The sequence below is a fragment of the Watersipora subatra genome, chromosome 3 (assembly GCF_963576615.1).
Source record: "Watersipora subatra chromosome 3, tzWatSuba1.1, whole genome shotgun sequence".
NCBI classification, from domain to species: domain Eukaryota; kingdom Metazoa; phylum Bryozoa; class Gymnolaemata; order Cheilostomatida; family Watersiporidae; genus Watersipora; species Watersipora subatra.
This window is the reverse complement of record NC_088710.1, coordinates 72357010-72603936: the sequence shown is the minus strand read 5'-3', so window position 1 is coordinate 72603936 and position 246927 is coordinate 72357010. Positions and strand designations below refer to the sequence as shown.

The window sequence follows — 246927 nt, the reverse complement described above, 5'->3', positions numbered from 1 at the left end:
AAAACAGGTCACTGCCGAAACAGTCTCCTCTGCACCTCTCTGATGTGAGGTGTGGGAAACAAAGTGGGTCTGTAGGTGACTTTACTTTAGCCTGGGCAGCAGGTAACTTAGCGTCCTTCAGAACATTCTTCTTTAGGGTAGCTAAGTTTATCAAGGCATCCTTGAATTCGTGCTCATTCTCGATCTCTAGCTGGAGCTGGAGCTGGCGCTCGTCAACCTCTACAGCTGCAATAGCCCTCCTGTACTCTTTCTTGGTTTTTGACCTGCATTCAGCAAGGGCATGCTTACGCCGTAGGTTGATCTCGCATGACATGAAACCAGGCTGAACCTCATTAAGGAATCTGCTCACCTGATTCAGAAAAGGCCATGGCTTACCCTGAGCTTCCTGTACATAGCTCTTCCCGGCAACAGAGCTAGACCTAGGCCTAGTTTTTGCTGCTGGCTCCGAAGAGGGCTTTGCCTTCCTCTTACTTTGTGCAAGGTATTCCTTAACTCTTTTTGGGCATATGGTCATTGCATGTTCATCATGAGCAGATCAATCTCAAACTTTTGCTGTGCAATGCCTGACCCAGTGTCCTGGTTTGCCGCACTTGTTACAGACATTGCTTGGCCAAGTAGCTGCATTGTAACCCTTGAAAGCCTGACAAAGAAAGTAACGCTTAGTGCCTGGCTGACCAAATAACTTTCTAGTGGAGAATTCCCTGTTTTCCTTATCCACCTTGGATGACTTGTCAGCCTCTTTGAGGGGTCCATCTCTTCTCCTGTCCCTGGGCATCTGGCCTCCTCTTGTACCGGAACTCGAGCTAGACGTTGATCTGTTGATCATAGTCTCTGAGTCTAAGAGGTGGTCTACTAATTTTGCCAAATATTGTTACCTGAACATTACTTTAGCTTGCACCTTAAACACTTATGAGTTGCTTTGGTTGCTGGTTGCTCGCCTCTTACTGGTACTTCGTTTTCGGTGTGACATTATCATTCTGTTGCTCATGTCCTGGTTGTTCGCCATCTACTGGTTTTACACTTCCTACTGGCATTTCATTCTCAGCATGCATGTTGAGAATGAAATGTGGCAGAGGTTTCAGTCCTGGCATCTCTGGCACTTGATGGTTGGCTTTCGCCATCTTCGCCTTCATCGGATGTTTCACAGCTACCGGAAAAATTAAGGAATAACATGAAAAGGTGTTTCCTGTTTCTCTGGATTTTACTCTGTTCCACCTTAAACCAGTAAATACAGGAGAGGTATCATCTCTTAGTACAGTACCTTTAGTCTCTATGTCAGTAGGCGCCTTAACATACACAACTTGCCCAGGCAAAAGTTTGGAGAATCGCTTTGCCTTGTATTTCCTATCCCATTTAGATTTAATCTTATGCCTACATAATGTGTCGTATGTTTTGAACTGACAATGGTCTACATCATTTTCTTAAGGTATGCCTAAGGTCGACCTTATTGGCCTCTCAAACATGAGTCTGCTAAATGAATATCCTGATGGAAATAGAGTGGTCCTTTAGGCTGACATAGCAGTATCTTTATCATTAGTTTTTTTCCACAAAGACTTTATTGTTTTCACTAGAGTTACCCCAATTTGGTATCGGAATCGGTGCCAATATGGATGTTAAGTATCTGAATCGGTATCAGCCAATCTTTTCTTAAAAAATCTGAAACTTGAGATACTTTTTACAGATCAACTATTTAGCAGACAACAGTATTTTTGCCTGCGACACTAATAAAAGTCATCAGCTGCAATTTTCCAACTTTTACCTAAGGAATTTCGGGCCTGCCACACAATTTATTTCATGTCTATAGCCTGATCAACATCAACACAGAGGAACCTTTTTGCTTTAGTTAGGGCAGAATCACCAAGTGTAGTATTTCCCAACTACAGCGATAAGATTTATTGCAGCCAATCACGAACAAGATAACAAAGAAGAGAAACAAGAATGCAGTGAGATATTTCTATTTACTAGCATTACAAAAATAATTTGAACAAATGATGCATAAAGTTATCTATCTCTCTTTTGATCCTGACGATACAATGTATCATTTGTATCGTACGAAATAATCCCAGTGGCTTATCGAGATTTAGCCTGTCCTCCATCATTTGTGGCAAGTGAGTCCCTCTTCAGTACAACTGGCTACATTGATAGTGATAGAAAAAAGAGACTTCTCATTGAGAAAATTAAATCACCAACAGTATTTTTAAAAAACATTGATTTGCTCTAAACTTGCACAGGCGCAGCAGTTCGTTCAGCAATAGAAGAAAGACTTGATTATTACAGAAAGAGCTGTACCACTAACAATAATTACTATTATTAATTACAAATTACGCGAAACATGGACGTTTTCCTATTGCATGCACGGTAAGCCAATATGTGAATATATATATATATCTTTTTTCATAAATAAATACAAGCAAATAAATACATTATTATTTATACTTTCTATAATAAAATGAACCATTATCTATCAACACAAAAGATCTAAATTGGATTATTTTTCAATAAGAATTGGTATATCGGATCGGTATCTGCATCGGCTAATGAATTTAAAATCGGGACATCTTTAGTTTTTACTGCACTTTTGGCTAAGTCATTTGAGCATGGATACCTGGGGGCTGCCAATAGCCAATCTGAAACCCTGTTTCTTAGTGAAATCTTTAAACTCCATGACTGCCATAATAAGCAACCAATGTCAGACCTTTCACATTTTGGGATTCCGAACCGATGAAACACATCCTTCATGACATTAACCACTTCTATAGATGTTTGGGTTTCTAATGGCAGAGCCTCAATCCATTTAAAAAAGTAGTCAATAATAACAATACAACTCATTTTAAAAAGTGAATACATCTGTGCCTTTAACTTCTCACAGTTGTGTGGGTAACATATTCTCTTGCATCAGTTGATGCTTAATCTGGGGATGCATAATACAAATGTTGCATTTGTCCATCATATGCGCAATCTCGTCATTAACACCAGGCCACCAAAAATGTCCCTGCGCTCATCTTTGAGGTTTTGTCATACCTTGATGTCCCTCATGACACTTTTCTAGATACTCCTTTTTCATTAGCTTAGGTATATAGATTCTGGAATTGTAGAATAAAAGTCCATTATAGACACTAAGCCTGTCCTTAGCAGCAGACAGTTGGTGTAGCTCTTCACTAAATGTATCTACGTTATACGGCCATCCCTTACACATGTACGCTAAACATTTCCTAGCACAACTATCTTCCTGCATAGCCTTGAATATTACCTCCTCTCGGACGTCGGGGTATGTACTGGAGGAAACTATATCATGTATGTAGTTTCTACTGCGTGAAATTTAATGCTGGCTATCTCATTGCAAACATATTCATTAGGTCCGCTCAAAGAGTCTGCTGAAAACATATTTTTGCCTGGAGTATGAAAAATAGTGTAATCATACCTTATTAAACGTAACATAAAACGTTGTTCCCTGACCGGTAATCGAGATATATCTTTTTCACCCAAAATTGCTATTAAAGATTTATGGTCACTCTCGATTTTGAACTGGCAGCCTATGAGGTAATAATCAAATTTCTCGCAAGCCCATGTTATGGCAAGGGATTTTTTTCTACTGTAGCATATCTTGCCTCTGCTTTGGACATTCTCCTGGAAACGTATTCAACTGGTTGCCAATCGCCGCTTTTAGTCGACTGGAGCAATACTGCGCAAAAAGTGTTTTTACTTGCATCCGCTAACACCTAGCCTGTCTTAACAAACTGTTGTTTTTTGCGGAGTTGTCTTCCCGTCGAGCGAGCAACACAACAGCTTGTCACAAGACGTACTGCACCTGATGCATCAGCTGCACTTATAGGGAGTTGTTCTCTTCCGTCTATACGGCTTGGTTGCGATGTTGTCGGTCGCTCCATTGGTAACCATAGCGAATTTCGCGCAAAAATGTATTTAGAAAAAAAAGAAGATTTCAACGTTTAACCAGCGACCAGTCTCTGCAGTAAACTTTAGTAGAACTTGAAGAGAACTTAGGCAACAACAGCGACTAAGCATGTCATTATTTGTGCGCTCAATCAGTTTTATTTCTATTTTTGTATCAGTCAGTTTTATTTGCTCTTATGGATTTTATTTTTAATTAATTTTATTTTTAAGTTCTACTAAAGTTTACTACAGAGACTGGTCTTTGGTTAAACATAGTAATCTTATTTTTTTCTACATAAATTTTTGCGCGAAATCCGTTATGATTACCAATGGAGCGACCGCCATAACATCCCAGCTAAGCCGCATAGACGGAAGAGAACAATTCCCTATAAGTGCAGCTGATGCATCAGGTGCAGTTCGTTTTGTGACAAGCTGTTGTGCTGCTCGCCCGCTTGACGGGGGACAACTCCGCACAAAACAACAGTTTGTCAAGACAGGCTAGCTGACACCCTGTGCTTAGCATTTAGATCAAATGTGCATAACACGGGCTGCTTGGACATTTCCTATTTCACTTTAAAAAAAACCTCCTCTTGGGCTGGTCTCCAGAACCATTCAAAATTATGACCTGTAATTTCATGGATCAGCGCGCATAAACCTGCAAGTTTACTACTAAAATTCATCAAGTAGTTAACCATACCAAGAAACCTTTTCGCCTTTGTTTATTGGTGGGAGGTAGCATGTTAGCATCAGCCTCTATTTTGCTAGGGTCTGGTTTTATACCCGTACCACTAACTACGTGGCTTGAAAACTTGACCTCTGATCATCCAAATTCACATTTCTTCTTTTGGAGTGTCATGCCTGATTTCTCTGTTCATTGTAACACCCTAATGAGCCTCTCCCAGATCCAGAACAAATTACTCCTTTCAAACCTTCCAATATTTTGTTCTACAACATGCCGAACATATTCAGGAGCTGAAGAAATACCAAACGGCATGCGTTTGAAACAGAACCTACCCAAGGTGTGACAAAGGTTGTTAACAGTTTGCACTCGGGATCTAATTTAACCTGCCAAAAGCCAGAATTAGCATCTAGTTTTGAAAACATAGCTCCTTCCATAGAGTTATCTCCCCCTAGAGTGATAACTGTGCATTCAACAACACGAGCGTTTCCGGTGCCAACAAGGAGCGTTTAGGCCACGCCCCTTTTTTGTGCTAGTCAATCGTAGTGATCGACAGAACAATAACGTCAGCCATGAGAATGATCATGAATTTCCAGTTAAGACAGTAATTATTGCTCATATTAAAGAAATGATGATTATAGTTTATTACTCTAATATATGCTTATTATTTAAAGCAATTCAATACCTACATGCATTGCAAAGGCACTGAATAGATGGTGTTAAGTGAGTTAATGCAATCAGTTACTCCAATGATATACAGCCCCACACATGAGGGGCTGTATATCATTGGTTATTCATAGTCTCATAGATAAGATAGATAGTCATACTGGAGTTGTATTACATTGGTGTGATGGGAAGCTAATCGACTGCCATCAACTGAAAGTATTGACATTGTATGGTGATAGAGTGATTCATTGCCACCTCAGTTCACAAACAGCCCTTGCATGTAATATTAGATTTCAATACATATCAATCAAATACATAGACTAGCTTGAAGCAAAGATGTCCACTAGTTAGTGGACATCTTTGCTTGATGTAAGCAAGCAAAAAGTTTGAAAGTTAGAGTGGCAAATGTTGTTATATGTTAGATAAAAATTAATTATACTTAATTATACTAAATTAAAATTATTTAAAATAAAATAGACTTTTTATTACTTTATTTATTAAATAAAGTAATAAAAAAGTAGTTGTGAATTACTTTATTTATTAAATAAAGTAATAAAAATTAGCTATGATTACAATAATTTTTTATTTTACATGTAATCATAGCTAAACAGATTATATTTAGCATTACTTGCTAATTATTTTACATTTAAACACATTTGCAGTTTCATTTTTCTTCTTAATTCATTTTAACAAAAAACTTCTCTCATGATATGAAGTTTAAATGTGGTAGTTGTTTGAAAAAGCTTGAAAACATTTACCGTTGTTTCTATTTTCTCTCTTCTCTTCATTTATTTCAATTACACAAAGCACTTTTCATAATATGTAGTTTGAAAGTTAAAGTGGTAAATGTTGTTATATGTTAAATAAAAACAAATTATACTTAATTCTACTAACTATAATTATATAAAAATAAAATAGACTTTTTTATTACCTTATTTATTAAATAATTTTTCATTGTAATCATAGCTAAACAGGTTATATTTAGCCATTACTTGCTAATTATTTTACATTTAAACACATTTACAGTTTTTTTTTTTTCCTAATTTATTTCAACAAAACACTTCTTTCATGATATGAAATTTAAAAGTTGTAGTTTGAAAAAGCTTGCAAACCTTTAGAGTTGTTTTCTTTTTCCTCTTAATTCATTTAAACTGCTTAAAAATATTTTCTCATGATATGAAGTTTAAAAGTTAGAATAGTAAATGTTATATAAAAATAAATTTTCTGTCCAAATACTTTTTTATTACTCGGGCAACACCGGGTAGTACAGCTCATAGTTGATGGCAGTTGATTAGCTTCCCATCACACCAATGTAATACAACCCCAGTATGACTATATATGTTATCTATTGAGTAACTGCTTGCATTACCTTCACTTTCACTCACTATCTATTCAGTGCCTTGGCAAGTCATGTAGGTATCAGGGATTGCGTGTATGTCACAATTTCCATTTCCATAATTCATTTCCATATTAATTCCATTTCCATAATTCATTTCCATATTATTTCCATTTCCATATTATTTCCATTTCCATAATTCATTTCCATATTAATTCCATTTCCCTACTTCATTTCCATAATATTTCCATTTCCATATTATTTCCATTTCCATAAAAGTTCCATAATTCATTTCCATATTAATTCCATTTCCATAATTCATTTCCACATTATTTCCATTTCCATAGCATTTCCATAATTCATTTCCATATTATTTCCATTTTCATACCATTTCCATACTTGTAAAATAAAATGTCCATATCCATTTCCCTAAAATTATGGAAATATTTATGTTTATGGAAATGAAAAAGTAAACATTTCCATATGTTTAGCAATCCCTGGTAGGTATTGAATTGCTTTAAATAATAAGCATATATTAGAGTAATAAACTATAATCATCTTTTCTTTAATATGAGCATTAATTACTATCTCAACTGGAAATTCATGATCCTTGTTTAACCCTTCTCATGGCTGATGTTATTATCTAGTCAATCACTACGACTGACTAGCACAAAAAAGAGGCGTGGCCTAAACGCTCCTTGTTGGCACCGGAAACACTCGTGTAGTTATCACTCTAGGGGGAGATAACTCTATGGCTCCTTCTGACAATATACATAGCATATCAGAAGTCTTGGGTAAAGATTAGATTTCCCTTCTTCCGCACTTGTTAAGATTAGTTAGATCTACATACATCCTTAATTTGCCTCCTGGCCTGGGGACAATCATTAGGCCTGAACACCAGTCAGTAGGTTTTCCTACTGATTCTATAACATTATCAGCTAATATTCTGTCTAGCTCTGGCTTAGCCTTATCCTTCAAGCCTGTAGCTATTGGCGTTGGTGAGTATAGCCTAACAGGATCAACACCGTGTTTTAAACTAATGGTGAATTTTTCAGGCATTGTTCCAAGAATCTCAAAAGCCCTAGAGAATTCCTTAATGGGTTCAAACTCATTTACACACTTAGCATTGATGACAGCCAGTAAGTTTAATCTTTCGATCTCTGACATGACTAACAAATTACGGCTAGAGCCTCTCAGTACATACGCACAAGTATCTATACTTTGATACGTACTTTCTATACATACATTACTGACACCTGTGACATCTACATGTAGCTTAGAGCCGTCAGCATTCCTTGAATGTCTTTCAGGTTTCTTAAGTTCAAGTCTAAGTGTATCAGATACCTTTTCAGGAAGGGTAGATTCATCTGAACCTGTGTCGAAGGTGAAAATAACTTCCCTTTCATTAACCTTTAGAGTTCTAATTATTTTCTCATTTAGTCATTTATTGCCAGATTCTGAAAATCTAACCTTCCTGCTAGGACATCTATAATGATTCCTTTGCCGTTCCCTGCTACTTCTGTCAGTATCGCTACTGTAGCTACTCCTGATACTAGGTCTAGTACATCTGTTGTACTTGCAGAACTGTGTGGTATGCCCTTACTACATATATAATACCTAGCTTCAGGGCAATCACCTATCATAGGGCCTAATTGTTTGCACTGATAACAAGTAGGCTCGCTCCTAGGTGAGGATTGTCTATCAAGTTTCTTGCTAACATACTTCTGCTCATATTTATGGCTATGCCTATTTCTATGGTAATACAGATCAGCAGACCTATCTCTTCAGTGCCATTTAGTGATGATGCAGTGACAGAAGGTACCAATGAAAGGCAAGTGTTGGAGGGCAACGATGAGGCAGCTTTCTGCAGCTTAAATGAATTTCTAAGAACTCTTGATAAGTATGTAAAATTAATTGTGTTGGGGTGAACATTTCATTGGTAACTTTTAACAGGTGTACAAAAGAATAATAATTCACATACCAATGCATCATGTTTGATCAAGAAAATACCTCTTATACCTTATGCGATAAATGAGGTATTAATAGATTGGAATTGAGGAAACCTCGACTCTGGCAATTAGACCAAAGACTTATTAGCAAATAGCAATACATGCTTGTACTCTCTATTTAATCAGTCAATCACCGTTATTACCCATTTTGAAATTTGATGAAATTTATTTCATTTACTCTGCAACCCAATCACAAGGAGTTCAGCAGACCATGTTTCCCAATACTCAATGGATGGTAGATTGCAGAGCTCATCAAACTTCAATGTTTCTATCGGTTGTAGCGGGCCGAATAATAAAAAAGAAGAGTGATTTGTCAAATTTTACCACTTGAAAAATATTTCCAAACTATAATTTTAATACAATTTTTTCTCTAAAATGTAAAATGCATAGTCTATGCATTTTACATGTTTGTTTTGCAATATTCATAAAGTATAAATCTATTAGCACGTTTTTATTTAAAACAAGTGCTTAAAGGTTGACCTTTGACAAAATTAACATTACAGTTATTTGGTATCAAAAGGTTCACCTTGTCTTACTCTGCTGTGTTGTAGGTGCAAAATATGTAGGGATGTGATTACAAGCTCTTAAAAGCTCAAAAATGAACAGTTAATGGCAGCCATCACGAAAATGGCCGTAGGTTGGAATCCCTCTCAAAACAGCTCAAATATGACTGAAGTGCTATGAGACGTTTTATATTGAGCCTTTTATTGGCCTTTTATTTCACGTGATAACATGAACGTGTCTTAACAAGAACCATGTCGAGTTGAATACATCATCAAAATAAGGGATTCCAGCCTACCGCGTTTTTTTAACTGTTCGTTTTTGAGCTTTTAAGAGTTTGTAATCACATTTCCACATATTTTGAACCTGCAACACAGCAGAGTAAGACATGGTGAACCTTTTAATACCAAATAAATATAATGTGAATTTTGTTGCAAGTCAACCTTTTGGCTGTTTTGAGGAAACTACAAAATTAGTATGCGAAGTGTACGTGAAACTGGAATCATTTTTGAACTTGTTTTTTCACCAGGAATAATTTTCATGACCAAAGCTTTGGACTTTTCAGAATAAGGCTGGGCAATTATCAATTTTCAAAAAGACTGCAGTTTCACACATTTTTTATACTTTTTTACGATTTGTGATAACTGTGGACATAACGCATGACTAAAAGTTGCAATTAACGACTCTCCATGCTGATGTCCACAAAGTTTAAAAAATTTAGTTTTCATGTGCTTTATGTTATGCATATAGGCTCCTCGCCCAAATATGAAGCGCATAGTTCTTACCACAAAACTATCCATTATCTTAGCCGCTTATGAACTGGTTTTCACCAACATCTATATATATATATTTCTCAAAGTATGTCTGTATGTCGTATATCTGTCAGCATCCCGGCTATAGCTATTATTAGAATAGCCTAGCTGGGCAACAATGCTGACGCAAATAGAGCCACCAGTGCCTTCACCAAGAATAGTGGGTTGGCCAGTACCAGCAACTTGTACATCGGAAACTGTGCTGGAAGACCAGCAAGAAGAAGTACACAAAGAAGGTATAATTTGTGGTGTTTACATTGTTCTAAAAGATGAACACTTAATGATGAAATGTAATCAGTATACTTTTGTTTTATACATAATTTATATATATTCTTCCATAGGTCAGTTACAGGCTTTCTGCTTTGTGACCGATCCAGCAGAACTGGCAAGTAAATGCTAAAAGCCGATGAGGCTTTCCTGTATACACTAGACAGAAAAAGGGAGTCAACATCGGCAACAAAAATTTACTGGAAATGTGCGGACCGGCAAGTAAAGTGCGTTTCAAGAGTTATTGGTACTAATGGAACTTACGAAAGCCGAGGTGAGCATAATCATGAGCCGCCAAACCTGCGAAAAGAGTCATCCTTTCAACGGTATGTATCAATTTTGCAAAAACTGTCAAATGCACTTTATGAGTCACTCATTGGTTTCACTAGTATTGCCACAATATGGACGACCTTGCTGCATGAAGTTGCGCATAGACTATACAGTTCAGAGCAATGGTAGATAATTTAGACTTTTATCCTACAAGAAGTTATTGTTAAATTTATTTATGTGGTGAGTGTAATCTCCGGTATACCAGGGAGTGTCGGATCAGCTAATGCTCACACTCATAAAATATCGCCTGTTAGGAAATAGCTTGTGCTTGATGTTCAAACCTGTGATTGCATTATTTCACAGACCCGAGCAAACCCGTTCAAAAGTGGAGCAGCAGTAGTCGGTGATGAGATCTGTAAAAGCTTCCGAGAGGCTGGACTTAGAGTGGTTAAACGAGAATCAGGCAGGCGAACAGAGCGCGCCAAGAGACTAAACCTGCTCAATCACACATCTTGCAATTTGAAGTATGTCTTATCAAATAATTTCCAGTTACAGGTTTAATAGACACAAGAGAATTTTGTAAAAAATATGCAACTGCAATTTAGCGATTGTACTCGATTCAATAACTAGAAGAATATTAAAAAAGCAGACAAAAGCAAGTATGGAAAACAGCAAACATCTTACGTAATAAAAGTATTATTATTAGTGTAGCGAGGCTATTGTTGCTTTGTCATGTCACCATAGCATAACCCTTGGACCGCTTAGTTTACCATGAATCAGAAATCAGAACAAAATACGTGTCTTTTTATTATATTTACTATTCTATTTCATTATTGACACAATGTTTGAATTGCAGTTAGCATGTGAATAGTGTTTTTGCATTATTAATATTGCTAGCAGTAGTGGCACAAAGTTACCAAGACTCTTGTGATATAATATCGGTTTTTAGTTTTTTCTTCAATTTTATTAAGAATAAACAATGCAAAATGGATGTTAATAAATGAAAACAAAAACATTTTTCCGTGAATGCAAAATCATGACGATCTGTGACAAGAAATGCTGCAATAACTTGTACGGTCTTTGAGGATTCTATCTACATATTGTATTGTTGTTTTAACAACGTGATTTCTGAGATCTTTCTTAAATAGCTGTCCATATTATATTATGTGTTAGATAATGCAACTCCAAATTACATTCAAGGGTGTATTTCTATTTGCTAAAAATTTTAATCAATGTTATATTTGATCTTGGTGAGTAGCTCCAACTTACTCAAAAATTAGATTTTAGTAATTCATCTTACTTAATATATTGTCATGTAATTTCATCTATCTCTGTGCCTTTTATCCGTATAAACAATGAAACATTTTTATATTTTTAAACTCTTTCGTTGCAGTAGAAAGAAAGCTTCATTCTACCAAACCGTTTCAAGAAGGATTTTTAGATTGGGTAGAGAGATCCATCATCTTTGCCAAAGGCTGTGGAATTTCTTTCCTAAGCAAAGGTATGGCATGTCGATGGCACTTTTAAAGCAGGGAAGGGGCCATTTTATCAACTTTCTTCAATTCATGTTTTTGTTAGACAGGAAGGCCACAAAACAGGTGCCAGTAGTGTATGCTTTTATGTCAAAAGAACGAACAACGGACTATATCGCAGCTTTTACTGCAGTAAAAGAATTAACACCACACCCTGCTGTAACCACAATTTTTGCTGATTTTGAGTCAGCTGTTTGGAGAGCCAGTAGGGAGATTTTTGGAATAGAACTGATTGGCTACCTTTTTTCACCAAACCAGGCTGTTTATAGAAGGCTCAGGAGTTACGCCTTCAGAGTCTTTATCCCGTACCACCACAAGTCTGCAAGTACAAGCGGCGATTGTTGACCATTCCATACTTACCAGTCAACCAGATTTCGGCAGCTTTTAGACAGTTGTGGAGAAATGCACAAAATATCAATGTAGACGAGATAACGCAATTATATGGCTACTATCAAACCAATTGAATAGACTCTACTGTATAGCAGCCATCCAGCTGGTCTTGTTACGGCTGACTAATCTGAAGAAACATCATGGAAGGTTGGCACAACCGACTGAATGGGAAGCTAGGCAATAATTGCCACCCAAACTTTTATTTTGTGGACAATAAACTTCACGAGGAGTCAGAGCTTAGTGAAATTTTTACCGAATGTCTGGCTCAGCATATTCTTTCAAGAGCACAATCAGGAAAAATAAAATCTCCGGAGCACAGGTTGAATCAGTTGTGGACTGGGTATGAAACCAAAGAGCTCACTACAAAGGAACTGTTGATGGAAATTAGCAATACTTCCAGAATCAACTGGTAACGGAGTGTATTTTCATCTTCTGTCTCTGTAGGTGATTCTTCTGCTTACAAGTATTATTATAAACTTATACTTACACTTGTCACTCCCTTTCCTACACACAATTTTTATTTTTTTACATTTGCTACTCCTTCATCTACATACAACTTTTTTTACATTTGTCACTTTCTCATTTACATATTTTATTTTATACATTTGTAGCTCTCTCTCTGCCAACAACTTTTACTTTTTGCATTTGTGGCTCCCTCATCTACATACTACTTTTACTCTATATATTAGTGGCTCCCTTATCTACACACAGCTTCTAACCTTTGACCTACATTAGTTCGAAACTTTCAGTGTGAGTAATCCATCAGAGATGATGTGTCAATTGGCTTGTCAGAAAAACATCGATGGAAATTAGAACTCTACCAGACACGACCAAAATTTCTGAAGTTAAAAATAATTACCAACCAATGCACTACCATGACGTACTAAAGGCAAGTCCACTCAAATAACAACCATCTATAACACAAAGAACAGAACCTGAGCGTATAAACACTTTCTCACAGGCTAACAAAGACGTCTATAAAAGAGAATAACTTCAATGACTGCTAAGGCTCTCTCTATTTCAGCTGTTGAGCCTCTCTATTTATCGACTGTCATGACGCTCGTTCGACTGTCAGGATTCGCAGTCGTATCGGGAGAGAGCAAACAGCCTTAGATGACCGCTCGAGTGAAGGTGCAACATTCATTGACTATTTTTAATTTTTTGTCATTAATATTATTGTTTTAAAGTTTGGTTGGTTGTCTATTTTACTTGTTGGACGCGATGAATATTATTATCGCTTACAATAACTTGACACTTTTAGTAGTAACTGAACCAGTAATATTCAAATTAGTTCACAGATGCTAAGCAAACGTGCTCAAACTAACTGCCAATATAGAATATGATGGCAATGCAAATTTAACACTGAAGTTGTGTGTGAATTTGGATTAGCGATGCAGAACATAACTCTTCATAAGTACTCATAATAGTCAACTTAGTCCACACAAGCTAGGCAAAAGTGCACAGACTAAAGATAATCACAATAGAATAAGGTGACATGGCATATTCAACAAAAATGTATGTGTGGATTCAGAATAATTGTATACAACGTAAACTCTCCTAAATCCCACTTGACAAGACCAGGTAAATGTGCATACACTTCGTTACCTTTCACCTCAAGCATTGATATTATTTAATAACAGAAAGCTATGAAACAACTTTTCAAAATATTGTAATGTATAGTCAAGTCAGAAGCGATCCAAGTTGTGTTGCATCAAACCTTATACCCAGTCTATGTGCTTGAACTAATAAGTAAATCTAGGTGTCGCCTTTCAGTTTGGAATTGTCACCATAAAGTCCGGAATTGTCGCCTTTCCGTTCGCTGTGTCGCTCTTCCGTCTGAAATTGTTGCCTTTCCAACCGACAGTGTCGCCTAAGCGTCTGTCGCTTTAGCGACTGTCGCCTAACCGTCCATAAAGTAAGGCAAAGTTTAATGTCAATGACTTCTTCAATCTTGTACTTAAGCCAAAGTATATAGCTAAATCTCTACACAGTTTTTTCTATCCGTATATTTCTACTTTGTCCCCAAATATACTCAGTTTCCACGGCCAATTTTGGAAGGGCTCAATATTATGTGACTCAGAACTTTGTGGAGATGATGATCTCAGAATTAGGTAATAACTATCAAATATGTTTCAACTCTATTCTTCTTTACCGTCAAAATAACCAACAAAAGCTCGATACTCCAAGCAAACAAATGATTACTTGCGTGTCTCATTATCGCAGACTGGCACTATTATTATTATTTTCTCAGTGTGAGCTGCTTAATTTGTCAGTCTCGAGGGGTTTTTGTAATATTCTGCTTGGTTCTTTCTTTTTGCTGATTGGGTTACCTTACTGCCTTTCGTGCTCTCCCTCTTTCTTTCCTGTCCTCCTCACTCCTTATTTAGTCTTTTCCTTTATTCTTGTCCTTAGCAGAGTCTGTATGTTATTGGTTGCAAGTATTGGCATGCAACATATTCCGTAATAGGCTCAATGCCTTACAACATGTTAATTTTTTTTGGAGGAGTATTACTGTTCTAAATGCTGATATTCTCCATGAGTGATAGTTGACTGAGTCATTCTAGCATTCCTTATTTCAACCGTCTCTGTTAAGCTATGTATGCTACTCAAACTAATGAACGATGTTATAATGCCAGTTCATTGGCTATACAGTACAATAATTTTATAATAATAAATATTTTGCCATACATGCATGATACCATAAATAAAGAATACCGAAATCTGTGTTTTTCCATATGGGTAGGGTTTTCAGAGTCTACAGTCCTTCCATAGTTTTCTGATTATGCTGTCATTGAAAATGTTTGTATATATCACTCTATTTTTATATACATTTTTGTTGATCTGCGTATTGGGGTGTAATCCTGTTTAACTATAGCTGTGTCTTAACTCCCTGTTTTATTCCTCTAAAAGATCTGCCTGACACTCTCTAACTTAAACTTACTTCTTATATACTCGTCGTGAATAGTTGCTGTTCATTTTTTAATGATATTGTTTTATTTAAATGCATTGGTGACCATGTGTAGACAACTCCTTTGCTAATATTTTATTTGCATTAGAAGAAAATTGTCAAAAAGGTTAGACGACGCCATCATTTTTCATAGCCCAGCATTGTACTTACTAGATATTCACCTTATTTAGTGTCTTCGTCATCAGCTGTCATGGTCGAGCTTAGCTCAAGGTGTATGCGATGGTTCCCTTGAATCTATCTTTTTGTCATGCCAATTGTCAACTCGGACAGCAGTAACTATAGGGCAATTATAGAAAAAGCTTGCCTTAAAATTCTACTGACGAAGTATATGATTTATAGAGTTTAGGATTTGTTTTGAATATTTTAGCATGCGCCATAACATCTTCGAATTTTTTTTTCAACAAAACTAATTTTATGGTATTTAGTGGTAGAGTTGTCATATCTCTATGTTGCTAATCGATATTATAAACAAGGATACCTGGGAAAGGAGCAAATTAGTGTATTCAAGGGCAGGATACTGCATACTGTCTAGGGGTGAAAGTCATTATGTTTCTGGTAGACTGCATGTATCCTACATCACTTAACATCCATTTTATTCATTCTAGCAACTTGACCACATAGCACTATTGCAAGGGCAATAGCTAGCAGATATCTGACTATAGTAGAGATTGAAAAAACCCACAGGAGTTTTACTAAATTGCAGTGAATCGAGTGAGCAACACAATGTATTCCTATTGCTGATAGGTTGATATGCCTAGCCTCTTTTTCCTGTGATTTCTTTAGATTATCAAAAATCTAGCCTTTTGATTGTTATGATGAACAAAGAACGGCATGTAGTCAGGCATTTACTAATGCCTGACTAGTTAGAAAACAGTTACAAAACTGTTTTCTAACTAAAGAGCACTTGGGTGCAAAAATCATCATTCATTCACCTGTTCTAACACCTACCAGATGGCCCGTCGGCTGAGAATGTTCTAAAAACTTCTTTCACGCGGCTCGCAACAGTAATAATAATTTACGCCTCCAAATGTCTGACAAAAAAACTTGTGCCAAACTAATTGCATTTTGTCAACTGCTTAAATATATGCATAGATATATGCATGGATACATGTACATGCCTTAGTCATGGCTTTAGTGGTACTCTGTTTAGCTTGTGGGTCAGGGTATGATCTAACAGATATGAACAATAAGTGCTAAGGATGATGATAATAAATACAGCATCAGAAGCAGCAGAATTAAACAGCAACTCAAATAGAACATTTGAACAGTGATATTTGTTTGTTTGTTTATTTTCATCTATAATATAACCACAAAAAAATAATATGAAGAGTGTTTCTAACAGTATAAAAAGACAAGAGAAATAGAAAAAAAATGTCACTCCAGGGAAGGTGATGATGAGGTCCCTGTGCGCAATAGCAAGGCTAATCAAGGCGCGGAACCTGAAAGTAGAGTCAGCAGAAGTATGTCTAGTTGGTTTAGTCGTCTGGTTGTCTGAGGTAGCGCTTCAGTTCATTTTTGAAAGAAATAGCATTTACAATTTTACGCAGTGTAACTGGTAGTAGATTCCATAGTAATGACTCTTGATAATCCAAACAACATTGACCAGCTTTGATTTAAACAATGGTATTTTTAGGTTAATGTGTGTTTGACGAGTAGTTAAATATGTTATCATCCTTTTATTGTTTGTTTCGTAAAATGTGTTGTGTGCTTTTATCAGTACTTTGTATTTGTATAACTTTTTAATAGATAAAATTCTATTTAGGTTGAATAGCGGTATGCTATTCAACCTATATACAATGCTATTCAATTCAATATACATGTATGCTTTTCTTAGAGAAAAAGCGTAAGAATTCACTACAAAAAAATCCTTACAGCTTTACTTCAAAAAGTGCTAATTTTGGGAAGGTTGTGAGATAGTGTTAAGAACTAGCCTCATGAAGCCTTCAAACATGTTTTGAGATGGAGAGTGTTATACAAACTTAGACTCACTAAACATGTTTTGAGCTGGAGAGAGTGTTATACAAACTTAGACTCACTAAACATGTTTTGAGCTGGAGAGAGTGTTATACAAACTTAGACTCACTAAACATGTTTTGAGTTGGAGAGAGTGTTATACAAACTTAGACTCACTAAACATGTTTTGAGATGGAGAGAGTGTTATACAAACTTAGACTCACTAAACATGTTTTGAGATGGAGAGAGTGTTATAGAAACTTAGACTCACTAAACATGTTTTGAGATAGAGAGAGTGTTATACACACTTAGACTCACTAAACATGTTTTGAGTTGGAGAGAATGTTATACAAACTTAGAATCACTAAACATGTTTTGAGCTGGAGAGAGTGTTATACAAACTTAGACTCACTAAACATGTTTTGAGATGGAGAGAGTGTTATACAAACTTAGACTCACTAAACATGTTTTGAGATGGAGAGAGTGTTATACACATAGATATATATATACCTAGATTGGCCAATAGGGAAAAAGCCTGTCAGACCTAAATAGCACGACGCAACGCCACTGTATTGTACTTCACGCTTGACTGCACTGCTGTTTACACTTACTTAGACACTAAACATGTTTTGAGATGGAGAGAGTGTTATACACATAGATATATATACCTAGATTATATCTATATATATATATATCTATATATATCTATGGTTTATATATCTATGGTTATACATACTTAGACTCACTAAACATGTTTTGAGTTGGAGAGAGTGTTATACAAACTTAGACTCACTAAACATGTTTTGAGTTGGAGAGAGTGTTATACAAACTTAGACTCACTAAACATGTTTTGAGTTGGAGAGAGTGTTATACAAACTTAGACTCACTAAACATGTTTTGAGCTGGAGAGAGTGTTATACAAACTTAGACTCACTAAACATGTTTTGAGTCGGAGAGAGTGTTATACAAACGTAGACTCACTAAACATGTTTTGAGTTGGAGAGAGTGTTATACAAACTTAGACTCACTGAACATGTTTTAAGTTGGAGAGTGTTATACAAACTTAGACTAGCTAAACATGTTTTGAGTTGGAGAGAGTGTTATACAAACTTAGACTCACTGAACATGTTTTAAGTTGGAGAGTGTTATACAAACTTAGACTCACTGAACATGTTTTAAGTTGGAGAGAGTGTTATACAAACTTAGACTCACTAAACATGTTTTAAGTTGGAGAGAGTGTTATACAAACTTTAGACTCACTAAACATGTTTTGAGCTGGAGAGAGTGTTATACAAATTTAGAATCACTAAACATGTTTTGAGCTGGAGTTGAGTTACCAAATTTGCTCAAGTATATTCGACTTTATAGCACTTATCATGATAAAGGATATTATCATGATGTTACTTCAAAATTACTTAAATTGATATTACTTCAAAATTAATTAAATTGATATTACTTCAAAATTAATTAAATTGATATTACTTTGAAAGGATCTCTTTGCCTTAAATTTTTTACCGAATATTTTAGAAAAACAGTTTTCATACAATCTACAGCGTAATGCCTTAGATAATCTCATTCTGTGATGTCATAATCGATTCTACTTGACTTTCTGACTATTCAATTCACTTGTGTAGTTTCATGTTATCCTAAAGATGACATATTTTGGGTATCAAATAGACTCTTTAAGGTTGATTGCCAAAATAAGTGGCTCTCTTTTCATTGTTCTGACTAATGTTGAGCAAATTATTATCAATGTTTCAATTGGAAGATAGCCTCTGTTGTAACAGATTTGCGGAATATACATAATTTTTTACGGATATGACCATAGGCTTGCAACATTAATATTAATGACTTGAAAAAGTTTCAAAACCATAACATTAAATGACTTGAACATAATTTGCTTCAACATCAATGAAGAAGCTGAGTGAGTGGATTTGAGGTTGTGTGGTTTGATACATTTTCAAATCAGTTTGTGAGGGATGGCGTCTTATCTCTGGTTATCTCTGGTGATATCAACTGTAAGAATCCAGTGCTGAAGACAACACGTAGAATTCTATAGATTCAAATTGAACTGCATGAAGCCGAAACTTCTTATTTCTTTTTATCTCTATTGCTCAAATCTACAAATAGATGCAGCTATAAGTTTTAAGCTGCTTTATTCAACAGCCTTTCACAATCAACAGAAGTAGAGATATTTGTCTGCGATCCTGATTACCAAACCAAATAGATTGGGGATTGAACTGAGATTCAGCTATTAGGCCTACATGTATTATATATATATATATACATGGAATCAAAGTTGTCAAGAGGGAAGTAATCAAAGGTTTATCAAAGTTTGTTATTAGTGACAAGAGAGCACAACTTCAAAGGTACGCCTTCCTAAAACCAAGTCCTGGTTTTAGCTAACTAATTTTTCATGTTGGTGCAGTCATGCTGTCTCATCACAACGACACAATATTCCTGTGTTAATTAGATGAGTACTCATTCTACTTATGTACTCAGAGTCACGAAGTAAATGGCATCAGTAGTATAGTAGGAGCAGATCTACACACATTTGCACTTAAAGTTGGATTTTGGGTACATTTTAGCCCGAGAACCTCGGAGAATGGTGTTGTCTGATGGAAAGTTTGGGGGGGTAGGTGTGTGAGTGTTGGGAGCTAAGGTTATGAAGTTTGAGAGGAATCGTGGGAAGGATGCGGTGCTGGTCGAGAGGAATTGTGGGAAGGATGACGTGAAGAGGGCGATGGTTTCGGGTTTCGATGCGATGGGTTTGGGGTTTGGGTGTCGACGAGTTGAGCGGTCGATCGTCGAATGGTTGGGGTTGGGTTGGCGACCGGTGGGGTGAACGGTGTTATGTCGTTTCGGTTGAATGAACGCTGATGTTGGACGAGTTCGGGCGTGTCTATTCGTGGAATCGGTTAAGTCTCCCTTCGTTATAAAACTCTTTAAAGATGAGTAATAAGAAAGGGGAAAGTCGAATGATTTATTCATTATGAAAAATTTCTTTTGAGAAGACATGAAGAGTCTTTATAGAAAACTAGATGATATAATTCAAATTTCTCCAATACTATTTATTAGTTTTGGATTTTTTTCGGTTAACGGTGAATTTTTACGAAATATAATTCAATTAGAACATAACCCCTCGGATTGTACTTATGGTATAGCTAGTTATGAAATTATTCAAAGGTTGGGAATTACTGAACGACTTGTTCAATGGGCTAATCCATCTTCACGGTTAGCGAGATATTGTGTAGGCAACTCAGCTCGTTCAAGGTTTTGTGGATGGAGAGCATTGCCTATTAAGTTTGTTTGTCATCATCCACAATTCGAAGAAAATAATGGTAGATTTACAGCTCCAATTAATACTTCCACTACTCGATCCACCATCAGAACTACACACACATCCAGAATTCCTACCACCACCACAACTACACTCGCTAGTACAATTCCTACTACCACCACAACTACACTCGCTACCATCATTCTAGCAAGTGGAATCACAACTCTTCCATCATCTGAAAATCTTAAGGAAAATATAACTAATATCCCATTTGTACCAATAGCCTTAAGATTATATAATCCGAATAATGAAGAAAACGCTGATGTTGGACGAGTTCGGGCGTGTCTATTCGTGGAATCGATTAACTGTCCATTCACTATTTATAAGTTAAGAGTTTTATATATGAACATTATATATCATTGAGAAGTTCAACTAGAAGGAATATAAAAATATATAAAATTATGGAAACTATTCATAAGGATAATTCTAAAGTTTACAAATCTTGTGAAGAAGAAAAAGATAATACAGATGGATTAGTTGAAGAGGCTGTATTATTACATAAACATTTTGATAACATCACTAAATCTACATCAAAACCGCTTCGACAAAGTTTGCTTCAATTTTTTGGAGTGGTTTTAATATTACTTGCAATAACTGTAGCTTCATCTTTGATTGAATATTTTTTTATTCGGATTACAGGAGAAAAGATGAATGCTACTGTGAACTATGTAGAAGTATTTTTTCAAAATCTTATGAATAATGAAAGTGTGATTTTTGAAACATCTCCTCATCATTATAATTAGTTGAAATGAAAACTTCAATGTTAGTAATTATCAAAACAAGGAGAAAGACGGACTACAATCAATTGATGTGAGGTTACATTCTCCTTTCACATCTATGATAACAGGACCAACAGGATCAGGAAAAACTCAACTCGTTAAACGGTTGATTGAACAATCTCAATTAATATCTACCCCTTCTCCAATCGAAATTATATATTGCTATGGAATATGGCAGGAAGCTTTTGAGGATATGAAAGGAGTGGAATTTCATGAAGGATTGAAAGATCCGAGTACTTTTCCCAAAGATAGAGAAAATAGATGGATGATCATTGATGATCTAATGGAGGAATTATCATCAAATATCAAGATGGCTAACAATTTGTATACTCGAGAAAGTCACCATCTAAATATTAGTATTTTTACTATTACACAAAACTTATTCTTTGGTAAACTTAGAACAATTTCGTTGAATAGTCACTATTTTTTTATAGGAAAAAACCCCAGGGATTCTACATCAATCACATTTTTAGGAAAACAAGTTTTTCCTGGACAAGTTAAATATTTTCAGGAATCCTACCGAGATGCAACATCTTCACCATATTCCTTCATGAGACTGGACCTCCGACAAGAAACCGATGATACAATGAGAATTATGGGAAATTTCCCTCCTGTTGACTCTACGCCTATGATTATTTATAAGCCTAATTAAGCAAACGATTTTGATTGGTATTCCATAATTAAATAAAACAAGTATATATTCCAAGTTCTCTTTAAATAATCACCATACTACTTCTGTATCTTCCTCTGAGTGATTACTATAACATCACTAAAATTATCACATAGATATGGCTGAAACAAAAAGAATTCAACGAAATTTACTAACTTTATTATCTCTAGTTGGAGATTCTATTTCTTCTCAACAATCAATTATTAAAAATGCTAAAACGGATTTAATTTTAGCAATTATTGATTGTGTGAAATTACTCATTAAAAGAAAAGAACGACTAACTGATGCTCAGTATAAAGCTTTGAGTCGACAAAGTACGAACATCGCTTGACTGATTAGTCCTAGAACATCGAATTTGGAAAAGAAACAACTTTTGCAAAAAGGAGGGTTTTTATCGGCTTTACTAGGTCCGATCGCGGGTGCTATACTCCCAGGATTAGTTGAACCATTGCTCGGAGGATTGTTTAAACCACGAAAAAGAAGATAATTAAGTTATCATGGATAATTCTCCACTTTCTAAGAGAATGAAAAAAACAGAGTAATTCTGCAAATACTGAACAGTCTTACCGATGAACTTGCAAGTTCTGCTTTACCTCATATGAAAGAAGAAGTAATTAGAACATTACTTAAAATTGTTAAAAATATTATATATGGGAATGTACCTTTAACGAAAAATCAATACCATTCTCTGAGTCAACATAAAAAGGAGTTGATGAATATTATCGATGAAAACAAACCGCTTAAATATAAACGAAAGATTTTGCAAAATGGAAGAGGATTATTGAAACGGATTATAAAGCCATCCCTCAACTTGTATTAATCATTCAGCAGGAAGATGAGCTTTCCTAAGTACACAAAAAATTTTTTTTTGGTTTCTGAAGACGAGTACAAAAGGAACCAATTTAAAAGTCAACAGGATTCAAAAATTATCAATGATGGCGATAGTTCGTCACTTCGTTTTAATCCATTAGAAAATCCAAGAGTAAGTAAGGTTAAGGAGACCAGAGATAGGATGCGTCAAATTAATAACGATAACACTATTTCAGACTATAACAAAGTTAATTTGTATGCAGCTGAACTTCAAAAATTTTTAGATGAAATGAATTCAATTCGGAGTTATCCAATTCAACAGTCTCCGACTATTCGAAAACCGATTTCAATGATGTCACAAACACCTTCAGCTCCACAAAATTCAAAAGAAACTCTAAAGAAAGATACACCTGAATTACCCGAAGATAATTCGTCTCAAGACTCTACAGTTTTAAAAGATTCGCCAAAAAAAGAAGACACATTATTACCACCGAAGTTAAACGAAGAAGAACCATCGTCAAATTCTTCTAGATCTTATTCCATTTCTTCAATAGTTGAAGACTTCGGTTCGAAACAAGATCAAACTAAAGCGAAAAAACTTCTGGAAAAATTGGAAAAGTCTGGAAATTATGATTCTTTAACCGGGAAAATAACAGGATCTACAGGAGAGATTAAACCTGAGAACTTACGAAATCTTCTTGAAAGAAAGATTCGAGTTAAAGATAGTTCAATTGTATCTTCTCCCTTTTCTCCAAGTTCATTTGAGAAACAATATAACTTATTTGAAAAAATTATCAAGGAGTCGAACTCGAATTTATCAAATAAATCAAAATCCAATTCGAATAGATCGTCTTCACGAAAACCTTATGTAGGAACAAGAGGAGAATGGACGACTTACTAAATGAATCCTATTATACCCCGGATCTACCATCTTCATTAGGTGGAGCACGAAAACTGATTGAAGCACTTCGGAGAAAAGAAAGCGAACAAGAAGTTAGAGATTGGTTAAGTGGTGAAGATGCTTATACGTTACACAAACAAATAAAAACGAAATTTAAAAGAAGACCTACAATTGTTGCAGGAGTTGGTGAACAATTACAGGCTGATTTAATGGATGTTAGATCTCATCGAGCTGAAAATGATGGAATTACATTTTTACTTACAATGATTGATGTTTTTTCAAGAAAAGCATGGGTAGAGCCTCTTGTTAACAAATCAGGTATATTGGTTGCAAAAGCCTTAAAAAAGTATTGGATGGAACTAATTATAGAGTTTTTCAAACAGACAAAGGAAAAGAGTTTAATAATCGAGATGTCAAAAAAGTTTTGAAAGAAAATAAAGTAAAATGGTTTACATCTGAGAATGAGACAATTAAAGCTTCCATCATAGAACGATTCAACAAAACATTACGGATGAAGATGTATAGATTCATGACATATTCGGATGAACGTAGATATATTGATGTTTTACCACAAATGGTAAAAGCATATAACAATACTATTCACACAACATTAGGAATAAAACCGAATGATGTAAATTATGAAAATCAAGAAAGAATCTGAAATAGGATTTATGAAAATGGAGAATATAGTTCTGACAGTACTCCCAAATTCAATATTGATGATTACGTTCGTATTAGTAAAGCTAGAACAGCTTTCGAAAGAGGTTTCACAATAAATTGGACGGTTGAAGTTTTTCAAATTACAGAAGTACTTGATTTTGAAAGACCGATTATCTATAAATTACGTGATTTGGCAAACGAACCGGTTGATGGAACTTTTTATGAAGATGAACTACAGAAAGTAAAAAAACCCGCATTTTTTCGAATCGAGAAAATTCTCAAATCTCGGAAATGAGGAAGAACAAAGGAAATACTCGTTAAATGGATGGGATATCCTGATTCATTCAATAGCTGGGTCAATGAAAGAGATTCTGTTAAATAAAAGAGGATGATAAGGAATTGAACTTCATTGAAAGAATTGAAAATGTCGGAGTTCGTAACTCTTCCTTCTGATGCTAGTTTCAGTGACTTTCCTAAAAATACTAATTCAAACTTTACAGTTAGACTAGCCAGATATGTAGATTTTACAGAAGGACAATGGGAAGTTGCTCTAAAAGATATATCGTTTTCAAATAATTGGCCAAATGTAGTAGAAGAGATAATAAGCATCACAAAAGCGGAACTTAATGGGAGATTTCGTCGTTTCGACATAAAAATTGGAAATGGAAGATACGAAGATATAGATGAAGTAATTCAACGAGCTCATGATGTTCTAAAATCCTTCAATCTCCATCCAACTATAGAATTCGAATACGACAAAATATCCAACAAATCTATGTTGTATGTAAGAGATTCGAGTGTTCAGGTTTCGTTTTCACAAGATTTCGCAAATATCTTAGGATTAGATCCGAAGATAACTTATAATGTGGGAAAACACGGAAACATCACATCTCCGGATATCAACTATGGATTTACATCATTATACGTATATTCATCAATTGTAAGTAACAGACTCGTTGGAGATGCAAATGTACGATTGTTACGAGTTGTCCCAGTAAGTGGAAAGAAGTTCTCTCGAGTTTATGCAGAATTCAGTCAAGCGCATTACGTTGAAGTAGATAAAATTTCTACTGATGTGATAGAGACCCTTATAACAAGTGATGATGGAGAAAAAGTACCATTTGATGGAGGGAAGGTTATACTAACGGTTCATTTCAGAAAGAAACAATGAATTCCATATTAATTCCATATACTCCAGAAGACTCAAAAAACTTTTACATTCAATATTACACGTCTAATCAAACAGGAAATGGCGGATTGACACCATATAAAGGAAAAAGAGTGATGGGAAATGGACGACTATCAGGAATATTTAAAAAATTAGCAAAAGCTGTTGCGCCTCTAGCAAAAAAAATGGCTATCTCATTAGGGAAAAAAGGGTTAGATGCTGCATCCAATTATCTTAATAACATGGTAGAGAGACCAAAAGAAGAAGAAGAAGAAGAAACAGATGAAGTAGTAACTCCAAGAGTTAGAAAACCTGGGAAAAGAAAATTAAATAACCGTAGCAAACCTGCAAAGCGACGGAGGAAAGCCACTCCAAATATTTTTTAAAATTTGAAATGTTTTATATATTATTATCTCAATATTTTTTAGTTCATTTCATTGACATACATCAATAGTGAAAGATGAGTTCTGGAGAGATTGGTTCAACAGGTTTAAAAATATCGGGTTCTCCTTTTACGATAAACGAAAGTTTGGGTATATTTGTTGTTCCGGGCACACATAGTTCGGTGGAGCACGGATATTATAGTGAATTAGGTCCGTCACGACTCAGTGAATATGGACCAATTGAAATTGAAATACCTGGAGATGTAGATCACTATATCGATTTAAGTAATTCATATTTGCAAATCGAAGGAAAAGTAGTCAAGGACGATGGTTCCAATTTAGACAATGCTGTTGCTAACGTAAATGTTGTACCAGGGGATGCGTTTTTTCATTTGCTAATCAAAACAGTAACATTCAAAATTAATGGATCCGTTGTTGAACATTCAAGTGATTATCCTATGAGATCGTTCATAGAAACCCTTCTCAATAATAGCAGAGAAGCAAAGCAATACCAATTAAAAGCAGAAGGATGGTTTCAAGATGATAATCTTGCAAAAGATGGTGTGGATTTCGATAATACTGCGACTACAGCAAGAAAGAATCTTATTAGAGGATCAAACACATTTGAGTTTTTTGGACGACTCCATCTTAGCATTTTTCAACAGGAAAGATATCTCATTCCAGGATTGAATTGTAAATTAGAACTAGACCGAAGTAAACCAAGTTATTGTTTGATGGCAGCAGCAGCTGCTCCTGGAGGAGGGGGAAAAGTAAAGTTGACGAAATGTGTACTTCATCTTCGAAAATTAAAAATCAACCAAACAATTCAGCTTTTACATAACGAAAAACTACTTAATGGTGTTAATGCAAAGTATCCTCTTTCTCGGGTATACACCAGATCTTATAATGTGAATACTGGATTAACCCATACTCAAATTAAAATTGCTGATAACACACTTAGACCAAATTCAATACTTGTTTCACTTTCATCACACGATGGAGAAAATGGATCATACAATCGTAATCCTTTCAAATTTGGTCATTACGATGTGAGTCATGTAGAACTACAAATTGATGGACTACCTTTTGGAAAACGATATACTCCAAATTTTGAAAATAGAATGTATACTCGACCATATGTACAACTTCTAAATGCAATGGGAAAAGATCTTTCTTCTGAAGGAAGTGGAATTGGACTGACTGAATATGAAACTGGACTTGCAATATACGCTTTCGATTTGACAGGAGATCTCTCATCCGAAGGTTTTCATTTAATGAGACATGTTTCACTAACAATCGATATCGGTTTTCGGGCTGCAACACCAGAAAATGTCTATCTTAATACATATATACAAAAAGATGGAATGATGGAAATCGCTTCTGACTTTAGCGTTCGACTCAGTGGTGGAAGCATATTCTAAGGATGAATACAGCAAATATTTTCGATGTTCTTTCCCAAGATCACATGACTAATAATCATTTTTTTGCTGTCTGTGCAAAAAATGAATTTGAAGAACAATTTTTATCGAATGAAGGAATATATATTTTTAACACACACTATTCTTATCAACCAGGAGAACACTGGATAGGAGTTATTCGAACAAAATCCGAAATTAATTATTTCGATTCAACAGGACGAGATCCTTCAACATATCCAGATGTCGCTCAAATCTTAAAACTTTCTGGAATAAAGTTAATTAAATGGAATGATGTTCTACTCCAAGGATTTCTTTCAACAACATGTGGAGATTACTGTCTTCTCTTTGCAATATTTTGGAGCAGAGGATGTTCAATAGAAGATTTTCTAACAGTTATGCTAAAAATTTCTGAAACAGATACACGAGATCATGTAGTTCGAAAAACTATACTAGATAGATATGATTGGAATGGAAAAATTAGTAAAAGTCTTAATAACGAAGAAAATGAAGGTATTGACAATGTACATATTCAAGGAACTTCCCAAATTGTTAAATTACTAGAAGAACTGACATAAATTTTTTTCTATATTTTACAATTGAATATACATATATACTTTATATCGAAATAAACTTGGTAACAAATACAACCGAATATTATTTACTTTTTTGATGTAAGTTTTATATATTGATATACTCACGCTGAGTTGGAGCTATCCTCAAAATAATCCACATATTAATCCATGTATGCCCCTTTACTAGTTCATCATCTTCATCTATTTACTGGTCGAGAGACTGTTATGGAATGGTTAAGCCAAACCAAACAGGAGAATTCCATAGGTAAACCTAGGAAAACAATCAGGTCGAATGCCAAGGCGCTTGTCCACACAACAGCCTGAACACAGCGACACTCAACGAACTTAATCGCGAGTAGCCGGCTAACAGAATTCTAGCTGAAGCATACAAGCCTTATGGTATCAACGCTCAGTCGACCCAAATTCTCAAGTCTGTATATAAGTAGGCATCAAGAGATGGTTAAGGAGGCAGAATATTCCATCAGATCATGCAACGCTTATATAGTGAATTGAAGAATGATGGGTGTGTCCAAAGGAATTAATGAGGTAAAAATAGTAAACAGATTTTCGCGAAATTGAATTTCGCGAAAGTTGACTATATAATATATATAATGTGAAATTTCGCGAAATCCAATTTCGCGAAATTCAATTTCGCGAAAGTTGACTATATAATATATATGATGTGAAATTTCGCGAAATCCAATTTCGCGAAAGTTGACTATATAATATATATGATGTGAAATTTCGCGAAATCCAATTTCGCGAAATTCATTTTCGCGAAATTCAATTTCGCGAAAGTTGACTATATAACATATATGATGTAAAATTTTGCTAAATCCAATTTCGCGAAATTCACTTTCGCGAAATTCGATTTCGCGAAAGTTGACTATATAATATATATAATGTGAAATTTCGCGAAATCCAATTTCGCGAAATTCACTTTCGCGAAATTCAATTTCGCGAAAGTTGACTATATAATATATATGTGTAACTTCGCGAAATTCATTTTCGCGAAATTGTAAGCATAGAGGAATGTTTTGTAATCTATTTATAAATTTTCATTAAACTCACTCAAGCGTTTTACAGACGTTCAACTATATAAAGCAATCGAGAACGAATCATTATTATCATAACACTCTTCATAAGCTAACAGAATTCTGAGAAGGGTAAAATGTCAGAATGGAAATGTACAGATAGTTGTCTTCAAATTTGGGCTACACCATAGGAATATTGTACACACGAACTTCTTTCCTGTACATGTGGACATGTATATGATGGATTAGCACAATGTGTACATTGGTAAGTACATTTTGAAATTTTAAATTCTAAAGTTTTATATGAATATATAATTATTCATTTTATATACATCATCTTTTCTCAATTTTCAATGGTTTTTCAAAAAATTAAACAGGTATCAAGAAGATGGTAAGGAAACTGATGAAAAAAACAACTCGAAAGAAACAAACTCTCAAAATAGTGAAACGGAGTTGCAATTGGATTTACCATTGGATTATCCTATAGACGGATTACCTTCCTGTACATGTAGACAAGACGTATACGATGGCTTAGCTCAATGTATATTTTGGTAAGTAGATTTTGAGAATTTTAAAACCAAAGATATATAGTTATCCATTTATTTCATCCTTTCTCAATCCTCAATGTTTTATATATTTAAACAGTGATGATGCAAAACAAAAAGAAGTTGATGAGAAAAGCGAGTCAAGCAACACATACTTCTATCTCGATAAGAAAGAATTACAATATTCTGAAGTGACAAGCTCTTCAACTCCACAGAAAACTGGCAATTAGTATTTATAAGAAGATTTTTTTTTGAATGAATATATATGCAAATCAATAGAACCTTTAGAAATAAAATCTTCATCTCCAAAGATAGAGAATTTATATTTTATTGTATATTTTAAGATACTATTATTAAAATAAAATCAATACAATATTCACATATCATTTTCATTGTGGAATAAAAATTTAGGAAAGCATGAAAATTAGATTACAACTTTAGCTGCAGCATGTGATTATGATAAAAAATTTCGACATCCTGTAATTTGTCTACAGAAAAACTTTCATTTCCATACTCTCTTTCTTTATTACTTGGATTATATAATCTTAAGGCTCTTGGTATGAATAAGATATCAGTTATATTTTCCTTAAGATTTTCAGATGATGTCTGAGTTGTCATTCTGCTCACTGGAATAGTGGTAACGTCCGTAGTTGCAATGTTGGTAGGAATTGTGGAAATGTGTGTAGTTCTGATGGTGGATCTTTCTATAGAAAAACTTTCATTTCCATATTCTCTTTCTTCATTATTCGGATTATATAATCTTAAAGCTATTGGTATAAATGGGATATTAGTTATATTTTCCTTAAGATTTTCAGATGATGGAAGAGTTGTGATTCCACTTGCTAGAATGATGGTAGCGAGTGTAGTTGTGGTGGTAGTAGGAATTGTACTAGCGAGTGTAGTTGTGGTGGTGGTAGGAATTCTGGATGTGTGTGTAGTTCTGATGGTGGATCGAGTAGTGGAAGTATTAATTGGAGCTGTAAATCTACCATTATTTTCTTCGAATTGTGGATGATGACAAACAAACTTAATAGGCAATGCTCTCCATCCACAAAACCTTGAACGAGCTGAGTTGCCTACACAATATCTCGCTAACCGTGAAGATGGATTAGCCCATTGAACAAGTCGTTCAGTAATTCCCAACCTTTGAATAATTTCATAACTAGCTATACCATAAGTACAATCCGAGGGGTTATGTTCTAATTGAATTATATTTCGTAAAAATTCACCGTTAACCGAAAAAAATCCAAAACTAATAAATAGTATTGGAGAAATTTGAATTATATCATCTAGTTTTCTATAAAGACTCTTCATGTCTTCTCAAAAGAAATTTTTCATAATGAATAAATCATTCGACTTTCCCCTTTCTTATTACTCATCTTTAAAGAGTTTTATAACGAAGGGAGACTTAACCGATTCCACGAATAGACACGCCCGAACTCGTCCAACATCAGCGTTCATTCAACCGAAACGACATAACACCGTTCACCCCACCGGTCGCCAACCCAACCCCAACCATTCGACGATCGATCGCTCAACTCGTCGACACCCAAACCCCAAACCCATCGCATCGAAACCCGAAACCATCGCCCTCTTCACGTCATCCTTCCCACAATTCCTCTCGACCAGCACCGCATCCTTCCCACAATTCCTCTCAAACTTCATAACCTTAGCTCCCAACACTCACACACCTACCCCCCCAAACTTTCCATCAGACAACACCATTCTCCGAGGTTCTCGGGCTAAAATGTACCCAAAATCCAACTTTAAGTGCAAATGTGTGTAGATCTGCTCCTACTATACTACTGGCATCATAGGCTGTAGCAAAACGATTGTCTCTTCAGAGTGTCAATGGTCAATTCAAAACATCCATTCACATTGATATTATTTATTCTTGCTTGTTCAAGTTAAAATAGAGTCCCTAGACCATCCGTAGGTGGCCTCAGACTAGTAGAGACCATCAGACTCGTACAAGTATCAACTAAAATATCTGCATATCTCTGGTTGTTTTTAGTATAAGGCTGTTAAAACACGCATTTCGGCTAGATGAGTAGCTTTTGGCTGGCCCTGACATTTTGCGTGAGTGCCAGGACGCTCATCATTAAAACACTGCTCAATAAAATCATTTAGTTCTTGGAAAGAGAGGTTTTCAGACTGCATTATGTTATGAAAGGTTTTGACCCTCTGAATTTTCCTACGATTCTGTAATGTATGAAGTCCCAACAATTCCTTCTCTTGTGTAACAAAACGAGCAGCCTTGTTTTGTATGATCTCAAGCAATTGAATAAGAGATTTCAGGCTGGGGTCCCACACCTCTGATGAAAATTCTACTTTAGGCCAACAAAGAGTTTTATATGCCAGCAGCTTTATTTTAGGTGGTGCTGTCAAAAGATTATGTCTGAGCATGCCCATAACCTGTATCGCTTCTGAGTGTTTTTTATAGATGTGCTTGCTTCAGTTAAAATTACTAGTTATGAAAACTCCTAAATACTTGATACAATTAACACGATTTAAAACCACATTGTTTAGTTATATTGCTATACAATGCACCCTCAACATGCAATTGCCCTGATATACGATTTTTCACCTTACTGGAATGTGATGATTTTTTCACCTCACTATACGAATCTTCTTTCACGATACGATTTCAACAAAATTCAAATTTGGCATAAATAACCAAGACACCGGAATGTCGTTCACCAAAAATATTTTCACATCACCCGAAAGAGACACGCTGAACGATTTCTCTTAGGTCAGCAATTCTCATGTGTAAAACGGTAATATTTTCCCTTTTGTAAACAGTAGTTAAGTTGGAGTTGCGATCCCTTCAGAGTAGTTGGCCAGACAACTTTTCTTAACCTGCTAACAAAAATTCATTTCATTACGAAAACAGCATCGATCAGGCTTTTTTTCCGAATTGGGTTGAAAAAGGTTTTAAACAACAGCTAAAAGTTACGTTGAAAGTGAAGACAGAAACTGATACACGGTTAAATTTTAGCGATAAAAAGTTGAAGTTCAGTATCAATTTTCAATATGTACATTACTTATATAAAATATGTACATTACTTATATAAAATATGTACATTACTTATATAAAATTTGGACGATTTTTACAAGGGGATGTTTGCATTATATGATTACTATGGTTTTAATACCCCTACATACGATTTTTCACATACGATGCCAGCCCTGGAAAAAATCAAAATCGTTTCCTGAGGGTGCACTGCACTATCGTAATTCCTCAAGTGTTACTACTAACAGGGTTTTCAAGCCCTGAAGTACAAACCAACACATCTACACATGGCAGGCATGGCAAATGATATTGTTAGCACTAATGATTGGAATAGAATGTTCCACTAATAGTTTGCGCAGCCACAATTGTAAGCTATGCACTAACCTTTCCGTTTTAATCTATCATCAGGTATAAGTGAGTTTTGCCAGTGTTATCTGACACTTTCATTTGCGGCATTTTCATAGGCTGACGTTTGTCAAATACTGACAATTGTGTATGCAAATGAAAAATTTGTGGTCTCAATATAATGCTTTACCAAGAGAGTATATTATTTAAATGTAGCAACTTTGTTATGAAAAAGTCATTATTCAGTGTTGAATTAGTCAGGTCTGAAGTATGAAAATTAAAACTTCGTTTGTCTGCGCTGTCAAAGTTACCACCAACACTGCTGCAGCGATATAAGGCGTCTCAGGTTCATTAAGAATCAATCGGAATTGCTAACAAATTGATCACTAGTTGGTGAGTTGAAATTTTACAAAAACTTTATAGAATTATTAAAATTATACAAATCACAATCAAATCTCTACTTATGGTTGCCTTAATATACGTTCTTTAACATCTGATGTTAGATTTCAACAAATTTTCACTTTTCACCTCTGTCCTCTATGCTCAGTGATTTTAAGCATAGGCTTATGCCATAAGCAGTGTCTCAAAACATCGCAGTTTTGTATATGAAAGTTAAGGATGAAAAATTTTAAAATGCATAAAAATACAAAATTGTATAAACATTCACAAGTTTGATTCGTTAAATTGTTACTTAGTCAAAAAAGGGTGGTTGATAGACATGTCTTGATCACCACCATTTTCATCAGAGTTTCTCCAGGGTGAAGTAAAATAACAATGTCTTTCTATTCATTATTATCTTCTCAATTTAGTTTTGTTCTCATAGTTCAGGCTTTAAAATTTAGTTTTTAAATATTTTAGTATGATGCATTTGTTTTACCGCTGTCTGTAATTGTCTTTAGTATTTATTAAAGAATTACTTTTGGCATTTGGTCAATGAAGCGAATTAAATGAATTATAATTTGCTCTTATAGAAAGATTTTTTTTAAACTAATATAAGTTTTAACAATCTCTGTCAGAACATATTTGTTCCTTTTACACACTGCATACCAAATTATAGGTAACAACTTTTCATTTTACAGCTTATATTAATGAAAAGCGTTGAAGATTCATGTGACTGATGCTGATTGGTGTCTATGAATTCAGTTGAAAGTCAGCATCAAGAGAATTGTGTAAAACATTTTTTTACAAATGTTCTCTAGACTGATGCTGTTCTTGAAATCCTTACACAGGTTAGAATTGCTATATTAATTATCAATATTCAATACTATCTACAATTTTTACTAATTTATCACATCTTCCATCAGTGAATTAAAAATCCTGCTGATTGAAGAACCAATACAGGAAAGGAGAACTGCAATTATTCCTACAGCTACGATATTTCATCTGTGTCAAAATGTTAGAGTTTCATGGCTAAAATCAATATTCAGTAAATGTGACATGATGCATCTAGACTCTGTCACACCCAATCTGAATTTTTAAATACCAAGAAATTGCCATTAACTTATCTTTTATCACAGCTGTCCTCTTTAATATAGAACATGGAATAATAAAGTAGGTAAGCAAGTGACAAACCTTATTACAGATTAGAATCACTTGCAAATATTTTGTTTAGACTTATTGGTAATAGGTTTTTAAGCCTGTAACAAGTAAGATTTACCAGCAATTGTCACTTTGCAAATACATGTAAATATTTACAAATTCTCATGTTGTTATTTGTCTTCTCTGTATTCTTTTAGCTATCAAACCGATAAAAACTGTTTTTTAATACTTGAAGTGTTATCGCCAATTGTATTATACTCTCAGTATAATAAACACTACGTTTGCCTTATAATTCATAGTCAGATTTTGAAGGATGATCAGGCTTTGCAATTACCATTACTGATTAGCTAGGTGTCAACCATCATCCATTGTGAAACGGGATGCTATCCATTTTTAGAATGTAGGTTGGAATTAGCATCTGACATATCGTTTACCAAAATCACAATGTGACACTCAGTGTGTCGAGCATGGTGAACATCAACATAGAAAATATTCTTTGATAATGAAGACAACCTTTTTTCAAAAAAGCCGAAGTGGTAAAGGTTCCATAGCAAGACATGACGACAATGAATATTAGAAACCATGCGTTGGCTAGGTAACTACATATAGTCATTCATGAAGAAGTAACAAGGGGTTAGCTGAGTAATACATGTGTTGATTATCATATGATATTACTTACATACCGTATAGATTTCTCGAAAGAGCACAAGCACAACTACAGTACATCATAAAGTTCTTTAAACTGAGCCCATGATGAACTCGGTGTATTCTCATTAGAGAGACATATACGTACATGTATGCTGTCAGTCCCCAAAGTATTAATCGAAGGGTAAGTTGGTATAAAAAACCAAGCAACCTTTTTTAAATGTACAACAATGATAAATGTAGCTAGCATATAATAAAATGCGCTCATACTGTCGCTGGCTACCTCACAGGTCTCTTATTGTTTCTCTGTGCCAAATATATTGCAAAGCAGATCAATATACTAACTAAATTCGTCAGGCCACGCACTATGTCTGATAATCTAGCAGATCCTGGTTGAAGATATCGATAAAAGAAATGACTTTCGGAAGCACCATATGAATTTCTATCATACAGATATAAAGGATATACAATTGTACAAATATATAAAAAATAATTGCAATGAAAATAAAATACTGAGCTAAACTAAAATTCAAGAATTGTACAAAACCTGATGGATCACAGTATTGAGCTGTAAGCTCCTATAGTCATGTCAAAGGATATATTAATCTCCAGTTCAATTTATACAATAGGTCAATTTTCTCCAGTTTGTTAAGCACTTCTATAATAGTTTGTTTGGTAGCGGGCTGCAAGCATTTGTCCGATCTCATGGCATAAAGTTTATACCAATGATCTAGCACCACCTCTACCACCTGACATTTATATTTACAACTGAATTCATCGATCATCTCCAGGTCATCATTGTTTAACAACATCACAGCAGAAGCAAAAGACTTCCAGCCAATCAAGTCAACTGTATTTTCAACCAAATCTAACCTCCAACAGAATGTCTCTCGTTCTTGCGTGGTAAGACCAATTGGGCACTTTTCTGTAACACCTGTTTCAAAGTTCCGACGAATTATCTTTTTTAAACACTCAGCAAGTGTACTCTCAACATTGTCTTTGGAAAACTTGCTTGTTGGGATCGTAGGCTTCTCTGTTACAAGCCTTGACAACCTAGCTCGACGATAAACTGGCATTGCTTGCTGTGCTACAGTCATTTCTGTCGCATCTACCATAGTAGGCACAATCTTCACGTCTTCAACAAATTCGTGAAATCGTTTGGAAGGTTGCCGTTTGCACACAGATTCAATGTGCATAATTTTGTTCCTAAGATACGGTCTAATAGCATCATCATCCCTTCGGTATATGCTTCCTGGGCCTGGTGTATCCTCAGGATTAGCTGGGACAAAGCAGTCTATCCAGAAAGGTTTTTCACCAATAGCGGGCACTGCCCCACAATCCCTGGCAACCAGAATGGGGCCTTCCTCACCGATCTGGACTGTAGGAGTCGGTGGCAGAGGTGATTTAGCGTCTCGCAGCTCAGGTGTATCGTTCATCGCCCTAGAAATCATGTCAGCAGTTTTTAAGTCACTTATTGTAAATTTCTGGGTGCGACCATCTGAGGTGAGCAGTTCGATAACATGTGAGTAGGAAGAGGCTTCATTAGTGAGCGAAATCTCTCCATTACCTTTGCCGTATATCGAGCCTGAAAGAAAAGCCGCACGCATTCAACTGGATGAGATGATTGATGCTTGACTAGATCTAATTAAAGATCTAGTCAAAATTTTAGTAGATTTTATCAAAAAGTATCAGTATTTCTCTATCATTCGCAATTGTTTTTGATATTTGAGTTGATCTGACTGCCAGGATGTTTCAAGGTTTAAATCAGCAAAACCTGATTGTGGTTAAAATGCTCAGATCAAGCGAAAGTGCGATTATGACATCTATAGTTGCAAAGAGATTGACAGAATAGAGACATGTAACACTGCAACTTGATCGCAATTACTGATATCAACTATATCAACAATAGCAACTAGTGACGTCATTTGGAATATTTTTCTTCTGAGTGTTTTAACCACAATCAAGTTTTGTTGATTTTAATCTTGAAATATCCTGACAGTCAGATTACCTCAAACATTAAAAACAACCACAAATGGTAGAAAAATACCGATACTTTCTGATAAAATCTACTAATATTTTGTGTAAATTCATTTTTAACATCCTTTTGAATCATAGATGGAAAAACTTGGCTGGTTTCAAATTATTACAGCAGCAAATGATATATATGTAGATAGGCACCAGTCAATTGGAAACCAAGGTTGGTAAGTGCTGATAAATCTTCACCATAACAAGTAGCTCATTAGCTATTTGATAAGAATCTGAAGTGTAAGACAATTGAAGCAAGCATTGCATAGATTTAGTTATAACAAATCCCCAGAAAGAGTCGTCCTACCTATATAGTCTATTTTAGTTCAACAGAACAACAGAAGTAGCACTAATTCTATAGCTAAATCATGACTTACGACCAGCTCTACACACAAATTTTATGGCATACGACCCAAAATTTGGGGATGTATTTGTCTTGATATACAAAGTAATTTCCACATATGTTAATTTTTTCGAGAGTTTTGCGAGTTAGAAGTATGTCGTCTATTTTATCACTCACTGTACAGCTGAACCCACGCATTGCCAGGCTTATACTTCCGTTCACATGTCCGCAACGTAAAGTACCAGCACAAGCTCCCTTTTACTCATAATTATATTATTAATTTGGTTTTCTACACATAAATAGTTTTATATAATGTATTTGCTTTAATGCTATATTTCATTAGTTTCTGTATTTGTTAATGTTTCTTGGCTCAAAAGCGAATTCAATAAAATGCAATGTATTTGTATAAGAATCGTTGTTCCAATATGGGATCATCCATAATCGTACCTACAGCTGAAAAGATTTTTAAAATGTTTAATATCAAATGTATATGAACAGTGATAATTTACTTCATGTCTGCCTTGTTTACTCACACACAAAGGACTGTCACACATTCTACTCTATAAAACCATATAGAATTACGGTCTTTCTTTGAACTTGTTTTTTACATGTTAAACACAAATTACAACGTGTATTTTATGAAATTCTTCAGTTGCAGCAGTGTGAGCTTTTTGGAATAAGAGTAAAAGAATAGGAGACATGACTGAATGAAAACATGGGGTAATTTGTATTGTTGAACTTTCATGAAATTTTTGAACACCATTGCAAGACCAGCTTAGTAGTGGGGAGCCAAGGTATGTTTTTTGCTCATTGAAGAGAACTTTATGCCCCATATACCATTGAAAAGCAGAGAGTTCCCTGATTTTGATTCTGCGAGTAATTTTTCCGTACCAATGGGGTATAAAACGCTACAGGGGCGTAAACGGGGGTTTTGTATGCTTTTTCGTTGTAGCGTATATCAAAATGTTAGCATACATACTTTAATAACTGTTGATCCAAATCTTCTCTTTTTCACGTGTTATGCCGAACACATTGTTGGCTTTGTATACCCAAATTTTAAACCCTACCTCACTGTATGATCAGGGGTTTTTCGGAGATATTCAGGGGCATGTCATATTTTTGCAACATTTTTGGGTTCGCACATCAGCCATTTCCTTTCAATCATAATTGAGCTTCTAAAGATTATATATCATGATGACCAATGTGTTTATGTTCAGAATACTGAATTATAACTTTCTGGACTTATTACTTTTGAGAAAATTGACGTGTTTTGTATGTTATGTCTATTTCGGAGTTATCTCCCAAATATGTATTATCTATGTTTTTGTGTTATCTGATGCATTCAAGATCCACATCTAGGTCAGTTTATAAGACTTGTACAGAGAAATGGCATTTTAGCTAATTTATTGATAAAATACAAGAACTAACAATAAAATAACTGCCTATTATCCATATAATCAAAAACTAACAGTAGTAGTCATTTGCTGGGTCATGGACGATCTCGTTCCTCTGTTCCGTGTTTAAAATAGCGGTCGTTTTATCTGTATCTCTTTTCAGCGTTGTGGGAGATATTTTGGAGAATAGCATATCGACATTTTTTTATTTCATTGTAACCAGTACAGCAATTGCCAAATTTTAACTTCGAGAGAAATTTTGTTGATATCGTATTTCAGGAAAACAAATTTGCTCTATTCGAAAAATTCTGATAAAGCATCTTGTTTCATAGACTTAGGCAAAAATTATAGGGGCATCACAACCTGTGGGCGCAATGTATCAATTAACTTTTTATTTAGCAAGGCCAATCGAGAAAGGGCTATACGGTAAATGATAAGAGCGTTAAAATTGTAAGAATTCTGTAGCTTCGTGGTTAGAGGCAAGCATAGAAAATTGTGGTTGCAATTTTTGTTAGTTCAAATCCAGCAAAAAGCAAGTTTTTCAATCCAAGATTTTAATAGCTATAATTAGACAGATATCTGAACAGACAGACAATGACTATGAAAAACTTTGATATTTATATACATAGGCACAGTATAAGTATGCTTAACAGACAACTGCATAAAATGAGGCTCTCGTGCTCTGCCAACTTCTACTTGATGGGCTCCTTTTACATCGTAAACATTAGCAGGCTTCGCTCTTTTATGGGACAGCCGACTTGGTGGTAGGTCGAATTCTTTAAAGCCAGATGGCCATACTTGCCAAGTAGTTGAGTAAAAAAGCGGGAGATTGACGGTAAAAGTAGTAGTTGAATCTGAAGCCTAGATTTCTTTGTGAAGTTTTTTTCTTCTTTGGTACCTATATAGGAGGCCCTTCTATGATTTTATTCAATGTTCAGGTACTCTACTATCAATGTGAGGTCATGGTTGTTTGCCAATGATATGTCCATGTATAATCTTTGTTTATTGATGAAAAACTGTTAAGAAAATCGTTAGACATAAACGTTGCTAAATCTAAATAGCCCAGGTTTTATGGCAAGCATACGGTTTAATAGCAATCTGTTTCATTGTTGCTAACTTTGTATGATGATGCAAGCTCACAACTAGTAAACAAAGGGGAAACGACAAGTAAAAAAATTAAACCACTACTTTTATTGAAAAAGCTGGAGAAAAACGAGAGATTTTGTGAAAAAAGGAGACTGACTTAAAATACTGAGGGTCCCGGCCAAACCGAGAGACTTGGCAAGTATGCAGATGGTTCTTTCATCTTCTAGCTAGGATGCAGGTCGTCTAAAAAAGAGGGTAAGCCTTTTACTCTGTGACCCTGTTCAGCTGGTGGTAGTCAACACACAATAAGAACCTTTTAAGAACCTTCTTTAGTCCGAGTTAATAGAAAGGTTGACATATTGGCCAGAGCTCCTTCTTTGATACTATAGAATGCTCCACTTCAGAGGGTCAGCCCACGTCTCTTTTTCCCATACTAAACGTTGCTTGACAGCATATTAACAGTTTTGATAACTGCTCAGTTTGTCCCGGCTCTGTGAAGTTTTTTTGCTTAGAACAGGTCCTTTAGGTAGGTTGGCACTTCTGCCTCTAGTGCTTTCGCACCTCGAGCCATGAACACCAAGCTGCAGAGAGGTGGTTCCTTATTCACCTGGTGGTCCTACACCCCAAATACATACCAAACAAGGTTCCTGCTTGGAACATCAGAGGTTTGTCTGTGAGCTTCAGACACTGCGTTAACTATGCTTCTCTTTGGCCCAGGCCGGTTCAAGCCTGAAGTCAGTAAGAGATCCTAACCAAAATTTTATTTACTCCAATCAGCAGTAATTCTGTGTGGTGACCCAACACAAAACAGACATTTCAGTCGGAGCTGGCACCACCATGTCTCTTACCACCTGCATCTTGCTAAGTAACAGTATCCCTTGCCTATTCATGTTCGACGTAAAGGGAGCTCATCATGCAGAGATTAGCAGAGCAAGGTAAATGCTCATTTTATGCAGTTGTCTGTTGAGCATACATACACTGTACAGATTTATATATTTGTACAACATGTCAACACTTGCCCGCCGAAGGAAAGCCCAAGCTGCTGAAAGTCCATAGGACACTAGTGGGCTGTTAGGAATGGTATTAAAAATAGGATCTTTGCTAATGTGGCTCATTACAAAGACCTCCTGGGTCTTTATATCCTATAATAAAGACAAAGGAGGTCTTTATTATGGGATGCAAAGACCAAGGATATTCTAATACAAAACTTGAAAATAGCTGTATTGGCAATCGTATGATACTGTAGAATGGACCAATTTTTCCATCAGCTACAGGATCGTTGCTATCAGCCGCTTTGAGTAGGTCTATCGTGCCTTGAGGAAACCTAAAAACCTGCTTGCTTAGCATGTTTGTAGTGCATCCGGTGTCAATCAAGAACTGGATAAACGTCTCCTCTAGTTTCTCTAAAAAGAAGTATCTTGTGGAATGGGACCAGTCTGGAGTCTGTGCTCTGATCGGCTCATCACGACACTCGCCATGAGTGGTAAAGTTAACTGAACTAGAAACTCATGCGTCTGCCAAGGCAGACCTTTAGTGTGTAGGTTAGGTTCAGTGATGGAGTGTGGTATAGGTCGGCTCTGATGCTTTAAAAGCAGGCTCCTGGCCAATTGCAGGCCCAGTCTCTCCAGACCAGTGTCGGAGCGTACCTCTTTCAACCAAGCTCAGTGGGGCTTGTTTAGACTCTGGTTGTGCTTCCCCAGTTGAGCTGCTGCTCAAGCATTTGGACTCCAGCTTTTCCAGGTCTCGTAATAGATTTGGGTGGCTATAGCAAGAAATTTCCACATCACATTCTGGGTCGATATGGCAATAGACCTTTGCATCACCTTTCAATTTTAAGGCCATGGCAAAAGGTCGCCGTGTCACATCCTTGTTCTGGGTGGATATGGCAGAGAATCTCTGCATCGCTTTTCCATAATTCCTTGAAGCCTTCCTCACTAGAGTCCAGCCAGACTCAACATGTCCAGCGAGCTTCCCGGAGCACTTTTTTGCTAGGGTCTGAACAGTTGGGGGCCTTAGTACAACTAAAGGTCGGTACTAATGTTGCGACCTTTCGCAGTTTCCCGGTTTTGTTTTTTCACTGGGGAAGTTCTTCCAAACGTCCTTCTGGCTCCCACAGCCTCAACACAGAAATGGTTGGATTGACATAGCTTCTTTTAGGCCAGGGATGTCGAACTCAATTGTACAAGGGGCCAAAAATCAAAACACAATCTAGGTCACGGGCTGAACAGGATAAACACTTATTGAACACAATAAAACTATGTTTTTGGAACATAAATATGGATAAAAACAGACAGGAATATTATTCTGAAACAAACTTCAGGTTAAATTGACCCGAGAAGCATGCAGCAAGGCAGCTGAAGTGTTGCATTATGGGATCTGTAGTTCTGTGCAGTATTATGTCATCAGTACTTCATATTAATGGGTCATGAATAGTAATAATGTAAAACCGCGGGCCGGATGTGGCCCGCGGGCTGTGAGTTTGACACATGTGTTTTTGGCCATGTTGCTCTTCTTGTAGCTGCTGGACCTGCTTCGTCAGCTGGTGCACCAGAAGGGCAAGCTGGCTGATGGTCTGATCCTAGACCACTTCCGTCTACTTGGCTACATGGCTTGCAGGGGCCGAGCCTTCCTCTTAGCAATGATACTGCTGACCAGTCATGATGTGACCCTCCTTAGCCCTGGGTCCAGCTATCGTCTGCCAACACACTCGTACTTTCACCCAAAAAACAATTACCAAAAATTTTGTTGATCTACAATTTGTGAAACCTTTATATCTTAATCCGTCTGACACCGCTGGTCATCGCGAGAAAGAAATTATGACAAAAACCAAATATTTTTAAAAAGAAACTTCACTCAGCGTTGGCTGTAAACATATTTTCCATTGGCTCAAGGCAAACCGACAATTGTTTTCTTTAGTTCTAGTGCATACATTTATCGCTTGAGTGCTAATTAATCAACTACTAACTCACCAGAAACGTTTTGTAAGGAACCTATTAAAGTTGCACCCACCCCTTTTGGCCATATGCCACCGATGTGCCATGCGGCATTACAAAGCTTGTTGTACACAATAAGTTACATGTAAGAAAAAAGAAAAACTTTAGAGATAGACATATTCATATCCTACAAACTCAGTCTTCCACACTTTTGACAAAGTCGGTAACAGCAGAGTTCTAGTTGTTATAATGTTTGCATTACTATTTGTATTATCTATAATATAGTATAAAATAGGTACAAGAAACACGTCAAGTAACGGGTCCCGAGTTGCAACGCATAACCCGTGATAGCACACATGACCCGGTTTCATTTCACAACCTCTTTATTGAACAACGAAGAGGAACGGGAAAAGTGCAGTCGCGCATAAGTAGATCATCCTGCGACTACAAGACGTGCTTGTTTTATGATTATATGTATAATAGGCAGTTATTTTATTCTGTTAGCTCTTGTATTTTATCAATAAATTAGCTAAAATGCCATTTCTCAGTACAAGTTTTATAAACTGATCTAGATATAAATCTTGAATGCATCAGATAGCACAAAAACATAGACAATACATATTTGGGGGATAACTCCGAAATAGACATAACATACAAAACGCGTCAATTTTCTTAGAAGTATCAAGTCCAGAAAGATGTGATTTAACAATCTGAACATAAACACATTGATCATTGTGATAGATCATCTTCAGAAGCTCACTTACGATTGAAAGGAAATGGCTGATGTGCGAACCCAAAAATGTTTAAAAAATATGACATGCCCCTAAATATCGCCGAAAAACCCCTGATCATACAGTGATGCAGAGTTGAAAATTTGGGGATAACAAGCCAACAATATGTTCAGCATAAAATGTAAAAAAGAAAAGATTTGAATCAACAGTTACTAAGGTATGTATGCTAACATTTTGATATTCGCTACAGTGAAAAAGCATACAAACCCCCTTTTACGACCCTGTAGCGTTTTATACGCCACTGGTACAGAAAAGTTACTCACAGATTCAAAATCAGTGAACTCTCAGCTTTCCAATGGTATATAGGGCATAAAGTTCTCTTCAATGAGCAATAAACATACCTTGGCTCCCCCACTATAGGAATTGTTGATGTTCATCACAGATGCCATGCATATTCAGACAAAAATTGGAAAAATTTGTGATACTAAATATCACAGCCATGCCATCTAGTAATTCTACGTGCAAGCGTTCACTTTTGAGCTTTTTATACTATCTCAAAGAATGACCAGTTAGTAAAAGTGTTTAAAAAACAATGATGATGCTTTTAGGTAGAAAGAGTAAGAGATTAATTAGTATACATGTTCACTAACATAGCAGAGGTGTACAGCTTGTTAATGTAAAAAAGCACTCACACAGCATGTCAAAGGTTTATTATTTGTGTGTAATTTGTTTTACGATATGCGCACATGAACTAAACAGCTACAAACTACAAAATATGCTAACAGGTAGTATAGGAGTTATCATTCCAACCATGATTGAAACATGCAGTTGCAACTAGAGTTGCCCCGATTTTAGTATCGGAATCGGTGATGATATGGGTGTCAAGTATCTGAATCGGTATCGGCCGATCTTTTCTTAAAACATCTGAACCTTTCGATACTTTTTACAGATCAACTATTTAGCAGAAAACCGTACTTTAGCCTGCTACACTAATAAAAAATCATTAGCTGTAAGCTTCTTACTTTTACTTAATGAATTTCGGGCCTGCCACACAATTTATTTCATGTCTATAGCCTGATCAACACAACAAAGGAAACTTAGCCAGGACGTAATCAAAAAGTGTGGTCTTTCGCGATTACAGTGATAGGATTTATTGCAGCCAATCACGAACAAGATAATAAAGATGGGAGACAAGAACGCAGTGTAATATTTCTATTTGCTAGCATTACGAAAGTAAATTAAACAGTCGATGAATAAAGTTATCTATCACTCTCTTGATCCTGACAATACAATGTATCGTTTGTATTGTACGAAAACGGTAACCCGAGCAGCTTATCGGTATTTAGCCTGTCCTCCATCATCTGTGGCAAGTGAGTCCCCCTTCAGTATGCCTGGCTACATTGATAGTGATGGAAGAAAGAGATGTCTCGCTGAGAGAATTGAATTACTAACGGTAATTAAAAGAAACATTGATTTGCTTTAAACTTGTTCAGGCGCAGCAGTTCAACCAGCAATAGAAGAGAGACTTCGTTATCACAGAGAGAACTGTACCACTAACAGTAATTACCTTTATTTACAAATTACAAGAAACGTGGACTCTTTTGTTACTACATGCACGGTATGTCAGTATGTGAATATGTATATATATTTTTTCCATAAATACAAACAAATAAATACACTAATATTTATATTTTCTTTGCATTATGTTTGTATTTGCATAATAAAATGAACAACTATCTATGCAACACAAAAGATCTGAATCAGATTATTTTTCAATAAGAATCGGTATATCGAATCGGTATCTGAATCGGCTGGTGAATTTAGAATCAGGACATCTCTAGTAACAACCATGTACCCCATCTTGCCATATTGATGGCAGAAAAGGATATTCCTCTTACAGAAATCTATGCTAGGACTTGTGTCCAACCAATCACATATTTCACCTCACCGCGTGTAAACCAATCACATCACAAAACTTTTGAGCATATTGCCTTATCCCAAACTTGCCCATTGTTTCATTTGTGTCTGAGATACAAATCCTGCGTAATCAATGCCCAGAATATTTATCCATCTACATATATGACAAACATCGTTTTCTATTCCATGACACCAACATACTACATACACAATCGCATGTTTCAGTTGACGAACTTTCTGCTACTAAATCCTTCATATTACTAAAACCTTCAATTCACTTTTCCAACTCCAAATCCTCCGCAATATTATTAGACTAGCTGTGCTACTCGGCGTTGCTCGAGTAAAAAAAAAGTCTTTGAACAAAAGATAGATTTGTATTTAACATATAACAACATTTGCCATTCTAACTTTCAAACTACAGATAATGAGAGGAGTGTTTTGTGTAGTTAAAATACATTAGGAGAGAAAATAAAAACAACTGTAAAGGTTTTCCAATTTTGTCAAACAACTGTAACTTTCAAACTTCATACAACGAGGAAACGTTTTGTGCAGGAGAACTAAATTAAAAATAAATAAAACAACTGTAAAGGTTTTCAAACAACTGTAAATTTAAAATTCCATAACTTGAAAAAAGTGTTTTGTTAAAATAAATTAGAAGGAAAAATAAAAATGTAAAGGTGTTTAAATGTAAATGTGAAATCATTAGCAAGTAATGGCTAAATATGGTCTATTTCGCTACGATTACAATCAAAAATTACTTGGCATACAATTATTCGATTTCAGTTCGTTTCAGTGTTGGTATGCAACAATTGTTATAAAAAAGTCTTTGAACAGAAAATTGATTTGTATTTAACATATAACAACACTTGCCATTCTAACTTTCAAACTACATATCATGGGAGAAGTGTTTTGTGTAGTTGAAATAAATTCAGTGTTGGCATGCAAAAATTGGCATGTATGCTAATATCGTAGGCTATAGGCACTAATAATCATCATTAAAAATAGTGCCAAAATACTATGCTAACCTTAGTAACTATAGGTACCTACAATGACTTTAGTGGTTATGATCAGCGTGCCCAAGATAATTTAACATTACAATGTACAGCGTGGAGAGTTTTTACCTTCGAGACAAACGTATAACATAAACGCTGAATCTAACTTAAATGAATTTAGTTTACTAAACCCATACTTGAAAGAAGTTTTGGTATGTATTTTAGTAAACCTTTAACTTTTAACATTAGTTTTATCATCGCGAAACGTTTTTATTTTAACGGATACCGGATATACAGTACAACGGATAAAGATAACTCGCCATGACAAGTGCAGCGACGTACTGTATCTTTTAATAAGGTATACCGATAGAATCAGTTCAAAATTCGCCAAATTTTAAGCTCGAGGTTAATTATTGCCGACGTTGTGGGCCGAATAAATTAGCCCTAACGAAAAAAGACGAATAGGCATCGCGTTGCATATACAGACGAGTATAACTGGAGTGGCTCATAACCTGGTCACGTGACGGGGGAATGTTCTGTTTTTGTCTAATATTTAATATCTCATGCCAAATCTTACCAATTTTTTTCGAGATTTATATTTTTTTTATACATTTCTCTATTTTTCTATACATTTTCCAAATACCTCTCTGTGTACAATAATCTTATGCAAGATTCTGCAACTATCTATGCACATTTTTGCATAATATCTTATCTTATATTTCTTAACAGTATTGGGTTATTAGTATTGGGTTATTGCAATATTGCTGTGATAGAATATAGCATTGTGGCCAGTGTCTAATATTAATCATGATACATGATTAAATGCAACTGGGCATGTGCAAGACATGTGACAAAAACCGAAAATTCCCCCCATGTATACATGTATGTAGAAATATATACATGTACATGTATATAGATTATTACCAACATTTAAAACATTTCTGTTCAACCCACTCAATAATTCCTGTTTTCTTTTTTTGCTGTGTAACAAAAAACATCATTTTGTTGATGATTACAATGTCAATAAAAAAAGTTATACATCATCTCTATATGTTGTGATCAAGACCTTTTTCTTTTTAGTTCTTGCTTGAAAACAGGTTAATTCATTCTAATAGTGATGACGAGGTATGCCATCTAGAGATGTAGTCATCTTCACAACAGAGTGCTTCAGCATTGCCATAGCAGTTTAAGTCAAAAAGAAACTGGGTTACTAAGGTGATGTGAGGCGACAGAAAGACCCTAAACAATTGTATTTGGTGTGTTATGCACACGCCAAATGCACACATGCAAATGAAATATTTGCTGGAGCAACAAAATTATAAATGGTATGATAAACGGGTAATTTTATCATTTCCTGAAAGTCGTGCATATTCACATCTCTGCGTAGAGCAGGAGATAAAACTGAATAGTATGTATGGATAACAACTAGAGGCATCCCTACCTACAATAACAATATTAGCAAGTATACGTGATTATAAGCGCCTATATATATATATATATATATATATATATATATATATATATATATATATATATACACACACAGCGCCTATGCAACATGAGAATTATACCTCCTATTGACCTCACGAAACATAAAAGAAATTGGAAAAAATCAGGAAATAGTGGCTGCAAGTAAACAATAGTTATGGTCTGAATAGACTAGACTGCTTCAGACTGAATGCTCCTTCAGAGCAAAGCAGATAAATAAACAATTCCATACCTGATGTTCGACTATGGAAATTAGTGAGCTCAGAATGGGTCAGAGTGAGGGAATCGTCAGCGGAGATGATAGCCATGTACTTTCGAGTACACTGCAGGTAAAAGAAATCGCCTAGAGAGACAAAGGGACAAAACACAAAAAATTAAAGATCATATAATGAGTACCAAGAGACTATAACACACATTCAACTGCTGAACAAAAACCAACTGGTAAAATGAGATAATACAGTTATAACCAAAGTAAGACAATACAGTTATAACTAACATAAAATAATACAGTTATAACTAAAATAAGACAATACAATTATAACTAAAATAAGACAATACAGTTATCACTAAAATAAGACAATACAGTTATAACTAAAATAAGACAATACAATTATAACTAAAATAAGACAATACAGTTATCACTAAAATAAGACAATACAGTTATAACTAAAATAAGACAATACAGTTATAACTAAAATAAGACAATACAGTTATAACTAAAATAAGACAATACAGTTATAACTAAAATAAGACAATACAGTTATCACTAAAATAAGACAATACAGTTATCACTAAAATAAGACAATACAGTTATAACTAAAATAAGACAATACAGTTATAACTAAAATAAGACAATACAGTTATAACTAAAATAAGACAATACAGTTATAACTAAAATAAAACAATACAGTTATAACTAAAATAAGACAATACAGTTATAACTAAAATAAGACAATACAGTTATCACTAAAATAAGACAATACAGTTATAACTAAAATAAGACAATACAGTTATAACTAAAATAAGACAATACAGTTATCACTAAAATAAGACAATACAGTTATAACTAAAATAAGACAATACAGTTATAACTAAAATAAGACAATACAGTTATCACTAAAATAAGACAATACAGTTATAACTAAAATAAGACAATACAGTTATAACTAAAATAAGACAATACAGTTATAACTAAAATAAGACAATACAGTTATAACTAAAATAAGACAATACAGTTATAACTAAAATAAGACAATACAGTTATAACTAAAATAAGACAATACAGTTATCACTAAAATAAGACAATACAGTTATAACTAAAATAAGACAATACAGTTATCACTAAAATAAGACAATACAGTTATAACTAAAATAAGACAATACAGTTATAACTAAAATAAGACAATACAGTTATAACTAAAATAAGACAATACAGTTATAACTAAAATAAGACAATACAGTTATAACTAAAATAAGACAATACAGTTATCACTAAAATAAGACAATACAGTTATAAATAAAATAAGACAATACAGTTATAACTAAAATAAGACAATACAATTATAACTAAAATAAGACAATACAGTTATAACTAAAATAAGACAATACAATTATCACTAAAATAAGACAATACAGTTATAACTAAAATAAGACAATACAATTATAACTAAAATAAGACAATACAGTTATAACTAAAATAAGACAATACAGTTATAACTAAAATAAGACAATACAGTTATCACTAAAATAAGACAATACAGTTATAACTAAAATAAGACAATACAGTTATAAATAAAATAAGACAATACAGTTATAACTAAAATAAGACAATACAATTATAACTAAAATAAGACAATACAGTTATAACTAAAATAAGACAATACAGTTATCACTAAAATAAGACAATACAGTTATCACTAAAATAAGACAATACAGTTATAACTAAAATAAGACAATACAGTTATAACTAAAATAAGACAATACAGTTATCACTAAAATAAGACAATACAGTTATCACTAAAATAAGACAATACAGTTATAACTAAAATAAGACAATACAGTTATAACTAAAATAAGACAATACAGTTATCACTAAAATAAGACAATACAGTTATAACTAAAATAAGACAATACAGTTATCACCAAAATAAGACAATACAGTTATAACTAAAATAAGACAATACAGTTATCACTAAAATAAGACAATACAGTTATAACTAAAATAAGACAATACAGTTATCACTAAAATAAGACAATACAGTTATAACTAAAATAAGACAATACAATTATAACTAAAATAAGACAATACAGTTATCACTAAAATAAGACAATACAGTTATAACTAAAATAAGACAATACAGTTATAACTAAAATAAGACAATACAGTTATAAATAAAATAAGACAATACAGTTATAACTAAAATAAGACAATACAATTATAACTAAAATAAGACAATACAGTTATAACTAAAATAAGACAATACAGTTATAACTAAAATAAGACAATACAGTTATAACTAAAATAAGACAATACAGTTATAAATAAAATAAGACAATACAGTTATAACTAAAATAAGACAATACAATTATAACTAAAATAAGACAATACAGTTATAACTAAAATAAGACAATACAGTTATCACTAAAATAAGACAATACAGTTATCACTAAAATAAGACAATACAGTTATCACTAAAATAAGACAATACAGTTATCACTAAAATAAGACAATACAGTTATAACTAAAATAAGACAATACAGTTATCACTAAAATAAGACAATACAGTTATAACTAAAATAAGACAATACAGTTATAAATAAAATAAGACAATACAGTTATAACTAAAATAAGACAATACAATTATAACTAAAATAAGACAATACAGTTATAACTAAAATAAGACAATACAGTTATAACTAAAATAAGACAATACAGTTATAACTAAAATAAGACAATACAGTTATAACTAAAATAAGACAATACAGTTATAACTAAAATAAGACAATACAGTTATCACTAAAATAAGACAATACAGTTATAAATAAAATAAGACAATACAGTTATAACTAAAATAAGACAATACAATTATAACTAAAATAAGACAATACAGTTATAACTAAAATAAGACAATACAGTTATCACTAAAATAAGACAATACAGTTATCACTAAAATAAGACAATACAGTTATAAATAAAATAAGACAATACAGTTATAACTAAAATAAGACAATACAGTTATAACTAAAATAAGACAATACAGTTATCACTAAAATAAGACAATACAGTTATAAATAAAATAAGACAATACAGTTATAACTAAAATAAGACAATACAATTATAACTAAAATAAGACAATACAGTTATAACTAAAATAAGACAATACAGTTATCACTAAAATAAGACAATACAGTTATCACTAAAATAAGACAATACAGTTATCACTAAAATAAGACAATACAGTTATCACTAAAATAAGACAATACAGTTATCACTAAAATAAGACAATACAGTTATAAATAAAATAAGACAATACAGTTATAACTAAAATAAGACAATACAATTATAACTAAAATAAGACAATACAGTTATAACTAAAATAAGACAATACAGTTATAACTAAAATAAGACAATACAGTTATAACTAAAATAAGACAATACAGTTATCACTAAAATAAGACAATACAGTTATCACTAAAATAAGACAATACAGTTATAAATAAAATAAGACAATACAGTTATAACTAAAATAAGACAATACAATTATAACTAAAATAAGACAATACAGTTATAACTAAAATAAGACAATACAGTTATAACTAAAATAAGACAATACAGTTATAACTAAAATAAGACAATACAGTTATAAATAAAATAAGACAATACAGTTATAACTAAAATAAGACAATACAATTATAACTAAAATAAGACAATACAGTTATAACTAAAATAAGACAATACAGTTATCACTAAAATAAGACAATACAGTTATCACTAAAATAAGACAATACAGTTATAACTAAAATAAGACAATACAGTTATCACTAAAATAAGACAATACAGTTATAAATAAAATAAGACAATACAGTTATAACTAAAATAAGACAATACAATTATAACTAAAATAAGACAATACAGTTATCACTAAAATAAGACAATACAGTTATAACTAAAATAAGACAATACAGTTATAACTAAAATAAGACAATACAGTTATCACTAAAATAAGACAATACAGTTATAACTAAAATAAGACAATACAGTTATCACTAAAATAAGACAATACAGTTATAACTAAAATAAGACAATACAGTTATAACTAAAATAAGACAATACAGTTATAACTAAAATAAGACAATACAGTTATAACTAAAATAAGACAATACAGTTATCACTAAAATAAGACAATACAGTTATAACTAAAATAAGACAATACAATTATAACTAAAATAAGACAATACAGTTATCACTAAAATAAGACAATACAGTTATAACTAAAATAAGACAATACAGTTATCACTAAAATAAGACAATACAGTTATAACTAAAATAAGACAATACAGTTATAACTAAAATAAGACAATACAGTTATCACTAAAATAAGACAATACAGTTATAACTAAAATAAGACAATACAGTTATAACTAAAATAAGACAATACAGTTATCACTAAAATAAGACAATACAGTTATCACTAAAATAAGACAATACAGTTATAACTAAAATAAGACAATACAGTTATCACTAAAATAAGACAATACAGTTATAAATAAAATAAGACAATACAGTTATAACTAAAATAAGACAATACAATTATAACTAAAATAAGACAATACAGTTATCACTAAAATAAGACAACACAGTTATAACTAAAATAAGACAATACAGTTATCACTAAAATAAGACAATACAGTTATCACTAAAATAAGACAATACAGTTATAACTAAAATAAGACAATACAGTTATAACTAAAATAAGACAATACAGTTATCACTAAAATAAGACAATACAGTTATCACTAAAATAAGACAATACAGTTATAACTAAAATAAGACAATACAGTTATCACTAAAATAAGACAATACAGTTATAACTAAAATAAGACAATACAATTATAACTAAAATAAGACAATACAGTTATCACTAAAATAAGACAATACAGTTATAACTAAAATAAGACAATACAATTATAACTAAAATAAGACAATACAGTTATCACTAAAATAAGACAATACAGTTATAACTAAAATAAGACAATACAGTTATAACTAAAATAAGACAATACAGTTATAAATAAAATAAGACAATACAGTTATAACTAAAATAAGACAACACAGTTATCACTAAAATAAGACAATACAGTTATAACTAAAATAAGACAATACAGTTATAACTAAAATAAGACAATACAGTTATAACTAAAATAAGACAATACAGTTATAACTAAAATAAGACAATACAGTTATCACTAAAATAAGACAATACAGTTATAACTAAAATAAGACAATACAGTTATCACTAAAATAAGACAACACAGTTATCACTAAAATAAGACAATACAGTTATAACTAAAATAAGACAATACAGTTATCACTAAAATAAGACAACACAGTTATAACTAAAATAAGACAATACAGTTATCACTAAAATAAGACAATACAGTTATAACTAAAATAAGACAATACAGTTATCACTAAAATAAGACAATACAGTTATCACTAAAATAAGACAATACAGTTATAACTAAAATAAGACAATACAGTTATAACTAAAATAAGACAATACAGTTATAACTAAAATAAGACAATACAGTTATAACTAAAATAAGACAATACAGTTATCACTAAAATAAGACAATACAGTTATAACTAAAATAAGACAATACAGTTATCACTAAAATAAGACAATACAGTTATAAATAAAATAAGACAATACAGTTATAACTAAAATAAGACAATACAGTTATCACTAAAATAAGACAATACAGTTATCACTAAAATAAGACAATACAGTTATAACTAAAATAAGACAATACAATTATAACTAAAATAAGACAATACAGTTATCACTAAAATAAGACAATACAGTTATAACTAAAATAAGACAATACAGTTATAACTAAAATAAGACAATACAGTTATAAATAAAATAAGACAATACAGTTATAACTAAAATAAGACAACACAGTTATCACTAAAATAAGACAATACAGTTATAACTAAAATAAGACAATACAGTTATAACTAAAATAAGACAATACAGTTATAACTAAAATAAGACAATACAGTTATAACTAAAATAAGACAATACAGTTATCACTAAAATAAGACAATACAGTTATAACTAAAATAAGACAATACAGTTATCACTAAAATAAGACAACACAGTTATCACTAAAATAAGACAATACAGTTATAACTAAAATAAGACAATACAGTTATCACTAAAATAAGACAACACAGTTATAACTAAAATAAGACAATACAGTTATCACTAAAATAAGACAATACAGTTATAACTAAAATAAGACAATACAGTTATCACTAAAATAAGACAATACAGTTATCACTAAAATAAGACAATACAGTTATAACTAAAATAAGACAATACAGTTATAACTAAAATAAGACAATACAGTTATAACTAAAATAAGACAATACAGTTATAACTAAAATAAGACAATACAGTTATCACTAAAATAAGACAATACAGTTATAACTAAAATAAGACAACACAGTTATCACTAAAATAAGACAATACAGTTATAACTAAAATAAGACAATACAGTTATAACTAAAATAAGACAATACAGTTATAAATAAAATAAGACAATACAGTTATAACTAAAATAAGACAATACAATTATAACTAAAATAAGACAATACAGTTATCACTAAAATAAGACAACACAGTTATAACTAAAATAAGACAATACAGTTATCACTAAAATAAGACAATACAGTTATCACTAAAATAAGACAATACAGTTATAACTAAAATAAGACAATACAGTTATAACTAAAATAAGACAATACAGTTATCACTAAAATAAGACAATACAGTTATCACTAAAATAAGACAATACAGTTATAACTAAAATAAGACAATACAGTTATCACTAAAATAAGACAATACAGTTATAACTAAAATAAGACAATACAATTATAACTAAAATAAGACAATACAGTTATCACTAAAATAAGACAATACAGTTATAACTAAAATAAGACAATACAATTATAACTAAAATAAGACAATACAGTTATCACTAAAATAAGACAATACAGTTATAACTAAAATAAGACAATACAGTTATAACTAAAATAAGACAATACAGTTATAAATAAAATAAGACAATACAGTTATAACTAAAATAAGACAACACAGTTATCACTAAAATAAGACAATACAGTTATAACTAAAATAAGACAATACAGTTATAACTAAAATAAGACAATACAGTTATAACTAAAATAAGACAATACAGTTATAACTAAAATAAGACAATACAGTTATCACTAAAATAAGACAATACAGTTATAACTAAAATAAGACAATACAGTTATCACTAAAATAAGACAACACAGTTATCACTAAAATAAGACAATACAGTTATAACTAAAATAAGACAATACAGTTATCACTAAAATAAGACAACACAGTTATAACTAAAATAAGACAATACAGTTATCACTAAAATAAGACAATACAGTTATAACTAAAATAAGACAATACAGTTATCACTAAAATAAGACAATACAGTTATCACTAAAATAAGACAATACAGTTATAACTAAAATAAGACAATACAGTTATAACTAAAATAAGACAATACAGTTATAACTAAAATAAGACAATACAGTTATAACTAAAATAAGACAATACAGTTATCACTAAAATAAGACAATACAGTTATAACTAAAATAAGACAATACAGTTATCACTAAAATAAGACAATACAGTTATCACTAAAATAAGACAATACCGTTATAACTAAAATAAGACAATACAATTATAACTAAAATAAGACAATACAGTTATAACTAAAATAAGACAATACAGTTATCACTAAAATAAGACAATACAGTTATCACTAAAATAAGACAATACAGTTATAACTAAAATAAGACAATACAGTTATCACTAAAATAAGACAATACAGTTATAACTAAAATAAGACAATACAGTTATCACTAAAATAAGACAATACAGTTATAACTAAAATAAGATAATACAGTTATAACTAAAATAAGACAATACAGTTATAACTAAAATAAGACAATACAGTTATAACTAAAATAAGACAATACAGTTATAACTAAAATAAGACAATACAGTTATAACTAAAATAAGACAATACAGTTATAACTAAAATAAGACAATACAGTTATCACTAAAATAAGACAATACAGTTATAACTAAAATAAGACAATACAGTTATCACTAAAATAAGACAACACAGTTATCACTAAAATAAGACAATACAGTTATAACTAAAATAAGACAATACAGTTATCACTAAAATAAGACAATACAGTTATAACTAAAATAAGACAATACAGTTATAACTAAAATAAGACAATACAGTTATCACTAAAATAAGACAATACAGTTATAACTAAAATAAGACAATACAGTTATCACTAAAATAAGACAATACAGTTATAACTAAAATAAGACAATACAGTTATCACTAAAATAAGACAATACAGTTATAACTAAAATTAGACAATACAATTATAACTAAAATAAGACAATACAGTTATCACTAAAATAAGACAATACAGTTATAACTAAAATAAGACAATACAGTTATAACTAAAATAAGACAATACAGTTATCACTAAAATAAGACAATACAGTTATAAATAAAATAAGACAATACAGTTATAAATAAAATAAGACAATACAGTTATAACTAAAATAAGACAATACAGTTATAAATAAAATAAGACAATACAGTTATAACTAAAATAAGACAATACAATTATAACTAAAATAAGACAATACAGTTATCACTAAAATAAGACAATACAGTTATAACTAAAATAAGACAATACAGTTATCACTAAAATAAGACAATACAGTTATAACTAAAATAAGACAATACAGTTATCACTAAAATAAGACAATACAGTTATCACTAAAATAAGACAATACAGTTATAACTAAAATAAGACAATACAATTATAACTAAAATAAGACAATACAGATATCACTAAAATAAGACAATACAGTTATAACTAAAATAAGACAATACAGTTATAACTAAAATAAGACAATACAGTTATCACTAAAATAAGACAATACAGTTATAAATAAAATAAGACAATACAGTTATAAATAAAATAAGACAATACAGTTATAACTAAAATAAGACAATACAGTTATAACTAAAATAAGACAATACAGTTATAAATAAAATAAGACAATACAGTTATAAATAAAATAAGACAATACAGTTATAACTAAAATAAGACAATACAGTTATAAATAAAATAAGACAATACAGTTATCACTAAAATAAGACAATACAGTTATAAATAAAATAAGACAATACAGTTATAAATAAAATAAGACAATACAGTTATAACTAAAATAAGACAATACAGTTATAAATAAAATAAGACAATACAGTTATCACTAAAATAAGACAATACAGTTATAAATAAAATAAGACAATACAGTTATAAATAAAATAAGACAATACAGTTATAACTAAAATAAGACAATACAGTTATCACTAAAATAAAACAATACAGTTATAAATAAAATAAGACAATACAGTTATAAATAAAATAAGACAATACAGTTATAACTAAAATAAGACAATACAGTTATAAATAAAATAAGACAATACAGTTATAACTAAAATAAGACAATACAGTTATAAATAAAATAAGACAATACAGTTATAACTAAAATAAGACAATACAGTTATCACTAAAATAAGACAATACAGTTATAAATAAAATAAGACAATACAGTTATAACTAAAATAAGACAATACAGTTATAAATAAAATAAGACAATACAGTTATAAATAAAATAAGACAATACAGTTATAAATAAAATAAGACAATACAGTTATAAATAAAATAAGACAATACAGTTATAACTAAAATAAGACAATACAGTTATCACTAAAATAAGACAATACAGTTATAAATAAAATAAGACAATACAGTTATAAATAAAATAAGACAATACAGTTATAACTAAAATAAGACAATACAGTTATAAATAAAATAAGACAATACAGTTATAAATAAAATAAGACAATACAGTTATAACTAAAATAAGACAATACAGTTACAAATAAAATAAGACAATACAGTTATCACTAAAATAAGACAATACAGTTATAAATAAAATAAGACAATACAGTTATAAATAAAATAAGACAATACAGTTATAACTAAAATAAGACAATACAGTTATAAATAAAATAAGACAATACAGTTATCACTAAAATAAGACAATACAGTTATAAATAAAATAAGACAATACAGTTATAAATAAAATAAGACAATACAGTTATAACTAAAATAAGACAATACAGTTATAACTAAAATAAGACAATACAGTTATAACTAAAATAAGACAATACAGTTATAACTAAAATAAGACAATACAGTTATCACTAAAATAAGACAATACAGTTATAACTAAAATAAGACAATACAGTTATAACTAAAATAAGACAATACAGTTATAACTAAAATAAGACAATACAGTTATCACTAAAATAAGACAATACAGTTATAAATAAAATAAGACAATACAGTTATAAATAAAATAAGACAATACAGTTATAACTAAAATAAGACAATACAGTTATAAATAAAATAAGACAATACAGTTATAAATAAAATAAGACAATACAGTTATAACTAAAATAAGACAATACAATTATAACTAAAATAAGACAATACAGTTATCACTAAAATAAGACAATACAGTTATAACTAAAATAAGACAATACAGTTATAACTAAAATAAGACAATACAGTTATAACTAAAATAAGACAATACAGTTATAACTAAAATAAGACAATACAGTTATAAATAAAATAAGACAATACAGTTATAACTAAAATAAGACAATACAGTTATAACTAAAATAAGACAATACAGTTATAACTAAAATAAGACAATACAGTTATCACTAAAATAAGACAATACAGTTATCACTAAAATAAGACAATACAGTTATAACTAAAATAAGACAATACAGTTATAACTAAAATAAGACAATACAGTTATAACTAAAATAAGACAATACAGTTATCACTAAAATAAGACAATACAGTTATCACTAAAATAAGACAATACAGTTATCACTAAAATAAGACAATACAGTTATAACTAAAATAAGACAATACAGTTATAACTAAAATAAGACAATACAGTTATAACTAAAATAAGACAATACAGTTATAACTAAAATAAGACAATACAGTTATAACTAAAATAAGACAATACAGTTATAACTAAAATAAGACAATACAGTTATAAATAAAATAAGACAATACAGTTATAACTAAAATAAGACAATACAGTTATAACTAAAATAAGACAATACAGTTATAACTAAAATAAGACAATACAGTTATAACTAAAATAAGACAATACAGTTATCACTAAAATAAGACAATACAGTTATAAATAAAATAAGACAATACAGTTATAACTAAAATAAGACAATACAGTTATCACTAAAATAAGACAATACAGTTATCACTAAAATAAGACAATACAGTTATAACTAAAATAAGACAATACAGTTATAACTAAAATAAGACAATACAGTTATCACTAAAATAAGACAATACAGTTATCACTAAAATAAGACAATACAGTTATAACTAAAATAAGACAATACAGTTATAACTAAAATAAGACAATACAATTATAACTAAAATAAGACAATACAGTTATAACTAAAATAAGACAATACAGTTATAACTAAAATAAGACAATACAGTTATAACTAAAATAAGACAATACAGTTATAAATAAAATAAGACAATACAGTTATAACTAAAATAAGACAATACAGTTATAACTAAAATAAGACAATACAGTTATAAATAAAATAAGACAATACAGTTATAACTAAAATAAGACAATACAGTTATAACTAAAATAAGACAATACAGTTATAACTAAAATAAGACAATACAGTTATCACTAAAATAAGACAATACAGTTATAAATAAAATAAGACAATACAGTTATAACTAAAATAAGACAATACAGTTATAACTAAAATAAGACAATACAGTTATAACTAAAATAAGACAATACAGTTATAAATAAAATAAGACAATACAGTTATAACTAAAATAAGACAATACAGTTATAACTAAAATAAGACAATACAGTTATAACTAAAATAAGACAATACAGTTATCACTAAAATAAGACAATACAGTTATAAATAAAATAAGACAATACAGTTATAACTAAAATAAGACAATACAGTTATAAATAAAATAAGACAATACAGTTATAACTAAAATAAGACAATACAGTTATCACTAAAATAAGACAATACAGTTATAAATAAAATAAGACAATACAGTTATAACTAAAATAAGACAATACAATTATAACTAAAATAAGACAATACAGTTATAACTAAAATAAGACAATACAGTTATAACTAAAATAAGACAATACAGTTATAACTAAAATAAGACAATACAGTTATAACTAAAATAAGACAATACAATTATAACTAAAATAAGACAATACAGTTATAACTAAAATAAGACAATACAGTTATAACTAAAATAAGACAATACAGTTATAACTAAAATAAGACAATACAGTTATAACTAAAATAAGACAATACAGTTATAAATAAAATAAGACAATACAGTTATAACTAAAATAAGACAATACAGTTATAACTAAAATAAGACAATACAGTTATAACTAAAATAAGACAATACAGTTATAAATAAAATAAGACAATACAGTTATAACTAAAATAAGACAATACAGTTATAACTAAAATAAGACAATACAGTTATAACTAAAATAAGACAATACAGTTATCACTAAAATAAGACAATACAGTTATAAATAAAATAAGACAATACAGTTATAACTAAAATAAGACAATACAATTATAACTAAAATAAGACAATACAGTTATAACTAAAATAAGACAATACAGTTATAACTAAAATAAGACAATACAGTTATAACTAAAATAAGACAATACAGTTATAACTAAAATAAGACAATACAGTTATCACTAAAATAAGACAATACAGTTATCACTAAAATAAGACAATACAGTTATAACTAAAATAAGACAATACAATTATAACTAAAATAAGACAATACAGTTATCACTAAAATAAGACAATACAGTTATAACTAAAATAAGACAATACAGTTATCACTAAAATAAGACAATACAGTTATAACTAAAATAAGACAATACAATTATAACTAAAATAAGACAATACAGTTATAACTAAAATAAGACAATACAGTTATCACTAAAATAAGACAATACAGTTATCACTAAAATAAGACAATACAGTTATAACTAACATAAGACAATACAGTTATAACTAAAATAAGACAATACAGTTATCACTAAAATAAGACAATACAGTTATAACTAAAATAAGACAATACAATTATAACTAAAATAAGACAATACAGTTATAACTAAAATAAGACAATACAGTTATCACTAAAATAAGACAATACAGTTATCACTAAAATAAGACAATACAGTTATAACTAAAATAAGACAATACAGTTATCACTAAAATAAGACAATACAGTTATAACTAAAATAAGACAATACAATTATAACTAAAATAAGACAATACAGTTATAACTAAAATAAGACAATACAGTTATCACTAAAATAAGACAATACAGTTATCACTAAAATAAGACAATACAGTTATAACTAAAATAAGACAATACAGTTATCACTAAAATAAGACAATACAGTTATAACTAAAATAAGACAATACAATTATAACTAAAATAAGACAATACAGTTATAACTAAAATAAGACAATACAGTTATCACTAAAATAAGACAATACAGTTATAACTAAAATAAGACAATACAGTTATAACTAAAATAAGACAATACAGTTATAACTAAAATAAGACAATACAATTATAACTAAAATAAGACAATACAGTTATAACTAAAATAAGACAATACAGTTATAACTAAAATAAGACAATACAGTTATCACTAAAATAAGACAATACAGTTATAACTAAAATAAGACAATACAGTTATAACTAAAATAAGACAATACAGTTATAACTAAAATAAGACAATACAGTTATAACTAAAATAAGACAATACAGTTATAACTAAAATAAGACAATACAGTTATAAATAAAATAAGACAATACAGTTATCAATAAAATAAGACAATACAGTTATAACTAAAATAAGACAATACAGTTATAACTAAAATAAGACAATACAGTTATCACTAAAATAAGACAACACAGTTATAAATAAAATAAGAAAATACAGAGGTTTGAAAGGAAACCGCTGTCTGATAGTCCAAATATTTGGCCCCTTTGCTGCGATAGCAAAAAACATAACTGTTTGAAAAAGAAGGTTACAAAACACAACTGGAGGTAATTTTTAAATTTTTTAAGAGCTTCCATCATTAAAGAACACAAAATCAGTACATTAAAATAGAAAAAGGCTAAGAAATACCAAGTGTTATTATTAAATTATGCTATTCAGTAAAAGCATTTAAATTATGCTGTTCAATTAAATTATTCCGTAAAAGCATTTCGGTTTTTTATTATGCAAATTTATGAAGACTAAGTTTTATAACAGTGCACTTTTGTAGGTTTAGAATCCATGGAAATGTAAAACAAACAATTTTGACCAACTACCATGTTTTCGCAGATAAGCTGAGTTATATTCAATTTTTTTTATTAAACTAAGGGGACGGTTTACACACGCCCAACTTTGATCACACGCAAACAAAATGGTATTATGCTAACCCAATTCCGAAACTACAACTTGTACCTTGCTAAGCATGCAGCTGGTAGCCTATAAGTTACAGTGTGTTTTATACCATAGTGAGGGCTTGCGCTTGAAAAAAGCTGCGTGTGAGCAATTTTTAAGGCTTTTGTTTGTCCAGCTTTTGTGCTCATAATAAGAGTGTGCACGCTTACAGTTCAGCGCTTACCCTTCAGCGCTTGATTGATAATAGTAGGCTAGGAGAGCAATAAGTCTGTGATTGGTTGGTCATACATGCGATCGTTGGCGTGTTCACACTCGTGACACACAAACTTTACATGCAGTTTATTTGCATTAATAGCACCGCTAGCACAGGTAGAAAAATTTACACTTATTAATAAAAGTAAAACAGAACAATAATGGTTATCATTTTCATTAAATCTCTTCGGCAACTTTTTGTTGTAATGGGTGCATATTGCATGTTATGATTTGTAGGATCGGCTTATATGTGAATTTTTATAAATTCAGCATTTTTCTAGGGTTAACTTGCATGCGATATCGGCTTATATGCAAGGATATACAGTAGCATGTTCTGTCTCTTTTGGTTAAAAATTTTCGAGTGGTCTCTCAATGGTACATTTATGCGATGCTGTCTACCTTCTTGCACTGTTGCTTATGCAATAGCTAACTAAAGGCTGACATCAAAACGCTACAATAGCTACGTGATAGAGTTTGTAGCAATGATTGCAGGTACAATAATTGACCACTCTTTAGCAAGAGGCAACTAAAAAAATTTCACACCAACATCTTGAACAATATAGACCAACACTTCTTGCTGATAGATCAGGTTCTGCAAAGGGTCAAATTTACACGTAAAAAACACATAAACATACTGACAAGGTGTAACTACTATTTTACCAATGCAAAGCCATATTGAATCGTAGATATTTTAACCGCAGTCAATTCTGCAGATGAACAGGGATTGCAGTGATCATAATTTATTTAACGAGAACAAGTAAAAATATTGAGGAGACAGGAATCATTGCAAAGCCTAAATTACAGTTTGACTCGCTTTACCTTTCTTCAAATTTTACATTGTATGTTGGAGCATTTGTATGCTGAGGCGATCGCAAGTAGAGGGCTGCATGTATTTTAACCAAATGAAGGACCAGGGTAGGGTCATCAAACTAAATCCATTATTGGTACATCAAGAGACAAAAAATCATAACAGCAGAGAAAAAATTGTTTATTTAAACACAGTAGACATTTGCGTTGAAGGTGGAGCAAATGAGCAATGATTGAATCGTAAGTGGAGCAGAAACAGTCGATGCTTAGTGACAATACCTGATTGGTCTTCAACCTTGAAGCATGGTCCACATTTAGTAAAGATCATTTGCTTTAGCTGTTCGATGCCTTTATTCGAAGTGTCATTATTATCCCTATTGAGCAGCATCAAATATTCCCAAGACCTTTCCTTTGTACTCGAGTTGTCAGACGCATTCCATGCTACAGTCAGACTCTCTTGCAGTTTCCTGGTAAAACGGATAAATTAATGCGCCAGTTGCGGAGTTGTATAGAGATCTGCATATAGTACTACACACAATATCATAGACAATATTTGATATTGTCTAGTGACTATTTTATATTGAAAAGATAATGGTTAAGTGTGCAATATTGTTACAAAAATAAAAATAGCACTCATTGCTTCTTGTGCAAACTGCATGACGAAAATCAATGAGAAAGCCGGAATTAACCAGCAAGCACTTTCACACATGAATGAGCAAGGAACAGCGATCATACAAACATGTATTTACATAGATGTTGAACTGATAGAAGGTTATAGAAACTTGAAAAATATGGATGATAGCCGGCATACTGTACTCATACATACCGCTTGATTTTAAATTTGTGACGAATTACAGCACCGATATTGTTCATGTCAATATCCTTTTTAATTTCGTATTTATTTCCAGAAACCTTTACTATTTGTAGCCTGGGTTGATTGCCTCGAAGCAAGATGAGCACATTCACTGGTTTAGCACAACTCTTTTTGGTATCGTAGTACTCTACAGCAATACTTTCCTTCAAGGTGGCCATAGCATTCTTGACAAGTTAAGGAGATGTGGACTTTGGAGTGCTGTGTCTGTAGGCAGCAGCTCTAGAGCACGCTATCAGATAATACATAAACTGATTATAACGGACACATATGGCTATTTAATAAATAGGTTGGGCATAAAAACATAGATAAGTCATGAAGGTTAGTCAAAGGTTTCCTAGTAATCGTCTAACCACACACAATGTCTTACCAGCCATTGTGGTATATCCTTCATTTGAAATGCATTCCAGGAATAAAGCTTGAGAGCCAATCAGTCATCTACGTACATGACATGCGTTCTTACGTTCCAACATTGCACAGGAGGATGAATCCGGAAGTGTCTAAATACAGCAATCTATTACGGCACACTATAGACACTACTAAACAGTTTGAGAAACAGAGTCACTAGGTGATAAGCCTGAGTTATTGACAAGCATTCTAAGCAAGGTTCTGCTGAATAGCAATAGCTGGGCAACAAAGTAAGCGTTACCTTAATAATGAATCATGGTTTTGTGAGATTTATTGGACTACTGATGCGGATGGTCACCAATTCACACTTGATCAATGCACGAACACTGTAAACGCGTTGCCTAAAATACAAGTTTTTTTGTGTTAACATTATGTAGGCAGTAAAAAGCATTTCAACTGTTGAACAACAGCTGCTTGATTAGAAATAATTTTATCAAACAACTGCAAAAAAATGTAATGAGTACAAAAAAACATAGTTCAATAATACTGTATATTAAGGACAACTATCAATATCATTTTGTCAGGATCTAAGTCTTGATGGATGTTTGGAACAAGTTGGTCTGACAGAGAGTTCCACCAATCATGTAGCTAATCAGAATCCCGCGCTATGGCAATGATAAAAGCACAAGAACCTTGTTGTTGTTTAACAGTTTTATTATATTATAAAAAAATTTATGGTGCAGTGCTGCTGTGCAAAAAGAGCAAACAGACAATAATTTTAACCATCTTTACATTTTATTTTTAATCATATTTAAAGCCACTCGTGAAATGCTATAACAATTTATAAAAGGACACGAGAGTAAAAAAAACCTAAATCAGAGTATATGCTTGACAGTGAAGCAAGTTATGCAGTAAGAATAAAAAAGCAGACTCAATGTACACCCATGATGAATGATACGATACGTTAGTCAGCAACTACAGTCAAACCTCAACTTGTGATCACCTCAGCATACAAATTCTCCAAATTTCCAACATACAACATTTAAAGTTTTTCAAAACAATGAAGAGCGATGTGAAGAAGTCAATAAATATTAAAAGTAAAATGTAAAAATATTAAAGAATAGGTATATAAAATATGTTTATATAAACCTGACCTAGTCTAAATTAGAATAAGCTTCCATATTAATCACTCTATCCACAAATTTAAGCATTGCGAGCCTCACACTTCTGTTTGCGGGTCTATGATGTGAAGAAGTCAATAAATATTAAAAGTAAAATGTAAAAATATTAAAGAATAGGTATATAAAATATGTTTATATAAACCTGACCTAGTCTAAATTAGAATAAGCTTCCATATTAATCACTCTATCCACAAATCTAAGCATTGCGAGCCTCACACTTCTGTTTGCGGGTCTATAATAAAGTAACCATAAACATCATATTTTTATTTACGATTAGGTCGTTTGTCAATTTTGTCTTTACATTCACCTTTTTAGATGATTGTGTATAATATATATTCTTTTAATGCTATGTATACCTACCTGCAATATTTCTTAACGAGTTAATATATGTGTTTGACTGCGGAAGGAATAAAATGAATTACAATGTATAGTTATAGCAATAATTGCTACAACATGTCACAGTCCTAACATATAAAACAAATATTTGAACAGTGTCATCACATACACAGGTTTGATAATTGAAACAATTTTTAATTGGTTTAAGAAATAAAATAAAGCCTCTCATGTGTACCAATCACGCGGCTGCTATAATCCTGACTCTGACTTGTTATATACTATGCCACTCATCTCATTCACGCTCATATCACTAAATACATCTGAAAAGCTAATTAATACCATGTTGTTCAATTTATGACATAGGCTAATTGAAGGAAGAAGCTGTATGTTGGATGGTCATTTGTTGTATATTGAATTGATATATTGCAAGGAAGGCCAAATAGTCGAGCATTTGTCAAAAAACTAAATACACATGTTATTTATTAATAACTAAAAAAATTAGTTTGTAGTGTCACCAAATAAAAACTTGACCGTGACAGCTCTTACTTCCTTAATACACTTTTGTCTTTCTTGAAACTCACAAATCAATGCTACAATTTAAACTTATTTAAGGATCTGCAAACCGCAAACGCATTCATCAAATGTAACAGCACTACGAGCAACCATATCACTTTTGTCAAATGACCATTTAACCTTTCTTGAACCATTTAGTAAGAAGGGTGCCTTATGGTTGCTCAGTGTTTTAAACATGGATATACTGCTAGGTTTTAGTTGTTTCGCGGCTATTATTTGGCAGAATGTACAACTAATTCTTTTTACCAAACCACGGTCCGTATATATTGGCTTTGGTCAGTCTTGACGTTTCATCTAACCAGCGTATTACATTTTGACTATTTGTGTCTTGTATCAATATTGTAAATCTGTCCTTATACAACAACTCTAAAGATTTACAATTCGCCAAATGGCCCAAAAGCAAATGTATCTGTTAATAGCCTGAGGCTGTAACTATGCACTCTATCAGCGTGATCTACCAATTACGCGACTATTATGTGTACATAATAGTCGCGTAAGAAGAACGTACAGGTTCTTCTTTAAGCTCTAAGACAATGCCTATTTATTTTGTTGTAATTCTTTTATTTCGTTGCATAATATGTGTTATGAAACAGGTTTAGCTTGCTTGTTAACACTTTCTGTGGACAAGTAAGACTGGCCCTAAAAAGCTCACGGTCACAAAGAATCTGATATTAACTAATACTTACCAATGAGGAGCAATACTAGATTACTAGCTATAAGCGGCCTCTAGTAGAAAGGCCTTTGATCCAACAAAGTTTATCGGCATAGAGCTAGCACACGATAATCATTCGTATACTCGTCGGTAGCCGATTGTTATAAATGTAGTTGTTCTGCGAGTTTGTACATCTACGTAAAATTCGTAGTCTCATTAGACAGTACGTAAATAAAATATTTGACTATGAGCAAATTACTCCACAAGTACTTTATACTACCCACACCCGTATTTTATTTGCACCATACTATTTTAGTTTTAAACATTAATAAATTTCTAACAGTTTGCGATTGAGGTTTTTTCAACTTGACTGATTCAACCTGATTCACAAAATCAGTACGTTCAGACAAGTCAACTTTTGAGCAGATGAATTTTTATTCAGCGTTTTATTTTTAGAGAACGTGAAAAGTAAAATAAAATACATCTGTTATTAGTAAATTTTAGTTATCTAAAACTGCATGATACATATAATTACTTTAGTGCTCCTTTGATGAAACATGGATATTTTAAAAGACTTCCTGTCGGTAAACTCATTTTATATTAATCTTGGTACGTGTACGGGTTGTAATTGTGTGGCCTTTGCTTATCTCTGGTCCAAGTGCAACTCATAATACCCTATGTATATAGATTAAGCGAATGTTCTGATAATGGAGCGGACGCATCTAGCCACCCGTACGCTACGAATGCAGTTGTATCTTCAACTATGCTCTGTTCTTAAAAGCGTACAGGAGCAGAGTAATGTAGTATAATTTTACACAATTACCACCACATTTTTGTATTGCTCGTTGATGACTTTAAAATCGAACTTGAATGTTGTACGTGCATGCGTTAATATGTATAACTAATGAAAAAGAAAGTCCAATTATCCATAAAAAAACAACTACGAACAACAAGATCACTACATTTGTATCGTACCTATAGCATCTCATTAAATCTTCTGACTTCAGTGAAGATTATGGAAACGCCGTAGTTTTTCATGTACGACAGAGTCGTGTTGACTGTTTCAAATGGCAAGCGTAGTTGCGTTCGTGTACGACCTATCTTACCAATATATATATATATATATATTATGCCTCAATTGATTTCATTCCTAGAGGAAGCTCTTAGTCTCAATTAACCTACTGACTATCCATGAGCATTTATTGAATACATTTATCAGTTATGTAGGATCAAAATTAAGCTTTTCTTTTAAATAAGCTGGTGTTTGCTTTTGTTATTTGTTCACTCCAGTTCTTGCAGTTCTAACATTTTGTGTTCATTGTTTGCGTAAAACAGGGTTGTTTGAAAGATAATGTGATAATTTTTGTACCATTATAAATGCTAGCTATTTGGGCAATATAGCTGAAGAAATCTCATGGTTTTAGTGTAGGTAGTGAACATAGCTTAATATAATTTTTATAATGTATATTTGAATTGTTGTATTCGTTTAGCTAGTATTATTACCTGTAGCTCTTTGAGTATTGTATAGCTTGTTGTTGGTTGTGTTGCCTTCAAATATGTATCACTATTACTACTCATTGGGCATGGCTTGCCAGCCTTAGGAAAAATTAATCTATTAATAGTGTCAAAGTTCCACAAGTTACAAATAATGACGATCTTAAAATTGTTTCAGTCCTCGGAAGTGCATAGGGCAAGCATGTGATTGCACAACTTCTCTCTTATGCAGTAGTTAAGCGAAGCTGTGCGATGAAGTAATACTGATGCTAATATGGTAAACTAAAGCGACGTATGTACATATTTACAAAAGTTGTGTGACTGGTTCCTCCATGTCATAGTCATAGGGTGCTCCTCTTGGGTATCTGGGTATGTTTGATGCCTCGACTGGGGTTGTAGTTTTAGCTTTTTGACATGGCGTCGAGTCCGCTGGACTCTAGTTGACTGTTGACTGGTCGATCTTTGACAAACTTAGGCAAGGCGCTCATGTGATCTCTGTTTGAAAGGATCACACTTGTACCATTATCAACCAGATATGACCTTAGTGTTTATGCTTGTCAATTACTTGACCTTGCTTCCATGGAGCTTTTTTCCTGTGTCGAATCATCACAGGATCACCTGCCTTCAGGCTTCTCAGGTCTTGAGCCATTATATCAAGTTGTCTCTTCTGTTGTTGCTTATGAACAACACTTTAGTTCATACCTTGACCTCATGGTAATAAGCAGTAATTTATGTTGCGTAATCACATGCTTGACCTTTGAACTTCTGAGGATTGGAACAGCTTTAAGAGTGCCATTATTTTTAATTTGTAGACCTTAGTACATGCGTTGGACAATATTAATAGATTTCCTTTTCCTAAGGCAGGCCAGCCATGCTCAACGAGTATTAATAGTGATACATCTTTGAAGACGACACCACCAACTACTAGTCACACATAATAGTACCAATGAGCTACAGGTAATATTATTAGCAAAACAAATACAACATGGTGGCCGCCAGGTACGGACCTCCATTATTTGCCTAGCTAGTGGAAAGTTTCAGGCAGTGGACTATTATCGGATTGATTGTTAGTTGCACAGTTTGGGCATACATTAGATGAACATTGAGTTGGTGTAATACAGCTTTGGCGTTATTTGATGAAGTGAGATAAGGAGATTTAAAATCATGGATACGTTAAGACTAGCGCCGCCATCGGCTCTCAACTCTGAAGGTTATTTGTCAGAGAACTGGCGAAGGTGGTGTAGAAACTTAATAAATTATTTGCTAGCAATCCATTTACGCTGAGTTACTGCACCAGCAGTAGATGGTGTGTTGCCTCAAGCAAACACTCTGAATTGGCGTCAACAAGTGGCAACTCTGAGGCATTGCATTGGGGAGGAAACTGTTGAAATTTTGGATCCATTTGAACTTGGCGATGAAGTCGAAATGCCTGAGGATAGAGACAGATTACCAGATTTTCTGGCAAAATTTGAAGACTGCTTCAATCTCAGGAAGAATATGCTATTTGGATAGTAGGTGTTCTGGTCTCTCACTCAAGGAGAAAATGAACCAATTGATATGGTTGTAAAGAGGTTATAAACGCAAGCAACTAGATGCAGTTTTGGTGATCAAAAAGACATGATGATACTATGCAGACGCGTGCTTGGAATCAGTGATGCCAAACTCTAAGAGAAACTGCTATAAAATAAAGATGTTACGTTAACAAATGCTTTTGATCAAATAAGAGCATCTGAAGTGACAAAATCGCAATTAGCTAGCATATCTGGCAGCAAAACAGTTGATACTATAGCCGAATCAACTACTGCTGAGAAATCGACACCACCTACACCGGCTTCTCAGAAGTTCAAACGCAAATATCATGGTAGGGAGCATACTAAAATAAAGTGTCCTGCATATGAACAGACTTGCAGAAAATGTAACAAAACGAACCATTTCAAGAAGGTCTGTCAATCTAAGAAAGTTAACGCTTCATAAAAAAGTAAAACTCATCAACATAGCATGCAGGAGTTGTTTATTGGCTTGGTCACAAACAAAGCTAAGTCTGCTTCATGGATCGAGAGCTATCTAGTTAGCAATAGGTTTTACCAAACAGCTTCAAAATAGATACAGGTGCTGAAGCTAATATCTTACCATTAAGCATAGCTCAAAGGTTATAAGCTGACATCAAACCTAGCACACCAGGTCTAGTATCTTTCTCCAAACATAAACTGTCACAGTATGGCAAGACTGATCTATCTCTCCTTATTGGCCAGGCCATGAAACAGATTGAGTTTGAGCTAGTAGATGATGACTATCCCCCTACATTAAGACTGAGAGCCTGTGTACAACTCGGCAGCGTAAAGAAGATTGATCAGGTAGGATCTGAGCGTATCATTGCCAAGTTTTCAGATTGTTTCGAAGGGGTTGGGTGCCTACGAAAAAAAAATGTGATGAAAGTTGACCCATCGGTCAGACCGGTGATTAGCAGAGCTTGCAGAATTCTATTGACCATGACAGAGCGGGTATGAGCTGAGCTGGACAAGATGGAACAAGTGAATATGTTATCCAAAATTAATGAGCCCAATGAAAGGGGTGAACATTATGGTGGTCCCTGAGAAAAAAGACGGTATTGTCAGAATATACCATGACCCCAGAGAGCTTAATAGAGCTATGCTATGCGAGCATCACCACATTCCTACACTAGAAGACATATCTCACAAATTTGCGGGAATGAATATCTTTACAATCATGGACAAGAAACATGCATATTGGCATTTGCCTTTCGAGGCCAAGAGTCGATTGATAGGGTAATCATTTTCAACACTTCCTTTTGGAGGTAATGCTTTGATAGGCTTCTTTTTGGAATTGTGGTATCAAGAGTAGTAAAGTTCCATTCTTTAGCCAAAGTCTGAAAAAGGTATAGAGCAAACCTTGAGAGACCTAAATGTTGCCATATATTTTGATGACTTGATAGTGTTTAGTGAAGATCAGGAAGAACATGACAAGAGCCTTCTCAAACTCTTCAAAAGAGCTAGAAAATACAGTGTAAAGCTCAACAGTAATAAGATGCAACTAAACTGCGATGCTGTAAAATATTTGGGTCACATTGTGTCAACAGAAGGTCTGAAATTGACCCAAAGTACAAGCCATTGATGAAATACCAGACCCAGTAGACAAGCCAAGTTTTCAAAGACTACTAGGTACCATCAATTATCTCAGTGGGTTTATACCTAATGTATGAGATCACAGAGCCACTAAGAGTGCTACTGAAGGAAGATGCTGAGTGGCCGTGGGGACCAAGTCAACAAACAGCACTAATCCAAATGAAGAAACAGCTTACCAATGTACCATTGCTACAAGACCTTGACAACACCAAAGAGACAACCTTCCAAGTTGATTCATCACAAGCAAGTTTAAGGGCAGTTTTACTACAAGACAATCACCCAATAGCCTATGCCTTAAGAGCTCTAACTGAGACTGAGCAGAACTGGCTACAAATCGACCAGGAACTATTAGCCATAGTCTATGAGTTTGAAAGATTTCACAGCTATGTATATGGACGCCGTATAGATGTGCAGACAGACCACAATCTTTTAGTCATCATAATTCAAAAGTATCTACGCCGAGCTTCTCTGCGATTACAGAGATTATTACTCAGGCTGATGAAATATAAGATTAAAAAATAGCTTATGGGCTCCTAAAAAATTTATTTATTTAGTTGATATGCTTACTTGAGCGTATCTGCCCAATGAAATAGGCTCACATGAAGAGAAGATTGTTATGGTTTACTCAGTACAAATCGGAGACAAGAAAGAAGCTTTGATCATGGCTTATCAGAATGATCCCGTGTTACCTAAGTTGATGAAAACCCATACATGACAGATAGAACTGGTCTAGTAGAAGGCTAGCGCCTTTAGACCCTCACCCGTAAATCAGAAATCAATTATATCTAAGAAATGGCTTCATATACAGAGATTAAAGACTTGTAATTCTAGCGTCACCTAGGTTGGAAAATTTACGGGTTCTCCACCAAGAAATAGTTGGATGTATAGACAGGGCTCACCAATACATGTTCTTAATACAATCTATCGATGCAATCCATCAATACAATACATCAAAGAGATGGTATCTCACTGCTCACCATGCCAGAATAATACCAACCAACAGCAGAAGGAGACACTTCTACCTCATGACATACCTAAGCTGGTCTGGAACAAAGTTGGAATGGATATCATGGAATTTCAAGGAAAACCTCATATCATAGTCGTAGACTACTACTCTTACTATCCTGAGATTTGAACAATGTCTCAAAAAACTAGTGATAGTGTGATCGCAGCTTTGAAGTCCATCTTTGCCGTGCATAGTATTCCCTTAGAGGTAATAGCTGACAACATAACTTTTAATAGCTCGGCTGTAAACAGATTTGAGGAACAGTGGAATTTTATCATCACTACTTCTGGTCCTCACCGCCATACAGCAAATGGTTTGGCCGAACGCTACGTACAGATCATCAAACCGTTTATAAAGAAGGCCATGGACTCCGGAGAAGATATAGATAAAGCACTCTTGGCATACAAACAGACATGACGAGTCAAACTCGCAGTCCTGGCCAAATGTTATTCAACAGGAAAATAAGAGGGCTGCTTCCTTGTTGATCAGAAAGCCTGAAACCAGTGATTGTGGATGCTTATGAACAACTAAAGCATTGAAAAAGTATACACAACAACTAGTGGCTTCACTCAACACATGACGTTTTTGGGATACAAAATATTTGGGATAGAATTACGCTTTGATTTATACATATTTAAAAGTGTGGGATGCAGTTTATTCCATTCCAAGATGCAAGGGTTACGGTTACCAATAAGAATCATCTTAGCTGGTCCGGCCAAACAATATGGCCAGATGAGCTTGTAGCAGGGTAGAGTGAGGTACATGATGACAAAAAATAGGTTTTTTTTTTGCTTGAAAAGTATTTCTCGGATTAAATTGAAAGTAACAGAGTGAATAGTGTGTCATCTTGGATTTTCTCACCCTCAATTGGAGTTACCTTTAATAAATATTAGCGATATTCAAAACTTTAGTCTACACACACTGCTATTCCGTTGTACCCCAACGTGTGGGGCCCTTGGGGTAGGATGCGGGGTTCTTTGAGACATTTGTATTTTTGAGTAGCACCTACATATATTTACAATAGAAACTATATAATGTGAATATTGAAAAAAAAATGAATCTTTATATATATATAACTCTCAAAGTTTGTCTATGTGTTGTTCGGTTTGTCCAACTATAGCTATTGAAATTTAAGAATGAAATATCCATATCGCAGAAGATTTGATCTCGGAACATTCGTTCTCCAGACGATATGCTAAACCATTGAGCTGCGTGAGATTGATAGATTCATTGAGCGATGTATGTCGCTATGTGGGTGAAACCATGCTATAGCTCTCTGTTACGACGTAACATGATTTTATGCTTGCTCTCAAGACTCTTATTAGTAAGTTTACTAGTTTGCTCAAATTAGCCATTGGCGATGTGTCAGGCTAATGGCAAGTGGCAGGCTGCTGCATTGCCTGCCATTGTTTTATAAGCTGTTTATAATTCCGCTAGTAATTTGCTAATACCAAGCTGAAGCGTTGCACACAAAAGCATAGTACATGCTAATATCAGAATACATATATTATTGTTTTAGTTGAGGTAAGATAAACCACCAGTAAACTGCAATTTTAATGCTCACTCTTAGGCAAAACACTTTGTATATTATCCCGTGACACTTCACCCTCATCCTTCACGTTAGGCCATACAAATAAATCTCTGCAATGTTTTAAAATGTTTATTTTCAGCCCACCATTCGCAATATTTTCGACCTGTCCAACATAAGGCGCCACAGATCTAAAGCTACTATATTTGCAAGCAACAAATGCCCCTGCTTTCATCGTATCTCTCTCATTCTTACAATCCTCAAAAGAATCATCACTGTCTGACACCAGAGCATTAGCTAGCACTTCATCAGCGCCATTGTCATTTTCACTGCTTTCTTTTGGGGTCAGCACGTTCTTCCTTGAATTCCTGTACTTGTTTACGTTGCCTGCTGAAACATGAAACGTAATGGTATAGTCCAGTAATCTAGTGTTGCTGTGGCTGAAACTTGATTTCTCCCAATTCGGCAGCTAACATCTGGTTGCTTCTTTCATTAAAGTTAACGCTGTCTGTGACAGAAGAGTCCAAGAAAGTTGTCATCTGTTAAGGTCAAATGGCCGTATCTTAGCAACTTCGACGCTTGGTGTAAAGTTTTCGCAAGTAAAGGCTTTAGGGTAGCCTTGTCCAAGTATTCCACCAATATTGTGTGTAAAAATAGTTCAACTTGAGCGTTTCAACATCCAAGTTGTTGCATGCTGTATTAAACTGGGATTTGAGTGGACCATAGACGCTCCTATGTAAGGGTTGTAGCGTATAAAAAAAGTGTGGAGGGAATGTAAGTAAAGTAACTCCATTCTCGTTGGCATATGTAAGGCTTTCAACCGTGATGTGGTTCACATGGTTGTCCATTAGTAGCAGCACTGGGTTAGCTGGTTGCATGAAGTGTGCTTATTAAAATGCTTCAATCAGTCACTTAAAGCCTCACCAGTCAGTTGTGCGTCACCAGTTGTTCCTTTGTGTACTACATTAAGCATATCTGGCTTGAAGTAAACTCGGGGAAATAAAAAAAATGGAGGTATGGCATTCCCCAGAGCATTGACATATCCCATCAATGTAGCAAAATTTTCTCTTTCTATCTCTACAGAGGTTAGGTAGCCTACTTGTTAAGATTTTATGCCTGCCTACACTTTTGATGGCTTGTGAGCCTTTGGAGCTGTTATTTACCCCGTCTCATCGACATTGTAGGTGTGCTACATGTCATACCTTTTCTCCACCAATAACTTTTCAAGGTTGCTAAAGAATTCCTTGACATTTATTTTGTTAAAGCTGGTCATCCGACCAAGTTTAGTGGCTTCAGGTGTTCATGCGCTCAGATGGGCTGGGGAAACTGCCTTCTGAATTCATATAGCAATCCAAGGCTGCACACTTTGTTGTTGCCCAACTTGGTGTAAAACTTAGATTCACTCATACATCATATTCATAGACAAGTTGGTGAGCGGTCATTGTTGTAATTGCATAGCATAAATTTGTGATCATATGTAAACACTTCGGCTATTTAACTGTGTCTGAAAAGTGCTGATGGTCTTGAGCCCTTTGAGTTTGGCTGCAGTAGCACATCTATGGTCTGTGAAAGATTGATCATGATATGCCATGAGTATCTGCTGATTGGGAATGGACAGGTTTTCTCTTAGTACTGAAGCATTTGCTGCCTTCACCGCCTCATCAGCAGAGCGTGATCCTCTAGGGTTTTCGGTTTGCCGGGGTTTTCTAGGCGTGTTCATAAATCTAAAAATAATAAGCTCAATCGCAATAGTCTGAAGCAATATCATTTTAAAAACTGTTGTAGTGTTTACAAAAAGTCTATTGTCTGAAGTACAGCAGGACGCCATCCCAATGTTTCTGTCCCATTGTATTCCAGGCATACTACCACATAAATGCTAATTTTTGCAAAACGAAATACTTAAGATATAATTTTTTGTAGCTTTGAGAGGCTAAACGTATTGTCAAATCCCAGTGCTATTGAAATGTTTGCAAGTTTACTTTTAGCATAGCTTTTTATTTGAATATTGAAAAATTGACTTTTTAAATTTTCACTAATAAAATATAGATTTACTCACCATTCTATGCACTATGTGCAAAAAATCGTACATTGAGTTTTTTGGTAAATTTATATTACTTAACCTGACTGGCTTATCAAATAAAATCATAAGCATTGGTCTTTTAGTATTCTCAGTTATATCTTTTTCCTGCCCATTTGTGGGAAGTCTAGAGTTTCGTTGATAGCACAAAAGTCTAGGATTGCAATCTTCCTTTTTTACAAATACAGCAGGTGCAATTTAGGCATCATTTGCAAGCTCAATTCAGATTCATTGCACTAGTTTGTTAATTCATGCTTTTACCTCTTCTTATCAGCGTTTCATTGAAATGTGCAAAAACATTTCTAGGCTGTTTGGAAATTATCCTTTGAAATAACAGCCAAAAACTCATTTAAATAGAAAGTTGAGAATGGTAGAATAGTTGAGAATAGAAAGTTGAGAAAATTGTCAGTAGTAGTATTCTTAGCGTATCTCCGTGTGTTTTACAGCATCTATTTTGTTAATTATTTTTTGTTCTTTCTTAATTACTCTTTATCAATTTTTGGTATTGTAGTGCAGCAAAGCATAACAACTATAACAACCTACCATTGTCAAACATCTCTGTTTCAACCAACTCTGACCTGTTGTTATATTTTACAAAAAGTCTTTTCGGTCAGAATTTTGTAGATGGTACAAAACCAGTCGCTCTCGTCATTTTGACAGATTTTTCAATATAGATTTTTTGTAATTACGATGAACGGGTACAAGTTCTTTGGATAAATTAACCAATCAGCAAGCTAGTTGCTTAGCGAGTTTTATGTCAACTATAATTTGCTAAAAGTTAAGCGAGTTTGGGTGCACCAGACTCGCTCATGCGTACTTAGGCAATATCGCCAACAAAACGCTCAAAAACTTTTTGGTGTGTTTATACCGTTATGCTCCTTGTTTGGACAGCTCACAATTGGTGTTTCCAAACAATCATTTATAGCCTCTTGCCCCATCTACATTCCACCAAAGCATCGAAGTTATTGTATATCAATTTGATTAGTGTTTCCACTCTAGTATCATTTGACAGATAAATAGTAAAGCAAACATTATTTTCTAACTTAAACACTGTTCTCTTTTTGATCAGGAAGATGCATTATTCAAACATACTTTTTTACGCAATGCCGAAACATAAGTGAGTAACATGTAATGGGTATTTTTTCACAATCTAGTTCAAGTGTAAAATACATTTTGTAAGTGGCTCTCAAAGAACTTAACCATTCAGAGTAATTGTAGAAAGTTGACAAAAGTGAGATGGTGCTTCGGAATTCCTCCATAGGTAGTAGTACTTCTCAAATGTTGGAGTCTAACATTCACAATCGATATTTGTAGCTAGATACTCAAGTAATGTAGGAAAGCTTGAGCTTTGTCACTTATATTGATAGTTTTGTTATGTTCTAAGAATAGGCGATGAAAACTGTTGTACCTGGGTTAGGACCTCGTGACCAAGTATCGCTATTAATTGCTCTATGCTTTGATGTACATATCATACTTGATGTTATATTTATGGATTTCAAAAATAACTCATTTTCTGGTTCAAATAACTTTTCGGTTTTACATAAGTTGTTCAAATGTGATCATAGCATTTCCTCTCAAAAATTCTATTTTCACAGGTTTGAAACAGCTGTCAAACTGCAATTTAGTGTAATTGGCAGTCACCAGCCTTCGCATCAGGCAATACTATAACTCCTTTGATTTGGTATCTAAAAATTGGTGAGATAAAGGTTGACATCAGAGAAGGTGATAATGGGATACGGTTGAGTGAGATTGAAGAACTGAGGTTGTGAAATGCTAAGCTTGGTATCTATAGGAAATCTCATTTTCAGCATGGTGGTGAGTATAAAAATAATGACTATCTTGTTTAACTGCATAAACTGCTGATTAGTATGTATGAGTGTGTGCTTAAATACATGTATACACAGTATTATATATACAATGTATATACTAGCAAAATGCCCGGCATTGCACGGGTATTTAACAACGGCTTATAAACAGTGGCAGGTAATGTAGTTTCGTACCATTTGCTTAGCACATTGCCAATAAATAATTTGAGTAAGCTAGTATCCGTATTGCTAAATTTACTAATAAGAGCCGTGAGAGCAAGCTTTAATGACGTATCGCAGAGTGCTAAGCCTATTTTAACCCAGATAACGACTCATATCGCCTAATAAATCCATTGCATATTGCGTAGCTTAACTGGTTAGGTTATCGCCTGGTGAATGGGAGGCTCTGAAATCACATCTTCTGCGATATGGATTTGTCATTGCTAGATACTAATCACTATAGTTGCACAGACCGAACGACAGAAGAGTGACAGACGACAAACTTTGAGATATATATATACACGTATATAAATCTCAAAGTTATGTATATATACAGTATATATATAATACTATTATATATATATATCATACACAACACAGTTAGGGCTACAAAAAAGACCTCTATATTAGAAAAAAATATCCGTGAAGTTCAATCTACATATATATATATATGTATATATGTAGATTATATATATATATATATATCATAGTGTTTGTTTTTTGTTCCTCTGTCCAGTTATAGAGATTAAAAGCTAACGTTGAAAAATCCACTGTGCAGAAGATTTCAACTCGTGGCATTCAAATTACAAGACTACAAACAAGCGTGCATAACCACTAGACTAGGCCCTTTTTATCATTGCTAATGCCCTTACATATCGGTATATCGTTATTGCGATTGCACACGCTTATGCATTTTTTATTATTAATTAATATTAACTTTTACTATTGTTATTTTTTAGAAAGTCTTAAATCCTTTTTTTCGACATTACCCATTTTTTTAAAGTTCTTGTAATTTTCAAATGTGCTGTTTCAAATTTCAAATGTGCTGTTACACTCCTATTTCCATTTTCTATAAATCTGTAGAATCTAAGTACTTTTCACGTGGAGCAATATATTATCTGGAGTAGGAATTGTCTCTTCATTCTCTCTCCGTTTGGTCAGGCAAAGTATCAGACAAAAACAGTTCGATATCTCATTTTTACGTTTGTACCAGTATCAAGAGGGACCAGTATCATCCATCAAAACTTTAAATACAACAAGCTTCTGCCACTGGCTAGTTAGTCAACTTAGCTAATCTCAACTACATTACCTGCCACTGTTCATAAGCTGTTTTTATTACCTGAGCAATGCCGGACATTCAGTAGTAGTAATAATATGGATAAAATGAAAAAGTTCATTACCAACAGTCACAGCAAATCTGTCTTTGAACTATAACTGTTATTTTGAACTATAACTGTCAGTTGAAAAATGTTGCGACCAAATGATCAGTTTGCTATAAAATTTTATTGCTGTTTCAGAAATCATCAATTGACAAGAAAGAAAAACTGAGTCATATTTCACGCATTGTCAATAGCATGAAGGTAGATGTAGAGCAGCTTAGGGAGTTTTCTTATACCGACTATGGATATGTTAGTGAGGAGCTGAGACGACAGGCCTGGCCTAAGCTCCTTGGTTTGCAGCTCGATTGCAAAGCTCCGACCTACGGTAAGATTTGGTTTAATGCTTGTACATTTCATTCATTAAGGAGTTCATTCACTCATAAACAAATATGGAACTTAGCAGATTGGGCTAGCATTTCAATGAACATATTTAGTACAGCGTACCCCACCATATGACATCAATTCGTTGGCATCGTAAGGCAAAATTGTCATATAGAAGGGTATAGAAACCTATGGTCATTATCTAATGCAAACACCACTGGTAAAAACATCAAAATTTTATTTATGTTCTGAACATATGGAAAATTAGGAACAAAGTAGTATATTAACATTAGTAACCATAGTTAATTTATGGTTAACCTAGTAACTCTAGTTTTGTTGCCACGGTAATCATTCTCTTATTTCTTCCTTTAAAGAATAGAGAAAGCATAGTTTTATTATGTTTTATTATTTATCTTGAGGTGTTGACTGATGTTCTAAAAAAAGAATCAAGGAGATTGACCAACCAGAAGCTGAGATATAGCCAGCCAAACACAGGTCTACCAAAAAACATAAGTGTTTTGGTAATCATCAATATATGACGTATGAAATCGACTTGTGTGCCATTGGTCAATGAAGCCAACTAATGCGCTCTCCTATAACAATCACGGCGTTTTAATTGGTTTAATCCCTGGAAGTATAGAACAATCAAATTGGGCCTAACAATCATTGCTCTGAGAATTCCGAACCAGTCCCTCTGACGTGTAGATTAGTTTTAGCATAAAATAATTACACGCATCTATTATTTCGCAACATTTCGCTATCTTTAGTTAGTTAGGTCTATACTTCCAGGGATTAAACCAATTAAAACACCGTGATTGTTATAGGAGAGCGCATTAGTTGGCTTAATTGACCAATGGCACATAAGTTGATTTCATACGTCATATATTGACGCTAATATGAGGATTACCAAGACACTTATGTTTTTTGGTAGACCTGTGTTTGGCTGGCTATATCTCAGCTTCTAGTGGGTTAATCTCCTTGATTCTTTTTTTAGAACATCAGTCAACACCTCAAGATAACTAATAAAGCATAATAATATTATGCTTTCTCTATTCTTTAACGTCGTTGTCAATCTTAGGACCCATGGCTAACGAATTAAAGTCATATATATTATTAGTAATATAGTTTATAGGTGTAATGAATTAAATTTCATAGTAAATATTATATTAAACAGTAAAATGCACAATATATTTTCACTTTCGCTGACTGTACTTAGTTTCGTTTCACTCAAGCATTATCAAGCATTTATGGAACACGAAGAATGCTGAATTCAGAGAAAGAGAGCGAGCATCGTATTTTTTTCAGGCATTGTGGTGGGAATTTCAGCGAATAGCATATTGGCATCTTTGTTTTTCCGACGTATTCAGCACACCGTCTTTCAAATTCGCATTTTAAAGGACATTTTTGTTGATGTCGTATGGCGAAAAAAATCTGTAATGAGGGGACGAAAAACATTGCGTCTGACATCATAAGGCAAAAAAACTGTAAAACAAGAACACTGTAACCTCGGGGTGCATTGTATGTCTTAGATGGTTGTAGCTGATTGAGTTTATACTGTATGATTAACTAGCATATTGTATGATGCTTTAGACAAATACAGGCTGGAAAAGCATAGAGACTACACTCAGGTTGTGCTAGATGTTAACCGGAGCTTGAAACGCTTTCCTTCTGGTAAGTTTAGACTCCAATGTGTACAATATGTATAATTGTCTCACTTTGAGTGGTATCTTTGTATTGTCTTGTTTGTAGTTGGGAGCAGTGTGTTATTTTAAAAGACTGTATACATTGCTGTAACAGGTCTGTGTAAGTCCGAGTAAGTGTGACATCTGTCATTTGACTACGTGTGACATGTATCATTTGACTAAGTATGACATCTATCATTTCACTAAGTGTGATATCTTTCATGTCACTAAGTGTGTCCTATATCATTTGAATAAATGTGACATCTGATATTAGACTAAATGTGACATCTACCATAAGACTAAGTGTGACATCTGTCATTTTGCTAAGTGTGATATTTGTCATTTGATTATGTATGACATATATCATTTGACTAAATGTGACATCTGTCATTTGACTAATTGTGATATCTTTCATGTCACTAAGTTTGTCATATATCATTTAACTAAATGTGACATCTGCCATTAGACTAAGTGTGACATCTGTCATTTGACTAAGTTTGACATCTGTCAATTGATTAAGTGTGACATGTGTCATTTGACTAACTACAACGTGTGTCAATTAATCATTCTCTTCTGATTCATGTTCATGTTTTACTGAAGATCTGGTAATGCAGTGCGTCTTTGTTTGCATGGTCAATTTTGATCGTACATGTATTTAGTTATTATCTCGAGGCGAACTTGGTTCTTATTATTAGATGCAATTATCTCTATTGTATTTTCATGCAGCTATGAAAGAAGAACATCGAAGCAAACTACAGGAGCAACTGACCACCTTAATTATGAAAGTTCTAGTTAGCAACCCCCAGCTCCACTATTATCAGGTATGGCACTAGTAATCAACTATTCAGCCCTTGTTTAAAATGCAGGAGAATGGATGTTTGTGGCCAATTGTTAACTTTTGGATACAGAACTGCAGAAGATTCTAAAGAGGGGGGACTTGGGGTTGGCGGTTGGTATATTTTATGATGAATATTTAGTCGGTGCCGTCTTAATTCTCAGAGATTTCTGCTACTATAAAAGGATATTCTATGTGCTACATAACCTATCTCATCATAATACAAAAGAATTCATTATGTAATAGCAAAGTCATCAGCTCCATATTAATTTTAGGTTGCATGTGGTTGAAATAGCAGTGCTGCTCTAGATATGGTATTTCTGTGTGGGATACAATTGTTTTTAAAAAACTACAAACATTGTTTTAGAGACCGGTATACAGTAGACACTCCTATAAGGTGAACCTCATTTTACGTGAATTCTACTTAACATAAAGAATTCATAAAGTTTTTGCTTTGTGTTATGTAAGAAATTGCATATGACGTAAAGCTTCCATTCAGTGCAAGTTCTCACATTCGATTCGAATAGTGAGAGTCCCATGGTTAACTTTATTGTTTTATCTTTTGTCACACTTAGGAGGAGAGAAAATGATGTATAAGGGTATCTCTATTATATCTCGTATATACTAGTGCCCAGACTATCTATAGAGGTATCTCTATTATATCTTTTATATACTAGTGCCCAGGCAGTCCATAGAGGTATCTCTATTATACTAGTGTTGAATACTAGCTGACTCAATTTGAAAAGATCACAGTTGCACACAAATATTGCCTGTCTTGGTGTACCTGCAGCTTATTTAATAAAATCGTGCTTAATGCAGATAGTAAACATTTGACAGCTTTAATATTTGTTTTCCTTTTAGCAGTACTCTAGTCTTGCTGTCATGTCACTTATCGCTGCTTTATATTTATCGTACGCTTAAAAAAGGGTCATGTGATACCGGCATCGTGATGACAATCTAACACTGCCTGTAATTCAATTGCAGGCCACTGTTGTTTTATGCTGCTATTTATATTTTAGGGGTTTCATGATATCTGCGTCACATTCCTGCTCACCCTAGGCAAAGACCTCGGCTATGCTGCCGTAGATTCAATATCCAGAAGCCACTTGAGGTAGGCAGCACCTATACTCGCTTCCGCCTTTTCCTCCTTTTTTGTAACTTCTTTCCATCCAAAAACTGAGCAATAATGTCCTAAAGCTTATCACAAGGTGTATGCAAGGCTGGGCAGTAAATTAAATTTACTTTGTAGAGATTTTATGGATGTTGATATGAATAGGACAAGAAGCATGCTAAATTATTTATATCCAATATTAGAGCGAGCTGATCCAGAGGTCAAGGCCTACATGGAAAAGTAAGGTATCTGTTGTTCGCTACGTTGTGTCCTGCTTAATAGCGATGAGTCTTTCGGGATTGTCTAGTCTTGATAATGCAGAGTTTGCTTAAATCACTTTGGCTACAGCTAAACAATATCAGCTGACATATCAAGTATCTCTTATCTTGCAGGGCGGAAGTCGGTACAATATTCAGCTTGAGCTGGCTCATTACGTGGTACAGTCACGTGCTCGATGATGCCAAACATACTGTGCGTCTCTATGATTTCTTCCTTGCCTCCCATCCTCTCATGCCCATCTACCTAGCAGTTGCTGTACGTAACCCATACCTCTTTTCTCATTCTCCTTTTTTGTAGTATTTTGTTTAAAGTCAGCGTGTATCGCTGTCTCAATACAATTAAACCCTCTTGTATTTGTCAGTTTAATTGGTCGCTCAAGATCGTGTTACTCAATGTCCTGCAGGTGGTTGTCTACCGAAGAGAAGAGGTGCTGAAAACAGAGCCAGAGATGTGTTTTATTCATGTGCTACTTTCTAAAATGCCGACAGATCTGCCTTGTGAACAGCTAATAAACACTGCCCGTACACTCTTTGCTCTTTGGCCTCCATATCTTCTCGCTTCTGAAGCCAACTTCGAATACAACCACAGGTCTGTCCCTAGTTGTCTCTTTAGAAAACCATGCGCTTTGCCATTAGACATAATTTATGATATATACACGTTTTTTGTTATGTTTTCTCGCGAGACAGACTTAATCTTCATTTAATATTGTTGGTTAAAAAAGTTCTTGCGTTTGCAAGGTCAGAGTCTCAGGGTGTCATGTGACCCTTCCCAGTTTTTACTCTAGTTTCTGTTTAATTTAATTATAATTAATAATTTCTTTTCAAGGGAACAAATTTTTTATTAATTCTATCTGTTAAAATATCTTATTCTATTTTGCTCATTGAGCACAAATACCTTTTTTCCAATAGCATGGTCTTTGGTCTGATAATATTAAGGTTACATGTAGGCAATGCGGAAGTAAAGGAATCTAGTGATTCCTTGATTATAGTAATTGAATTTCAATAATTTAATGATAAATTTGTAACTGCATAAGTTATAAGCTTTACTGGTAAGTAAGATGTAATAGTAGTATAATTAACCGCAGGATGGGTCCATAAAATATTTGAGTTACCAAATGATTAGAAAAAAATTTTTTGTTTAGAAAACATAAAAAGCCTCTGCGTGTTGCTGGTTAATAGAGATACATGTATTGTGAATATTCATCAGACAACGCTAGATAAGTAGTACCACTCGTATGCCTTCTATATATGGTATATTTTAGGGACCATCTATAGATAGGCTATAGACCATATATAGATAGTCTATAGACCATCTATAGATGGTCTATAGATGCTCACTCAGTTCCCATTGTTCTTCTTTCAAAACTCGTAAAAGCTATCAATCTCTAAATCTGCTCTATACAGCTCAGTGTCTGAAGATTCTCAACACATTACTGTTTTATAAATCTGTATGCAGTTCTCCTTGACATGGTTTGATTCTATGAAGTTTGAATAATATTAAATAGCTCTTTATATGTTCTTTTGGAGCATTAATGTCGCAGATCTAGTGGAGAGTAGTGCGAGTGATAGCAGTGGTAGTGGTTGAAGAATAATAAAGGCGTTACTTTTATAACTAAAACAGGAAGTAACAGAAAAACAGCAGACAACTTCAGATCAATTTTTTGAAGAATCTTTGAAGTTGTCTGGCAGTTATTAAAACAAAGGTGAAAGTGATGCAAAGAAATAAAAGTCTAACGCGAATAAAAGTGACAAAGTTAATCATAAATATTGATGATAAAATTAACCATTTTTTCTTTCACCAAAGTTGCAATTTAATTCGTCTGTCTTTACTGTGACTAGCGGTGTGACTAGCGGTGTGACTAGCGGTGTGACTAGCGGTGTGACTAGCGGTGTGACTAGCGGTGTGACTAGCGGTGTGACTAGCGGTGTGACTAGCGGTGTGACTAGCGGTGTGACTAGCGGTGTGACTAGCGGTGTGACTAGCGGTGTGACTAGCGGTGTGACTAGCAGTGTGAGACCGTTTATTGATTATTGGTTTATTAGGTGTTGTACACATGATATATTTTTCTGCTACATTTAGTTTTTGTGACAATTTTATAAAATGCTGTATACTAGTTTTACATGGTTTTAAGGATATATATAATTACCTAAAGTGTTTACATGAATTTTTCGGCTCTGGAAGAGATTAAACGTAACACAATGTAAGTGTGTAATAAGGGTATTTGCCTTGAAATGAATGCTGTGCATTTTGAGGTTTGACTGTAGCATTTGAGTCAGGTCAACTAATGGTTTGTTATTTGGGAGGTAAAGTCTCAGTATTGGCCTGTTATCTACTGTTTTAGAGTTCAAAAGCTATAAAAATACACTAGGTAATTATGTAGAACATTAAAACAAGTACAATATATAAAACTATATGAAACATTGAATTTTAAAATTCAAATTTTATGTTAAAAGTACACTAAATGATAGAAATCTACAGCATAACTTAATCTGTTTGTTTTGTTTTTAGTTAATTGTACCAGATGTTTTACTTTCTCCTACATTACTGGTGATTAAAGGAGCTTTGGATGTCGTTTGTTGGAAAATCCTTCAAAAGGTTCAGACAAATATTGGTTAAAATTGTGAATCGTGTGTCAAAAGATTTGTATGGAGAAATGATCATTAGCATTTTTTTGTTTTTGAAAAAAATGTTATATAAGCTATTTCTAAGTATCGCCTGTAGAGTTACTGGCCATAAAAGCTGGAAGGTGTTGCCATAGTTTTACACCTCACTGGAGATCGCATGAAAAATGACCATTATTGCTAAAAGTAAAAGTAATGTATAGAATGTGTCACCAAGATGGCAGGACATTTTTTAGTCACGCTAAGATCTCATATTACTAGTGTTAGTAGTGCATCAGTGCTTATTATTCTCAATTTGGAGTTATGACCTCATGCTCCAGTCCTCAGCGTGGTTTGGGCGGGTATATCTATAATATACCACCTGCTCTATAGATACATCTGCGATTACATGCTAGATTCTTGATCCCTAGTTGGGAACTGATAATCCTTGAATGGTGTAAGCTGCATATCATGTAATAGGCGCAAACAATCTAAAGGCATTTTTGTTTCATACTCGTGTTTGCACTTTGAACTGAGAAGACACTAATATACTGTTGTTTTGTATGGCGTAAGCATGGGGATTAGCAGAAATATCATGAATTAATTGTTGTGGATTGTAGAGTCCGTGTTACGAGTGGCAACTAAGCTCATCTGTTTGAGTTAAAACAAATAATCTCTCGGCAACTAGTTTTTACTGATATGCCAAGGTAGCTGAAACCTTGCTTTATACTAAATCTGGTTTTACGCTAGTCAAGCAACTCCAGAAGGCAATGCTTTGAGGTAATGGCTCATTGTTTGTGGGTTGTCTTCTCTTAGTTAGGAGGGGAATATCGGATTGGGATATAGGATTATAGGATTGGGTAGACTAAAGGTCTCTGAATCTAGCATCTTCAGTTTTTATACTTCGTTTTTTAGCAAAACAATCAAGAATTTTTTGAAATTTGAGCGAGCCATTGGCATCAAGACAAAAGAGGAGTCTTTAACATCAGCAAAAGTAAATGATGCTGATAGAGATGACAGAATGAGTTACGCTTCAACCAATCTGTACAAAGTGACTATGTGGACAATAACTGCTGCCGTCGGTGTGGCAGTTGTAGCTCTCCAATACGTCGTCTCTTGACCCGCCCAGGAAATCTTTAGAGCAAGGAATCAAGGCTTCTCTTTGGACAAATAGGAGGAAAGTAACATTAATTTTAACTGAGAACTGAATGGTGCAATTGTATCATAACGGATCTATTAGTTTGACCTTTTCCTACCTCCACTTAGCAGTGTTTTATTTTTAGCTCTTGTGTTCCCATACATCTTGCTGCATAAACTTATATGTAGAAGATAAACAACTTATTGTGCATTTTACTGTGCAGAATATTTATGTTATATTTGTTGTTGATTATGTTGTCTGGTTTTGCTTACTGCTGTTGAAAAGCAAAGACAAGCGATGCTCGAGGTTCCTATGGTTTATCACTCTACTCGAGGTTCTTGTGGTTTATCACTCCACTCGAGGTTCCTATGGTTTATCACTCTACTCGAGGTTCCTATGGTTTATCACTCTACTCGAGGTTCCTATGGTTTATCACTCTACTCGAGGTTCCTATGGTTTATCACTCTACTCGAGGTTCCTATGGTTTATCACTTTACTCGAGGTTCCTATGGTTTATCACTCTACTCGAGGTTCCTATGGTTTATCACTCTAGCTATGATTTATTTTAAGATCTCATCTCGAATTTCGATCAGGTAAAAAGTAAATGTAACTAAGCGCAAGGAGTAAATGTAATTAATTAATATGTGACTGTGTGACATAGTTTCAAAATACAAGACTGATCGATATGAGCAGTGGCTAGCTTTTGTATAATTTTTGACGTGAACCATATCTCATCATGGTTTTTTCTGTAAACATGCCAACCTATCTCTCGCGGTGACCCTTTGTCAATATACACTATGATTGTCAGAATATACTAGGTAGTTGGTCATGGAAAAAGCTCATCCTCATTCGAAGTAGCTCTTGTTTTCATCGAATTTGTTTATGAATAGCAACAGGGCATATGCAGAATAAAGAGCTGAGGCGGAATATATCAGTTGTTTTTATTGGTAGTTATGGCTATTAATGCATTTGTTTGAGCTTGGTACAGGTGAAACTGCTGGTGCCCTTCTGGCAGCTTACCATACTTAGAGGTGAGGACTCCTCAACCCACAATGTGATTCATCTGGCACTTGCGTAGCGCTCACCAAAGCTTACTGTTCGCGTTTTTTTATCTGGAGCTATCGTGAAGCATATCTTGTTTGTACATCCATATTTGTAATAAATATTTAAAGACTCGGACAGTCTGCGCGATGGTGCTATTTATAACGCTTCATCTAAAGCGAGTTATTCGTAAGGTAGTTGGTGAACAGAGTCTAGACTGTCTCGTTGAAAATCACTATCAGGAATTCAAGTGTGACAACATTCAACATGGCTCATAAGACATGATAGTACTGATGTGGTAGTTCTCAGGGTGGCAGAGGGCTAGCTACATTAAAGGGCTGTGATTTGGATCAGGTCACGAACCAATGAGTTTTAAAGATCTATATCTATTTTCCACCGCCATCTGCCATAACCACTCATATAGAAGAGCTTATCTACATGTAAATATCTCTCGAGAAGCAGATAGTAGCGCTGACTGTAGCCATGCGCAGATTTCTCCTTTCATTTAATCCCCTCTCGGTAGTCTGTACATGTATATAAATATATATGCTATAATAGAAAATACAAAGAATACTTAGCTGTTGGTCTATATACCTGTCGTGACAGGTCTGTTTAGTGCAGAAACATGTAACAAACCTGTCCTAGCCAAAGCGAGAAACATCAACTTAGAAAAAGATAAGTAACTTTGACATATTCCATCACTAGTTAATTTATAACACTGCAGTTTTCAAAGTGTACAGTGCTGTTAGCAGTAGGCCTGACTACTTATCTATTATATAGGTGTCTATATATAGATATCTATGTAGATGTAGATATATATGTAGATATCTATATTGATATATATATAGATATATATCTATATTTATATATATAGATCTATATTTATATATATTGATATATATATACTATATACATATAATTACAGCTGGGATTCTACTATATTATAAAATAATACAGTAAAGTAATACTAAAATAAAAGATCTCTGCGAGAAGTTGGAGCAAATAGTAATAATTATGTAAAACAGTTGCACTTGACTTTCAGCTACTGGCAGTTTCATGACTTCTTCTGTCAATCTTCAGGCTGCTACGCAGCAGCTATGTAGCAGCCTGAAGATTGACAGAAGATATGAAGTCTACAGCCTGAGGATTGCACTAGCAAGAAACTGTCAGTAGCTGGAAAAAAATAAGTAAACTGTCCAATTTTACAATTTGTACTGCTCCATCCTATGATCCTATGTTGAGCACTCTGATTTTAGTTATATATATAGATATATATATACATACATAAGTAAAAGCATAAGATCCGAGCAGAGTGCTAAATGATAAAATCAGAGCAAGTTATAATCAATAAAACAGACTATAATTGTAGAGCAATCTTCAGATAAAATGTTAGCACCAGTTTTGGTTACTTATATGCAGCTAGAACTATTAAAATTACTAAAACTTCATAGCTGGAAGATTATGGATTCACAGAAGCATTAGGTTTTAAAATTGGACAGTAGAAGTAGGCATAACAAATTTATCTTCAGGCTATCAAGTTACCTTTTACTATTCTATTAGGCGTCTAAATGATATTTTATTTTCATTCTGTTTTTTACCATAGCAGAGGATAAACACAATTTAGACAATTCACTGTCAAGTTTCATCCTTGCTCCTCTAAATATTAAGTCAACTTAATACATTCAAGTTTATTACTCAGTTTTACCTGTTGCAACTTCTATTTTTAAAGGGTTATTGCATTGCTGTTAGATTCATACAATTTATTTAAATTAACAATTTGGTAGTTTGCAGATTTTTTTCAAACACTAATTTGGTGAGCCACTGCAATTTGGTTGCTTCCTATCTCAAACAAATTGATTTGCAGGCAGCTCACTCTTTTGTGTTTGTTTGAAAAAAAGTTCTTAGCTATAAAAATTGCATATTCTGTTTTTTATGATTTAATATTCAATTTTAACATACATTCACGCCCATTACACAGTTTACACTATTTGATATATTTGATGATAACCTTGCAATTCATTATTATGCTGGCAGTTGTCCTACGTTTTAAAAATCGCGACAAGACAATCCCCATAAAAAGATGCGGTTGCACGACGAAACGATGCAATCAAGCGGATAATTTGTTGTTCTCGCGATTAATACAATCATGTCAAAGGTCGTAAGGTCATAGGATCAGATGGCACCTGCGAGTGGTTGGCAATTGTTGCCGAGGGACGAACCTAGAACGATGTCTAGTCCCATATCCACCTCTTTACATAACCAGATTAGCGGAGATGTACTACACGACAATGGTACGGTAGATACAAGGAACAATTGTGATTCTGTAAACGACCCAAACCAATATGAAGAAAGATTTAGAGTCGATAGAAAAAAACTTGAGCAAATGCTTCATGGTGGTAAGTTGTGATTGTCGAATAACTCCAGTTTGTCTCATCCATATTGGTTTACTTATGCTAACAGCAATAGTCGTACAATATAGACTAATGGTAGTTAATTAAAGGAATATATCGTTTGGCTAAATTGTACCGAATTATTCTAGTATGTCAATTAGTAGGCCCCTAGTAGGCCTACTAACATCGTAACACCTGTCTAGTGTCTGCTTACGGTTGGTAAATGAATGAAAAGATAAATTGCTTGAGCATTGTAACCCATAGATGTATTTCTAAACTCACTTAGTAACTCTGCTAAAGAAGAAAAAATTTCTCTCAAAATAGTGAGCAGGCAGCCTCTACGGTGACGTCTAAGACAACCATAATTTTTGACGTAAGATGTGTTAAAACGATTTGCCATAAAAATGTAGCGCTGCATCTCTCTTTTTAGTTTACGTTCGTGCCTTCAGGTTTTTGACGACTTTATTTAATTTTTTCGTAGCGGTAGCCGTCTTAGGTAGTTGATCAGGTCGTAGACGGTCGTGTGTTCATTTTCAAACAGTACTATCAAGTGTGTTGACGTCAATAATCACTCATGCAGCATATTACACGCGCAGAATTGCAACACAAATCGTAATCATTTACTATAAGTAAAACAATATAGATCTAGTGTATAACTTTAATAAAAAAAAAACATGATAGTTCACACCCATACCTGCCAACTCTCACGCATTGGGCGTGAGACTCACGCAATCACCCCCAAGAAAAAATGGAAATGCGTGAGATTTTTGCCCCAATTTCCACAATTTCATATATACTATCATTGATACATCAATTGTCCCAAAACCAAATCTCACGCATTGCCCCACTCTTGGGTTGGCAGGTCTGTTCACACCTCCATGTGTTTTCAAACGCAAGATAAACTATTGCTTTGGCTTATTTCAAGGCATCGACAATATGATGCTGCCACATAAGTTGTGTTTATAATACGATTCGCTAACATCTACAGTTGCCTATAAGTGTTCCATTGTTCAAATATATTTTACACACCATTTAGCTGTTGTGTTTGTGTACACTTTGCTAATCTCACCGCAGCTCTGCATAATTTCTACACATAGCCCTTACCAGGAGCCATGAGCTGTGTGCTATGAACTCATGACATAGTTGAGTGAGTTATGCATGTTCAATTTGCTCGGTAGTATTTGTCGCATATATACTGGGGAAATCTCTTTTTCAGGGGGAAGTAATGGGCCCATCACAGAAGCAGAAGATTTCTTTTTGGAGGTAAGAAAATCGATGCTATTTCCCAGGTGTTCTCATATAGTTTTATGTCAATGGTGCCAGTAGGCTAATGAGGCGGAAGAGTGCCTGTACTAGTAAGAGGAGGGCAAGCCTATTTTTCTTGCAGCCTTTACCTCTAACCATAACCGCATATGTTAATGAGTGACAAGTTGGTAGCTAAGCGACAAACTCCTTCCATCTTTCATTAAAACCGCCCTTTCGGTTACAAATTTAACAAATAATGTCATGGAATTGCTTGAGGATTATTTAAATTCATCTGTAATGCTTTGAATTGGAGAATTCGTGTATGTGTGCGTGTATGTGTGTGCGGGGACGTGTGTGTTTGCATGTATGTGTGTGCATATACGCGTGTACGTGTATGCGTGTACATACGTGTATGTATGTGCATGCATGTGTGTATGCGTATGCGTGCGGATAGTGTATGTGCGTGTATATCTAAAAGATTGGACTACCGATGTCTAGTTTTTCTGGACAATAGTAGCGCATCTAAAGAAAGGCTTCCAAAAGATAAACTGCATGACTTTGGTTTCTGTGAGCGTTGTTTATCAGCAACGAACTATAATCACATTTGTAACAAGTAACAAATCTATTTTGAAATATTTAGGCAGCTTTATATACTGAAACCGTGCTTCTTTCCAAACTTAATCTGAATCTAACCTTCTCATGTCTTTGACTCTGTATTACAGATCCAATTGGGTTTTAACTATCTTAGTTTTCTTTCTAAACTTGTTCATTTCAAGGGAGTTAATAATTTTCATTGTTGCAAAAATTATTTTCTAGTAAAAGCCAACATTTTTATAAACAACGGTTTTATGTCAACAAAAGTATAAAAGAAATTTCAATACATTATTAGACAAAAATAAAAAAATATCATTGCATATTTCATACATATTTACTAAAATATAAACTTGATAAAAAAGACAATAGTATTTTGTAAGTAATTCTTGCATTGAGTCGAGGTTAAGCTTTGGCATCCTCCAGTAGCATTTAATTGTAAGTTAAAGTAAGAAGTTTTTATTTATTCTGTTGGCCTATTTTATTCTTGTAGTACTGACTGCTAATGAAAGTTTACTTTACATTGTCATCTGTTAGTAATATGACAGCTTTTTATGGAAACCGACTGAATTTATTTGACATTGATTACAAATGGTATGTAGGAATTTTTGTGTTGCAGCTTCAAGTTGACATACTTAGACATTTTAAGCTAATATTATCAATGCCGTGTGGTCGGTGAGCCAAACACACTTAAGGTAACATACAGCTGGCCATATCTAATTTTAATCCTATCCAGTGCACTATCTCACAATCGCATGATATCATGCCGTATTCGCAAATTGCTTACTCGGTATTCGAAAATTGTTTACTCGCAAAATTCTAGTTTGATTTGATGACGGGGTCCAATATGTGGAGGAGGCAGCGGGTCCAACATGTGGAGGAGGCAGCGGGCCTATTTAATTTATTATAGAGTTTACTCATGTGCATGTAGCACAGGCTGAGTGTGCTAATTTCTTTTCACAAAACTTTATAGACACTCAATACTGTTCAATAATTTGCCGATCTTGCTTAATATATAAGGTTTCATTTCAACCACTTCACAGAAAAAACCGTTGCTGCACTCATTATTGCTTGTGAGATTTGAAAAAGCAAAGATTGTTCTCATAACCTATTAAATTAGGCAATGATGCTAAAGGATTCTGTACAATCATCAGAGCATTTGTACCAAAACGAATTTACCAAACATCGGCTTGTATAATAACAAACTTAGAATAAACAACCACTCTGGTGCACATTTATTCTGAAACAGTCGAATGCTTTTAGTAGGTACGCAATGCCATCTAGTGGCAGGATGTCTGATACGCGTTTCTCCTCGCTTTATATGACTTTATGGCAACTGTATAAGGTGTAATTATTTCTAATTATGCATTGTTAATTTGCCAGGTCATGGATAGCACAAATACACATATCACATGGCCATCCAAACTCAAAATCGGTGCCAAATCAAAGAAAGGTTAGTGGAAGGTTACTAGATGAGTTCCTGAGATATTTACCATGTGTGTTCACTTACACATCAGTTTACAATCCCAACATCTCAGACGACTTGTACATCGTAGACTAGCAGACGACTCGTACATCGTAGACTAGCAGACACTTTCAGTCCACGCGTTATTTAAGTGTTAACCCTTTCACTTCCAGATGGTCGTACTTCCTGCTACAGTGTCACCTTACATTCGACTCGGTATGACAACTTCGGGAAGCGCCATTTGGTTTTGTTGAATAGTATATAGAGTATATAGAGTAGAGTACCACTTCAAACTACTTCAAGTTTATGTTGTTGCTCTCTGAAATATTTATAAATCCTGAGAATTCTAATTCGCCATTTTAGAAGTCAGTTAACGCATCAATGATCCGATTGAAACATCCGGTTTCACCTTCATATTTCATACTAACATCTGCAATACATACCGTAAACCTTTATTTGAACGACATAGCACTCTATTTTTCAACCTTTTACTTAGAGTGCCTCTTTGTTAGAGGTGACTTTCAAATAAATTGTTCCCTTCTCCCAGAGCGGCGCTCAAATAAAGGTTTTTTCGTTAAGTGTTTCTTACCTTTATTAATCATTTTAATTTCAATTAATATCACTACAAACAAATATCAACTGTTTAAATACAACTGCAATTTTATTTCAACTGTTATTTGATGCTATGAAAAAAACTGTGACAATATTTGGATGTCTCTCGGTAAATGATAACCTGCCTTCTCGCTTCATTGGCTGGTAGAAATGCAAGGAATATTATTTAGGAAAAGTCCTAGATGTTTGTTTACTTCAGATGAAAATATATCATTTTAGCTGTTTTTGACTTTATGAAAAAGATTTCAGCCAAAATTGAACAATTGATGTGTCTTCTTAATTCATTAAAGTCCTACACAACGATTATTGACTTTATGAAAGAGATTTCAGCCAAAATTGAACAATTGATGTGTCTTCTTAGTTCATTAAAGTCCTACACAACGATTATTTTGGTGAAGTATTAGAGAAAACATGTCTCTAACTTCATGAAACTCGCTTCATGAAGTTCTGGAATTTTTCAATAAGAATCTAATGGCATCGTCGGCTGCGTCTAGAGAAACCTCCACTGAAGATTTTTTAAAGTTGATAAGAGGTAAATGCATCATCAATTGTAAATGAAGGGGAATATCTGTGTTTCTAGAGTGTGATTCAACAAAGGTGAAACTTTGCTGTGCCATTTGACTCATTTTATTGATTTAAGTATCACGTCAATCATGGAACTCGCCAGTACAAATCTCACTATTGAGTAGGTGCGTGTGACATAGAGTTGAAGGTCTTGCGAAAGCAGTAGTTTACGCATTTCAAAATTGTGGTAAATTTTGGCAGTCAACTTTATTTTAATCAGGTCTAATTTCCTTGTAGAATATGGCATAGTTTATAGTTATTCCTCCTACTTGCACTGCTAGTCTACTAGTACTACTACTCCTACTAGCGTATCAATGACAAACATAAGTTACTGTAGTTTTAGCTAGAGTACATGTACATAGCTGACAGTTCATTTAGCTAGTTGGAAACGCACATACATTTTTTACTATTTTATTTTTCATATATGAAGCTTTTGAAGAGCTAATATTTGTCATAAAACAAAATCTTGGTCTCCACTTAATTTGGGGCATGTTGTTAAAAGTCTATTTTTTAAGTAGATATTGCGAAGGATTTTAAATCTATTTCGCAGCCACAACCAAAGCTGACTTTGATCGGACTATTCCGTTTTATCAATAGTCACACAATAATCACTCAACTTATAATTTTTTTTCAAAAAATGGAAGCACACAAAACAAAAATTACCAGATGGTATGCAACAGTCATGAGACAACATTTTCTTGATGAGCTTGATTTGATGAGTTTTAATGTTCATCAGTGCTGTTTGTTCTCTAACAGTGTCCTAAATTGAATTTATGTTACATATTGAGATATGTACACTTGACATTGACCCATTCCTTTAGTTTGAATCACATGATACAAAGGCTTATGAGTGAAATGCTTACAGCTGATATGGTGAACAAGAATACTGTGAATGAATGGTCAATACGAGTTAGACCTGCATTTGTTACCTCATCTACTGCTCCCATTGAAGCAGTTACAGAAGCGTATTTAAATGTCAACCTTCCACACTTGCTTTATTCTTGAGGACTGGGGCTGACTCATCAGGTTACTTTCCTATCCATCGTTTTTTTTCGTCATCAAGCTGTTTGCACATGCGCTCGTTCACGAAAAAGCCACCATATTTGTAGAAAACGATCGTTATTTTTTACTTCATAGTATTTTTTAGTGTTGTTTTGATATTGTAATAAAAAAATTGCAAACAAAAGCATCGTTTTCAAAAATTCATTGTGTTTTTAACGATAAAAGTTGTCTATAAACATGGCCGACAACAGTAAAATGACATCACGAAAAAAACGAAGGATATGGAAGTGGCTGGCAAAGGTCTTTAATCATGTATATTACATCATTTACATATTACATGTATTTAATCATGAACTACATCTACATGTAGTTCTTTTGAAAGCCTCCAGCTGTCTTCATTTGCTACACGTACCAACGATTATTCGCAACTCTCTACCATAAGAAGGTGAGCATATAGGGTATATGTGTGGTGTCCGGATTCCACTCGTGCACACCTCAAAATTGCAAGATTGTGATAGTTTTTAGGATAAACAGAGTACATGGTAACTGAATCGCAGAGAACTCATGGACAATAGTGAGATTATGCCTCTTGACCTCTCCATCAAAACCTGAACAGAGGTCTTTGTAAACAGTTAATACGGTGAACTAGAGACGCCCCGATTCTAAATTCACCAGCCGTTTCAAATACCGTTTCGATATACCGATTCTTATTGGAAAATAATCTGATTCAGATATTTTGTGTTGCATAGATAATTGTTCATTTTATTATAGAAAATATAAATATTAATGTGTTTATTTGTTTGTATTTATTTATGAAAAAACAAGATATATAATTATATAGATAAATTTTCACATACTGACATACCGTGCATGTAGTAACAAAACAGTCTCATGTCTCTTGTTCCTTGTTGCAAGGCGACTGAACTCATTGTAATTGCTTTCAGTTGTGCCTCAACTATACAGCTATGCTGTGGGCTACAGCTGTGTGTGATTTGTTGATAAATACTTGATTATGCATCCATGTTTGAGAACATCACTTTTTAAATTTTAGAATATTTCATGCGTTAAGTTTAATTACTCCTTAAGTTTAATTACTCCATTTATTAGGGGGATTGATTAGATGCATCCATTCATCCATGCAGACTTCAGGATACAACAACAACGTTAGCAGCTCCTGTAAAAGAACAGCATCTTTTCAATTTATAGTAAGACCTGCAATAGTTCACTCACAAGAACTAGCTCATCAAATGATCTGTAGGACCATAATTATTTAGACAAACCTCAAAAGTTGATGTGCAAATAAATATAATAAAAGAGAGAAACAAATTGCATTCACAACACAACCAATTGAGAACAACCTAACAAACGAGCTATGTACCGTCAGGATCAAGAGAGAGGTAGATAACTTTATGCATTGTCTGTCAAATTACTTTCGTAATGCTAGTAAATAGAAATATTACAATGCATTCTTGTTTTCCTTCTTTGTTATCTTGTTTGTGATTGGTCGCAATAAATCCTATCGCTGTAACTGCGAAAATACCACACTTTGTGATTACATCCTGACTAAAGCAAAACTGTTTCTCAGCTGTGTTGATGTTGATCAGGCTATAGACACGAAATAAACAGTGTAGCAGGCCCGGTTTTCATTAAGTGTAAGGAACTTGCAGCTGATGATCTTTATTAGTGTAGCAGGCTAAAATACTGTTTTCTGCTAAATAGTTGGTTTGTAAAAAGTATCTGAGGTTTCAGATTTTATAAGAAAAGATCAGCCAATACCAATTAAGATACTTAACACCCATATCGACATCGATATCAAAATCGGGACAACTCTACAGTGAATCCTCGCCATATGACATTAATTCGTTCCAGTGCTGGTATCGTAAGGTGACAATTTCATATAAAAAAGGTATAGAAACCCATAATAATTATCTAATGCAGACACTCCTCGTAGAAACATCCAAATTTTATATACATACTGTACATGTTAAAAATGAGTAACAAAATAGTATGTTTACTTTAGTAACTATAGTTACCTACAGTAACTTTAGTGTTTTTACTAGTTATGATCTGCAATAAAATGTAACATTTACTATGTACTATGTGCAGTACGTACCGTAGAGAGTTCTTTCCTTTGTATAACATAAACGTTGAATTTAACTTGAATGAGTTTAGCTTACTAAACTTACACTTGAAGCTAAGTTTTAATATGTATTTTACTAAACTAGACTGTAATTTTGTCATCATCTACAATTTTATCGCCTCTCTGTGTGCGGTTTCATTTTCTCTATAACTTATGACGATCAATGTTGAGAGAGCGAGCATCATATCTCTTTCAGGCATTGAAGGAGGGATTTCGGCGAATAGCATATCGGCATCTTTGTTATTCTGACGTATTCAGCTCACCGACTGCCAAGTTTGAATTTCGATAGAAATTTTTGTTGATGTCATATTGCGAAAAAAATGTCATATGGCCAGGGTGAAACATTGCGTTCCAGACAGTAAGGCGAAAAAACCGTAAAACATGGCTATGATAACATAGGCTATGATAACATAGGCTATCATAACATAGGCTATGATAACATAGGCTATGATAACATAGGCTATCATAACATAGGCTATTATAACATAGGCTATCATAACATAGGCTATGATAACATATGCTATGATAATATATGTTATGATAACATAGGCTGTGATAACTGACTACTTGCTGCATAACAACCATGTTCGGGGATGCTAATGATATTTTATTTGATTTGTTCACATCATCCTCAATTCAGTGAAGTGCTACTGGGCTGCCCTGTCTCTAGTTTTAAACTATCTGGCATTTTATTAATAATATGTTTGTATTTGTATTTTAATTTTGTATGCAATCTCAATGCAATCTTTTACTATAATAAGATCCATCTACTATCCGAAGGCATGCTAAAGGGGTGGTCACACGAGAGCCGAAACGAACTAAATGACGCAAAACGACGTCGCTGTAAAAAGTTCGGCCGAAGACATTTCTGGCCGAAACGAACCATTTCGGTCCTGCTCGAAATTTCGTGGCCGAACCCTTACTCTTATTGGCTGGTTAAAATTCTAGCGAGCACGCGTCACATTCCTACCTACGTGCGTGTGAGCAAAGTTAAAAAAGAGATGGGACGATTCTTTTATTTCGTTAAATAAACAACATGAAGCAATTTATGACAAGGCTCACCCGGACTTGTGATTGTGTTGCATAAATGTAAGAGAATGGTTGTGATTTTCTTTCGTGTAGAATATAAGTAATGTGTCATATTCACCCTGATGAAGTATCGTTGACTGATTTATTTATGTAAAACCACAGTACTATGATAAAGACTGTTTTTGTTTGTTATATACTCAGCATAGAAAAACATACATATGTTAATAAAAAATATAATTATGTTGATGGGAAGGGTTGGCAAAATCTTTGTTTCGAGTGATTTATTTTGAGCAGCTGAACGATCTTCTGATAAATCTGCTGCATAATTATAATTTATAATTGTTCATGAAAGTTTTTTGTTTACAATAGAAATATTCAACTCAAATACATAAAAACTACCAATGAAACAGTGTCCTGTCTCCATACGTATGGTATCTAGGAAGCGAAGTGATTTCGAATGCCGTGTGATGTGTGGCTTAGCCGAACCGAAGTAAAACAACTTCCAAACCTAAGTCGGTTCGGTGCTCGTGTCACCATGCCTTAAGAGCGTCAGGACAAACGATTATCACGCAATGCAACCTGAATATTAGGATTCTCAAAGCAGCGACACCAATTCTGAATGCTACTATCTGCATCACTCGACCACTGTGTAGCATCATGGAATAATTGTACACATAGTTATTACACATGATGGTCTCTCACACCCGACTACCAGCCTACTAGTAGTAATAATATAATAATAACGTAATAAGCTCACTCACACCAGTAAATACTGTGTCAATCGCATAGCGACATATAGAGAATAACTCATAAGTTTATTTATACCTGGAGACTTAACAATGTCCTATCGTGCATTCTTACAGAGCGATGGATAATTTTATGCACATTTTCAAGAAGTAAGCATACCGAGTCAGAAGATACCGTAAAAGTGCTTTTCCTTTTAATCATGGTTAGCGATGGACACAATGCTAGCTCAGAAATCTTAAGTCTTTTTCGGAAGGAAAATGCAATGATTTGGAAGAGAGATTGGAATGTTTTGTTCTCGTGCGCTGGTTAAATGGTGACAAGTTTGTCTAATGAAGCGCGACAGCCAGTACCAAATTGTCTCAATAGCCTATTATTTTGAATGTTTTTAGACAATCATTTCATCGCCGCGCTCAGCTGCCTTTTTCACTGCTGGTAGAATTAGCTGTTTTAGACCTATGTCTGCGTTTTTTGTTCTTATGATGAGTAGTGAGCTCCTGCAGATGAGGATACTATTTCAGTAAGGTTAGGCCTGCTTAAGTCACACAAATGCCGTTTGCAATATTCTTGGATCAAATTATTCGGATGTTTGTGTGGATAGAATCATGTTTTAATTTCGCAGTCAGCTAGTACTGAAACAGTTTACAGAGCCCGTCCATAGCGACTAATTCTTAAAGTCAATCTCAAATGCTCTCGCGTAGGTAATGCCCGCTCTTGTGTAGGTAATGCCCGTGTTTGTCCTGATCAGGTCAACTCATCTGTCAACCAATTTGTCCTGTTAACGAACGGGCAGGACCAGAGCTCTGACCTAATGCATAGTTTGCCTTTCAAGCTTATACTGCTTGTTATACAGGCCTGTATGTTGGGCTTATTAATCAGACCTGAATTCTCCCCTATAGTCGCTGACAACATAGTCATGTTCAGTTGAATTATTTATTCTTTTTGTGCCTTACCAATGAGTTGCGGGAACATCATATTCTATATTTGGTAAAATGCTGATATATGGACTTGAAAGGTTGGATTCTAGAGTTTGTGAGCCATTAACCTTCAATTATCGATTACCCTCTTGCACTACCCTCCCTCTTTCCTGTACTCTTACCATTCTAGTTGTTAGTCTTTTTCTGCCTTGACCTTTGATAACCTCTTGTTTTAATTTTGGATCTTTTTTGTTTTGGTTTACCTTAAAACATGATTGTTGAGTGTTACCTGTAGCTCAGCTTTATCTGGTTCGGATGACCTGCGGCTTCTATCCACTTCTCTACCGGCTGGTTGACTGCCACTATTTCTCACTCGCTCTTCCCAAGTGTAAATCGTCGATTATTAAAATGGAAACACAAGCAGTCAATCCACTGATTTATTATGTAGATTAACTAGTTCCGAGTTGCTTCATCTGGTGAGTTTTGCTTTTTGCCACATGTATAGCCATACTCCAGGATTTGTATAGCTATACATACTCTAGGACATGTATAGCCATACTCTAGGATATGTATAGCCATATATACGCCAGGACATGTATAGCCACACTCCAGGATTTGTATAGCTATACATACTCCAGGACATGTATAGCCATACTCTAGGGTATGTATAGCCATATATACTCCAGGACAGGTATAGCCATACTCCAGGATTTGTATAGCCATACATGCTCCAGGACATGTATAGCCATACTCTAGGGTATGTATAGCCATATATACTCCAGGACATGTATAGCCATACTCCAGGATTTGTATAGCCATACATACTTCAGGACATGTATAGCCATACATAATCCAGGACATGTATAGCCATACTCCAGGATTTGTCAGCACACATAACTTGCCATCGCTAGCCACCATAACATATAACTCCTACCCCTCATCTTCAAACACTCATTTCCCACGCAGCACTGCATGCTGTTCACAATTTGCACTCTCTTTCAATTGGCTATATGATACCCATCAACGTCATGTAGTAATTACAATATGCGCTCCAGCAGTGTGCATAAATTTATTTGGAGATTTCTGATTGTTTGCTATTGCCAAGCCTTGCTGTCAATTCGATTCACCAAAGGCCCTTTCTTTTGAGGTTAACGGCTTAGGCTGTTTGACAAGAAGCATTTGATGTGCTGTTGTGCATGCCTGGTAGACCGCAAGTTTGCCCTCTATGAGCAAACTTATTGTTTGAACAGATCTAGTCGGATATAGATGAGACTAGATGCATTAACAGCTATCGAAAAGTCTTTGCGTGTGCAACACTGTCATTCTTGTGGTTAATTAGGTACCAACATTTGTTTTTGTCTATTTCGCCAGCAGTGTACCTGACATTCTGGCTGGCCCAGAATACTTGAGGCATCATGGCTGTGTGGAGTGAACGTGAACAGTCTAAAACTAACACCTATATAGTATTCATATCAGCTTGTTGTGAACGGGAAGTCTATCTCTCTCCCAAAACTGACGGGATAGGGCTGCTGCCAAGGATGCTGCTTTTTATTGTTTTGCCAGAGCTCAAGTGTGACCCGCTGTTGTGCTGGCCAGAAAGGGCACCTAGAATCAATCATTGGTAATAACAATAACAACTGGAAATACTGGCCTAATCTCCAAAATAATTTGAATATGTCTGCATTTTAGATCCACATATAAAGGTGAGCGGAGACCCAGCTGATGTAAAAAGAGCCAAAGAGAAGATTTTGCTTGTGCTGGATACTAAGGTACTGCCTTCCTGTTTTAACATTTTTACCACAGCATTTTTCCCACTGCGTAAGAAATAGCACCTTTACGGATACCTGCCAGCGCCTGTCAGCTGGACCCTTGGCGCATTGGAAGACACTCAAACCGGTCCTCTTTCAGCCTATCACTCAATTCCAATAACTATTGTTTCTTTATTGATCTCATTATTGTTCTATTACATCCAATTCGCTTGAATCGATCGAAATTGTTAGCATTGTTAGGACTCTCATTGTTTATAAACTGAGTAAGGCATACTTCGGGTTCATCTTTGTAGAGCAACCGAGTCACTCTCAAAATGGACGTGTCTCACACTGAGCACTCTCATGTCATTGGGAAGGGGGGCAATAACATCAAACGTGTTATGGAGGACACTGGCTGTCATATACACTTCCCAGATTCCAACAGAAATAACCAATCAGATAAAAGCAACCAGGTGGGCTCCAAAAGGCTGGAATGTGCACTCTAGTTGTTCTTTAACTTAGTGCTAATTGATATGCTGACTCATGCCCTGAGACTTGTGGGTAGCTGTAACATAAGAGATGCAACTGCTTAAATAGTCAGTGGCAGGCCAATAGTTGTTATTGAGAGAGCGTGTACTGTGTAACCTGAAGTAACTGATTGCACTGAATAAAACGCGGCCCATGAAAGATTGTGTTACCATTCTGGTCTGTAATGCAGCTTACTATTTACAGATGATTCAAAAGGGAAATCATGCGTGTTTCACGGAAATTGACTTTCCTCTGACAAACATTGAAACTGCACATTTATAGAGCATTGGCGAGATTGTCCTGTTAGCTAAGCATACTTGAGTCCAGATCTCAGGATTGAAACCACCTTCAGATGGTGCTTTTGTCTTGCATGAAATCTTCATTTGATTTATGGCATTGCATCACTCTCACTGTATCACACGCCCTATTCACTCTCCACTTGCTTTCAGGTGTCAATAGCAGGACAGCCATATGGCGTGGAAAAAGCACGGCAAAAAATTAGAGTAAGTTCTTTGATTGCCTACATTCTATAGGGTCTTGTTCTGCTGCCCGAGAGAGAGAAACAGGGGAAGTTAGGGGGGAGAAAGCAAAAGAGAGGAGTAGGGGGAGCCTCTCATGTGCCACAGGCTAGGCTCCTGCTCATCTATACCCTGCCTCACACTAAACTCCCAATCTTTTATGTTATCACAGAGTAAACTCTTATTTTTCTACAACAGAATTAGCCTCCTTTTCTCTACACCACAGGCTAAGTTACCATTTCTTTACACCACAGGCTAAGTTACCATTTCTTTACACCATAGGCTAAGTTCCCATTTCTTTACACCACAGGCTAGTTGTCCATATCTATACCACAGGCTCCGATTATTTCTGTTTACACCAGGTTAAGTTCCTGTTTCTCCATACCAAAGGTTAGGTTTTCATTTTCCCTCACTGTAGGCTAAGTTTCCATTTCTCTGTCTCACATGCTTAATACGCATTTCTACAGCATATAATTGTCTTCTTCCATATTACAATATTATAAGCTTGCCATGCGCTTCTCTCAGCTCTAGGTTGGCTGTTGCAGGGCGACTGAACTCATTGTAATTGCTTTCAGCTGTGCCTCAACTATACAGCTATGTTTTGGGCTACAGCTGTGTGTGATTTGTTGATAAATACTTGATTATGCATCCATGTTTAAGAACATCACTTTTTAAATTTTAGAATATTTCATGCGTTAAGTTTAATTACTCCTTTTGTTAGGAGGATTGATTAGATGCATCCATTCATCCATGCAAACTTCAGGGATGCAGTCAACATTTACTTATCTCTACAGTCTATAAACATTTACTTATATCTACAGTCTATAAACATTTACTTATTTCTACAGTGTATAAACATTTACATATTTTCACGGTGTGTGAACATTCACCTTTCTTTTTAACACGCATGCTCTGTTACAGGACCTATTACCTGTCACTTTCATGTTTGATGTGCCACTCACTGGTCACCTACAGTCAGATCAGACATCCCCTGTCGTAAACAGGCTTCAACAGCAATACAATGTCACCATAGGCTTCAAGCAACGTCCTCGTTCACCCGCCACAGTCGCTGTTGTGCGGGGCACCATTACCAATATCAAAGCTTTGAAAGAGGCAACAATATTGCTCATGGAGCATCTGACAGGAAGTATTGGGGTATGTTAGTTGGTTTACTGTTACTCTTATAAGAATGGGTATGAGCCAAACCACATATAGGCACACTATTACAACATTTAACACAATTCATATGTTTAGCGTGAAATACAAGATATATTAATTATGTAAAAAATCAAACATACAGATAAGTTTTTAGAAGACTTCTATCTTACATGTTGTAGTGCACGCTATATTGGACATTCACGCTATAGATTGATTTGTTGGCATGTGTCATAGTAATAAAATGTTTGATTTGACTGCCTGCTATTTTTAGATATAAATATAGCGACTATTAAAAATTAACCAGGAAAAAAAGGAAAAGCTATAAATTTTTTAGGAAATAATTGTTGGCTATAAACAGGTAAACGCTGTTTTAGTTTGCTTGGATATTTCTGACAGCGAATTTAAAAACCATTTTATACCGAGTTTGACGGTTGGCTTATTCTAGTAAATGCTGGTTGTCATATGGCGAAGAGACCTTATTTGTTGTAGATAAGTTTTAAAATGTAGACATTAATAGCAAGAAATAGAAGGCACTTATGTTCTGGCTCCGCGCAGAAGTAGTCTACAGTTCTACTTATTGTAAAGCTATGAAGAACTCGGTGTACGCATCGCTAGCTGCCTCTTTATTTTCAGAAATGATCTTAAGAAATTGGATGCATCACTCCGGTATGCATATTTTGCGAATTTTTTGCTAGATGTATCTGGAACATCCTTAACCAGCAGACTTTTTATTCACCTTAAACACGCTTAGCTAATGGCAGTACACGGAGACACGCTATACCGAGTCTATTTGAGCTCAGCTACAGACACCTCTTACCTTCTCTCGTGTCTCAAGTCTTGGTAGACCTCTCTAAATGCTTTTACACAAATATGAGTAATATATTCATATTATACTTTTGTGTCCTACTAACAATTAGTTCTTACGTATTGGGGTACAAGTAGACGTTACGGGTTACTAAAATCGGGTTGGTAGATACGGTATAATCGCTTGGAATAATCCTTCTGCTGTCACAATGTAGTGCTGACTTTGGTGTGCCCTTCTCTCGCTGTTTTAGCATATACTATTGAGTGAAGCCTCGATTATCCATGTGAATGACATACATTTTCCTGTTAGCAAAAGCTATACAATAATGTTACTCTGTTATAATGTGCCTACTAACTGTAAATCAACTCAATTCACCTTGATAGAAGGTGTTTACTCTGTCGGTTTTATGCTTTGAACATATATTTGTATGTCAATCAACAGCTTGTTTGAAACCAATTGCAACTACAAACTCTTTAGAACTCCCTTTTCGTACTTGTACCAGTACCTGTACCTGTACCAGTAAATGTACCAGCTAGCTTGAACATGGCTGCCATTGACAGCCCTTTGGTATTTAAAATGATGTTCTAGGAGCGTTTGTTACAAAGAGAACTTAGCAATCAATGGTTTATTAAGATCACTTCACTCCCCGTATCTATGAAGGTGGCAATTCGATTGTTGCATTCATTTTTACAGATGAATGCAAAATTAGAAGTTAGGATGAATGCAAATGAAAAATCAGATGGTAACTTTGAATATAGCATGTTTTTACGCTATTCTTTAATAGTGTAAAATAGTTCATACTCCAAACTTCCTTTATTTTCATTGTCTAAAGATTGTTCAAATGTTCAAAAATTTTTCGCTAATTTGCCACACGATAATTCTTTATCCGAATTCCAACAGTATGTGCCATATATGACATGTATATGTTAAAAACTACAGTATGTACCATATATGACATGTATATGTTAACAACTACAGTATGTGCCATATATGACATGTATATGTTAACAACTACAGTATGTGCCATATATGACATGTATATGTTAACAACTACAGTATGTGCCATATATGACATGTATATGTTAACAACTACAGTATGTGCCATATATGACATGTATATGTTAACAACTACAGTATGTGCCATATATGACACGTATATGTTAACAACTACAGTATGTGCCATATATGACACGTATATGTTAACAACTACAGTATGTGCCATATATGACATGTATATGTTAACAACTACAGTATGTGCCATATATGACACGTATATGTTAACAACTACAGTATGTGCCATATATGACATGTATATGTTAACAACTACAGTATGTGCCATATATGACATGTATATGTTAACAACTACAGTATGTGCCATATATGACATGTATATGTTAACAACTACAGTATGTGCCATATATGACATGTATATGTTAACAACTACAGTATGTGCCATATATGACATGTATATGTTAACAACTACAGTATGTGCCATATATGACACGTATATGTTAACAACTACAGTATGTGCCATATATGACATGTATATGTTAACAACTACAGTATGTGCCATATATGACATGTATATGTTAACAACTACATAAATAGCATGGCAAGCAGATATTCTATTCTGTAAAGAGGGTGTGTGAAGAAACAGAAATATTATTATTGTTTAATGGCAGGTGTGTTGCAACATGAATACACTTTAGTTTAAAAATTTTCATCGGTTTTTAATTACTCTTTTGGACTGCTTGGCACCATGTCAGTAGCAGCCAAAATAAGGTTGCGCCAAAGAAAACCTTCAGCTATAAAAGGAGATAGATATAACAGACATTTGGAAGGAAGTCCTACGAAATGAAAGGCTAGAGCATCTTTAAAGGATCATCTCCTCCTGTACTGCTGTAGCAAAAATGTTTTTGTTCAACTTTTTGATGTTCCAAGTGTTTCCATGAAGTCCACCTAACAAAACTTGCCTAACTCAATGTTCTTATGTGTGAGTTTCAATGAGGCGATTTTCTTTGCTCCATAAAGGAGCTAGTGAGACCCAATAATATGTTTTTATTGCCCTTTTACTCATCGTAATCGGTACTGTTTTAGCTTGTATTAATTGCTATGCACGAATATATTGCGACTTTGCACTTCTATAATTTCCACAACAAAATCCTTTTATAAATTTTCGCCAAAAACCATGTTAATGACACTCTACTATTTGCTACCCATTGTAGGAGATTTCCTAAATCACAGACTTTGTATTTGAGTTTTAATTGCTTGTAGGTACTGTCAGTTGAATGCCTCTTATTTCATTGGTTGAAGGCTTTAGTTCTTACGTATACCCCAGTCTACCCAAGTCTCTTGTCATATTTGAGTTGTTTCTCGTCTGCGGTCTATAAAAGCTGTAGTATCTGAACAGGCCAATCAAATAATAGTTCATCAGGATTATGCGGGCATGCTTGTTAATCCTATCCTATGCGAGTATTAATCTCTCAAGGCCAACCAAACAGTGAATTCCAAACCCAATAATTATTGAGTTGGAACTAAAAGCATCTCGGGCTAATGTATCCCTTTTGGTATACGAGAAAGGAGTATCTATCCCTCGCTAATCTAATGGTATCTGTAGGTAAATCAGACTAGTTGTTGAACTAGTTCAGCTCAAAAGTTTTACAAAGTTAGGCCAGCAGTTACTATGATCGCCTGCATTTCTTACTTGACCTTCACCTTACTTGACCTTCACCCTATTCATTTAACTTTGCTATTTCCTCGTTATCCTAAGTCTGGCTGTTTTTTGGTGTTTCCACTCTCTGTAAGCAAACGGTTCAGCTCCAGCTCAGCTCCAGCTCAGCTCTAGCTCAGCTCGGCTGAGTGAAATCGAGACTACTATGAAACAGCTCAAGTATTGATATGAATATTAATTTCAAAAGTTCCCTAGCGCATTCATTACATTTGCTGTGGTACAGGTGTTCAATAGAACAATAGTCCTGTATTGATTAGGGTATTGATGAATGTTTTGGTGTTGTAATTTTTTAAATCTCTAGCATTAGATACATACCGCCGTGTAACATAAGATGGTTTCATCTCAACGGTGTTTACAATAGGTCTAACTGTATTTGATTTTTAATATGATATCAGAGCTAATGGTTTGTAACAATATAGAAAAATCTTTTTGTTTAGCGATAGTCTATATTATAATTGAGTGAACGGTCAGGGAAATTTCTAGTCTTGTATTTGTTAATAGTAAAAAATTATTTGTGATTTTTCTCCACACTTTCATCATCGAGTGTGGTGAGAGATGAGTAACGAATTACTAAGTGTTGTATAGTGTTGAGGTCATTGAGGCACAGTTGAGGGTGTTTGAGGATAGTGGAGGCATAGTTGACAGTGATAGAGAGTAATGGAAGCATGGGCGAGGGTGGTCAAGCATGGTGAGAGCATGGCTGAGAGAAGTGAAGGCATGGTTGAGCCGTGATTAAGGCTGGTTGATGACTTGTTGAAGGCTAGTTGAGAGTGGTTGAGGGTGGTTGATGACTTGTTGAAGGCTAGTTGAGAGTGGTTGAGGGTGGTTGATGACTTGTTGAAGGCTAGTTGAGAGTGGTTGAGGGTGGTTGAGGGAGGCATGGTTAAGGGTGATCGAGGTATGATGAAGGATAAGTGAGGCATAGTTAAGGGTGGGTGAGGCATGGTTAAGGGAGGTTTAGGCACGGTTGAGGGTAGGTCAGGCATGGTTAAGGGTGGGTGAGGCATGATTAAGGGTGGTTGAGGGTGAGTGAGGAATGGTTAAGGGTGGGTGACACATGATTAAGGGTAGGTGAGACATGGCTAAGGGTGGTTGAGGCATGGTTAAGGGTGGGTGGGGCATGGTTAAGGGTGGGTGAGGAATGGTTAAGGTTGGGCGAGGAATGGTTAAGGGTTGGTGAGGAATGATAAAGGGTCGGTGAGAAATGGTGAAGGGTGGTGAGGAATGGTTAAGGTTGGGCGAGGAATGGTTAAGGGTTGGTGAGGAATGGTAAAGGGTCGGTGAGAAATGGTGAAGGGTGGTGAGGAATGGTTAAGGGTTGGTGAGGAATGGTAAAGGGTCGGTGAGAAATGGTGAAGGGTGGTGAGGAATGGTCAAGTGATAGGTGGATAAAGATGGCTGAAAATCACCATCTTTACAGAAATGCTGAGTTGGCTAGGAAAAAACTGAATAGCAAGGTTAGCTGAGTGAGTGTCATCAGCAGTTCTATATTTACAGCTGATGCTGCCAGTTAACCTGCAGCTAGATGTTGCTGCCCAACATCATCTTTTCATGATTGGACGCAGTGGCACAAACCTTCAGCAAATCATGGCCCGAACTGGAGCATCTATTTGTTTTCCTGATCCCAATGCTGGGCTTGCAGGTCTGAAGGGAAGCATACTAATAACAGGCAGCATTGACAACATTCTCGCTGCTCGTGAGGCCATCATTGTATGTGCACTAAAACTTACTCAGCAGAGCTAATAAATGAATTTAAGTAATTGAGTTATGCTGTGGAAACCTTTGACTCTATTCACTTATTGCAGGGTTGTCTCCCTCTGGTTTTGATGTTTGATATGAAAGAGGATGTCGAATGCGATCAAGGTAAATGTTCCCATTTTTATGTTTGTATTTACATTGTACATATAGATTACTGTGCACAATTGCGCTTAATTATAATTGTCTTTCATGGTGGCCTTAACTATTAATTGAGCTATTCTACTGGTTAGCCCTAAATAAATGGGATACAATTCTCTTGATTCCATCCCATGCTACAGCATCAATTATTGTTGCAGCCTCTGTCAACACTCTGATGGAGAAGTTAGATTTGTTCATAAGTGTGAAGCCAAAGCCAAAACAGCCAAGCAAGGTAAAACCTGCTTATCGCATAAAAGGCTTTGGCACAAGTTTTAATGTTCACTATTATCATAACCATCTTATCTTCATCCAGTCTCAGGTAATCTACCTTATCTCTCATAGTTCATAATCATCACTTATTTACTATCTCAGGTAATCTTCCTTATTTCTCCTAGTTCATAATCATCACTTATTTACCATCTCAGGTAATCTACCTAATCTCTCATAGTTCATAATCATCACTTATTTACTATCTCAGGTAATCTACCTTATTTCTCCTAGTTCATAATCATCACTTATTTACTTTCTCAGGTAATCTACCTTATTTCTCATAGTTCATAATCATCACTTATTTACTTTCTCAGGTAATCTACCTTATTTCTCCTAGTTCATAATCATCACCTATTTACTATCTCAGGTAATCTACCTTATTTCTCCTAGTTCATAATCATCACTTATTTACTTTCTCAGGTAATCTACCTTATTTCTCCTAGTTCATAATCATCACTTATTTACTTTCTCAGGTAATCTACCTTATTTCTCCTAGTTCATAATCACTTATTTACTTTCTCAGGTAATCTACCTTATCTCTCATAGTCCATAATCATCATTTATTTATCATCTCAGGTAATCTACCATATCTCTCATAGTCCATAATCATCATTTATTTATCATCAAGTAATCTACCTTATCTCTCATGGTTCATAACCTTCATTATTTCTACCAACACTAATTCATTCTCCTCATCACTTTCCCTTTATTCTTTTTCTGTATTAGTCAGTAGTGTCTAAGAAGTACTGTTAGACTATTAGTCAGTTGGTAGTGTCTGAGAAATACTGTGAGACTATATTAGTCAGTTATTAGTGTCTGAGAAAGACTGTTAGAATATATTAGTCAGTCAGTAGTGTCTGAGAGGCACTGTTAGACTATATTAGTCAGTTAGTAGTGTCTGAGAAATACTGATAGACTATATTAGTCAGTTAGTAGTGTCTGAGAAATACTGTTAGACTATATTAGTCAGTCAGTAGTGTCTGAGAAATACTGATAGACTATATTAGTCAGTTAGTAGTGTCTGAGAAATACTGTGAGACTATATTAGTCAGTTAGTAGTGTCTGAGAAATACTGTTAGAATATATTAGTCAGTTAGTAGTGTCTGAGAAGCACCAGCGGTAGATAATCAAAGTTAAACTACGCTGGGCTGATTTCCAAAATGGCTGTTTTCATTCCTCTATTAATAAGCCATACATTAAGTGAGGTAACTCACCCGTGATTGGTTTGGGTGTGTTAACAAGGCTTGCTGTTATGCCTCTGTCTTCCCGTGTCACAGAAGCATGCTTCAACATTTTTAGTAGTTCTTTTCCTACCATCTTTGTCAAACCATTGATATTTCGATTCGCTTCATTGATGGCTCCGTTGTGACAAAGTGTCAGAGACATCTGCTATATTTATACTGTTGTAGTCTGTCATAGTGAAGACCATTGAAGACAATGTTACAAGTATGTATGAGGCACGGAGACTTCTTCTTGGTTTGGAAAAAGAGGCCATGCCTGCTGTCGTAAGCCAATTCAGTCGCATGCAGTCATCTCCGACCCAAGGTAAAAATCACATTTGTTTTCTTTTTTATATCAAAGATTACCCCTTCCTTCATAAGGTAAATTATTACCTGATAAGGAAGGGCTCTACTTTTCTCATAACATCTCACACAGGACTAATAACATCTCACAGGACTAATAATATCTCACACAGGACTAATAACATCTCACACAGGACTAATAACATCTCACACAGGATTAATGACATCTCACACTTGACCAATAACATCTCATACAGGACTAATAACATCTCACACAGGACTAATAACATCTCACACAGGACTAATAATATCTCATACAGGACTAAAAACATCTTACAGAGGACTAATAACATCTTACACAGGACTAATAACATCTCACAGGACTAATAACATCTCACACAGGACTAATAACATCTCACACAGGACTAATAACATCTCACACAGGACTAATGACATCTCACATTTGACCATTAACATCTCATACAGGACTAATAACATCTCACACAGGACTAATAACACCTCACACAGGACTAATAATATCTCATACAGGACTAAAAACATCTTACAGAGGACTAATAACATCTTACACAGGACTAATAACATCTCACACAGGACTAATAACATCTCATACAGGACTAGTAACATCTCACACCGGACTAATAACATCTCACACAGGATTAGTGACATCTCACACAGGATCAACGACATTGTATGAAATCTGACCACTTGATGAAACACTGTTTCTACATATCAATTTTTTTTCTTAACTGATTGGGCTGGCAGGTAGTCAGTCTAAAGGTCTACCATAATAATGCAGATCTGTTGGTTGTAATATCTGATACATTATGGTTTGGGTTGTAGTACCCGTTACAGTATGGTGTTGGTTGTAATAATTTTCACTGTATAATGCTAGCTATGCTACCTATTACAGTACGATGTCGGTTGTAGTACGGTGAATGGTTTGCTAGGTATATGCTATTCTGTTGGGTTGTAGTAGCTTTCCTATTAGGTAAAAATGTGATACACATATCGGTGAGGCTACATTGCTAGTGGGTTGCTATACCGAACTGCTAGGTAGTGATATTGTATGCTGCTAGGTATAACGTGCCGCAGAGCTTGATAATATGGCAGAGAGACCACCGAGTCAGGTCTATTGACTGATGTCTTGCAGGTCTTGCTCAACGTAATCTGCTAAACCTAACCACTGCTCAAACCAAACCTTACATAGTAATCAATCAAACACTTAGCCCGCTCGCTAGTCCAAGACAAGCACAGATAAACACTGTTGGAGGACAAACCAGCCCTGGCAACTGGCTTACCTCCCACGGTCAGTACCGCTACGCTTCCAGGTGTTTCTGGCTCCATGCCTGCTTTTGCCTTAACCGCTTTCTTACATGTCAACTTTATAACCCATTCTACTGCCATCACGAGTTCTTTATATATTGTTTGCCGCTTTCCAAGTTGATGGAATAGCCACAGAACATAAAATATTTTCAACATGCTTTCATCATTTCATGAGAAACTACATGTATATCGCTGTTGCTTTCACGAGCAAATATAATATTGTTGCTTTTATGAGCAAATACAATGCACCCACTTCCATATTTGGCAAGCTATCTAGATTACAGTTTAAAAGGTTAATGCTTCTGTTTTAAACTATCAAAGACAAAGTATTAGTCATTACTTTGGTAACGCTTGAAGTGCATTAACCCTTAGGTTGGGTAAAAGCCCCGCAAAAACACCCAAAAATCGTGCAATTTAATTTTGAAAGTTCAATAAAATCGGTATTCTATGAACATGCATAGCTCAAACTGAAATTTATTTCTATTAACAAAATTTTTTGTAAAAAAACATTCATTTACATATGTACTACTACAAAAAAGCTACGATTATGTACAATTGTCCCTGTATGAAATGCTTGGAAGCATTCCTTTCGGTAGAGTCCAACGCCATAACGGAGCGAACCCCAGTAGCATCGTCATCGCCCGAGCTGCTATAACGATCACTTTTCTCTGTATATTCAAAGTCTTACAAGTTTACATCACTTCCATTATCTGAATTATTTTTATACCGATCAGACAAAAGATCACTAATGATCGCAGGATCAATTATATTTTTATTTTACCGTTTTGAACGTCGAGCCGTATGTTAACTGGTTTTTCTAACTTCCATTTTTTCGAAGGAGCCGCGATTTCTTTAGCTTTAGTACAAGGCAACGCCTCTCAGATAATCGTTTTATATTGTAATTCATCGATCGATATCTTGTTGATGATATTTAAAATTTACTAGCGTGTTTATCCTTTGTTTATTGTTACTAGGTGACAGCTTTATAAACGTCTACCGAAAGTGACAGAAAAGTAGTTTCGCTACGCAGCCGATAAACGACAATTTGGTCGTTTCTTCAGCCAGAGGGTTAATATTAATAAGCCATTTTTAGAACACTTTAACAACTACAGCAATTGTTTACAGTCAACGGTTTTATCACGTTGTATTTCTATATACATGTACATACAAAGCGACAAAGCCTTCACTTCATAGTTATGTGGAGGTTTATCAAGGACTTCCAGGACTTCAAGTGAAAGTACTTCAAGCTCCTCTTACCTTATCCATATATTATATGGATAAACTATGAAGTCAATTAAAGTATTAGTCAATGCTTAGAATAACACATTTTTAATTGGCTTGTTGGGTGCTGACAAAAGCGTCAACTAACTATAGTTTTAAGCTTGCTTGTCATTCTTTTTAGCAGAAATCCACGAAATGGGAAGAAAATATCACAGTTTGGTCAGAGTGTCTTCACTATGTTCAAGTTTGATAAATACAGTCTGCATTTTTAGACTACTTCGGAAATTTTGCATCGTCTAACTTTAAGTCTTTCTTTGGTTTCAATAGATGAATTCTTTTTTGCACTCTCCTAATCATCACATCGTGTTTAATTCATATCTGTAGGCAGTTTTGCTATTAGACTTCCGGCTCCAGTTTTACAGGAAACACAAAATTTTCACAAGTTGTTGCAAGTTTTTTTAGTTCATCATCTCTTGTCATATCTGCAGTAGGAGGGAGTTGTGGATGACACTTGCCATACACGTAGGTGGTCATATCTGCAGTAGGAGGGAGTTGTGGATGACACTTGCCATAGGTGATCATCTCTGCAGTATGAGAAAGCTGTGAATGATAATTTTTTGAACAATAATGAACGTACTGTATGTGATCTAGCCGTTAATGCATTTTATGTATACAATTTACAAGGAGTATTCACCTTCGCGAGTTGTAATTTCTCTGTAACTTAAACACTGGCTTAAATACGTTGTTTCAGTTGACTTCATTTATTTGTCACAAGCAAGTTTTTATCCAACGTATTTGAAAGACGAAGAAGGCTCAGCTATTTGCTCAGACAGTGCATTACTGATAGTTACTCAATGATGCTCTTCTTCCTTCAGCCTCTGCCTACAGCGCTAATCCGAGCATAACTGCACATTCCCATTCTTCTCTGTTTGCTCTCTATCTTGTGTTACTTAAATCCTGTTTGATTTATTTCTAGTCAAAACGGCGTATGAATGCGCTTGAGAAGAGGTGATCGTGCAGTTCATGCTATCAGGTTAATCAATGAATAATATTGATAACACTCTTTGCGGCTTCATTTTTGAAAGGATAGATGAGTGATTACAAATTCCCACCCCTTCCACTTCTTCTTTCTCTTGCAGGCGTCCTTAACCCTGCTGTTATGATGATACCCACATCTGTTGCACCAAACATGAAGCAGACAAAAGTTGCTCCCTCATTGCAAACTCCGCAGCATAAAGATTTAAACGAAAATAACTCTCTTACATACAATGTTAATTTAGTGGGCCAAGTTGATCCGTGTTCTGGTCTTACCAAGCCATCTTCACCGCAACTAGAAAAAAATTGTAAGTGCTGACATGTTTATTCATTCAGAACTGTCTGTATTGATTACCTTCACCGCTTGAGGTTCAGCCATGTGCTGAAGATGTACTGTACATGTTGCTCCTCCTAGTAGGTTATGAAGAGGGTCCTTAGGGTTACCATTCTTCCTAACATCTGGTATGGAACTTCGGTTCGTGTCCATTGTTTGCCACTTGTTAAACCCCAGTTTTTTTCTCAACTTTAGTTTTGGCCAAGCCCGTAAGCAAAGACAGCGCGCAGCATTTATCTAATGGAAGTCACTATCAGCCAGGGGGTGGATCTAGTACCCTGAGTGGCCTTTCCACTTCTCCTAGCAGCAACATGTCCACTTTGGCCAGCCAACCTTCAGTACCGCACCAACCAGTTGACTTGGAAATGCTCACAAAGACCCTGAAGAAGGACCGTAAGTTCCCCACTCTTGGATTTCTTACATGTCTCGTAAGCATGGCGTTATAAGGCCAATCAAATCATGCAAGGAAGGATGGCATTAATCACTTTTGCGGAAAAGGTGTAATTTGACACCTTTCCAACTTGAAGTACAAGTTGAGTTACAGTTCTGACTCAATACCAACACTCCTGATTCTATCCTTCACGTATACCCCTCTCCGCACACACCACTCGCTGTAGTAACTATCACCTTAACTGTTTCCTTGTGTTCTTTTTTACTTGTTAATAACTGTCAGTCCTCCCAACTGCTTCCAAACTCTTTAACACGGATCACCACTCTACTTCACAGTTAATCTAAATTTGAGTGGAGCTCATTTGATGGACTCTCTTGGCCGCAAGCTGCACAATAGTGGCTCAGGGGCAGACCTTCGAGCTCTGCAGCAGCGTCCCATACAATCAGCAAGGTCGTTTAGCTTAAGGTGGGTTTCATCCTTGATTTGTGCAAACGTCAACCATTTTAGTTTTCCAAAGCATTCTAATGACCTATCAAGTTTTATGGTGGGATTTGTCGTATTTCAGGACTGTGAAGATATGCTTGTGACATTTTCAAAATGCCGCAACACTCAGTGACCTGAGACTGTGTATTTTGTTAAGATTTATTTGCTTCAAAAATATTTGTTAGCGATTCGTTTATAAAAACATATATGTTTAATATATATATGTTTATATATATCAAACATTTATACAAGCATATTTTTAATATGTTTACAAACATATTAAACATAAGCATAATATATATATATATATATGAGGATATACATACATGTATATATGTATTAAGCTTTGATACCATCAATTTTGGCAATTCTCTTCAGTATGCATAATGCGTAATTCCATCATGGAATTATTAAATTTGCTAGAAAAAGAGGAAATATGAAAGTTTATCATAATATCATGTCGCTCTTCTGACAGAGTTGATAATTATAACCAACAACAAATCAAAGTTGATGAATGAAGTGAGCATAACTAACAAGATAATTGGCCAATAAAGGTGATCATTCGAAAGGCAACAGCACTAGTTTAAGGAAGATAAGTACGATGTGCCTAAGAAAGACCACATCATCATCAGTAATATACTATCAGCCCAGAACTATCGCTCATGTATATGAGCTCTTAACATTTTACAGAAACACGAGAAAACTTTACATTAATTATAGCCTCAGTTTATTGTTTCAAACTGTAGCCTCGTTTCATAACCTTTACATTATAGCCTCAGATTATATGTAGCTTCACATTATAGCCTCGGATTATAGCTTCAGTCTATATCTTTATATAGCCTTAGTGTTTAGCTTCACGTCATAGCCTCAGTGTTTAGGTTAAGTATTGGCTTACCGCTTCACATTGTAGCCTCAGATTATGGACTCGGACTATATCTTCACATTTTAACTCTGACTAAGGAACAGGACTATTATCTTCACATAATAGCCTCATATTATAGACCAGGACTTTATCTTCACAATATTGCCTCTTGATTTTCGCAGCGCCCATCCGAACATTGTCAGAGAGAAATAGGCTGGATACAAAATGTGAAAACTGGAAATTGCATTCTGGCGCACAATATTGATCAATGCTAATCACTATTTCAGTTGTATATGTACGAGTCTGTTTGGTGGTAGAGCTTGCAGCGTTTTGCTACGAATATGTATAATAAACTAACATGAAATAAATCAACTGAAGTTGAGGGCAGGCTATTTATCAATGACTCATGAAAACTCCAATCAACTAGCCATAACTTATTAGCTTAGATTTACTGTACTATTCATCATTTGCTCCGACAACAAAACAAAGCCAGCTTAGCTCATCATAAGACATATAATCCGTTGATAAATGTATCTAGAGCGTCATTTTTATCTTTTGAAGGCCGTAATTTGCTTTGTTGCATAACAACAAGGATGCATTTGCTATCTTAGCTGCGGTTGTAAAGATCTGGTCTCATGATTGTTCTAGCATTCTATGTTGAATCTAGAGTAAGAACCGAAATACGAATGGTTACTTTTAGTATGAGTCTGAGTGCCTCTCGTGGCTCAATGAGTGAAGCCGCAACTGGAGCCGCTGACTCTCGCTATGATGCTAAAGCACCAGGTATCGAAAGACTAGCCAACAGAATGATGAAGAATGACCGGCTCATGTCATCGGGTAATGATCACTTGATGTCCTCCCAAAATGAGCTGTTGATGGCGTCAGCCAATCGTGGCGCTGGCGCGGTGAAGCCTCCCCCAGGAATCACACAGCCTCCGAATGGGGCTGTCAACCCCGCTAATGTTACAGCTGCTCTCGCGGACTATGAGCGGAAAAAAGTGATGGCTACAAAAGGTACTTTTTACTAGCTTATTGTGACCAAATACATTATTGCATACACCTAGTTTTTCTTATGCCGCTGGAGCATCTCATGTGTTTATTTTTAAATATCACTCAACTCTACCTTTCTAATTTAGTGCCTCCTTACGCAAATTTCTGTTTACACATATAGTCAGTTAGTTCTGTCTAGACCTGTCATGGCACAGCTTTATTTCTCAGCGATTGAAACGGAGCCATCTGGTGAAATGCGGAATCCTACAGATTTTTGGTCCGGTCTTGGATTTTCAAGATCTATGCCGGATTCGGCCTTTCGAGATCGACTAAAGCAAAATGGCGTACGGTGAGACAACCCTATTCCCTCAATCTCTAGGAATTTCAGTTACAGTTTAGTAAATAGTCGGATGCTTTTCAAGTTTATAATTGATACAGTTGATAGATTGAGATGGCGGCAGTATATTTTGGTAGGTATGGTGGTCCAAACATGGCTACCACTTATGAGCAACAGGAGAGTGAAGAGGATGGAGATCCATGGAAAGACTCAGCTCCTAATGGCAACAGAATATCTTCAGATCTCATTGAGAAAAGTATGTGTTAAATACCTAGAACTATAATTATTTTATAATCTGTTCAAGAGAGTCTTTAGATATTTAGTACAGTTGTTCTGTGATCTGTACAGGACAGTCTTTAGATGCCTGGTTCAGATGTTACGGGGTCTCCTGGACAACAGTTGTTCCCTGATGTGCACTTAATTGAGAAAGAAGTTGGTTTTAATTTTTAATGGTCAAACTGTTGAAACAATTCACAGTTGAGCAGTATGGTGAGATGCTAAGCACAAGCCTTGGTCGAAGTAACAAACCACCGCATCAAGTGGATAGCCCGCAGTCCCCTCAGTACAATTCAAATACCTCTGACAACTCGGACATGGCAGAGCTTCTTAGGAAACTCAGTCTTGACAAATACACAGACTTGTTCAACCAGCAAGAGGTTAGTTGGTGTAGCGTTGATTACTGCTCTATTAGTTGAATAATCGCCAGAGTTAAATTAATGACTCATAAGTAGTTATTGTTTGTTAGAAAAGGTTGTTAAATGAAATGTTATATTTGATACATTCTAGATTGATTTAGCCACATTCACCACACTCAATGACCAAGATCTAAAAGAAATCGGAATAAATACTCTCGGAGCTCGAAAAAAAATGTTGGCAGCAATTGCAGGTTAGCAACTATTTCTAACCTTGGCGTCCAATCATGTGTGTGATATATGTACATGAAATTATCATGCTTTCAAGTTGTTTTCGGTCAATTTGTGAACACCTCATGTTATTACTGTTGCCTTGCATTTAGAGCATTAAAACTGTGTGCCATTTTGTGTCATGAGACCTCCATGAATTAATTCTAATGTGTGATAGAAGTGTTTGATCTATCTGCAATTTGTTTGCTGTTCATAAACCTTGAAAAAACTAATTTTTGAACTAGTGGGTGGACCATGGTATAGCAAAGTCATTAGTTATTAGCTACACTCTGTAAATATTTTAGAATATTGCGGTTAATGATCTTCTCTCCTTTGCTGCAAGGTAACTGTGTTGTTGTGTTGTCATGAGCGTTTGTTGGTTTTTATTACAATTTGTGTTATTGGTTGTACCGTGCCTTTTATCTTGTATAAGTTTGCCTTACTGAAGTCACACAGGCTGGCTTGTTGACACATGTAATTCTTTTCTGGCTCGGAGTTGATTACCTGCACTACCTAATTTCACGAGTAGACAACTATGATATATTTATTCCCAAGACTTTATATATATGGTTGTGCACCTATGTAATTCCAACAACACACATTCCGCTTTAAGATTTCTAAAACAAAATTATTTTAGTTATGGACTTCCAAGAGTTGATGTTATTTTGTAATTTAGGACCTCATGGTATATTTTTGATTTTCAAAACCTGGTGCTATTTGTTGCGCTCCTATGTGTTAACATTCCATTTTGTATTTCACTAAACCCATTAGATTAGGATCATTAGATTTTCCTGATCCAATGCTGTTTTAGACCATTGAACATCTTATTTTGTATTTCTAGATTTACAGACATCACGCCAAAAGTATTTTTCTCCTACACCAGGTTCGAACAATCCGTTCCGTTCAACTTCTGCTGCTGGAGGGCCCTTTCCTCAAAGACATGACATAATAAGCCATAGTGGTAGATGGTAGCAATGTGACTTGTGCAATAGCTTTTCAACAACCTTCAAAATAGATCTGTGCCTTTGTGCTACTTAATCTTTTTACACGTCATAGCAATATTTTAGATGTTCTTAATTATTTTCTTCAGTGTGATCTGCATCTTCACTGCAAATACCGTGAATTGTTAGTATGTTGCGAATGCAGCACTCATTCCCAAAGCCATATCGCAGTGTCATACAGTCAGATAAAGGCAAGTTTCTATAATGCTGATATATCATGGATTCTATAAGTATATATATATATTTTCTACATTATATTGTTAAAAACTTACAGAAAGCTTGAAGGCTTTCCGTCCCGTTAAATCGGTTGTGCTATGCAATATCTTTATTTTTTTTCATTTATTTTTGATCATCCGGTCATAAAGCCGATGTGCAGAGTTAACAACAAAGATCTATGCTGTGGTGGCATGCCTACACTGTATCACAGTCACTTGGCTCCACAGTGCTCACTTATGATTGGCTTTTTACGAGTCAGGCCATAACAGAAGTAGCTGTCCTCAGATCCAATTACAGTATTCTCATTTTACTTGCTTTAAAATGCTAATGCTTTGGGTCTGTTGACTTTCTACTTTGTATGCGCTTGTATTTTAGCTTTTTGGTATTTAAAGGGTAGAGGTGTGATTTCTTTTTACAATATTATACACACTTTTGTATATCAGTTTCTTATGTAATACTGCTCCATTTTGATTGATTGGCTCTATTTGACTGGTTACCTTTTGCTATATAATGACAATGAGGTGTTGTACGCAAGGCTCATTGCTCCTATTTGTTAAATATATAATCTGCTGAGGTTGTCACCTTGAGTTGCTTGTAAAGGTGTGCACATACATGTATACATATACATAATTCGAATATAAACTATTCGCTAACAACTTGCTGAAAAATCATCATGTATCTACTGCAGTAACAATTTTCAACAAATAAGCAAAAGGTAAAAACATCTTTCATATACCAAACAGCCAATCTGTGATAAACAGCACCAAATGCAAGTATGATTGAACTATTGCTTGAGAAAAACTACATACATGTACTAGTTTGAAGAGATTGCAGATCATTATTAAATGGATTAGCCCGATACACCAAAAACCAGCCAATTGCAGCGAAAGTCATCCCAAGAACCTTTTGAGATGTAGTATGAAAATATAGCGAAGTGACGAAAAGCATAAACTCCCAGAGTAAACTCAAAACGACGAGCATGAGCACGCTACAGCGCAAAAGAAAACGATACTTGCTTCTCAAAACTACGGCCGAGTCATCAACTCTTTCAATTGTGTCCAATTTTCTAGAGATTTGATACAGAATTGGAGATTCTCCGTTGATGGCACCGAGAGAAAATGTCAGCAAAAAACAATGTCCTGATATGTCAAAGCCCAGCCATGCATGGCCCTCTCTTAGGCAAGCTCTTTTTGCAGACAGACCAGCATGAGTACAGCTGCCGGTGTAGTTCTCTAACCACACAAAAGAATGAGTGCAGATATACCAATAGAGAGTGAGGCCTGTGAGACGTAGTATGACACAACCAATATTTCTTATTTCTCCTTGATGCCAGATAAGCTTGGTGATCAGTTGCAGAGAAATGATCCCTGTCAGAGTCCAGCCCCATCCGAGCTTAACGAAATACTGATTCAGAACATTATTTTTGTCACTAAAATAATTTGGTGGAGGTCTTTGAATATCACCAAATATGCTGAGCGCGGTTACCAAAACAAAATTGGCAATGAAGCCATATTTCACATTGAAACAGAGCGTCTGTCTTAGAGCCGAGTCAATTGCATAGGTCATGTGCACTGCAGCTGATCGCTCGGCCACTATCTTTCTTCGGTCTTTTGGAGCAGGAACCGACTGCATCATTTGTGATGATCTACAATAGCATTACAAGTCTCCTAGACTCCACCTCCGAAGGATAAACTGATCAAGCAAAAGCACATCATTCAGGCTTAATTGAAAGCTACAAAGTATGGACTCAATAGAAAGAATAATTAAAAACTAGAAATAAAACAATAATTAGCAAAAAAAACAGACAAGCGTTTTGAGATAAAGATAGCAGATTAAAAAAACCGACTAACGTCACAAGTGTATGCTTTCAACTAATCTATCTTTTCATACTGCTAGCTGCAGCTTAGTGAAGGCTGTGGCAATATATATATACGTATGTATATATCAACATGGAAGCTATGACTCGATGGCGCACAAACAAGCTCTACGCTAGCTGCTATTATAGAGCTACTTTCTAGATCTGTTTTTTTAAAACTTTAGTACACATAGTAATGTATCTGTCGAGTCATATTAGACACAGAAATTGTTTTACATAAATTAACATGCTATTCAAACATTATAATGACTGTATGTTAACAGGCTAACACCCATAGCCAGCCATGTTATAACAGTTCTGACACGCTAACTAACATTTCTATAGGACAACAAAAGGGATGCTTTCATCAACTAATCTTCCACTACAAAACTAACATAGACAACACATTTGCTATGACTACACTACAGACATAATTAAATAAAGCTCAAAATGATATATACACTGACCAATAAAAATTGACCAGAGAGAGGTCAGGACCCTTCAAACCATACTAAGTTTATCCAAAACATTGTTGCTAAATCAAAATCACTCGTTTAAATCTGTCATGGAATGGTTAGTGACAGCAGCAGCGCATCATTTTGTTTATGCAGGGACAATGATATGTCTGCCAACACTCACAAGCAAATTTGAGCTAGATATGACAAATAAAATGTTATCAGAGTTATGTGCAGTAGAAATGAAGTTTTTTGGCCAATAATAAATGTCGGCTTGCCGCTGATGACAAAAAGCAATGTGGTGGTTTAGGCACAATGCACCATATGCTCACCAGTTACACTTTGTATATAAAAATGAAACATTTAATTTCAAAAAATTACTTACTCCGAGCAGTCAAAATTTGCATGCTGGAGTAAGTATTCGGATACCAATACATTGTATTTTATTTAATTTGCTACAGAGCTTGACAAACAGACATAAATGCGTTGAGTTTTATGTGTAACTTGAAAACAAACGCCTAAAAGGAATCTGTATAAGAAATTAAATTTAAAACCTAGAATTATACGTAAAAGCTATACTGACACGTGTTACGGCAGAGCGCCATGGCCAGAGCAGACGGGGCCAACCCTAAGGCCACTGGCATAGCCAGGCCGAGCCCCCGATCACGGCAGGAAGCTTGACTGTCGGTAAGCCGGCTCGGGAAACCGAGAAGACCAAAAACGATCCTGGAAAGAGAGGCGGAGTCTATTGAGAAATTTTTTTTATAAAGGACTGAATATTGCTAAGCAGTTGCATGCATACATTCTCTACATGCTTGTTCATGTTTTGACATCCATGTGCTGCTATAAATTCACTATAAAATACATATATTCTCTTGGATAAACATTCTATGCATTTAAGTTGCCTTATTTATCCAAGTTGCCAATATATCCACATTGTTGCCTTATCGGCATTGTGAAAAGTAAAGGGGTGGTAGAGTCCTTTACACTGATAGCAGCAGAGGGATCGAGGATCTCAGCTCCACAAGACTAAATCTAGGAACGATAGCCATCCCTGACGGGCCATGTTGATAAAGCCAGCATCATTGTCCCCTGACAGTTGGCGATTACTGTGAGGAGGAGCTTCCCTGATCTTGGCGGTCATGTGTTGCCAGAGCAACACCAACCCCCGAATTGGCGAGCTTTCCCGTAGGAAGAATGAATAGTCAACACTCGGGTAGCACAAACAGAGGGACAGATTGGCTGGCGGATGTCCATGAGAGACTGATGATGATGCCTCAAGCCCCCAGTTCAAGGCACCTCAGTACTTGAGGTCCGGTGATGTTGACTACTTCATAGGCCAGTTTCAAAAAGTGGCCGAGGCCAACACTTGGATAGAAGCCGCCAGGGTATTGCATCTCCGAGAGGCCTTGAAAAAGGACATGCGGACAAGCCAAAGTGTAGGAGCCATCTTTGACGCGCTCCGAGCCTGGTTCGGCCTCTCCCCTAGACAGGTTCGGCGCAAGCTGAGCCCCATTAAGCAAACCACAGCTACTTCCCTCCAGGAACATGCCTGTTAGGTGGAATGGCTAATCCGGGTGGCATATGGTGACCTGCCAGCCGCGTACAGAGCCAACATTGCCAGAGTTATTCTGTGGCTCAATGAAGAACCACCAGAGGCTTACAACAGCATTGAAACCATTTGGCCGCAATGGCGGCTGCACTGACAGAAGCCGTGCGCCAGGACTGAGTTCCTCCAAATCAAGCTGGAGGCAGAAGAACAGCCGGTGTTGGGGTCGATGAGGAGGCTCATGAGGAATGGAATGCTGTGGTCCAGAATCACACGGTCGGCCAATTGGCCCCGCTCGTTCAGCAGCAGACACAGCGAACTGCAATAGGAGAGAGGCCGACTTTGAGAGAAACAGAAAAAGGATACCTCTGCCACAAGAAAACACTGCACCAAGGAAACAGCAAAAGGTCGCAACAGTAGTGCCGACTACTCGTTGCGCTAAGGCTCCCAAATCGTAACCCTTGGCGGAACGAAATCAGATGGCGCTGTCTCGGAAGCTTGTCGTAATGACCAGCCCAACCAAACACCGGCTAATGAAGTCCTGCCAGAAGAGACTCTAGCCCAGAAGCGCTGGGAACAAGATGGAAAGCCAAGGAGGAGGCCTGTTCCGGCTACACAGACCGAGCCGGCGGTGGAGGAGACTCTGGCCGTGGCTCTCTAGAATTAATACCAGACTTTAGAAGGCCTGGAGCCCCGACCCCTGAGAAAGGAATCCGGCATGCTAGCATGATCTTCGGATCCAAGCTGAACCACACCAGACTACACTGCCAAGAGTGCGCAAAAGAATCAGCTGGAATGACCTTGGCGGGAAGCCCATTTTATGGCCAGGCCAGCTTGCTCCCTATCACCCGTTTGGCTGAATTGAATACTTCGGGAGCCTGCTTTCGAAGTGTGGGTTCCTGGGGCTAGCCCAAAGACTAAATAGGATAATGACCGGCCTGTACGCAATCGTAAGCCTGCCTTGAAGGCGATAGGACCAACCCGCTGTACACTCACCGGCTGGACTTCACAGGCAAACCAGAGCAATGCCTCAACAGCTTCAGGGGTGCCTGGCCAGAAGAGACCTGTGTAGCCTAGCAGTAGTAGTGCCAAGCCAGTCCAGGCGCTGCTGGAGGGGTGGCCCGTGTATCTTACATATAAATCTCAAAGTCCGTAATTCAGTTTGTCCAGCTAGAGATATTAAAATCTTGGAATGAAGAATCTGTATTGCAGAAAATTTGACCTCGGAACCTTTTGTTCGCCAGGCAAATGCTTTACCAATTTGGCTGTGCGAGGTTGATTAATCCTTTGGGCGATATATGTGGCTGTGGGTGAAAATACGCTACTGCTCTCCGTTATAGCACAACATCATTCTATGTATAAGTAAAAGCCGTAGATAACTAGCGTACTTAAAACAGCCTTTGACAATGTGCCAGCCTAATGGCAAGTGGAAGGCAACTACATTATAAGCTGGGTTTTAATACCCGTACGCCGGGCATTCCGCTAGTATATATATATAGGATACACGGATAGAATCCGCGCCTCCAATTTATATATACATGTATATACACATGTATATATATAAAGATGTATATACATAATTATATATATGTATATATACATATCTATATATCATATATATACATGTAGATATATATACACCTACATACATATCTATATGTGTGTATATATAGATCTATATATTCATATTTTCATCTATATATATAGTTTTAAATCAGTGTTTGACTTTGTGTTAAACCCTGTGTCCAGTTACAGCAATTAAATATAGCAATTAAAAATCTGCACGGCATCGGATTTGGTCTCAGGACCTCCAGATCTAGAAAACTTAATCATTAAGCTATGCGGAGTACAATAGATTCATTGGGCAAATAGTCATTACATTGGTTAAGATGCTCACACTCGAAGCGCTTGCTTGGGGTTAATAACTAGCACTGTTGACCATCACGCGTAACAATTGTTAAGCTAGCTCAAAATGCACGTAGGGTAGTGTTTTACTAAAGATTTTAGTAAAGATCTAGTTTTCCAGGTAAGTTACTCAAATTCATTAGGTAATTATTCCATCACCCGTGCCAGACATTCGGCTAGTATCTATACATATAAATATCAGTGTTTATATTTTTGACTTTTTGTTAAAAGCTGTGTCCATTTATAGCAGTTTAAATCTAGCAATGAAAAATCGTTTTCACACTGGATTTGAACTCACAACATTCAAATAGTAAGTCAACCAACATGCGCGCATAACCGCAAGGCTAAGCTGTTTTTATCACACCAGATGCTCTTACCATATACTGTATATCTTTTGCGCAATCACACGCGCTAAATTATTAATTAATATAGTGCGTCTTCGAGTTACAATGCCCCTGTTATAAGATTTTTACAACAAGGGCAAAAAACATCGTGTTCCATATTTTTTTACCTTACAATATGGCAGGTGAAAAAATATGGAAGGTGAAAAGACCGTGTTCCATATTTTTTCATCCTTGCCATAGGAAGACGAATATTTTTATGGCTTTTCTGCCAGACAATATTAACAACAATTTCTGTCAAAATTAAAATTTGGCAGGCAGTATACACTGATTACGACAAAATAACGAAACTGTCAATATGCTATTTGTCGAAATACCACCCACAAAGTCTGAAAGAGATATGATGCTCGCTTGCTCTTTATCTCACTTCCGCGTTATTAGCTTTAAGTTATTGTAAAAACATACTGAAAACAGATGAGTAATAAAATTTTAGCCTATGGCAAAGTTGAAGTTTAGTAAAATACATACTACAACTTAGCTTCAAGTATGGATTTAGTAAGCTAAATTCATTTAAGTTAAATTCAACGTTATGTTATACGTCTGTCTCAAAGGTGAGAACTCCCTATGGTACGTGTCTTACAATGTTAACACTGAAATGCTTAAAATCATATAATTGTATACCAAATAATTTTTTATTGTAATCATAGCAAAATAGACTTTATTCAGCCATTAATTGCTAATTATTTCAAAATTACATTTAAACACCTTTACAGTACGTTTTATTTTTTCTCTTAATTCATTTGAACTGTACAAAACACTTTTCTCATGATATGAAGTTTGAAAATTAAAACAGTAACTGTTGTTATATGTTAAATAAAAATAAATCCATCCAGGCAATGCCGGGCATTCAACTAGTACATATACATAGATAAAACACAAAGTTTCTAAAAGGAATCTTAGTATGAAATCTTCATGTTCATCTTGCGACCAGGTGGAAATAACTCTCACTTCTCTGATATACGGTTTATAAAATCTTATAAATGTACAACTTTTTTGGAGATGTAAGTTGCACTATTTTGATCAAGATCATCTGGTCATCCGGCCCATTTTTTACCCTTTTAGGTATACTGCAACCTATAAATAGAATTAGAGTTTTGAGAGTTATCTCCACTTCTCCATAAAACAAATATGAGGACTTCATATTAAGATTCCTTTTACTTGTAGCTAGTAAAGATGTTTTGGTACAAAGAGAAAAAAAAATTATTTCTACAGTCCATGACCTAACAAATTACACTACAGCAATTCACTGTCAAGTAAAGCTTAAAGTCTAATAACTCCAAGTTCTCTTCCTTGTATACTTTTATTTAGAGGTTGCAGTATATAAGGGTTCAAAAATGGACTGGTAGATCGCCAAAGAGGAACCTGATAAAGTCAAAATACAGTAACACAACTTGCCTCCCAAAAAAGGTTGTATAAGATCCATATCTTAGCTTTTACCTGCGTACCTGCAGTTTTATTTTTATAAGAACACAGACAGAAAGAAGAATAGATCAAGATTGTGATATTTACATATAGATAGAAGATAGATCTGTTGTAATACATGATTGCAACTACAAATATCTATCTCCTAGGCAATGCGGAGTACCAACGCTTGTTGGTTAATGAATATGGGACCAGAAATATGTCTTGGAATAACCTATGAAGATACCATTAAAACTAAATCAGCGAATAATCGATTCAAAGCACTACATACAGTAGAACATCTATTCACGAAATTAATTAGTTTGGGAAGCCGTTTCATAGGTACAAAAATTCGCAAATAGAAACCGATTTTGTCATATTAATGCCCTAAACCGTCCAAATCCAGCAAAACTCTAAAATAACATTGGCATAAATTATAAATATGATATATGTAATAGTTGAAGGTTAAAACCTGTAACAAACACATGTTACAATCATATTACTCCATAACAAATAAATAGAAAAAAGTATACATTGAAAGAACAAGAAATTAAGAAAAAACATAGAAAAACTATGCATGTTTGTTTATCTTAAACAGTGGCCGTCTAGATGAGGCTAAGCGAAAATCATGAGGTGTGAGAAGACGGTGATCAAAAGAGCTGGGTGCTGTATTGTTGTCTTGGTTTCTTTTTTGCTAAGAATAATTTTTATAAGAACGCAAGTAAAAAGATTTATTTACATTGGCATGAACTTTAACATTTGTTATCATACAGAAAACACAAAACTTTGTCATCAGAAAGAAAATTTGTCCTACTCTGTATGTGATATATGATAACTCCAAAATCATACAACGAATAAAAACAAAACACTTTTCGTTTACTGACTTTCGTGGGCAAATAAAATTGAGTGAGATGCGTTGTACAATCATACTCATGAGAAGGAAGCAGACCAAAATACGAATCAAACAAACTGGCCTAAATACAAAAAGCTTTTTGGCCTTTCGTATCTAAAAACATCTCTTGTAAGTTGAAGCAAAATTTCTACCAAAAGACGTTTTGTAACATGAGCACTTTGCATATAGTCATTCATAAGTAGAGGTTTTACTGTACTCGCATACATGTGTACATTAATATTTTAATCGGTGAGAATTACATTCAATTAAATCCACGGTGAATCATAGTTAAAACTTCGAGCAAAGATGTTAACCTAGATAGTCTATGTCAAGCCCTTTTTCAGCAATTTGGTCCTAATTGCTCAAGTTTGCAATCAACTTTAACTTGGCAACTATCAGAGGAAAGATTAATGCATTTTAATCAAAGACTGAATATGTATTAACTATACAAAGTGGTAGTAATAGACAAAATGAATTAAATGATTACCATACACTGCGAATAAATTCATTTTGAAATAGCTCTGAACAAATCTTATACACCTATAATGTTTTTCCATGAAAATTAAAATGTGAACACTTTAATTGTTAATAACTACTTGTATGGTGTAACTATACATTATGCCACCTTGACTACTTGTATGGTGTAACTATACATTATGCCACCTTGACTACTTGTATGGTGTAACTATACATTATGCCACCTTAACTACTTGTATGGTGTAACTATACATGATGCCACCTTGACTACTTGTATGGTGTAACTATACATTATGCCACCTTGACTACTTGTATGGTGTAACTATACATTATGCCACCTTGACTACTTGTATGGTGTAACTATACATGATGCCACCTTGACAGTTTTTACTACTGCAGCAATATTGGTATGTATAGCGGTAAATACAAGCGATTCTTTGAATGGCTTAAAGATATACACAAAAAATATTCTAATTTCTGTAAAATATTCAAGTTAATGTTTCTCAAGACAATTGAGCAAAAAGAAACCGACATTTGTAACAAAGGTCTAAATTAAGAAGTTGCTTTACCAACTTGGCATTGACTCTGCTAGCTAGTTAATGAATGCTTGCCATTACTAAATCTGTATCACAGTGAGAACTCTTCAAAGTGGAGAGTAATCTTAATAGGATACATTTTAATAAGTTTAGTTTTAATAACAAACTTGTTTTAGACAACTATAAACAATATTGTTCACTATATAAATATAGTTTATATTAAGGCATCCACAAATAGCACCAGCCCTGAGTCTCTCACAGTGCCTGGCATGTGAACTTTAAAGAATTTAAACAAATTAAAGAATAACAATGGCCTTCGCAATCAAGCGATTCTATGGTGCCCACCATTTATACTCATAAATCATGTTCAACCTTTCAGGTGATTGGCTATAAACCTTACTAGATATCGTCATAATCTGCACGTGAAAAGTATACAAAAAAACTCCACACAAGATTTTGTAATGTATCAAACAAAACTTGATTTGAACTATTAGGAAGCTCTGAGATGGTAGACAGAAAATTTTTCTCATATCATATCCCCTTTGTCCCCTGATTCCATATCGACAGCCATCAAGTATCTATCTTTTGTTAAAGTGTTATAAATACCATGCGCAACAATTATCTTAAGATTGTTTAACTTTTAGACTAACATCTCGTACATCAATAGTATTAAAGAGGTACAATGCATTACCGTCCCAAGTTGGCAAAGTCCTAGCTACTTTTCAGTGACTAAAGTAAGTAAGATTTAGCAGCTATCTCACAAGCATAGTCACACACCATTTCTTGGACTAAAAGCTCGTGCAAGCCTGTTTAATTACTTGCTCTGTCACTTCAAGTACACCAGCGTGAAGCACTGGGTAATGATTTGAGGCAAGTCTAATAGTGGTAAACTATTTTTTATAAATAGTATACCCCAGTTGCAAATGCTTTACCAACCACTCCAACAAACCATCTTTTCAGTCGCTTGTACTTTTTTGTAGTGGTACATAAATACCCTTATCTCTGTCACTCTATATTTTTGTTAGATACAAATGAAAACCAGATATTTGAATATACTGCTAAAAGCTCTTTTTTATTATGGATGTTGGTAGTTAAAAATGGGTTGCAAACGAGCCTTGCCCGTATTATGTTTACTTGATGCTTGCTAATGTCAGTTAGACCAATGATATACAGCCCCAATTATACAGCCCCATATTTGGGCTGTATATCATTGGTTAGACAGGCTGGTTCATATTGGTCGCCGCTCACACGACGTGTGATATGGATAGAAATATTCTGCCAAGCTGAACACCTCCGTCTGAATCAAACAGTGAACAATGTGAATTACATTTTGTTGCGTTCACTTTTCTACTAACCTTTTACGCCGTGAAGCGTTCTTTGGTCATCATGGAAAAAAGTCTGAATTAAAATTCTATCCATACAACCAGACCTGCCAACCCAAAAGTGGGGCAATGCGTGAGATTTGGTTTTGAGGCAATTGATGTATCAATGATAGTATATATAAAATTGTGGAAATTGGGGCAAAAATCTCACGCATTTTCATTTTTCTTTGGGGTGATTGCGTGAGTCTCACGCCCAATGCGTGAGAGTTGGCAGGTATGCATACAACCCTAATTGGCCTCTGCAAGTATATCAGTTTTAAAATAGTTGCAGTAAGTTTATGACTCAGTAAACGGAAGCATTTCACAATTACTTAACGTGGAAATGGGATTCAAGTTAGGTTTATCCTCTGTTTGAACAAAAAAGTAACTCGCTTGCCTGCCACACACACACACACACACACACACACAGTCAATAAATATTTTAAAGTTCGATGTTATCTGCCGACACGACTTTATTTGCTTGAAACATGAACGGGAGTAGTCTGTCACATACAACATACACGGGTCGGTAGATAAAGAATGAGGACGAGTGGGTTTTAAGTTTTAGGGTCTTCGTCACCCGTAGTACTGCCGTCGTACCGACGCGATGTCTATGTATCCAGTATCCCAAGCCTTTGTGAGCTCGCGTAGACGCGTAGTCTAATACACGAAGACAAATTCATACACGTGTATATCGCAAGATGATTTGTACCATACAAAAGCCAACATTGAGTAAACGATTAAAGCATTAAAACAAAATTACATTATGAAATGATATTGATAATAGAGTTCATACACCAAAACGAAAAACATTTGAAATTTCGGAGAATGGCAAGCTGTTAATTAGTATATGAGTTTTAAGACAGTACGTACGTGTGTATTTGTAACCGGATCGCCAAAATCCGAAACCTAACACTTGTTGACACGTGCCATTATTTGTTCAAGTAAACTTTGCAAACGACTGATTATAATTTCCTGATTATTATTTATTGAAGCCTTTTTGCAAGCAAATGTTTCAATAACAAAATTAATACATTTAAAATACAAATAAAGTATTTACATTCGTATAATAACGTACAATTTCCTGGATTTCATCAAGTTCAGCAATACAAATTCTAAACACGAAACTGCTCATACCTGCCAACTCTCACGCATTGGGCGTGAGACTAACGCAATCACCCCAAAGAAAAAATGAAAATGCGTGAGATTTTTGCCCCAATTTCCACAATTTTATATATACTATCATTGATACATCAATTGCCCCAAAACCAAATCTCACGCATTGCCCAACTCTTGGGTTGGCAGGTTTGGTTTGAGAGTAGAAGAAAACCCGATGTCGAGATAAGTGTTGACAACTCTTAAAAATTACATTACTATTGGCAAATTTACCCTAGATAAAGTGGGGATAAAGTATGTACATGTATGTCTATAATATAAAATTTCAGCAATTAGGGAGATGTTTGTGCAGAGGCCTGTTTAATTAAAAAGTGATTAAAATTGTAATATAAATACTGAGATTTGAGCATATCGATGTAATCCCTAAATACTTGTTTGTCTTGAATTAAATAGAACTTGATAACTTCTGTACTATCAGAGTAGAAAACCTTAATACATGTAAATGGAAAACTGTTAGAAAACAAATTAGTGGTATTATTTAAATGATGCCGACGTTAAAAGACTCTACAGCATGCGACTGCAGCAAAACTACACACATAATACACCAACAGCGAAAGTGAATGCATGTACATGTATTTAAATCAATCGATGTTCCGTTTAAAAGAGCAAGCACAAGAGTTGTTCAACTACACTCCTAACAGAATATGAGCATCTGAGATTTTGGGGCAGTTTAGAAGTTGTTCGACCAAAGAAAAGATCAATTAAAAACAAATGTAACAACAAACACAGTTGATTAATAAATATCATCACCATTATCCCAACATCGGACAACCGAGCTCAGAATTTATAAACATAAATATTTTTGCAAGTTATGCAAAAAAGTACAGCCAAATACACCCACAAGCAGACAATGACGGGTGAGACTGGCCTACGGAAAATTCTAGAAACAAGTTCAAATTGAGTGATAGAGCAGAGTGTGAAGAGTGCAAGAGAGGGAGAAGAGCAGTGCAAGAGAAACTAAGCTGATGAGAGCAACCATAAGGAGCCAAGACAATCTGAGAAGCCAGAGTACATTGATAGTGAAAGGTTAGCCCATTTTGGCACATACATTGAGCCGGTTGATTAACCCAAAAGAGATGGCAAGTTAGGAAGCCTTGAACTCTGACAAGTGAAAAAACCCATACAGATCCTTAGTCCATAGCGAGTTGTGTCACTACACTTAGCAAAAAGCCATTAACTCGGGAGGCCATACCGCATAGGGATAAGTATATCAAACATTTTTACTCAGGCTATTAAGGATAATTCAAAATTAAATTAATTTTTTAAGTTTTCATAATACGTAAAAATATAGAAATTTGGACAGTCACTGGTAATTGTTGTTATAAGATCATCATCTCCAAAGCTTTATAATCTGACACTGCCTATGTTGAATATTGTCACCTGCGCTTATCATTGAAATTAACTTCTACTATAATCACTATAGACAGATATATACAACATATACAACTTTCATCATCGATTGGCATAGAACAGGGGTGCTCAACCTTTTCATAGTGAGGGCCAATATGAAAAATTATCTGTAGGCAGGGGGCCGAGATTACATCTACATAAGTTAGGTCAAAGTTGCTATACTCCTTGTTTGCACACAGAGTTCCGTGAACTGATTAATTAAGATTTACAGTGCTATTTACAGTAAACTTTATTTAGGTTAGTAAAATAAATTGTACAACTAAAGTAAATGAGATATACATGTACAGGTACATAAATTGAACATTTCATGGACAGTTACAAACACTAAAACATGTAATTAGATATTTCAGTGTGATACTTGGCATTGCTTTTCTCTGACTATTCTATCAATGTCAGGCTGGGTAGCTGAGGAAGCCAGTCTTAGTTGCTGGGTCAAGTGTTCATCAGTGATAGTTGTCCTGTATTTATTTTTGGTATGCTTCATACGGCTGAAGAACTGCTCGCATAAATAAGTCGAGCCAAACAAACTGCCCATGAGTAAAGCATGTTTGTATAGGCCTGGAAATCTTTGTTTTGGAAGAAAATCACGGTAAAATTCTACAAGTTCATGGCTGTTGTGATGCTGGCTCAGCCTTTTATCAGCTTGAATATCAATCAGTTCCATTTGTAGAGGAGCAGGTGCTTCTTCTGCGTCGACTGAGAATGGGTCTTCAAAGATGTTGATATGCGTGCAAGTGCCATCAAATTGAGCAAACCTGCCAAATTCAGCAGCAAGGCCAGTCAGGAGCTTTGCATATGGCTCTGCACTGACATGATTTTCAACACTCTGTTGTCGCTCCAGCAGGCTCTTAAAATGTGTGCAGTTTCCATTTTGAAGTTGACCGACCCACAGATTTAATTTACACCGGAAAGCTGTTATATGGCTCCACAGAGATGATACATGCTGCTGCTTTCCCTGTAGTTTGCGGTTGAGATCCGCCATATGCTCAGTAATGTCTGCCAGGAAAGCAAGATCATTTATCCATGCCACATTTCTGAATTCTTCCTGGTTACGTCCTTTGCCTCTCATGAAAGTATTGATGGGATCTAAAAGACTGAGAAACCGACGAAGTGTTTTTGCACTACTGAGCCATCTCACTTTACAATAATATGTCACGTCTTGAAATTCTGCTTCAATCTCCTTCAGCATCTCTTTGAACTGGCGGTGCCTCAAAGCTCGAGCCCTTATGTAGTTTACTGTGGATACAACCAATTCCATGACATGTCCCATCTTAAGGTGCTGTGCTCCTAAATTTTCCTGGTGAATGATGCAGTGGTACACGATAGGAGGGACATTCCACACTCTGGACTTCAACAGCAAGCCAATTAAGCCTGTGTGTTCTCCAGTTATTGCCGGCGCACCATCAGTGCATATCCCTGATAACTTCTCAAGTGGTAGATTGAAATCTTTAAGTTCTTTGAGCAGGTTGTCGAATATGTCTTGACCAGTTGTGGTGCCGTGAAGGCTGCTCATCGTGAGAAAATCCTCTGTGATGCTGAACTGATCATCAATACCTCTGACCATGATGGCAAGTTGTGCTATGTCTGAATTATCTGTACTCTCATCAAGCGCAATGCTAAAGTAGATAAAATTGCTTGCAACCTCTTTGAGTTTGCGCTCAATGTCCTAACTCAATGTTTCAATCCTTTTAATTACTGTGTGTCTTGATAAAGAGATGCTCTCCAGTGCTTCTTTCTTGTCGGGGCAAAACTCTTCCACAAATGCTGTCAGTACCTACAATACAATAGTCAATAACAATACTTTCATGTGCTGTTGAATATGCTGATAAATTTAAATAAAACATAAAATGCATGCAAATATAATACACATATAAATGGTACCTAAACAAAAACCGGTAATATTCAGCATATTGATGAAATAGAGATAAACTTACCTCTTTTGCGAACTCTCCATGTTGAAATGGCAGCTGCCTCTGGCCAATTTTGTTAGCTATCACCAAACTACACTTTGTAGCCTTTTCACCGATTTCAGTGTAGCGGGTGAACAAGCGCTGCTGTGATGCGAGATTTTTTGACAGTGTTTCATACTTCTCTGCTCTCTCTCGGCTACTGCGCTGGTCATACTGTTGTGCATGGCGAGTAGTATAATGCCGTCGAATATTATATTCTTTAAGAACTGCTATAATTTGGTTGCAAATTACGCAGACAGCCTGATTTACAGAGTGGTGTTTCACAAAATAGCTTAATTTCCAATCGTTATTAAATTCTCTGCCCTCTTTGTCTATCTTCCTTTTACTTGCCATGCTTGTGTTTAAATGAATGAACCGATTTATAAACCAACAGTTAGCAGGTCAGTTAGGGAAATTCCCTAAAAACTGGGGATTTTACCCACATGTGCAGTAATATCAGACAGGAAGAAAAAAGTGATGCAAGGGAAGGGGATTTCCAAGAGTCATAGCATAGCTGTTAACATGGTCAGAAAGTGTGGTTACAATTGGCCTACATTTCTGCTAAGTTCGGGCCTGAACTTGGGCAGAAAATTCAGTATAAAAATTTTAAATTGGTAAAGTCTCTGGGGGGCCGCATAAAATCAGGCTGAGGGCTGCATCTGGCCCCAGGGCCGCCTGTTGAGCGCCCCTGGCATAGAAGATGAAAGCTGCATGGATTCCACCAGTGTTAGAGCTATACAAGCCCATATTGCCATCCAAATACAGAAATACTTCAAGTAGCCTGTCAGACCAAGCGAAGGGCCTAACATTAGTTTAAATCTATCTTAGATATAAACTCAGCTCCTCCTATTCACTATCTTCCAATCCTAATTCTGTCGGATTAAAGCCATAGTGGAGATCAGTATCGTGATTTTTGCACCAAAATGTCTCTTACTCCCTTAGGCCAATCAGCATTTTAAATTTTGACCTCTTCGTTTCAAATAGAAGTATCTTTGACTTGTCTCTACCCAAACAAGCACCGATTGAGAGCGAGTAACAATGACCACAAAAAAAAACAGCACAGCAAAAACATTTCTATCACTAGGAGCAAGAAGAAACCATTAAAACATACGACGCATCTTTATTAGCATTTGCTGATGACAATATTTAATCTTTTACATAATTGTTTGTTTTAATCATTGTTTGTTGGACTTCAATATTATAATTTGTTAAATTTCTACTGCAAAATATCAATCTAAAGAGTGGATTTTCGAGAACAAGTGACTGGATTCTGGACACGATCATTTCATGGCATGTTTGATCTGAAATCTAAACATTTTTTGGTACAGGATGCACCCAATAGACACCGCATGAGACAGTAGCTATTGTTGCGAGATCATTATAAACAGTGAAGATTATTTTGAGCAAACTACGTCTATTATTATAACTTGATGTTTTTTGCCAGCGTCTGACAGCGTCAAACTGGCATGATAAACATTGGATTTAGGTATTAGGGAACTGGCGTGTGTTTATGCGTTTAAATGTTAGAATATTCAAATGCAAACTGTAGTGGTATGATACAGCATTTTTTTCGTAAGTTGCGAAAGCTTAGTAGCTGGTAGCCCAAAACTGGTTCCTTCTCAAATCACATTACAATGTACACCGCTATGACATCAATACATAGGCTTTTATTGAAGTCAGTTTAGAAACATATGGAAGTATGAATTCTAGACATCTAGTCTCAAGAGTCCCATGTCTGTGAACCTTTGGTACCGGGGCTAACAACTGGCTGTGCCTACATCAACACAATAGCATCCGTTTGCCTGACCCGCTGTTAGCCCCGGTAGTTATCGTTGCTCAATGATATGCTTTTAAGACGAAAGATCTTGGATGAGATCGACCGGTCACAGACATGCTCTAGTAGTTTTTTTGTTGGTAACCAGATCGACCACCGAATCCCTGTCGATTCTTCCAGTTTTGGTTATCAACACGCCTGTAGGCTCCGCCTCTGTTACCTCTTTGTTGGCCTCCATCCTTATCGTAGCCACCTAAAAGGCAAACTTGAGTAATTATACCAAGGTTATAATGCCCATTACTTAAAAGCCTGGTTCCTATATGCGTCGCAAAGCACCGGCGACAGCACCGCAGGCTATTAACGGTGAAATGGGAACGTACGTGCCGGGTACCGCCGGTAGTTGCCGGTGACATCGCAATAGTTTAGCGCTGTTCAAATTTCGCAAACGGCCGCAGGCAAAACCTTCCCGAAATGCACTGTACGGGTAAAGGTCACCATTATAGGAGCGGCATGGCGAGCGAACATTTTATTTGATTACACAATTATGTTTACGATATTATTAACGATGTGGCTTTTATGAGAACAGATGCCGCTGAGCCAAGCGTCGCAAGCGTTTTGCTGCGCGTGTTACCGCCGGAGTCACGCAATCGATATGGGAACCAGGCTTTACAGCAGGTTTACATTAAGCTAAACCAAGAGCCCACTACGATTGCATAACCATTGACAACAAAAAGATTAAAAATCTGGTGCAGTACCTTGTAGCAGTTTATCAAGGTTTTTGATTACCCATTGCTACCTAAGTCCGGAGTGATTACCAGATGGTTATAATGATCCTTACAAAATAACACCCACATTCGTCTTGCTGTTCACCCACACCATAAATATTGAATGTGACAAAATGAGGCTTGGTTTTAAAATTATTGCAACAGTCAAAATCATAGCAGGACACAACTGCTTGTCGAAACATACAAAATTACCCTAACTACACCTTTATATTTTAGTAACACCAATGCTTCTTGCAACATTCGCAGAACAACGATTGCTACATGATTTTTTTAAATGTTTACTTTAAAATAATAATGGCATTGAAGCTTGTACATTTTAATCAGTAAGGTTGGTTTATGTCACATGAAAATTCAGTCACAGCCGAAGGAGGATATCACAGTCTATGAGAATTGTCTCGCATCATTCTTACAAGAGTACTTTAAAGCAAAGTTGTAAAATGACAACTCTGAACAACTTTGTGTTATCCGAGCAACACATTTGATAGTTTATAGATTAGTTGAGTGTGCAGCTACTGCTTTCTACTTTCACCGATTCAAACAACTTACTGTATTTGAATGCCACCGTTATTTGAACGCCACCTCTATTTGAGCGGTATTAAGGGAGAAGGGTTGAAAAATAGAGTGTCACCCTCTAACTAAACGACATTTCTATTTGAACGCCAATTCTATTTGAACGCCACTAGTTAACATTTTTAATCTTAACAAATCCATAATAGCAATAATGATTAGTAGAAAATGTCCACAAAAATATGTAAATAATGACTCAATTAAATCAATAACAATTATTTCGTTCGTTGCTTCTGTTCATATCGATGTCCGTTCTCCAACTCCAAGTCTACGTGTACCTAGGTTTTTTTCGTGAAAAACTCCAATTGCAACACCATAGAAATAATTAGTAACTGTAATAGTATTTCTTTGTTTAACATGGTTTTGATACTTCGACGTACGTGAAAAATGTTTTAAAAATTACAATATTTTGGACGACCTATGCTAAGTGCGCATCCGGCTTAAGGTAATTATTTTCGCGAAAAGTTTTTCAAACAGCAGCGCGTACAAGTATTGCTCTGCTAAAAAAATGTTTGAATTATATATCGACTAGTTCAGCACTGCAGAAGAAGAGTTCAAGTCAGCAGACACTGCGGAAGGTATTGAACAGCTAGAGGATGATGAAATGGCTCCATACGAAAGCACGATCAGAACGCAACCTGCCGAGCAAATGCTGCAAATATTTTGTTACAAAAATGTTAATTTTTATTTCTGAATGTATTATAATTATGGTTTATGTCAATTGTTCTTGAATATATTGTTGTAGCAGTTGATAGATTATTATATAGCTTATAAATTTGCAGATTTATAGCATATTATTTGATAGCATGATTGAGGTAATCTGAACTCAGCTTACAATGAATCGACACTCGGAACTCCTGTTCTATTGCACATAAAAAGCCAGTTTTGGCTGTATACTGTAGCAAACATATCGATGAGTGCAATGAGCTTTTATGCAACCTTGTTAAATATAGCTATAAAAATAAAGATATACCTTCAAATTTACAATTAAATAAAAAACTTTAAAGCTCACACAAATTGCAACGCAGGCTATAAGATCATCGTAGGTAAATTGCAAGCAATAAGCAATAAATATCAACTGGTAGAAACATGTATAAGCTTCCTCGTGCATATTTATTTAAAGATCTACAACAAATGGAAGTTGGCAAAACTCTTACACAAAAAAGGGTTTATGACGCACTACTCAAAGTAAAGTGCAAAATATGGGGGACATTTGATTCACCCATGAGAATGTTGATTTTATCTTCTCAACATTCTGAAAAAGTGTTTGAAAAATACACAGCCACCCTTTATTTGAACGTCACCTCTAATAAAGTGCCACTCTGAAAGAAAGGTTGCAACTAGAGAGTCGTGGCATTCAAATAAAGGTTTTACAGTATGTACCTTTATTGGAGAATCCATGGTTGCCTTGTTTAATTTCCAGAAGACGCTCGTTGTTCTCAACAAGGGAGGCAACTTTGTCACTCAACAACAGAGCGGTAGACTGCAGACGACTTGGCTCCGTCCTATGCATAACTACTGACTGTGTTGGCTCATCCAGGGATGCCTACAACCAACCACTTGTCAATGCACTGCTTAAGACAAGTCTAACACTAAAAATATCTGTAGCTTTGCTCAACTATGTAACCCACCACTTTGTATTATGACAAATTTCTCTACGCCGTATACATATGTACATCATGACTAAAGTAAACACCATTGTATCGGAAACGATCGACATCAACTTATCCAATGTATCTTTAACTCATTCGCAACGATCGCGAGTTTACTTGCGAATTTATATCGTAGCTAAGCAGCCAACGTGAGTTATCTCTCCTTGGAAAGTTATTCTATTTAATGTTATTTCCAAGTTATAGAAGAAAATTTTTGATTAGTTAGGAAGAAAGATTTCTGGCCAATCAGAAAAACTTACAAATATGCCTCAATGATATCTCTGGCAAAAGTTATAACCAAAATACTAAACCCATATCGACGTCTACTTGAACCGGAAATCATGGTGACTTAAAATTTTATCGTTCGCAATCAATTTTTTCAACTCCAGAAGTAAATATGCAGATTCAGGAGTGGTAAGACAGTGAAAGACTGCATAAATCAAATTAAAACATTAGTTTTAATGTTTCAAAGTTGTTAATAACTTAATTTTACCAATTTGAATCGTTATGCTCGAATAGAATGCACTTTTTAGGCAGTCAGCCGCGGTTAGACTAAAGTTATCATTCACTTTCGATAGAATCATATTGATTCTTAGAGCTGTCTATGAAGTCTGAAAAGTCAAGAACAGAGTTATTGAACATATTTTTATTGTTTGAAACATGTTGATGATAATAACTGTTTATTTGAGTTATATTGGCATGTAGATTTGCTATGTTTTGGGTTGAAGGATGATACTAGCAAGTAAAAGGTCGAAATTAAAGTTTCATGATTTTTTACGTTCATGACTTATTTATAAAAAAAATATTTATAATTGTGCATTGTATATTGCCAAACAATGATTTTAGCTAAACTACTTATATTTTAACATTCTTATTGTGAAATTCTAACTTTTTTTTAGCAAGTAAAGGTTATAGAAAATCAGAAATTTTCTAAAACTACATTTTTTGAGACACATGTCTACATGTAAGAAATATGAAGTATCTATCTGAATTTTATACCATTTGAAAAAGGAGACTTGGCTGGTTATTTTGAAAATTGAATGGGTAATCTATCTCAATTCAGTTTCTCGTAGTAGTAAGTTAAATTATAGCATTTTTCTGCGAAATGACTGGAAATTGGAGATAGATCGCATGAAAGTTAGTCGGTTGCGAATGAGTTAATTTTAAATTACACTGTAGGATGTGAAATAGGATGTAGGATGACCTTTTTAAAATCCTTTTAATGCTTTATAGATTTGTGTTATAACAACTAACTAGCGAGTTGAGTAAATACGATGAGGTCTGTACTACTACTGCCCGAATAATATTTGTGCTTAGCACGCATGTGCAGGCACTGCATGTTAGTAAAACTTCGCTTCCGTTCCGTGAAAAGTATTAAAAATGGCTACACACAAAATTTATTGGTTTGCTAAAAAAAGCTTATGTTCAGACGCTGATATCGACTGGTTCATCAGTGAAGAAGGGGATTCTAGGTCAGAGGATGCCGAAAAAGAACTTGAAAATCTGAGGAAGCCGAAATGAGTCGACGTGAAAGCCAGTCAGATTGCAATTGGTAGCTGAGGCCAAGAAGCTAACGATGCTAAATCATTTTTTTAAGGTTTTTATCTCGGTTTCAGCATGTATTATAAACATTGTTTGTTTATTACATTGTTTGTTTATTACATTGTTTGTTTATTACATTGTTTGTTTATTACATTGTTTGTTTATTACATTGTTTGTTTATTACATTGTTTGTTTATAAACAAACAATGTAATAAACAAACAAAATATATTTTTCAAAAACAAATGTCATAAATGACATTTGTTTTTGAAAAATATATTTGTAACATTTGATTGAGTATTATAACAGAACTTATAAATTTGCAGATTTGTAGCATATCATTTGATAACCCCAACAGCGTACTCTAAACTGAGCTTGTGCAGAATCGACGCTCATAACTCATCTTCTAATACACATACAAGCCAGTTGTTGAAAACTGTAGCAAACAAATGAATCAGTGCAATGTGCTTCTATGCAAAATTTATAAATAAATTTATAATTATAAAATGCATTCAAATTAGGAGAATTGTAAAAAGAATTTAGCTTCAACAAATTGTAACACATATAAAATCTTCATGTTAACTGCAAGCAAAATATATCAGCTTGTAGAAATATTTCTCAACTTTCCAATGCATAATTATTTATGGCTCTATAACAACTTAGAGGTAAATTATAGCTGCTTTCTGACAGCAAGATTCGAGATTCAAATTTTTCTACTGAGTAGGAAGAATTGGTACAATATTTACAGCATGTCGGAGTGATCTGCGCTTGGCAGCAAAAGGACTGAAGGCTCTAGCCTTTCTGCATCCGTTTTAATGTTTTTAACACAAGGCTTACATTTCACCGCTAATGGAAAATCCTTCACGGCTGCTAACAGCTGAATCAGCCGTCGAGACAATTGCTTGCAATGCACGGAATGATATCTAAATCTTGAACAGCAATACGATTTGAACATAACGACTGCTCACCAATAGCTCTTCATTGATGATCATCTTGCTGATGATGCTGTGAATGGTGGTGCGAGGCAGCTGAAACATCTCAGCAAGTGTGTCCATGCTGAGAGATGTGTATATGCTGCTATAGGTAAACAGGTAAGTTCGTAGTGTCTCCTCTTGAATCTTCAGTGTGATCATGTCACGCACTTGGTCAGCATTGGTGAACAGGTCCCAAACCTGGCACAGATGGTAGGAAGTGATAAAAGAGGAGAAATATTAAGGCCTGGCTACGCACACATCACACTACATAATGCATCGCCGACGTGTAGAGTGGATATTTGCTGCTGTTACACACTACTCGCACTGATGTTACTAAACAATGTGCAGCGTTGGAAAATAGATTGACCAGTGAGAATTGATTTTAGTAGAGTGAAGGCCATGACTACTTAGCTGGATTTTGAGTACAGTGCACCCTTGGGTTTAGCCTGTCTTGACAAGCTGTTGTTTTTGCGTAGTTGTCCCCCCCCCCCCCCCCGTCGAGCGGCGAGCAACAACAGCTTGTCACAAGACGTACTGCACCTGATGCATCAGCTGCACTTATAGGGAGTTGTTCTCTTCCGTCTACGCGGCTTGGCTGCGATGTTATTCAGGTCGCTCCATTGGTAATCATAACGGATTTCACGCAAAAATTTATGTAGAAAAATTAAAATAAGAACGTTTAACTGGCGACCCCTCTCTCCAGTAAACTTTATTAGAATTTGAAAATTTAGGCAACAACAGCGACTAAACATGTCGTTATTTGTGCGCTCAGTCAGTTTTATTTCTATTTTTGTATCAGTCAGTTTTATTTGTTCTTATGGATTTTATTTTGAGTTTATTTTATTCTTAAGTTCTACTAAAGTTTATCGCAGAAACTGGTCTTTGGTTAAACGTTGTAATCTTGTTTTTTTTTCTACAGAAATTTTTGCTTGAAATCCGTTATGATTACCAATGGAGCGACCGACATAACATCGCGGCCCAGCCGCGTAGACGGAAGAGAACAACTCCTTATAAGTGCAGCTGATGCATCAGGTGCAGCACGTCTTGTGACAAGCTGTTGTTGCTCGCCGCTCGACGGGGGGACAACTACGCAATAACAACAGCTTGTCAAGACAGGCTACCTTGGGTTATGATTACCCTGTCATACAATTTTTTCGCCCTGCTATGTAAAACACACTGATTTTCCGTCCTCTCCATGCGAAATATTTTTCGCCATACGAAATTGACAAAAATTTCTCGCGAAATTCAAATGTGGCAGTCGATGTGCTGATTACGCCGGAATAACAAATATGTCGATATGCAATTCACCAAAATACCTCTCACAACTAATAAAAGAGATACAACGCTCTATCCCGTTCAGTTAGGTGTTAGTCGTTTATTAGTTATTGTGAAAGCAAAACCAGAAACAGATAAGCGATAAAATACATGAAAGATATACGATGCTTGATCTCACTCAGTTTGGCGTTATTCATTATTGTAAAAACGTAACCGAACACAAACGAGTGATAAAATTTTAGCGATGAAAAAGTTCAAGTTCAGGAAAATAGTTAAAAATACTAAAACTTAACTTCAAGTATGTGTTTAGTGAGCTAAACTCATGAAAGTTAAATTTAATGTTTATGTTATACGTCTGCCTCGAAAGTAACAACTCCCTATAGTACATACTGCACACATTACATTGTAACGTTGCATTTTATTGCAGATAATATACATTAAATACACTAAAGTTACTGAAGGTAACTATAGTTATGAAGGTTAACATATTATTTTGTTACTAATTTTCAATATGTACAGTACATATATAAAATTTTGATGATTTTTACCAGTGGGTGTTTGCGCTGGATATTTACTATGTTGGTTTATGATTCCAACACTAAAACGAATTAAACTCGTATGGCAAGTACCGCCAGAACATTTGTAATGTAAAATGGATCATAAGTAATTTGCGATACCAATAGTGTTTGTGTAGCTATTTTCATTGACATTTGTTGCTCAGACAAAAAACACCACAGGTCAAGGATGAAAACAACCAAGTAAAAAAACAGAGTTCATGACATAAATTGAGCTATAGAAAACAAAAGGATTTTAACATATTCAATTACCGAATAAATTCTCTGCAATGTTTAATGAGCAGTTCTAATTTATACTAATGACTTCCATAAATATTCTATGAATGAAAATATCTCTACCCATATATAAATAGATAGTTGTGTGAAACGCTGCGGTCATCGTCGTTCGAAAGCCAATCTTAGACGCAACGAACATGGGTAGGAAGTGAATAAAATTGAATCAACTATTTCAACCAGTCATAGATGCGTCGGTTCCATCTCTACCAATGTAAACCAACATGCTTACTTCAAAACGATGCTTGCTGAAGCAATGACTACGCAAAGGACGCCTTATGTGGGAGTACGTAGCCAGGCCTTCAAGAAGAGCTGTCACATGAAAAGACGCAAACACTGTTACATGCTGAAGCAGTGTTAATGTATAACAGAGATTTTTTGGCAGCAGATATGCCACACCATCCTTTTTGAGCATATTTACAGAAGAATTAATAATAATAATGGTAATCTATCAGCCAACCTTAAGGTTCATCTTATCATTGATGAGGTAGTCACGACAAGACTTCCACTCTCCCCGCTTCATTGCTTTGCTGGCCTGCACAACATGCTCACGCATGCTTTCCGGTGGACCAGTGAGAGGCTGTCGTTCGCTAATTCTCAGCACATGGTGGAAATTTTTACTGATCAGTCGACGTCTAGAGTCCAGCTCATGAGCTAAAAGCAACATTAGAGGTCTTAGATGAGACTGAAAGGCAGTAGTCGGTGTAACATCTGGTCTGACATCATGGAACATGCCCTCTGTTTTACCAAAAGAAAGTGTTAGGTAGGAACTGACCAGCCAGGTAAGGGATCTCGAGCAGCATAGCTGAGACGAGGTAGACACACTCGAGTAGCTCTAGATTTATGTGCATGTGGTAAGGCATCTGCCTCATTTTCTCAATTTTCTCCTGCTCAGCAGTCCTTTCGTTCTGCCTCTGCAAAAGAAGACCCTGAGCGAGAAGCTCCTTCGCACGTCCTGAGCTCTGAATTTCGAGGAGGCAGTCGTGAGCATCTCTGATGAAACCCTTCCTGAATGCACAGAGTCCAAGTTGCACCATACATCTATTGTAGCATATCTGAAACCGTAAACAGTTGTTTCTAAAAGCCTTTCTACATTAAATAGCGTCACAATGGTCCTTATTCATTGGTCAGTGCATTCATGTAGCCTTAGTTTAGGGATGAAGTCGCGTAGCAGCCAATCAATAATATCCTGCTTTTAGCAGATTAAATATAAAAATACAGAGAATCCTCTCATGCCTCTCATTTTACTTTAGGCATTTTAATTATGGAGAGGCAACCTGCTGAGCAAACTCATGTACTGAAGCAAATTACGAAAAATCAAAGTATTGCTAGATACTGTTGTACTGGTGTACTGCACAGTACAACCAAGTATGTAAACATGCAAATACAAAAGACCCAAGTATTACTGCTCTTAGGGTGCTTGCAGAACCCCTAGACATAGCCCTCCAGGATCTGACTGATGAATATTAAAAAACTACTTTTATTTAATGGGTAAGGGTAATAACTAGAGTTGCCTCGATTTTGGTATCGGAATTGGTAGATCTTTTCTTCAAAAACCTGAAAAATCCGATGCTTTTTACAGATCAACTATTTAGCAGAAAACGGTATTTTAGCCTGCTATACTAATAACAAATCATCAGCTGCAAGCTCCTTACTTTTACCTAATGAATTTTGGGCCTGCCACACAATTTATTTCTTGTCTAAAGCCTGATCAGCACAGCTGAGGAACCTTTTTGCTTTAGTCAGGACGTAATCACAAAGTGTGGTATTTCCCAATTACATCGATAGGATTTATTGTAGCCAATCACGAAAAGATAACATAGACAAGAACGCAGTGAAATATTTCTAGTTACTAACATTACGAAAGTTATTTAAAAAATCGATGCATACAGTTATCTATCACTCTTTTGATCCTGACGATACAATGTATCGTTTGTATCGTACAAAAAACGGTAATCCCAGTGGCTTAACGGTAATTAGCCTGTCCTCCATCATCTGTGGCAAGTGAGTACCTTTTTAGTACGACTGGCTACACTGATAGTGGTAGATGAAAGAGACTTCTTACTGAGAGAATTGAATCACTAACGGTAATTAAAAGAAACATTGATTTGCTCTAAACTCGTACAGGCACAGCAGTTCATCCAACAATAGAAGAGGGACTTCGTTATCACAGTGAGAACTGTAGCGCTAACAGTAATTACCTTCATTTACAAGAAACATGGACTGTTTTGTTACTACATGCACGGTAGGTCAGTATGTGAACATATCTTTTTTTTTCTCCATAAATACAAACAAATAAATACATTAATATTTATATTTTCTTTGAATTATGTTTATATTTGTAAAATAAAATGAACTATCTATGCAACACAAAAGATCTGAATCGGATTATTTTTCAATAAGAATCGATACATCAGATCGGTATCTGAATCGGCTAGTGAATTTAGAATCGGAGCATCTCTAGTAATAACTATTTGTTGAATCCTATGCATATTTACATACTTGGAGTTATCCTCTCTATCTCGCTTTTACCAATACATAATACAGTAATCCATCGACTTACTGTACTACGAACTACTTACGAACTTACTGTAGCACAACAAAAGCATCGTAGAATAAAAAAACAATTTTTTAATCAGGACCTCCAAGTTTTATGAAGTTTTATGCAAAATATTATCACGCGTTTATTACTATTCAACAACTTTACAAAAATCTTTTGCACAATTTAAAATTTAACAAAATTACATCAAAGCTATGCCATATTTAAGGACGAGTAAAATGCTGTATATGAGGGGTGATCATAAAGTTCCCGGAATCGTTTTCCTAGTCAAATATAAGACCATGTGCAGTTGTTTTGATTGTTCCATGTTGTTAAGCAGCACGGGATTTCCCCATAACTAAAGTTTTACGCTTGTCAGAGCACCCGCAATGAAGTTATAGTAGGCAATGTCAAGGTCATTTTTTATCGTTTGTCGGATTTTTCCAAAATGAATAAAGTAGAAGAGCAACGCATTTGTGTAAAATTTTGTGTAAAACTTGGAAAATCCGGTGCTGAGACGCTCCAAATGTTACGGACAGCTTATGGAGACTCTGCCCTTAAAAAACAGCTTGTTATGAATGGCACAAAAGATTTAGAGAGGGAAGAACAAGTACTAAAGATGATGACCGCATGGGCAGACCGGCAACTTCAAGGACCACAACTGCCACAGACCTTGTGAGGCAGCAGGTGATGGGAGATAGGCGATTGATTATACGGGAAATATCAGCAGAAAGTGGGCTTTCTTATGGTGCATGTCATCTTATTCTCACTGAAGATTTAGGCATGAGAAAGATCTCTGCAAAGATGGTACCCAAACTGCTCACTGACGACCAAAAAGAAAAAAGAGTTAGCTGTTGTATCAAACTAAAAGATGCTTTAACACAAGATCCTGACTTTATGTCAAAAGTTGTGACTGGGGATGAAAGTTGGGTCTATGGATATGACCCAGAGACCAAATCACAAAGTTCTCAATGGAAATCCACTGGCTCTCCTAGGCCTAAAAAAGCTAGAATGTCTCGCTCAAATGTAAAAACGCTGCTGATAACATTTTTCAACATTAGAGGTGTGGTACACTCTGAATTTTTGCCACATGGTCAAACTGTGAATCAGCATGTGTACAAAGACATTCTGATAAGACTTAGAGACAGTATCAGAAGGAAACGTCGAGATTTGTGGCTCTCAGGTGACTGGTACCTACACCATGACAATGCTCCGGCTCACACCTCATTGATGGTACGTCAGTATTTGGCAAAAAATAAGGCGACTGTGCTTAACCATCTCCCTTATTCACCTGATTTAGCACCATGTGACTTCTACCTATTCCCCAAAATCAAATTGACAATGAAAGGTGAAAGATTTGACAACATACCAACTATTCAAGAAAATGTGACGAGAAAACTCCGAAGCCTCACGGAAAGTGATTTCCAGCATTGCATGGATCAGTGGAAACACAGATGGAACAAGTGCATAGCAAGCTCAGGCGATTACTTTGAAGGGGACAGTTTAAATTAGGTAATTACGATTAACGGTTTTTGTGTACTGAGACAATTCCAGAAACTTTACGATCGCCCCTCGTATATAGGCAGAACTGTTACAAGTTACCTGAGTGGGAACATCCGAGTGAGAGACTGATTCCTGGAGATGAGACATGAGCATCTGGTTTCGAGCCTTAAACCAGTTATTATGAAGGGCAAGATGGTAGATGTTATAGAGAATAGCCTGAGTTCTGATCCTGTCTGTGGTGTCATTGATGAAAATGTGACAACATAGAGTTTTCATCTTTTTGATGCTGGTGTTTTCATCTCCTTCGCTCGCAGGCTTGTCAAACTGTCAGAGGGAAAGGCAACATATAAACAGGCGCCAGTACGTGTTGTAGGACTCTAGCAAAGGAATGCACACTAACTAAAACATTGACTGACAGCACTATTATTTATTCCAGTGTACTTACAAAAGCAATGTTCATAGCCGAGTGAATTCACAAGCAGACTCAAATTACTTAACAGATTTTGTGAAACCCTGTATTTTACAGATTAACAGTCGGCACAAAATATTATGGCAGTAACAGTAGCAGTTTTATGTGCGCTTTTAGGCAGTTTCATGCCAATTTTGTCTGCCTCTTGGGAGAAAAAATAAACAATGATCATGTGTATATAAAAAGGTTAATGTTGCAGCAGAAGCTTGTTGTATTCAAAGTTTAGATAGACAATACTGATAGTTCTCGATACTGGTACAAACATAAACATGAGAAATTGGACTTTTTTGTCTGATACTTTGTTTGACAGAACGGAGAGTGTTGAGTGTTGAGGCAATTCCTACAATTGTCCACATAAATGTACCGAAACTGGAAATATGAGCATAACGGCGAATTTGAAATTGAAACGGCACATATGAAGATTACAAATTAAAAAAGATAGGTAATGGTAAAAAATTACTTGCTTTTAAAACAATTGCAAAAATAACAAACATAAAAAGTAATATTAATTAATAATAAGAAGTGCACATTTAGCGTAAGCAATCGCGAAAAAGATATACAATTTATGGTGAGAGCGATGGGAATGAAAGAGTGGTTTAGCCCTGTGGTTACGAGCGCTTGTTAGTAGACTTGCGATTTGATGTCGCGAGTTCAAATACACTATGAAGATGATTTTCTGCTAAAACTTTATCGCTATAACTAGACAGATGAACGACAGACAAAAAAATGTTGAGATTTATATATATATATATATATATATACTAGTGGAATGCTCATCGTCGCACCGGCATTAAAAATCAGCTTATAAAGAGTGGCACGTAACGTAGTTCTCTGGCACATTGCCAATGGCTAATTTGGGTACTTTGAGTACTTAATAATAAGAGCCGTGAGAGCACGCAGAAAATGACATTGCATCGTACGCAGAGCAGCATGCATATTTTCACACACAAAGCGACATATATCACCTATTGAAACCATCGATCTCGCTTAGCTCAATTGGTAACCTCCTGGCAAATGGGAGGTTCCGAAATCAAATCTTCTGCAATACGGATACACTCCAATATTTTGATGGCTATCGCTGGACAAACCGAATTCAACACACACACACAAACTTTGAAATATATATATATAGATGGATTGAACTAAATGTAATCAGACGATTTGATAATTGTGAAACCGAAGCACAGAGCAAATCAACGATATGATACATTCAATTTCTTCTACAGCGCAGGCAATTGAAAAGTAATCATAAGATAATACGATCTTAATGAAGAAAGTGAGTGAGACGACTGTTACTATAAAACCATGTAAAAAAAAAAGCCTTCAGTTAAAGTTGGATGCACTTTTAGGTGAAAATAATTTTCATCCCTCGTTTATTTTTTCAATTTTATTTGTATATTTCTAGTATTTGATAAACAGTATGTTATTTTTAGAGAAAATTAAAATAAAGGTCTGATAATCTCTGAGTCTGACTAGAAAATTGCTATTCTATTGCTGCAGATGACATTCATTGGTAAAAAGCAATAGGAAACAAGATAGAGACCTTGTAATAAGTGTGTCGAATATTCAAGAGGTGCACCCTGCACATCTCATCTGCTGTGCCGTGGCTCTTGCCATATGTAGTGAGTGCCTCAATTATGGCACATATTCTTTGCTCGTCTTTCAACCTGCCACAATAAGCCATATTTACTGAAGCTGCTATGTATAAGAAGGATATATTTGAAGGATGCGACTAAAGTAGACGCTCCTACAACGTAAATAATCCGTTCCTGAAACATTTACATTATAGGAATTTTACGTTATACTAACAGTAAAATAGATGTAATATGCCTAATCTGTTCCAAGATCTTTTCAAACTCACCCCTTTGGCGGTAAAAAAGAGAAAAAAAACTAGACTAAACTTTTCAATTTGTGGGCTGTACCATGACTGCAGCCTTATTGGTTTGCATCGACAACTTTTCTCTTTTTTCTGTATAACTTTACTGGTTTTATAGATCATGATTGCATTAATTTTACAATATGTTGATGGGCAGCGCACATCTTCAACATCAATTTACAGCGCTTTGCTTATTTTTTCTAAACAGCAAAGTCTATTCTGCAAAGTAAAACTAATAACAAATATTTTATATGTCTACACTAAAGCAAAACACAAATACATTTTACTATAAAAAGAGCGGTGTCTACTTGTTCATCGTTTATTTGTATCTAAGGGTCAAGGTTAGGATAAAATATAACTTCGACGATACTCCAACTTGTGACATTCAGACTGGTAGGGTGACACTGGAACATCTGCACCAATCAATAGCTTTTGAGTACGTATTTATGAACAATCGCGCAGCAACCCATTCTGTTTTGTTGACAAATCTAACGACCTTACACAACGAACTAGAATGCCACGGAAGTTGTAAAGATAATAGGTATAACACTGTAAACATGTCATTTTTTCTCTCCAAGTTCGACGAAATAGGCTACCATTAAAATAGAATTTTAGAATTCACCTGACTTGACACTACGTTATATGGACTTTTATACCTGCAAAACAAAAACTACACAAGTTCTTTACGTTATCTAGCATTTACATTATAGGAGGTATACGTTATAGGAGGTATACGTTATAGGAGGTATACGTTATAGGAGGTATATGTTATAGGAGGTGTGTTATAGGAGGTAAATGTTACAGGAGGTATATGTTATGGAGGTATATGTTATAGGAGGTATATGTTATAGGAGGTATATGTTATAGGAGCCTCTACAGTATAGTGATCGTCATTGTTAACAATTTAGCTCTCAATGATAAATAAATTGATCAGTAAACAAGTAATGCGGAGTAACATACCACACTCGACTAAACTACAAATATTGGTGATTGAGACCTTGCTGATATATTAAAAACTAAAGCAAAATTGAGTAAAGGCCAAAAAGAAGCAACAAATAAAGATTCTCTCCATATCCTTGACAACGCGCTATTATTCCCACCATGAATAGCAAACACTCTGATAAGTAGTAACAGCTTTCAAAGTTTAGTTATTATACAATATCACTAATTCTATAATCTATGTTTTCACTCTATCGATTGTTTACACTGACAATCATATACTTGAAGCCAGAAGTAGTAGCTCAAAGAATGTGAGAGCTGAGTGGATCAACTACTGTAATTGAAACATTTGTGAGAACTAGAGGATTACATGAGGTTGAAAAAAATCTTTTACCTCTCAACATAATCTGGAGAGTGGGCATCACATGCCTGCAGCATCTTTGTGAATTCATCATCCATCCGTTCCACAGTGGAGAAGATGCATCCCCGAAGTTTATAAGGTTCACTCGCCATTTCTTCCTCATCTTCTTTTATGTTCATTGACAATTTTATGGTTGGGTTCTGCTCGAGGAACTCTAACATCTCATCAACAGCATTAAGGCATCTGCAAAATAAAGCACAAATATATTTAGAGTTCACTACTACTAATACAACAGTTCACTAGCTGTCACTACTACTAATATAACAGTTCACCAGCTGTCACCACTACTAATACAACAGTTCACCAGCTGTCACTACTACTAATACAACAGTTCACTAGCTGTCACTACTACTAATATAACAGTTCACCAGCTGTCACTACTACTAATATAACAGTTCACTAGCTGTCACTACTACTAATACAACAGTTCACCAGCTGTCACCACTACTAATACAACAGTTCACCAGCTGTCACTACTACTAATATAACAGTTCACCAGCTGTCACTACTACTAATACAACAGTTCACCAGCTGTCACTACTACTAATACAACAGTTCACCAGCTGTCACTACTACTAATACAACAGTTCACTAGCTGTCACCACTACTAATACAACAGTTCACCAGCTGTCACTACTACTAATATAACAGTTCACCAGCTGTCACTACTACTAATACAACAGTTCACCAGCTGTCACTACTACTAATACAACAGTTCACCAGCTGTCACTACTACTAATACAACAGTTCACTAGCTGTCACTACTACTAATATAACAGGATAGATCAGAACAAATCTAGAAAGCACTTACTGACTCCAAGCATCAGGCTTCATACAAGATGAAATTGCAGGGTTGTAATCAAGAAGGGCCTCCATGATGCTGAAACGAATCTTGACTTGAAGACCTGCGCCAAGGTTAGACCCTTGCGCTATGTCCCTCAATTCTTCCAGTATCAGCACTTGTTCCGTTCGCTTCGTACCCTTTTTTCCCCTAACAGCTATAATCTCTGTGAGTTTTTTTATGACAGCTTCGTGTGTGATGTCCTCATCTTTTTGGAACATCTTTGGTCTTTCCTGCAACAAATGATGGGAGCCCACATCAAGTACAACCTTCGTTGAGTACAAATTCTGAAGTATGGGATCTCCATTACTAGACTGCAGTAAGGCTCCATGTTGTACACCAGACTCCGCTGCATTGCCAGAAACAATGTAAGAGGGCTAGAATCAATGACTGTACAGCGTGCGCTATATGGTTAAGCTACCACTAAACAATTGTAAAATCAATAGCAGAGCTACCTGGGGTCTGGCCCCAGCAGAAACTTCAGTCCAACCCTCATCGTCCTCTTCCACCTTAGCTTTGACCACAGGCTTTGGCTGAGGAGCAGCCTTGACTTTCTTCTGTTTGCTTTCTGTGGGCCTGAAGAGAATGTAGGTGACAACTATAAGATAATGCGTAGAGTGATGGAATAGATGTAGTTAGGCAAACCGGAAAACCAGAAAAAAGTCAGTGAACGTCGATGTGGCCAGCTAAAGATGGATTAGGAAGAGCCAAATTAATTAATCTGAAATAGCCAACAGAGCTGAGTTTTTTATTCCGAGCTAGATGGAGTGATTTATTATAGATGGGTAGGGCATATTGTAGACTACACAAATAGGTACTGAATTGGAGAAAGCAAGCTGGTGACAAATGAGAAATCAAGCAGGTGATCATTGAAAAAATAGCAGGCTGGTGATAGAATGAGGAATCATGCAGGTGATAGATTAATCCTTTCAGTGCTCTTCGTGAGTTTATGCAAAATCTATGATCGATTGCGGTAGACACATTTTGCGAAATTTACAGGGTTGCTTACAGTTATTTCAGTAACTACATTTATTGTAGTAACCGAATATTAATGATTCGTAGCAACATAACCAACAATCGTTAGTACTTCAATTTTATTAGCGTTCAAAGTGTTTTCCGAATATTTCTAAAAAAAATTAGCCTTTATTCACGAAGCAAATTATAATCTTTTTTCAAGAAATTCCAAGTCAACAACCAACATTTTTTCTGACGATCGAACTTATTAGTTGTAATATGGCTTCCGCAAGCAGCTCTCATAAATAGGTTTTGTTCATGATGTTATAGCAGATTCAGAATTAATTAAATACTCTGATAATGAAAATGACAGCACTAACTCCGATGGAAATGAAAGTTGGAGATTTGTAAGAGTAAGGAACATTGTAGAGGATCATTATAGCTTCATAGCGGTCGTAGCTTCACATAGATTAAGCAATGCACATAATATAGATACATTGACTTTTTTGGGTAGCTCTGTTTGTTAACATGTTGGCAACATAAAATATGTCGCCAACATGTTAACAAAAATGTTCTAGATTGGGTTTGAAATTGAAAAAAATGTATACATAATATGTAACAAAACCCGCAATTTTCAGTAAAATGGTTGGCAATAGACCGAAAGCTAAATTTGTACATAGATGGCGGTGAAAGGGTTAAAGAACCCGGAAAAAACATGATGGAAAAAAAAAGGATGGTTTAGAAAAAACAGACTTACGCTTTCTTTAAAAACTTGAGAGCAGGATTTTCCAAATCTTCGTCATCAGAAGAGGAGGTCTCGTCAGATGAGGTAGACCAGATGCTGTCATCCGAGTCATCCTATCAAGAGACAGTTTTAAAGGTCAGTTAAAACAATGGAATGTGGAAAAACTAGAAATAGTGCCAATTTACAAATTGCTTTACAAACGAATGTAGTTTTATACAGAGACAATTGATGAAAGGACTTATTACTCCGGGCAAGGTATAACCTTGTTCAAGTTAACTGCAGATAGTCTTTGGACAAAGAACACATTTTGTACCTGTTCCTTAACAACTTTGATGGCCTTCTCCTTTTTACCAACGGGAGCAGCAGCAGCAATAACTGTTGCATCGGGTACCGTTTCTTCTTCCTGGTCTTCTGCCAGATACTCATCTGGATTCTCTCTGTATAGCTATTAACAAAACAACAATGCCTTAGAACCGTTGCCAACCTCAGGAAGACAGATTTATGAAAGTTACATCATATATTACATGTACATGGTCATCTGACAGTGTGCTTCAATGTATAACCAGAATTATACAAGGGATCAGAAAAAGATGAAAATAGAACTGGTCCATAAGCTATACCAAGATCGAATTACAGTATATTTAGATTTACATGGGTACCGGATGGCTTCATACTACATAAGCAGCTCTTGCATAACTCCCTAGACTTAACAAACATCCAATCAAAATTGCCTTTTACCATAAACTACTCTGATAAATAACAATAAGAAAATTATTGATTATGATTCACTGGCATCCATATTTTAAAGACATCTTTTATAGTAGTAGCCTTCCTTTGCACAAAGAGTCACAAATAGGTTTTTATAGAAAAAGTTAGATAAAATTTCTTAAATTCTAATGGATTCCTGTTTACAAACAAATTAACTGTTGAGCGCATTTCACGTCGTTCATAGTCTATTTAGGTCATTTATTGCTAACGATTTACAATGCTAGTGACTCTCTTTTGAGATTTATTGGAGATAATCTATAATTGAGTCTAATAGCAGCCAGTTTTTAACATACGGTAAAACCTCTATTTGAACGCCACGGCACTCTACTTTTTCAACCCTTCCCCTATAATGATGCTTTATTAGAGGTGACATTCAAATAAATGGTTGCAATGGATTTTTCAAATAGCTCATCAGAATTTTGAGAAGATAAATTTAGCCCTTTCGCAAACTAAGTGAATGTCGCCTATATTTTTCACTCATTCGGTCGGAGTGACATAAACCCTTTTGTATGTAAGAAATCTGCTGTAACTTGCCTCCGACTTGTTTTAGATTTCCAAATAAATATGCATTGGGAAGCTGAGAAATATCTCTACCAGTTACCAGCTATCTATTGCTTGCATTTAATCTACTATGATCTTAAAGCCTGTGTTAAAATTTGTTGGAGTTTATGGTCAATTAGAGGTGACGGTCAAAGAAGTGGCGTTCAAATAAAGGAGGCATTAAAATAAAGGTGGCATTAAAACTAAGGTGGCGTTCAAATACACGTTTCACGACATGTTATAAATTAAATTCCATCAAGTTACTTCTAATCATAGCAAGCTGATAATTAAAATAAGCGGTCTTGAATACAAACCAGATATCGCTTACAACAGTCAAAATATTAAAAAAAATATGACTTTAAAAAATAAACATTACAGGAAAGCTTTTATCACGGGGTGAAATCTTCAGTTTTGAATGTTTTAACATATTGAAGGGAACCAGGAAGTGCCACCCAATGAAACAAAAAAACACATGGCTCACAATCGTTGGTGATCTGTTGAGAATATTTTAGGTTTGGATTAGTGTAATGACCAATTACAACCTAACTGATTTGGTTAAAAAATTGGCTATCTAGCTGCAGTTTTGCCACACAGCTTAAATTGATCTTTAAAGGAAACATCGGACTGAAGACGAAATAAGAGACAGTCACAAAATGACACAAACCACGCAAGACTTGCAGTGGCAACTCTATGAAGAGCAAAACTAAAACCATTCAAAAATCTTTCACGGCTCTTTAATTTTGTTTTCAAATTGTTTAATAAAGTCTGAGCTTTTAGTTCTTTAACTCTTCCGCTAGCAATTTACAGTGTATAGAAACCCACAGTAAATATCTAATGCAAAGACCTCTGGTAAAATCATCAAAACTTTATGTACATATTAAAAATTAGTAACAAAATAACATGTTAACCTTAGCAATTATAGTTACCTACATTAACTTTAGTGCATTTAGCGTAACTACACTAAATAGTGGTTTTTAGCTACTAAATTGCAGACCATAACCACTATATTTAGTGGTTGTGATCTGCAATAAAATGTAATATTACAATGTACTATGTGCAGTACATACCATAAGAAGTTCTTACCTTCGAGGCAGACGGATAACATATAGCATATACATACATATACATACATACATATACATACTTAGCACATACTTAAAGTTAAGTTTTAGTATGTCTTTCTAACTATTTTACTGCACTTGAACTTTGTCAAATTTCATCACGTATCTGTTTCCGGATTCATTTTCACAATAACTAATAATGCCCAACTGAGTGAGATCGAGCATCATATCTCTTTCATTCGTTGTCAGGGTTTCGGCAAATAGCATACCGAATTTGAATTTCAAAAAAAATTTTTGTTGATATTGTATGGCGAAAAATATTGCTTATAGAGAATGCGAAAAAATGATCATCTTCTACATTGCTGGGCGAAAAAAATCGTATAACAGGGTCATTGTAACCTGATGACGCACTGTAATTTTTTGCTGGGACAAAGAAATTCTTAGCTTTGTTTTCGGTAAAACCTAATAATTGACAAGGTCGTGTATAAATCATCATAACTTTTGAAACACACGGCCTACCAAAAATAATTTTGATACCAAATTAATCAGCATAAAATTTTACATTAACTGATGCTATGAAAAATACCACAAATGTGTTGCAGAATGGGAATGAACACTTTGCCAAACATTTTCAAAAAGACCATTGGCATGTTCAAGTCAGACGATTTATCAATCTTATTAGTTTACGGCATTACTATTAGGCTACTCATAAAAATAAAAAGGTACCCTCAGTAGTACTATTGTGCAACAGTCATCCAAAGTCCATTGATCAAAAATTAGTAAAAAAAAAGTCGGAGCTGTAATGCTTTTGACCTGATTGGTCATTGTTAATAAAAACTCGCGATAGAAAATAAAAAATGATGCAAAGCGAAACTATAATCAGGACGGGCTGTGAACATATTTTTTATTAGCTCAATGCATGCAAATAAATGTTTCCTTTCGTTTAAACACAGATATGATGGAGTAATTAATTAACAACTCACTAATCAGAAACCATTTGTATTAAAGCTGCATCATGTATCTCTTGGGCATATGGAAATGCTTTGCCGAGCCATACCAGACGGGTCGTCGCATCAAAAGAGTTAGACATTTTTCATTTCCATTTTAAGGAGTTTCAAAACTGATGATCGATCACAGCATGAAACAGTTTTTGTGTGAGACCAATGTCGGTGGTGATCGAAACCAACCACAATAAAATGGTTAACAAGGATATGAAAAACTTTGAACCAAATTTAAAATTACTGCCATTCACCACTACAATGACCTTAGCATACCATACTTTTAGGACTATAAACCGCACCCCTATGTAAGCCGCATCTGCTTTATTTTCCAAAAACCTGTAACAAAACAATACATAGGGCACACCTTTGTATAGGCCACAGAACTCAAGACGGCGCTGTTTAACATGGCAGCAACTTTGCTGTTTAAAACGGAACAGTGTCTAACGGCACTGTTTCATATTAATCGGCGCTTTTTAACCTAGTGTCTAACGGAACAGTATCGTCAGACATTGTTTCGTATTTTCTTTCATCGCTAAAGGCGCACTAACCGTAGATTATGGTTCATGCGCCCTAGCGGTCAAAGAAAAAGCCACAGAATAGCCACACCCTTATATAAGCCGCATGGCTCAAATCATCAGAAAAAAGTAGCAGCTAATAGTCCGAAAAGTACGGTAAACACAAAAATTCACCGATGAATAGGAGAACTGTTTCAGCAGCAAAGGGGTTTAGATTGGGAATGCAATTGAATAGTGGAAACAAAATGGATTATCAACTAATTGTTTGGTGTTATAGCTTTGTCAAATTAGATTCAGTAAGGCCCATAAAACCCAGTTTTCAATAACAAGGTTTTTCAATTGCATATAAATTCTATAAAATTTAATGAAATATATTGAGAACATTCGGCAACCATTAGCGAATTGAAATATAAAGAACTTTGGGATCGACGCCAGCACTAGTTTTGGCATTATAGTGCAGACATACCTTGATCTGATCCTCAAAATCTTTGTTGTACTTCTTAAGACGCTGGCGAAGTGTTGTTAGACCTTTGGCATTGTTCTTGCTCATAGCCTTTTTAGCCTCCTTATCTTCCCAATACTTTTGCAAAGCAAACAGGAATCACTTATCATTAACATTCAGAGTAAAAAAATTAATTTGAGAGTAAAATATTATTACTGTTTGACAAGATCTCCCGAAGAAACAGTGAATGCTTTAAACAATTCAGACAATTACCATAGACTACAGCATTGAGAATGATCAGATGCAAGTCATACCTCAGCAGTGAAATCTTCCAATTCAGCCAAGTGGCGAATAAAGAAATGAGGCAAGCCTTCCTTGTCAATCACCCGCTTAGCCTTCTCAAATGCTTTGGTTAAGTTTTCAAACGCTAAGGGTATAAGATACAAAACATTATCGCTCCTCATGCTTTATTGCCTGACACTTGTTACTTGCATCTAATAGCAACACGATTTTTTTAAAAATCTTACCCGAGAGGGTATTGGACATATCTTTAATTTTCCTGTAATTTCTACTTTGTTTGATAATATCAGCTAGCTCATCAAATCTTTTTTCTTTTTCAGACTTGACAACGCGTTTGGCATCTTCATCGTCACTGTCACTCCACGCCACAGCCCTTAAAAATATATTTCGCAATGAATGAGTGTTAGATTTAAAAATTACCAGTGCGAAGAACTGACAATGAAATTTATATAAGCAGTCACCTAGTCGGCGCGCTTCGTGTTGGCATAACATCTTCTTCAGATGAAGAAGATTCACTCTCAGAATCACTTCCAGCGAAGAAACGAGACATTGTCAGACTTTGCAGTCAATCTAAAAATCAAGGCTGCAAAGTTTAAAACCAGCAGCAGATGAATTAAAACAGTGAGCAGTTTGTACACAATGTCATGATTTTCTAATCATCTGTTAATGGTAATTTATCCATAGTTCAACAGTATAACTTTGGGCATAAACAAATGGTGTTTGGGTTGAAAGAAAGAGCCCTGCGCATTTCAACTCCAGGCTAGCAAAGGTTTTATAATCAAGTACTGCTTGCACGTTAAAAATTTATAAAAACAAGCTAGTTTGCAATATTTTAAAGATTTGTTTCGAAAAAGGATAAGACGTAATTCAGATATTACTCGTTGAACATTTTTACCCATCGTAACCAGATGTGAAATAAATAACGTTTCCAAAAAAGGCACGCATGAAATTGAAGATAACAGTAAACATCGATTTTTTTAATTGATGCCTTGTGAGTTTTTTTTGCATAACGAACTATAAAATGCGTTTTTATTGACGTGCATGATAGCAAATGTTTGTGGAGAGCAGGTTGACCAAAGCTAGTATTTTGAAAGCGCAAAACTTAACTAAAATACCATGTGAAATTTTCAATAATAGACACTAAGACTAGCAGCATTAATAATACTAATGTTAGCACAAATCAAAGAAGACTCGTTTATTATTTAATCCACAGTTGAAATTTGTATACTATAGCAAAATGTTTTTGTATATTATTTAACAGTTTGGGTCATTTTTGTTTTAAATTTTTTCACGATATCTCAAATTCAAATGCTACGCTTGATTATTAATGATAAAATGTTAATGCAGATGCTTTGGACTATATATTTTACCTGAATGACAAGCAAATGATATAATACCGACCTGGACAGAAGGGAAAAAGGCGCACGCGTAGAGCCGGATACACGGACGGCAGTTAGGATGGCTCGGTTCACTTATTGGCCTGCGCTGTATGGCGGTATAGTACACCAAGAACAGACAACTACTAGTAGGTAAACAGGAGCTAAAAACCGATCAAATACCGTAACACAAGGTTAATTTAATTAAGACGACACTGTACGAGACAATTGCTTTACTTTCTCCTTTTAACACACAAGTATTACGGCCACGCACTACTAAACGTTAAATAGACGGCTTAAAAGCACTAAAAAGCAATCAAGTTTTAAACAAGAGGATAATAAATTATGACATCAGTAAACCTCTTGGTCTTGAATACAACATGGAAACAGTAATAGAATGATTATAAAGCTTGTTAGTCTAAGGTTTTAATATATTTGTTTTGAGGAACAAAAGCTTGTGACACATTGATTTGTTGCAAAAATATCTATGTGTGTAACAGCTGCATGGCAACAACTCAACAAAACAATAAGTGCCATATTTTATGTCAGTTGAATAATAAATGAACTGTTAATTAGCAATAAAAAGTAGAAAAGAACATACTCAAGATCAAAACTGAAAGTTTTAGAAATTATCAAAAGTAAATAGTTGAGAAAAACTGTAACTACTATAATATGTGAACAACATATGACCTAATTTCACAGTATGACACAGGGTACAATTCTCATTTAAAAACACCCAATGAATAATGAGAGATCCCATTTAACCATCTAGACAAACATCTAGCATCTAGTCAGTATCGAGACCTCCAGTGCTCATGTACTGTGTTGGGTAGTACACACTCTGACCATGCGCTCCTTCTCCCAGTGTCGCTATTATAGTACTTCCATCAGCTATGTCAGAATACAAAGGTAATAAATACTGTATGTTGAGTTAGTATCATTATTAGTATCTCTATTAGTATCAACACAATATAAGAAGCAGGCGATGCACTGCTGCATCACGCTGGTTAAGTATATGACAGCCATTACAATGTATGTCTATGAACTGTATGGATGCACATGTTATAGTCAACTCTAGTTGTGAAGCTGCAAGAACAGGTTTGACAAGAGAATATACCAGTATTGTGAATGAACTCTGACCCTAGTTTAATTTTAACTAACAAAGAATTATACTTAATTTATACTTAACAATTTGTAATTATGTATAAAAAATATTAACTTTAATATTATCAAAATATTAAATTATTAAAACATTCAATTGAAAACGAATACACAAGTAATCACCTTTGTCACAATTCATATCGTATAAACAGTTGCTAATAGAATGAATACTGACAAGAATGACAAGGTGGATCCTACTTACAAAACATGGGATCTTCCGAAGCAGTGCCCACTCTGTCTTTGGCACTCTAGAACATACATGTACATTCTCCACATGAATAGAGACATCCAAACTAAATATGCTGACATAATGAGGTAATGAAGGTCAGTTTACGCAGAATTTCATAACTAGTGGGTAAGTGTATTAACAACGCGCTTACATCTCTATACTTGTGAAGATATGTTTTCAATGGTTCAACGTAACTATCAAAGCCCAAAGTTGACATGGCATACAGTATATCTTCACCATTTATGGTCTTTCGTTTTTCTTGAGCGCAACGATCACTCGCTCTGGTAAAACTGTATTCAGGAAAACCATGTGCAACAGATGTGATATTTACAGTCAGTTGTGAGCAGCATACTTTGTTGCTATGTCTATGCATACGACAATGTGAACATTGACAACTCTTTCTAAAATACACCAGATGAAACGATCATATTAAATATAGAATAACAAAATAAAAAGAATGGAACCAGAGAGTGTGGTCGCTTACGGAGTGTAAATTCATCCAGCGACTTGAACAGCAAGAAAACTGCTCTAAAGGGTAAATTACAAAAAGTGAGTAATTCTGTAATATTATCGGCTTATGAGTTTAATTGGACAATAGTCTACAAAGAACAAGAAAACTAGTGTACCGTAGTAAATTCGTAATCACAATTAGTAAAACATTGTTAACAAATTTATGAGCGAATAGTAAAGCAAAAGTAGCGAATACAAAGACGAGGCCCATATTTAAACGATAAGCTACCTGTTCAGGATTCATACAAGTTATGCGTCAAGTATATATCAAAGCAAGAAAAAGCAGTTTGTGCGATGACAAGATTACACAAGCGTAGAGGAGGTTTTATAAAACACTAGTAGAATTTAATGCAGACAATGTAAAGGATACTCGCTGGTTATAAAACTTATAAACTCTGAAACACACTCCTGACAGCACTCCTTCGCCTCCTTTGAGATCTTTCCACTGCTTGGAATGGCCTTCTTCATTATACGAGCTACATTGGCAATTGGCAAGAATCGATCCTGCACAAATCAGAGTAGAGGTATTTGATTTTATCGAAGAGAATTAGAGCAGTTGGTTGAAGTCACTAAACAAGGAACTAACCTGTTCGCGAAGCTCTGCGTCAGTTTGAGAAGTACCAAGAGAATCAGAAACTGCCCCTTCAGCAATTGTTGCGTATGTGGTGGCATTAAGGTATGCAGCACCATCTGCGAGAGTAGTATCGGTTCCTGTTGCCATCGTTTGATGTGGTTTATCCTAGGGAAGTTGGAAAGAAACAGCAAATACATATACACAAATACCGTAAAATTTCTAATTTTGAACGCCGCCTTTATTTGATTGCCACCTCTATTTGAACGCCACCTCTATTTGCACGCCGCTGCTATTTGAACGCCACCTCTATTTGAATGCCACCTCTATTTGCGCGCCACCTCTATTTGACCGCCGCCTCTATTTGACTGCCACTATGGACGAAGGGTTAAAAATAGAGTGCCACCCTTTAATTGAACGCCACCTCCATTTGATAGCATCATTGCGATAATCTGATCTTACAATAGATCGACGCTCGTAACTTCTCTTCTATTGCACATAGAAAGCTAGTTTTGGCTACAAACTGTAGCAAACATATTAATGAGTGCAATGAGCTTTTACGCAACATTGGTAAATACAGATATAAAATAAAATTTGTCTTCAAATTTAGAATCAATTAAAAATTGAAAGCGAAAACAAATTGCAAAGGACGCAGGCTATAGTATAATCACAAGTCAATTGCAAGCAATAGATATCAACTGGTAGAGATATTTCTCAGTTTCCCAATGCATAGTTATCAAGAGATTTTTGACAAGTGGAGGTAAGTTAGCAGATTTATTGCATCCAAAAAGAATAGTGTTGCTTCACCGGAAGAAGAGGGCAAAATATAGGCGACATTTGCCTCGTCTGTAGAAGGGCCGAATTTCTCTTCCCAAAATTCTGACAAAACATTTAAAAAATACAACGGCAGCCTCTATTTGAACGCTGCCATAGTGAAAAGATTGAAAAATAGAGCACTATGGTGTTAAATGAGAGGTTTTACGGTATATATATATATAAATATCACATTGGGTGGTGGAAGGCAGACACTCCTATAACATAATGTTACAAGCGTGTCTGTCGCTCTACCAAGCAATGTGACACAATAGATATTGACACATATTAAAGCACATCCATTATATCAGTACTTTTATCCTATATTTCAGTTCTTCAGAGTCTTGGCTTTCGAATGAGCCTATATTCAATACACAAAGAATAATAGAACTATGGAAAACAGGGTGTCAAAAGTACGTCCTGCAATAAAAGAACACTTGGTTGTGGTTCCCACAATGTGATGTCATAATCACTGTTCCCATGATGCGCAGTACTTCGGATTTGCGCCCTCTCCGAATCATGGAAACGGCGTCTTCGCACTGAAATCTCTGCGCACTGATCAGTGCAAAGCCAGTGCAAACTCGCAGCAAGGAAACGGCATTTGCGCAGTGGCTGCGCATAGCTCTCTTGTTGTGGAGGCAGATTCATCGAGGGCCATAAACTAGTACAAAAGTTATCCCGCTAATCTCATTTTTTTCCATTCTTCCGATCTTCTTTCACTTTAATTTAATTATGGTTTGCACCCACGAGGATGATGAGGTGATTACTTTCCTAGACTTTGTTATCGATGCCAACGCTTTTCGAAAAATAGGTGGCAAATCCTAAAGTAATGTTTAAATAATATATTACTTAAAAATACTTATTAAAAATATATTACTTTGTAAAAATTGTGTTAAGGTTTGTAAAACCTTGTGAATGTGTATTGTAAATAAAAGTATAATGACGACAGAAGCATAAATAGTCTGTTTCTGATGTTCGGTATCCATGATCGATTCTATTTCTCCATCAGGCGATTCGGTTTATACAATTTCTCTTCTCTGGCTAATTTGCTGAAAACCACTGCGCAGCATGTAAACGTACGATCCCCTCGACTTCGGACGGGCTGCATCGCAGTACTGCGCATCATGGAAACATAGTGAATTATAATTTAGCCTTAGGTCGTCGATCCCTTTTACTGCCATTGAGGCTGCGCTTTTCTGTGACAATCCGAGCTCTTAAAACCAGAGAGCGCTAATAATAAACCAGGATTCTAGATAATTAACAATGCCCGAGGATCGTGCTAACGCCCGACCAATACAAACATGTTCTGGGTTAATAGATTTCGGGTGATTGTTAGAGTTTGCTTTTTTCATCCTTTCATTCATTTTAAACATTTATAGTATTATTATCTGAAAAATTCGTGTCGCTTTCCATGTTGCTTTCTAAATATGATTATGCTTCATTAAATATACTGTCGTTGATAAAGGTAATGAAATCACACCGATTAAATTGTGATCTGCAGTGGCGTGGCCCTAGGACTATATGTAAATTGCACTCTAGCGAGATCACGCAATGCTTGAAATTAATTATCCTCAGTCGTGCCCCTCAACATCACAATAAAAAGAAAGGGCTAATGCATAATATCATCGGAAAAACATAGTACGGTGCTTGGAATCTGAGCTACTTATCATAGAAATAATCTATTCATGGAGAGCTAATGACACTGATTCCTTTGTGATCTTCATTGGCTCTCTGGAGTTGTCCTACCTTTGCCTGCCACTAGCGTCATTATTGTAGTTGATAAATATGAGCGGTAAGCGATGAAAATAAGCGGTAAGAGCACACAACACCGAATATGAAAATCGTGACGCCACAATTTGCGAGCTTATACCATCGAACATTTTTGTGATAGAGCTCTGGGGAAATCCTATAAACACCAACCAATGTCTGTCTCACCATGTCAAACAATGGCTCATTTGAAAGCCAAGATATTGAAGAACCTTAATAAGCTGAAATAGTACTGATATAATTGATGTGCTTTAATACACTCTTGACACATATTAATACTTCCATTATATCAAGTTAATATCAAAATTCCAAAACACTAACCTAAAAAGCTTAAATACCCAAAGCAGTTTTTTACAAAGAAAGTGCATTTGAGCATCATAAATTTAATTGGTGCAAAACTATTTTTAGTGCAATTTAGCAACCTGGAAATACTATTTTTCTGGCAAGCTGTGAATTTTACAAGCCGTTTAAATAGATTAAATAAACCTAGGTGAATAATATAAGACATGATATTTCAGACTTCAGAAGCTACCATTTTTTTGACAAAAAATTATTAATCTCATTTACAAAACAAGTTATGACATAACTGAATGCTCAATATTGTCATAGCCTCCCAGTTTTTGTGGTGCTAAGTCAAAGATAGCTAAATTTTCAGAAGCACAAATATCAGAGGCAAAATTCTTACGCAAAAAATCAAATTTCTTAAGATAAATTTACTAAAATGCAGACTAAAATTGTTATTTAAATAACAATGTCATTATAAGCATTAGCTAAACATTTGAAGTTATGGGTGTCTGATATATTTCAACAGTTTTTTAGTTCTAACACCATTTTTCTTTGTGTTCTTTGTGTTTTTTTCTCAAGCATGTACAGTAAAGAGCAAACAGTCATAATATCACTACAACTTGAAGATTACTGACTATAAATATAAAGATTACTGATTGATTGAGGTTACCCATAATTTAATGTAGTAAGTCACAAAACATTTGAGCTCATCAACTTACACTCACCATGACACTTACACTGACCATGACACTTACACTCATCATGACACTTACACTGGGTTCGCTTTCAATGTCAGATAATGGCATGGCTTAAATTCGTGCATTGCTCATATGTACTTAGGCTTTCACTGCTTTGTCAAATAGCTCTATAACACAGTGCTAACGGATTAAACATATAAGTTGAGCGCGCACATTATCTTCGGGCTACTATGTGGCTCAAAGAATTATTTTTGTAAAATATTACAGTCATACCTTCACATACGAGTGCCTCAACATGCGAGAAACCCGAAATACGAGCTCACTTTCAAGCAAGTTTTTTCTTTGAGATATGAGTAATCTTTGAAATACCAGCCAGTAGTCGATGGCCATTATATGGCCAAGTATGCGAGAGGCTACTTTTGAGAACAGCATCGCTCAGTTTTTCTCCTCGAATCAGTTTGAAAAGTTTTTAAAAGATTAGCTGAAAGTTATAGCAAACGCGAGGCAAAACGCAGCAAACTGGAAACAGATGTTAGAAAACTAAAAGGCAAACAAATTTAAAATAAGTTTAGTGAAAAATTAAAATATAGCTTCAAGTGTGTAAGCTAAATTCATTCAAGTTGAATTCAAAGTTTCTATTAAATAAGGTCACAAAAGTTAAGGGTACCGAACGCATTACTTTCAAGTCTCTCAGACGGCAATTATGCAGGTCTTTCTCAAAGGTAAAAACTTAATTAAGTAGTGTACATATGTGATGTTACATTTTATTGCAGATTATAACTATCAAATAGATCTTTGTTACTTTTTAGCGCATGTACTGAATTACAACAATTAAAAACACGTTTTTTCACCATAATATCCAGTTTAGGTGTTTTTTTCATAGCATGCTAACAGATTAATTTGTACTTAGATATTTAAATAGGATATAAATAGTGACTTGAGATGCGAGTAAATTGACATACGAGCTCAGTCCTAGAATGCAGTGAGCTTGTGTGTCGAAGTATGACTGTACATTGAAAATTGACACAATGATGCTTTGAAACTTATTAGGTGTAGGGAGCACATAGACAGGGTGTACAGGTGACATTCAAATTTTAATCATATAGGATTAGAAATATAGTTTAAAATTTTTGTTTAGAAACTACAACTACTAATGGCTTAGTCAGTCATATGACAAAGATGTTCATTGAATGCTGAAAAATTTTAGTCATCTGCAGGTTTTTCTGATACTTTTGTTAAAAATGGGTGCACAGATGATACTTTTAAAATGGCTGGCCAAAGAAAAGATCAAGCCAGTACCAACTGCTATGCGCTAAGATCATGAAAAGATGCAGAATACACAACTCCAACAAGATTAATAACATGAATAATAAACTATTGCTCTACTTACTATGTAATAAAAAGGTTTTACCCAAAATGTGCTTGAAAAGTTATCAAACTTTGACAATAAGGGTTTGCTAAGTTTTGATATATGTACTTTGTCGGGGCATTATTAATATGAATAAATATTGTACGGTAGTAGCTGTAAAAGGGTTTATTGATTACATACGATGTTTAAAGATTTTTAATTACATGATGTATGCACAGCTCCACTGCTGAATGTTGCTCAATGACAACTACAGTTCAGCCTCGTCGTACAAACTTGATTCATCTCAAGACCTGCTTCATATGCTAGAATTGTCGTATACTGGAATACATATACCCACAAGAATACACAATAATTTATTCTAAAGCAATAAACCCATGACAGCTTCTTAATAAACATTGTAGATAATTAAACTTGGCAAGAAAAATTTTTTATTCTCAAAGAAGTAACCACAAAGGTTGTTGGTCCTACTATTATATTGCCTTAGAAAAAATACAGATGCAAGTTTAGGCTTGGCAATTTGTAGATGTAGAATTATATGTGATAATAAAGACGCATAATATTATTCACTCTAATAAACTTTAAAGTAACTTCAGCGCAATGCTTCATCATTTTGTTTTATCAATTTAACTTAACCTTTAATCTCTTTACTTTTGATTTCGAATCTACGACTTTTCAAGAAACTGAAGGTAGTATACTAAGAATTACTTCAGGGAATGAACCGAATATTGCTCAAATTGTCATGGCACGAAATTCGTATATCAAAGTAATCAAAAATAGAAGTTTACTGTAGTTACCTCGTTACCTCTACAGAGGTAACTACAGTTACCTCTGTAGTTACCTCATAGAAGCTGATTTATCTATATACGTATTTTACGTACATAACAATAAACAAAAAATGGCAAACCCCTAGTTTACCTATATATAGAACTAACAAGTAGTTATTCAATTGCACTCTAAGCCTTTGGGCAGGACAGAGGTACATAAGCAAAAAGATTTGCATTGTAGGCTAATTGATAGACTTTTTGCATCTTTGTTTCTGAAATGAACAAACCACTGCTGTGTATTGACTATTATATTGTAGTGAGAGAAAGGATTTACAAAAATTATGGTTAAATGGAAATGAAAACAACAAGATAAGATTATATCAAAAGCTGACGCAACCAAGTGCATGGGCACTGAAGCACTTGGGCTACAAATAAATAAAATACACATCAAGTCGTGCTTGTTCCTACACCCACTTTATCTGCAATGATTGGCTTTTCTTTTCGTTTATTCTCTCTTGTTACTTTATAGTATTTTACTGATTTAGAATAGTTTATTTGTATTTTCAAATGATGACAAGATAGGTTTGCATACACGTCAAAAACAGTTTTCAAACTTTAAAATTATGGCACATATAAGTTATTGCACAGCGTGTCACGTTAATGATTTAATACCATATTAAATGCATTACGCAGGACAATAAGAAGCGATGACAGCTTTTTAAATAAATACATTGTAGAACTCGTTTTATTTAGCGAATGGGTAACTCAGAGTTTAATGCTTTGTCGATTTAAAAGTATATGCTGGTGAACTACGATGATCCAACCATACCACAATACAGTTCTCTCAATCACAAAATGTGAGTTATTTCCCGCAACGCATATGATAGGCTGCCTTTTTGACAAACCAGCGCATAGCAGTTTTAACAAGAAAGTCCGAAGGGAAGTACACCGTCTAAAAAACATTCTGCTGTGCGCTGCGTGCTTTGATTTACAACCTAGACTACATTGCCTTTGAAGGTCGCATTTGGAGGTACGTACAATGATCCTAGTAACAAACGTCCGACAAAATTATTTATTGTTTGCACTGCATATCGTGCTATATTCTAAATCATACTACCATTTATTATTCTTTACTATGATCGATTTCGTATCATCTACATAAAAAGGAAAAACCTCTCTAGAGAGTAAGTAAAAGGTTTTTGTTCGAGCTACTTTGCTGAGCTGTTCGTGTCTTTTACTTGATTCGCTTACTTGAGTTTGTTGGAACAATTAGATTAGAAAAAAATAATATTTATTGATTGTTTAGTTTTTAATTGTGTTAATTGCTAACGGGTAACTGTACTGAAGCTATTTTTAGGGAAATTAAATTTATATGAAGCTAATACTGCGGTGTATTAAGTATACGCTTTTTTTAATGTAGGCGTACTTGTGCTATAAAATGCTCCACCTGGCCAGGTTATTTTTCAAATGATGTACCAAGGTTAAGCTAAATGATGTATTATTGATAAATAAAGATTATCAAATTATACTGAATTCCCTCTTGAACATATCCTTGTTAGAGGTAGGCTATATGAAATAATACATGTATTTATGACGGTTAGCTTGTATTTAATATTATGTAAACTAAACTACTAAGCATCTATAACAGCAATTATTAAGCATTTTCGCTTTATGATGGTGCACACCATGGGTCGAATTTCAGCTTGTGGTGTAATTAAATTTATTGTTAGTGGATGAGAAAAGTGTTAGTAGGCAGAGATGTGTTGAATTACAAGTTTCATGTATGAAGTAAACTATTTTATTTTTTCAGTCCTGCAAAATTGTTGGCTGTAGCAATAGCACAGATTATTTGTATAGTAGCTGGCTAGCCATAAGATTCATATCTTTGAACAGATTGATTTTTTCATCGGGGATGTTGCGTTGATTAATAAACATTGCGTTGTTTAATAAACGGTTGACAGTTGGCCTGAGATGCAGTTAATGTAAATGAGTTGGAACACTCACTTTGGTAAGTGGTTTTGGATCTTAAAAGGCCCAAAAGAGTGAAGATGAAGTGAGAAATTGGTAATAAGCAGCTGCTCATTGACAATTACTTTTCCAACTTCAGTTTGAAAGAGGAAGAACATACGTACAGCTATTGAATCTATGTGGTCGACTGAATGAAAATAACTGCATATTTCTATAAAGGCGCATAGAAGAATGGGCTAAAAAGTGCCGTGGTTCTTTAAAAGTCTGCAAGGCTTTCTGGTAATAATCAACTCGATGACCAAGAGTTTTTCAAATCTAACCATTTTCTGGTCTCGCAAGTGAAAGCCATAAAACGCACAGCAAAAGTGAAAAAGAAAATCATGGCCATATCTACAGTATGACATGAGGGTACAGCATGAAAGTAACAAGAAACACTTCATGTCAAAAGTACTTCAGAAATTTAAATGCATTTGTATTATCGGACCACACCAAAGTAGTTTCATTGGAGGAAGATAGGGGGATCTCATAAGTGTTTTTTAGTGTACAAAAAGTCTGAGCTTTGCCAACAAAATTATTTTACACTGTTAGGCACCCTGATAACAAGGAGCTTAACTCAGGTTCTGTGTTCTACCTGGTGATTTGGTATTAAGAGTTCATCGATTTTAGATGTAACCTTACGAAGTAATCTTTGTTATTTTGCCATTGCATCGACAATTTTCTAAGGGCAGGCATTATTTTTATTTCCAATGTTTTTGCAAATAATGTCCACATTTTTCGGTGATAGACATTTGTAACACAAGCACTAGTTGGCATGCTGGCAAAAGTTGTTACTAAGTTTAAGAGTACTAAGTTTAGTCTTTACCCGCATCTTCAAGCCAAAAACTGAAAGAGGATAAGAAGTAGTTGTTTTGGGTTCAATACAAAAATAATTTATCTTTTTGCTGCCCACCCATAAAGAATTGTCAGTTTTACAAGTAAAAGTGTAGACATGTTACTAACGTTCAAATAAGAAAGCTCCAGTGCTTATGGGTCATTGAAATTGTCTCTAGAAGCCGATTTCAAATAATTGTAAGTGTTATAAAAATAACTTTTTCATGATTAACCGCTATGTTAATTAAACAAGTAACTCTGGTGTGCAAATTCATTAGTTTATACAGGGATGTTGGGTTGTTATTGATGTACCTCGACTAGTTTTCATTGTTTGAAGCGTGCCCATATAGGTTTTCGGTTGATACAACATAAAGTTCTTAACAGAGAGGTAAAGCTACAGATATTTTTATTAGTTAACACTTTTTGTGTTTTCATGGCATACTTTAGTAATCTCAAGCTCGAAAAAATTACTAGTTTACAACTCTTGGTATGTAATTTAGCTTTGATATTTTTTGTAATCATTGTTTTTTTATATCATTGTTTAGTTTAACCAATATGCCGATATATAGGTCTACTTGCTAGTAATAAAAAGGTTTTTGTACAGAAAATTTACTTTTAATCAACATCAACATTTACCATTCTAGTTCTCAAATGAAGGTGTTTGTTTATTTCTGTGTGCTGCGCTATTATTGTTTATAGTGTTTATTTTTGTGTAATTCATTCTGACGGGCTGCAGTGCCTACTACAGATCTACACTGATTGCTATAGTCTTCTTGGCTATATGGGTTTACACATTTTTCTTCCATTATTGGCATGTATTTCTATTCTGGTATGGCTTAACAGATTTTTCTTCTGGTATGGCTTTACGTATTATTCTAGCTGCAGTGTCAGAAGCCATGAAAGATTGGCATGTATTCCAAGTATGGGCCAAATTTATCCCATGGTATAGCCAGTTGGGCAGTGTAGTATATCAGATAAATGGATGTCTACAGAACTAGAGGTTTTGAGTTCAAATCCAGTTTGCAAGGGATATCTCATTCTTAAAAACTTTATAACCATAGCTGGACAGACGGAAGTACAAACAGACAAACTTTGACATTTACCGTATATATAGAAGATATAAGATATATACAGGGAAAATTAGATTAACAATGTCTATACACATTTCACTATATACTGTGTACTATACTGTACACAGCTGTACTGTACTGCTACTTGAAAATATATATCATATGAGGAAAAAATTATTTAAAATACTAATAGGTAAAGTAAAGATTGTTTTGCCTTATTTGGATGGCCTTATAAAGATACCATAAAAAATAAGTCTGAATTATGTCAAAACACAGAAATATTTACTCAAAGTGCAGGTTGCTAACGTGGGAGTTTGTGGTCGTAATGTTTTGTGTGAACAAAAATTTCTACAAGATTACTCAGCTGCAGAAATTTTACAAAAAACAATGAAGGTTAGACAACTCCTTTAACAGCAAAGTGGTTGTGGAAATTTTTATCAGTGCTAAGTATTACAACCGTTTTGTTTTGCTGAATATAAAATAAGTTGCTGCTTCAAAATAATCCAAACTTACTTTGTAGTTTTCTAACATATTTCTTCGTCATAAAATTTTTTTTCAAAATGAAAGTCGAATAGCAAAAAACGATATGATTAAAAATTGATTTTTACTATCGCGAGTGATTTGTACAAACAGCTCCAATAGGCAAGTATTTCTTACATTTGATAATTCTCCAAATTCTCACCAAAAATTATTATAAACTTATTATCAATTGTTTGAACCTAACTACATGCCCAATTTTGTCTGTCTTTGCCGATATCCGGACTAACAGAGTCTGTTTTAGCGAGGGTCGACTGACTATAATGTTAGTTGTTGTTACTATAATCTTGTTTTATTTGTTTGTGGTTCTCGTATGGTCCAACATCTGGAACTGGTCATTAAGCTTGGAATGTGTAGTTAACCCTTTGGCTGAAAAAACGACCAGAATGTCGTTTATCGGTTGCGTGGGGAATTGACATTTATGTCACTTTCGGTAGACGTTTATAAGGCTGTCATCTAGTAACGTTAAATAAAGGATATGAACACTAGTAAGTTTTAAATATCAACAAGATATCAGTCGATGATTTATATTATGAAACGATTATCTGAGGGGTGTTGCTTTGTGCTATAAGCTAAAGAAATTGCGCCTCCTATGTAAAGAATAAAAGTTGGAAAAACCAGTCAACATCGGCTCGACTTTCAAAACAGTAAAATAAAAAATTACTTGCTCCTGCGATCGTTAGTGATTTTTTGTCTGATCAAAATAAAAATAATTCAGATAATAGAAGTGATGTAAATTTTTTTTAGATTTTTAATATACTTGGACTATACAGAAAAAAACGATCGTTATGGTAGCTCGCACGGCTACGTTAATTAAAGCGTTTGACTCTACTGAAAGAAATGCTTCTAAGCATTTCATACAGGGTCAATTGCACATGGTTGTATTTTTTTGTAGTACTACGTAGATATGTAAATGAATGTTTATGTACAAAAGATTTTGTTCATAGAAATAAATTTAAGATTTGAGCTATGCATGTTCAAATACCGATTTTATTGAACTTTGAAAAATAAATTACAAACTTTCGGGTGTTTTTGCCGGGCTTTAACCCAGCCAAAGGGTTAAATAGGGCATTTTTCATAATAACAGATATGATGTCACATTTTATTTCCTTGATTAGTTTACTTTTGTGGACAAATTACTCTTTAAGTTTGATGGCTTCATTTATTGGCTTGATAGATTATTTGACAGTACAAGCTGTCAATCCAAGTGATGTACAGTGCGCCCTAGGGTTACGATGACCCTGATATGATTTTTTCTCCTTACAATGTTTTTGCTCTCGCCATACGACATCAACAAAAAATGTTCTCGAAATTCTAATTTGGCAGTCGGTGTGCTGAATCTGTTGGAAAAACAAAGATGCTGATAATATGCCGAAAGAGATTCGGTGCTCACTCTCTCTCTCAGTTCAGCGTTATTAGTTATAGTGAAAACGAAAACGGAAACAAATAGGTAATGAAATTTTAGTAGAGAACTAAGTTGAAGTTTAGTAAAATACATACTAAAACTTAGCTTTAGGTATATGTTTAGTTAGCTTACATAATTCATAAAGTTAAATTCAATGTTTATGTTATACATGCATGACCGTCTCAAAAGTAAGAACTCCCTGCAGTATTTATTGCACTTAGTACAATATAAGGTTACATTTTATTGCAGAATATAACCACAAAATACACTAAAGTTGCTGTAGGTCTATAGTTACTAAAGTTAACTTATTATTTGGTTTCTAATTTTTAATATGTACAGTATGTATATATATGTACATGTATATGTATATGTACAGTATGTATATATAATTTTGATGATTTTTACCAAGGGTTGTTTGCATTAGATATTTACTAAGGGTCTCTATACCTCTCTATGCGAAATTTTCGCCTTTCGGTGCCAACATTGGAATGAATTGAAATATGACGATGGTGGTCTGCTGTAGCTGTGAAGAGTAATTGGAAGTCATCTCTATCACTTATGAGCTCACCAATCAATGTACTGTTGATGTACTGTCGAGATGGCTTCACTACTGTGTTAAGTTTAGCTAAGGTTCACTTGTGTTGTTTAAGAGCCCAAGCATTTGTTCCAGGAGCAACAAACAAGATTATCAATATGACTACATTGTTCAGAATGTGTGCAATCTTGGCAGAGATAACGTAATGCACCTATGTAATGTGTTTCCGCATTCCAAAAAAATGTGTTTGTCTCTTCACTGGTACATTTGTTCAAATTAAATTATAACCAATATTAGTTAAAAAACTGCTGTTTTTTCATGTTTGCCTTTAACTTTAGCATCATAAATCTATTAATAACAGTTCTTATAAATTGCACACATGAGTTACCGTACCGGTATTCTCAAACACAACGTATTTTGTCATTCACGTGAGAAGTAGCACCAATAGCCATCTCAAAAAGCTAACTTTTTCAAGTTTTTCACACGATGAACTGCTCTTTTAATTACCTAACTGTTCATTAAGCTGATTTTGCTAATACAACATGTGCTGCCTTTAAAACCTATTAAATATATGCATTTATGTAGCCAAAATGGTCCAAATATGGAGCGGCTGGCTAATAAATATTGCGTAGGTTTTTGTTAAATATTTTAGGCTTCATATCTCCATTTCTCTCTCTTGTTTGCTTGGTCATTGTCCATGTAACATTTATGTAGATTTTGAATTTCCTAGAGTTCTCCTAATATAAACATATCTTTGGTAATTGCATTTCAGCTATATTACAATCTTTGTTGCTCATAACCAGCATTGGTACTGTGCACTATTACCACTTTTATCAATATGCGTTAGGTTTTTAGATATCGCCAATCGGATAAACGATTCAATCTTGTAATGATTTATCTCACGCCTGACGATTTTCAAAATTAGCTCCTTGTATACTGAAACTAAAACGCACATGCCTTCTATTCTTATAATAAGCTCATTCCGTGGTTTTCCACTCACACGAGCATTCATGAAATGAAGGTTTCTAGTTACCACGAACACAAAACCGTTTCTTTTTATGTTGAATATACAAAAATTTTGACAAAAATTTACAAGTTTTTCACATAATAATAATGTCGCAAATCATCTATTTGCAATATCGAATCGTCTGGTGATTTTTAGAAATGGTGAAAGTCTAGGCATGTCTAGGCATCATGACAAGCCCTCTATCTAGTCATGATTAAGTTGTATCAAACCTTTACGCACCCTGACTAACAAAAGGCAGTAAATATTACTTAAGGATCATAAGTTCACTATTTGTCATAAAAATAACTGTGCCCTTGCGTCTCGTAACTATCACCATTAGCTTTGCTACTACAGTTAATTAGAAGGCCACGACATAAACTCGTTGTGGGCTGCCGAGCAGTTTTAAAGTTTTTTTACTTTACCGACTGCTTCAGTTACACGGGTATCAGCTATAGCAATCATTTACTGACTCTCGTGTCGTTCATTTCTATTCTTTCTTAGATGTGAGAGATAGAAACATCCAACAAGTATGCCTGGCTTATTTTGGCATCATAGTTAAATAGGTTGTTTCATTGTTGCGCATTCGATTACTGATTTTAAATGAAGAGATCTTATTAGCATTTCCACACCATTGTGGATCGTTGTCATGGCAACGAGTCGTGATCATTCAACCATTGGTAAATCACAAACCATCATCAACATCGAATCATAGTAAGCTTGTTTTAGTCAGATCGTCTCACACATTAGTTGATAGTTTCAGGTCAATTTCTATTTACAATCGAATTAAGACCATCCTCATTGCATCACTGGAGGCAGCAGGCAGTAAGTTCTCTTTGGCAGCATATTTTAAATAACATCTTACTGCATACTGGATAATACAATGAAAGTTTTTCACGAGTGGTAAAGCAAGGTCAAATGAGTTCTTTGATCTACCCTGTCAGTAACATTTGATCTTTAGATTTCTTAACTCGTAGTTTTCTTCTTTGTCAACTTCACTAACAATATATTTTATGTTTTTCTATTTTATGTTTTAATCTGTTCAATAGCATATGCTCCCTGTTTGTGTTCGACTGTATTCATATCAGATGTACTTTAGAGGATGTTTCCTCTATTGAATCTTTTGAACTATACATTAAACCATAACTGTCACAAACAACTTTTATCGTACTTACTAGGTAAATCAGACACGCTGATTCCGATTTTGTACTCAAAAAAAAGATTAGTCCACTAACTTTCAGAGTAATGAAGGCTTTTTACAGTGTTTTAATATCGGTCGCGAAAACAACACGATCGGCATAACAAGCTCCGCTCATAAATTCGTGACATAACCTAGCTTTTTAGGAACAGAAGTTACGTAGGAATGTTTAGACCGATTTAGAATAATAGAGATGGGTGTTTTAATATCCATTGATATCTAAATTCAGCCTTAAAAATAATATCAGTCTTTTCTGAAAGGTAGATAAGCTATTTAGCATTGCATATTTAAAAAAGCGCGATAACAACGCTAGCTTGTGATGAAACAGCGCTTTTTGAGCTCATTTTTCTCGGCGTTCAGCCCATTTAAACGTCATGTAACAAGCTACGAGCAGATTTAAATAGTTTATATACCTTTCATAAAAAACTGAAATTATTTTACAGGCTAGATTTAGATAATAATGGGTTTTAAGACACCCATCTCTATTATTCTAAATCGGACTAAACATTCCTAACTTCCGTTCCTGAAAAAGCTAGGTTTCGTCACATATTTATGAGCGGAGCTTGTAATGCCGATTGTGTTGTTTTCGAAACGGACATTGAAACGCTTTAAAAAAGCCTAAATGACTTTGAAGGTTAGTGGACTAATCTTTATTTTGAGTACAAAATCGGAATCAGCGTGTCTGATTTACCTAATAAATACTATAAAAGTTGTTCGTGACGGTTATGGTTTAAGGCGATGTTTGTTTTAAAACTAACCAATAAAAAGTGTTTCCAATGATGAAAATTGTAGCACGCTAGTCCTATGGCTCATAGTCTAATAATATATGCAATTATGTGCTGCATTGCAAAATTAATGGTAATGTAGGCTATGCGGTATACCTACAGCTGCTGTCATTATACAGTTGGTGGTTCTCCTCAAAGCTGCCACCCATCGAAGAAGAGAGAATTACATGAAATATTCATTTAATGATACTTTATGTACTTCATAGGAAGCTGTCTTATCATATTATACATATTATATTATATCAGGACTAAAATAGATGCGGAGTAGACCATCAATATAGGTTACTGGTTGCCTGTCAAGGCTATCTAGCTAGAGCTGTCTAGTCGCGTCAGTTGATAATTGTAATAGATCACTCCATGTTTGAGTTTTCTGTTTGTGAGGCAATTATTTATGAATGTCACAAGGGATGGTAAATATAAGATTTACCAAGAGACAAGCCTGTGGAGTAGACCGGGGAGGGAGGCTAGTGACAAACTACCAAGCAATGGGAAGATTGAGTGCATTTGCTGTGGTTGTTTACCCTGTGGTATATCTACATGTATCTCTCTAAACAAGAACATCCGCTTGTTGGTAGATGATTATATTTATAGAACATTCATCTTCTTTGTGTCTGTTATGTCTATCTGAGCGTCGACAGGAGATAAGAAGTCCGTTATTAGATAAAAAAATCGCAGCCCTTGATATTATGACCAAGCTGTTTTTACTATTTTGCCATCTCTACTCATTTTAGATTGAAACTATATTGGGTGCTGGTAACGTCAAGTGACACCCGCATCAGCTGCACTGTTACAATGGATGAAATCTACATCGGCATAATTGCTGGTGCTATCATCGTCGTTGTCGTCTTCACGGCTATAGGTATAGTTGTCGCTGTAAAGACAAAATGTTGTCGGAAGGCAAAAGAGGATTCTGCATTAGAGACCCAGAATAAGTGAGTATTAGCTAGTCACATCTACCTGGTTATTATAAAGTATGTTACGGAAGCTACCTATATTTACGTATTGACCTTGGCACCTACAAATTAGCTCACTCGACATTCGCGGACATGCTCTAGTAGTAGAGTATCAATAGATAGATCTTGAATCATATTTGTGAATGTTTTTCAAAAAAGGTTATATCTATGAATGCAGTTAGTTTTACTGCAACCAATTTCGATGTTTGTATCTTGGTAATTGTAATCAGGAAAACACGCTGTGATGATCTATAGACGCTGTGATGATCTATAGACGTTTGAAAAGTGACAGCTGCACCTGTTTTGATAGGTAGTCATTTGAAGCTGAAATGGTAGAATATGAAGTATCATATTTTTGGTATACAATGATAAACTATTTATATTGCGATAGTTTTATGTTTTATACAGATAATGACTCTTTATTTTACATAAAAACATTGGTGAAGAAAGATTTGGCACAGCAGCAACTAGATCTGTAATCAATTTATTGCTGTATCAATTTTCAACCGATCAGATGCTAAGTTAAAGCATTCTGATGCATTCGCAATATGAAATATACAGTAAAGTGGCAATAAGACCAGGTTATTTAGAGTATATGCAGTTTACAAATTTCTATATTTTATAAATTTGCTAATTAGCTCAAAAGTTAGTACATTTCTGTTGCATAAAATTATTTAATCGTCAGCTAGAATAATTTGTGGTTCAGTAAATCTTTCCTTATTACAACAGTTTCAATTTATAAGCTTCTAATTTGAGTCTGATGGCATTATTGCTATGCAACGTTTTGCAGTGGTTTGTTGTTAATACAAAATTCTTATATGCGAGCATAACAGTTGTAAAGATTGGTATTATTGAGGATAAAAATGAACTTGTGGTGCTGTTTTTGACAACATACCTTGACCTTTAACCACTCTGTGGAAATGAATTCAGCAAGCTAATTTAAACTGTGCAATAGCACTTAGCTAGGTGACTTTTCTGATGAATATTTCCTGCATAGTTTTGAGGAAGATCTAGAAGGCATCGGAGAAAGGTAAGACTAATTTCTGTTGTCGATGGGTAAGGGTTGGGCTACAGCTTTTGGTCTTCTCTCCAACTTTAAATTTAAACACTCTCTTGTCCAAGCATGGGTATATTATACATTGCTACAAAAAATTGGTTAGACTGAAAGTCACTTTTTTCCGGGTTTTGTACAGAGACTCTATTCTTTAAAGTTGGTCATGGTGTTGAAGGACTAGGGCTTGAATGCTTTTCATATCTTGTCTGCTCTGTCTGCTCTGCCTGTTATCATTATACAACCGCAATATAACTTTATTTTTATGCGATTTTTATGGTAGTCCCATTGCTCTCACCTCCTAAAATTAGGTATTGTCTGTAACCCTCTGCTCTCGGGATATAGTATATAATATATAGTATATAATATATAGGATATAATAGAGGTAACACAAAAGGTAACACATCTCAATCACATTTAAAGTAATGTATTTCAGGCGAGTTAATTTCCTGTTTTACTGGTTAATCTGGTCTCTCACCTGGGCACTTGTTACTAAATGCCGAAAATTGGCCATAGGATATGTTCCTTAAGTGTGAATATGTTCAAATGATGGGCATTAATTTAACAAGTAGCGGATGTATTGAGTAGTTTGCATCACCCGAGAATAATTGTGAACATAATCTTATGTGTATTCTGAAACTATTTGAAATCCTTTACACCTTATTGCTTTGCTGTTAAAAACAGAACAAGATTGTTGGTTATGGTAGAGGGGTTTGTAGCTAGCTGAGCTAATAACTTAATTATTGAATTTTATTCCAAAATGATGTTCTAATTGGCTGCAGTCCATGCTACATTTGTTCCTAAGGGAGATAAGAACTGACCGATAGCTTACAGCTCAACATGTGTGGTTAGAGTTACAACTCAACATTTGTGGTTAGAGTTACGACTCAACATGTGTGGTTAGAGTTACAACTCAACATGTGTGGTTAGAGTTATAACTCAACATGTGTGGTTAGAGTTACGACTCAACATGTGTGGTTAGAGTTATAACTCAACATGTGTGGTTAGAGTTATAACTCAACATGTGTGGTTAGAGTTACAACTCAACATGTGTGATTAGAGTTACAACTCAACATGTGTGGTTAGAGTTACAACTCAACATGTGTGGTTAGAGTTACAACTTAACATGTGTGGTTAGAGTTACAACTCAACATGTGTGGTTAGAGTTACAACTTAACATGTGTGGTTAGAGTTACAACTCAACATGTGTGGTTAGAGTTACAACCAAAACCAATGGATAGCTCTAAACCCTCTGCTTCTTTGCTTTTAATAGTTGAACGGTAATACTTTACTTTCTGACTTCTAGTAGGTCTAAAGTTGTACAGAGACTGGCTGAAACGAAAGCAAGGTCAAGGTTAACTTTGGTTTCAAAAATGTATTTTACTTCAAATTTTTATACCTGCATCTCTTTTGCAATCAATTTTTTTAAAGTTTCTAACAAGTGTTGCTTCTTAACATTCTTAACATTACTAATATTGCGATATAAGTCTATAAAACATAGTTCTAAAACTGTACATTAATGTTGATTTCTTCTAAATTTATCTTAACCACATTTGGTTATTGTTACAAGAGCTAAGTTGAACCATATTCGCTTGCAACGCTCACCAGGTCTTTTACACCACAACAAAGCTTAGCTTTTGGCAATATAAATTTAAAATTCACATAGTTAAATCCAGCACTTTTACCTAGCTGTGCATTATTTATCGGTCTGTCAAGATAAACTCGCACAGAGTTTTAGTAGATATTATCAGAAAGTATCGGCATTTTTCATGATTATCGATAGTTTTTGAGGTGATCTGACTACCAGGATGCGTCAAGATTAAAATCAACAAAACATCAACAAAAGTTGCGGTAAAAGCGCTCAGATCAAGTGAATGCGCGTTTAGGACGTCTACAGTTGCAATGAGACCAACAGAATAGAGACGAGTAACAACATGAACGCAATAGCTAATATCAACTATGGCAACGTCCACAACTAGTCACGTCATTTCATACACATTCTTCTTCTGAGCATTTTAAAACTGCAGTCAAGTTTTGTCAATTTTAATGTGGAAACGTTGTGGCAGTCAGACTTCAAACATCAAACTCATCAAATGATATAAAAATACCTCTATTGTTATAAGCTCATCATTAAGGTGAAATCACAGTAAAATATTTCTACTAATAATCTCCTTATTCATGTCGTATTTTACATGTTTCTTAGGTGATGCATTTTTATGAGTATTTATCTGCAGTATTATTCAGTTTCAGCGCTTACAGGACTATGTGATCCAACAAATGACAGTCTTAACACATCATGGTCTCATGGTGTAGAATGTTCCAGAAAGTCTTAGCTTTGCTTGGGCTACATCATAGATATAGTAAACCCTACATCTATGTTTACTATATCTATGGGCTACATCACCCTCTACCATTACCGTGTCGTTGATGGTTCTCTCTTCATACATTCTGATGAATTGATGAATAGGAGTCACGCTAAGCTATTTGTTGCAGCCCTGACAGGCAGCTGATAGATGAAGGTGATGATGGCGTCTCTATTACGCTTGCGAATATCCTTGACAGTGATATATGGATAGATGACATGGCGTAAGTTGCCTTGTTTCATTACATGTCTGTCTTGTCACCAAAATCGGTTTCCCATCTTTTAGTTTCGTTGCTGTCGATTGCTCAGCAGCATCAGTACAGGAACATGGAGAAGAATATTAAGTTAGCACGGCTAGTAGTGTTGCTGCTAGCAGGGTGGGTGGTAAGATTGGCCGATGGCTTATAAATCAATCACTGTCGATAACTTCATAAGGGCAAACAATATCTATTTCTACAGCAGTGCAAATCCTGTTCAGAAATTTGGTGTCATGAATTGCGAAAAGATTTGGTTCCCAGTTCTGGATTCACTTTCAATTCAAACGAATGACATTTATGAGTTATCCATATTATTATTGGCCATTGTCCGTGCGTCTGTTCACTGGGTCTGTCAAAAAGCATAGCGAATAAAGGTTGGCACAACTATTCTGAGGCTTCAGAAGGTCCACGATTATCTCAGTAGGCCAACATTTTAGTTATCTCATTAATCGCATGCATGGAATTTTGTGATTGCAAAAAAGTTGGTACATCAAAATCAGCTGCTAATATAACACAAAAAAGGCTTTGTCATCCGTATTGCTCTTCATTTCTGACAGTTTAACATTGATTCAAAAGTCATATTTTATTAACGATGAATCTGTGAGTCTTAATTGGGTCTCAAATGGAGCTAATTTCAGATAAAATGAATTATGATGGAAATTGTAATTTATCCAATGAAGACTACTCATTCTGTTTGTTATTTACCGCTTAAGTATTTAAGTCTCTCAAGTATTCAAGTCTTAAGTATTCAAGTGCAGTCACAAATACAAATAGCTCACACTCGCCTCTGCATACAAGTTGTTTAACATTCCATTTGAAGTTTAATCAAATATGGTTTTGACAAATAGTCATTTTCAACATATGTCATACACAATTTTGTAAAGCACTACAGTTTTGTAAAGCACTACAGTTTTGTAAAGCACTACAGTTTTGTAAAGCACTACAGTTTTGTAAAGCACTACAGTTTTGTAAAGCACTACAGTTTTGTAAAGCACTACAGTTTTGTAAAGCACTACAGTTTTGTAAAGCACTACAGTTTTGTAAGTGAAACCGGCAAAAATTAAAAGTGAAATATAAAAATGATGAAAAATGTAAGCTGAGATAATTTAAACTATTTTAGTGTAAATCGGAGCAAGTAATACAGCACGTGTCTGTCAGACACTTTACTGCTGATCTTAAACATTGTCAAGGCTGTTGTTACATTCACTTCTCTCCGCGGTACAGAATTCACTTTTCTCCGCGGTACAGAATTCACTTCTCTTCGCGGTACAGAATTCACTTCTCTCCGCGGTACAGAATTCACTTCTCTCCGCGGTACAGAATTCACTTCTCTCCGCGGTACAGAATTCACTTCTCTCCGCGGTACAGAATTCACTTCTCTCCGCGGGACAGAATTCACTTCTCTCCGCGGTACAGAATTCACTTCTTTCCGCGGTACAGAATTCACTTCTCTCCGCTGTACAGAATTCACTTCTCTCCGCGGTACAGAATTCACTTCTCTCCGCGGTACAGAATTCACTTCTCTCCGCGGTACAGAATTCACTTCTCTCCGCGGTACAGAATTCACTTCTCTCCGCGGTACAGAATTCACTTCTCTCCGCGGTACAGAATTCACTTCTCTCCGCGGGACAGAATTCACTTCTCTCCGCGGTACAGAATTCACTTCTTTCCGCGGTACAGAATTCACTTCTCTCCGCTGTACAGAATTCACTTCTCTCGGCGGTACAGAATTCACTTCTCTCCGCGGTACAGAATTCACTTCTCTCCGCGGTACAGAATTCACTTCTCTCCGCGGTACAGAATTCACTTCTCTCCGCGGTACAGAATTCACTTCTCTCCGCGGTACAGAATTCACTTCTCTCCGCGGTACAGAATTCACTTCTCTCCGCTACAGATTTGGTGAAAATCTCATTTTACTCATTATTACTATATTACTTCAGTTGTTTGCATTTAATATTTTACTCAATTTTGTTAATGAGTTTGCATTAAGGTTATCGATCATTATTAGAGGTATTTATCACTGTTTTTGGTTGTGGGACCAATTAAATGAGACACGATGTATTCAGATAAAAATGTTTGTTTCGATGTGCAACCGTTATGGCAGACAAGTGAATTTCAGAACGGGTTAACGTCGCATATCGCAGTCTGAATGTATGTTAAGCTATACACCTTCTCTAAATGCGTGGGATCCTATGGTAAAAGGTGGGTGAAACTGCTGCACGGCAGCTGGTTGTATTGTCACATACTATTTAAAAATGTTTGATTAGCAGCTGCCATTTTATTGCGGTGTTCCTATCTTGTCGCGGTGTTCCTATCTTGTCACGGTGTTCCTATCTTGTCACGGTGTTCCTATCTTGTCACGGTGTTCCTATCTTGTCACGGTGTTCCTATCTTGTCACGGTGTTCCTATCTTGTCACGGTGTTCCTATCTTGTCACGGTGTTCCTATCTTGTCACGGTGTTCCTATCTTGTCACGGTGTTCCTATCTTGTCACGGTGTTCCTATCTTGTCACGGTGTTCCTATCTTGTCACGGTGTTCCTATCTTGACACGGTGTTCCTATCTTGTCACGGTGTTCCTATCTTGTCACGGTGTTCCTATCTTGTCACGGTGTTCTTATCTTGTCACGGTGTTCCTATCTTGTCACGGTGTTATTATCTTGTCACGGTGTTTTTATCTTGTCACGGTGTTTTTATCTTGTCACGGTGTTCTTATCTTGTCACGGTGTTCCTATCTTGTCACGGTGTTTTCATCTTGTCACGGTGTTTTCATCTTGTCACGGTGTTCCTATCTATCTGATCATGGTGTTCCTATCTTGTCACGGTGTTCCTATCTATCTGATCATGGTGTTTTCATGCTGTTGTGATGTTCTCACGCTGTCATGCTGCTCCCATGCTATCTTGGTGTTCCTTTTCTATCATGGTGTTCCCATCCCGTCTTATTGATCTTATCCTATCATGGTGTTTCTTTCTGTCATCAGAATATTTTCTTATCAAAAACAACCAATTATAAAAAATGCTGGTATACTGTATATATAATTTGTTTATTTAACACAGGCCTTCCTTGACATTTAATGTATGCTCTAGTAAAATTGCTTCATTGCCAGTATTATTTCTCCTGAGTTTCGGGACTGAACAGTTTCCAAGATGGTGGATTGACATTAGCTACAGTATAGCCTTCCTCCATACACAGTTGTTTAGCTAGTATAGTATTCTGACACTGATACAGAGCTAACTAGTAGATCTACTTAATTCATTATGCATATATTCCTTTTGTTAGTTCTTAGAGCTAGATTTACTCTCTCAGTAGTAGGTATATAGCGACTAGCACTATTAGTAGTGCCTACTATGTCTAAGTATTACTCCCTTGTAGTACTTAGTCAACATTGCTCTTTTGTAAGTACCTAGCTAGTACTACTCCTTGTTATTTCTTATATGTAAGTAATATGCTGAGTCATAGCGCTCCTTGCCTTTTGACAGGGGAGTTATGAATCATTGCATTCCCATACTAAAAGCCTGTCATGATCTGACATCCCGTCTTGTTCCTATTACCGCTGAGAGATGCGGTTCAGAGGAGGATAGCAAAAAAATTGAGAATGTGGCGCTAGAAGTGCAACCAAGATTAGATGATGTTGTTCAACTATTGGAAGGTCCTCTGGACCCCAGGCTCATCGAAGCTCGGTAAGTGCCTCATAGTGTGCTCTAAATAGTGTTTACCTAAAGGTTGGAACAATGAAGAGAATACGTGTTCTTCGTTTTAACCTGGAAATTTTCAGTCAAACCAATATTGGAGCTACCAGGTTTCACCAGAGAACTTCTCTCTAGATTAATCGCATAACTAGTGATCATTTGAACACCACCAAACAGCATCCATAGCGATATTAAAGTAAGTTAGTGGCTGCATCTTTTATCTGGCTAATGGCAATATCTTGCACCATGGCTGTCATCTTGGCTGTCGTTTTACAACACCGCCGTGAAATAAATGTATACATAAAATCATTGTAGGTAAAGATTACACACTCCTAATTTGGTTAAAATCTAAGATTTATTTTGAAGTAGTTTCGTTGTTCAGTGTTGTTGCCATTCTCTCGGTTATCATTGTGCCTATGCTCAGTTGCATCTCTTAGCTAATCACTCATATTCGGCCTACATACATTATGGTATGAGTCATACTCTGGTATACTAGCATAATGGTTCGTACCAAGTCTACTCATATGGTGTGAGTCATACCCTGGTGTACTTACATAATGGTTCATACCAGGTCTACTCATATGTTGTGAGTTATACTCAGATGTACTTACCCACAACTATTTTGAACTAAAACAATCGGGTCAACCAGAGTTTTATTTGGTTTACAGGAATTAAAAGCAGTTTCCTTTGTTCTACTTTAATGGCTTTAGAGTAAGTGACATGTTGAGTTGTTTAAGATTCCTGCTGTAATTGAGATAGGAATGATGGTCCACTAGTTAATAACTACCTATATTTAGTCATATTATGTGAGACACTAACTTATGAGAGTGTTTACGCTTGCAGCTTGTGGTTGGAGAGGAATGTGCGCTTGCATATTATTTGTGACTATTCCTAAGGTCATGTTTGACGCAACCCAAACTCTTGATTGATATATGAAGCGATTTAATCTGAGAGTCTATATTCTCTCCATGATTGAGCCAATCAAAATCCTATTCTATATCAAGGATATAAGAAGGAAGAGAGTTTGCTACACTTTTGGGTCACCATCCTCCCAATATAATTATCATTTACATGGATATATGGCATGGAAACAGCATATTACAAATTAACTTTGGTCGATGCTCAGCTGTTCTTGCAGTGTCATTCTTTCCAAGATCACACAAGAATACTTGAAAGCGGCATCATTTCATAATTATGACCTTTCACCTTTTATGGCTGCCAGATCATCATAGAACATTCTAGAATAGGCTAAGATGTAAAGACTACCCACTACTAGCTACCCACTATTGGCTACTCTCTACTAGCTACTCACTACTGGTTACCCCACTACTAGCTACCCACTACTGGCTACTCACTACTAGTTACCCACTACTAGCTACCCACTACTGGCTATTCACTACTAGCTACCCACTACTAGCTACTCACTACTAGCTACCCGCTCCAAGCTACCCACTACTGGCTACCCACTACTGGCTACTTACTACTAGCTACTCACAACTAGCTACCCACTACTGGTTACCCACTACTAGTTACCCACTACTAGCTACCCACTACTAGCTACCCACTACTAGCTACCCACTACGAGCTACCCACTATTAGCTACCCACTACTAGCTACCCACTACTGGCTACCCACTACTAGCTACCCACTACTAGCGACCCACTACTAGTTACCCACTACTGGCTACTCATTTCTAGTTACCCACTACTAGCTACCCACTACTAGCTACCCACTACTAGTTACCCACTACTGGCTACTCACTTATAGTTACTCACTACTAGCTACCCACTACAAGCTACACACTCCTAGCTACCCACTAGTAGTTACCCACTACTAGCTACCCACTACTAGCTACTCACTACTGGCTACTTACTACTAGCTACTCACAACTAGCTACCCACTACTGGTTACCCACTACTAGTTACCCACTACTAGCTACCCACTACTAGCTACCCACTACTAGCTACCCACTATTAGCTACCCACTACTAGCTACCCACTACTGGCTACCCACTACTAGCTACCCACTACTAGCGACCCACTACTAGTTACCCACTACTGGCTACTCACTTCTAGTTACCCACTACTAGCTACCCACTACTAGCTACCCACTACTAGTTACCCACTACTGGCTAATCACTTATAGTTTCTCACTACTAGCTACCCACTACAAGCTACACACTCCTAGCTACCCACTAGTAGTTACCCACTACTAGCTACCCACTACTAGCTACCCACTTCTGGCTACCCACTACTGGCTACTTACTACTAGCTACTCACTACTAGCTACCCACTACTGGTTACCCACTACTAGTTACCCACTACTAGTTACCCACTACTAGCTACATGTTACTAAATAGTAAATATATCAATTAAATTTTCTTTATCTTATTTTATTACTAAAATACACATATTGAGTGTTTATAGGAAGCTCATCCTTGAACTACCTTTCTCGTAAGACTCATGGATTCTATGCATATGTTTACTGGCTAGCAGAAGATCCTGACAGAAGTTTTCATGACGTGTTCTTTTCTTTTTAATGGTTGTTTCCAGTGGAGATAACTATTTAGTTTATCAACTATTTTGTGATTATGACAGTATTCTAGCGGTAATAATGGGGAATAATGCTACTTAAATTAATTTAATTTCCATATTGCCTGCTAGCAAGAGCGTTGAAATGCCACTCGTGTTTCAACTATAGTCGCTGTGCCCATATTGCCTGCTAGCAAGAGCGTTGAAATGCCACTCGTGTTTCAACTATAGTCGCTGTGCCCATAAAGACATACATTGCAGCCAGTTGTGCACTAGTTAGATTTTCACGCCATCTTCTCATGATAGATGTATAAATCATTCAACCTTTAGGCTGTTGGCTGCAATAGCGTGTAATATCACTTATATCACTTATGCAATTGCCTGTAATTTTACTCTGAAAAGAAATTATTTGTCAGGTGCGCCTGTCACAGAAAATGTGCTGATTTCTTCGCTGGTATTGTGACAGCGCTTCAGGTCGCGGACCTTTATCAGTCAGATAAGCTATTTATGACGCATGGCTATGACAATCACTACGAATAGCTCAAACAAATGTTAATTTAACAACTTTAACGCAATGATAGCTTAAAGGTTGACTTGCAACAAAATTCACATTACAGTTATTTGATATGAAAAGATTCACCATGTCTTACTATGTTGTGTTGTAGGTGCCAAATATGTGGAAATGTGATTACAAGCTCTTAAAAGCTCAAAAACGAACAGTTTATCGCAGCCACACGAGACCGCCGTAGTTTGAATTCTCTTTCCAAAACGGCTCAAATGTGATGTAGTTGTGAGAGATGGTTTCTGTTTACATTTTCATGCAACCTTATTCATCGAAATATTTTCACAAATATACTTCACGCACTCAATAAAACCATGTCTCTTGTTCTTACGCGTCTGTTTTATCGTCATTGTAATGCTGTCACTTTTAGCAGTGATATCTTATAACTTACCGTAAAAATTCATTTCATTATTTAACCTTACCTCAAAGGAGTACATAACATTGTCTGATAATCAAGACGAGCCTGTTGGTCATCTGTGAAAATTGAAAAGTGCCACAAAAATTATTTGCGAAGTATTGGGTCACATGATCAGATTACGACTTGACGATTAGGCCAAAACAAAATTGTAAAATAGCGAGCATCCATATTTTATACGGAGTCTTCGGTAAAACCCGAAGCGTTTGTCATAAACTAAGGCTACGATAAGTTTTATATTAAACTTTTTATTGGCCTTTCAATTCACGTGAGAACATCACGTGACAAGACAATAACCGAACTGTCATGACTTCGTCATCGAAATGAAGAGATTCCAATCTATGGCGGCTTTTCGTTTTTGAGCTTTTAAGAGCTTGTAATCACATTTCCACATATTTGGCACCTACAACACAACAGAGTAAGACATGGTGAATCTCTTGATACCAAATAGCTGTAATGTGAATTTTGTTGCAAGTCAACCTTTAAACCATAACTGTCACGAACAACTTTTATCGTTGTTCCGAGGTAAATAAGACACGCCAACTCCGATTTTGTACTCAAAATAAAGGTTAGTCCACTAACCTTCAAAGTCATTTAGGCTTTTTTAAAGCGTTTCAATATCCGTTTCGAAAACAACACAATCGGCATTACAAGCTCCGTCCATAAATATGTGACGAAACCTAGCTTTTTCAAGAACGGAAGTTAGGAATGTTTAGTCCGATTTAGAATAATAGAGATGGGTGTCTTAAAACCCATTATTATCTAAATCCAGCCTGTAAAATAATTTCAGATTTTTATGAAAGGTATATAAACTATTTAAAATTGCTCGTAGCTTGTTACATGACGTTTAAATGGGCTGGATGCCGAGGAAAATGAGCTCAAAAAGCGCGGTTTTATCACAAGCTAGCGTTGTTATCGCGCTTTTTTAAATATGCAATGTTAAATAGCTCATCTACCTTTCAGAAAAGACTGATATTATTTTTAATGCTGAATTTAGATATTAATGGATTTTAAAACACCCATATCTATTATTCTAAATCGGTCTAAATATCTCTACGTAACTTCTGTTCCTAAAAAGCTAGGTTACGTCACGTATTTATGGGCGGAGCTTGTTATCTCGATCGTGTTGTTTTCAAGACCGATATTAAAACGCTGTAAAAAAAGCCTTCATTACTCTGAAAGTTAGTGGACTAATCTTTTTTTAGTACAAAATTGGAATCAGCATGTCTGATTTACCTAGTAAGTACGATAAAAGTTGTTTGTGACAGTTATGGTTTAATGATGCTTATTACTGTCAGACAATAATAGGTTTGTTTTAATCTTTAAAAGAAATAAAGAGTTCAACTTTAGCGAGCACAACTCTCAAAGACATAGAATAACTTACTAAGAGACAAATGGATTTGCAAAAGTTTAGCGGAATACGTGTTAGCAAGAGAAACAAGCATGACATGAATATTACTGCTCCTTACAGTTCAGCATTGTCAGTATAAGGACTTACGAAATACAGGTTCATAGGGACACCCTTTCAGTCTCCCTCTCTTTGGAGTAGGCTCAATCAGATGGAATCGTATCGTTTATCAGTGCCATTAAAATTTAATAGAGTATTTAGCAATTGTTAATGTACACACATGTTTACACTGTTGGTTTTATCGAATTTAACTGCTGTATATATATTTGAATAATTGTATAAGAGTTCTGAATAACATCTTTTTGAAGAAATCATAAAAAATGATCACTCACTAGGCAGATTCACTGTTTGTTTATGTGTTCTCTCCTCTATGTCCTCATCATTATCATGTTGACCTTGCCTTTGACATACATAGACACCTACTTTAAATGGTGCGTTGGCTGGTAACCCACATAATGGTTTAACAGGGTCATCCGCAGCCATAGTTGTTGATCAGCACCAATGAGATGCTGCAAGTTTGTTTTTGTTTACCTGGTTAGCAATCACATGTTAGTGAGTGCCTCTGGTTAGTAGAGTTGGTTAGAGAGATTTTGGTATCGGTATCGGTGCCGATATGAGTGTTAAGTATCTGAATCGGTATCGGTCAATCTTTTCTTAAAAAATCTGATACTTCAGATGCTTTTTACAGATCAACTATTTAGCAGAAAACAATATTTTAGCCTGCTATACTAATAACAAATCATCAGCTGCAAGTTCCTTCTTTTTACCTAATGAAATCCAAGCCTGCCACACTATTTATTTCCTGTCTATAGCCTGATCAACATCAACACAGCTAAGGAACCTTTTTGCTTTAGTCAAGACATGATCACAAAGTGTGGTATTTCCCAATTACAGCAATGGGATTTATTGCAGCCAATCACGAACAAGATAGCAAAGAAGGGAAACAATAATGCAGTGTAATAATTCTATTTACTAGCATTTCGAAAGTAATTTGAGCAGATGATGCATAAGTTATTTATCTCTCTTCCTTGATCCTGACAATACATAGCTTGTTGGTTGTGTTGTGGATGTAATTTGTTTCTCTCTTATTATATTTATTTACACGTTAATTTTTAAAGTTTGTCTAAATAATTATGGTCTTACAGATTATTTGATGAGCTAGTTCTTGTGGGTAAACTATTGCAGGTCTTACTATAAATTTAAAAAATGCTGTTTTTTCACAGGTGCTGCTAACGTTGTTGTTTTGTTACTACATGCACGGTATGTCAGTATGTGAATATATATGTCTCTTTTTTTCATAAATAAATACATTAATATTTATATTTTCTTTGCATTATATTTATATTTGCATAATAAAATGAACAATTATCTATGCAACACAAAATATCTGAATCGCATTATTTTTCAATAAGAATCGGTATACCAGATCAGTATCTGAATCAGCTGGTGAATGTACATGTAGAATCGGGGCATCTCTACTGGTTAGTCATGTGTGCTGCATAGGGCTATCAGTCGCAGCAGGTTTGTTGCTTAGAGATCTTAGTGTCAGCTGATATGCTGTAGAGATGTTTCATGTGTCAGCTGATATGCTGCAGAGAGATCTCAGTGTCAGCTGATATGCTGTAGAGAGGTCTCAGTGTCAGTTGATACACTGTAGAAAGATCTCAGTGTCAGCTGATATGCTGTAGAGAGGTCTCAGTGTCAGCTGATATGCTGTAGAGAGGTCTCAGTGTCAGCTGATATGCTGTAGAGGGGTCTCAGTATCAGTTGATATGCTGTAGAAAGGTCTCAGTGTCAGCTGATACGCTGTAGAGAGGTCTCAGTATCAGTTGATATGCTGTAGAGAGGTCTCAGTGTCAGCTGATATGCTGTAGAGAGGTCTCAGTGTCAGCTGATATGCTGTAGAGAGGTCTCAGTGTCAGCTGATATGCTGTAGAGGGGTCTCAGTATCAGTTGATATGCTGTAGAGAGATCTCAGTGTCAGCTGATATGCTACAGAGAGATCTCAGTGTCCGTTGATATGCTGTAGAGAGGTCTCAGTGTCAGTTAATATGCTGTAGCGAGGTGTCAGCTGATATGCTATAGAGGTCTCAGTGTCAGCTGATATGCTGTAGAGAGGTCTCAGTGTCAGCTGATATGCTGTAGAGAGGTCTCATTGTCAGCAGATATGCTATAGAGAAGTTTCAGTGTCAGCTGATATGCTGTAGAGAGGTCTCAGTGTCAGCTAATATGCTGTAGATAGGTCTCAGTGTCAGCTGATATGCTGTAGAGAGGTCTCAGTGTCAGTTATATGCTGTAGAGATGTCTCAGTGTCAGCTGAGATGCTGTAGAGAGGTCTCAGTGTCAGCTGATATGCTGTAGAAAGATCTCAGTGTCAGCTGATTTGCCTTACTGCCTATCTAAACATTAATATCAATATTCTTGTGGCTTGTAATGCAAATGATTTGACTCATTATGTTGATTGATGACGCATTGATGGAGGACCCTTGGTTTTATGAGTGAAAGTCTAAGGACCATCAGATCCTCTCACAGACATTTGCTAGTTCCATGAGCAGGCAATTGCCTTATGGTCCTCTTTCTTTTTTGGAATGCCGGTTTTGTGGGACCTTTAGTCCGCCTGTCATCGCAAAACTTGTACATCCTGTTTTATAAATCCTTAAGTAACTATCTGATTACAAACAATGTATTGTTGTCCAATTTCATTTTCAACTAAACTACATAGCCTTTACATAACTTTTACAGTTGTACCGCCCTTTATTACGCTGTCTCCAATCTTTGCCTTGTCATCAAGGGAGTCTGCAAGGAAGCTGATGATATCTCAACATGGATAGACGGCTCACTGCATGATATTGAAAGTCACTTGAAGGTCAGTGCGAAACCTTGGGTTATTTTGGTGCATCTTTGGTTTATCAGCTCTAATCGTTATGTGCAATTCTAGGTGAGAAGGCCCCCTTACCCAGCCATGGAATACAACAAATGTATTGTCCCCATCTCCTTTGGAGGCAGTGGCCTGACAGCTCTATTGCTACACGTAGTCCCAGTGTGACATCTGAAGCTAATCCCATGTCTATTAAATCTGTGCACATTTTCACCGAGCATCGCTATTGTTATTTCTCTGTGGTTTCCTGGGAATGTCTTAATTTTGTAATCATATGACACTCCCATGATATATGATAGACATTCCCTATGGAAGACAACTTATACCCCTTGATTAGTGAGTTTCCGTCTATCGTCTGCCTCCTTGAACTTGTCATTTGTGCTCAGCATGTGTTTTCTACTCAGTCATCATCCATTCTTGGGTCTCCTTGTTCTCATAATAACAAAGTTGTCATATTACTATGAAATTCTAGCACCTCAACATCGGTGGTTAGTAGGCACAAACAAGAGCCTTCAGTGCTCTCGACACCCGCCTACTTGTGTCAGTCTTTTCTCTACATCTTCAGCTGAGCTGACCATTGGTTATTGTCATTTCTATGCAGGTGCTACAGGCTGAAACACAGAAGTTGTACAAGCGATCAGTGTCTGACTCCATCAGAGAACGGGGTGGAACCGAACCTTCTCCAGTTTATGAACTGGCTTTGACTGCGACCCATAGTAGTAGTTCCAGCTCACATACAGACAGTGCTGAGTCGGGTATAGACCTAGAGACGCCTTCAGAAGGAGGCTCTCAACACTCGCCCCAATCTCCTTCCTATCAGTCTGTGATGCCCAATCACTCTAAGAATGTGGCTGAAGAAGGCGGAAGTAAGGAAAGTTCTGTGCAACACGGCCTGACTGTTGTGGAAGTACATGCACACAAGGGCCAATCAGAAGATGCAATAGAAATGAGCTCATTCGATGATCGATCTTCACAAATGACCAGCTAGTCACAGCCTGTTTTTTTCAAAAATTGTCTTCAATGCATATATATAGCATATAACATACAACACACTTGGCCAGGCTAAATGTCTAAAATCTTCGCTTTGTACAAACACATATGATTACCCATGCTGAATAATAGAATTGTCTCTCTCAGCCTCTGTCACATGTGTAGTGGCTGCTTTAGATGTCAACAACATGCCTACAGTTACCTTATGTTTTTGTTTAAATACTTATATAGTCATTGTTGTGACTTATCCACTAAAAACACTTTCCAGGGCATTTCATGTTTCAGCATGACAGTAACCTTAGCAACCTTATAGACAGCAGGATTTCAATGTCTACCTTCTCTTAATGAACCTTATTTTTTCAAATGTCCACTGAGCCATGTATAGCGGTATACCTGCCTTTACTCTTCTCTCCGTGATAATGAAAAAACACTCACTCAGCACTCCTTTGAAATTGACAGGCACTTTTTGCAGTTGATATATGAGTATTGAAAGCAGATGGGGCAAAAGTAATAGCCCTCTATCACTGTCATATGACAGTTGTTTGTTGCCGAGTTGCGGAATACCATTAATCACTGCAAATTGGGTTTATTAATTGGTTCAAGATTAGACCGAGTTTGTAAGTGTATAAAATTGGTTTCTTCACTGTCTGTACACTTATTTATTTGCTGTAACAGAACCAATGTATTTAGATATGTACATTTTTGTAAATATGGGAAAATCATTTCGATACTTACCATCATCAGCTTCATATACGCATAATATGAGATGAATACTTTTTACTGATATATATATATAGCTTTTCTACATCTATAAATAGATTCATATTGTATTTTTACTGCCATGAGATTCATTTATTTTACATTTTCACCTTCACAATTTTATACATTTTTCTATTCTTCAATATATGCTCTAACACACTGCAGCACACCCACTGCAATATAGTTTTTACTTATCACAATATATGCAATAGACTCTTTGCAAGCAGATAAATGTTTATTTATTGGGTTTTGAGTATTCACACAGTTTATACACAATATAAAAATATGACAGTGGTTTTAAAAAATATGCTCGGTAAAAGTACACCACATTTCTATTGAAAATAGAATAAAAATGTTACAAAATCAAAAGGGGCATATGAACAAGCAAAGGTGTATCGAAGTTAGACAACATCTCTGCAGATGTAAGCGGTGGATTCGTGCTAGTTCCTAGGTATATACTAAAACAGCCAATCACAACAAAACTAGCTACTGGTTGTTTGAGATAACAGCAAGAGAGAAAGAGAGTGAACATAGCTAGGAGAGCTACTGTAACAGTCACAACAAAGCGATGGCTATTTATTTGTCATTAAATTCTGGGTGAGATTTCTTAAATTGATGACTAAAACACAAAGTTGTCAGCTCATGTTCTGTAGTTTTGTTACATAATGTTGCTGGCTAACACCAAGATCATCAGATGCAATAAAAGAGAAGACCTGTGTTACAGATAACAAACAATCTGAAATACTCAAATTCATCTACAACTTTAGTGTTTACTACTTCTCTCTGTGGTCTAGTTGAATGGTTTTTCTGTTAACAATAATTCGCATTATTGATTTTTATCTTGTTCCAACTTGCTTGGAAATCACAGAGGATTATGCTTTTACGCATACGTAAAAGGAAAGAATTTGATGATGCTACAAACTTCTGCACATCGTGTTTATCCGTACAAACTACATGTATATAACAAAGAAAGCAGTTCAAAATCATCTAAATACAAAGGTTGAGTATTAGGGAATAGCTCTAAAGAGGGGAGACAACAAATACGCTAACGCACGTGCTTGATGACCACTATAAAAATACTACTTTTTTCCGAGTAAGACTTTTGTCACAAAGTTTGCAATCGCGCTGGCGGGCTGTTCTGGGTCGAGCTCCGCAAACAGCAAACACTGATTTCCTCCTTTCCGTTTAGCAACAAACCCAAATATCCTAAAAACATACGGGAACATTCAGAGCAAAGTTGTATAAAAAAGCCAGTTAACACTTGACTAGCCCCTCACTCTCATCACCCCACCCTCTCCGAATGAGCTATGGAGCAAAGGGACAGTTGTTAACACTAGACTAGCACCTCACTCCCATCACCCCACCTTCTCCGAATGAGCTATGGAGCAGAGGGACAGTTGTTAACACTAGACTAGCACCTCACTCCCATCACCCCACCCTCTCCGAATGAGCCATGGAGCAGATGGACAGTTTTTAACACTAGACTAGCACCTCACTCCCATCACCCCACCCTCTCCGAATGAGCTATGGAGCAAAGGGACAGTTGTTAACACTAGACTAGCACCTCATTCCCATCACCCCACCTTCTCCGAATGAGCCATGGAGCAGAGGGACAGTTTTTAACACTAGACTAGCACCTCACTCCCATCACCCCACCCTCTCCGAATTAGCTATGGAGCAAAGGGACAGTTGTTAACACTAGACTAGCGCCTCACTCCCATCACCCCACCCTTTCCGAATGAGCTATGGAGCAAAGGGACAGTTGTTAACACTAGACTAGCGCCTCACTCCCATCACCCCACCCTCTCCGAATGAGCTATGGAGCAAAGGGACAGTTGTTAACACTAGACTAGTGCTTCACTCCCATCACCCCACCTTCTTCGAACGAGCCATTGAGCAGAGGGACAGTTGTTAAGACTTGACTAGCACCTCACACCCATAAGCCCACCCTCTTCGAACGAGCTATGGAGCAGAGGTACAGTTGTTAACACTAGACTAGCGCTTCACTCCCATCACCCCACCCTCTTCGAACTAGCCATGGAGCAGAGGGACAGTTGTTAAGACTTGACTAGCACCTCACACCCATAAGCCCACCCTCTTCGAACGAGCTATGGAGCAGAATTACAGTTGTTAACACTAGACTAGCGCTTCACTCCCATCACCCCACCCTCTTCGAACGAGCCATGGAGCAGAGGGACAGTTGTTAAGACTTGACTAGCACCTCACACCCATAAGCCCACCCTCTTCGAACGAGCTATGGAGCAGAGGTACAGTTGTTAACACTAGACTAACACCTCACTCCCATCACCCCAACCTCTTCGAACGAGCTATGGAGCAGAGGGACAGTTGTTAACACTAGACTAACACCTCACTCCCATCAACCCACCCTATCTGAATGAGCCATGGAGCAGAGGGACAGGAAGGCAGCTTGAATTTTGTGAAAGAATTCATTTGAGTTGACGTTATTATTAAGATTTGCAAGAATATCTAAAGAGGACATGAGCTCAGAAGAAATTAGACTATCAGAGGAAGTGATGTGTTCAATATACAAAGTATATTTAGTATTTAGTATAGTTAGTTCTCACACTTGTAGACCTATACACGCATGTATTTGAATAGAGGTAAGACTTGCCCTTCTGTATCACATAGCAATACTCACTTAGCCTCTTGAATGTCAGCATTCTCTAGCGTTTGCGTAAAACGTCTGTCTGCAGAGTCGACACCACAATAGGAAATACTGTCTTTAGGGAAATGTTTCCGAAAGAATACTCTGCCAAAGGTTATGGTGTCTATATGATGCAATGCTGGTGAGGGTATGTAGGTAATAGTATATGGGTAACAGTGTATTGGTAACAGTATATGGGTAACAGTGTATTGGTAACAGTGCATGGGTGACAGTCTGTGTATTGGTAACAGTATATGGGTAACAGTGTATTGGTAACAGTATATGGGTAACAGTGTATTGGTAACAGTATATGGGTAACAATCTGTGTATTGGTAACAGTGTATTGGTAACAGTATATGGGTAACAGTGTATTGGTAACAGTATATGGGTAACAGTGTATTGGTAACAGTGTATGGTTAACAGTGTATTGGTAATAGTATATGGGTAACAGTGTATTGGTAGCAGTATATGGGTAACGGTGTATTGGTAGCAGACCACAGGTAACAGTGTATTGGTAGCAGACCACAGGTAACAGTGTCAGTAGCGGTGTACAGGTAACAATGTATTGGTAACGGTGTACAAATAACAGTGTATAGGCAGGGGTATACAGGTGACAGTCCACAAGTAAGACGTGAAACTAAACAATGTACCTATAGCAGGGTAGAGGTAGCGGTGGAAGGTAGTAGGTTGTAAGTAACAGCCATAGACCTATTAACTATACAGTATAGTTAATAACTATACTGTATAATAGTTATAAATAGTTTTACTAAATAGTATAACTATTTAGTATAGTTAATAGGTCTATGATAACAGCTAACAAATTGATGTACTCTGTGAAATTTATACAGTATATTTCTGCTAGCCAGGGCTGTAGTTTTCTTATATAATATTGTGTTATACATATAAAAAGCACTATTATATTATTAGGTAATTCATGAAAAAATTATGTCCTCTTGGGGACTCCTAAAATATGACTGACTGCTGCGTTAGAGCACATACTTTCTGTTGTTGTCTGTTATGGTAATGCCTTCAGCTGATACTTTGAATGTAGCTACTGTTGTTTCAAGAACTTCTTTGCTGAATGTTTGATGCACGGCTCTAGAGATAGCTTGAGGGCCTGTCAGTGACTCGGTATCCACCTCATTCATATATATGACGTGGCATGCTGTATCGAAACACAGCATAAGCGGACGGCAGAAAAAAACACTCAAGTGCAAAACGTGTCAGACAACGGTTGAGCTTATGTACTTGACTTGATATGCTGCAGCAGAGAAAACTTCAATTTGAAAACAAGACAGAAAATCACTGAGATACTTTGTATCCATATCTGAATATTGGTATCCTAGAAACATAAGGTGACCTAGCCATTCTGATAACTAAAGTACCTGCGCCACGCTGCAACAGGTCTGCTGCTGTGCTGAATATCTCACTGCCACTCGAAATTCTGTTGCTCAATGCTGGCCCATCTGGTTCATCAGGTGACTGCTTGTTGAGCTGGTACTGATCTAAAGACAGTGAGGTACAATGCATCAAACTTTATCAGATGGCATCAGACTTTATAAGCCTCCATCAGATGTCATCAGATTACAGCAAGCTACATCAGACTACATCAGACTGCAGCAAACTGCACTCTACTGCCACTTACTGCATCGGACTACATCAAACTGCAGCAAACTGCATTCTACTGTCATTTACTGCATCAGACTACATCAAACTAGATGACACCTAATCAGATTACAGCATGTTATATCAAACTCTACCAGACTATGTCAAGTTGCATCAGACTACATTATACTGTATCAGACTACAGCAGGCTATACCAGATTACACCATACTGCAGCAGACATCATCAGACTGCAGCAGAGTCTATCAGATGTATCAGACGGCATCACACTACATCAAATAACCTAAGACAACTCAAGTCCTCATGAAAAGTTTATCAGCAAACTATACAATATATGGATAAACGTGCATTTTTTTAATACATTAAAAAAAAATCTTTAGGTTTTCATTAGGAGTGGATGACTTCTTGTGAATTACGTAAAGTGTAAGCAAAAAGGCAAAGAGGATAAACAATATTTTTTAAATCTGTATTTGGTTTACTGTTTTTTTATTGCGATTGTAAAACTAAAACACCTTAACTAATGTTTAATACATATAGTAAGTAAATATTCTTGACAGATAGCGGAGTTATCTCAAGTTGATGCGTAGAAGATTTGTAAGGGAGATTCTGGTCTCCCTAGTAGTACTCACAGTCAGTACTAGTAAAGTGGTGGTTGGGTATAATGATGTACATGTACTAAATGAATAAAATTTGTAATGCTGTCCAAGGATTGCTAAAGCCAGGTGTATTGGTGCAGGTAGCCAATTTATCTTCTTTAGATGCAATTAAACCTACTGTAAGATTAGCAGAGAGTAACAGTTTAGGAGAGAAAGCTAAGTTACCAAGTGAAAGTGTGGTTAATACTCGAACCTAGAATCAATTGTTACTAAAACAAAAAGCACTCAACTACCATCTGACTCCTTTTTCAACTTTGGAGCTCTTTCTTCTTTTATTATCGTGTCTTGGTTCGAATCTCTAATATTTATTGACTCTCATAGACAGAGTTTTGATTGATTCATGTTCTTTTTACGGCCCATAGCTGCCTAGTGCGTGATACAAACTTGTAATGACTAGCATAAAGTACCTTCTATTAAACTAAAATATACCAATTTTTTTCACCAATTTTTTTCTCCAATTTTTTTGTTACCAACTTATTGAACTGGTCATGACAACATTTTAGATTATCCCCAAGCACAATCTCTCACAGTACTTTATGAGATTCTTTTGTGTGTGAGTTTTAGGAGGACATATTGAGAGCTCTTGAAGCCCAGCCCTTTCTCTATTTAATACCAATACTATGTTTTGTCTCTATCATTTAGTGGTAGTTTTATAAACTTTAGCCTCATTTCTACTTGCTTCAGCATTAGTTGACTCGGAGGTAATGTTGTGGCTGTCAAATCGCTGAGCTTTTGCATAAATACTAATACATGTTTGTCCCCCTCTTCAGTAGCAATAACTCATCTGTATTGTAACCATCAGAGGACACATGCAAAACATGATTGTCAGAACTGTGATTATGAGTCCAAAATCTTATAAGGCCACCGAGGCAGGGCTACCCAATACCCAATACAACCCATAAAACTTGGGCGTTTTTGCTCACACTTACAAGGCACTGGAAGAGATCAGCTTTCCTTCCTAAATATATCATGGCATTGTATGTGCATAGATTTATAGCATTAGTTACCTGGATCTGGTAAAGAGAGCTTGCAGGGCAGAGCTAGCGGGGTTATTGTGTGCTGGTATATGAGAGATGCCAGGCTAGCTAAAACAACAAGATATGACATTGCATGACATGTACTCTATGTCATGCAGTGACATAAGAGTACCTGTCTATGCCATGGCATGGCAGGTACTCCTATGGAACTGCATAACAGTTACTCTTATGGCACTGTTACATTTTAAAAATGAAAGTCTTATTGACTTAATAATTATCACCAACTCACTACAATCACTTATCAATGCCAGATCAATGAAATTCCTCAACTACCTAGCATAGGCAGCAGTTTTTTATCCGTTTGATCGATGACAAAGTGGTGAATAAACTGTTTCAGTGCAAGCAATAATGGTAATATAAAAATGCAAATATAAAAAATCAACGATTTTTCATAATTATCCCTCTGACTAAAAAGTGGTGTGGACCGATTAATAGGATTTTTTCAACTAATTAGAAATTCTATCAAAGATAAAGACAAGCGATGAAATTGTCAAAAGCTATTTAAACTTTAGCGTTTCTATTGTCTTTATTACATCCTAGAGCTTCTATGCATCTTCAATGTTTCAGGTTAACAAGAGCGGATAAATCAGTTGAATTAAAGAAACATGGCTTTCAATGCCAGCTAGAAGGTTTCTCCATAACAATTCTCATTCTAGCTCATCATTTGAATTTATATAGTGGGAAACACCGGCTTGTCTTATTAACACGGTCTGGTGTCTGTTACCAGACAACAATGATACACAGGAAAACAGCTTCAGTCAAGGCACCCATTTCGGTTAAATACATGTATATATGAACTGAGAAACCTTATTTAGAGAGCACAACTTTCACCATAAAAGTGTTTCAATATGGCCGATCAGCGCAAGACATAGAAAAACTTACTAAGAGACAAATGGGTTTGCAAACGTCCAACAGAATACATGTTAACATGAGAAACAAGCATGACATGAATATTACTAGTCCTTACAGCTCAGCATTGTCAACACAAGGACTTACGAAATACAGGCTCATTGGGACACCCTTTCAGTTTCACACCCTTTGGAGTAGGCTCAATCAGATAGAACCGTACATATTCAGCAGCCGGGTCAGCCCCAGGCTTCACTTGAACATTGCCTGGTAGCTGGTGAACCTTGACTGCCAGCCCAAAGGCCCCTGGGAAACTGTTGCTGTCTCGCACTATGAACGTGCCTGGACTTGAATTCTTCAGCAATGATATGACTAAAACAGCGCATTGTCGCTTGATTATGTAGATGATATAATAAGAGGCAAACTTGAAACAATTTCGGTAAAAGTAATAAACTTTATCTTCTATATTTCTCTTTCTTCATCAAAAAAAGCATTAAGTTCGGCAAGCTCAGTAAGTGCATAAGTAGGTAATTTACCAGAAGTGGTCCTTCATATAAATGCACCCAAAAATGTTAAAAACATTTAATGGCTTGTATAGAGCAGTGTAAGCTATCATCTAAGCTGGAAAAACAGACTTTATTTACAAGGCGTTCTTTATTAATGCCAGGAGAATTAAAGAAAAACATTGCTGCTATGAACACAAACATGCGATCACAAATAATCACAAGCAGCATGTGACCTTTATTTTATTCCAGATAAAACTGTCAATGACAGAGCAACAGCGGCAACACAAATTACACAAGTTTTTAAGCCTATCATGCCTCGAGATGTAACAATCGCAGAAATTCTTGAATTGAGTAGAGAACACTACAGTATTTAGGTTTATAACGAGCACAATCATATGCTTTTTCAAAAAATTTTCTCAGATGCCAACAAGCCAGTATACATGTATGTGAGTCAGCTCGAGCTGGTACAAAAAGGATACCTTCGTCTCTGGTGATGTTAGATTTATACCAATATTTAGAAGTGTCCTTGACAAACTTGGCTGAGCTTTGACTCTGGTCCTGAGACAGCGAGCCAGATGAGTTATTTTGTGCTTGTAGTCGACTGAAACATGATAACAAATCATGGCATGAGATTCAGAAGCCTTGTCGACATAAACTACACAGTAATTCGAAAACTCATGTTTTGAATTTTTTAGTAAAGTAACACTTTGACTTAAAGAAAATAATAGAGATTTCATACGTGGAAGACTTGTAACAGCATAAATGAAATTATAGGGAAGGTTACAAAAAAACAAAATATGACGAACTCAGCACAGGCAGAAAAATCAACTAACCCAGAAGGGCTCGCTGAGCCAGCTCCTATGGTCGCATATGTCACTCCACTGTTAGCCTGGGAGCCTAGAGTGTTAACATGCAGAGCATTATTTAATGGCAGAGTTCCATTGCCCACCGTAGCTGCTGATGAATCCGGGTTAGGGAAGGAGTATGAAGCAGATTGCTGTCGCATCATCCTATTAACACCAGAAGCGCTGACTGAGGCACAGCGACTGAAAACAGTTCTCACTCTCAGACAGAGATAGATTAAATTACAATTTTAGTTAGCAATCGGATTTCGATTATTGACTAAAGATGCAGTAATTATGTAGTCATAATCATAATGCCTGTTTTTATGAAGCAATCGGTTATCATAGCCGATCGTAATGTGGTAGCATTTCTCAGTAAACAGGATCATAGCCGAAGCCGCCATATTGCAAGATACTCCAAGTAGAACCAACCTGCTTGCAGTATCATATTCACCTTCAACAGTCGACTTGCAGTTACATTTAATGTTATAGTTAATTTCATGACTTATTTCTAATCATAATCATTCTTATTATTTGTTTGCAACATCAATCACTTCTTTTATGTATATTTAGTTTATTATTTTATTTTATTATATTTAATTTTAATACCATTTTATTCTATTATAAATGCACTCAAAACTAATACACCTGTAGGCTGCAAGTCTCAACTCTAAATTTTGGAAGAAGTGAAAGTTGCACTGCCAATTTTCATATGGGAGGCCGAAACTGCAGTTTTAACAAAACTTGGTAAAACAGCGATTGTCAACGCCCATGTAATTAATTTTAGGTGAAAGCATGTTGTTATAGTAATGTAAACCCAGTGTTTATGACAGTGTAACCAAAGGAAACTAGAGAGCTGCTCTCAACTAAAGTACTCTGTCATAGCAAAACATATGAAGCGAGAAGTCCAGCTTTCTTACATTGATTTCTTTAGCAACATCAGATGTAACCTGAGAAGGTGGCATTAACAAATGACTAAATGGATACCCGTTAACAATATTTTAAAAATTAATAGCAATTATGTAGAACCAGTTTTAAAATGAGGACAAATTCTGGCCATCTCTTAGCTCACCAAAGTTAGTAATTCTCATGTTTTAGTAAACAATAAAATAACAGCTAGCCACTGGTGAACTGGAGATGGAAGCACAGCTAGCCACTGGTGAACTGGAGATGGAACACAGCTAGACACTGGTGAACTGGAGATGGAAACACAGCTAGCCACTGGTGAACTGGAGATGGAAGCACAGCTAGCCACTGGTGAACTGGAGATGGAACACAGCTAGCCACTGGTGAACTGGAGATGGAAACACAGCTAGCCACTGGTGAACTGGAGATGGAACACAGCTAGACACTGGGGAACTGGAGATGGAAGCACAGCTAGCCACTGGTGAACTGGAGATGGAAGCACAGCTAGCCACTGGTGAACTGGAGATGGAAGCACAGCTAGACACTGGTGAACTGGAGATGGAAACACAGCTAGACACTGGTGAACTGGAGATGGAACACAGCTCGACACTGGTGAACTGGAGATGGAACACAGCTAGCCACTGGTGAACTGGAGATGGAAGCACAGCTAGCCACTGGTGAACTGGAGATGGAAGCACAGCTCGACACTGGTGAACTGAAGATGGAACACAGCTCGACACTGGTGAACTGGAGATGGAACACAGCTAGACACTGGTGAACTGGAGATAGAAGCACAGCTAGCCACTGGTGAACTGGAGATGGAACACAGCTCGACACTGGTGAACTGGAGATGGAAGCACAGCTAGCCACTGGTGAACTGGAGATGGAAACACAGCTAGCCACTGGTGAACTGGAGATGGAAGCACAGCTAGCCACTGGTGAACTGGAGATGGAAACACAGCTAGCCACTGGTGAACTGGAGATGGAAACACAGCTAGACACTAGTGAACTGGAGATGGAAGCACAGCTAGACACTGGTGAACTGGAGATGGAAACACAGCTAGCCACTGGTGAACTGGAGATGGAAGCACAGCTAGACACTGGTGAACTGGAGATGGAAGCACAGCTAGACTTTTGGTGAACTGGAGATGGAAACACAGCTAGACACTGGTGAGCTGGAGATGGAAGCACAGCTAGACACTGGTGAACTGGAGATGGAAGCACAGCTAGCCACTGGTGAACTGGAGATGGAAGCACAGCTAGACACTGGTGAACTGGAGATGGAAACACAGCTAGACACTGGTGAACTGGAGATGGAACACAGCTCGACACTGGTGAACTGGAGATGGAACACAGCTAGCCACTGGTGAACTGGAGATGGAAGCACAGCTAGCCACTGGTGAACTGGAGATGGAAGCACAGCTCGACACTGGTGAACTGAAGATGGAACACAGCTCGACACTGGTGAACTGGAGATGGAACACAGCTAGACACTGGTGAACTGGAGATAGAAGCACAGCTAGCCACTGGTGAACTGGAGATGGAACACAGCTCGACACTGGTGAACTGGAGATGGAAGCACAGCTAGCCACTGGTGAACTGGAGATGGAAACACAGCTAGCCACTGGTGAACTGGAGATGGAAGCACAGCTAGCCACTGGTGAACTGGAGATGGAAACACAGCTAGCCACTGGTGAACTGGAGATGGAAACACAGCTAGACACTAGTGAACTGGAGATGGAAGCACAGCTAGACACTGGTGAACTGGAGATGGAAACACAGCTAGCCACTGGTGAACTGGAGATGGAAGCACAGCTAGACACTGGTGAACTGGAGATGGAAGCACAGCTAGACTTTTGGTGAACTGGAGATGGAAACACAGCTAGCCACTGGTGAGCTGGAGATGGAAGCACAGCTAGACACTGGTGAACTGGAGATGGAAGCACAGCTAGACTTTTGGTGAACTGGAGATGGAAACACAGCTAGACACTAGTGAACTGGAGATGGAAGCACAGCTAGACACTGGTGAACTGGAGATGGAAGCACAGCTAGACTTTTGGTGAACTGGAGATGGAAGCAGTAGGAAATGAATAGCTGTCTCTTACTGGCTCATAGTTGATTTCTGACTAGGTTCGGTTCCCGTGTGAGCAGCTGCCGGAGGCTGATAGATGTGCTGCTGGTGGTGCATTTCTTCAGTGACAATTCTCTGCTGTCGGCCAGTTGGGGTCTGTGGGATCTGGTCTGAAAGAACAGGCGACAATGGTGCCAGGGTGATTGCGGTGATGATTGCTTATCAAAACTATAGAGGAAATAGAAAACCGTTCCTACTCGTTGACTTATATTACAACCACAGGATTTTGCGATGACTTATCATTTGGAATAAGGAAGTGTGTGAAAATAAATAGAAAGTGGAGTTCAGGCTGTCGCCTGTGCTGTGATTAAGCCGTAAGGTTGTGGATCGATGAACCACCAACCTAAGAAAATACGTACATACAAACTCGTGATCTGATGTCACACCAAAATATAATAATATGACAAGTAATAGTAATAAAATAGCAAAACTGAGAGCTGGTTAGAATAGCTATTTCAAATATTACCTTAAAGTGTTTATTTTAGTACAAAAGCTTACCTCTTTACTATGCAAGAGAAAACATGAGGAGAGCGAGTTATCACTTTTTATATTATTATGGGAGACTAGAAGTTAATATTAGGAACTGCGTAGTGGGGAGGATAGACTAACAACAATCTACATGTAGTAGAAATGAATGGAACGATACCACTTTGTAACCTGGTGTTAGGTTAAGCTTGTAAACAATGTTGAGAGAAAATGTACCACTGATAGCTGTGCTGCATTACAGGAGTGTTCTATCCTACAATAAGGAGTTCTCTAAGCTAAAGGCTAGCCTTGGCATGGCTCTCTTGGGGGATGGGGGAGAGAGTCTCTCTCCTCCCCCACTCTCGTAGAGAGCCATGCCCAGGCTAGCTAAAGGCGTAAAGGCGCTATCTATACCAAAGGAGTTGCTCACACTATAGGATTTATTTACACACAAAACTTGCCTAGACAAGTTTTGTGTGTAGATAACTCCTATAGTGTGAGCAACTCCTTTGGTATAGATAGCGCCTTTAGTTTAGAGAAATCCTTATTGTAGAATAGAGCTCTCCTGTTATGCAGCACACCTGGTATTATAAACAAGTTTTACCAGAGGCGTTGCTGACAATACAAGCAGTCTTTATGGGCTTTGTTAAAAGAGTAGACAACTTGCACATTCGAACAATAGTATGGCAAGTTTATCACTCACTGGTCTGTGGGGATAGATTTTTTGAAGAAAAGGTACGATGTGAAGAAAGTGTGTGAGAGTGGCCCCTCTCGGAGGGCAGTGTGTTTGACTGTATCTCTGCCTGAGCTATAAAAATATGGAAGACTGTGACCAAAATTACTGCTAACATACTGACCGGTATAAACAGGATAGCACAGGTTGATTTCAGAGTAACACATAACATTACTAATATAGTTAAACCTCTGCTTGTAATCGCCTAAACGCGCCATTTTTCCAACATGAGATGTAAACTCGGAACAATTACGTATGTGACTTTACTCTCAAGTAATATCTATCATATAATGTTGTATCAGAGTCGCTCAGTTTGTTAAGTAAAAGTGAGGAGGCTAACGATGAAAAGGAAAAATAAAATACAGAAATAATAAAAACATATATAAGCCTAGTTAATTTTACTTAATGTAAGTCAGAGTAAATTAAGCAATCTATATCTATCATTACCTCTATCTCTAAACCTGTGAATTGCCAGCCCTACACTTCCATTTGCACGTTTCTACAGCAAATCAACAATGCAAACGTTTTTAATAACTAATGGTTTATTAGTGTATGTTCTTTCATTTTGTATGCATTTACCTATAATGCATTTAATGTATTGCTTCGTGTAATTCTCTGCAACACTTATTTTTAGACTAGCTTAGGATTTTGGCCGTTAAACAGATTAAATGAATTACAGTGTATTATTGTGGAAAAGTATTCAACTTGCAGCAGTTCTAGGATATAAAATAGCTCTTGAAATAACTTTCTGGGTATAAATCATCATAATGTATTAATCATCTTGGAGTTGCTCACTCATGCATTATTATACTCGCATACATTGTACATTCAATACAATTTACAGCCTATATAGTGTGTGGAGCTGTTCTTTTCGTGCACAGAATCTCAATTTAATGCAAGATGCACACTCTTACTCGCTGCAGCAGATGTATTTTATCCCGTTAGCACATTGTTAATTACTGACTGATCCTAGTGCTTGTTTTACTAAGCTACTTACAAATAAGCCAATTAGTAAGTCAAACTTTTAATCTTCCATCTGGTCATGAGTTGATTACAACTACCGTCTCTTGCGTATCTGTTTGGCTCTTGCTACATCAATAATTGTTGCTATGTCTCGTGTTGCTAGCACTTGAATATCATATGTTCATTTGGAACCTTCTCTTTCAAACTCTTCGAACTTCCAAGCACTCAGCTAATAGAGCAGACTAACCTGGGTTACTCAAATTGAAAGTCGGAGTGGAGGTTGCGTCAGGAAAAGTGGGTGTTTGAGGTGTAGATGGGGTGACTGGTGCGCTTTGTATTGCCACTGGTAACCCTGGCAAGCAGTTACAGATTCTTAATTCTAGTGTTCAGCGAGACTCAACACAGCCAAGTTAAGACATGACAATGTGTGTTAGCTACTTACTAGCACCAATCTCTATACTAGCTATACCAACTGTATATTAGTCACTTACCAGTTCCACTTTCTATACTAGCTATACCAACTGTATGTTAGTCATTTACCAGTACCACTCTCTATACTAGCAATACCAACTGTATGTTAGTCATTTACCAGTACCACTCTCTATACTAGCAATACCAACTGTATGTTAGTCATTTACCAGTACCACTCTCTATACTAGCTATACCAACTGTATGTTAGTCATTTACCAGTACCACTCTCTATACTAGCAATACCAACTGTATGTTAGTCATTTACCAGTACCACTCTCTATACTAGCTATACCAACTGTATGTTAGTCATTTACCAGTACCACTCTCTATACTATTGATACAAATTGTATGTCAGTCACTTACCAGTGTCACTCTCTGTACTAGTGATACCAACTGTATGTTAGTCACTTACCAGTACCACTTTCTAAACTAGCGATGCCAACTGGCTTAAAAGAATACTCTTCCTCTTCTTCTTCCACCTCGACTCTCTGAGGACGAGCCGGGGTCTGAAAAAACATCACATCAAGTTAAGTTCAAATAAATATGCGACAAACCTGTATCTACTGATCGAGTATTTGAGGCCCAATTGTTTATTTGCTAGTGGTTTATCAGCCAAGGAAGTAGAAAGCTAAGCAAAAGTGACTGAGGAGAAACAGACCTGCTCTAAGCCCATCTTCACTTTTCGAAGTTCATCTTCCAGTTGCTCTATTCTTCTCTTTTGATCTAAACATTATATGATTATATTTATTTACGACAAAAATTGCATGCAGGTATCATCATCATTATACATTATATATATATATATATAGTTGTGATACATAGCAAAATACATGTATGTTTGTGAGTCAGCGCTATAATTAAACTTTTGCTGGAGTAAAACTCAACATCAGAAAAGACTCATCATACAACAGGCACTCTCATATTATATTCTCTAATGACTTAATGGTATATATATCCTTCGTTTTTTCGTGACATCATTCTGTCGTTGTCTGCCATCTTTATGGACAACTTTTATTGTTAAAAACACGAAGCTTCTGCAATTAATTATTGCAAACTGCTTTTGTTTGCAAATTTTTATTTTAGTATCAAAACAACACCGAAAAGTACAAAAAATCAAGAGAATGACGATCGTTTTCTACAAAGATGGCGGCTTTTTCGTGGACGAGCGCATGTGCAAACAGGGTGATGACGTCAAAAGAAACGATGGATATATATAACTGTGAGTGTCTGTTCAGTGATAGCGATAAAGTTTCAGTAACAAAAAATCCACTTCATCGACGATTCGATCTCAGAACCTCCAGCTCAGCAGGTGTTGAACTTATCCATTAGACTACAGCGTTGAACTGAGCATAGCTATCAATAATGATGAAGATATTCATTACATCAGTTAAAGTACGCATAACAACAGTGCGTCACATGTAACGATTACCAGCTGGCCTCACGAGATAAATGCCCTGCGTTGCACCACGGGTTATAAAAACAGCTTATAAACAGTTGCAGGTAATGTAGCGTAAAGGTAATGTAATAGATAAGGTAATGTAATTTTTATAAGTAGTTTTTATTACCCTCGCAACGCAAGGCATTCAGCTAGTATAGTGATAGAGGATAAAAGTGTATGGGCATGCTATACTGTGACTAGTACAGCACTTGACAAGACATGCTAGCATAAAGCGATAGATAACAGAATGTGTGTATAGCAGGAAATACAATGCATCTGCTGGGTGAACAGTGGGTCAGGGTGGGTGTATGAGAGTGTATAAAAGGTGGGTAGCTGAAATATGATAACAGTACCGCTGCGTGCAGTGGGTGTGCATCATATGGCTGTGAGAGCTCTGCAGTATTTGAATATTGACTTAACATCGAATTTCATATGCATGTAACTTTAAACTTGACAGTGTGTGGGGAGCTTAAGATGTTTGTAGAAATTCTGGTACAGATGGATGCACAAAATGCTCACACTAGGTATATTAGACGTACAGTAGACAGAGAAAAGGGTGGGCGAATAATACAATATTGTAAAAAAGTATGAGACCAACTATAATATTGATCAATGAAATATATTCCATGAAACTCTATAATTGTACGCAGTTTCTCAGTAGCAATCAGTAGTCCCTTCTTTACCCTGTGGCGTAGTGAATACAGCTTCTTCCCCACCCCTTTAACCTCCACCCCTCCTCCTTGTCAAGAGGTACCACAACTCAGCTAGAGTTCTTAGCTGTTCTTAATAGATCACTTTGCTGCCTTTGATTAATGTTGATTGCTGCTGGTATTTACACAAACTCAATTAGTTGTGCAGGTGTTAATGCACCCAGAGGACTTATCGTATGTCTACCAGTTTATCTGGTACATATTTTCATATGCCACCATAAAATATATAGCCTCCCTTTGGCTCTCTTCATTGGCTATGTCTTTCTATTATATCTCTTTTGCTAGCCCATTTTACGGTTACGGTCCAGCTTCACGGCACCTGGTAGATTTGCTAGCATACATTTGCCTGTGTGTGATGTAAAAGTTTCTGAGACACTTAGCAAAGTAGTGCAATCCACCTTACACACTGCATCGTATCAGAAATGTGACTGGTTCACCTGGTTGAGTGACCTTACACGCTGCACCGTATCAGAGTTGTGACTGATTCACCTTGCTGGGTGACCTTACACGCTGCACCGTATCAGAGTTGTGACTGATTCACCTTGTTGGGTGACCTTACACGCTGCACCGTATCAGAGTTGTGACTGGTGCACCTTGTTGAGTGACCTTACACGCTGCACCGTATCAGAGTTGTGACTGGTTCACCTTGCTGAGTGACCTTACACGCTGCACCGTATCAGAGTTGTGACTGGTGCACCTTGCTGAGTGACCTTACACACTGCACCCTATCAGAGTTGTGACTGATTCACCTTGTTGGGTGACCTTACACACTGCACCGTATCAGAGTTGTGACTGGTTCACCTTGCTGAGTGACCTTACACGCTGCACCCTATCAGAGTTGTGACTGATTCACCTTGCTGAGTGACCTTACACGCTGCACCGTATCAGAGTTGTGACTGATTCATCTTGTTGAGTGACCTTACACGCTGTACCGTATCGGAGTTGTGACTGATTCACCTTGTTGAGTGACCTTACACGCTGCACCGTATCAGAGTTGTGACTGGTTCACCTTGCTGAGTGACCTTACACGCTGCACCGTATCAGAGTTGTGACTGATTCACCTTGTTGAGTGACCTTACACGCTGTACCGTATCGGAGTTGTGACTGATTCACCTTGTTGAGTGACGTTACACGCTGCACCGTATCAGAGTTGTGACTGGTTCACCTTGCTGGGTGAACATGCCTCCATATAACATGCTATATACATATTGCCTATTCATTAATGCTCTATTACATCTATATAATTGGTGGGATTGTGCAAAATTATCAAAAACTTGATTTTTCCCGTCTCCTAATATATCTAGAGGCAGCATCAGGGCATCTGCTTTTTTCCACCTTAACCACCTAATTAACTACCTTTTACTATACTAATAATAGAATTGTGTAAGACGAGCCAGTGAGCCAGTGTTCCTGCAGTTTGATGTCAGCCATGTTGAAGAAGAGGTACAACATTTAGACTGATGCCAACCTTAGTTCTTAGGTTAGACAGATGTAGAAGAGCAGCAGTGAAAGAGCACCTCATGGATGCCAGGCTTAACTTCTGCCATCTTCTTACAGTTCGCTGCCATCTCCATTTTCTTCCGGGTAAATGACATGTTTGTAAATATCAGAAAGATGAAGAAATTCGCAGAACCAGAGACCGGCGAAAATTCAGTCATACTGAGTTGAACAAGAGCCTTCTTTATAGTGAGACTGGTAGACCTTTCTTCTATCTTAGTGAGTTGATCCCTCATGCGCAGGTCTTGTGATGCAAGAGCATTGTATTCTATACATTGTTGAGCTCTACTAGGGTGCTGACTACTAGGGTGCTGACACAGTCCTCGTTCAGTTAGAGGCTGGGCACAAATCTGGTTTATATCTTTTTAAAATCCATATATTCTCGACCAGAAAGGTAACATGTCTTCAGCTGCGACATTTGATGATGTCGCGTTCAATCCCTGCTAAGTTCTTTAGCACGGGAATTTAATTTCTATTTCTCATTTACCAATAGTGAGAGCTTACTAAACAGCAATGTCTTGGTAGCTGCTTTTGAGTATTCTGTAGCTAACCTCAAGTGGTAGTATGTGTAGCATGATTCTCTCTGGAGTCTTTCCAGAGCTTAAAAGGGATGAATGCAAACGTGTTTGTCATTTGTAACTCACATTCTACCTTGAGTTAGACAAGCACCTGAGATGGATTATTCGTAAATGCCGTATTGTCTTCTCATTATTTACTTCTTTAGTAATTGAAAAACAAAATAGAACTTATATAACCCTCAATTGAGCGAAACCTCCATTAGAAAGTAGAAATGTCTCAGTGGTATGGAAGGTATGGGTCAAGGTTAGGACTAAGAACTTTAAAGCACACGAGAAATAGAAAATAAACTAGAAGTCAGTAAAAAGAACGCACAGAACACTCTGTCAATTAATAGGAAAATACTGTTTGGCTATGGCAGTTAACTGTTCAATTCACAAATCCACAGATCGGTACTGTCTAAAAAACCAATGGATATGTTCAATCATGCATACCGGTGCATAAAAGTGCATGAGCGATTGACGACACAACTTGACTACATATTGAAGAAATCACCATTGTCAACAAATTACCTCGTGTTTGGAGAATGGACTTAAATTTTTATTCAAGATTAGCCGCTGAATAAAGGAAAGTTACAGCATTTTGATTGGCTAGTCAGCTCGTTCATTAGATTCATATTTTAGTTGAAGCGAGAATAGAATGGCCATCAGCATGGAAAGCTTTATAAAACTTATGAAGTGCAGCGCCTTATCATGGCTGATAAAAAGCTGTGTGTCCTCAACAAGATATGTTGGTGTCAGGAAATGATGAAGAGAAAGTTTGACCAACTGATTGTCTACTCGTTTAGCCATTTAAGACTGCTAATGAAACTATTGCTAGTTGAAAATAATAGATCAAAATCATAATTGGTCTCGCAACTCCTTACAGAACCGAGGGTGTGGGCTGCGAATGGAATAACAGCCATGCAGCATAATTGCTGACGGATGACATCACAACATGGAGACAGAAACAGGAAATATAGATTAGGAAAAGAACCACCAGTAGTAAAAAAGTGAGCTGGTTTATTCAGTTGCAGGATTGGTGGTGGGTGGGGCTAGAAATGAATCAGGCAATAGTGTAATCTATAGGTTTTCTCTACGTACCCTCCATAATGCTTCTCATGTTGCTCTCAAACACTGAGTGAACAACAAAGGATTGCATGAATAACTGACAACAACCACAGTACTCTGTTAAGTCACTCCTTACTAAACCTAGCAATGGAAGCTAGAGAAGAACTCATACAGACTGTCTACCCGCTAGCATGAATATATATGAGCAGATACCTTCATCTGTCGAGTCATGGAAATTATAGTGATTGTGGTGAGTGTGCGAGACATTGGTCAGAGATCGCTGTGTCACGGTTGTCTTCTTGTCTTCTTCAATTCTTTTTAACTCCTCAGGTTTTATAAACACTGTCAAAGGTTGAGGTATATTAAATACATATCATAGATAAAGGGCTTGTGGTGCTGATAGGGAAGCTCCCCAGCAGGATGTATAACCACGTGTGAAAGTTTAGACTACTGACTGCCTTGTGGGAAGAAAAAGATGAAAGCAAAGATACTGTTTTCTATGGAGTAGCAAGCGTAGTACCATATAATTACACACTTGCTGACCAGCTGTCTTCTCATGTCATACATCATATAATCAACGTGTAAAATGATAATTTTATAAAATGTTTAATAATACAGTAATAACTTTTAATGTTTTGATTTAACTCACGAACAACTAGCTTTTGAACACCATCAGTTTCCCATAATGCAACGGTGCATTCAAACGCTATTGACTATGCATATTTACAGTCTATGCAATTTTGCATATAAACGTACAGGACGAAAAGTTGAAAATAACAGGCAGCTGATATATTTCTAGTGCAGCAGAAACTCTGCATCTGCTGTTTTAATGATGATTTAGAAATTTTAGAGGAAAATTGAGCGGCCATAAACTACTGACTTGGAACTGCAGCAATAGCGGTATAGTATTGCTCGTACTCGTGAACAGCGACACACATGGGATTTAAATTCTTTCTGAATGTGTAATTTAATAATTAATTTTGGTAACAATTCACCTATTACAATATTGTTAGTAGGGTTCATGTTCGTGACAAATATTAGACTATCTTACATAGAGTTATACGAAGTTCAAGGATAACACAGTAATAATGCATTACCCATAACATAATTTTTGCAGTTAGCCAAAGGGATAGTCAGCTCTATAGCCATAACGAAAATGATTCACGTTTGTCATTGACCTACATTACCCTCGAGCGAGTGCAAGCGTGTCAAATGATTATAAACTATTACAAGAGCAAACAATTCCTGATTAACTTAAAGGTGTCTGATTCAAAACCAATTATGCAAATTGGCAGGAGGCCGAGACTTTGATGTTGTCACCCCTTCTTTAGCAATACAAGCAAGCGCCGCATGAACAGCTGATCTGGCTAGCTATATGCCCCTCACTCAAATATTGCAAGCTGTCTAAAATTACTTGAAGTGATAGTATGCTGCCGCGCACCTGTGTAGGCCTCAGGTTCCTGACTTGTTACCGGTACCTCTGCCTCAGATCTGTAAATACCCTCATAGGCGCCGACTCTTGGGTACACAACATTGGCATTGAAGTCACGATCATCCATGCTCTCCTTTCTGCGGGTCTGCACTCTCTTAAGTTCACTCACCAACTGCTTCTGTTGTCTGTGTCGCTGAGAGATGTCTTCAACTTCTCTGTTAAGTCATCATTAACCGTGAACTACCAACTAATGATACTTTCATAGCATTGTAAAGGGCTAGTTTGAATAGAAGACATGCTGAAGGATGAATGCGTTTTGTGCTACAGCATCACAGAGTGCTACAGTATATCATAGAGTGCTACAGCATATCATAGAGTGCTACAGTATATCATAGAGTGCTACAGCATATCATAGAGTACTGCAGCATATCATAGAGTGCTACAGTATATTATAGAGTGCTACAGCATATTATAGAGTACTACAGCATATCATAGAGTGCTACAGCATATCATAGAGTACTACAGTATATCATAGAGTGCTACAGCATATCATAGAGTACACAGCATATCATAGAGTGCTACAGCATATCATAGAGTGCTACAGTATATCATAGAGTGCTACAGCATATCATAGAGTACTACAGTATATCATAGAGTGCTACAGTATATCATAGAGTGCAACAGTATATCATAGAGTACTACAGCATATCATAGAGTATACAGCATATCATAGAGTACTACAGTATATCATAGAGTACTACAGCATATCATAGAGTACTACAGTATATCATAGAGTACTACAGCATATTATAGAGTGCTACAGTATATCATAGAGTGCTACAGTATATCATAGAGTGCTACAGTATATCATAGAGTACTACAGCATATCATAGAGTGCTACAGTATATCATAGAGTGCTACAACATATCATAGAGTACTACAGCATATCATAGAGTGCTACAGTATATCATAGAGTGCAACAGTATATCATAGAGTACTACAGCATATCATAGAGTATACAGCATATCATAGAGTACTACAGTATATCATAGAGTACTACAGCATATCATACAGTACTGCAGCATACCATAGAGTGCAACAGCATATTATAGAGTACTACAGCATATCATAGAGTACTACAGCATATCATAGAGTATACAGCATATCATAGAGTACTACAGTATATCATAGAGTACTACAGTATATCATAGAGTGCTACAGCATATCATACAGTACTGCAGCATATCATAGAGCGCTACATCATATTATAGAGTACTACAGCATATCATAGAGTACTACAGTATATCATAGAGTACATAGCATATCATAGAGTACTACAGCATATTACAGAGTTAGCTCAAGCCATTAGGAATGAAAAGGGATCGATTTCCATATAAACGACATTAGTGCAAGTTTTTGGCCACCAGAATCTGAGATATGAAAACTGAATTAGCATTGAATGAAAAGTAAGGCCATAGTAAACTAAGTTATCTCCCCATGCATGCCAAGGATGTAGAATGATAACTAAGTATCGAGGAGCCATAACTAAACTACCTTGATTGCTGCCGTTGACTGAGTTTACGCTGTTGCTGTGCAAGCCAGTCATAACCCGTTGAGTCAGTAGCGCTGCCTTTACAAGAGCTGCCACTTTCTGATGCCTGCAACAGACTTACTCCTTAACAGTATTTATTATTTACAACCTCGTCTGCCGTCTGGGAAAAGTAAATATTAGACAATCGGCTCTTAAAGGTGATTGATTCTAAAAAGAGCTTGTATCTGGTGAGTTGAGAAGGCTCAGCTATGCTTTGCTAAAAGGTCACAAAGTCAAAAAGCCAGCCCAAGTAGCAGCTACTTCTCTAAAGATACAGGAGATGAAAAGTGATAGATAAAAGCGCTGACAGCGCTGACAAATGGCGAGTCGGTTCAGGATGAACTTACCCAAAATTTTAGGAGGTTTCATCATTAAGTTTTCGCATTTTGCTTTATTCGCGATTTTTTTATGTTTGAGGTGATCTGACTGCCAGGATGAAGCGAAAATGCGATTATAATATCTATTGTTGCAGAAAACTGGCAGAATAGATAAGTGTAACGCTGCAACTTGAACACAATTATAGCCGATATCAACTATAGCAATGATAACAACTATAGCAATGATAGCACCTAGTAAAGTCAGTAATAGCCGATATCAACTATAGCAATGATAGAAACTATAGCAATGATATCAACTATAGCAATGATAGCAACTATAGCAATGATATCAACTATAGCAATGATAGCAACTGTAGCAATGATAGCAACTATAGCAATGATAGCAACTATAGCAATGATAGCAACTGTAGCAATGATAGCAACTATAGCAATGATAGCAACTATAGCAATGATAGCAACTATAGCAATGATAGAAACTATAGCAATGATATCAACTATAGCAATGATAGCAACTGTAGCAATGATATCAACTATAGCAATGATAACAACTATAACAATGATAGCAACTATAGCAATGATATCAACTATAGCAATGATAGCAACTATAGCAGTGATAGCAACTATAGCAATGATAGCAACCATAGCAATGATATCAACTATAGCAATGATATCAACTATAGCAATGATATCAACTATAACAATGATGCCAGCTATAGCAATGATATCAACTATAGCAATGATAGCAACTATAGCAATGATAGCACCTAATAAAGTCATTTCGACATATACTTTTCGTCTGAGTGTTTAACTGCGATCAAGTTTTGTCGATTTTAATCTTAAAACATCCTGGCAGTCAGATCACCTCAAACAACAAAAACATGGTAAGTGATAAAGAGATGTCGATACTTTCTGATAAAATGTACAAAAATTTAGCGTAAGTTCATATTATCGAGGGCCCTACCCTACCCCTACCCTTGTGGAGGATCTGTTGCGCCTCGGGCTGTAGTGAGGTGGAGAGTTCTGAGGGTCTCCTAATAGTTCCCTCAAGACTTCATCTAACTCGTGCTGCTCGTGGCCTGTTCAAGTAAAGTCAACTACCATAAGCAAAGTTAAATAATATAAATGTACAAGTATTCATAATGAATACTCATTTATAAGTATGTAGGCATGCTGTAGGTGCCTAGAACCTGAAATCAACTAAGCTCAGCAACATCTAACTAGCTATGAACTTATGAATAGCAGACTTTACTGTGATGAACAAAGCTACAAGAATCTATTATCAGTTGGCAGCCTTTTACTTGAGTACAGGACTAGATCAAGTCAGCTCTGCTTCCTACCAAGCAGCTTTTATCTTCTGATAAGAAATGAATTCATTAGATGCCCGATGAGGTGCCGACAGTGGTCTGTTAGTCAATGAAGTAAAACCAAGCATCAGCTCTATAAAGCGAAATAAAGGGGTAAGCCAGTGGTGCAGGCAAACGGCTATGCCCTGAAAAGCCTCAAGGTGCTGTCAGCTCGCAACAATTCTGATATCATGTGACCTCATCAATAAAGACAAATTATTGATGCCTTGAGCTAATAAATTAATAAGACTTAGGAATGCCAGTTATTTAGTATAGAGGGTCCTTAAATGATAAGCATAAAATGCTGCCCAAATTTAGAACTACTTAAAACTGAACAAAAAATGACTTTTTCACAACACAAATATGATGAGATGTGAAGTTTTATCAAATGTTGACTGGTATTGATTAACAACCATCTGGAGCTTACCGACTATAACCCAAAAATATGTGCGTACTTTTGGTGGCCCCTGACAGCCGAGGACCGACAAGAATAAATCAGAGTGGTAAGGGGGCCGAGCGCAGAAACAGTCCATAACATTACAATATAATAGCAGCTAAACTAATTAATGCAATCTTGTGTAAATAAGGTAACTAATTTCACTTGGCACAGGGTACTGCCTGAGTGTACTTCATCAAGTGCAGTGCCGACTACCTGCAGCCTCCAGAGATCTCTAGCACTCCCTCTCCCACACAATGTCTAGCAGTAGGCCTATGTCACACACTCTCGTGTAATATGCCACGAGAAATTAAGCTCCATCTCTAAATACAGATACTGGTAGCAAAAAACCAGCTAGATTTGAGATTCTGTGGGCATCTAATAAGATAGAGAGGTATCTTGTCAACAACTACGGGCGTATGATCAGACCCCCAGCTCTTACACATTTAAATGTCAAAAGTGTCTCTAATCAATCTTATTTCAGATTCATTATTCCTTTTGCTATTCGTTTTTTTGAGGCTGCACCTGCCAGCGGATTGCCAGATTATACAAGCTGACCATCCAATGCAGGTCTAGTATACCAAACGGATGCTCCAGGTAAAAATATTTTTTCACTCGATATGAGTCAGAAAGAATTGGTAACTTTAATGGAATAGTCATGGTTCTTTAATGGAATAACCACGGTTCCTTAATGGAATAGTCATGGCTTCCTGAAAGTTGGGCCTGAGACACATAAGGTAACTGTAAAAAAGTGTTCCGTCGTAGACGAACCGCCATTGCAAGAATCTGACAAGAAGTAAAAGTGAAGCACCTAGTGACAGTAGCTGGATGAGTTGCTGGCTGTGCCAAGACAGGCAGGCTGCATCATGTCAATATGAAGGATATTAACACCTGTCTGGAGTTGGCAAAGCTAACACGTGATGAAGATAGGAACGCAAAAGAAACATACAACCGTACCTGATGCTATAAACGCACACATAACATCTAGTCAAAAATATTGATAGTGCAAATCAAACTGGCTGTCAAGACATGCATGCTGGTGTCACTCCCTCTCCCTTTGCTACAGGTGGGTACCACAGCGAGAGAACACACAAGGCCATGCCCCAGTCACCTTCTTTCTTTAACTTTTCTCTATAAAAGATCTCTCGCAGACTCTGTCTACCGGCAGCGCCCTCAGACGTCTGCTGACCTCTCTGGTCATCGGAGAGCCCTGTACTGCTGGAGGAGCTGATGTCGACATACCGAGTTCGCGATGCTGAACGATTTTGCTCGAAAGGAGTGCGAGACCTAGATCGGGAGGCGTGCTGCCGAGGGGGGACAACTGTTATCGAGACACGACCCTTGGAGGAAACATTTGTTAGACCATACTCGTTACCTCCACTCTCGTCTGAATGGAGAAGAAAATAATAGAGAGATAAACACAAAGAGAACCAGAGTGGAGTCAAGGTTTACCTGTAAAATGAAGGCTGACAGGAAGATAAGCTGCTGGCAGCAGATGTTCACACAGAACTATGTTTAGATACAATGGAATCTATCAAAGTAGTTTACAGACATGCAACTACATGTATTTTTCAGAGACAAAAGAAAGAAAAAGCAGTTGTAACGTACAATTCCTCTAAAAAATTAGCACTTACTTGGTATGGTATGTGTTGCCATGGTTGATGAGGGCATAGTCCAGATCCAAGGTTAGTTGTGTTTTGGTGCCAAATCTCTATACCAGCATTCAGTTTTTAGTGTTGGTTGGTTGCGTCAGGCCTTCTCTCCAAGGGAGATGAGAGAGTGTAGCTTGTCTGAAGCAATAAAGTGACTTTATCCACATTCAGAACCTTGGAAATGCTGATCTGGTTGTGAACGGTACAGACACCTACACCAACCTGCTGGCGAATGACACGCAAGTCCTGAGCTAGTAACACACTTAACACTCTATCGGTTTCACACTAGACATTCCAAAACAAATATTGAATAGAGATGCCCGTGACTAACGCTAGAGTCGGCGAGCTATTACAATACGTCTGTACAGTAACACCGCTAGCAGTGCAATAGATACATGAGATATGGCTGAGTTGCTTTCAATAAAAGTCAATCAGTTAACCCAAAGCATTTTCCCACGAGAGAGCAAGTGAAACGAAAGAGAGAGTGATTGTTATATGCAATAGCGAGGAGGCTCTGGTAGCTGTGAGCAGCTCCCATCCTTTAATGATGATTCCTACCTGCGGGTTCCTACCTGCGGATGCCCAAATAACGCCTGCATAAAGACTGCTGTTGCCAAAGGAAGACAAGGAACACTTATTATACAGGAGCTTGTGGATTAAATTATACAAAAACAATCGCTGACTCCCTCATTATCGACTGCCAGACTAATTTCATAAGCTAGTAATATGAAAGTATTTTAGGCAAGCGGTGTGTAACAGCGTGTAGCACAGCGTTTCTACTAGCTAGAGCACATGAAGTCAACGGATGTAGTAATCATATCTGACCTTACCATGTGTGCCTCGACTATAAGTGTGTGCGAGTGGCTCTCTTGTTATCATATGTAAACAACACGAGCGTAACCCATATATGTGAAATGAGCTGAGCTGCGAATAGAGTAGAAAGTTACTATCATTGCCTATACTCTTACATCACTAATAATACTGAATGAAATTCCTTGTGCTCAAATGTTATAGCATTGTATCCATCACCACAATAATTCATTTCATTTTGCACTACTATGCGTTTTTAACTATTCATGCATTCCCAGTCCGCTCCATTCATTATCGCTTGGGAGTCAAATTTCATGGAGAAGCTTGCGAGTCTTTAAAAACTGCTGTAAAAAGATGACATTGTTAGCCCTTGAAGGCAGCTCCCATAATGCAATTTCATAGGAATAGTTGGTAAAGCAGGAGTTTTACCAAGTTAATGACCCGCTCATCAGTCATTCTAGTGTCAGTATCCAGTGTTTATGTAACATCTAGAGTCATTCCTCACCACAACCCTAACCAGCATCCTGTAGGTCGTCATGCTCATTTGACCTTTGATCTCTGTATCGCTGGTACTTATTAACAATGTTTCTTATAATTACCATTTTCCTTTCACTCATAAGAAAACCTTATACAGTATAGCAAGGCAGCTGACCATCAATGCTTACGGTACCTTTAAATAAGACAGAAAGCTTCCATGACCTTAACCATCTCCCTTTCTCTAGCCAATCATCCTAGCTGTTTACCAGAATTCACAGTTACACAAGCTTTCTTACATACAATGATCAACCCTACAGTTGAGGTTTTGAATACACACAGTTGGTTCGAAGGGGGTTCTTAAGCCGCATAGATCTACGTGCTCAAATCCATTGAGCCAGCAAAGTCAAGTCGTCTTACCCTGAAACAGCGGAGAAATATTTTGCGATTGAAAGAAACACTACACCTTAGATTAAACAACTCTCAATAACCTTATTGATGTAAGCGAGTAGCTGGTCACCCAACACTTGCTATGCGCTTGTCATCCAAATCTCACCCAACACTTGCTATGCGCTTGTCATCCAAATCTCACCCAACACTTGCTATGCGCTTGTCATCCAAATCTCACCCAACACTTGCTATGCCCTTGTCATCCAAGTCTCTTGCCCTACATTCTGCTCTGCGCTACGCGAAGGTAGACATTGCGGTGAGCGTATTCTTTTTCATGAAACTAAAAATATCCTGATTATGCTCGTGTAATGCAGGATCTATTTTAACTGACCCAAAGTAACTAGCACCCTTGCTGCAAGTCAGCTCGTAATAATAACATCATTGTGCAGTCAGCTGAAATTTTGATCAGAAATGTTATTGAGTATTGTTCATAGAGTTCATGGCATGCATTGTAGCAGTTAGATATAATTCAGGTATAACTTAATTGTATTTAATGTAAGATATGTAACAGCCACTCAAGAGCCTAGAACTTGCTCAAAAAAACCAACTAAATGATTGGATTTGCTGTTTTTATCTAGGAACAGCGCATTAATACTCCGTTCCTTCATATAATAGTTAGAGTCAAACATCGTGTTCGTAGTTTTAGCAATTTCTCTAGGAATTTAATTTTAGTGTACGTATTCACTATAACAGGTCATTTACGACTGAAGTCTTAACAATTAACAAAAATAGCGGAGTTGCCTCATCTTGGGCATCCGTACAACTTTAATTATGAAAGCAAAATGCAATATTCTGGCAAATTATGTTTAAAGTTTGCTACATGAAGAGATCCTTTATTATGACACTGTGACATTATGTTCATTGAAAAGTGAACTTAGTTAAAGAGTTTAGTTAAAAAGTGGATTTGAAGCAGTAATGCAGTCCTTAGAGCTCCGAGAAGATCTTGGATAGCAAGCAGGTCACAGCTCCATAGCGGGTTGTATCAATACTACATAGCGGCAGGAAACACTTCGCTGACCAACACTTTGCTGAAAAGAAAAATTTGAGTGCAAAGTTTAGCGTGTGAAAAATAGCGGTACCTTATCAGGCATGACCCGCTGCCTTCATCTAATAGAAGTTGTCATCTCTTCGTGACAGAATAACAAAGCTTCATAAGTTAAAAATTTGACTCAACATATTCATGAATCGATATGATAAATAAAGAATGAGAAAGACCCATTACACATATTAGAGATAATATTGTACATAGGAACTCTTACATAAGCTGCATTCATGTAATTGTTCATACTTTTCTGCACAAACCTTAATCTTTCGAATACTTGAGCAAAGAAATAGGTGAGCATTTTTTAATAGAAGTTTGTGAATAGCAGCAACTTTGGCTACAACGTCACAAAACTTTTGCATACTTTTAAAACTTTTTGTGCAAAGTAGAAAGTCACCTTTGTCTCTATTAGAGCCAAAGGTTTGGCATATGATGGGGAGATTTGGTTTTTATACATATTACAATTTACATATTGGTGTTGATATTGGCAAATCACATTTTATAGCTAGGTAAAAAGCTGCCTGCTGCCAAAATTCTGTTGTATAAAGGTTTTCATGATATTAATGAAAACGTAACTCATGTGTTGAACTATCTACTCAGAGCAGACGAGAAGAATTCAAAATGTACAAAACTATCATTTCATGGTAAATATAGTAAGACATAAGGATCGCTTCTTCTCTTACACAAGACCAGCAACAGAGGAACTTACAACATATAAACTATAACAAGAAGCAGCTGAAGTTCAAGAAACCGGTTGGTTAGCGATCTTGGTTTTTGCAGAGTCTACAACTAAGATGGCCAAATAATATCAGTGATGGTTCCCAGCTGACATATTTCTTTGTTTCAAAAGCAAAATTGGGGCTTTTACTTTCATGTTTTTCTAAGAATTGTAACCCTGTCGAAACTGTACCAGTAATATACCACATTGTAACCCTGTCTCAACTGTACCAGTAATATACTACATTGTAACCGTGTCTCAACTGTACCAGTAATATACTACATTGTAACGCTGTCTCAACTGTACCAGTAATATACTACATTCAGCTGCAGCTATTACATCACTGATTTTATAAACTACTTCAAATCTTTCAAATAATCCATAGATCTGTTTGTTTTTGTTTTATGATTCGTGTACGGCATCACTTGATAAACAATTTGGTTTGGAATGAATCTATTGCCAATAAAGTCATATACGCTATATGAATCAGCTTTTGCCCAAATGCCACTGATATCGAAGGCTGCCCCAGAATGAGTTACTTTATCAATTATGATACATAACTGTGGGACATATTTATTGACTTCAGAGCTAGTTGGTGACTGCAGGAAAGTGTTGAAAGTTGTAAGCAGTTCATTAATAGTGTTACCCTTGCTAGTGACTTTGGCTTAAACTGTTCGCACCGATGTTTTGACAACACAAACTTATGAATTCGACGCAAGGAAAATAGCTATAAAATAATTTCATCAAGGCAGCACCAGCTTGTTTAAAAAGTTTCAGTCTCTTCAAGAGAATATTTTGTTTGTTCACCTCCTCTTATCACATGTTTGTGAAAGCTTAAGATGCTTTGGCTTTTAAAATCTTGATAAAAGTCATGCCTTTTTTTTGGAACTGCATCATCAAGTGTTACAAAAAATGATGTAAGAATTTTTAATGTGACTATCCTAAAATTTATTTGTGAAGCCAAAGAAAACAAGGAACCTAGGAACGTTTCAACTGCGAGCAAAACATATTTAAAATATCGATTTACATTAGCCACTATCTACCGAAAACTAAAAAACCATTAAGACTGATTATCATATGGGCCTGGCTGATCATCAGCCTTTACAGTAAACATAAGTTTAGACGAGATATAATGATAATGCACTGTCAACAAGGGTAGAAAAACACGATGAGAAATGAGCTGGAACTATCAGCACACCGGGTGAAGTGCCAAGAACACTGCACTCATCACATAAACAACGGCGTGCGTGTTTCTCATCATGCTTATTTGCACAAGACAATTCCCTTGACCTACAAATCTCAGCAGAAATATGGCTTATTCTCAATATAACATAAAACGCCATACAGTACAGGGAAATAATTAAATATGTCTCGCAGCTATTTCAATTTGAGTTAGTGTGAGAGGACATCACACTATTACTTTATCAGATTCTTCAAAGGGATGCAGTTGAATGTGATCTCCTTTTCTTCAACACTCAAGTGATGAACAGTTATTAACATTGGTCCCACACCTATGTCCAAAGCGTGCTGTCACAGTAGCGGCAAAGGATACACAACAGATATTTCTGTTTTAGCCTTAAATGATTTAGCCAAACAATGCATTACCACAGAAAGTCACCGCTGTTTCATCATGCGCTGCTGGCATCGTGGTTATTCCTGCTACCTAACCAATATGCTTTAGTGGTCTGTCAATGAATACTTTAGGTCTATTGCACCAGTTACATACAACTGTAATAGAGGGTCTAGCATACCAAGGCTGCTATCATTACGAGGTCCACATTTTATTTTTAAAGTATTTTTTTTAAAAGTTGTTCAAACCTGGTTTTGAAGCCATGTCATTTTGTATGCCATCGTGGCCCAGCTGTACTCTATTGAGAAAGTGTTTCCATTAGCTTTGCCTCATTTCTGAGTCTTATTTGGTAGCATTCCACTATAACAACTAAGGTTACAATATCTAGTTGATAACTACTAATAGAAAAGCTACCTCCTTGTCTACTTCTTCCTAACTAGTTACTAGGGTAGAGAGTTATAGACAGGCAGTTATTAAATTAAACTTAAGAAAACATTTGCATCTCATGTCTATGAATGACGGATTTACAAAGATATGAAGTTTCTTATGGCACCTCTATTAAAATATGTTGAATTCACTTAAAACAGCAATAATAGTATAATATCTAGAACTTCATATGATCAACTCTCCGTATGGTCTTGTGATCTCAAGTCATTAACCATTTTATTTTGATTACTAGCTTTGGATTTCTATTTTCCTCATTGCTTGATACAACATTTAATCTATAACATAGTATAAATATATGTAATACCATATAATATAATCTTATTCTATCTTTCATATTGCTTGATGTAACTTAAATCCTAATTTTATCTGTCCCTTTTGTCATTGTACAACTTGGGAGCAGTGAGCCAGATATATTGTGCTCAAATTTTTCTGCCATGCTGACTTCCTTGTACTAATCTGAAGTAATATAGCTTCTGAACTGATGGCTTCTTATAGCCGCTAAGTTGGGGCACAGTTTAATTTCTCCCAGGTCTCAGACTAATTTATGTTTGAAAATGAACATAATACAAATTTATAGCTTCTGTACAATGAAAAGTTTTTGTAGAATTGTCTTCTCCTAATACTGTCAGTCCTGCTTTGTCCTCATTGTCATAAAAACTTAGTTTTCATCTCATTTCCCTAACTATACACATACCTTTGTCTACATGGGTCACATATTAAAAAGGCTTTAAGATAACCTAAGCATTAGAAGTATAAATATGGGATACACAGATCGAATTTATTAAATGTCAGTTATGTATCTCACACAATAGTGAAACTATTATGGTAGTTTTTGAGTTTTGTGTTGACAATAGTATGTGAAGTTTGAGATGCAGATAACAAGTAGGTAAGCGCATGCCTTTCAACACACTATTAAAAACTGCCACCTGTGAACTTGCAACAGCCAGCTTGTCATATGCCAGCTGGTTGGTGACTGCTGAAAAGGTTTTATTAGATGCGTCTAATCAATAGAGTGATTATCATGTCAAATGTGTATCATCCAAATTGGTACGTAGAGAATAGCTCTGAGTTTATGGCTACCTGTAGGCCTCAACGATTCTCCTCCGTGTACTCCATTCAATGATGAATATTTTTCCACATCCTGAAAGGAGCTAACCCCAATCATGATAATAATGGAGTAATCCGACAGCATCCTTGATGACAAGTAAAATAAAACCATGCTTTACTTATGTTGAATTAATTAAAATGGTATGACAGCCAATTTAGTAAGTTCTTCACAAATAGTAGTAATCTTTACAAATTGTTGTAGTTAATCATACATTTAACCTTTACTAGTTAACAGACACATAAATACTATTTTGGCTTGTACATTTACAACTTTTCTAAAAGCTCTTATTTTGTAAAGAGCTTACTATATGTACATTAAGTGAACAGATCTTACAATATCTCTTGCACTCTTAGCTTGTCAAGTTTTTGAGGCTCTCCGGCTCTCATTTTAAATTCCAAACCGAGTTGTCTCACCTCAGTGGTTTGTATCACACGATTTTTTCAAGTTTGATTTTAGACAATAAAATTTACTACAAAGTAGTAAATGACAATTGCAAATAACTACTTGTCATATCTGGTTTATATTAAAAATTAACAGTAAGTGAACTGTGCATCCTGTCTATAAAATGATCATTTAAAAACTGATTGATACGAACCGAGTAATGGCTGAGAAACTATAACTCTTTAGCGGTTGATTGGTCATACAAAATTGCTTTGACTGTACACATGAACATGTGAAGTGACAAAGACGCAGTATAGTTTAGGAAGCAACTTGAAACTGTGTATTTACTGTATTTGCAAGCATTTCCTCTCTCTACATTTTTGATAAATAAAATGTCATGCTGTCTCTTCATCTTCTGACGTTTTTATGCTCAACAATTCTTCTGGAAATCTAACCTTAAACATTGTAAAAAGTTTTTGCCAATCCACTGTCAGTTTCTCTTCAATGCCAGAATTGATTTTTAAAGTTAGATGAAACCGCACCAATATTTCAAGCTTTTGTTGATGTTAATAAGAATGAACATCTTGATTCAGTTTGTGAAACTCATCAGAAGATGAGCGATATTCAACCTTCTCTTTCCTAATAATTCACCTCTATTCAATAATGCATTTGAAATCATTTGCAAGTTGTAAATAGCCGAAGGTAATACCATGGTAGTTTTTTGTCGATGTTTGAAAACCAAACTGTCTAGAGTTGTCTGCTTTATATATTTTAGCATTGAGAAAGTAAATCTAAAAGTAATAAAAAATCCTGAGATATTCTATGTCAAAACAAATTACGTGAAGTAACGCCTTGTTGATATCTATAAAGTAAAGTGTTGCTACTATATCTAAAGTAAAGTGTATAACAAAAAGTGGCTACACAGGCTCTCATTGCTATAACACTTGCCCTCATTATAGTAACATGTGGTGTAATCAGAGACCTAAATGCTGAGATGGCTGCCGCATAGCCCTATGGGCTGTACACCGAGCCTAATTATGGCAGCAAAGTCATTAGGTTTTAAGATGCTTTTTAAATTAAGAAATTGGACGAAGAGGAAAAAAACGCTTCAAGTATGGGCTAATTTAAACGCCTTTACAAAAATGTGTGATTAATATATATAAAGTAACGCCTTGCTACTATCTATAAAGTAATGTGTTAATACTATATATAAAGTAACGCCTTGTTACTATCTATAAAGTAATGTGTTAATACTATATATAAAGTAATGCATTGTTACTATCTATAAAGTAAAGTGTTGATACTATCTATAAAGTAACGCCTTGTTACTATCTAAAAAGTAATGTGTTAATACTATCTATAAAGTAACGCCTTGTTACTATCTATAAAGTAATGTGTTGATACTATCTATAAAGTAACGCCTTGTTACTATCTAAAAAGTAATGTGTTAATACTATCTATAAAGTAACGCCTTGTTACTATCTATAAAGTAATGTGTTACTAGTATATATAAAGTAACACTTTGTTACTATCTATAAAGTAATGTGTTACTACTATCTATAAAGTAAAGTATTGATACTATCTATAAAGTAACGCCTTGTTACTATCTATAAAGTAATGTGTTACTAGTATATATAAAGTAACGCCTTGTTACTATCTATAAAGTAATGTGTTACTACTATATATAAAGTAACGCCTTGTTACTATCTATAAAGTAATGTGTTAATACTATCTATAAAGTAACGCCTTGTTACTATCTATAAAGTAATGTGTTACTACTATATATAAAGTAATGCTTTGTTACTATCTATAAAGTAATGTGTTAATACTATATATAAAGTAACGTCTTGTTACTATCTATAAAGTAAAGTGTTAATACTATCTATAAAGTAACGCCTTGTTACTATCTATAAAGTAATGTGTTACTACTATATATAAAGTAACGCCTTGTTACTATCTATAAAGTAATGTGTTACTAGTATATATAAAGTAACGCTTTGTTACTATCTATAAAGTAATGTGTTACTACTATCTATAAAGTAAAGTATTGATACTATCTATAAAGTAGCGCCTTGTTACTATCTATAAAGTAATGTGTTACTGGTATATATAAAGTAATGCATTGTTACTATCTATAAAGTAAAGTGTTGATACTATCTATAAAGTAACGCCTTGTTACTATCTAAAAAGTAATGTGTTAATACTATCTATAAAGTAACGCCTTGTTACTATCTAAAAAGTAATGTGTTAATACTATCTATAAAGTAACGCCTTGTTACTATCTATAAAGTAATGTGTTACTACTATATATAAAGTAATGCCTTGTTACTATCTATAAAGTAATGTGTTACTGCTATCTATAAAGTAAAGTATTGATACTATCTATAAAGTAACGCCTTGTTACTATCTATAAAGTAATGTGTTACTAGTATATATAAAGTAACGCCTTGTTACTATCTATAAAGTAATGTGTTAATACTATATATAAAGTAACGCCTTGTTACTATCTATAAAGTAATGTGTTACTAGTATATATAAAGTAACGCTTTGTTACTATCTATAAAGTAATGTGTTACTACTATCTATAAAGTAAAGTATTGATACTATCTATAAAGTAGCGCCTTGTTACTATCTATAAAGTAATGTGTTACTGGTATATATAAAGTAATGCATTGTTACTATCTATAAAGTAAAGTGTTGATACTATCTATAAAGTAACGCCTTGTTACTATCTAAAAAGTAATGTGTTAATACTATCTATAAAGTAACGCCTTGTTACTATCTAAAAAGTAATGTGTTAATACTATCTATAAAGTAACGCCTTGTTACTATCTATAAAGTAATGTGTTACTACTATATATAAAGTAATGCCTTGTTACTATCTATAAAGTAATGTGTTACTGCTATCTATAAAGTAAAGTATTGATACTATCTATAAAGTAACGCCTTGTTACTATCTATAAAGTAATGTGTTACTAGTATATATAAAGTAACGCCTTGTTACTATCTATAAAGTAATGTGTTACTACTATATATAAAGTAACGCCTTGTTACTATCTATAAAGTAATGTGTTAATACTATCTATAAAGTAACGCCTTGTTACTATCTATAAAGTAATGTGTTACTACTATATATAAAGTAACGCCTTGTTACTATCTATAAAGTAATGTGTTAATACTATATATAAAGTAACGTCTTGTTACTATCTATAAAGTAATGTGTTAATACTATCTATAAAGTAACGCCTTGTTACTATCTAAAAAGTAATGTGTTAATACTATCTATAAAGTAACGCCTTGCTACTATCTATAAAGTAATGTGTTACTACTATATATAAAGTAATGCCTTGTTACTATCTATAAAGTAATGTGTTAATACTATATATAAAGTAACGCCTTGTTACTATCTATAAAGTAAAGTGTTAATACTATCTATAAATTAAAGTATAAACACTACCTATGAGTGTGTTTAACTCTTTTGCCTGTTTATCATTCAAGCAAGATACAAACATGTCATTTGTGATTATTAGCACCTTCCTCAAGCATATATAATAACAGTATGAATCTGAGTACTTCTGCTCAAGCTGCTGTGCAGCAGCACAGCAGCTTGAGCAGACTAGACTAGTCCACAAACTAGACTTTCATGAAACGTACAAGCAGCTAAATGTATTTCCCTCAAAATTCCAATAAATCCACAGCCACTTCCTTGAATTAAAAATGAGACTTGCATTGACCATCTATTACTAACACCATCTATTTGCTGTTCTTTTAGACAAGAATTCTCTATGAGCAATTGATAAGAATTGAATGAACTAGACTGTAAAACATGATATTCGGCATCTTTTCTGCAATAGAATCCCAAGCTCCTATAGTAAAATATTACAGAGAGAAGAAAGGGAGAGAGGAGAGAAAAATGAAAGAAGGAAAACAAAGAAAAGCGCGGGAAAAGAAAAAATGGAGGAAAAAAGAAACAGGATAGAAAAGAAAATGAGGAGAAACAGACAAAAGAGAGGGAAGGTAGCGAAATGACTGACGGTGACCAGCTTCAAGTCTTATACCATTGCATGGTTCAAGGATAATTTTTTTGCTAAAGATAACTTCAATATTAGACAATAGAAATTCACTTGAGCTGCTGGATTCAAAAATCAAAAGCACCTTTATAGTTTTAGAAGCCACATTTTCCAATTTTGTTTTAAAAGTGATGTTCCGTGACATTGGTGGTGGCAAATTGATGCTTCCATTTTCCTTTTTATTACACTTCTGTGTAATCTAAGCTAACTAGAAAGCTTATTTCAACTTTGTGAAATTTGTTGCCGAGTCTAACTTCGTCGTGTAATTTTGATTTAAACGAAGGTTATTTTAACAAACAGCAAATTTATTTTACAAATTTAGACTACTACCTTTTGATAGCGAAGTTGTCTGCTCCCAACGTCTTCAAAACGGACTAGAATGTGTTGCAATAGCCGCAGAACTTATCTTCTTGCTAGTTCGCGCTGTGATTAGACTGGAGTTATGAAGGATCTCATGATATGTATCTAAGGCTTCACTGATAAATAATTTCATATGGCCTTGGCAACGCTATCAACTGATGATTCGCTTTCGCACCAAAATTTCACATTTTCTTTCAAACGTACATGACAGTGGAAGCTTTGAAGAAGTACTTGCTATAATAAATTGAAATAGTTAAACAACAGCTTTTGAAACTTTCTTTTCATCGACTCAAACTCGCCATATTATAAAGCTACTATTTGTACGTATGGAGGCGACTCGATAATTACCTAAACGTCTTGCCGCTAACCATTTCCTCATCGAAGTTGTCGGGCTTTTAGTTGCCGAATAATTAGTGAGTCGTCATTTATACTGCAGTGTGGTTAATGTAATTACACATGATAAAAATTCGAACAAAAACAACGTATACTCCTTTTTTACTAAAACCATAGATGTGGGCGAGCTTTTATTTGCTCCCTATAAAACAAGTTAACTTTTTGCTATAACGGCTGGAGAAGAACAAAACGAGCTATATGTCAATTCATAATCTTTGTTTTTTTCTATGTTTGTATTTGTCACGAAGGTGCATGTAACTCATTAGCTAAAGATCAATATTATAAGTAGTTCCGAAACATTCCTTTGGTTGCATGATCATTAAGTACTCACGTGCTAGCTTTATTGTGTAATCGCTACACGCGTTCTAGCTTTATTATGCAATCATTACTAAACCAGTATATAAGTCGGCTGTGTACTTTGAGTTTTGTTCACCATTCGATGCTTCACTAGTTGTACCACCTAGAAATATAACATGTGATTCAGCATTGTACTGTGTTATGTGTGGTTGTGGAGAAATTATCTTATGCAAAACTAATCCGAATCCACACACAACATCAGTGTTGAATTTGCCTGTCATTTTATTCTATTTTGGCTATGTTTAATTTGTGCACTTTCACTTAGCGAAAGTAAAAGTGCACAAACTAATTGTGGGAATTAATTTAATTATTACTGGTTCAGGTACAAGTGAAGGTGTTAAGCTATTGTAAGCTATGCTGATATTTACCAGTACAAGTTACTTCTTTATTCTATAAGTCCAACAATTAAAATACACAACTAACAAAATTCTAGAACAATAGTATTAATGACAAAACATTTAGAATAGCTAATGAAAATTACATCCTTACTCGAACGGTCGTCTATGCTTGTTGATCAGTCCTGTACAGCGGTTAGTTTCGACAGTCAAACGAGAGTCGTGAGAGGCCATAGGTAGAGAGTGTCGGAAGTTGAGATAGTGACGTAGAAGAGGCTCAGCTGGTGGAGGAGAATGAGGCTCCAGAGTGGAAGGGGGGGGGAGAGAGGGAGACTCCTCAGCAGGCAGATGAGAAAGCGTCCAAGGAGGCCCTCAGGAAGAGAGAGAGAGAGCCAGAGCTCAAGCTGGAGGCCCGAGTCATTGGAACTGTTCTCTTTTATAGATGTCTGGCATGTGGGATGGCTAGCCTGTGGGTGTAGGTTGAGTGTTAAGGTTCAACGCTTTATGTTAGGTGTGTGAAGATATATTGTTTGCGTAAGTCTTCAGCTGGTGCACGTGATGTTGACATGTAGGGTGGAGCTCATGACTTACTCTTGGTATTTAGGTCATGTTTGAAAGGAGTGGCAGATCTGTATGTGACTCGTTTGACTCATCTCTAATGTTTCTCTGGTGGCTTTTTTATGATGGTGGTTGGTAGGTTTAATCGCTTCGACTTCCCTTTGGCATATTCTCCATCTGGTGTTGGTGCAATTTCTATGATTGATTTTTTTCAAATTTGAACTTTCTAATTTGCTTTTGACATTTTCTAATTATTGAATCTTAATGTCTTTGGGCGTCTTCCTGTTTGTACGTATTATATGCTTATCCTGTGGTCTAGCTACATTCCCTGTTGGTATCTTGTTTTCGCAGTATCTCCATACAACAACTGGATTGTAGCTGATCTGCTGCTGTTTCTATTCGACCTTTCGGAATCTGCTTTTGCTTTACAACACTGGAGTCTGCTAACTACAGTTGACTGAACCTCTAGAAGAGCTTGTTTACTCATAGTTTAAATTGTGGCATAGGAAAGTTAAGAGTATTGGTAGACCACTTGTTGCTAATTCTGATAAAGCTAAGATGAACCAAAACAAATGAGAACCCGAACCTCAATATAGATTCAGCTAAGAAACTTCTCGATGAATTGGCGGCTTGTCCAACGGCTATAGCAATATGTAGTGTAAACAAGCTCATGGCTAAGCTTTGGGATGTTACGGTCGAACAGTGTTCGACCAGTTGAAGCTGCCAATACGACTATCAAGTTATTTTGGTGAACTTGATCTATTCGCTTCAGAAGTCCATGCAACTTACTCTAGGGATTCTACCAGGAAGTCATAGAAAACTGGCGGTAGACAAAAATCAACAACATCTAGCTATAGAATATGGGAATAAAGCTTACAGTTTTGATGTAGATTCTCACGCTAAAAAGAATCGATCTTGATGCGGTAAGACCCCACATTCTAGAGACGAATGTTTGGCTGAAGACGTCATTTGCAGATTTTGTTACAATGAAAGGCCACATTAGCGGAACCAGCCTGTATGAAAAAATGAAAAACCCAACAGCACACCGATGGCAAATTCTAGCATGCTGATCTCTCCAATGATTGTTAGTATGAGCTAGATTTGGATTATATATACATTCAAACTCTACAGAGAAAAGAGCCAGCCAACTAAAGGAATTACTTGTTTCAGTACAGTTCTTTCCTCAGTCATTTAACTTGGTGACAGCGGTGCTTAAAGTGCAAAAAGGGTACAGTGGAAACAGGTGCTATGGTTTTTTTGCGTGCTACGCGTACTTTCTATCCTGTTATATCTTGGACTCTCTGAAATGCGCTTGAGACTTAGTGAAGTTACACTTTAAGGCAAGGCCACCAACTTTTTTGAGGCTGAAGACTACTTAATGAGCATGGAGTCACATGAAGGGCACACGACCTGTTTGCTACAAATTTCTTAAATAACAAAACTAATATAACAAAATATAAGATAGCAGTAATTATAACGCTGTGAAATTATTTTTCACATATCAATAATAATTATTTTCCACAATTATCAGTCATTTACACAGCAATATTAATAAATAGAAAAACATGTTTCAACATAAAACATTTATTTACTCAAACATTTGAAGTGCTGTATTTGTAATGCAAATGTAACATTTTTTAAACCAAGGAGACAACACTCATTTCCCTTAACAAGCTCACAAATAATGCTTTATGAACATTTAACATTTGGTGCAATATTTTTGATGACTATTGCTGCTCATTAAACAATGTAAAGAATGTCTGATTTTTCAGTTAATTTACTGTGTGAATTTAGAAGGTGAAAAGCCTGGCACTGCATGCTGCTCACCAGTGCATTATAATCTGGTGAATAATTTGACAGCAATTTGCAGTGAATCTTGTAAATGTGCATCACTCAGGCGTGTTCTGTGTTTGTTCTTGAAGAGGGATTCCAACCTTTGGCGTTTTCGTGATGGCTTAGTTTTTGAGCTTTTAAGAGCTTGTAATCACATTTCCACATATTTTGCACCTACATGTACAACACAGCAGAGTAAAGCATGGTGGATCTTTTGATACCAAATAGCTGTTATGTGAATTTTGTTGCCAGTCAACCTTTAACGCTGTTCACATAGCGGATTAATCTGAAATTGACTATTCTAAACCCCAACAAAAATGGCGATAACATCTACCTTTGGGAAAGAAAACAAATGATGCATTAGAAGACCTCGAACTCATTTTTTGTTCAATGTTTGATGGAAATATGGGTTTATTTGATGGTAAAACATTCTTGAAACTTTCTTTTTATGCTAAACCAGTATAACTTGCTCAAAAAGCAATTATCTCAGCTGAAAAAAACGGTATAAAATATAATAGGAAGGAATCATCAGACCTTGTCCGGTAAACACAGAATGGGTTCACAAGCTCATCGCAGTTGTTAAGAGGAATGGAACCCTAAGGTTATGTTTAGATTTAGAAAATCTTAACAAATACCTTCTCAGAAATGTGCACTTTACAGTATCATAGGGAGATGCACAACATAGCTTCAGGAATGGGCAGCATTTTTCAATGCTCAACACAAAAGCAGAATATTGGACAAAGCTTCTGAACAAATAAAGCCAACTTCTCATTGATTTCAATACACCCTTGAGGAAATACTGCTTTGTTAAGCTACCATTTGAACTTTCAGCATCATCTTAAATCTTCTGTGAGCGCATGAATTATGCACTGGAAGGCATACCTGGAACATTTTTCCGTGCTGATGATTTGAAAGCTCAAGGCTCAGCTGAAGAATGTCATTTGAATTGAACAGAATTTTATTTTTTGTTAATTAAGACAATTGCGAAAGAAACCATAAAATCATTGATAAAGACCCCCTGTGTGCAATGGCTTGGCTAATCGAGGTGCAGAGCCCAGGCATCGGCAGGCAGTGAGCAGGATGTGCTCACATGGATGAGAAATCACTGCAATTTAAAAGAAAAAAGACAGCCTGATGATGCACTGACTGCTCCAGCCTCGACAGCAGGTGCAGCTTCAAGACCGCCCTAAATAGATAAGGGGTTTTGATTCCCTGGATGTCAGCAGGCAGCTGTTTCTAGTGACATGAAAGCTAATGATGTGCAGATGCTGAAGTAGATGCTGGAAGTGTTAGATCGAGAGAGGATTTACGAGTAGAATAAAGGTGGGTAGTTTTAGGGAGAGGACAACTGGTATACTACAGGTTGTGAGCAAGCACACTGATATGATAGTAATATAGGTCAGAGACAGAAAGAATTTTAGCAGTTCTGAACAATGGGGCTGAATAGATATGAGTTAGTAGGGGCTGAGTTAGTATGAGTTAGTAGTTAATAGGGGCTGAATAGATATGAGCTAGTATTTTAAAAATTGTGCCCAAAAACCCAAGAATTGTCATCCAATTTTGGTTTTTTAGATGACTACTATTTTCTGGAAATGTGTAGCAGGGGCATTTTCCCATGTTTCAATACAGTATACCAATTTAGAATGGGCTAAAGAATTATAAATCAGAATCGACCTGGGCATAAATTTTGATGTGTAGAAAATAAGCCCAGAAACTTTGTTTAAATCTTTTCTCAACTTGTGATCTGAGGCTCCCAGTTCAGGTGGAAATTTATAATGATGCCAAGGAAATGTAATTTATTCACACAAGCCAGTGGTTTATGACCCAAAAGTATCTCATTTCATTCTCAAGTCTGTTTTGGTTATTCTTGATTATAATAGTATTAGTTTCTGCAATATTCAAACTCAAACGATTTGAGTTGCACCATCGAATGACTTTATTTGACTTATAATTCTCGTTACGGCATCCACCTGCTTGAGGTGGTTGATAGAGCACATGCATCTGGTCTGAAATTTGATCTGAAAAAAATGCTCAATCAAGGATGCCAAATTGATTACATTGGACAATCCATCTATCCTCAATGTGTCTATACCTTCACAGGGTGCAAGCTATCATCAAAATGGCTGCTCCAACAGGCAAACAAGAACTAGAAAGCTTTCTCAGCAGAGTGATATATGTCAAAATTCGTACATAAGCTGTAAAAGAAAACACATTTGATGCAAGGTATTCCTAAAAAAATGTCCAATTTGTATGTACCTGTGGCATGCAACAGGATTTTCAAAACATCAAAGATGCTATCGCCACTTCTACAAAGCTAGGTTACTATGATCCTAGCAAGCCCATCACAATTGAGACTGGTGTATCACTCAAACGATTGGGCACTGTCTTAATCACTCGGTTTCTAAGCTTTGAATGCATTCAGAGTTGACCATTGTCAATTATTTACAGTAATTAACAGTAGTTAGAATATACTCTCGGCATCGTAGTGTGATAAAGTGCGCCGAATTTTTTATTTCCATCGGTGAAAGCTTCACTGGATATTATCGATTCGAATCGATCTGCAGTGAGCGTTTCTGTGGCGTACAATAGTAGGCTCACTGCGAAATCCGTTGCACAATTTTTGCGAAGCAAAATGGAGTCAAATCCGAATGCATTTGACGGTTTTTCATGATTCGGGGTGGAAGAAACTCCAAATCCATTCGAAGCATGGAAACCCAGTAAATATGCGATAACACACCACTCATGTTCATCAGTAAATTTCTCACTAAAGCTGAAGCTGATTATGATAACATAAAAAGAGAATTTCTAGCAGTTATTATTGTTTGTGAAAAGCTACACACATACACATTTAGAAGCCAAGTTACTGTACACACTGATCACAAACCACTAGAATCCAAATTTTCAAAATATTTCAAAATCTTTGAGGAATACCACAAGTAATTTTGTTATCGCTTGAATTAGTTTAATCTATCTCGACAAATTGCATTCTGTCTTTTAAGTAGTTTGAAAACCATGTGCAGTGGAACCTCGGTTCTCAAACATAATCCGTTCCAGAAGGTTGTTTGAAAACCGAGTTTTTCGAGATCCGAAACAATTTTTTCCCTTAGAATGAATGTATGTAAATTTTAATTCGTTCCAAGGCGAGAAAACAACTTCGGTAAAGTATTTTTTCAACATTTTACACCATAAACTGTACTGTATACTGCATACTATAAATAAACACGGGTAGATATAGATTGTGTTTAATTTAAAAAAGAGGTTTTCTATTTATGATGATGGAAAAAAAAAAAAGTAAACATTTAGTATGTTTTGCTCTTAAACCATCAAAAACATTAAAGGTTAAGATACAATACCAAAAATTGCAGAAATTGATAATGAAACAGCAAAAAAATGCAACAGATCAGTTACATCAAAAATCGTAGGAAAAAAAATATGAACAGTAATGGCATGTTTACTGCACATCTTTGAAGGAGAATCCTCCTCTAAAACAATTTAGGGTAACTCGACTGGAGGGGTTATCTCCCTAGCAAATCTCTTCGGTAGAGGAGACGTCGTCCCAGGTGGTTCCTCCCTTTTTGTGAAAAATTTGTTAAGCGTAAATTGCTTCTTCGTTTGTTGACGAATGTTTCCATGCTGTTTTTGGGGCTGTTCTAATTCCAATGCGCATGCTCCGGTTTGGTTGAGAACCGAATTTAGGTTCGAGGTCCGAGACGAACAAATCTCAAAATCTTTGGTTGAAAACTGAGTTGGTCGAGAACCAAAGCGTTCGAGAACCAAGGTTCCACTGTAATTACAGATTCAATTGTACAATGCAAATGATTCAATTACAGATTGTCAAATGTTGATGACAAGCAGATGTCAGTTTGGCACCTGCTCGTTTTCAATAAATCTTACTTCTTTTGTGTAAGTACAATCTGGATGTCAAGTATGGCGGATCTAAAAGCCCTCTACTCATGAACTCACTATCACATTTTGTTGAACCAAGAAGTAACGAAGAACCACAAGGATTTACCAACTTGAAGCGTGATAGCTCAAGTGCTAAAAGTTGTTCCCTCTCGTCTGGAATTACTTTGTGCTGAAACTCGGAGTGATCCTACTTTTCTTGCCCTTGGTGTGTACACCAGGAATGGATGGCTACGTAGTATGCAAGGTCTTCTTGAAAAACTTCCAAACTATTGGTGTTTCAGAGATAAACTCACTATTTTTGATGGTTTGACAATGAGAGGTAACAGAATTGTCATCTTTACTGATTTACAAGTTCCAATTTTGCAATGTCTACATAATGTACATCAAGGGACCGCATCTACATTACAAAGAGTGTAATGTATAGCCTACTGGTCAGAGATGCAGGATGACATCACTGACCTGATCAATCGCTGTCAAGAATGCCACTTCAGAATGTCAGTTCACGCTGAAAAGAAACCTTTACCGTCTTAGAGCTAAGTGACTGCATCTCAGATACTAGGTCCTCTTGACTTCGAGGATCAAACATTAATGGTAACTATAGACTTCTACTCCGGTTATATGACATATGATGTCCTGGACAACGAGTCCAAAGAAATAATCATTAAGCTCAGGTGATTAGCGCATTAAGCAACAACTTCCAGAAGTTTGGGCTAGTTGAAGAGATCTACTCAAATAATAGACCATGCTTCAAATCTGAAAAATTTGCTAAATTTTAAAATTTTGTCAAGTACTACAAATGTGCTAAATTTTGTCGTTCTACAACAACTACCAGACCTCCATTCCTCATCACCATCAATCTATGGGTAAGATTGAAATGCTTGTACAGACAGTAATTAGATTCTAAAAAGGTCGAAGAACAACCATAATATTACATGTTGTTTGATTATGTATCATGACATTCCATTCAATGATCTCTGACTAAGTCATGCGGAACTGTTTATTGTAAGGAGAATCAACAAACGTTCTGGCCTCATGTGTACTCTATTAATAATGACAGATCTTCAAAAAGCAAAGCTAACTGAGCACAGAGCTGCAAATCTCAAGGTTCCAAGTCAGAACCATGATGAATACATGCCTGATTAAACGGTTTGTTTCACAGAGGATGGTCCTGAATGAGAACCTGCCTTAAATTTAAACTGAAAGATCTTCATCCTGATTCATACTCGGTCTTAAATTAACACAGTGACAAAAGAATCTACAGAAACAAACACGGCATCAAGGCTCGATACAAACTGACTGTTGAAAGCATACGGGCTATCAGAATAAGTGTTTACTAGTACCAACCCTCTACCAGTGCCTTGTGCATCACCTCCTAATTACTCACCACCTAAGCCATGACTAATCAATCCTGGTACAGACACGCTGATACCTGCTACACTTGTATGAAATACATCAGCAAATGAAAGCGTAGTACCCATAAAGAATCACCAATAATGCATACTACAAGATCTGGCCGAATAGTGAGAGATAATAAATGCTCAGATTATTTACCGGGTATTATCAGATTATTATCTACTAGTCATCATTTCTTAAAGTTTTGAAAATTCTTCGAATAGGGACATATTATGACTAGTTCTCAGAGCATTTCTTTTGCTACATGGTAATTAAGTACTCCTGCACTAGCTTTACTATGCCATCATCACTAGACTAATACATTAGCCAGCTGTTGTTTACTCTGAGAGCAGTTCGCCATTCGATGGTTTGCTGGTTGTATGAAGTACTAACCAAAAACACTCTTGTATTTGTGATATTGGTTAAATGATTTTTTCTATATATGGATCACTAAAGTTGAAGCCAAATAAGAGAATATATAATTTTGAGATGATTTACCACAGCAGGCATTGACAGCTGTAGTAAATCATCTCAAAGTTATATAATCTCTTAATCTACTAATCTATCAGAGTTATGTAATCTCTGAATCTACCCTATTCAGTCTACCTTGTGGTAGACTGAATAGGGTAGACCTGTTCCCATCACCATGGTAGGTCACTTTAACCAATTTAGCCTTCAACAGTGTTATGAGTGCGGAGATGAGGGGATATTTAAGTTAGTTTCGCTCCATACGCTCAAATGTAAATACAATAAAGCACATATTTGTAGCAGAAAATTGATCAACATGTGTGTATTTGATCATTTCCCACGTTGCAATCTGTCAACCATGTCGGGGTTTTTGAATCCTTACATACTTGAAGCCCATCAACTTGACAAATTATTGTTGAACTTTTGGAATCGTATAGATTATTAACTAATGCAAATAAAAGAATCGATCATTCAAGAGCTGTGGAAGCTCTACAAAAATACTGTTACTAAAAAAACTGGTCCAGAACTACATACTGCAGTCTGCATTCAAAGTTTTTCTAGTTCCTTGAGTGAAGTGAACCTGGCTGCTGATAAGGTTGTTGATAGAACAAAACTTCTGCTGCCATAACTTCCTTATTTTCTTGTGTGACAAAAAGTGAGCAGCACCTGAGTTGAGTAGGGTTACGAGGGCAGAGTTGTTACTGCAGCAGAAGTGGTACTAAAAGGAATGAGTTAACAGGTTGAGAGATGGAGCCTTTCAGACTAGAGGATATATTAAAGAAACTCTTTAAACAGTCAGTGACCACAACAAACACGTTTTTTTTTATATAGCATTACATTCTTGATAAAATGGGTTCTGTGATCCATATCTGTCAACAGTACTACCATATGTCACTTCATTGACTTCAGTAGTTGGGCGGACATGAAAAATGATGAACAAGTTTTTTTCAGTTTGCTTGTTCATCATTACAAATTTGACAGATTAGTGCCAAGTTGAAAAAAATCACATATGTAAATAATGACAAAAGATCGTAACGTAATGATACAGCTTGCATACAAAATTAAAAATTGACCCATTTCGCTTTGGTAACTGAGCTGTTATGGTTTGACCTATTAGCTTTTGATGCATTTATTAACACCAAATTATCAGCATGTAAAGATGGAAAACCAGATGCAACTTTAGTAATATCAATTTTTGATGTTTGGTTGGTCAGAGAGAGGAGGCTACATAAATTGGAAGAAAAATAATAAAATGTGTGGCAATGATATACCTTACAGGATGAAAATATATATAAGCAAAAAGATATATCTAATCTAAAATTCAGGAAGAATAATCATCAATTACGGATTAATAGAGAGTTTCAAAAGCCCTCATAAATAAATATCCTCAAGGCTTTAGAAAGTTCAATTTTAAACCTGGAAAGGACAGCAGCTCTGGTCTGT

General features: G+C 35.7%; 9 protein-coding genes across 15 annotated transcripts; 3 read left to right on the top strand and 6 right to left on the bottom strand.

Annotated features, from left to right (window-relative positions):
* Positions 1-35511: 35511 nt before the first annotated feature.
* Positions 35512-68142, bottom strand: LOC137392191 (uncharacterized). Its single transcript, XM_068078834.1, has 6 exons — positions 68045-68142; positions 65570-65669; positions 64876-65152; positions 64329-64516; positions 48238-48348; positions 35512-36681 (listed from the first exon to the last, which is right to left on the bottom strand). Exons 3-6 carry the CDS (start codon positions 65079-65081, stop codon positions 35681-35683), a joined length of 1506 nt encoding a protein of 501 aa, XP_067934935.1. The 5' UTR covers positions 65082-65152; positions 65570-65669; positions 68045-68142; the 3' UTR covers positions 35512-35680.
* LOC137392192 (TBC1 domain family member 20-like) lies at positions 65431-89337 on the top strand. 3 transcript variants are annotated; one of them, XM_068078835.1, is made up of 10 exons: positions 65431-65558; positions 78854-79073; positions 80581-80767; positions 82354-82434; positions 83172-83266; positions 84300-84391; positions 84530-84631; positions 84784-84925; positions 85074-85258; positions 88186-89337. In XM_068078835.1, the coding sequence occupies exons 2-10, from the start codon at positions 79029-79031 to the stop codon at positions 88388-88390; spliced, it is 1134 nt and encodes a 377-aa protein (XP_067934936.1). In that variant the 5' UTR covers positions 65431-65558; positions 78854-79028; the 3' UTR covers positions 88391-89337. The 3 variants fall into 3 exon arrangements, with proteins under 3 accessions (XP_067934936.1, XP_067934939.1, XP_067934937.1); XM_068078838.1 differs by having other exon boundaries at positions 80581-80777; positions 82364-82434; XM_068078836.1 differs by lacking the exon at positions 65431-65558 and adding an exon at positions 68540-68594.
* A 2325-nt stretch (positions 89338-91662) lies between these two features.
* Positions 91663-123022, top strand: LOC137390070 (protein bicaudal C homolog 1-like). Of its 2 annotated transcripts, XM_068076312.1 has the most exons (21): positions 91663-91845; positions 93056-93102; positions 95059-95128; positions 103838-103917; positions 104211-104369; positions 104874-104927; positions 105864-106097; positions 111134-111346; positions 111442-111499; positions 111691-111764; positions 113212-113347; positions 114497-114652; positions 117030-117233; positions 117455-117652; positions 117986-118115; positions 119696-120009; positions 120214-120334; positions 120460-120578; positions 120800-120978; positions 121109-121208; positions 122066-123022. In XM_068076312.1, exons 1-21 carry the CDS (start codon positions 91677-91679, stop codon positions 122194-122196), a joined length of 2946 nt encoding a protein of 981 aa, XP_067932413.1. In that variant the 5' UTR covers positions 91663-91676; the 3' UTR covers positions 122197-123022. The 2 variants fall into 2 exon arrangements, with proteins under 2 accessions (XP_067932413.1, XP_067932414.1); XM_068076313.1 differs by lacking the exon at positions 114497-114652.
* A 25-nt stretch (positions 123023-123047) lies between these two features.
* Positions 123048-134192, bottom strand: LOC137390072 (acyl-coenzyme A diphosphatase FITM2-like). The gene is made up of 2 exons (XM_068076314.1): positions 134147-134192; positions 123048-124086 (listed from the first exon to the last, which is right to left on the bottom strand). Exon 2 carries the CDS (start codon positions 124074-124076, stop codon positions 123243-123245), a length of 834 nt encoding a protein of 277 aa, XP_067932415.1. The 5' UTR covers positions 124077-124086; positions 134147-134192; the 3' UTR covers positions 123048-123242.
* Positions 134193-136205: 2013 nt separating this feature from the next.
* Positions 136206-137423, bottom strand: LOC137390973 (general transcription factor II-I repeat domain-containing protein 2A-like). Its single transcript, XM_068077287.1, has one exon. The coding sequence runs from the start codon at positions 137421-137423 to the stop codon at positions 136206-136208; it is 1218 nt and encodes a 405-aa protein (XP_067933388.1).
* A 2032-nt stretch (positions 137424-139455) lies between these two features.
* Positions 139456-163586, bottom strand: LOC137392254 (eukaryotic translation initiation factor 3 subunit C-like). The gene is made up of 17 exons (XM_068078918.1): positions 163539-163586; positions 162599-162707; positions 162365-162510; positions 162152-162264; positions 161862-161975; positions 157824-157955; positions 157523-157623; positions 156267-156387; positions 155782-156044; positions 154944-155153; positions 153278-153401; positions 151365-151589; positions 147999-148278; positions 147684-147877; positions 145095-145298; positions 142318-142480; positions 139456-139835 (listed from the first exon to the last, which is right to left on the bottom strand). Exons 2-17 carry the CDS (start codon positions 162685-162687, stop codon positions 139705-139707), a joined length of 2610 nt encoding a protein of 869 aa, XP_067935019.1. The 5' UTR covers positions 162688-162707; positions 163539-163586; the 3' UTR covers positions 139456-139704.
* Positions 163587-163930: 344 nt separating this feature from the next.
* On the bottom strand, positions 163931-172596 carry LOC137391199 (uncharacterized). The gene is made up of 6 exons (XM_068077590.1): positions 172510-172596; positions 166000-166152; positions 165784-165917; positions 165055-165184; positions 164877-164922; positions 163931-164404 (listed from the first exon to the last, which is right to left on the bottom strand). The coding sequence occupies exons 2-6, from the start codon at positions 166132-166134 to the stop codon at positions 164301-164303; spliced, it is 549 nt and encodes a 182-aa protein (XP_067933691.1). The 5' UTR covers positions 166135-166152; positions 172510-172596; the 3' UTR covers positions 163931-164300.
* Positions 172597-172670: 74 nt separating this feature from the next.
* LOC137390257 (transmembrane protein 98-like) lies at positions 172671-199069 on the top strand. Its single transcript, XM_068076589.1, has 7 exons — positions 172671-172710; positions 181783-181983; positions 183002-183034; positions 185549-185641; positions 189153-189353; positions 197021-197144; positions 197758-199069. The coding sequence occupies exons 2-7, from the start codon at positions 181844-181846 to the stop codon at positions 198142-198144; spliced, it is 978 nt and encodes a 325-aa protein (XP_067932690.1). The 5' UTR covers positions 172671-172710; positions 181783-181843; the 3' UTR covers positions 198145-199069.
* Positions 199070-199121: 52 nt separating this feature from the next.
* LOC137392066 (tensin-1-like) lies at positions 199122-225437 on the bottom strand. Of its 4 annotated transcripts, XM_068078681.1 has the most exons (20): positions 225371-225437; positions 224795-224950; positions 222348-222457; positions 221007-221110; positions 219462-219667; positions 218234-218362; positions 218054-218086; positions 213409-213473; positions 213163-213256; positions 212527-212631; positions 211287-211391; positions 210093-210228; positions 207073-207249; positions 206719-206840; positions 205884-206105; positions 204858-204935; positions 202956-203075; positions 202570-202735; positions 201565-201675; positions 199122-200111 (listed from the first exon to the last, which is right to left on the bottom strand). In XM_068078681.1, exons 2-20 carry the CDS (start codon positions 224829-224831, stop codon positions 199985-199987), a joined length of 2247 nt encoding a protein of 748 aa, XP_067934782.1. In that variant the 5' UTR covers positions 224832-224950; positions 225371-225437; the 3' UTR covers positions 199122-199984. The 4 variants fall into 4 exon arrangements, with proteins under 4 accessions (XP_067934782.1, XP_067934781.1, XP_067934783.1 ...); XM_068078680.1 differs by lacking the exon at positions 225371-225437 and having other exon boundaries at positions 224795-225013; XM_068078682.1 differs by lacking the exon at positions 225371-225437 and having other exon boundaries at positions 222354-222457; positions 224795-225013.
* Positions 225438-246927: the final 21490 nt, after the last annotated feature.

Excerpts from the sequence above, each read along its gene's own strand:
- LOC137392191 (XM_068078834.1), bottom strand. The coding sequence starts at position 65,081 with ATGGCCACCTTGAAGGAAAGTATTGCTGTAGAGTACTACGATACCAAA. Across the intron at positions 64,517-64,875 it reads CACAAATTTAAAATCAAGCG|GAAACTGCAAGAGAGTCTGA; the intron begins GTATGTATGAGT and ends CCGTTTTACCAG. Across the intron at positions 48,349-64,328 it reads CAAGGTTGAAGACCAATCAG|GCGATTTCTTTTACCTGCAG; the intron begins GTATTGTCACTA and ends TTGTCTCTCTAG.
- LOC137392192 (XM_068078835.1), top strand. The coding sequence starts at position 79,029 with ATGCTAAGCTTGGTATCTATAGGAAATCTCATTTTCAGCATGGTG. Across the intron at positions 82,435-83,171 it reads CTTGAAACGCTTTCCTTCTG|CTATGAAAGAAGAACATCGA; the intron begins GTAAGTTTAGAC and ends ATTTTCATGCAG. Across the intron at positions 84,632-84,783 it reads GTCAAGGCCTACATGGAAAA|GGCGGAAGTCGGTACAATAT; the intron begins GTAAGGTATCTG and ends CTTATCTTGCAG.
- LOC137390070 (XM_068076312.1), top strand. The coding sequence starts at position 91,677 with ATGTCTAGTCCCATATCCACCTCTTTACATAACCAGATTAGCGGAGAT. Across the intron at positions 111,347-111,441 it reads CTGCTCGTGAGGCCATCATT|GGTTGTCTCCCTCTGGTTTT; the intron begins GTATGTGCACTA and ends CACTTATTGCAG. Across the intron at positions 117,234-117,454 it reads ACCGCAACTAGAAAAAAATT|TTTTGGCCAAGCCCGTAAGC; the intron begins GTAAGTGCTGAC and ends TCTCAACTTTAG.
- LOC137390072 (XM_068076314.1), bottom strand. The coding sequence starts at position 124,076 with ATGATGCAGTCGGTTCCTGCTCCAAAAGACCGAAGAAAGATAGTGGCC.
- LOC137390973 (XM_068077287.1), bottom strand. The coding sequence starts at position 137,423 with ATGGTCAGAGGTATTGATGATCAGTTCAGCATCACAGAGGATTTTCTC.
- LOC137392254 (XM_068078918.1), bottom strand. The coding sequence starts at position 162,687 with ATGTCTCGTTTCTTCGCTGGAAGTGATTCTGAGAGTGAATCTTCTTCA. Across the intron at positions 162,265-162,364 it reads TATGTCCAATACCCTCTCGG|CGTTTGAAAACTTAACCAAA; the intron begins GTAAGATTTTTA and ends TTATACCCTTAG. Across the intron at positions 147,878-147,998 it reads CGAGATCCCTTACCTGGCTG|CTCATGAGCTGGACTCTAGA; the intron begins GTCAGTTCCTAC and ends TGTTGCTTTTAG.
- LOC137391199 (XM_068077590.1), bottom strand. The coding sequence starts at position 166,134 with ATGGCAACAGGAACCGATACTACTCTCGCAGATGGTGCTGCATACCTT. Across the intron at positions 165,918-165,999 it reads ACGCAGAGCTTCGCGAACAG|GATCGATTCTTGCCAATTGC; the intron begins GTTAGTTCCTTG and ends TGATTTGTGCAG. Across the intron at positions 164,405-164,876 it reads TTCGGAAGATCCCATGTTTT|CTGATGGAAGTACTATAATA; the intron begins GTAAGTAGGATC and ends ATTCTGACATAG.
- LOC137390257 (XM_068076589.1), top strand. The coding sequence starts at position 181,844 with ATGGATGAAATCTACATCGGCATAATTGCTGGTGCTATCATCGTCGTT. Across the intron at positions 189,354-197,020 it reads CCCAGGCTCATCGAAGCTCG|TTGTACCGCCCTTTATTACG; the intron begins GTAAGTGCCTCA and ends TAACTTTTACAG. Across the intron at positions 197,145-197,757 it reads ATATTGAAAGTCACTTGAAG|GTGCTACAGGCTGAAACACA; the intron begins GTCAGTGCGAAA and ends ATTTCTATGCAG.
- LOC137392066 (XM_068078681.1), bottom strand. The coding sequence starts at position 224,831 with ATGCCCTCATCAACCATGGCAACACATACCATACCAA. Across the intron at positions 221,111-222,347 it reads GATCCTCCACAAGGGTAGGG|GCATCAGAAAGTGGCAGCTC; the intron begins GTAGGGTAGGGC and ends AGTCTGTTGCAG. Across the intron at positions 213,257-213,408 it reads TGAAGATGGGCTTAGAGCAG|ACCCCGGCTCGTCCTCAGAG; the intron begins GTCTGTTTCTCC and ends ATGTTTTTTCAG.